Source organism: Lutra lutra, chromosome 5 (genome assembly GCF_902655055.1).
Source record: "Lutra lutra chromosome 5, mLutLut1.2, whole genome shotgun sequence".
NCBI lineage: Eukaryota > Metazoa > Chordata > Mammalia > Carnivora > Mustelidae > Lutra > Lutra lutra.
Genome location: NC_062282.1, coordinates 99237189 through 99497316, shown reverse-complemented (window position 1 = coordinate 99497316; position 260128 = coordinate 99237189). Strand labels below are relative to the sequence as shown.

General features: G+C 39.4%; 3 protein-coding genes, 2 long non-coding RNA genes and 2 pseudogenes across 9 annotated transcripts; 2 read left to right on the top strand and 5 right to left on the bottom strand.

The window, feature by feature from the left end:
- Positions 1 to 22592: 22592 nt before the first annotated feature.
- CARTPT (CART prepropeptide) lies at positions 22593 to 66539 on the bottom strand. Its single transcript, XM_047730278.1, has 5 exons — positions 66485 to 66539; positions 65173 to 65296; positions 24439 to 24886; positions 23939 to 24022; positions 22593 to 23082 (listed from the first exon to the last, which is right to left on the bottom strand). The coding sequence occupies exons 3-5, from the start codon at positions 24595 to 24597 to the stop codon at positions 22975 to 22977; spliced, it is 351 nt and encodes a 116-aa protein (XP_047586234.1). The 5' UTR covers positions 24598 to 24886; positions 65173 to 65296; positions 66485 to 66539; the 3' UTR covers positions 22593 to 22974.
- Positions 66540 to 67263: 724 nt separating this feature from the next.
- MCCC2 (methylcrotonyl-CoA carboxylase subunit 2) lies at positions 67264 to 138356 on the bottom strand. Its single transcript, XM_047730277.1, has 17 exons — positions 138074 to 138356; positions 125879 to 125945; positions 122423 to 122507; positions 119255 to 119356; positions 112625 to 112752; positions 110570 to 110682; positions 98619 to 98732; positions 92610 to 92674; positions 87832 to 87931; positions 87625 to 87720; positions 83016 to 83088; positions 79951 to 80027; positions 78872 to 78938; positions 76104 to 76260; positions 75120 to 75234; positions 72132 to 72217; positions 67264 to 69379 (listed from the first exon to the last, which is right to left on the bottom strand). Exons 1-17 carry the CDS (start codon positions 138200 to 138202, stop codon positions 69262 to 69264), a joined length of 1692 nt encoding a protein of 563 aa, XP_047586233.1. The 5' UTR covers positions 138203 to 138356; the 3' UTR covers positions 67264 to 69261.
- A 6667-nt stretch (positions 138357 to 145023) lies between these two features.
- BDP1 (B double prime 1, subunit of RNA polymerase III transcription initiation factor IIIB) lies at positions 145024 to 240950 on the bottom strand. 5 transcript variants are annotated; one of them, XM_047729485.1, is made up of 40 exons: positions 240478 to 240949; positions 236209 to 236485; positions 233178 to 233287; positions 232117 to 232176; positions 230238 to 230366; positions 228977 to 229110; positions 227559 to 227653; positions 219134 to 219188; positions 214876 to 215019; positions 211923 to 212210; positions 209777 to 209921; positions 205344 to 205502; positions 202360 to 202519; positions 201006 to 201097; positions 199674 to 199872; positions 198773 to 198885; positions 196242 to 197007; positions 195525 to 196181; positions 194121 to 194308; positions 193129 to 193351; positions 189826 to 190004; positions 188206 to 188410; positions 187092 to 187231; positions 183544 to 183745; positions 183098 to 183288; positions 181699 to 182086; positions 178127 to 178246; positions 170997 to 171033; positions 170422 to 170514; positions 168601 to 168826; positions 167443 to 167600; positions 159965 to 160115; positions 159546 to 159723; positions 156918 to 156981; positions 156375 to 156561; positions 155163 to 155367; positions 151754 to 151793; positions 150879 to 151146; positions 150154 to 150400; positions 145024 to 147680 (listed from the first exon to the last, which is right to left on the bottom strand). In XM_047729485.1, the coding sequence occupies exons 1-40, from the start codon at positions 240687 to 240689 to the stop codon at positions 147549 to 147551; spliced, it is 7617 nt and encodes a 2538-aa protein (XP_047585441.1). In that variant the 5' UTR covers positions 240690 to 240949; the 3' UTR covers positions 145024 to 147548. The 5 variants fall into 5 exon arrangements, with proteins under 5 accessions (XP_047585441.1, XP_047585438.1, XP_047585440.1 ...); XM_047729482.1 differs by having other exon boundaries at positions 195525 to 197007; positions 240478 to 240950; XM_047729484.1 differs by having other exon boundaries at positions 193153 to 193351; positions 195525 to 197007.
- LOC125099886 (ubiquitin-like-conjugating enzyme ATG3) lies at positions 163543 to 164592 on the top strand (annotated as a pseudogene).
- A 2487-nt stretch (positions 240951 to 243437) lies between the features above and the next one.
- LOC125099888 (uncharacterized) lies at positions 243438 to 245097 on the bottom strand. The gene is made up of 3 exons (XR_007127389.1): positions 245071 to 245097; positions 244946 to 244988; positions 243438 to 243726 (listed from the first exon to the last, which is right to left on the bottom strand). It is a non-coding gene; the product is annotated as an uncharacterized LOC125099888 (long non-coding RNA).
- A 337-nt stretch (positions 245098 to 245434) lies between these two features.
- LOC125099887 (uncharacterized) lies at positions 245435 to 250125 on the top strand. Its single transcript, XR_007127388.1, has 3 exons — positions 245435 to 245592; positions 246384 to 246492; positions 249862 to 250125. It is a non-coding gene; the product is annotated as an uncharacterized LOC125099887 (long non-coding RNA).
- A 7126-nt stretch (positions 250126 to 257251) lies between these two features.
- On the bottom strand, positions 257252 to 257637 carry LOC125100504 (60S ribosomal protein L35a-like; annotated as a pseudogene).
- Between the last annotated feature and the right edge of the window lie 2491 nt (positions 257638 to 260128).

The following is a 260128-nucleotide window of genomic DNA, read 5'->3' as shown; positions in this document are numbered from 1 at the left end:
GTAGAATCTTGAGTATGCTACAAAGATGGCATCCTAGGTCCTGAGAAATAGATTCCTTTTGTCTAAATTAAAGTGAAACAGTTGCTGAGTCATGGGGGGGGCAGTTGTGGGGGTGTGAAACAGGATTTCTACCTCTGGAATCCATCAATTTCACATCAGTTAAAGACTTCCACCTGAAAAGGCAAACTTCAAAACTATTAGAAAAAAATTCAGGAATCTGTCTGAACTTGAGATGTAAAACCTTTCTCAAACAAGACATAAAAAGCAGTAACAAAGAAAAGAGTAATAGAGTTGGCTACATTAAAATTAAGAGTTCTTTTCACCTAAAGAAACATTAAAAAGTGAAAAGACAGGCCACAAACCGGAAGAGGGTATTTTCAACACATATCGTGAGGCAACGATTAGTATTCAGAGTACATTTTTTAATTTCTTCAAATCAATTTTTAAAAATCCAATAAAAAATGGAAAAATACCATAAATAGGAAAGTCACAAAAGAGTAAAAACAAAGGGATATATGAGTGGACATATGAAAAACACTCTAACTAATAATAACTAAGGAAATGCAGATTAAAACCATTTTATATAAAAGCATTTTATACCTACTGGATTACCAAAAAGTATGAAGTTTAACAACTTCCAGTGTTAGGAGAGAAGTATGAGTATATGAGAGCTCTCACATACTGGTCATGGAAGAGTAGATGGATATGACCATTTTGAAAGACATTTTGGTGTTATACATCAGCATTAAAGTTTCTAGTAGTCATGTTTAAAGGATAAAACGAAACAGGGGGTCTGGCTGGCTCGGTTGGTAGAGCATGTAACTCTTGATCTCAAGGTTCTAAATTCAAGCCCCATATTGGGGATAGAGCCTACTTTTATTTTATTTTTTTAAAGATCCTATTTATTTATTTGAGAGAGAGAGCCAGAGAGAGAGAGCACAAGCAGGGAGAGATGCAGAGGGAGAGGGAAAAACAGGCTCCCCGCTGAGCAGGGAGTGGGATACAGGGCTTGATCCCAGGACCCTGGGATCATGACCTAAGCTGGAGGCAGACGCTTAACCAACTGAGCCACCCAGGTGCTCAGAACCAACTTTTAGAAAGGAGGTGAGGAGGTAAAAAAGAAAAAAATGAAATTAACTTTAACAATGTATTGTATTTTACTCATTATATCCAAAATATTAGCATTTCAACATGGAATCACTATAAAAGAATTATTAATAAGATATCTTATAGTCTTTTTTCATAATGAAGGAAATCAGAATATACTATTCAAGAGGTGCCTGGCTGGCTTAGTCAGTGAAGCATTCAACACTTGACCTTGGGTTTATGGGTTCGAGCCCCACATTGGGTGTAGAGATTACTTTAAAAAAAATTTTAAAGCCTTAAAAGAATATATATACCACTCTAAAACATGCCGCTTTGGCATAAGAGTTATTTTTGAGCTAAAGACAGTTAGAAACAGACTAAAAGAGCTCTCTTCCCTCCCCTTTTCTGCTTACAAGTAGGGCATAAATTTCCCTGTGTAAAGGTTACATAAATTTCTATTTGTAAAGGAGCCTACCTCCCCATGTCCTGCACCACAAAAAGGAGAGCCATTCTTATCTCAGGAGACAACCTGAGACTGCTTAACAAGAGTGACTCAACAACTCTTCTTTAGCATGTATTTTCTAATCATCTTCTGACAATTTAACATCCCTCATAGCCCAAATTCATTTTACCTTGGTCTAGTCGTTTCACCATAATTTACCCCCCTTTTTAACAAAGTTATACAAGCCCCTGGGTATAACCATGACTTTGGACTTTTGTTTCTTTCCTATGAAATGCCCATGCATGTAAAAAAGATTAACATCAAAAAATCTGTATGGGTGCCTGGGTGGCTCAGTGGGTTAAGCCTCTGCCTTTTGCTCAGATCATGATCTCAGGGTCCTAGGATCAAGCCCCGCATCAATCTCTCTGCTCAGCAGGGAGCCTTCTTTCCCCTCTCTCTCTGCCTGCCTCTCTGCCTACTTGTGATCTCTCTCTCTCTCTCTCTGTCAAATAAATAAGTAAATAAAATCTTTTTTAAAAATCTGTATCTTTTCTCCTTTTAATCTGTCTTTTGTCAGTTTAATTGATAGGTCTCAAATCATACACTCTAAAAGGTAGAGGGAAAGTATTTTTCCTCCCCTATAATAAGTCTTCAAAAACCATAATGTATTGTACGCAAAGCACATTTCAATCCAGAAGCTAACTTGGAAGTACTTGATCTCTATCTATATTTTGCAAAGTTAGTAGTTGAAAAAGGAGATTCACATACCAAAAGTATTCTAATCATATTAAAAAGTTATCCAAGAACTGCATCAATTTTCAGTGTTTACACTAAAATTAAATTGAATATTTTAATTCCTCATTCATGCTAGCTGCATTTCAAGTGCTCAGCAGCTATGTGTGGCTACCATATTAAACAACCACAGTCTTTGAACTTTGCTATACCCTTTGACTTAGTAAGCCCACTCCTAAATAAATTCCCTACAGTAGTGGTTCTCAAACTGCAAGCATCAGAATACTTGAGGGGCTGGTCAAAACACAAAGTTCTGGAGCCCATCCCAGAACCTCTGATTCAGTAGGTCTGGGATGAGGTTCAAGAATTTGCATTTCTAACCATTTCCCAGGTGACAACTGACACTACCCTGTGGGATATACATAGGGAAGTCCTCTGTAACTCTGTCTCAGCAAAAACTAGAAACAACCTACATTTCCATCAATAGAAGAGTGGATTTCTGTAAAGTATGTATAAGCCCAAAACAGAATATTATACAAAACTGAAAATGACATGTTGTATAATGAAACAATAGGGATCAAATTGTATCCATAACCATATCCATTTATAGAAAAAGAATGTTGATCTTTTTAACAAAGCAATTCCAGAAGACTATAGACAGCATAATGCTGTTTTTATAAAACTCAAAAACAAACAATATATCATTAGGACATAATTAATAAAACCACTCTTATTTTAAAAGTAAGGAAATGAAAAACAAAATTTGGGATAGTGGTTACCTCAGGGGCTAGAGAGGAAGCATAAGGGTTAGAGGATAGTCACAGATGTTCATACTTTTATGCCTTATAAATTAAACTAAATACATGTCTTATTAGCTCATTTTCATGTATTGGATATTTAAAACATTATAAAGGAAATAAAAGATAAAAATTTAAATAACACCATATAGCACATAATCCCCCAAATGTTAAAAGTACATGTATTTATAGATGCAAGGGAAAAAAGTCTGGAAGAAAAAGTGTCAGAATGTTAATAATGGTTATTTCTGGGTTGTAGAGTTTGGGTATGTTTTTTCTTTTTGTATAATTGTATGTTCTCTACAATAAATATGCAATGCTTTATAATTAAACAAGTTTGTTTCTTTTTATCTCCAACACATATGGGATTCAACTTGCTGTACTCAGTTATTCTCCAAACCCTCTGTTCATTTCTGTACCACCACAGCACCAACCTTAAGAAGGACCCGTTTCTGTTCATCACAATAAATATCTCAGATGCCTTTACATGTTCTTATTAATAATAGTAACAATAGCGGACATGGATTAAGCACCTACTATGTATTCTTATGTTCTAAGTATTAAATAAATGGTTTTGGTTAAGCCAAAAACTCAAGACTTAAGTGCCACTGGTTTCCCTATTTTACAAATGTACCAAAGGAGGTAAAGTGCTTACTTAAGAAGCTTGGATAAGTTACCCAAGTCCATATAGCTTAGAAGGTGGGTTTCCATAATTATCAGCAAAGTTTGCATTTCATAACTAAGTTCTGTTTTAGGCCCTATTTTCTCAGAAAAAACATGGTGAGATTATTCTACATATCAACAAAAAGTGGGGAGAGGACTCATGGAAAGTGTATTAGATTTCCTGATCTAATAAATTTGAGAAAGCAATTGTAATTACTGCTGATGACAGAACTTCCTGGCCAAAATCACTGTCTGTCTCAATGAGCAGAGCTTGGCTATTCTCAGTCTAATCAAGACAAGCAGAAACCTGGATGACGTCAGCAGTTGTCCAAGTCAGAAGAGCCCTCAGCCTCATCAGGCCTTGGGACTCCTGCCCTTGGGCTCACCTTCCTAAGAAAAGAGTCTAAAACGCATTTGCCATGCTATTGAGTGCTAGAGAAAGTCTCAGGGACTATTTCTCTCATGCTCCATGTCATATGTATTTCATCTTTCATGCTGAGACAATCATCATACTTGCTAAATACAATGGAAAATAGATGCTATTGACTTCTCCTGACACCCTCATGCCGGAATACTGAGACCATATCAGTCCACAAACACTGCTTTTGACCAAAAGTGTCCTGAGTCATCACCAAAGAGTTTATTCAATTTCATTCTAATAAAAGCCCCAAATACATCATCTCCTCTACCAAACCCACTATGAAGGCCTCTTGGGAGCTTTCTATTTCTGTCTTTTTTCTTGGTTTCCACCTTCCTCATACCTCATTGATAACTTAGAATCTTTAAAAGCCCCAACTTCCGTCCTAAATATGTCCATTCAGTTTCATTTTTTAAAATGGAGGATGAAAATTGGAAAAGGGAACAAAAAAGATAGTAGCATGATATTGGCCTTACAGATGGAGGGAAGGAGCTATAAGTGAAGGAAAGTGAGCAGTCTCTAGAAGGTGAAAAGGTAAAAAGATGGATTTCCTGAATTGATCATTAGAGTCTGCCTACAAACATTACCCACACTCTCTTGTGAGTCATGTACATAACCCCTTATAACAAGCACTTCCCACAATCCCATTTCCTGTTCTTTTCTTTGTTTCTCTATTTCTCCAAATAAAGCAGAACAAAAAGGTCTTGGTCTAGCTGTTGGTACATGCTAAGCCTGTCCCTCAGGGACCAAGAGAAGCACAACATATCCTTGGCCATGAGCTTAACTCCAAAATGCTACGTTTCTTCAACTACTTTATTTCTCTGACTTTGAATAACCATTTGAAAGTATTCTCTCTTACAACAAATCAAATGCATTTCTATTATGTCTGGACATTGTGCCTACCTCTGGGAATGCAATGATGAGAAAACAGATATTGTTCTTGTCCTTGGGGAGCTACTGAAGGAAATAAAAAATTATCACATAAAAAATAAAATACCTAGGTACCTAATTTATTATTTGGTCAGACCAAAAAATTGGATCAGACCCAATTATTTTATGTACTTAACACACACTAACATTTTAATTTCCCAATAATCCTGGAGGTTATTATGTTCTATTTAAAGATGAGAAAAATGAAGTTCACAGGGGTTAACCATCTTGGCCAAGATTATCCATCTAAGTAGAAATGTAGCTAGAATTCAAACCCAGGTCATCCATATCCAGATTTTGTATTCTCAGCCTTTTCCATGTATTTCCTCTTCATGATTCTAAGAATACAAACATTGTCTGTACTACCCATTTTTCTTTTACAGTAAGATCCACTCTATCTAGAGTGATAGATCAGAAATAAGATTAATAAAGAGCAGGACAAAGAAAAAAATAACCAGGATCAAATTCTTAACAGCAAACCCAGAAGCCCGGTCTAGTTTCAGAAGAATCTGTTGCACCAGAGATGAATACTAGTGTTGGGCCCAGTAATCAGGCATCAAAACTCTGCACCATTTGCAATAACCTTGCCCCAGAGAAGTATGAATCCTTCACAGATTACAGTGCTGGATATGCCTGCCCTGGCCCCAAAAAGGATCCCTGACCAGATTCCACATATACATTCTCTCCCAGTACAAGAGCCTGGAACTCTGCTACACACCTAACTCATAAGGAAATGCAACTGCATTTATAGTATGAGATCAGTAAGAAACTTGCCCTCAGCCAAAGACCATTTCCTCTCCTCTCAGAACTCAAATATGACCAGAACTATGGCGGGTAGTGCCCAAGATTATCAGCCTCAGGTGAGGTCTTCAGTATCACTGTGAGAGGGCTCTCCCAGCGTAGAAGCCCCACTCTGTGAAGGATTTGGCCCCTGAGAACATACTCAGCTCAGTCTACAGACTATACCAATGTGTGTCTTAGAAGGAAAGTAGTAGAGCGCCTGGGTGGCTCAGTGGGTTAAAGCCTTTGCCTTCGGCTCAGGTCATGATCCCAGGGTCCTGAGATCAAGCCCCAAATCGTGCTCTCTGCTCAGCAGTGAGCCTGCTTCCTCCCTCTCTCTCTGCCTGCCTCTCTGCCTACTTGTGATCTCTGTCTGTCAAATAAATAAATAAAATCTTAAAAAAAAAAGGAAAGTAGTAGAAAACAGTGTATGAGACCCCTAAATTCCCCAGTATCTGCCTGCCACAGCCCAAGAGACTTCCTACTAGTTCCCTGTAAAAGAAATGAACATAGAAGACAAATCTAAAACAGGACTACCAGATAAAACTTTTTCCCCTACCTTCTCTGAGGAACCCTGAATGGGTAGACTGGGCATATTTCAGAGGGTCTTGCTTTGACTCATCTAGAGTGGCCTAAGCAGCCAGAGTCAAAAACCTTTAGAGTGGCTTCCTTGTTCCATTGCCTTGAGGCCCATATGCTCTCTCCATCTTAAAGATCTCATCTGGGGTAAGAAGAGACAAGGAAAGGTAAACCAAGGAAAGACATCCCAAAGGGGAGTCTTTCCCCTAAGGTCCTCAGTATTGGCCTAGAACTACCCAAACTAAGTTCTTCCTAGAGTGGAGAGGAAGAGGAAACCTCTTAAGAGACAGAAGGCTCCAACGCCCTGTATTAAGAAAGGGAGCATTCCAAAGCTGACAGTTCCAGCTGGAACACACAAAGGGGACAGCCTCGTGCATAAAGTTCAGGAAGGAAAAAGAAAAAAACCAAAGACTTGAACAATATGCAGAAGTGGTAACTTTCTTCCCATTTTATCCTTTACTCAATTTTTGTGAAAAATAGTAATAAAGTTAGAAATGAAAAATTTTTTAAAAGAAAGAAAACTTCAGCACCCAGGACAGTGCTCATGCAACAATTTGTTCCTTGAATGCATGCTCCCTTCTCCCACACAAGAAAAACTGCCAGTCTTCCAGAACAGATTCAGGATCCTATACATATACTAGATCAAAAAAAGCTAGCAAAATTTTGGTGCAGTTAGCATTAAACACCCTCTTTTTTTTTAACAAGAAGCACCCTATTTGAGAGTCTACTTCCAGACACCTAACTGATCCTTTTTGCTAAGGGAACAGGAATGATCTGCCAGCTGCTCAGATATAATAAGGAAGCTCCTCTGTTATTTCCCACAATGTCTGGAAACAAAGTGCAGTTAGCATTAAACACGCTCTTTTTTTTTAACAAGAAGCACCCTATTTGAGAGTCTACTTCCAGACATCTAACTGATCCTTTTTGCTAAGGGGACAGGAATGATCTGCCAGTTGCTCAGATATAATAAGGAAGCTCCTCTGTTATTTCCCACAATGTCTGGAAACAAATCCTATAGAGACCAGTCACAAACACACAGAGCCTAGGAAATTATGCAGACTTTTCTTTATTTTTTGTCATGGCTAACCTGTATTGAATACTTATTGTGTTCAGTTACTATTTATACATTTTGGCTCCTTTGGTCCTCCTTGGGTCAATAAAACAGATCAAATGGGAAAAAAACTGCCTTCGTAGTTACCAAGAGTCATGATCTGAACAGGTAATCCATGGCTATATGAGACAATCTCATTTTAGAGGATTATGTCCAGTTCTTGGTGCCACGATGGTAACAAAGCCTCCACCTGTACTAAGAACACGTCTCAGTAAAAGTGACCCCATCTCCTACCTGAAAGAACAGACAGGTTAATCAGAGCCACATTAGCAGAACCCTGACACTGATACTCAAACAGAATCTTTTTTTTTTAAGATTTTATTTATTTATTTGACAGGGAGAGAGCGAGATCACAAGTAGGCAGAGAGGCAGGTGGTGGGTGGGGGGAAGCAAGCTCCCTGCTAAGCAGAGAGCCCGATGCGGAGCTTGATCCCAGGACCCTGAGATCATGACCTGAGCTGAAGGCAGAGGCTCAACCCACTGAGCCACCCAGGCGCCCCCTCAAACAGAATCTTTACCTGCCTTAATTTTATCTGATTATGCCTACTTCTACCTCCTCTATCTCTGCAAAAGAAGAGTTCAAAAACATTTAAGACCAAACAACCACCCTTGGTTTATTTATGAAATATGGTCTGTCTCCACTGAGACTGCAATGGATGAGGAATTACTTTTCCTTTTTCCTGAGGGACATCATTAGCATAGTGATAATTAATGAAAGGCAGCAGCCAGAGTTTGGTAAATTATTAATGGTTTCAATCATCCAGAGAGCAGACAGGCCCTGTGCGCAGTTGTCCTTGGTGACAGCATGAGAGTGCTCTGGAGAAACAGAGAAATGGACAGAAATCAGAGCCATGCGTGTGTGTAGTTCTGCATGCACAGGTTCAGACTTTCTCATCCAAATGGAATGGGTTTTCATGCAGAAGTATTCATAGATTAAAACTGAGAGAAAAGGGTGCCTGGGTGGCTCAGTGGGTTAAAGCCTCTGCATTCAGTTCATGATCTCAGAGTCCTGGCATCGAACCCCGCATCAGGCTCTCTGCTCAGCAGGGAGCCTGCTTCCTCCCTCTCTCTCTCTCTGCCTGCCTCTCTGACTACTTGTGATCTCTGTCCGTCAAATAAATAAATAAAATCTTTAAAATAAATAAATAAATAAAACTGAGAGCAAGTCCTTCTGGCACATGGTGAATATTATCAGATTCTCCTTATAGCATGGCTAAACAGAAATTAGGTCTGGTCCCAAGAAGCTCTTGAAAAGTTGAGGTGAAGAAGGTAGTAGGTCTTTTACAGCAACCACAGAGTTTAGGGGTGAGAGGGCAAAATTGAGAACTTGGGAGATCAATGACAAACATAGTTGGAGAGTGTATGCCAAAACTGGTTACTGGAGCCAAAGTTTTGGAAACAAATGTCAGAAGCTAAGATACACAGAAAAAAGGAATCATAGGCAACCCAAAAAAATGAGAGTGATGATGCTCTTCACAGATTTCCAGGGAAGGGATTTTCAAAGCCACTGTAGGAATCTTTCTCTAAGTTTACTTGTACGGGTTCCACTTAAACCTAAGATCATAAGCTCCTTGAGGGTGGCAATTTTGACTGTTTTCGTCCCTGATGTATCCCTAGAGTCTTGCACAGTGCCAGACATAGAGTAATATTTAAAAATATTTGTTGGGTAATGAATACAGGGGTGAATACACAGATATAGCTAACTTACCATGCTAGGTATTGGATAAAAAAGAAGTATTGAGGCCATTTTTTTCATCTTGGCTCTCTGTGCCTTTTGCAGAACTTCCAACAACACTATGTTGGGACTGAGTATCTGGAGGTTCACAAACTTAGTGGTCCATAGGAGCTATTGTGAGGAGGCCCAGGGAAGAATTTGGCATTTTCAATGGGAAATAAGTGGTGGTTACTAATCATGATGACTGTGTACTTTGGATCTGGATTTGTTGTACCTTTTGCTTTTGACATCAAATGCTCAAAGATGTTTTAATTAATCCATTGAATAGATGTGAAAAGAAACATTGTAAGAGGTACAATCTCCTTGAAAAGTGGATCAAACTCTTGAATTCAACATACTCAGTACGTTTGTAAATAAACTTATAGCATGAAAAAAAGAAGTACTGATAAACATTTTTCAAAAAAAACACATCAACTATTACTTTCAGTAACAAAGAATTTACTGAACAATTCATTGGAGATGAGAAAGAGAGTAGAAAAACATACATGGGATTTATAAATGTGTATTTGGTTGGTGGTCATGATAAAAAGGGATTTTTTAAAATTTTTTTTAAAGATTTTATTTATTTATTTGAGAGAGAGACAGTGAGAGAGAGCATGAGTGAGGAGAAGGTCAGAGGGAGAAGCAGACTCCCTATGGAGCTGGGAGCCCGATGTGGGACTTGATCCCGGGACCCGGGGATCATGACCTGAGCCGAAGGCAGTCGTCCAACCAACTGAGCCACCCAGGCGTCCCATAAAAAGGAATTTTAATAGAGGGTTAAGAATATAAGTAAAAAAAAAAAAAAGAAGAATATAAGTCGAACTGGGGATGCCTGGGTGCTCATTTGGTTAGGCATCTGCCTTCAGATCAGGTCATGATCCCAGGATCTTAGGATTAAGCCTCACATCACACTCCCCAATCAGTGGGCAATCTCCTTCTCCCTCTCCCTTTGTGTGCTTTCTCTCTCTCTCTCTCTCTCTCTCTCTCTCACTCTCTAATAAATAAATCTATTTTTTAAAAAAAATGAATGAGGATGTATATGTTCAGGATAACTTTGCCTTAAGTTCATACCATGAAGTAATACCACAACAAGGACAGAAAATACAAAAAGGAAAAACTTAAAACAATATAGCCAGCCTCAAAAAGGAAGCTAAATGTCCCAATGGGCCAAAATGCAATGTCATGAATAGACCGGAGCTGAGAAGCTGCTCGACTCAGGGTTCAAAAGCTGGCCGTGGCTGCTGAGAGTTTGGCTCCTATGTGGTAAAAGGATTAAAACAACTCCAATTTTCAATTTTCAATTATGAAAACAAGATAAATTTGTTTTAATTGCTGCAGATGACTGGCCTAGGTCTATAGCTTATAGAAAGTCATAAGCCCACGGAAGGAGGACAGCTCTATGGCCTTGGAAAGAGCAACTAAACACACTACTGGCTGAATCCCTGAGTTGCTGCTTGGAAAAGAGCTAGCAGGAAAGTTGCCCAACCATCTGACTATCTCTGATCACCGAGGGCCAGGAGACCCAAACCAACACTGCAAAGCAAGGTTCTGGACTGGAAGCCCAAGGCTCGTAGGAGAGGCAACACAAAAGATGACTCAAATGCTACTTTGATTTTTAAATTTAGCCTTTAGTTCATTAAAATTACAAATTCAAAAACTTAACCCTTCTTTGTCCTATTCTTAGATCTTTTTATACCCTTCCTCATAGATTTAAAGTAAGCCAAGCTAGGGATGCCTGTGTAGTACAGTAGGTTAAATATTCAAATCTTGGTTTTGGCTCAGGTGGTGATCTCAGGGTTATAAGATTAAGGCTCCCATCAGCCCCCCCACACCTGAACTCCCCACCCCGGTGACACTCAGTGCAGAGTCTGCAGGAGATTCTGACATTTTCTCTCCCTCTGCCCCATCTGCTTGTACACACTCTCTCTCTCGCTCTTTAAAATAAATAAATAAATTTTAATTAATTAATTAATTAAATCCAACGGGACTCTTTCATGCCTCATCTTTCTCCAGTCATAGCTTTGAGGCCATTTAAAAATCAAGAAACTGAGTTAAAGTAATCAAAATTTTCCATTGACAAAAAGTTGACCAAACCTGCAGATAATCCTTCTTTACAAACTATTTCAAAGGACCAGGAAAGTAGAGGGGAAACAAATTCTTTAATGTATTTTTGAGGCTATTTAGCCTACTACCAAAATCAGATGACAAGACAAAAAATAAAATTACAAACCAAACTTTCTTAGAAATACAGACATAAAAGTTTTAGTTTATATATTAACAAATCAAAGTTAAAATGTATTATAAAATATGTCATAACTTAGTAGAGTTTATCCCATAATAGGGAAAACACCATTAAAAAAATCTGTCAATACATTTACCATGTTAAGCACACAAGATGAAGAACCAAGCATCACAACCAGCATTTGGGGAACACCTTGTAGTGGGAACAAGACCAGGAGCAGTGTGTGGTTTTCTACTGCATGTGCAAGGTAGAGAAGGATCAGATGTTAGGTCCTTGGGCTATGGAAGTATCAGCCAGCCACACATCTGGTCCAGAGGCTATGGATATAGGACATGGTGGGAGCTTGGACTCCAGCCCTGACTTTCCACCTCCACACTCCACCAAGATTGACTGCTCAACTACTAGCAAGTATCCATGGAGCTCTGCAGGAGGGGACTACTTCTCTAGAATGTGAATTAAGTCAGATTATTGATAGAGTCAGTAAGAAATACAGAATTATATCTATAAATGCAGGAAAAAATTCTACAAAGTTCAATACTTATTTTTCTAAAACAAAAGCTTACCAAACCAAGAATAGAAGGAAAATTCCTCAACCTAAGAAAGAACATGTATTTTTAAAACTTACCAAACAAAATAATTTCCTAATGGAACTTCAGAAACATTATCAGTGAAATCAAGAATGTGAATGTCTACCATCACCCCTACACCACCGACATACTGACAGACCTAGTCAATGTAATAAAATATATAAAAGTATAAGAATTAGAAAGAAAGAGAAAACTACCCTTATTTTAAGATAACATGATTATGTACACAGAAAATCCAAAAGAATGTATTAGAATATTTAGAACAAATAGGAAAACTCAGGAACATTACAGAATATCATCAACTTATAAACATGCTATATAGCATTCCTATATATCAATAAACCAATTATAAAATATGATAGAATTAAAAAGCATACATATTAGCAACAAAAGATTAGAATCCAAATAACAAATCTAAAACTTAAAAAATCTAAAACCTAATAAATCCAAAACCTATATGAAGAAAATCATTAAGATTATTGAAGGACATTTTAAAAGATCTGAGTAAGTGGAGAAACCATGTTAATGAATCAAAAGATGAAATTAGGTCAACATTTCAGTTCTTTTCCTTATTAATTTGTAAGTTCAATGCAATTCCAATTAAAAATCCAACAGAACTCTAAAATTTTACAAGCTGATGTTAAAATTCATGTAAAGCACCAAGTACCAAGAATAAAAGTATTCTGAAGAAGTGTGCAGGGGTGAGGAGAGGAGGACTGTTCTACGAGATGAGCCATGCAGGAACTTGTCTGATGCTTGCAGCTGGCCTCAGTGTTCTTGGAAGCCAGCCAGGTGCTTCCTGTAGGCCCTACACCATCTCACATTACACCACCTCAGACAAGGTCACTTGGAGACCATCATAAACTGAGTTAGAACAAAGCCACTGATAATTTTGCATAAATATAGACAGAAAAGGTCCCTGCACAACCCACAACATACCAAGCATGCCCATCTCTCACTAAAACAACTGACTTCTACTTTTTTAGCAAGTGCAATTTTGTCCTCACTCTAGCCTGCTCTCCCTATAGATAATATTTACTGAGATATCCAGTCATAGAATTGTCCCCACTTCTGGTAGTCACCCACTCCAGAGTTACTCCCCTCTTGCTGAGGTCCTCTCTAGAATCACTCAAGAAAAGCCCACATTTTACAACATGTTTGTTTTTTCATGGTTTTACTGGTTGCCACATGGTTCCCTAACCTAAACTGAAACTAGTAATCTAATTTGTTCAACTACAGGTACGTTCCTGGAGGTACTAGCTGGGGGATCCTGACGGAGAGAGCAAGGCTTAAATACTCTACAAATAGTATGTGGTTGTAGCACCCAAATAAACTTGTAAGTCAACAGGACAGGATAGAGAGTTTAGAAACAGACCTACAAACTAAAAAACAAAACAAAACACCTGAAAATTGACAGAGGTGGTATTATATGTCAGTGGTAAAAAGCAGAATCTTTAAAAAAAATACTAATGAGACTACGATTTTCCCACATAAAAAATATGAAATCTCCTATCATCATACACAAAAATAAATTTCAGATGGATTAATCTTAAAGTGAAAAATTCCAAATATTAAAGAAAATTATAGCAGAATGTCTTTATGACTTGAAAAAGTATCAGGTCTTAAACCTGGCACAAACATGAAAGGAAAAGATTTGGCTACATTAAAATTTATAACTCTGCACAACAAATGATATTAGGGTAAAAAGATAAGCTACAGATTAGAAGGGATATTTGCAGCACTGTACAGCCAGTAAAGAAGTCATATTCAAGATATATATGAAGAACTTCTACAAATTGATTAGAAAAAGATGAATAACCCAACTGAAAAATAGTCAAAGTACATGAAGAGACAATTCACATAATATATAAATAAATACAAAAATATGCTCATCCTGAGTAATCAAAGGAATGCAAATTAAAATGATGAGATACCATTGGCAAAATGGTATCAGATTGGCCAAAAAAAATTTTTTTTAATTTTTTTTAAGTAATCTCCACACCCAACATGAGGCTTGAACTGAGAACCCCAAGATCAAGAGTTGCATGCTCATCTGACTGAGATGTAATAACCATTCCAAACATTGGTAAGGCTGTGGAGTACACCACTGGTAGGAACATAAACAGGTACAGCCATTTGAGAGAACAATCTGGCATTATTAATAGAGGCTGAAAATAAGCATATCGTACAACTTACCCAGCAATTCCACTACTAGATTCTCAATAAATCTATATAAAGCAAGATGGATAGAGACAAACATGTGTGGGTAAGGAAGTAAGACAGAGACTGAGAGAAAAAGAAAAAATGAGAAAGAGGAAATGACTCCTACTGGCTCTGGACATCTGCTTCCTTACTGCACACCTATATTTCCTGCCCTCTGTCACCCTATAATAAATTCCCCCATTAGACATAAATTCATCAGAATTGGCTTATATAGTTTTTGTCACCAAATGACAACTCCTAGATAACTTGAGTCAAAAAGGAAGTCAAATTTTAAAATAGAGTAAGAGGAGATTGAGAGATAAATAAAACACAATCGAGAAGGGTTTACTTCCACCTTAAACACTTGTCAAGGCAGTCTCCCAAACAAAGACAGCTTCTCCGAAGAGGGATTCTTTTGGATAAAATGTCCTACAACTCACCGAATACAGATTGATAGCTTCACTGAATTTCACTTGGTCACCCCAGGAATGGACAAGTCACTTCACCATTAAGGCTTCTATTTCTTCATTTCTAAAATGAGATTTAATTAAATGACCTCAAAGTTTCCTTTCAATTCTGAAATTCCGTAACCAATCCCAAAATTAAGACTGTATATAAAGTAGGTTTGTAAGCTCTACAGTAAGAAACAGACGAACTCCTTGCTAAACCCACAAAACCCAACTGCTGTGGAACCTTGAGGTTGACACTATAAGTCATGAAAGACAACATAATGTCTAAAGTGGAAGTTCAGCTGAGACATGGGAGCTCAATCCAGCAGAAGTGTGGCTTTAAGACTTCAGAGCCTTAAAAGTATTTGCTAGTATAAAGTTCCAAAGTTAAAGGGTACCCCGATGGCTCAGTTGGTTAAGCATTAGACTCTTGATTATGGCTCAGGTCATGATCTTAGGGTCATGAGATGCAGCCCCACATCAGGCTCAGCTCTCAGCAAGGAGTTTGCTTGGGATTCTGTCTCTCTCTCCCTCTCCCACCGCCCTTCCCCTTGCTCACACTCTTGCACTCTCTAAAAAATAAAAATAAATTAAAAAAAATAAAGTTCTCAAGTTAAAAATGTTCTCCAGTTATATGTTTACAGAGGTTTTCAGTCTTTTTTTTTTTTTAAGATTTTATTTATTTATTTGACAAAGATCAAAAATAGGCAGAGAGGCAGGCAGGGGTGGGGGAGTCAGGCTCCCCACTGAGCAGAGAGCCTGATGTCGGGCTCAATCTCAGGACCCCGAGATCATGACCCCAGCCAAAGGCAGAGGCTTTAACCCACTGAGCCACCCAGGCACCCCCAGAGGTTTTCAGTCTTTATGAAGCCTGCATGTGTGTGCCTCCTTAGAGAGCCCCAGCTGGGTCCTAACCACCAATAAAAATTGGGAAATGGGAATACAAAAGGAGGCAAATTACACTGTGTGGAGAAGTAACTAGTGTATATAAATTATATACATGTAATTTATAACATGTAATTACATTTTATAATTATATATGGGTTGAAATAGATTTAAACCACACATATAACTTTTAAATTATATATATGATTTATATCATACATTATAATTACATGTACTATACATTACATATGCATTATATGTAATTATATGTTTACATATATAAATTTAATAATTATATAGTTACATAAAACATGTAGAACTATATATAATTTATATATTTATTTGATGTCAGTATATATTTATAATTTAAATGGAACTATAATATATAATTTGTGTATAATATGTATGTATATAATTTTAAAACAATTTATCTTCAAATTCCAAATGCTTAAGACTCATCACAAGATTGCTTAGCATTTAAGAAACCCAAACTTAAAAAAAATCAAGATGATTTTAGGTTTATTCTTTCTTGTTAAGGTCTGCAGTTCAAGTAAAGCCAAAATCAGTTTGGGTTGGAGCATATTTGCTTTATTTTCCAGTTGCTCAAACACAGAATATTAGACATGATCAAATAATGTAGAATGAAGCCTTGAAATATTTGAATTGAAAAGGGACTCTTCAATGTGTGCACGTCTGAGGTCCTGCACAATTCTGTGACTTGCTTAAATTTACACAGCTAACAAGTGGCAGAACCGTGACTGGAAACCAGGCTTCCCTCTTCATCACAGGGCTGCCCTGGTCTTGCCTCCCTCTGCTGAAGCCACATCTGCACTCGAATCACGAACAACCTAGAGAACCCCCGGGTCCCTTATATATTCAAACCTGCAGTCTTCTCCCTGCAAGCGTCCGTGCCTGTTCCCTTTCTCTGGCATATGCCATCCTCCCAGACCTGCCAACTCCTCTTCCCATAAATCACCACAAGTCCAACAGTCTCCTCACCTCTAGATTTTCCAAACCAGTCAAAATTCCCCCAAAGCTCTGACATCCCAAAAGAGAAATGCCCAATTTTATTTTGTTAATAGAAACATTAGGAAAAAAAACTGCCATGTATTTCCACTAACATATCATAAAAGTTATTTTAACACTGAAAACATAAAGAGTGTACACCTGAAAGAAATGAATTTTATTACATATAAAGTACACCTCAACAGAGGCATATAGGTATGCTCTTAAAATGTAGGTACGCTGAACTGGGAATTTAAACAATTAGAGGAGCACCCGGGTGGCTCTGTTGGTTAAGTGTTGGACTTTGGCTCAGGACGTGATCCTGGGGGTCCTAGGATCGAGCCCCGCATTGGGCTCCCTGCTCCACAAGGAATTTGTTTGCCCTTCTCCCCCTCCCTTCTTCTGCTCATGCTCTCGCTCTCTCTCTGAAATAAATAAAATCTTTCAAAAAATTTAGAAATTGAATATATTTAGCTTTGGTCTCCCTGCCCCCATGTCATTTTGCCACAGATGAGGGAAAACACCATCACACACAAGAAGAGTTTGGGAAAACGACTGCTTCAGACTCTTCCTGGACAATGTCTTCTGCATCCTTCTTGTCCATCCACACTACCTTTATCCATCCAGGCTTTCATCACTTCTTTTCTGGACTACTGCAGTATATTCCTGCCTACTCTTTCTGTGTCACATCCTCTTCTCTGGACCCTCCTTTCCTGTGGTATGAGAATGAGCGTCCTAAAGCACAGCCCTGATCATGCCCTACAGCTGTCAGGAATAAAGCCTTGGCGCCCTCACCCACAATCACACCCACCCTATCTTCTTGTTCACCATTTTGCGCCCCATGGACTCAACACTCAGTATATTTCTTTTTTTTTTTTTAAGATTTTATTTTTTCATTTGACAGAGAGCAAGAAAGGGGAATACAAGCAGGGAAAGTGGGAGAGAGAGAAGCAGACTCCCCGCTGAGCAGGGAGCCCAGTGTGGGGTTCGATCATGACCTAAGCCAAAGGCAGATGCTTAACGCATAAGCCACCCAGGCACCCCTCAGGCTATTTCTAACTGCATTCTTTTCCTTAAACACTTTTTAAAAAATTTTATTTTTAAATAATTTCTACACCCAACATGGGGCTCTAAATCAAAACCCTGAGAACAAGAATTACAAGCTCCACTAGACTAGCCACTCAGGTTTCCCTCCTTGCATACTTTCATTCACACTATTTCCCACATCTTAAACAAAATTTCCCCAATCTACATTTTGAAATATTGCACACTCTTCAAAGAATACTCAAGTGCCAATTATGTCTGCAAGACTTGATAATTCACCTCTGTGCCCTCTAAATTCATCTTCCTCTGTCTAGTACCTAATGTATCATGTCTTATGATGAATCTGTCATATTATAGTAGAGGTTAGGCTATCATCAGTTTCTATGCTGTGTATATTTAATTATTAAATAGATAATTTCTTCTCAACAGGTGAGTTTATATCCTAATTCCCTTGAAAAACAGAAGCCATGAAATAACTACCCCCAATGTTTGACAACACACATACTAAAGTACGGTATATATTTACATATCATGCGCTCTTCTTCCTTCCCAAAGCTTTTTCCTGAATGCTCTGAATCCCATCCTCCTGTTCACGACAAGAGCTTCCCTTCATCAATTACCTCCTCTTTCTTCTAAATGTTTAACCTCTTCCTTGTTGCTCAGTAGCTCTACTTCTCAGTAGTTCAGGGAACACCAGTTAGAAATATTTGCCTAAGAATGCCTGGGTAGTTCAGTCATAAAGTGTCTGCCTTCAGCTCAGGTCTTGATTTTAGGTCTTGGGATTGAGCCCCACATCCGGCTCCTTGCTCTTTAGGGAGCCTGCTTCTCCCTCTGCCTCTGCCTGCCGCTCCCCTTGCTTGCTCTATCTCTGTCAAATAAATAAACACAATCTTTAAAAAAAAAAAAGAAAGAAAGAAATATTTGCATAAACTATTCTTAAGCCAAAATAGTTGTGCTGATAGACCCCCTAGAGACCCTGAACAGAGCACCTACATCTATAAAGGCAAGTGAAACGAATTATGAACACACATTAGCCAGGCAAGAGAGAATTCTGGTTAGCCACCCATCCATCAGTGAAATAAAGAACACTGAAAGCCAATGCCAGAACCACCACCATCCTTACTTTTGCTTTCCCTTGAGATATTCCTGATCAACAAACACCTGCAAATTCTACCTGGTCAAGGCAAAAAGTTTACACCTGAGGGGGCCCAAGACTTATTTCCTGGGAAAGCCACTTGGATTTCTTATCTGGTATTAATTTTCTTTTTTTCATTCATTCATTCATTCATTCATTCATTTATTTATTTATTTGAAAGACAGAGATCACAAGTAGGCAGAGAGGCAGGCAGAGAGAGAGGAGGAAGCAGGCTCCCCGCTGAGCAGGACCCTGGGATCATGACCTGAGCCGAAGGCAGAGGCTTTAACCCACTGAGCCACTCTGGCTCCCCTGGTATTAATTTTCTAAGGGTCCATGGCCTCAACATGTCAACATAAATTCATAGAATTCATAGATAGATAAATTCATGGTATTATGGCTTATAATTTTTGTGTATTATCTATTCTCAACAAAAGGCTATAAATCACTTGATTGTAAACCCAAGAACAAGGATTATATCTATCTTGTTTCTCATTATGGTCTCAATATCCAGCACAAGGAAGGCACTCAAAAAAGTGTGGAATGAGTGGGACTATAATAAATCAAAGTCAGGATTGCAGTAATTTAGGGTAGGAAGCTTTGCAGAACAATCTGAAGATATTATTTAAACTACACAATCCTAAACAGTCTCCCTTAACTGTCAAAGAAAAACCAGCATTGGACAGTCATTATAGCCATAGAAACAGATTTTGTTCAAGACTACTGCAATATGAGAAGAGACTTCAGTACAGAATGGGGCTCAGCTTCTAATATAGCACGGGCAAGTAAGAATTTATAGCCAAGAAGTGAATGGGAAATTACTAATGGGAAACATCAGGGGTCAGGGAAATTCAAGATAAACCAACCTGATAGGATCTTTGCTAAAGACAGGTCAGAGTCCCTAGACATCACCTGGGGGATGGTAGAAGATGAGAAGGATGTGAGACTCTTGATAAACTGATTTATCAGGATTCTTGCTAAAACTGGATTTTATAAGGAAGTGCACAGATAGTTCCAGAAGGAGGTTCAAGAGCCTGACTCAAGTCTGGTCAGAATCTTTGTCAATAACCAGAATCCAATGTACCATTATCAGGTTTGGGAAGGGTGTGTGGATACCTAGATATAGCATGTGTCCCTCACAGGCCTCCAGATTCTAGCAAAGAGTAAGGAGTGAAACATCAGCAATTACTGTAGGAAGGGCAGTGGTTACGTTTAGTTGACAAAAGTCCTCTAGTAACTTTCATCTATCACCTCTAGACCCTGGGAGAGGTGAAGTGCTCTAGAAACACCATTCCTATGCCTGTAACATTCACCAGATCTTTAGATCTTTAGATGTAGATACTTGTCAACTCTCAGACCCCTGATCCTTCAGCCAATCTCAGAAGATCTCTGGGGCTCATACATGGGTGACTGCACATGGATAACTACTTCTCTTCCTAAAAGTCTTAAAATATTTAACATTCCCATCCTCTACCACAGAGACATTGAGTCATTAAACATAATAAGGCACTCTATTTGAAGAGGAGATCTGGGGATGCCTTGGTGGTTCAGTGGGTTGAGCAGCTACCTTTGGCTTGGGTTGTGGTCTCAGGGTTCTGGGATGGAGCCCAGTGTCAGGCTTCTTGCTCAGCCGGGAGCCTGCTTCTCTTCCTCCTGCTCCCTCTGTGCTGTCTCCCTGTCTCCCAAATAAATAAAATCTTTAAGGAAAAAAAATAAAAAGGAGGCCTAATGCTTACAAAATGAAAAGGAAAAGTTGCTTCTACCAAGACACTTCAGATTACATGTTGCCATCATTAGTACAGGATATCATTACCACCATGAACTTAAAACCTGGATCCCCAGACCAAATTCTGTAAAAAGCCTTTTCATACCCAGCCCACAGATTCCTCATTACCAATTCCCTCTAAGTCCATACCTTTAGTCAAATGAAACAAGAAAGCATGGGGTGACATTGAAGCAGGGGTGACAGAGTTAAAGAAGTTTGGAGCAGAATTCTTATTCCTGTCTTAGAATCACAAAGTCCTCCAGCATCTCTGCCTTTTGAGGAAATATTCCAGGCTACAATAGGAAGCACTACTCAGTATTACCTTCAGGGTCCTGCCTGTACATTAATCAATGATTAAAGCCGTTTCCTGATCTTATTTATTTAGGACTAACATGAATGAAAACAGTTAAGGGACTCAAGAAGTTCAGGATTTTAACTTAAGTATTTTCTGGAAAAGTAGCAGACAACAAAACCATTAAAGAACTCCAACAGGTTTTCAGGATTAAAATGTAACACGTTTCAATCACACCCAAGCCTCTCAAAGAGGAATTCAAATAGAAATGTGACCCCCCCCCAAAATACATCAGCACCCTAGTGAGCTAATTTCTATTAAAGAAAGAAGTGCTTTCTGGGGAATTTGGGAGTCCAAACAATCTGTTCAATTGCCCAGAGTGATATGGAACCAAAGACAAATAAATTTTGGGAGTCAGAAGGATTAGAGCTGACAACAGGATTTAGGATTATGTGACCTGACCAAGAGGATTTCCATCATCTCTCTTGACCTCTGCTTCCTTCTCTGGAAAATGGTAATAGTATCTATCTTTGAAGATTATTGAGGGAACTATGAGAATACTGCAAATAGCAATTAAGAATTAATATGTTTTCTATCAGCATTATCTGTCTCCCCAGGAAGCAGGGGAGGGACTTTCTTTTTTAATACTAATATTATGCAGTTGCCTCTTGAGTTTGCACTGGGTAACCATAAACATCTGTTTGTCTCTTCTGTTTCATCTGTTTGTCTGCTTCTTACATGTTATTTATTCTGGTTTAAGCCGTTAGAAATGTCACCTCAGGTAAACACTCAAACATTTAAAGGCTACTAACCTTTACATTTAAGATTTTTGTATTTCTAGAGTTGAATCTACCACCTATCAATTTTCATTTGTTCCCCTCGAAACTGTTTACTAAAATGACATTTTTCCTTTGAACAGGTTATTTTTCCAAGATTATATACATATGTATATTTTTTAAAGATTTTATTTATTTATTTGATAGAAAGGGACCAAACACAAGCAGGAGAGGCAGAGGGAGAGGGAGAAGCAAGCTCTCCACTGAGTAGGGAGTCCTGGCTGCAGGGCTCGATCCCAGAACCTTGGAATCCTGACCTGAGCCAAAGGCAGTTGCTGAACAGACTGAGCCACCCAGGTGCCCCATGTAAGATTATATATTAAGTAGTGGGAAAGAGTGGGTCTCCCACACTTAAAACACCTAATGCAGCTATTTCCCTTCCTTTGGACAAAAAACAAGCCCCCAAAGAATCCATTTTTTATCAATGAATATTTTCTAAAAGAGGAGTAGCCAAAACAAAAATCCCAATTTTTAAAACTGGTTTTAATGGGGCTAACATCTGAAAAAATTTAAATTTTATTGTTCTCACTGGGAAAATCAAGGAGTCTATTAAAGGGTTTAATAAGTACTATCCCATCAGCTCAATTCAAACCATCTCCTGTTAACTAACACACACACACACACACACACACACACACACACACACACACCACTGCAATCAAAGAAAAACAGTGCACCAATGCTTGTGTGCCAAACTCCCAATTAATGATGAAAACTCCTTAGAGCCAAGGTGTTGTTCTCCCAATAGACTGCTATTTTTAAAATACTTCTCTTTGAAAACAAGAGCATGATTAATTCCATCATTCTTACTCAAATTACTTATGACATAGAAACAACACAGTATGAGCAATTACTAAAAACACTTTATTATGTATAATTTGTACATGCTGCAATTTGTGTCATTTGGGGTCATCTTCCAGGTTGTGATGTCATCTACCAAGATAAACTAAATCTAATTTTCTTCCTGCCACATCACATACAAAAATACAATTTTCAAAGCGAAGTTCCCCTTCTCTACCGGAAGATACAAGATACGTAGGAGTGTGTCAGATGAATAAGAAAAGAATACTTTGCACATGTATCAACACCATACAAGGCATTATCCTTCACACAGTAACGTCTAATGTGTTCTTTTATTTGGGAACAGCAGGAAAAGAGCCCCTTAACCCTCAGAGGGAAATGCAAACTTTGTTGCTAAAGGCAAACTCCAGGGGTGAGGGTGTGGTCCTCGCAGGGGAAATTGGGGTGGTGGGGATTTAGGGAGGCGGGAGGACACCTCACAAGCACTTCAAAAGGAAAGAATTGCAGGTGGTTCCTCGGGGACAGTCGCACAGCTTCCCAATCCTCGCTCCTTTTCGCACAGCGCACCGCTCCCCAGCGTGGCACTGAAAACAACACAATGTGTGGTCTTTCCACATAAGCAAACCCAGCTCCCAATAGGCACATGTCCCCATCAACACAATGTCTGCCTCTTGGGAGAGATCGATGGAACCTGTCACCATCGCCAGAGCTCTAAGTATGGTCAGACCTGAAACACAGAGAGCCTTAAAATTTCAGTGAGAGAACATTAAAAAATATATATTAATTATTGAACCCCTCCTACTTCATTCCACCTTTTATTTGGGGGGAGGAGTTACATTTTCTAGCTCCCTTAGCTGTTTATCAAAAAGAAAAATAATCAATCAGACATTTTTCTAAGAAATAAACAAATAGAACTGTATTTTCTCACAGCCTCTGCTCCCTGCTTTCAGCCTTCTCATCCCAAGAAGTGTGTGTGTGTGTGTGTGTAGTGTGCACAAGTGTAATTCCCCAAGGAAAGTGACAAGTGGGGAATCAAGAATTTTAACCTTAAAACATAGATCAGAAAAACTAGCAGTGCTCCAGAAGGCAAGAAGAAAATTGGGGGAAGAAGAACTGAGTAGATTTAAGGGCTTTTCCAATTCAGAGAATTTTTCATGAGATTAAAAAAAGCTCATCTTCAAGAAACACTGCTTTTCATACAGACCCAAGAGCTGGTTCCTGGCACCAGCTGTTGGATCTTCTGAAATGGCCATTCTACTCTTTGCCCTTAGAAACCAAGGGGCATGGTTTGGCGGTGGAAAACAAAAGGGAGATCACAGATTTCTATAAAACCAATACCTGATTTAGCCAAATCCTAGGGAAGAAGGTCAATGTATAGGACTCAAGGTGACATATTTTCTCTTGGAAAAACATGGGGAGGGGATGACCCCAAAGCCTTACCATGGGGACTTGGCCATACTTCTTCTCATAGATCGGAATACTTTTAGTCTTGAGCTTCTTCAGGACTTCCTGTAGCGCTTCAATCTGCAACACACCGCCCCGGAGCCGAAGTTGCTGCATTGGTTGCGAGCCCAGACCAGGGGCTCATTCCCAGCACTAGCTAAAAGAGCCCTGGGAACCAAAAACACTACGACCCGGGATTTCAGGGACAGAAAAAGGAAGTTTGAGGGGTATTAATGTAGCAAGCACTGTCTCACATACTAACTGCAAGTCCCTTAGTCACTGAGGTTCCTGTTGCTCTGAGGGCCCGGGACAAGGGATTCACTACACAAACTGGCTGAAGCAGTGCGCGCCAGACGGTTTCGGATGGAAGCAGGGCTTTATGTTCATCTCCCTGCACTCCGACTCTGGCAATGGGGGTGGGGAAGGAGGGAAAGAAGACGGACGAGTACAAAGGAAGCGACCGGGCGGCAGCCAAGGGGGGTTCGGGAGTTACCCACCAGCTCCTTCTCGTGAGAGGCATCCTCCACGGCAGAGTAGATGTCCAGCGCTCGGGGCTGGAGCTCAGCTTCCTCCTGGGCACCGGCACCGAGCAGAGGTAGCAGCAAAAACAGGGCGGCACCCAAGAGGGTCAGCGGACGAAGACGGGGGCTCTCCATGGTGCTGAAAATCGGAACTGCGGTGGCACCCCACGCTCCCGCCTTTTATAGAGAGCCAGAGCCCAAGTACAGGCAAGAGGGAGGGGGCGACGAAGGAAGTGGGTGTGGAGGAGGGTCCAGGTCAACCGTCTGTAGGCAGTGCTCCGCCACCGCTTGACATCAGTGCCCGCTGGACACCAGGCGTCCGCGAACGAAGCTCTGCGCACAGAGCTAGAGTACAGAGAACAGGTACCCTGCTCCCCAAGTGCTGTCAGCCCCGCGGCAAGAGACGCTCCCCTAGGGGCCTGAGCTGAAACGGAGGGGCGACAGCTGAGGGATGGAGGAGGAGGAGGGGGCAAGGAAATGGAAAATGCCTTCGAGCCAAGGCACAGGCAATAGAGTCGCTCCCCATCCCCTAGCAGCAGCAGCAACAGCAGCAACAGAAGCACCAGAAGCAACAGCAGCAAAGCAATCCACCTCACCATCCTTGCCTTGCCTTTCACCCCAGCCCCATATGTGGCAGGAAGTAGGAGGTGTTGCCTCCAGGCAGGTTTGTCTGCTGAGCATTTTACTAGGCACTATGTGGGCTAGGGGAGGCAAACATAGTAAACATAACAAAGAGAAACCATGGCCTTCCCCAGGATGTGTTCTTCATGGAATCTATGTGGTAATGAGAAAAGAAGGAAAACAGACTAACTCCAATTCAGGAGTAGTGTAGGGACCACAGAGAGCCCCATTCTGATTCCAGTCCTGGCTCCACCACTTATAAGCTGTGTGACTCTGGGCAAAATAAATAACCTATTTGAGTGTCTCTGTCTCTCTGCCTCTCTCTCTTTCTCCCTCTCTCTCTCTCTTTTGTAAAACTATTATTTATTTTTTTAAGATTTTATTTATTTATTTATTTGACAGAGATCACAAGTAGGCAGAGAGGCAGGCAGGGCGGGGGGGGGGGGGGGGGGAGCAGGCTCTCTGCTGAGCAGAGAGCCCAATGAGGACTCAATCCCAGGACCCTGAGATCATGACCTGAGCCGAAGGCAGAGACATACCACTGAGCCACCCAGGTCCCCCTAAAATTGGTATTTAAAAAATGCACCTCACAAGTTCTCACAAGAAGGGAAGGAGATTTGATATGTAAAACTTCTGACCTGGAGCACAATAAGCACTAAGCCTCCCTGCCTCTCCTTGTTGAATTGTGATATTGCCCAGGTATGTGGCTGTGTGCACTATCTCAATTGTTCCTTAGAGCAAATTTGCTATCCTTGGATGCTCTGTTACCTACCACCCACTCCTGATATCCAAGAAGCCTGTCTAGAAAGAAAGCAAAGGGTGTGAAAAATCCAAGTCCTTGATTATGGAAAAATCTCTAGAGATCAGAAGGCACAGATGAGCCAAGTCCTCAGTGACTTGGGAAGACTGGTTTTTTTAAAAAGTGAGGGTCCTTAACAGCTTGAATGCAAACCAAAGTTCCTGTAGGAGAAGTGTTGTTTTTCCTACTTAGACATAGAAGCTTATCTTAATTGCCTGCCCACCTGGCTTCTTTCACCTTACCTTCTTTGTTTCAACCCCTTCTAACCCCATTCACTTTTCTCCATCCCCATTACTACCACCCCAGTTCTGGACAGTTGCCCCAACCTACATCTTGCCTACCCCCAGTTCCATCCCATCTTCTCTTGCCTTCCTCGAATCCATAATTCGTGACCAGGCAGAGTGTTTTTAACCCTTAAAATACACTGATGGCTTCCCACCTTACTAAGTACTGAATCTAAATTCCTCATCCTGACTTACAAAGTACTACATTACCTGTACCTCTTTCCACTTTCATGTCCTACCATTCTGCCTTAGGCCCTCCACTCTAACCTCAGGGGCCTTCTTCTTGGTCCTCTAACAGGTCAAGTTCATTCCCACTTGGAGGTTGCCCTTACCTTACCTAGAAAGGTCACCCTACATTTCTAAATAGTTGACTGCTCCTTATCATTTAAATGTCAGTTTAAATGTCCTTGACCACCCAATCTAAAGTATCTACCAATTTATTATCCCACAGATTTATTCCTTGGCAGGTGATACAAGTCACTGGAATAGTTAATATATAACTTGTTTCTGCTTATTTCATTTGTCAAGTATTTAATTATTACTCAAAAGCACACTGGAAAGCAGTTCAAGAAGTAATTACCTGATGAGTAACACACATATTATGCATATTAACAGCATCAAAATATTTCTTCCTTAAGATCAGTCTAACTTTAAAATTAATCCAATACCTCCCTCAGGTCTGCCTTTTACACATTCCTTTAGATTCTATACAGTAAAACTTCAGTGGCTGCACATTTTACTGTTTAAACCTTTCAGAGACATATTGGCACTCATTGTAAAAATGATCTCCAGCAATAAAAGCATTCTAAACTTCGGAAGGAAAATAGCCCTAATAAGGTTTTAGTCCATCCTTCTGCAGAGATGGAATTATTCCCAATGCAATAATTTCTCTCATATTGTGTTCTATCCAGACACAAGCAATAACTTTCTTTTTGTGCTTCTTCTATTGAAAAATCCTCAAAAATTCAAATTCTGCTGATGTTAGGTTGGTGCTCATCTTCATGTAAGGAGGATACTACATTTAGTTGATGGGTTTGGAAAATGACCCCAATCCTGTGAAGCAAGCCAGAGGTATCTTGGTCATTTAGATATCACCATGCTTTTTTCATCTCTGAACAGAATTATTTAATAAACTGTCTTTAGGAAGCATGTGATATGGTAAGATGTAGGCAATTTTCTTCCTGAGACAATTTATATAAGTTAAAACAAGGGAGAGCACAAAAGTGTGAGATGTCCTACAGTTCAGACATCATGCACTATTAGGAGAATTTCTATATTCTTGCTAATTTATAATGAGTCCATTAGAAAAAAAAAAAACAACCCTTTGATGCCCCCAAGCAAGAGAAAGTTTGTAATTGGAGCTAGTTACTATTTCTCATCTCAGATATAGAAAAAGGAAACAGATCATCTCACAAAATAGAAGCAGTGACCAGCTTGTATCCACGGTGATATACTGCAGACAAACTCTCTTAACCTCCTAAGATAAAGTAGGCTACTAGTACTTTCTCTCCCCCCCCCTTCTTCAAATTTTGAGTCATTTCTTTTCCTGTATGGCCTAAAATAACACTTGGCCTTTTGGATTGTCTTATTGCTCAAATACCAAACTACTTTGTTATCCATTAAACCCCTTTCCATCCTTCTGCCAACCAAGTATTGTCTAACAGCAAAACTTCCTCAGTTTGGGCCAGGAAAACAAAAGCAAAAATAAACAACTGGGACTGCATCAAAATAAAAAGCTTCTGCATAGGAAAGGAAACAATCAACAAAACTAAAAGACAACCTACAGAATGTGAGAAGATATTTGCAAATGACATATCTGATAATGGTTAGGATCCAAAATACAAAAAGAAACAATACAACTCAACACCCAAAAAACAAATAACCCAACTTAAAAATGAGAAGACATAAACCGATATTTCTCCAAAGAAGTATAGATAGCCAACATATACATGAAAAGATGTTTATCATCACTCATCATTAGGGAAGTACAAATCAAAACCACAATGAGATATCACCTCATACCTATCAGAATAGTTAAAATCAAAAATACAGGAAAAAACAAGTCTGAGCAAAGATGTGGAGAAAAAGGAACACTCTTGCACAGTTGTTAGGAATGCAAACTGGTACAGCCACTATGCGAAACAGTATGGAGGCTCCTCAAAAAGTTAAAAATACTTTCCTTTTACTGATGTGCCTATAGCCAGAAGCATGCTCAGGTTTAAGAGGCTTGCCTCCAGTGTCCTCCACTGTAGCAAAAAAGGAGGTCTGATTGGACCCCAATGAAATTACCAATGTCAATTCCCATCAGTAGATCTGGAAACTGATCAAAGACGGGCTGATCATCCAGAAGCCTGTAACTATCCATTCCCAGACTCAAGTGCTGGAAAAACACTTTGGTCTGATGGAAGGCAGGCATATGGGCATCAGTAAGAGAAAAGGTACTGCCAAGGCTCAAATGTCTGAGAAGGTGACCTGGATGAGGAGGATGAGAATTCTGTGCACCTGCTCAGGTAACAGCTTGAATCTAAGAAGACTGACGGTCAACTGTATCACAGCCTATAACTGAAAGTGAAGGGTAACCTGTTCAAAAACAAGCGTATTTTCATCAAACACATCCATGAGCTGAGGCAGAGAAGGCACACAAGAAGCTTCTGGATGACCAGGCTGTATATAGTGGCCTCAGCAATTACACAGATCAGTTATTCAAAAAAAACAAACCTTTATCTGCTTCAAAAAAAAAAAAAAGAAAGAAAATAGAATTACCATATGATCCAGTAATTTCACTACTGGGTATTTACACAAAGAATACAAAAACACTAATCAAAAAGATATATGTAGGGGTGCGTGGGTGGCTCAATTGGTTGAGCATCTGCCTTCGGCTCAGGTCATGATCTCAGGGTCCTGGGATGGAGCCCCGCATCGGGCTCTCTGCTCAGTGGGGAGCCTGCTTCATCCTCGCTCTCTCTGCCTGCTTGTGATCTTTCTCTGTGTGTCAAATAAATAAATAAAATATTTCAAAAAAAATGTATGTACCCGTGTTTGTTGCAGCATCATTTACAATTGCTGAAAAATGGAAACAGCTCAAGTGTTTATCCGCAGATGAATGGATAGAGAAGATGTGATACACACACACAGTAGAATATCACTCAGCCATAAACAAAGAATGAAATCTTGCCATTTGTAACAACATGGATGGATCTAAAGAGTATAATGTTAAATGAAGTAGGTCAATCAGAGAAAGTCAAATACCTTATGATTTTACTTATATGTGGAATTTAAGAAACAAAACAAACAAGCAAAAGAAAAAAAAAGGGATAAAACAAAAAACAGACTCTTAACTATAGAGAACAAACTGATAGTTACCAGAGGGGAGGTGTGTGGGTGGGGTGCCTAAAATAGGTGAAGGGGATTGAAAATATGCTTATGACGGTAAGCACTGAGTAACGCATGGAAGTGTTGAATCACTCCATTGTACACCGGCAACTAATATAATTCTGTATGTTAACTATACTGGAATTAAATTTTTCTAGTTTAATTAAATTAAAATTTAATTTTGCTCCCTTTATTCTTTTTTAAAAAATATTTTATTTATTTATTTGACAGAGAGAGAGAGATCATAAGTAGGTAGAGAGACAGGCAGAGAGAGAGGGGGAAGCAGGCTCCCCACTAAGCAGAGAGCCCAATGTGGGGCTCGATCCCAGGACCCTGAGATCATGACCCGAGCCAAAGGCAGAGTCTTTAACCCACTGAGCCACCCAGGCGCCCCTGCTTTGTTCTAACCAAACATCTTTACCACTAATTGGAAGAATATAATGTGCAAATAAAGGACACTTGGAGTTCATGCTCAACTGGGATGTGCTGGAGATATAGGAAAGACTACATGCTTTACAGACAGCCCATGAAGAAACAAAGCAGAGAAATTAGACAAAACTTTCCATTAATTTTTTAAAGATTTCAATTTTAAAACTTTCGATTTCAGGGTGCCTGGGAGGGTCAGTCAATTAAGCACCTGACTCTTGATCTCAGCCCAAGTCTTGATCTCAGGATCAGGGGTTCAAGCCCCATGATGGACTCCATGCAGGAATGGAGCCAGCTTAGAAAAAAAAAAAAAAAAACTTTCAATTTCAAAGCTTTCAATTTTTAAAAATTCTCAATATTCAATATGTTCATAGCACTGCTAAGTATTATGAGGACTGTGGAGATAAACAAGACACAGTTCTTTGCCCTTGATATTTGGGTCTTATCATAGCTATAAAAATTCATAATATAACATCTCAGTGAGGTCAGGGTCCTAATAGAGATAGGGAAGCCCCAAGAAGTCAGAGATTAATTCCCACCAGAGAGAAAAAACGTCATGAAAAATAGTATATGAACTACAGTGTCTTAGAGGGAGGGTAGAATTTCAACAATAACAAACATCCCACTCTGGAGCGTTGGGGGCAGATAGGCAATATATGCAAAGTCTCAGAAGCAAGGACATCTAGGGAAACTGAGTTGCCTGGGATGCTGGGGGTTAGGGTACATAGATAATGTAAAAACTGGGTAAACAAGACCAAAAAGGAACAGTAGAGCAGAAAAGGGAAATTCAGAGCAGCAATAGATCATTCCAATGAACAAGAAGTAGAAGAACAGGTGAATCCAAAGAATTCCATTTTCAAAATACTAACACTAAAAGCAAACTTTTTTACCTAAAAGGTCTAGCCTAATAAAAGTAGCCCATGTCAGATATAGGGAGGTATCAGTAATGAAAAGATACTTGCCCCAGAACAAAGAAATCTTTCTCTGGCTTCTTTTGCACAGCACACCCGGAGTGCAGCAGAAGGAACAGCACACCTAGCTCACACTATCTATGCCACAGGTATCCCGTAGTCTCCTCTAACTTTTCTGGATCCAGAGCGCCTAAACTTGTAGGAAGTGTACATCAGTACTAAAGTAGCAGACTAGGATGCCCTAAGAGATGAACTATGTGACTTAACAGAGAACAATGTGAATCCTTCAATGGCTGCTCGTTGGCTATAATTTCAAGTTGACTTCTCCAGCATGGTGTCAAAGTTTCTCATAGTTTGATCTTGGCCCGTATTTCCAATCTCCTTTTCCTCCACTCCCAACCAGTCCTAGCAGATTACCTTCTATTTTATTTGATGGATATAGGATACTTACTTCTTACTTCTGTACTGAATGAGAGGAATAGAGTGGGTTATGCTACCATAACAAACAACTCCAAAGTCTTGGTGATCTGAGAAAAAGCAGATGTACATCTCACTCATCTTACATGTATATCAGGGTTAATGAAGTACTGCATTCATTATGGCCACTCAGGGACCAAGAAGGACAGAATATCACCAGGTCTGACATTGCTGGTTGTGTTCCAGAGAGGGAGATGCCGAAAGAGCTCTAGAAAGTCTTGAACAAGCTGTTAAAAGCTTTGGCCCAGAAGTGATATTTCACTGGTTTCCAACTCATTTGCCCAAAGAACTAGTAAAGCGGCTCAACCCAAGTAAAAGGGAGTGTAGTGTTACCATGCGAGGAACGCACTGACAGCCATGTGCATTCTGAACGTTCATACCTCTGCCTTTGTCCATGCCCTTCTCTATGCCTGCAACATCCTTCCCATGCCTTGAACATCTAAAAAGCTCATGTTTCGGGGCACCTGGGTAGCTCAGTGAGTTAAAGCCTCTGCCTTCGGCTCGGGTCATGATCCTAGGGTCCTGGGATCGAGCCTGGCATTGGGCTCTCTGCTCAGCAGGGAGCCCGCTTCCCCCTCTCTCTGTCTCTGCCTGCCTCTCTGCCTACTTGTGATCTCTGTCAAATAAATAAATAAAATCTTAAAAAAATAAAATAAAAAGCTCATGTTTCAAGACCTATCTTATCTGTCTTATCAGATACCTTTTTCATCCACTGGCCATCGTACCACCAGGTTTACCTTGTCTTCATTTCCATAAACCTTTATACATGTACTTACTTACTAAAACACCCAACATGCAGTATATTACCATATGTCTATCTCACTAGCTAGACAAAGAAACCCTTGATGGCAAGAATACATATAATCACCTTGGTACCCCTAATATTTAGCATGGTACCCGACACACAGTAGAGGAGGAGAAAATTAGGGGCTATGAAATGAAAGATAATACTCAGAGAGCAGTTCAATGACCTGCAAGCAGTTACACAATTTATTACAGAAGAGATTCATCGAGTAATTTAAAAGCACTGCCAATTTACTATCTAAAAGCACTATTATTTCCCTCTTATCAGGGAAAAAGTATGCCTGAGAGCGATAAATTTGTTTCACATGTAGTTAATTTCAGATGTAAGATTTCTGGGGTCCAGACTCTGGCCTCTCTCAACATTTCCTCCAACAATTAAGGGTACTTCAGCTGCAAAATGACGATTTATGCCAAGGACAAAACTTGCTCTGTCACTAGGAAGAATGCTATTGTCTCCATAGCCTTCTTATGGACTTCAGTGTTTTTCCCACATACTCCCTATGGAGCAATATGGAAAGAAAACTGGGATAGGATCAAATCCTAAAGAATCTTGGGAAATTTAAAACCTGTTTCTGATCAACAGTCTCCAGATCACAGACATGACTCCTGTGCTGGGCAGTGTTTGGTTTTGATGGCATCTAAGGATACTTTTACAGTCATGATTCTGGGACTTTTCTATGCCTCCTTGAGAACTCATCGAAGTGAAATCTATTTCTCCTGACATAAACTATAACCTCAGGAGAAAAAGAATGCCATCTGGCATGATCTAAAGAGGCAGGGCCTAAAGGCAAAAGTATATTTTATGGGAAAAAGGATCCTGGACAAGTCCCTCCTTTATTCTTTAGGTAATCTGCAGCCCTGACATTTCTCTGCTATGCATCAGCAGAAGTTTAACCTGGTTCTGGTTTTAACAAAAGAGCCATCATGTTGGCCTGGCTTACCAGCTAAGTGAGGCCCAACTTTTCTTGCTCTGCAAGCTAGATGTATTGACATTCAGATCTGAGCACTTCCCATCAAAGTGCCTCTATAAAGCCAGCCTGGTAAGGCCTCTGAGACGAATGGGCTAGGAATCATTCCTTAAGCTCCCCTCATATATTCGGAAAGCCCAGAGGGACTGTGGTTATTACTCAAGAAGGTGAGATTAGAGTACAAATTTGAGAAGAGTGGAGCCCAGAGAATGGCAGGTTTGCCCAAGGTCATGTATCAAGCTTTCTTCGCCTCTTAACGGACTACAGGAAGACAGGTGTTTAGAAACCCAGTTTAACTTTATGAATGGGATTACAGACAACTGAAGCTCTTACATGTCTTTATAGTAGAAGCTTAAAGATCTTAGGGAAGGAAATCTCATCAGAAGAGGGGTACAGAGTGGGGGGGGTGTCTTAAAGCTGCATTTGCCATAGAGAGTTCATGATTTATGGGGATCTTAGGGAGAAAACAATGGAGATTATGGGAATACTTTTAAAAAAATCCTCAATTTTCCTTAGTGCCTAACACTACCTTCATTTTCTACCCTTCTCTAGGAAACACAGATCTTCAATCATACTCTCCTCGTGAACAGGTTCTAGGGCACATCTGAGGCTGTGGTGTGTATCATGTCAGTCTGTGTCTCCTCCACCCCTGAACCGCTGTGCGATGGTCCGTTATGTGCTACTCTTCACAAGCATTTAGTGGCCCTTCCTGGAGGAGGATTATACTTTGGACTCCTACAAAAGTATATCCCTTCTAACTTCTATGTGACCATGTGACTCACTCTGACCAATGAGATACAAGCAGAAGTAGGAGGCACTGTTTTCATGGGGAAGCTTTAAAAACCAGTGCATACTTTGTCCTGCTTTCTTTTTCCCTCTTCCATGCTGATTGGCAATGTTCCAGATAGAGCCAGCTCTGTCAATCTGTGTTATGGAAAGTTCTGGAGAGAAAAAAATGCTGAGCAGAGCTACAACCAGTCTTCAGGGACATACAGTGTGAGTGAGAAATTCTGTGGATTTAAACCAATGAGATTTTGGGGTCTTTTGTTACTGTAACATAATCTTTTTTTAGATTTTATTTATTTTAATATTTCTAAATTTAGCTTTATCTGGCCAACTCAAGTATATAGATTACCATGCCCATCAACCCATCTTATAGATAGTACTAGCCATCTATGCTGCATAACACATTACCCCAACATTTAGTGGCTGAAGACATGTCTTTATTATCTCACCATTTCTGTGGGCCAAGAATCCAAGCACAGCTTAGCTAAATCATCTCTTTCAGCAACTGCACAGGTTGTGGTCATAAGGTTTAACATGACTGGGGCTGCAGTCACCTCAAGGTTCAACGGAGGCAGAATCCTCCTCCAAGATAACTCAGTGGATATTGGCAAGATGTCAGAAGTGACCTCTCATACTTTTGCCATATTCTATTCCCTGGGTTCTGCCCATGCTAAAGGGCAGGAAATGACACAAGTCATGAATATCAGGGGGCAGGGATTAATGGGAACCTTATTAGAAACTGTATTACAATGATTGTCAAAAAAAGTAAAATTAAATGAACATGAATTGAGCAAGAACCCAAGCTTGAGCGGTGAGACGAGAGAGAGAACTGTAGAATTTTATAACTGTGGCTCTGAAGCCCAGAAAGGTTAACTATCTTGCCAAGGATATGCAGTTAGCAATAAAACCAGAATGAAAATTCAGATCAGTGCTCTTTCCACCAGACAGTGGTAAGTGAAAAATTAAATAGCAATACAAGACAAATTGCATTCAACTGACACAGGAGCTAGGCCATCAGTTGTTAATTGAATTGTCACATAAATCATCCAGACAATGACTGAATTAAAAGTGCAGAAAGAGAAGCTCTTTAGGCTAGGGGCAATCAAAGGTAGGTCATAATAGGAGTTAGACTTTGAAGGGTAGGATTGTTTGAGCAGAAAAGAAGGGAAAAGTGTTCTTGACAGTAAGTGTCCAAACTGGGAGTTCTTCAGGGGAACCCTCGGGCATCACACAGAAATGCTGACATCTCTACTCTTCGGTCTTCAATCTTTACTCATCAGGTGACAGACATTTTCCACACAGACTATCTCTGGAACACTGTACGTCAGAGGTGAGGCCACATAGAGAGAACCTTCAATTTACCCTAAGGTAAGTTGTACCCAACCTGAGGAGAAAGGATCAGAATCAACTAGAAATGTTTGTTTGGGAAACTGCATATGCTTTATACCCCACCCCCAAAACCTGAGGCACCTGGATGTCTGTGGAGGAGGGCAGTGGAGCACAGATAGCTTGAAAAACGTCACCCCAACTGATTCTGATATAACCCCCTGGTTAGGAAGCAGAGCTATGGGGCTTTCTGCATCATCTGGTGAGGTTTCCGGAAATACTCTTTGCCCTACAAAGAACTTCAAAGCCAGGTCTTTTCAGGAGGCCAATACCTTCCCTCACAAAACACAAGCAGCTTGATAGGTGAGCCAGGATAGACTGATGTCCCCTTAATTAAGGGGTCATGAACACGCCCCAAAGAGCTTTCTAAGAGTACTTGATGGACAGAGATAAGCCCCCAAAATAGTAACCGTAATAGTAATTAAATCTTGATGAAAGACTCATTTTTGTCTACCTTGGACAGATACTGTGTTCCCCATTCTATAGGTGATAAAACTGATAATTTAATGAACTGGATCCAGGTCTGCAGACCAGTGGGAAGGAAGTTGGATGAGATCATTTACTTTATCAAGTTTATAACTGTTTCAGAAAATGAAGTGAGAAACGAGGGAGCAAAAGAGAAATTAAAAAAAAAAATCTAAAAAAATTTTTCAAATATAAAAAGATATAAATGTCAAGATCCCCATGGTTCCCTGACAAACCACGTCATTTTTTATTGGAAACTGCAAATAGGTCAGGCTGAGTCCCCAAGTGCTAACTTTGACTTTCCCAGTATGAATGGAACTCTGTCTCATGACACAGACCATCAACTCTGGATGGAGGTCCTCCTATAGGCCCCACCAAAGATCTCCCAGGAAATCAAAGGGGCCTATAAGGGCACTCTGACTAGTGGAAGAACAAAGATCTCACCTTCAGCAGACACAAACCTACTATGCCTCACTGACAAGGCACAGCTATTAGCATTTATAATGCTTTTTTGCCCAGATGCAAATGTCATTTTCTGCCATTTGCACTGCTGACCAGGGTGGCCCCAGAAGAAGGCACTGCTGATGGACACAGCCTTTGTCCAGTGTCCTGCAGGGGGGCTGGAATGGACTATAACTGTAGCTTTGCCCATGGCAGCCGTCAGATACCCACGGAGACCAATCTCTCCTAGTGCTTGCAAATGAAATTTCTCCTCAGGGGATGAAAAAGTCTCCAAAAGAACCTATCAAATTTGTTTTATGGTTTTTTTCATTATGTTTTCTTTCTAGAACAAGGGTGCACAGAAAAGAGCAGGTAGCCTCCAGATGCCATTACCTGTTTCCTAGGATTTCTTAAGATTTGCCATATGATAGTCTAGAGGTCCAAGCATTTCAAATACTTTGAAATAACGCTTTGTTCCTTTCTTGTCTATTTTCTTTCTCCAGGATTCTGCAAAAACACATCTTAGGTCCAGAGATGTGTTTTAGTTTTTCAAGATGAGATAAAAGTTGGATTTTTACATGAAACTGACTGATTTTAAAATGTGGACAGCTGATTTAAAATAAATTTAAAATAAATTGGACATAAATTTTCTAAAAGCCCAATTACACAGGTGTAAATCAGGACAAATGAAGGGGCTTCCCAAAAGGAGCTGAGAGGCTGGAAGAAACCAATTTTGCATTCAAGACTTCATAAACCCTTTTCTCTGACCGAGACCCAAGGTGTGAGTGTCATTTATGTGGAAACCCTAAACAGAGTTTCTTAACTGGGCCGTAAATCAGAACCACCTTGGGAGCTTTTCAAACAATACCCAGCATCAGAGATTCTGTTTCAATTGTCCTGGGGTGGCATCCAGGCAACGGTCCTTTCAAAGCCCCACAGGTGGAAGATGGAAGGTTCTCACTTTCCACAAGCAGTATGGCTGTCCTGGTGCCTACTGCACTGAACTGAGCATTTCTATCCATTCCTTTATTCTAGCCTAGGGGTTGCAAACCCAGCTATCAATGGGGGCCAGCAAGTAAGGTAAGGCCCAGATACAAGGCAACAGACAGTGGTAGAACTTCTAGTTTTTCTTTTCTTTTTTTTTTTTTTTTTAAGATTTTATTTATTTGACACAGAGAGAGAGATCACAAGTAGGCAGAGAGGCAGGCAGACAGAGAGAGGGGAGGAAGCAGGCTCCCTGCAGAGCAGAGAGCCCGACCTGGGGCTCGATCCCAGGACCCTGGAATCATGACCTGAGCCGAAAGCAGAGGCTTTAACCCACTGAGCCACCCAGGCGCCCCAAACTTCTAGTTTTTCAAGAGGAGATAAAAGTTGGATTTTTACATGAAACTTTCTGATTTTAAAATGTGGACAGCTGATTTAAAATGGAATCCTCTGAATGTATGACAACAGCCTTGGTTTCCTCCCATAGTTTTTCCTACACTGGGTCCTCAGATGACCTAGGGGTCTCTTTCCTTCTGGGGTCAACCAGCAAAACTGAAGAAAGAAAGCACAACTACAGAGCTTAAGAGCAGGTCCTGGTAAACCCTAACCTCTTGTCAGTTGGCATCCATTGTCATTTATACATATTTATCTTTAATTGACAGGCTCAGGTTACAGGGAGGGCACAGGAAATGCCTGTAACTAAGACTGGTGACCCTGACCCTAAGAGGGTTCACTAGGCCTTAAACAAGAATGTGCCCCTGGGGGTGGGTGTGGGTTGGAGCTGTGCCTGGGTGACTCAGTCGTTAAGTGTCTGCCTTCGGCTCAGATGGTGATCTCAGGGTTCTGGGATGGATCCCTACATCGGGCTCCCTGCTCGGCAGAGGGTCTGCTTCTCCCTCTGCCTGCCACTCCCCTTGCTTGTGCTTGCTCTCTCTCTCTCCCTCTCTCAAATAAATTCTTTATTTTTTTGAATACTATTTATTTATTAGAGAGAGAGAGAAAGAGAGAGAGGGAGAGAGAACACAAGCAAGGGGAACAGCAGGCAGAGGGAGAATCAGACTCCCCACTGAGCAGGGAGCCCAATGTGGGGCTCAATCCCAGGAACTCAAGATCATGACCTGAGCGAAAGGCAGATGCTTAACCAACTCAGCCACGTAGGCAGCCCTAATAAAAGATTTAAAAAAAAAAAAAAAAAAAGTGTGCCACTGGGCCCAGGACTTCGGAGGAAAAACAACAAAAATGAGAAAGGGAATAAGTGAACCCCCAAAAGATCATTGTTGAGCCATTTTGTTAAGATCAGCAATCAGAAAGTTGGTGTATGGAAAAGAGCAAAGGCACTGAAGCCAGACACTTAGCTGCTCACAGGTACAACCCCCTGTACCGGCAAAGCACACCATCTTCCAAGCCTCAGATTCTACATCCGTCAAGTAGACATAAAAATACCTTCCCTATAAATACATCATGGAGGCTCCAAAAAAATAAATAAATAAATCTACCCTATGATCCAGTAATTGCTCTACTGGGTATTTACCCGAAGAATCCAAAAACACTAGTTCAAAAAGACATATGCACCCCTCTGTTTATTGCAGCCTTATGTACAATAGCCAAACTATGGAAGCAGCCAAGGGTTCATCTATAAATGGCAAGATAAAGAAGATGTGTGTGTGGGGGGGGGGTTGTGTGTATGTACACACACATGATGGAATATTATTCAGCCTCAAAAAAGAATGAAATCTTGCCATTTGCAACAAAACATGGATGGAGCTAAAAAGTAGAACGCTAAACTAAATAAGTCAGAGAAAGACAAATACTGTATGGTATCACTTATAATGTGGAATTTAAGAAACAAAAACAAAACAAGAAACAGACTCTCAACACTAGAGAACAAATGGAGGATTACCAGAGGGGAGGTGGGGGGGGGGAACAGGTGAAACAGGTGATGTGGATTAAGAGTATACTTATCTTGGGGCACCTGGGTGGCTCAGTGGGTTAAGCCGCTGCCTTCGGCTCAGGTCAGGATCTCGGGGTCCTGATATCGAGCCCCGAATCGGGCTCTCTGCTCGGTGGGGAGCCTGCTTCCCCCTCTCTCTCTGCCTGCCTCTCTGCCTACTTAAGATCTCTCTCTCTCTGTTAATATTTATTTAACTCTTTTTCTTAAAGATTTTATTTATTTATAATAAAATCTTTTTTAAAAAGAGTACATTTATCTAGATGAGCACTGAATAACATATACAATACAATTTTTAAAAATATTTTATTTACTTATTTGAGGTAGAGAGAGAGAGCATGAGCAGGGGGGCAGAGGGAGAGGGAGAAGCAGACTCCCCACTGAGCAAGGAGCCAGACATGGGACTCAATCCCAGGACCACAGGATCATGACCTGAGCCAAAGGCAGATGCTTAACTAGCTCAGTCACCCAGGCATCCCTGTATACAATTGTTGAATGACTGTATTGTATACCTGAAACTAGTATAACATTGTACATTAAGTATACTGGAATTAAAATTTTAAATTTAGTTAAAGAAAGGAAAAAACCTTCCCCAAAGAGTTGCAATGGTGAGGCAGGATGAATCAGAAGGGCCCCAAACATGGAACACACTAAATTCCCAATCAGAGTGTGCTATGGTGAGTGCTGTGAAGTGTGTAAACCTGGCGATTCACAGACCTGTACCCCTGGGGATAAAAATATATTATATGTTTATTTAAAAAAAAGAAAAGAAAAGAAAAGACATCCGTTTTGGGACGCCTGGGTGGCTCAGTTGGTTGGACGACTGCCTTCGGCTCAGGTCATGATCCTGGAGTCCCGGGATCGAGTCCCGCATCAGGCTCCCGGCTCCACGGGGAGTCTGCTTCTCTCTGTGACCTTCTCCTCACTCATGCTCTCTCTCACTGTCTCTCTCTCAAATAAATAAATAAAATCTTTAAAAAAAAAAAAGACATCCGTTTTCATGCCTTGATAATCTTTTTTTTTTAAAGATTTTATTTATTTATTTGATAGAGAGAGATCACAAGCAGGCAGAGAGGCAGTCAGAGAGAGAGGAGGAAGCAGGCTCCCCGCTAAGCAGAGAGCCCGATGCGGGGCTCGATCCCAGGACCCTGAGATCATGACCTGAGCCGAAGGCAGCGGCTTAACCCACTGAGCCACCCAGGCGCCCCATGCCTTGATAATCTAAATAAAGCATCTCCGAATTCCTACTTTTGAAAAGTTCTTCCGAATAGATAATTTAATTCTAAAGTCCCTGTGTTTTTCTGCAACAGCCGCAAGCACACATTCATTCCACATGTCTGAACCCAGGTGGCAAATGCTTCCTTCCATCAGAGCTCTTTCTTCCTTCCGGCATTTCGGCACATGGTCCCTGTCACCCTCTGAATTCTGCCCACCTTTCCACAATACTTTAGGTATTTCACAGCACTACTCTATCACTTGCCACTCAGCTCGTCATAATGTTGAAACACCATAACAGAATGGTCTGCATATGTCCCCTGACACAGTTACCCTTGGGGAAAAGGCTACATGATATGTATCTTTTCATCTTCTTCAGATACAGTTATGTCACCCAGGAGACCAAAATATCACTCAAGGCACTTTCTCCCAGCCTCTTTCTGCCAAGCCCCATCTTGCCTCCAACACCTTCCACTAGTTCTGAAATCACCTTTCCCATCTTGGTGGGCTTTGCCCTCTAAAAAGCAGCGACAGTCATGGCTCACCTTCCCCTACAACATCTGTCTATATTAAATTTAATTCCACACGCATGCAGGGACTTCTATCTCCAACCACTCTCCTGAGACTCTGAGGCGGAAGAGCTGAGCAATACACAATCCTTTGCCGGAGCTTCCCACAGTATTAAGGCTATATATCAAGTTTGCTTGAAGGGATGACAGTCCATCCACCACTAGGCAGCGGGGTTTTTTTTTGTTTTTGTTTGTTTTTTTTAATTTTGAGAGGAACCTTTTTTTTAAAAAAAGATTTATTTATTTGACAGACAGAGATCACAAGTAGGCAGAGAAGCAGGCAGAGAGAGGAGGAAGCAGGCTCCCTGCCGAGCAGAGAGCCCGATGCAGGGCTCAATCCCAAGACCCTGGGATCATGACCTCAGCCGAAGGCAGAGGCTTAACCCACTGAGCCACCCAGGTGCCCCTAGGCAGTGTTTTATTACTACTACTCTGCTCTGCATCTTTTTACCAAGACATCCACCTGCGATTCTGATTCTCTGGCCCAGGAGTGGAACGGGTATGGCTATTAACTCATATAACTGATTATTTTATACAAAGAGTCTTTATGTCTACATGGATCTTGAAGGAGATTAGGATATGTTACCCCAAAATGTGCCACTCTGGCATAAAGATTATTCAGATAAGACTTGGAGCTGAAAGCAACTGAGAATCAATAGATACAGGATATATCTGCTTCAAAGCAAAGTACAAATTTCTCTTTGTGAAGGTTTCCCACCAGCCCCTCCTGTGTCACAAAGAGGAGAGTGACCCTAAACTTCAAAGATGGAGAGTCATCACCAACGTGAACCTGCAGAAACAAGCCTTAATAACATAGCCCTCACCTTCCAATAGCTTTGCCATATACTTCCTAGTCGCTTCCTCACAATTTATTGTCCCATGAAGCCCACACCCTCTTTCCTTTGGTAAGAAGGGTAGATAAACTCCTGAGCCTAAATGAGTCTTTGAGTTTCACTTTTGTGTGAATTCCCATCCAGGTAAATATTCATAAAAATTGCGTGCCTTTTCTCCTGTTGATCTGTCTGTGGTCACAATTGCAGGCCCCCACTCACTGAACCTAAGAGGGTAAAGGAAAAAAATTTCCCCCCTCAAGATCTCTTCAAAGCAGACATTCTCAGAGATGCTATACTAATACTCAAAACCTAAGGGCCAGGGGCGCCTGGGTGGCTCAGTGGATTAAGCTTCTGCCTTCAGCTCAGGTCATGATCTCAGAGTCCTGGGATCGAGCCCCGCATCAGGCTCTCTGCTCAGCAGGGGACCTGCTTCCCCCTCCACCTCTGCCTGCCTCTCTGTCAAATAAATAAATAAAATCTTTTTTAAAAAAATGCCAATACAAAACTAAGAGCCAGCACCCCTTTCTTGAAAGGTTCACTGCAGTTTATCTAACCATAAAGAATGATTGAACCTTACGCATGCAGGGTTGTTGACTGAGAATTGCCAACATTTATCTGCCCTTAAGCAATGACTATGCAGCTGGGAATGGGACAAGGGGACATCAAACTATGACAGTGAGTGTGAGATGAGCTTATAGGGGAGGAAAACACACAACTCCCCACACTGGAACTCATAAGCTGGGCTTCTAACCCCCTTCAGGTCCCATTATCCAATATGGCAGCCACTTAGATCTTTTCTGCATATGAATTGAGTCTTCTTGTTCTCCTGCTTAGATCTCTGGAAGCCTTAACTTTGCACTCAGAATGATTCCTAATGCCCTTCATGGCCCCCAAGATCCAGGGGGACCTGGTCTTGCCACCCTCCCCATCCTCAGGTACTTGTTTTGTGAGCAACTGTTGGGCCGCAGACTTCCACTAATCTCATCTCATCTGCCCCCCTGGACCCCCACCTACTTCTCTGCATTTTCTTCTCATCTTCTAGATCTTTTGCTCTAAAGCCACCTCATGCAGTCCTTCTCCAGCCACTCAAAGTAACTGCCTGTTTTCTTTATCACAGAATTCCAGTTCTGTCCCAGCACTTACCACTATCTTGAAAGCGATTTGTTTCCTTGTTAGATATTTACCTTACCCCTTAGACTGGAAACTCACTGAGGACAAGGATCTGAGCTGAGGAGAACAGCACCAGGCACAGAGTGCCCAGGGAATGAACAGTTCTGAACAAGGAAGTGAATAGAAGTTCAGCCTTCTGGGCAGGAGCACCCCACCTGCCCCTTCCTCTGACATCCTGGGCTCGTGCTGTCTGCACCCAGCCACCCCTCCTCTGCTCAAAGCTCAGCAGGTGCATGCGCTCCCACAGACCCTGGCATGTCCATTGGAATTTTAGGACCAACCCCTGTGCAGCTGCATTCCTGGTTCTCCTCCCTTCCCCAGGAAAGCCTTTGAGAAGCCTACTGGGCAAAAATACAAGTCCATTCCTCCCTCTCCCTCCTCACCCCTCCTCTCACACAAAACAACACACACACACACACACACACACACACACACACACACGGAGCACATCTAGGGTTCCACAGGCAGAGATTCAAACTGCCTAAGAACACCTCCTGAGAGGGAGAATTTGGCTTTAAGATCTTAAATTCCTGGTCCTTCATGCCCAAGCTGGGTTTCCCAAGGGAGTCTATGCTGGGCCTTGGCTCTGGGCACCCGCCTAACCCCACAGCAAGTCAGGCTCAGGGATGGCCTTGCCGCTGCCACCCAGGACATCAGATGTCACCAGAGTTCCCGACAGTGTCAGTGAGTGACTGTGGACTGTTGGGTGACATCATACATGACCCAGCACCAGACTTTCAATGTAGCACAGCACAGGCTTAATCATAAGATCCGGAAAATGCAGACTTCATGCCTCCAGAAGGAAATGGCTAAGGTCTCTTTTCCTAGGGATCAGACAGATTGAGCTGAAATGGGTGTTGATAAAACCTTCTGATTGCATCTCAAGGACCATTTCCCCAAACTAAGCCTGGGCCTTGCTGTCAGAAAGCTTATCCCTTTATAGCTGCATTCACTGGGGAAATTTCTGTTCTAAAATATATACCACTGGAGAAATGGAAAAAACCTTTTACAACTGCGTAGCGAAGAGGTAGGGGGTATGTGGGGATAGTAACCTAATTAAATTTTAGGAGAACAGAGAGCTGCTTATTCAACAGCAATCCTGAAGAAAAGATACATTAGTGCTCTTGGAGGGGATGTGATCTAATGGATGTGGACATCAGAGCCCAGCTACGGACACAAATAACAGAAGCTAACAGAGCCCTTCCTCGGGAACAGGTGCTGAGCAAAGCCACTGGTAGGCATTTCTCATTTAAAATGAGGGTCACTGGTGCGCCTGGGTGGCTCTGTCATTAGGCAGCTGCCTTCAGCTCAGGTCATGATCCCAGAGTCCTGGGATCAAGTCCCACATTGGGCTCCCAGCTCCATGGAGAGTCTGCTTCTCCCTCTGATCATCTCCCCTCTCATGTTCTTTCTCACTCTCTCTCTCTAATAAATAAATAAAATCTTATAAGTAAATAAGTAAAATGAGGGTCAGGAATTATTCTCCCATTTTTACATAAGGAAACTAAGGCTCAGAGAGGTTAAGTCGTCACACAGTTTGTGAATGGTGAATCTCAGCCCTCTGCCACATGGCTCTATCAGTTCTCTCCACCATCACTAGGCTTTTGAACGAGGGGATCGGTGAGAAATACAGGGAAGGTGACAAGCTTAAAATCCACTATCCATCATCCACTACCATGTGGTTTTCCCCTGCCCCGCCCCCCATCCGGGCTGCCTCAACACCAGCAGCCCTAGGCCGTTAGCTCTCAAGGTTGCTGCTTTGAACTAAGATTTGCAGGAGCAATGAGGGAATTAAAGAGCAGGAAGGCAAAAGCCTCAAGACCTCACGTGCTACCTGCTCATACTGCCCCCAAGCGACTCCCATCACACAGGACGACACCAATGGCTTGGCTTGTAACATTAACAACACTCAGCATTAGTCACCACATTTCACTGACTCTGAAAACAACATACTTTTAAAAAGCTGCTCTTGGGGCACCTGGGTGGCTCAGTGGGTTAAGCCTCTGCCTTTGGCTCAGGTTATGATCTCAGGGTCCTGGAATCGAGCCCAGCATCAGGCTCCCTGCTCAGCGGGGAGCCTGCTTCCCCCTCTCTCTGCCTGCCTCTCTGCCTACTTGTGATCTCTCTGTCAAATAAACAAATAAAATCTTTAAAAAAAATAAATAAATAAAAAGCTGCCTCGTTCAAAGCTCTACACACAGAATTGAATCTAATGAGTGCCCTTGAGGTACAATCTAGCACAGGTTTCTTTTGTGATAGAATTAATAATGAATGGCTACCATTTCCCACTATGTGTCAGATGCTTTGCACAGGCATTTGTCTTAAAACTTCTATCACAAGGGACACCTGGGTGGCTCAGTGGGGTTAAAGCCTCTGCCTTCAGCTCAGGTCATGATCCCAGGGTCCTGGGATCAAGCCCTGCATCGGGCTCTCTGCTCTGCGGGGAGCCTGCTTCCTCCTCTCTCTCTGCCTGCTTCTTTGCCTACTTGTGATCTCTGTCTGTCAAATAAATAAATAAAATATTTTTTTAAAAACTTCTATCACAAATAATGTACACTATGCCAATATTTTAATAACTATTAACTTAATAGTTAATATCTTACTATGAATATACTATTCAAGTATTTTATTTACCCATTTTAAATTATTAGCAGAATTAACAATTTAATTCTTTGACTTTAAGCAATTACAGTTCAGAACAGGACCAAGCCCTACCAAGACTAATTCATTTAGTCCTCCTAACAATGCTATGTTAGTATCTCATTTTTTGTTTTGAAGATGAGGAAACTCAGGCCCAGAGAGCTTAAGTAATTTGTTCAAGGTCACACATCAAATAGGTAGTGGAGCTGAAATTAGGGCCCTAGCAATCTGATTTCGGAGTCCAAGCTCATGACTTTCGTGCTCTGCTGCTTCAAGTCCTCCATAATCCCAGTGGCTCTTGAGAGAGCAAATGATAACTGCACAAAATTAGTAATTGCAAAAAAAAAAAAAAAAAGGATAAAAAGGATTAGCAGACTCCAGGAAGAGTCCACCCTTGTGGCAGAGTCAAAACCATATATAATTCATAAAAACATAACACTGCATTGAGATCAAAATAAATGATACGTGCTTAACATCACACATCATAGAGATACTAATTTTTTTAAGATAAAGTAAATACTTAGAAATGTTTACAAACCTTAGAAGCCTTCCTATCTGTAAGTTGATAGTGCTGCCATTTATAAATCATCAGAAATTATTAATAATGGATGTTTGTGCAGGCTGTAACCAATCAGTAAACCCCACACGTAGATGAATCTTGGGGGAACATAATCGTGTGTGTGTATGTGTGTGTGTGTGTGTGTGAGGAGAGAGACAGACAGACAGAGACAGAGAGAGACAGGGAGGCAGACAGATACACACACACACACACACACACACATACACACACACACACACACAGGAAAGGGAGGGCACTAGGACAGACAGCACCTGGCAAGGTTTACTAAGGAGAGTAGGTCACTCAGGTGGGACACATAGTAGGTCTGTTGTCACACAGTTAAGCAAGTGGCAGAGCCAGGATTTGAAGCAGATCCGATCCAAAGCCTATATGCTTTCTGCCCACTACACTGCTTTTCTGAAAGAATGGGTGAGAAGGGATTTCAGTTATGTTTTCCTATAAAACCTTAAATTTAGGTTGAAAGATATTTAATCAAGAAGGGATACACAGACCTAAGACCCATAAAGTATAATTTATCTGCCATTCTTTGTTTCATTTCTATCCTTCAGAAACTTTCTCTTCCTGGGATCCTTCATTTATTGTATTGATTATTATTTAAAAGATTTATTTATTTAACTGGTTGTTTTTAGTGTAAAATTCTGTGAGGTTTGTTCTAAGTTTGGAATTCATATCTTATTTCTTTTTGTTTACTGTAAACTAATGGCTCCTTTCTCCCTCTTTCTAAATGACTTATTTTAAACCAAAATATGTAGTAAAAGAAACCAAAGAGTTTGGGTGGGAAACCTATCTATGGGTATTGTTATGAATTTATTGTCTATTGTTAATCGAAATCATGATCCTTACCACAATGGTGATGGAAGGACAATTCTGGGTAAGCACTGTCTACAAAGCAGGTGAGACAAAAGAGGGAGGAAGGAGGAAAATTGTTAGACTTCATCGCAACTGGGTCAAAGAGCAGAGTAAAATGCCTGGAAGCTACGTGTCCTCCTTAAGATGTTTTATTAAAAAGCACATCCTGCATTTCTTTGCCTTTAACCATATCTTCAAGACAAGTTTCTGCCCTCTGCTTTGTTTCAATTGGCTGGCTAACCCTGAGGTCAATCAAGCTCACTTCCTAAATGTCAGGCACACTGAGAAAAGGATACTGGTGGTTAGAGTAGAGACTTGGCTGCCCCTGCCCAGAACTGACCTAGCTGGAGGTGCGCCTCCGTCCCCCACCAACTCAAAAGAATAAGAGAACCACTTAGTGAGAATGCTTACTCTATTCTTTGTGGTCTATGAATGTCTCTATCTCAAACTACTTTAGGGACTAAGGTTAAGGTTAGGGATGAGGTTACAAGGTTACGGTTATAGGATGCCCTATAGGGATGAGCCAAAGCAAAGCCCTGAATTTTCCTAAGCTAAAGCTACTTCCCTCTTCCTCTGCATATTTTGGTGTTATTCAGGCATCCTGAGAAACCATAATAGGGTAGGATTCTGCTGGGCCCTGCACTGAGCCTTACCCACATTACATGGCGACTCTATGCAGGGAGTAATGTCATTTGCACCTTTGCCCAGGTAAGAAAAGAAGGGCTGGGACTACACAACCAGGCAAGCTGGACGCAGAGCCAACCACCAAGGACACAATTTTGCCAGCTGAGCCCTCTAGCACCCCTGCAGGTGTCTTGGTACAGTTGGTAGAATAATGAAGAAGGGACCTGAGAAGAGAAGAGGAAGGCTAAGCAGGAAACTGAGTGCCAAGGAAACAGTTCACAGTCTCCTCTCTAGCCTCAGGATCTTGAAAGACAAATGTAAACTTCTAGAACCACCTTCAAGACTGTCATCTGGGTCCTCAGAGGCCTGAAGAAGAGGAAATGGAGCCAAACCTGAATTCCCAGACTTCTTTTTGAACCTGCTAAAAACTAAGAAAGATCTGCTTGAAGGAAATTGCAGAGTCTCCCTGTCCCTGGAAACAGACTTTAAAGAGAGGACAGTTCCCTCTCCTGGGTATTGGACTTGGTTCCATCAAATAAGGATGTTCTGCCCTTGTCCCACCCCAACCACCAGTGAAGTCCTCTTCTCTCCTGTCTGTCCCTTTCTTCCCTTCTCTGCAATTCTTCACTAATTTGACATTTTGAAATACTCCACCTCTTGTCTAAAACTCAGCCATGCCATGCAGTAATCTTTGAGCTCTTTGATATACAGACAATTAAATGGTTCTTGGCTCAATAATAAGACTTACTGTGTCAGAAGGCAAAAGAAATAATGTTTCAAAACTTCTTGTCCCCACAAATCACCACTTGTTCAAGTCAGCAACAAATCTCTACAATTAAATGTCCATTAAATAGATTTAAAAAAATTATCTTTTTTTTTTTTGACAGAGAGAGAGATCATAGGTAGGAAGAGAGGCAGGCAGAGAGAGGAGGAATCAGGCTCCCCGCCGAGCAGAGAGCCTGATGCGGGGCTTGATCCCAGGACCCTGGGATCATGACCTGAGCTAAAGGCAGAGGCTTTAACCCACTGAGCCACCCAGGTGCACCTAAATAGATAAAAATTTTAAGGTTTTTTTTTTTTCTAGTAACCCCAATTCCTGGAGCAATTAAACTCTTCCTGTGGACAATATCCCTGTAAATATTTTACCCCTGTTGGTCTTCAAATGTATCACATTCAGTTAAATGCTCAGTGTGGATTCATTTACAGTGTGAGAAGATTTTAAGGTCTCCTCTGCCCAAAGCCCCTCTGGATGGCTGCTATCTCTCAAGGACAATGTTCATCTCTGGGGAATTTTTCCATTAGCTATGGGTCATCACTACTCTTGATATTTATTAAGTTTGTTATGTACATACAAATGTATGTAATACAGTATTACAAATGTAATACAGTGCTTTGGCATTAAACAGACGAGTTCAATCCCAACCCAGTGATTCTATTCTTCCATATGTATATTAAAAAGCCTTGTACACAGATGAGTATTACACTAGTTTTTCATAGAAACTATAGGAAATAACCTAAATATCCAGCCCTAAGGAAATGCAGTGATATGGTGGAATATTACACACTATTTCTATTCTACGGTTAACAATTTCAAGTCGACTCACGTATCGTAATGCTTTCCTGGGAACACAAGAGGGATTCAGTGGAAATCTATTACCAATAGATAGTTCAACACCTTTGTCCTAGAAATAGATGGCCAAGGGCATCCTTAATAACAGCAGCAATAACAAATGGCAGTTATCCAGCACTTTCCACATCAGGTACTGTTCTAAGTGCTTTATGTGTTTTAGCCCAATATATCCTCCCAACAACCCAATAAGGTTAAGACTGTTAGAACCCACATTTCACAGATAAAGAAATTAAGGCACCAAGAAGACAGGAAAGTTGCCCAGTGTTACACAACTCGTAATGGCAGGGACTGGAATTCAACCCAGTCAGTCTGATTCTAGATGCTGTGATCCTATCCATGTTGCTGTCTGTTTCTCTATTGGAATCAAAATGGACAGATGCCAAAATAAAATGTGAGTGGGAAAGGAGGAGGATACGAAATTTTATGTAAGACATCATTTATGGAAACTTTAAGAGCACATATTTGATAAAACTTACTACTGACTACTAATACACAAATACACTATGTGAAAATATTTTTAAATGGACTGGAAAAAGATAACATCTAACTCCTAAAAGTGGTTCATTAGGGAAAGAGGGGGAAACAAGACATGGGGAGGTGGAAATGAGGAAAAAGGTTGAATTTAGTCTCTAATATTTTATTTCTTTAAAAAGATCTCCTCAACTTCAATGAATATGTATGAAGTCAACACACTGCCCTTTCAGTTTTCTCAGGAGTCCAACAAAACGTACCTATTTTCCCCCCATCATTCATATTGCAAAGCCCAGAATCCACAAACATGCTTAAATCTTATCTATTAGCATTTCCATTGTTAAGATACAGCTTAAATGACATTTACTTTTAAACAAATTTTTATTAAGCTATTCATCTTAATAGTGTGAGCCCATTAGAAGGAAAAAGCCAAATAGGTTAAAACAATTACAATTTACTTTCTTCTGGTAAAAGTGATGCAGGTTCATTTTAGCAACTTCAGAAAATTACAATTTTTGCAAAAAGAAGACATTTCACTGATACACCACTGTTCATGTTCCCAGGTCTATTGTTCCAAGGCTCTTCTATAATTAAGTATACATAGAATTTTGGGGTGCCTGGGTGGCTCAATGGGTTAAGCCTCTGCCTTTGGCTCAGGTCATGATCTCAGGGTCCTGGGATCCAGCCCCACATCGGGCTTTCTGCTCAGCAGGGAGCCTGCTTCACCCTCTCTCTCTTCCTGCCTCTCTGCCTACATGTGATCTCTCTCTCTGTCAAATAAATAAACAAAATTTAAAAAAATATATTAAAAATATATATACACATAGAATTTTGATACAAAAATGACATTACATGATATCCATCTCCATACCCTGCTATTTTCCACTAATACAGACTAAATGTCTTTGCATCTTTCTGCATTATTTTAAACAGTTGCATATATTTTATTTTCTCCATGTACATATTTACCCAACAGTTATTACTCCCCTAAAACGATGAATTAAAGACATTTTCAGAAAAATGAAAGCTGGAACACTCTGTTGCTAACAGACCCACATAACCAAAAAAAATGTTAAGGAAGTTCTGTGGGTGAAGGAAAATCATTCCAGATGGAAACTCAGATGTACACAAAGGAAGAAATAGCATCAGATGGTAAATATGCGGGTAAACAACTTCTCTGTTATTTTTTTAAAATTTTTTTCAAAGATTTTATTTATTTATTTGACAGACAGAGATCACAAGCAGGCAGAGAGGCAGGCAGAGAGAGAGGAAGGGAAGCAGGCTCCCTGCTGAGCAGAGAGCCCGATGCGGGGCTCGATCCCAGGACTCCGGGATCATGACTTGAGCCAAAGGCAGAGGCTTTAACCCACCAAGCCACCCAGGTGCCCCTTCTCTGTTATTTTTTTATAGACATGAAAAAAAAAAAAAAACCCTACAATTTAAAGCCAAAAGGAGTCACAAAGTACTGTGGGTTTTATAACAGATGTAAAATTAAAAGCTGTGACAATAACATCACAAAAGATGGCAGGAGAGAATGCAACCAAACTGGTGTAGGGTTCTTACGTTAGTCACAAAGTACCTTAATGTTACTGGTAGGAAAATGAGACAAGCGGCACATGGTAAACCCTAGAACACTAAACTTAAAACAAAAAATAGTAAATGACAGCAACTACACAATTCAAAAGAACTGGTGTGTCAAGGATTGAAGGTCTCATCCCTGAGAGGTCCAGGCAGACTTCTCCATCACTTTCAACTGCTGCTCTTCCAGAAATAAAAATGCCCTTCAACTCTGGTCTAATTCTTTCATCCTGCCTTTCAATTCAAAATAGAGAGGCATCCACATCCACCTGAGCCAACTGCTAAAGAAACTGGACGTAGATAGATAGTCCACAGAGAGAACAGAACTGGATCAAATCCAAGTATCCTCCTCACAAACACAACACCGAACCAGAGGAGCTTGGCTCCTAAAGCTTTGACATTCATCACCCTGGCTCCCACTGTAATATTATCGCTACCAAAGAAACATGCTTGGATTCACTTTTTAATAAGGTTTGATGTATGATAACCAAAGCGGAACTACACTGGCATTTCCAGTACCAAGGGATAGATCTTTCTAAGGCTCAGTTCCCTCTTGCATCCGTGTGTCCACAGACACACAAGTACAGTGACTTGAATGAGCCCTTTAGGGAACATCCAGCTGTTGATGCCAAACACGTATCAGAGTTCCAGTGACGGAAATCAAACAGACATTCTGAATCATCTCATCCGGTTGCCTGGTTGCAGGCAGAGCTCTGAGTGTCTCTGGCAAGTCCTCTTGCTCAGGGAGATGAAGCCAGTTGCTGCTGGCCCCTGGCAACTGGGATTTTTAAAACAGTTCTTCAATTTCAACATATACAGTTATCACTCTTAGACCCAACCCAGATTTCCTTTGTGACTTTGGGCAAGCCACCCTTCCTAAAAATCTTACCTTAGCCACCTGGTAATTATTCTATTACTATCTGACACTTAAGGCTTACCATGTGTCCTCTATGGGCTCTAAGTGACTATATGCAGTACACGTATATATAACATATAACAAATAATATGTTCTAAATATAAGACAAACATATATATATATATATATATATATATATATATATATATATATATATATTTACTTATACTAACAACAATGAAACAGAGACAGAATTTGAATAACTTGCCTCCAAATTATAAAAGTAACAAATGACCAAGCCCAAGACTCAGCTCCAGATCTTTGCCTCCATACTCTACCCTTAGTAGAGGAATTATGGGGGACTAAGAGCTCATGACATTAACTTCCTTCCAGGAACAATATCAAGGTGACAGCAGAACAGTAGTGGGACAGAATATAGTAACCTAATTTCTTGCTCCTACCCCACCATCCATCTGTTGCCCCCACATACTCCCCTTGACTGCCCCAAATCTTCATCTTGCAAGGGTTTCATCCAAAGGGTAGTTGGAGACAGACAGCTCCCCTATGACCACCCTGGAGCGGTTCACCTGTACACCAGGTCCCTTTTGAGGTGCTGACATGTCCAGCCAAGGTGACTTCCTTACCCTTAAGGAATGCATTTCTTCATCCATTCAACAAATATCTAGCAAGCACCTATTCTGTGCCAGGCCAGACACTGTACCAGAGACTGGGAATACAGCAATGAACAAAGAGGGATAGTCCTAGCCCTTGCAGAACTCACAACCACATAAAGTGGCAGACGGTGTGTACTTGAAGAGAGAGGGGAAGTTAGAGGAAATGTAATGGGAGAGCTCCCATTTGGACAAAATTTTGAAGAAGAAGTGAGTTTGTCAGCCGGACGAGGAGAATAAAATGTTAGGCAGAGGGAGAGCATGTGCAAAGGAGTAAAAGAAGGAAACAGATCTGAGGGTTCCAGGACCATAGGGTTACTGGCGAATGACAGCACAACAGGAAATCTGGGTACAAACATCAGGCCGACTTGTACTGAAGAAGGGCCAGGGAAGCCAGGAGAAGAGCCTCCCCACCACCGCACACCAATAAGATGAGAGGGAGGAGTGCGAAAGGAAGAAACCGACAACCATGGAGGTTGTCAGTGGATGTGCAGAAGAACTCACGGAGGATGAAAGCGCTGGAAAGGATGCGGACAGATGGGAGTCGAGCCAAGCAAGACACACTCTGCACAGAGTACTACCAAGGACAGAGCCCTTGACAGCTGGGGAAGCTTGGAGTTTTCCAAAGGAGACCCCAAGGCAAAGACTACTGTGCAGGAAGTTTACTTGGGAGGTGATCCCAAGAAAGCAGAATGACAGAGTGGGCAAAACAAAATGGGACAGAAAGGGAGAAAAGCCCATCAAGTGCAGGTTAATATGAAGGTTCCTGCTGTGGGCCACAGGAGAACTATCCCAGTGGGGACCAAGAGGAGACTTCAGAGCGGAAGGATTTATCAAAAAAACTCCATCCCTCCCTGGTAGAGGGCTGCCCCTGTGGCATTAAGTCATCAGTATGTTCAAGCTGTCCCACAGGCTGAGCAAAGCTCTCCTGGCTAGCAGGAAGCTGCTAAGCAGAGCCAGACAGGTACCCGAGGGAGGAAATTATCAGTACCTATAGGAACCGGAACTGCAGGCAAAATCTAAAGCAGGTTGCCGGACTGTGGTGTCAAGCATCCCACAGCTTCTGCAGCAAAAGGTTCCACACTTGGCCACCAGAATGTGTGCAGGATAGCAGCAAGGGGGCAAAATTAATTGGGGATCCACTCAAATTCAGTTCCCCAAGCAAACCATCTCCCGTGCATGGTGGACTCTGCAGCCAGACCATTAGCCTTCTCTTGCTCTGTTAACTAACCAAAACTGAAACTCAAATATATATTCTCCAAAATTCGAAAAGGCCTGCCAGGGATTGTGCCTCCTCTTATTGGTAGCCAATGAAGGACATAACCATCTATTTTTCACCTTGAAGGAGCTGCCTCAGCTAGACATCCCCTACCCCCACTGAAACTTTACTAAGGAGACTGATCTTTCAATGTTCACAGGCTGCATCTCCCACCCTGTGGCTTCCGTATGTCTCCCTAAGGTGTCTTAAGTTCTTGCTCCTTCCTGCTCATCAGATCTAATTAACATAATCACCCAAATAGTGATCAAGTGGGGCACCAGGCTGGCATAGTCGGTTAAACATCTGCCTTCAGCTCAAGTCATGATCTTGGGGTCCTGGGATCAAGCCCTACATTGGGCTTCCTGCTCAGTGGGGAGATTGCTTCTCCTCCTCTCTCTCCTGCACACTCTTTCTTTCTCAAATAAATAAAATCTTTTACAAAAAATAGTGATCCATTGTAATCTTGTATGTCAAAATGTCCAAAGCTTTTGTAGACTTATGTTATGACAGAAGGCAGGATAGGTGGTATATTCCTGAGACAAGACTGAAAATACACTGTTAGTTGTGCTAGGTAAAAGCAAATTGCTTCTAGTGGCTCCTGGGTGACTCAGTCAGTTGAGCATCTGACTCTTAATCTCAGCTCAGGTCTTGACCTCAGAGTCATGAGTTTGAGCTCCACATTGGGCTCCATGCTGGGCATGGAGCCTACTTTAAAAAAATGAGGGGTAGGGGGCGCCTGGGTGACTCAGTGGGCTAAAGTCTTCAGCTCGGGTCATGATCCCAGGTTCCTGTGCCCAGCTCTCTCCTCGGCAGGTAGCCTGCTTCCCCCCACTCTCTCTCTCTGCCTGCCTCTCTGCCTACTTGTGATCTCTGTCGGTCAAATAAATAAATAAAATCTTTTTTTAAAAAGGGGTGGGCAAATTGTTTCTGGATACTGCTGGTTACACTAGATAAAAGCAAACTGCTTCTGGTGATACTTACAAATTGGTAATGAGTTAAAAAAAACATTTTCTGAGCCAGTATCTGCATACAGATACCAGGGGCTACGTTCCTCTGCAGTATTAGCTATTTCCTCCCATACTTTGTGCTTCTCTCTCTCATTATGGGTCTAGTGACAACAAGAAGAGACTGGAGTGAGTCTGGAGGACAATAGGCATCCTCTTATAATGCAGTTTCCCCAACTAAGATTATTAGACTTCAAGCCAGAGGCTAGTCTACCCAGATGAAGACAAATAGCCTTCTTCCACCACCAAGGCAAGTTCTGAGTAACTGGGGATTCAACACTGTCAGCTCTATCCAAGCCCATCAGATGTCCCCATTCTAAGACTTAAGGTCCCATTAATTCTCAATGTTCTAACTCTCACAAGAGAGTCATGGCAAGGCTACGAATTCAGTGAAGGTTGAGTTTCATTTTCAGCAAGACTGGCTCTGCAGCTATAAGAAATAAATTATCTTATGGTTACCAGAAAAACTCTCTGGTTCTCTATAACTAGAGCTTAGAAATGAAACATCCCATCTTGTCGTTTTCTTTCTCTATGTGATCCAAAGTTCCCAAAATAATCCATCCCAGGCTACTGTCCTCTTTCATCATCAATGCTGCCACAGGGGTCAAGGATGCCACCCGCCCGCTCCCCAAAGGTATTTGCTTCAGTGAGTGCTTCATCACAGTTAACCATACATGGGATAGTTTAGAGAATTAATTTGCTACCAAATGGATTTTGACACCAAACTTTCAAATACAAAAAAAAACTCCTTAGATTTCATAATGTTGTGATTTTTTTAAACTATAGATACAAGATTATGAACTTGTGGGGAGAAGGGGAGAGAAATTATATCGAGGAGAGAAGAGGTTGTATACGTGAGCTAAAATTTTGATTTCTTAGAGCAAGAATTAAATAGACAATTTCTACAGTTGAAAAGAAATTGTAATACAAGCACTTACACAGGGATATCTCCAAAAGAACAAAACTAAATTGCTTACAATTCTGTGGATAAGGAATGGATGACAAATGTGAATCAGGGGGCTATGATGAGTCTGTTCATACTAGTTCTTTTTTAACAATCTGTGAATATTATTTGATATTTTTTAATTCTAAAAAATTTAAGCCAGGTCCAGAACACTCAGGGATGCCAAGGAAAGACATTTAAATTTTAAGCCTAAAGGACAGGGAACCAACAAAAGTACTTAGAAGACTTGTATGATCACAAAGTGGGTTTTTTGGAAGATTTTTTGAGAGAGAGAGAGAAAGTGCATAAGCAGGGGGGAGGGGCAGAGGGAAAGGAAGAAGCAAACTCCCTGCTGAGCATGAGGGACTCCATCCCAGGACCCTGGGACCATGACCTGAGCTGAAGGCAGACAGCCAACTGAGCCACCCAGGTGCCCCCAAAAGGATTTTTAAAAACGGTCAGGGGCGGGCGCCTGGGTGGCTCAGTGGGTTGGGCCACTGCCTTCGGCTTGGGTCCTGATCTCAGGGTTCTGGGATCGAGCCCCACGTCGGGCTCTCTGCTCGGCGGGGAGCCTGCTTCCTCCTCTCTCTCTGACTGCCTCTCTGCCTGCTTGTGATCTCTCTCTGTCAAATAAATAAATAAATAAATAAAAATTAAAAAAAAAAAAACGGTCAGGGGGGTTGGCTATGTCAAGGGTGAACAAGACTCTTTAGATGAACTACTACTTTTAGATGAACTACTGGGACTTCATCAGGATAAAAAGCTTTTGCACAGCAAAGTAAACAGTTGACAAAACTAAGTGGCAACCTAAAGAATGGGAGAAGATATTTGCAAATGACATATCATTAAAGGGCTAGTATCCAAAATCTATTAAGAACTTATCAAATTTAATACCCCCCAAAAGTTAAAAATCCAGTTAAGAAATGGACAGAAGACATGTACAGATATTTCTCCAAAGAAGACATAAAAATGGCCAATAGACACATGAAAAAATGCTCAACATCACTCGGCATCAGGAAAATACAAATCAAAAATGACGAGATACCACCTTACAACAGTCAGAATGGCTAAAATTAGCAAGTCAGGAAACAACAAATTTTGACAAGGATGCAGAGAGAAAGGGAACGCTTTCTGTTGGTGGGCGAGCTGTGTGCAGCCATTCTGGAAAACAGTACGGAGGGGCCTCAAAAAGTTATAAATATAACTATCTTATGACCCAGAAATTGTATCCAAAGGATATAAAAATAGTGATTTGAAGGGGCACATGCACCCCAGTGTTTATAGCAGCATTTATAGCAGCAATGTCTACAATAGCCAAACTATGGAAATAGCCCAGTTTTGTCCATCAACAGATGAATGGATACACACACACACACACACACACACACACACACACACAAAGGAATACTACTTAGCCAACAAAAAATGAAATCTTGCTATTTGCAACATGGATGGAACTAGAATCTATTATGCTAAGTGAATTCAGTCAGAGACAAATCCGTATGATTTCACTCATATGTGAAATTTAAGAAAAGAAACAGATGAATTAGGAGAAGAGAAGGAAAAATAAAGTAAAATGAAAACTGAAAAGGAGGCAAAACAGAAGAGACTCATCTTTATGGAACAAACTGAGGGTTGCAGGCGGGGAGGGGATAACTGGGGGATGGGCATGAAGGAGAGCACATGATGTAACGAGCACTGGGTGTTACATGCAACTGATGAATCACTGACCTCTATACCTGAAACTAATAATACACGATTTCTTAACGAACTTGAATTGAAAGAAGAAAATGCCAACAGTAAAGATCTGAGACCCACAAAAGAAGTATTTCCAGTAATCTCACCAAAATCTAGAGAGAATGCCGGTGCTCTGAGAGCTCAAGCACAGGCTTTATGACATTTGCAGAGATCTCGGGAATCCTCCAAAAATACAGGAGATGTAGGAAAGGTACCAATGCATGCTTCGATGAGTAAATTTATGAAAATAATCATAGGCAACACCTGTCAGGTACCTGCTCTCCATTAAGCACTTTTCATACATTAAATGCTCATAAACACCCAGTGAGAAGTTATTAGAAATGAGGAAAATGAGGTGCAGATAGGACCATAAATCGGGAAAATAACAACCTATGAATGGGGAAAGCAAACCTAAGTTGACGTGATTCCGAAGCTCATGCTCTTGATCACTCATCTGTAATATCTAGTTTCTAGAGAAATCTAAGCATTGACTGAAGAAATGAAAGCATGTTCCACATTGTGAGTTCGGAAGGATTCTGGTGTAGTTCTGGTAACTTGTTTTCTCCATCATCAGCTGATGAACCTTTGCTGAATACCTACCTGGACCTGAGAGAGCATCAAGGTCATCTACCCAACCTGTGCCAGAATCTCCTCCAGCCTCTGCCCAAGTGTGGTCCACAGACCAGAAGCATTGGCTTTAGTGCAAGCTTACTAGATATGCAGAATCTCAGGCCTTATCCTAAACCTACTAGATTAGAATCTGCATTTTCATCTCCCCATAGTCCTCTCAAAGCTAACTACCCACCTCCTCCAGTATTTCCTAGACCATGCTCTTCATGTCTCCCATTGCAGTGGTACCCAACCTAGAGGACTTGAAAGTATTCAAGGGTGGAACCCAGGAATCTGTATTTTTACAGACTTCCCAAGCACAGCTAAGGCCCAGATCTTAGGGCTCAGAACCAATGCCAAGCATGCCCTCTAGTTTCTTAACATACTTCATGGAGTACAGCTTGTCTTCATAGAGCCGAAGATGAGGATCAGGCCAAAGTACATGCATTATTATGGCCCGTGATCAGAACATATGATTTTAATTAGTGCAGCCTGAAATGGGGCAAGCACTTATAAGATAGTCTCATCACAGTGAGCCTGTATCAAGCTTGCTGATAATCAAAATTCCACCATCTACCCCCACACATACCACCCATAGGAGCTGTTTCAAAGTCAAGTTTCCCTGGTTCTCTACATAAGCTCTCTATTGTCCTGAATTTAGATTTAAGACTCTATACTTTTTCCTCTTAAAATTCCACTTGTTGTTTTGAACCCTCAATTTCACCTGTCAAAAGTTCTGCATCTTTATTCCATCCTTTATTGGAAAGCAATGAATGGACTGGGAGTAGTTAGACTCGAGAATCAGACATGCTGAGTACCATCAGATTTACTGGAGACAAATGTCTCAAATGTCTCTGCCCAAGACTTAAGAGGTCAGCTCAATGCTGATAAGAAATGTTCATGTAATAGGATACCCATTGAGTGAATTAAATAATGGCTGATGGCAGGGATACTGGCTAGGAGACTGGCTAGACACTTCCCCAAGTGAGACCAGATGGTGGTGTGAGCTGAGACCCATTCAGTGGTAAAGGAGGAGGATTTAGGGAGCTCTTTGAGAGGTAGAAACAATAAAATGTTTGGGGCAATTGCATGTCTGGGCAAAGAACAAAGAGTCACAAGGACACCAGGGTTTCTGGGCTGAGCAAGTATGGGGAATGTGGTTGCTGAGAGCAGGACCAAGTGCAACCCACCTCGGCCCACCCACAGGAACGTCTGAGGGCTCCAGGGAGATAGAAGTGCCCTCCAACGCCTGTGTGTTTATCTGGAACAGGACCTTTACCTTTCTGTACCTAACTCAATTGTGACACTGATCATCCAAAAGTAATAATCTCTGGATGAACCTTGAGGACACTATGCTAAGTGAAATAAGCCAGACACAAATGGGTAAGTATTTTGTGACTCCACTTACATTAAATACCTAGAACAAATTCATAGAGATGGAAAGCAGAACAGTGTTGCTAGGGGCTGGGGAAGGGGAAAAATGGGGAGTTAGTGTTTAAGGGGTACAGAGTTTCTGTTTGGAATAGTAAGTTCTGGAGCTAGGGGGTGGTGATGTTTACACAGCAGTGGGTATGTCCTTCATGCCATTGAACTGTATACTTGGGAATAGTTAAAACAGAAATTTTTAAGTTATATTTTGCCACAAGAACAAAAATGTTTTCAATGTAATCTCAAGTTATCAACCATCCATGTTGATAATTATTCCTCTTTTTTGTCTGGTTAAGCTTGGTTGGGACTGAGGAACTGACAAGTCCTCAGAGGCTTAAATGTTCCGTGTAATCCACTGAGAAGTCACAGCAAAGGCACAAGGGCAGAAAGAGATGAATCAGAAAACAATCTGTGGAGGCAAAATGTCAGCTGCTGTTATGGCCCATTACGTAAAAATAATTTTCCTGCTTCTGTTTTGTGAATGTTTTTGCTCTGATCTCATTTCTATCGCCTTGGATACATCTCATTAGAAATTTCTGTTTAAGTACTTTCTGCAGCTAACCTAAATTGAGGCACATACAGAAGTCAAATTAAGGCAAATCTTCACTGGGGCTGTGAACTGTACCTTCAAAAACATTTATATAACCTAAAATTTAAGATTTTAAGTCCATGCAAGAGTCTTGAAATAAAGAGTTGCTCCATTTTGAAATTCCCTGATGTAGCCTCACCCTGTGACACAACCCTCTGCTCTGCACACTGGAATCGCTTAAAGGAACTTTGAAATTTACTGAGACCTGCCTCCTAACCCAAGAGTCTGATTTAGTTATGGGGAGTCCCGTGTGGGCAACAGGATTTTTTTTTTAAGATTTTATTTATTTGACAGAGAGACAGGGATCACAAGTAGGCAGAGAAGCAGGCAGAGGAAGAGGGGGAAGCAGGCTCCCTGCTGAGCAGAGAGCCCGATGCAGGGCTCGATCCCAGGACCCCGAGATCATGACCTGAGTCAAAGGCAGAGGCTTTAACCACTGAACCACCCAGGTGCCCCACAACAGGATTTTTTTGTAAGCAAATTTCCTCCGGTGAGTCTAACTTTCAGCCTTGGCTGTGAACCATGACTAAGAAGCTAAGACAAATTCATCCCACCCTGAAAATGAGGGAGAAAGACAAATATATAATGACCTAACCAAAAATATACAAGAGTGATACCATCACCAAAGCAGAAATTGATCTTAGAACTCTAACCTTTTAGAGCTAGGAAGCAATTTCAAGACCACTAGAGCCATCGGTGTTTCTCAAAGCATGACCCCTGAACTGTCAGCATCAGTTGGAAACATGTGAGAAATGCAGATTCTGGGGCCCACTCCAGACCGGTAGGATCAGACTCCGAGGTAGAGCCCCAGCAATCAATGTTTTATTTATCTATTTTTCTGGCAATCTGTGTTTTAAGAAGTCTCCCAGGAGATTCTGGTAGCTGAGTTTTGGGAAGCGTTGTTAGAGCAGTGATTAGGAGCTTTAAAAAAAATCCCACACTCCACAAAGATTCTGATTCAATCATTTTTTAAAACTCTTCAACAGATTCTAATGTGAAACCAGGGTAGAAAACTAAACAAGTCCACCCTGTATTGAGACCAGGAAAGACCAGCCCACGATGAGACAAGTAGTTAGGACCACAGTCTGAATGAGAACCCAAATCCCTTGATTCCAAATTGATCTCGATGTCCAGTAAGCAATTCTGGTTCTCTTATTAGGAATACTAAATCTCTTCTAGTATGGATTTAAATCATGACTCAGTTCCAAAACTGCATTGTTCCTTTACTTACAGTGCTCTGGTCTAGGAACTTGATCCTCTGGTTCTCTTCCCTATATCCCTCATGGTGGATAGAGAAGGTCAGAAGACCAGCCACATCAACACCAAGGCAAAATAAAAATGCCAATATGTCCTAAATAAAAAAAGGAGCCCCACAAGTCCTTGCAAATATCCACAGAATACATGCAATTTGTTAACATTTTAAAAGAGATTATGGGCAATGTTTTGCAATGTCCCATTGGTTTCAATGCTGAAAAGTCTTCTTTAAGAACGCTGGCAGTAAAGCTTTCATCATAGTTGAAAATGCAGAGGAACTTATTTTAACCTTGGTCTTGCAGAACATGCCACCAGTTAGTATTTGGGGCTACAAGCCCTGGAGCCTGACTCTGGCAAGTTTATTTTAAAAGGACTGCTGGAAGAATACAAGATGCCAGGACACCTCACACCTAGAGTCTTAGTAACCAGGGAGGTGTCAGGGCCGCAGAGCAAGAATGAACAAGCAGCCTCTAACACTCTGCGGAACAATGCAGGGCTGGCTGTCTTCCATGCTTCTCCCTCTCCTTGAGAATCAAACGACTCAAGTGAGCCCAACCAAGCCCCAGTGAAGGTCCCAGCTCTCTGCTAGGAACCTGGGCTCTTTGCTCGACACTCGCCAAGACTGCAGGGAACAGGAGGGGGTAGTTTCCCAAGGAGTATAAGGGGGCATGTACTGAAAGACGATGGATGGGGACTGAGCAGGTGAAAATACTCACCAAGTCAATGACCTAGGGCTACACAAGGAGGGAGCCATGCTGTACTTGTTTGTGTAAGTATTAACTGCCCTGTCTACTCTGTATTCTATCCCAAAGCCAGACACACTGTAGGCCTTCAGTAAATGTCTGTTCACTTAAAAAAAAAAAAAAAAAAAGCTGACAAAGCTTAAGAACATCCTCCTGGCAAGTGGTCTCCACCTCAGTCTCACCAAGTCAGCAGGTGCATACTTGGGTGCAGAATAGTAATAATGATAATGACGACAATGATGATGATTTGATGATGATGACAGGGGTGACTGGGTGGCTCAATTGGTAAAGTGACTACCTCTGGCTCAGGTCATGATCCCAGGATCCTGGAATGGAGCCCCGCGTGGGTCTCCATCCCAGGATCCTGGAATGGAGCCCCGCGGGGTCTCCCTGCTCAGTGGAGAGTCTACTTCCCCCTTTCCCTCTGCTCCTCCCCCAGCTCTCTTGCTCACTCTCTCAATAAGTAAAATCTTTAATCATCATCATCATCATCATCATTCTCAGCATATTGTATTTTTTCCTCCAACTTACTTCTAACAAGTTGGTCTGGTCCCGTTTTCTCTTTAAGTTCTCTATTAGATCCCCACCTTCAAAGACCTTTCCCTGCTTCCAATCCTCACCCCTCTCAGGCCACTTGCCCCATAAGAAGCCAAAAGAAAGTGGAGGTGGAAAGAAAACTTGACTAACTGGACAGAGAGAAGGAAACAACTGCAAGGTCAGAGAGGCTGAATTTGGTCCCTGTCCATCTTCCTCAAGTTCACATCGCTTTTTGGTAACAGAACTATGGATTAACTAGCCTTCTCCCCACCTTTTCCCAGTCCTTCCACAACCATGAAGCCACCCACACATTTTTTTTTTAAAGATTTTATTTATTCATTTGACAGAGATCACAAGTAGGCAGAGAGAGAGGAGGAAGCAGACTCTCCGCTGAGCAGGGAGCCCGATGTGGAGCTCGATCCCAGGACTCTGGGATCATGACCCGAGCTGAAAGCAGAGGCTTCAACCCACTGAGCCACCCAGGCGCCCCCCACCCACACATTTTGAGTCTTCACAGTTTGTTACTAATGTGACACAGCTACCTAGACACAACTTTTAAAAATAAACAAAATCACTAGTTTCTTAAACAATTGACCTCTATTGGAAGTCACTGCATTTGAAAAGCATTTGAAAGCACCAGAGTCATCATTACATACAGCAATAATTGTATCTTAAATATGTTTATAGAAATAGAAATTAGCAATATGGGTCTTAAAACTCTCCATATACTTTGATCCAACAATCTCACTTCTAGGAATTTATACTAATAATCACAGATAGATATATATAGATATAGATATAGATATATAGATATCACTGCAAGATATTTACTGCAGCATTATCTATAATAGTGGGAAGCCAGAAACAACCTAAGTAGCCAACAGTAGGGGAGTGGTTAAGTCAAATAGGATGTCCATAATGTAGCATTGTAGCATCGTGCAACATCACAATTGTTGTAGATGAGGCAGCACCTGACATGGGAACATGCTAATACGTTTACAGGACATTAACTATAAATGGAGGTAACAGAGTAACTTTTTGTGTGTGGGGAAAAAAATTCCACAGATAGGGAAAAGAATAGCACAATCTATGCATGAAATTAGTAATAGCGGCTATCTCTGGGTAGTGAAATAATGGAGAATTTTCACTTTCTTTACTAAGTTTTCTTTAAAAAATGATTTTACATTATTGGGGCACCTGGGTGGCTCAGTGGGTTAAAGCCTCTGCCTTTGGCTTGGGTCATGATCCCAGAATCCTGGGATCAAGCCACCCATCATGCTCTCTGCTCAGCAGGGAGCCTGCTTCCTCCTCTCTCTCTGCCTGCTTCTCTGACTCTCTGCTCAGCAAGGAGCATGCTTCCTCCTCTCTCTGCCTGCTTCTCTGCCTACTTGTGATCTCTGTCTGTCAAATAAATAAATAAAATCTTTTTTAAAAATGATTTTACATCATTAATAATTATAAAATATTTTCATTACAACATAGGAGTATGATACTGCTATTGAAAAATGTAGAATTCATTTCCTACAGAAACCTCTTGAAAGTATCCCTAGCATTCCAAAACTCTACCTTTTCATTTCTTACAATTAACACTTGCTGAATTACACATTAATTTTTTTTTATTTCTCAACTTCTAACAAGTAGTTCTGGTCATGTTTTCTCTTCAGTCAGTTCTGTTATATCACAACCTTCTAAGACTTTGTTCTCCCTCAGACAATTTTTTAAAGATTTTATCTATTATTTATTTATTGTTTATTATTTTATTATTTATTGATTATTAATTTTTTGATTGATTGATTGATTGATTGAGAGAGCGAGACTCTTAAGCAGACTCCATGCAGGACTCAACCTGAAGGCCCTGAGATCATGACCGGAGATGAAATCAAGAGTCGGTTTCTGGGGCACGTGGGTGGCTCAGTGGGTTAAGCCTGCCTTCAGCTCAGGTCATGATCCCGGGGTCCTGGGATCGAGCCCTGCAACGGGCTCTCTGCTCAGTAGGGAGCCTGCTTCCCTTCCTCTCTCTTTGCCTGCCTCTCTGCCTACTTGTGATCTCTCACTCTCAAATAAATAAATAAAAATCTTAAAAAAAAAAAAAAGAGTCGGTATCTCAACCAATTGAGCCACCCAGGCACCCCAACACTTCTCTCTTAACCTAACATGTAGCACAAACCTGTGATTTGGGTCACCTTTGCGAAAGGAAAAGCAGCCAGACACACTGAAATGCTGGGCGCAGAAAACTAAAATTGCCCCTACCTCGTGGTGAACTCTCCTCATGAGCGGACTATAGGGCTCTCAGAATGCTAACACATACCATGTATTTGACAGAACACTGAAATCTGTAATCAGAGTTACAAAACAGGCAGGCAACCTATAGAAGCTAAAAAAAGACAAGGAAATCGATTTACGCTTCAAAGCCTTTAGAGTGAACACAGCCCAGCCAACCTCTTGATTCTAGACTTCTGACCTTCATAACTAGAACAGAATAGGCTTGTATTATTTTAAGCCATAAAGAAGTTACAAAGCAACTATCTGGAAGAGTGGCTTTTAAGGAGATATTGAAACCTGACATCCTTCGGTACTCTGGGATAATGAACTAGAGAGAGCAACCACAGGTCCCAAACTGCTCACACCTGTTTCCCCAGTGCAATTCATAGCAGGCCCTGTTCCCTCCCAAGTATCTCAGAATAGATCATCAATTAGTTTGACTACAGACCTCACCTGGAATGCACGTTTGCTTAAAAAGTCAAAAGTATAAATTACATTCAGCTCCAAGAGCAACTTTACCCCTAGCATTCTGATTCTATATATAAGAGAATTTGAGACACATTAAGTTTTTTAAAAATATATTTTTAAGTGTTCAGTGGTACTTTTTGTTAAAACAATAAAAACATGTCATTATTAGATTGTAATTTCTCACATTTGCAAAGAAATGTTATAAATAACCAGAGACCATGATTATCTAGTTCATTCTCTTCTGTTTTTCTAAATACTGAATTTCAGAACCAGTAATTAAGATTTGTAAGAAATGGCTTTGGATAGAATAATAAGCAATCATCCTCCCAAGACACCAATGAACACATTTCAGAACAAACAAGGACTATGTGACCTCTCCCCAAAAAAGTCTTAGGAAATCATGGAAAAACCTGCCATTTACCTACCCCTGTAAATGTCATACAAGCCTCTATAGTTACGCCTTACACATATAAACAAGCACACCTGGCAAATAACTTTTACTTGCATATTCAATAACATCTACTGGTAGTGTAAAAAAAAAAAATTGAATTTTTTTTCCTTGAAAACTGAAAAGTACATTTAATTTTATCTCTTTTATTCTGTAAGTACCCAGAGTAGCTAATTTAGATTAATTAGCTGCATAAGTCTTAAAATTCGAAGTTACTCCTATTATCCTGGCTGCAATTCTCATTTATAAGAACTGAAATGAAAAAAAACAAAAACATTCTCCCTACCAAACAAAAAGTTCTGTGAGGTAAATGTGTTAGGTAACCGCACTATAACCATTTCACAATAGGCATGTATTAAATCACATTGTACCCCTTCAACTTACCTGTGATAGGTCAGTTATGTGTCAGTAAAGCTGGGACGGGGCAGATGAAAATGCTCCCCATTTTGGTAAAACAATGATTTTTTTTTTTTTAAGATAAACTATGTAACATAATTTAACTATTTTAAGTGTGGTGCTGGTGGTGCTGGTGATCTTTTTAGAGAAAACAATTTTTAAAGAGGTAAAAACACTCCTAAAAAAAAAAATCCATCGATCTTTGATTTGTTGATGATTAGTAGCAAAGAACTATTACCTACTCTTGATTAAAAAAAAAATTGTTTTCTGACATGGACGTAAATTTTAACGGAAACTTTAATATTATTTACTATTTTAAAATGCTTACCATGTCCCTTTGTTGGTTCGAAAACTGGGAGACCAAGGGAGGAACAGGAGAGAGAAGCAGGCCACTCCACGCTAGTAAGCAAGGGAATGCCGTTCTGGGAACATGGTCTGGGACCACCACAACATGAGATCATCTCCACACCTGTGAGCCAGAATCTTGTTTATCAAGAGGCCTTAACTGTGTTCAGATGGTCTCAGCAACTCCTTACTCTCTGAAGGCTATGTTCTTGAAAAGGCTCCTGCTATAGGAACAGTGGGCAGAAAGGGGGGAGGGACTTTCCAAGGAAAAGGGAGGAGACGTCCTCTCAATGACCTCGTCCAACATCCTTCTGAAAATGCAGCCTATCTCTGAACTGTGAGCTTTTACCTGTACACATGTCAAAAAATTAAACTGATTTCTGACACACAAATGCTGCCTATATTGAACATCACACACAATGTTTGAAATATTAATTTTATTAGGAAAGCACTGGATAGTTGTATTAGATGATACAATCAATCACTTCGTTGTAATGTGGTCTGAAGACATCAATTAAAATCTGGCTTTTCTCATCCATTCAACAAACATGTAAGCACCTATAAGTGCTAGGGACTAGAGATGCAGGCTAAACAGCACATCCTTGCTCTCAGAGAGCTTACCCTCTAGCAGGAAGCCAATATTAAAGAAATATTTATGTTTCTCATATATATGTAACACAGAGAAAGTGGCTGGTGCTTTACAAGAGCACATAGTGTCTAATATCCAGCCCAGGGGAGTCAAAGAGACAAAAAGGTAAGTGTTTAAGGGAAGGTAGAATGGTACCGGCAGAGGGAACTCTGGGTGGTGGACCCCAAGGTGGGAAGGACTCTATAGGTCCAAGGAACAAAAAATCTAGAACAGCTGGAGCACTGAGCATGAGGAAGAGTCACAGATGAGACAGAAGAAGGGATGTGATGATCGTGGTCCTAGAGAGCATGAGGGGTCTGGTACTTCTACAGGGAACCAGTGAGACATTTAAGCAAGGGAGGAACATACCAGATGCACACTTAGAATGGTCATCTTCATCTCACAGTAAGAGAGAGGCAGTACTAGCTAAGACTGGATGCAGGAGACCACTTCTAAAGCCCATGGTAGTGAAAGACAAAAATAATGGGGAATTCAAAAGATAGGAGGCAAAATCAATGGATCTTGATGATTGAATGATTGAATCTGAGGTTCCTATAAGACCATCGGTGCAGACATCCAGTAGACCTGTTAAGATACACAGGTCTGGAGCTCAGGGAGAACAGTGTGAATGCAGGAATCATCCACATTCAGACAGCAACTGAAGCCATAAGGGCTAAAATGACCTGATGAGAATAAACCAAACCATGAGAAACACCCCCATTTAAGAATGAAGAGAGGGCTAGGGGCTGAGGAGAAGGAATGGGGAGTTTCATAACAGAGTTTCAGTTTGGAATGATGAAAAGTTCTGGAGCTGGACAGTGGCCTGGTTGCATAGCCATGTGACTAGATTTCATGCCACAGAACTGTGCAGCTAAAAATGGTTAAAATGGTACATTTTGTGTTATATATATTTTACCACAATTTTTAAAAAAGAATGAGGAGATACGTTCATGTTGTTTTTGTATCTTTCAGAATCAGAATCTATTTATGTTTTACTAATGAAAAATTGGGACAAATGGAGAAGGGGGTGGGAGAGAAATGTGTGGAGGAAAAGGGCCTGGCAAAGGAGACAGAACAAAATGGGCCAAAGAGTTTGGTAGAAAACCTAGAGTTACAGTCTGGAAGCTAAGGATAGCACTGCTAGGAACAAGTGTTCAACTGCTCTTCGTGCCGCAGAGAATTTAGTCCAGTAACATCGGGAAAGAACCCACTGGCTTCAGCAACATGGAGGCCAACCTTGGAGAGGGCTCTTGGCAGTGGAAGTCAGTGAGGAGAGGGATGAAGAGAGATGGGGAGGAAAGGGAGCCCCCAGAGCAGACAGCAGCAAGTCTGACTGTTAGGAAAAGGAGCAGGATGGTGGCTGAGAGGCAAAGTAATAGATGCTTTTAAAAACTGTGTGTGTTAAAACAGCATCATGCATAATCACCAAAGCAACCATTTCAGTGGAAAAACAACTTTCTGTGAACAACCTCAATCATCCCTGGAATTTATAGGTTAGGGGACTTTTCACACTACATGTGGGTTAAAAAGGCTAACTGTAAGTTATTCTCTTCATTTTATGGGTTGTAAATCTGGGCCGCAGAAAAATTTCTCTAAGAAAATGGACAGAGAATTAAAACACATCAAATAAATATCCTCACTTTTTTTTTTTTTTTAAGGTAGAAAAGTAAAATGCACTCTGTTCAGGAAACAATTTCACTGTAACAGCCACATTTGGGAAAGTCTAAAATTTTAAGGCTACTAGCACATCCATTTTTGGTGCACATCCCATGGAAGAAGCCTTGGATTCCAGTTACATCCTCAGGATGCCAAAGTCAGTCTTCTGGATTGGTGCGTTGAGCGCCGCACTAAGACTGAGACCCAAGACCAGTCTGGTGTCTGCCGGATCAATAATCCCATCATCCCACAGCCTGGTAAAAGAACGAAACATAAATCATTAGGAATCCATCACCAAACAACCATTTACACAATTTACGTCCAGAAACGCTGAGGTTTTTCTTCAGGTCCTAGAGGGATCTACTGCTGAGCTCCCTTGTACTACTTTCTCACAACTGAAACCGCCTTCAAAGGAGGGGAAAGGAGAGAGAAAAATGACAGGACTTTCACGCCAGGCCCTCACAGAATGTCAGAGTGAGCGATGGCTTTGGGAACTGCTTCAAGAAACCTCAGAATACTCCTTGATCTTAAAATGTTTTTACATATTTCAGGAAAATGTCTTCTGTTCCTCTTCTGCCAAACCAACTGTACAAGTTGATGTGTTCCTGTTATTAACACGGAAAGGCCCAGGAACCCACATAATAATCTCAAACCAAAGTCTCTACTGGAAAAGGTGTATTCCCCCAAACTCCCATACTTTTAAGAAATAATGACAATTACTGAAGAGACTTCACTACATTTGGCTAATAAAATACCTTCAATATAAGTCCTTTATATTTTGCTACAATAGGAAAATAAGTAATTACTTTAAGCTGCTTACAAAAGAAACTCTGAAGTAGGAATGTGTTTGCTTTTCACCAACAACCTCAATTTTATAAAGAAAAATGAATGAGAAATACTGTTTTTTAAAGGTCATTAGTAGGTGGCAGTTCGGCCTTCTTTAAACAAACTGCCTGCGGTATCTGGACAAGAGCATCAATTATTAAACCATACTTATACTGACAGACCATGAATCAAATCTTTGCTCATAAAACATTCATAATAGGGACCCTGAAGTATCAACAGCCAATAAGGGAAGGCCACCCTTGTCATGCATAACCAGGTCAACTGATTACACTCCCTTCTGTAGCCAACAGCAGAAGAATCCAGGGAGCACGGTGATGCCAGGGCCTCCTTCATGATGGCCATGAATAAGACCGCTTCAGGTAAGAGGCACTAATCAAACGCCTGAAAAAGTTTGGAATGCAAAAAGAAATGAGCAGAAGAAAACGGGCATGCTGCACCTGTAAGATGAAGGATTAAGAGAAACACAGGTCAGAGCAGCGATAAAGAAAGCGTTCTCTGAAAAGACAGGTCCAACCATGGCAGAGCTGAAACAGACCACCGAAGCTTCTTGTTAAGCCGAGATTTACTAAACCTGAAGAAGGGGCCATAAATTGACTTGAAAATCCTTTCATCTTGGAAAGAAAATTGCTGTCCCCCTGCCACCAAGTGTTTCAACAGAAGGGTTACGTATCCTCAGATAAACAGAAAAACCTTTGTGTCTTACAATATTTATTTCCAAAGATAAATCTATCTGGGCCATATGTTCTCCTGCCTTGAATACAGTCCATTTAAATAATAATACTGATGTAAGCATGAAAATAATAAGGGGTTCAGTTTTTCCCAAAAGATGACTTAGCCAGGGCTGAAAAACTTATTAATGGCTCACTATTTTTCGAAGTTTAATATTTCAACTGTCCTTGTGAATTTCACTCACGATCTTACAGAGAAGCTTTAAAAAACTATAGATGAGCTTACAATTTATTATTTTCTCTTAAACCTTTTTTTAGGGTTTTCTATTTCCTCATTGCTTTTACTGGCTACTACAGAAGTCTGTTTAAGTGATGGTAAACAAGATAATGTTTCTGTCTCCAAGACTATAAAATACTTTGGTCTTAACTCAATGAATCAAAGACCCCCAACAACAAAATATACCTGCAAACTTGCTGGTGAAAATACATATTAATGAGAAGAGAAAGGGGCCTTTTAAAGATGCCAAGTAGTGTTCTTTTTATTCTGAAATAATTATGGTCTTGAAAATAAGTATGTTTCACCCTTGTACCCCCAGTGCTAGGAGTAGCGCCTGTCCCAGAAGTTGTGCTCGATGACTGAATGAATTCTAATTTGCTATTTTCTTCTCTCCTTCCTCTCCAGTTTGCCTTCACTAGTAAATGATATAAATCACAGCGTAACCTAATTTTAAAAGACACAAATAGTTATTTGCTTTATTCCATCTGCCCAAGGGATAAGAGGAGGATAGGAAGCTTAGATTATTCTTCCAAATGAAGAACATTAAAGTTGCTGAAAACAGTGGTCTGAAGGCACACACGCCAGCCCGTCTCCAAGCCGGGCAGGCCATGATCATTTATTACCTCATTAGGCAGGGTAAGAAACAAACAGAACCAAGAGCTGCAATGGCGTGTGAGGTGATTACTTGGTGTTGACACAGAGACCCTGGCTGTGAGTAATCTCCTTCGGAATGCACACGCACACTTGTTAGCAATGCCAATGAGTGTCCAGCCAATCTCGTGTTCAAAATGGGGTAAACAGGAAATAGTCAAAGAGAGTGGAATGACAGGAATCCACATGTTGAAGCAAAAATGGTAAAAGAACAAATTCCTAAAAACGACACAGCCAGGTAACTCTTAACTCTTCAACTTTTCAGCCCCTGTAGGCCCAGACTTCCCCTATAATTGGGATAAGGAAGAAAGGGGGGACGGTTGCAGAATCAAGACCAATGGTGGTGGATGCACAGCCCAGCCTGGAAGTAGGGGGTGATATTTCAGCAGACATTCCCATTATAGAGATAACAATATGAAATTCAGTGTGTCTGAACATTCTGCTGTGGTTCCCATGAAAGCTGGACCAACCCAACCGCCCAGATCTCTGTAAGGCTGCCGCCCACACAGCCCAAATTGAGCACATGAGGGAGGTGGTCATTCCCTGCTCATTCCCTGTTCCCACCTTGCACTGGAATAGTAAGGGTCTCCCTCTTCTTCAAATCTCTTAATGATGGGCTCTTTTAAGTCTGCTTCATCAGCACTGGAGAACTGAAAGAAAAAGGACCATGAGTAAGTCTACTGCAGTAAAATAAGAGATCCAATCAAGAGAACCTCATGAATAAAGGGGCAAGCACTTCGTGAGTAATGATGTTACAACCAACATCTTTATGGTGATATAACAGTGATTACAAGAGATGCTTTCACACACATGATCTCACTTGAGATGGGAGTGCCACGCCGGTGCACCATTACACCTCCCTTATCAGAGACATCCTGAAGCTGTTCAGTATAAGGTTCAAAACCAAGGGTATCATTGTGTAATCTAGCAGGGTCCAACAATGGATGTGAATTAGACAGTGTAATGAAAGGGTAACCTTATATTTAGCAGCTTCTGCTGAAGTTGGACAAGTAGGGAATTTTCATTCAAAAATTTTTAAAGCTTAAAGGGGTAAAACAACAACCACAACTTGAATAAACTCAAATTGCTGAGAGATGTTTTACTCTAATTAAAAACTTAGTGGCTTGCCCACCAGTATTGCCAGAAACAAGTGATAATTCAGGTGTAAAAATCGTTATGCAAACTAATTTTGTAAGCCTGAAAAGTATTTTCAACTTAAAAAGTATTTCAGGGGCGCCTGGTGGCTCAGTTGTTAAGCATCTGCCTTCAGCTCAGGTCATGATCCCAGGGTCCTGGGATCGAGCCCCACATTGGGCTCCCTGCTTCTCCCTTTCCCACTCCCCCTGCTTGTGTTCTCTCTCTCTCTCTGTGTCTCTGTCAAATAAATAAATAAAATCTTTGGGGGAAAAAAAGGTATTTCACACCAAAAACAAATGACTTATTTCAAATAAATTCAACCTTCTTTTATGTACTTTCATAGTTTAATATTATTTTATGTCAAGAATTTGAAGGGAGGGGGTGCCTGGGTGGCTCGGTGGGTTAAGCCTCTGCCTTCAGCTCAGGTCATGATCTCAGGGTCCTGGGATCGAGCCCCGCATCGGGCTCTCTGCTCAGCGGGGAGCCTGCTTCCCCACCACCACCCCACCCCACCTGCTTCTCTGCCTACTTGTGATCTCTGTCAAATAAATAGACAAAATCTTAAAAAAAAAAAAAAAAAAAGAATCTGGAGCAAGAACCACTAAAATTCTGTACTTTCCTTTCATATATAAAACCAGACAAATCCATGGATCTGTATGTCAAATTAACCAAAGAACAACTATCTAGTAAGAGACCACTGAGTTCAGGGGTAAGTCTTCAAAATATCAGGTAGAGGGGCAGGTGCCTCTCCTCTGAGCCTGGGTGGCTGAGCTGCTTAAACATCTGACTCTTGATTTCGACTGGGGTCATGGTCTCAGGGTTGTGAGACTGAGCTCCAAAGGGGCTCCCTACTCATCGTGGAGTCGGCTTGAGGATTCTCTCCCTTGCCCTCCACACCCTACCCTGATATACACTCTCTCCCTCTCTAAATAAATACATAAAATCTTTTAAAAAATGTATCCAGTAGAATTTCATACTCCTGCTACCCCTAACATACATACACAAATAAACCTTTCATTTTGCTTTATTACAAATTGGTACTGAAGTGAATATGAAACCTCAGTTTTAGGTGTGCAGGGTTCCTGCTGCTTGGAAAAGATGATTTAGAACATGGGGCACGCATGAAAAGCATTCAGGGAGGTAGGGCCCGCCCTCCACGCTTCTCTTATCCCCACCCCACCAACCAGACAGCTGACCAGATGACCCCAAAATGGCAGGAAAGTGAGCCTTCAAGGAAGGCCTCCTCCATGTTATGCCCTGTTACGACACAACAGCGCACCTGAACAATTCTAAGAACACGCACCAGTCATCTGAAAGCTTGGTGCTTACACAAAATAGTCGTTCATAAGTTCTCACTAATAAAAATTAGTGAAGGGGCATCTGGGTGGCTCCATCAATTAAGTCTCCAACTCCTGATTTGGGCTCAAGTCATCATCTCAGGGTCATGGAATTGAGCCCTAAGTCAGACTCCACACTCGGCAAAGAAGCTGCTGAGATTCTCTCTCTCCCCCTGCCGCCACCACCCCTGCGCCGCTCCCCCCACCCACTCACGCACGCATGCACTCTCTCTTTCACAAAAAGAAAAAAAAACTAATGCAAAACTTTGGAAGAATCTCTGAGACACACACAAAAGGATCCATTTTAAAAACCTGCAGTGAAGAATCTGTCTTGATAAATTACCTTGTTGTTCACTCAACCCTTAGACTGTGAGTCGTCAGCCCCCAGAATGTCAGCTCTGCAAGGGGCAAGAACCACATTTTTTCTGAGTCATATAAATTTTCTCTGGAGCTTGGGAGCACGCTGTACCCTGTGGAGTCCTTTTTTGTTTGATGTTACTTATGAGACCTAAAAACTAATCCCTTCCAGCGCCCCTTATTAACATGCAGCAAAACAAAGCAGCCGCTTGCTGATTTGTCTTTCATCAAGCAGCTAGTGACCTCTCTGCTTTCCTCCACTTATCCCTGCACAGTATAATGTTATTCATTTCTCAATTAGATGACTGAGCCCTCCCACTCAAAGCCAATCTGAGGAGAAACTGAAAAAAAAAAAATTCTGCTGCTTTCAGTCCTAAAAATCACATTTCTTTAAATCACATTTCTTTATATCTCACTAACTGCAAATGACAAAGAACCAAGTATCTTTATGCCTCGGGCCCTCACAGGCATAATTTCCGAAGCGTTTTCTTGGAGATTTAGAAAAATTACAAGAAGGGACCTCACATTACGTGGCTTTAAGAAGAGGGACAGAGCATATGCAAATCAATATTGCTCGAAGTCAGCATCTTCTAAGTGAAGCCAGGCCCTGGGGTGAGACCCTGACCTATGAACACCGAGGGGTTCTGGGCGCACTGCTCCCTGCCTCCAGAGTGTTCAGTGGTAAAAGCCAAACCAGAGAAGCAGAAGAAATGACATTTACTTGTTTCCCTTCACGTGCTCTTTGGTCCTTTGCTACTGTGGCCAACACATTGGCTGCCTGCTCTCCTCCCATCACCGAGATGCGAGCGTTCGGCCACATGTAGAGGAATCTTGGGCTATGGGGGGAGAAAGGAAAAAAGATCAAGTTAATTCACTATACAACACAGAGATTTTCACAGACTTGTGTTTATCTTCTAAATTAGTAGTTCTTCATTCTAGCTGTGCATTACTAGGGGATTCTTTTTTTTAAAACCATGCTCAAAACCCACCCCAGGCTAATTTCCAGAGGTGTGGCCTGAACAGAGTAGGATTTCTAAGTTCTCCAGGTGATTGTGATGTGTTCTGATAAATTTTATTTTTCCATCTGATCTCAATTTACTGGGCCTAAAAACATACGAAATATCCCCTTCTTACCTGTGCTCATGCCCTGTTTTCCACTCCTGATATAAAATAAAGCCTTGATGCTTCATTTTTTAGTTTTACTAGGAGATTATCAAGTTTGCTAACCTTTTTAAACCAAACAACTCTGGGCTTCCCTGATTCTTCCATCTTTATAACGTCCTGTTTTCTATTTTTCTTGTGCTTAATATGCTGTTCTTCTGTGAACTTCCTGAGCTGGCTCATTGATTTTTGTCCTTCTTTTCATTTGTATATATATATATATATATATACAAATATATATTTACACATTTACATCTACTATATATGTTCCTCAAAGCAAGACTTTGGCTGCATCATGCAATTTATGACATGTAGTATTTTCGTTATCAGCCATTTCAAAATATTTCCTGATTCCCATTGTGGATATCTTCCAAGTAGCATGTTTTGCCTTAAACTTCATTTCACTCCTCCAGATGATACAAATTATGGTATCATTGATCAAGATGTGCGAATGACATTCTATGTTTCAAATAAACCCATAACGAATGGACCATATTAGACTTGAAGTGTGATTCCTTCAGAAAAAACCATGACAACCACCTACCTATATGCTCTGCCACACATCCCATAGTTTCCAGCCCCATAAGACCCCCCAATGATGATGGTTATTTTAGGCACTTTGGCACAGGCTACAGCAGCCACCATCTTGGCACCATCCTTGGCAATCCCTTCAGCTTCATATTCTCTACCAACCATAAATCCTAAAAGAAAGGAAAGAAAAAAGCCTCTGGATGATGGGATTTATGTGCAGAAGTCAAGCCCAACATGGTATTTGAAGGACATCCTGCCAACTATATTTTACTATAAGGCCTCTCACTGTAACAACATATTTATATGTGAAATCTATCTCCCAAAAAGTGTGCTTTAAAAGATCAAATAAGGGGCACCTGGGTGGCTCAGTGGGTTAAAGCCTCTGCTTTCAGCTCAGGTCATGATCCCAGGGTCCTGGGATCAAGCCCCGTATCGGGCTCTCTGCCCAGCAGGGAGCCTGCTTCCTCCTCTCTCTCTGCCTGCTTCTCTGCCTACTTGTGATCTCTGTCTGTCAAATAAATAAATAAAATCTTAAAAAAAAAAAAAGATCAAATAAAATTGTTCCTAATCACTTCTAAAATTTCCCTTAGAATGGGTCATCTGGATGCACACAAAGATCTTCAAGTGAGATAAAGATGCAAGAAACTTATCTTCAAGAAATGCTCTCAGAACAGCAATGTGGTGATGAAAGCACGTGACCTGGCAAGTTAAAGACAAAGGGCTGTGGCGAGCCCAACTGTGAGGCCTCTAGTACTCACGGACCTGCTTCAATACAGAAACTGCTCCTTCTGAAATGCTGCTTTGCACCTCTGAGGAACTAAAGACGAATGTTTCATAGATGCTAAGAGCTCCTGCCAGTGACTCAATAGCAAGGTGGAAAAATTTTCCGCAATTACAGGTTTCCTCTACTACCTCAAGCTCCCAGCTCTGCTAAAAATGCTCTGCACTCATACTGGGTCTTCTGGGCCTTGGGCGCATTCCTCCTTCCCTCACAAAACCCAAGTCAGGCTTCAGGTGGCTCCCTCCCCACCCATAGACTCACTTGTCACTATTTTTGCTTTGCAAGTCCCCAGCCATGGAGTCATCCGATTCCACTCAATTTCTATGAGACGCCTATATGAGCTACGGATACAGTGGTACTGATAGGACAGCCCTCACCCTTGCTGGGCGCGATGTGCTTCCCTGGGACCCCTCTAAGCAGGGCCCTCACATAGCTCAGAGCTCCCCTTACTGCCTTGTCCTGACTCCATGAAACCTTCCACAGTAGCCATCTCAAGGAGCAGCTATCTTCAAGTTCTGCTTCCTCTCTAGTCCCTGTAGATGACTCCACCTTGAAAAAGATTATGACACCTCACTTGTCTTTCTCTAATCCTTCCCAGCATTAGAAACAACATCATCGTGCTCCCTTCCTTCCTCCACTCTCATCTCTATGAAAGAAATCAGAGTTACTCGAAGACTGTCCCTGAGCCTTCTTCTCTTCTCTAGGGGTGTTCTTATCTCTTCCCACAGCTTTAAATAACATCCCCATATTCTGACGATGCCTACATTTTCACCTGCAGCTAACACATGTCTTCTGTTCTCAAGATTTATTCAACTGCCTTCTGCATACATATCTCCATGAATGTCACAACAAGTCCCTCAAATGCAAGGTTGCAAAACCAAACCCAACCTCGGCTCTCTGCCCCCACCCAAACAGACACCAAAAACCAAAAATGTAGGTCTTTCTTTCAGGAAGGTTTGCTCTATTGGTGGTTAAGAAATCATGAACCATTATTAGAAACAAGGTCCCAGGACTAGTGAAGCCTCAGAATCCTTTTTAGCTGCGCTATTACCAGGCATGCCGCATAGGACCCCCTCAGGCAGCTGTCTGGATAGAACACCTCTCAAAACTCATCTAACCAAGTATCATAAACTTAAGAGCAGCACCAGATAAACATGTCTTAGCAACAGGGCTATTTAAAGCCCTGCTGCCCACAATGAGCCAAACTCCTTTTTCTTGTGAAGGCTTGCTTGATTCTAACAACTAATATAAGAGCCCTCCTTCCTTTGACCCTGAAATAACCACAGTCACTTAGAAGATGGGGTGGGGGGGCGGTTTTCAGCTAACCAACATATCTAAGTGCAACATACAATATAAATAGTAGAATCCTAGAATTCTAAGAAAAAGAAATCTACCATCATAAAAAACCTCAAAAATCATTGCATCCACCCTATTATGATCATCGGTGAAACATGAAATCCAGAGAGATGATACTGAGCATACCATTCTTTGTGGAGTGTAAACTCAAATCCCCAGACTCATGTTCAGGAATGAAAAGGAGTGAATAAACCTTTTATAATATATCACTTCAGGCAGAATTAACTACACAGGAAAAGATGAGGGAAAGGGTGAACCATAGCATGTGCTAGAAATCTTTTAAGGAAAACAAAGTGCTAGCAGACAGACAATGGGTCAGACAACGCCCTCAGAGTGAGATCAGAGAGTGTTCCTGGTAGAGAACACAGCCGTCCTGCTGCTGGAGGGGCAGGTATGCCTGTGGACGGGCAAAGGGAGGCCATCTGACTGTGATATGTGGAACTCAGAAACTGCTTCATCCAAATATGGATAAACTTCTCATCTACTTGATTCATGAAGGGTTAACCCTTACCCTACAAAGAATATCCACTAAACCCTTCCTCTATGACAGAAGTATTCTAGGTCTATACTGTCCAATACTGGAGTCATACTGGCCAGTGCAGCTCTGGAATAATGCTACAAAACTGATTAAGCTATTTTCTTACCTGTAATGTTTTGAAGGAACAGCAGAGGAATATTCCTTTGGCAGCACATCTGGATGAAGTGAGCCCCCTAACAGGAAAGAAGATAATCTTTTTAAAGAGGGGGTAAGGAATGTGCACCCATCGTGCATCCTACAAACACCATAGTGGGGTCAGCGTTAAGCACAAGAGCCCTGAGCTTGTCTGGTAACAACACACCATGCGGAACAACGGCCAACGGGACATGTGACTGTGCTGGTAGCGCGTCTGTTTTGCAGTTGCCTGTGTGATCACCGGCACACAGATGGAGGGGTGAAGTATCACTAACATGCGGAACAGCAAGTGACACTCAAGAAACGAAGAGAAGAACTGCTTGTCAGTGGGAATTCCTGAGCATAAGATAATTCCTTAGTTTTCCACTTTAAGAGAAAACAGAATATAAACACTTCCAAGACAAGCATTCTCATAGTCTTAGGCTATGTACATGTCATCCACGGCATTTATAATTCATGTATCTTATAAGACCTTTTTAAAACCCTAGATATTTCTTATTCATGTATCTTATAAGACCTTTTTAAAACCCTAGATATTTCTTTATTAACATATAATGTATTAAAACACTGGATTTTTTAAATAGTGCTCTAGTTGGGATGCCTGGGTGGCTCAGTTAAGCGTCTGCCTTTGGCTCAGGTTGTGATCCCAGAGTCCTGGGATCGAGTCCCACATCAGGCTCCCTGTTCAGCGGGGAGCCTGGTTCTCCCTCTGCCTACTGCTCCCCCTGCTTGCGCTCATTCTCTCACTCTCTAACAAATAAATAAATAAAATCTTTTTAAAAATTAAAATAAAAATAAAACAAAAATAGTGCTCTAGATAAAACAGGTTAATGTAAACCTCCATAAAAACTGTTCAAGCACTCACACACATAACACACACACACACACACACACGTATGTTCACATGCATGTACACAATGCTCTGCCTGAGGCATCTGGTTAAATATTTAAAGCTTTTATGTAATAAACTTTCATCCATTACTTGGCCTTCAAAGCCAATTATGTTTAAATTAAAATGGAAAATCTTAAAACATGTTTAACAGTACTTGCCTTTTTTGCAGACTCAGAAAAGAGAACTCCATTATTTCCAACGATACCTATAGGGTATCCAAATATTCTAGCAAATCCTCAAAAGAAAATTGAAAAAAAATATTTATGTATTTCAGAGGGCTTTTAACTCAGAGTTAATAGACAGTTATACATTCCTTAACTTCAGATGAAAGGTTAAAATGTGGAGATTTTGTCCAGGGTACAGAACAGCTTGGGTCACAATGTTTTATTTCGAAGGTTATCGGGAGTCTGGGTGTTGTGCTTCCTTGAGTGCACTCTGTGTAAAGTTGTCACTTGTCTGACTGGTTGGTTTGGTTAGATGATGGAGTTAGAGTGTCACCCATTCATTCCTGTAGTGTATGTCCAAGTGCCCTACTAGGTACCAGACAGAGGATATTCTGAAATGGAACGAATCACAGATGGAGAGCTCTTAAAAGGCCCACGTTCAGAGCTCTAAGCCAGTTTCAGGTGACTGGCTTACCTGAAAATGCCTATGGTGATGACAAGCCCTCAAGGTAAGGGGATAAACTCAGCAAAAGCAGACTTGCTTTCAAAAGCAGGAACACAGTCAAGTCTGGGGGTTGTGAGTTTCCAGTAACAAATGCAGCTAAGCTCTTACCACCACTCCTGCTCCCACTGCAAACACCCACCATCCATACAGACATAATGGAGAAGTAAGGGAGAGGGAAAGGAAGGATAAGACTATGTGAGGGAGACACCTGAGGTAATTTCAGGAGGTTTCTGCAAAACTGAAAAACTTGGCTAAAGAGAGCTTCCCAAGAGTGAACTTCAACAAGCCTGCGTAGGACTCTAAATAGGTATCAAAGACTTGGAACCCAAGAGTCAATGAACTGTGCTTGTTGAAGTGGATCCAAGAAAGCACGCAACCAAAGTGCCCAGAACCGGACTCTGTCTTCAAGCTCCAGATGCACAGGCCGCTGCTGAGATATCTCTGGTATGTGACACAAAGCAGGTGCTCGAAAAATCGTTGGAAGATAAATTAATGAATGAGACAGAATGTCAACCTACTGATACACCAGAACACTAAACAGTTAAAATTTGTTTTTAAAAATTTTGTTTTCAAAAAATTTGTTTTACTCTGGCTTGCCTTGGTTTTCTTGGTCTTTCAGTCCTAAAACCCCAGCCAGAAGCCTAGGCTATCCATCTTAAATGGCACTGCCACTTACAGAGGGAAATGCAGAAGGGTGACCATCCCCAGAGGTTGAGCAATCCACTCAGAGTTCAGCCTCACCCCACAAAAACAGCTAGGAACCTAGCACATCTCTCAGCAGTGTGGTAGTAACCCTAAGGTATATTGCCCCGTGAGCTATTTAGAGTCTCAACCCTAACCTGGCCTGGCACAGCACCAGATAGGTAGGCCACATACCCTACCATATTAGGGACAGAGAGGAAGTGCCTTCACCAAATTCCTTCTAGCCAAACAGGAAAGCAAAATGTCCGAGAAACAGGAGGAAACAGCAGGAGGAAACTCTTCAGACCGGCCAGAGAACCTGATCCTCAGAAAAATCTGTCCTTCTCCCTCTCCCCAATACTTCCCCCTCTCCCCAGCCCCCATGCCCCTCTTCTCTTTCTCAAATCCCTTTCCTTTCGCTAGTCTTATCTGAATTCCAGTACAGTCAGGAAGGGATACAGGAACTATGTTATCCTTAGTATCCTAGGGGACAAAGGTACCACAAGTCTTTTAGCAAGTAAGGGGCAAATTCATAAAAAGAGATGATCAGGACAGCCCATCTGTCTTTGGGGAAAGAAGCAGAAAACAGCTCTGACTTGTTTCAAACTGCTGCACAAGAGGTTACATCCTCAACTATTTGGTCACAAATCCTGAATATATATCAAACAAAAAGCTCTTAATCACTTAAACACCTCAATACAAAAACATAAATTCCACTCCCAGTGTGAACCCTTTTGTTGCTCATAAATCAAACCAGAAGAAAAGTATGATTCATCCTTAAGCCTCAACGTATATTTGCAATTTGGATTTTTATGGTGAGTTCCATTTTTTTTTTTTTTACTCTGATATGCTGTCTTCAGGTGATTTACTATATTTTCTAGCTTTCAAAAGACCAAATAAAATTCACAGAATTCATTTTGTCATTTGTCCAAGACAGATTATTATGGGTCTAGCATCTATGTTTCAAATACTTTTCTTCAAGAGCCTACAAACTCAACACTTCAGATGAACAAATGAACTTTTATAAACAGCCTTATTTTGTTTTGTTTCAGATTTGGTTTTCTGTCCTGTATTCTCAATCTAGTATTTACATGATTCAACATTAGACCTACACAGAGGCTACGAGAAGGTGTAACACACTTAATGTCCTTCTAGGAGGCTTAACACCATATAAAACCTGCTAGCAGAACTAAAGACTACAGAACCATGGAAACAGTGCTGAAGTTTTCAAAATTATTACAAATTATCCAGAGGAACAAAAAGAACTACAAATATTTCTGCTAACTTTGCTTTGATAAGAAGCTTTTTAAGAGAGGGAGAGAGAAGTGGGGTAAGGAGCAGATAGGAGAGGGAGGGAGAGAATCTTAAGCAGGCTCCATGCCCAGTGCAGACTCTGACATGGGGCTTGATCCCATGACCCTGAGATCATGACCTGAGCCAAAATCAAGAGATACTTAACTGACTGAGCCACCCAGGCGCCCCAATCAGAAGCTTTTTATAGAGTGAAGACCACCAAGTCTCAGACAAGGGCCTTTACCACAGCATCTAGCTGTCATCGTTGCAAACCCCGGGTCTATGAAGCCATTCAGCTACACATGACCTTCACAAAACAACTTTTGAATAGAGACCCACACACTTGTACCACTTTTAGTAACAAAGTTCACGTGAAGTACATCAATACCTTATGATATGAGCTCATTTATTTTCAAAGCAATAGAAAATGTTCAGGGGCATCTTACTGGCTCAGTCAGGAGAACACAGGAATTCTTGATCTCAGGGTTGTAGGTCGGGCCCAACACTGGGTATAGAGATTACTTAAAAACAAAATCTTAAGAAAGAAAATGCTCATATTTTCGATTCTTTGCCTTTATACCTGTAACTAATGTGTCTCCATAGAAGGCCTTGAACTCATTGAATCTGCTTCCATCCACGATTCTAGCAATGACCTAAGAAGAAAAATAACAATATTCCAGAGAGATTATATTACAAAACAATTTTTACATTAAAGTTATTCATAAGGGAAACAACTTCACTGTCAAGTTGTCACTTTCATAGCCTTTCACCCTAGAGAGTCTTCTCATAGAATTTTCACTTTCTATGTGTGATTAAGGCCCTGATATTAGTCCGGGCCCTGGTTTTATACCACACAGTAAGAGCTATGGCACCATGTTACAGACCAGAGAAGCACAGAGACTATGAGGGCTGGGAGCTGGACTCAGAACTTAAGGAGCTGCTCAAAAGATTGGCAAAGGGTCCGGGATTCAACCACAAAGCATGGTATAGGCTCAGAGTAGGGAGACTTAGCCTCCAAACAAAGGGATCGCACAGCATCTGCATGTCCTGGATAAAGTCTCAGTTCTCACAGTGAAGAGAGACTTCACAAAAGTTGTGAGAATGTGATAAGCCTAAAAAAATAATGCTGAGGGGTGCCTGGGTGGCTCAGTGGGTTAAGCCTCTGCCTTTGGCTCAGGTCATGATCTCAGGGTCCTGGGATCGAGCCCCACATCAGGCTCTCTGCTCGGCGGGGAGCCTGCTTCCCCCTCTCTCTCTGCCTGCCTCTCTGCCTACTTGTGATCTCTCCCTCTGTCAAATAAATAAATAAAATCTTTTAAAAAAAAATAAATAATGCTGAGATGAAGACCCAGCTCTGACTCCCAGGCCTACTGCTGAGAAACTAGAGGCATAGACTGATTACCTAAAATCCTAAGCCTCAGTTTTTTCATCTGATTAAAAAAATAATAATAAGGTACCTCTTAGTACAGTAGGTAATGCATCAGTCTCATAAAAAAAAATAATAATAAGGGGAACCCTCTTACCCCACTGATGGGAAAGCAAACTGGGGCAGCCACTCTGGAAAACAGTATGGAGGTTCCTCAAAAAGTTTAAAAAAAAAAAAAAGGAACTACCCTACAACCCAGCAAATGCATTACAAGGTATTTACCCAAAGGATACAAGAATACTGATTTGAAGGGACACATGCACCCTGATGTTGACAGCAATATTATCTCCAATAGCCAAACTACAGAGAGAGCCCAAATGTCCATTAACTGATGAATGGATAAAGATATCTCTCTCTCTCTCTCTCTCTCTCTCTCTCACACACACACACACACACACACACACACACACACACAGAGGAATATTACTTAGCCATCAAAAAGAATGAAATCTTGCCATTTGCAACAACATGGATGGAACTAGAGTGTACTATGCTTTGTGAATTACTCAGAGAAACCCAAGTATCATATGACTTCACTTATATGAGGAATTTCAGAAACAAAAGAGATGAACACAGGGAGAGGAGAAAAACACTGTAAGGGACTCTTAACAATAGAGAGAACAAACTGAAGGCTGATGGAGGGAGGTGGGTGGTGGATGGGCTAGATGGGTGATGGGGATTAAGGAGGGTATTTGTGATGAGCACTGGGTGTTGTATGGAAACAATGAAACACTGGATTCTACACCTGAAACTAATATTACACTGTGAAAACTAGCTGGAATTTAAATAAAACCTAAAAAAGTTAAAAAAAAAAAAAAAGATAACACTTAAAAAGTGCTAACTAAAGCATACTGCCTGGCCCTCACTGAAAAGTAGCTATTATTGTTAAGACTTCAATAAAGGTTCCTTGATTCTGAATCTGATCCTACATATATACATATCTAATCTAAAAGGAGTCATTATGAAATAGTTTATCCTTGGGACTCATCATATACATCAAGACCATTTCAAAGAGTTCCAAACATATTCCAAATTTCTTCAGAAACTATTTTAGATGATACACACCATTTTTCTTTCTAGTCCAAACTTCCTTTTCCCTGTTTACCACATTAAAGCCTTGTTTTGTAACATGCAAAGGCTGAGAAATAAGTGAATGCCTCCCAGTATCATTCTTTCCAAAAAGTAAGAGCGTACTTGGAATTATTTTTTATTTTCCTAAAAGGTCCGATAATGTAATGGGAATATAAGTTATCTGTCCTAAATGCTTTGTAGCTCCAAAACTGTACCTTCTAAAACACAATCAACACAAAACAACTACCATTCTTTCACACAAAAATAAAGCCCCTCAAAGAGCACAGCAAACTAGGGCCACTTATTATGAAACTATCTCCTATTTGCTTTAAAATACCCACCACCCAGCCACATAAGAGGTATTAACTCAACTTCACAAAGACTCACACTTCGGGAAGTAGACATATCCTTTGGTACTATACCTATTTCTAGAAGTGGAAAGCAATGCCCAGAGAGGTCCAATCCCAGTACCACTGATTAGGGAAACAAGGACTACAAGCCAGGTTTTCCAATGAGCATTTCAGTGCTATCCCCTAGCTCCATATACTAGTAAGACCTCCATATAAGACTGACTTGCAGTTATAGAAAAACGTAATACATTATCATTATAAATCAGCAAAAGGTAGAAAGTCCAGGAAACTATTTAAGAAGGCAAAAGTCTATCTTTGTAGAAAGACCTTCATTTAAATGAAATGGAACTATCACGAAGGCCTGGATGGACATCTGTTTTACTCATTTCTGTACACTTGGCACCTCAAACAGCATCTTCACAGACCAAACATTCAATAAACACTGTTGCATAAATGAAAAAAAGTATTTATGTTTAACAGGATGAATTCTTACCCATACAGAAAACTTGGCTATCCGCAACAACTCATTTCTCAAACTTATCAGATTGTAAGTATCAGACTGTCTATGCCTATTGTTAATGGAAAAGGCAAGCTAAAATCCTAATTCTATAACTTACAGTAAACCAAGTCACCTTGCTAAAGTGAAATACCAGTGGGAGCTTCATAAAAATCCAGAATGTTGGGACGCCTGGGTGGCTCAGTTGGTTGGACGACTGCCTTCGGCTCAGGTCATGATCCCGGAATCCTGGGATCGAGTCCCACATCAGGCTCCCAGCTCCATGGGGAGTCTGCTTCTCCCTCTGACCTTCTCCTAGCTCATGCTCTCTCTCACTGTCTCTCTCTCAAATAAATAAATAAAATCTTTAAAAAAAAAAAGAAAAAAAAAGTGTAAATGGTTTAAAAAAAAAAATCCAGAATGTTAAGACCCTCCAATATAGGGTATTGCCTCAGTAAATAGCTGTGCACATCCACAGGTGGGATAGTACATTCATCAATTCATGCAAAGGAAATATTTACTAAGGGACACTGGGTTAAGCATCTGCCTTCAGCTCAGGTCATGATCCCAAGGTCCTGGGATAGAGTCCCACATCGGGCTCCCTGCTCAGCAGGGAGCGTGCTTCTCTCCCTCTGCCTGCTACTCCCCCTGCTTGTGTGTGCGCACTCTCTCTGACAAATAAATAAAATCTTTAAAATATCTATCTATCGGTAGATAGATAGATATTTATTGAGCGCCGACCATGTCACCAGGTATCATTATAGCAAATAGGACATAGCCATGGAAATGGTTTCAAGAAGAACTTAAAATTATTGGAGAAATGTTCAAATTTAAACTGGACAAAGAACTTTAAAAATACACATGTGTATGTCTGCATGCACAGACAATCACAGCTACATAAAAATGTACACGTATACATTAAGCCAGAATAGCAAAATATTCACTGCTTTCTCTGGATGGCATAATTATAAGCAATCTTATGTTTTTCTGCATTTTCTACAATTTTTCACAATTAACACATGATAGTTTTATAGTCAATGGGAAAACCAATAAATACGAAGGCACAGAAACTGACAGTAAGATTATTTCTTAATTTAAAAAGTATTCAGTCATAAACGGATAGTGAACAAAAAAAGACTACATGCTATACGCAAACACTAAAAATTATCAATCTAGACCAAGGAAGACCATGTCAGCAATCTGTAACCATAGCTACGTCTTTGAATGTAATCAAGAGTCTAATCTCTGCTAAGGTCATATTGATCTAAAAAGGGTATGTTTTTTCCTTTCCACAACTTACTGACATTTTCTCCACTTTCCAAAATAAGAGCACTAAAAAGAAATAGATGAAATTTATGAAGTTGCCTACATCATTCCTCATGTGCACAGCATTAGGGAGTCCTATTTATGAACAAAGCAAGCTTCGTCATTGTGCAATGAAAACTTTCCACCCATTAAGAGGTTTTTTTATCCCCCTCTCTCTTCTAGTAAGAAATCTTTCCCTTATATGTCACTCCCTACTGAAATCCGTAAGAGGCTCTAGGCAGGAAGGTATCTAAACATTTCACCTTAAAAATGGATACACTCTTAACTACAGGAAACAAACTGAGGGTTGCTGGAGGGTTGCTGGAGGGTGAGGGAAGGGGTGATGGACACTAAGGAGGACACGTGATGTAATGAGCACTGGGTGTTACACAAGACTGATAAATCACTGACCACTACCTCTGAAACCAGTAATAAATGTTAATTAATTGAATTTAAATTTTAAAAATGAATTTAAAAAAACAGATACACATATAGAGAGACTGACAGCATGGTTTACAGCTCACAGCTCCACTCCACACACCTCTCTAATATCAAAGTGCCTCTTAAGGTTAGTACCAACGATTCCATACAATTCATCAGCAGGAAATAAAGGATCCTCAGAAGGTTCTACAGTAACCTGCAGAAATACAAAACAACCACATTAACCTATTTGAAGACATTATTCAAGGTCCCATAAGCCAAAAGGCTTTTGAAGAAAATAAAAGATCCAAGAAAGCAACCAACTCACATCCAATTTCTTCTGGTAATTTAGATTCCTCACAATCATCCTAGTTAGGTGAAGGGCATGATGGTCATCCAAAGCGTAGTAGTCGGACACTCCGGACTTTCTAGGGAGTAAAGCACACTAAAGTAATCAGAACAGGGAAAAGGAAAATAAATGTCTTAAACCCTAAAGATCTTCTCTCATCTAAGGCTAACATCATTTTTACTTCCAGAACACTTTAATAAATGTCCTCCAACTTGATTCTCATCATGTGCCCAGGAGAACAGTATTATCCTTATTTTACAAACAAGAAACACTGATGTCTACCTAAATTAAGCACCCTGCCCTAGGACCCCCAGTAGCTGCGTAAGAATCCGCACGTTCTGGTTCTCAATCTTGACCTTCTAGACCTAGACAGCAGAGTCTTGCTGACGAGGACTTCTATTGAATGCTCATCGCAAGCACCTCAAACAAAACTGTGTATGATAAAGTTCAACAGCCACAGGTGTAGTCCGTAACAATAAAGCATCTGTAATTCACCGAGCTCCTAGTGGGTGTGCCAGCTATACTTTCTCATTGCAGGGAGACCACTGAGGCCCCAGCCTTACAAAGCTATACCTTAAGAGTAAGTCATCACGGGTAACATACAGAGGCTTGACGACCCTGTCCCTCAGAGAAAACAGAACTGTGAGAAGGGCCACAGAAGTTCCTGCTCAATCTCAAGTTCAATGTGAATGAAGCACGGGCTTGCTCTATTTATTAGCTTTGTTCTGACTGGATGGTTTTTTATCTTCTATTAGATACTGACACTAGAATATAGTATTAGAAAAATAGTGCCTTGGTGGCACAGCTGGTTGAGCCTTGGACCCTTGGTTTCAGCTCAGATCGTGATCTCAGGGTCATGGGATTGAGCCCCATGATGGGGCCCTCACTCATCACAGAGTCTGCTTCAGACTCTTTATCCCTTTGCCCCTTCCCCCTTTGTGCACACACACATGACTCTCTCTCTAAAATCAATCAGTCGATCAATAACTATAGGGATGCCTGGCTGGCTCAGTCAGTGGAGCATGCAACTCTTGATCTCAGGGTCGTAAGTTTGAGCCCGATGATGGGTGTAAAGATGGCTTAAAAATAAAAAAAATAAAAAATTTTTTTTTAATAAATAAACAAAATAATGGTAAAGACAGACAAAGATATGTACCTGAAAAAACAGAACTTTGGTTCATTTTATGAGTAAGGACTAATCTGCAGCAATCTAAATTGTGATGTCTTGTCTAGGGAAAATGCCAAACCCTTAACAGATACTTCTTGGAAATGGTATCTGTTGAAATGGTATTCTGTTCCACACATACTTCTTGGAAATGGGTCCTCACGGTGGCTACAGGGCACTCTCCACCTCTGGACTGGGCGTTTCTAAATGAGAGCAGAGACCATTGCTTACTCCTCACTATAGCCTTACAACACTTCCCAAATGGTAGACGCTTCAGGTTTTTTCACTTAATATGACATTTTACAACAAACAGTATCTTTTACATGCTTCATATATCATACCAGCTATATTTGCTGACTTCTAGATACACTGTGATAATTCAGAAAGCAGAGAGAAACAGAAGGCACTACTTCCAAATCAGGAAATATTTAAAATAAAATGTTTTCTTTTAAAAACTGCCTGGTATTTACCAAAACAGCAGGAAAGGGAAAGCTTTGATGAGACACTGTATTATAGAAGTCTTTGTGTCAAATTAATTCCTTTGAATGGCTAATCAGAGAGGTTTAAAATATGTATTTACAAAGACAGAAGAAACCCAAAGCAATGTTATGACTAGTAAATTTTATCAGACTGTTAAAAAAAAAAAGTCATTACTACTATTAGGTCATTACCACCTAATCACTGTCCCGTGATTTTATTTTTTTTTTTATTTTTTTTTAAAGATTTTTTTTTTTAATTTATTTATTCGACAGAGAGAAATCACAAGTAGGCAGAGAGGCAGGCAGAGAGAGAGGAGGAAGCAGGCTCCCTGCTGAGCAGAAAGCCCGATGTGGGGCTCGAACCCAGGACCTGGAATCATGACCTGAGCCGAAGGCAGCGGCTTAACCCACTGAGCCACCCAGGCGCCCCTGTCCCGTGATTTTAAACAGGTTATTACAAATAATCATAGCTAGTGGTATCAGGGCACTTCCCAGGGACCAGACACTGTGCTATGAGGTAGAAACTATTCTCATCTTCACTTCACATGTAAAGAAATGAGGCTCAATGAAGTTAACTAGTTTGTCCAGTCACAAGGGTAGTAAGGCAAGCAGAAGATGAATTCCAGAACCTACACCCCTGACTTGGCATAGACTGCCTACAGCTTTTATGGACACCAAATAACTTTTTTTTAATAGTCGAAAAAATTTTTTAAATTAATATTCCTCAAATACTATTTTCATTTCCTCGTTAAGCATCCACAAACATTGGCAGCCCACTCTGGCCTGTACCCCATTCACACCCCATTCTACCATGTCCTCTCTCCAGACTAAAATGCCCGCGCCACCATCTCCCTGCCACGGTCAGTGCAATCAGAGAGGAACACAGCGTGGCAACTCACACACTTGTGCTCAGCATGAATAAATAAGTGTTCTTCTGTTCCACACAGGCAGAAACTCAGGCTCGTGCTAAGCTTTTCTCAACCAACCTCAAAAACACCACTCCTATACCCACTCCTCCCTTCGCCTCTAGTTGCTCTTTATAAAAAAAAAAAATCCACTCTTTAATGGTCCAGTTATGATAAACAATAACAATAAAAATAATGGCAGAAGGGGCACCTGGGTGGCTCAGTGGGTTAAGCCTCTGCCTTCGGCTCAGGTCATGATCTCAGGGTCCTGGGATCGAGCCCCGCATCGGGCTCTGTGCTCAGCAGGGAGCCTGCTGCCCTCTCTCTCTCTGCCTGCCTCTCTGCCTACTTGTGATCTCCCTGTCAAAAAAGAAGATCTTAAAAAATAATAAGAAAAACAGCAGTTAACATTTTTAGGTCCTTATTTAAAGCAGGTATTGTTTCAAGCAATTTACATAGATCATCCCATTTAATACTCACAAAACTCTAAGAGGTAGATGGTCTTCTTACCCCTGAACTCTAACCTGACATGACTGGATCAGTGACCGGCAGGAGCCAGCTCAGGGCTGACTCACAGGAGCCAAGTGTGTGCACCTCTTGCTGAATCCACACTCAGTGGTGTCCTGTTGGGACCCTGCCATCGGCCTCAGTGGGATACTTTGTACCAGAGGCACTGGCAGATGCCACAAAGCCGGACTCCTCCCCTCCGCAGAGAACCAACTGTTATACATCCACCTGCTCGTGAGAGTGAGCTAAACTCCTCCACAGTATGGCTGCCTCAGCATCTGTTCTGTGTGGCTGAGGGGACAGCAGGAGCCTGAAACCAGCTCCAGCCGCTCAGGCTGGAGAGCAGCCCCAGACTCACAAGCACGTCAAGGTCCTGATCGGATTTCCCCAACAACCCTTGTGACCAACAGGCCCTTCTGCCTCCCAGTTCCTTCCTGGATGCCTTATGCGCATAAGACCTAATGCAGAACAAAATGCCAATCTTTTGTTCTGAATTGACTAAAGTAGCCTTAGCCCTTGAACTCCCAAGTGCTCCAAACATAGACCCTAAGAAAAAATGGGCTCAGGCTCTGCCTCTGTGTGTGCTCTGCCTTGAGCTGCCGGCCTGGCCCCTGGAGGGACACCGTGTACTTCCTCCAGGTTCTGTAAGTAATAAGCCTGTCCATTTCAATTTCTCCTGCGGTCTGTTGTTGAACCACAGCTCACCATCTAGCACTCTGTGCTTCACTTAACAAATATTAATTTAACAGTGTCATTTAACTGCGCCTGGATGGCTCAGTCGGTAAAACATCCAACTTCCTGATTTTGGCTCAGGTCATGATCTCAGGGTTGTGAGATCAAGCCCTGCATAAGGCTCCATGCAGATGTCACTGGGTCCCACTCTTAGAAGGGCCCTGTGCTGAGCATGCAGCCTGTCTGGGATTCTCTCTCTCTCTCCCTCTGCCCCTCCCCACTCTTGTTCTCTAACAATAAAATAAAATCTCTAAACAAAAAAACAAAAAGTACAGTCAACACCTACACACCAGTGGGTTGGATTGACCTTCCATATGCTCTCCCTATACTTCTTTATAGGCCTTATCACACATACACATTTATACCATTATATCCTAGTAATTACTTCTCACCCACCTCCCTGACTAGAATGTTAAGCTCCCTGAGGTCAAAGACAAAGTCTATCTCATAATCTTGACTACCTATAACAGTGTCTGCCACATGACAGATGCTGGACGGATATCTACTAAAGAAATGAGAAACCTCCTATTAAAAGAAATAACGAGGGGCGCCTGGGTGGCTCAGTAGATTAAGCCTCTGCCTTCAGCTCAGGTCATGATCCCAGGGTCCTGGGATCAAGCCCTGCATCCGGCTCTCTGCTCAGTAGGGAGTCTGCTTCCTCCTCTCTCTCTGCCTGCCTCTCTGCCTACTTGTGATCTCAGTCAAAATAAATAAATAAATAAAATCTTAAAAAAAAAAAGAAGAAGAAGAAGAAATAAGGAACAAGCTGGTGTTGTAGCTTAGAAATTCATCTCTGTAGTTCAAAGAATTGAACCCTGAAACAGCAGCTCAAGAACAGATCGACTGTGGTTGGATCTGGCAAATTTAACTCTTAGAAAAAAATAATGAAACTTTCTCTTCGACAGAGCAACAGGCCTGTCATTCATTCATTCCTGGAAGCCTGGAAAGCAACAAGAGCTTCTGTCTCACCTGCAATGCAGGTCAGCACCCCCGAGGTCCTCAGCGGACACTTCCTCTCCAGTGGCGGCTTTCACCTACAGCAAGGAGAAAAGTAGGTGGTAAGTTCGGCCCGTCAGGGAAATAAAAACGCTTACCTAACATGCACATCTTCTAACCTGACTATGCCTACCACTCTTTCTTCCAGACAGCTAAAGATTTTCCCTCCTTCCTTCCTTCTTTCCTCTCTCCCTCTTTTTCTTTCAGGGTATTTTTGTTTTGTTTTGTTTTGTTTCCATTTTTGAAGTAGAGTTCACACCCAGCATGGAGCCTAATGCAGGGCTCAAACTCAAGACCCTGAGATCAAGACCTGAGCTAAGATCAAGCGTTGGACACTTAACCAACTGAGACACCCAGGCACCCCAAGATCGTTTTCTTATTCCACCCACCCAACAAACCTAGAAAAAACTGTCTCTAGTCTACAGAGAAAAATCTGAACCCAGAGCCACTAAGAAATTCTCCCATAGCCCCTGAGCAAGGGATGGAACCTGAGCTGAATCGAGGTATTTCCCTGAAAGCCTGCTCTCCTTTGTGTAAAGCATTTGTGTCTGTGCATATGCTGTTCCTACTGCCTGGGCTCCCTGCTCTCTCTTACCCACCTGGGGAATCCCTCCTTCTCCTGCACACCCCATCTGCTCTATGCGGCTTTCCCTGACCTGCACAGGCCTTTTCATCATTAGCAACACCCCAGAGCAATAAGAGAATAAGGTTTGCTCATCTGTGGTCCAAGAATACCCCTCACATACCTCCAACAGGGCACCCGGCAGACTGTGCACATCAGTAGCCTGCATGTGTCTCTCTTGTCTCCTCTATACTGTGAGTGCCTTGATGGCAGCCACTGTGATGTATTCATCTTTGAACACTCAGGAAATTTAATGAATTAAGGCCTTTTGAAAAACTGAAAAACTATCCTGAAAAACCGCAGTAACTATCACAAACTCTTACAAGTGCAATACCTTTAAAAGGCCAAAAAAATCTGTAAGATTACCCACACCTAAGACTCAGCAGAATATGACCAAAAAGAAAGAAACCTGAAGTAATAAATGAAGAATGACTTAACTACAGTCTGAGAAATTCTAATAGGAAAACAGAAAAATCAGTTAGTGCCAAATGTCAACCTGACCCTTAGGAATTGCTAATTGATTCCTACTTCTTTGTGTTGATTGATTTCTTTTTCTTTTATAAGAAAAGCTGGTGTTAGAACAATGAACATTTACCTAAACTGCAGCATAGAAAGGACTCATTATTCACTACATCAGAAGTTCTGTCTTAAACAAAATATTATTGCGCAGAGAAAAGTAATTAAAATTTTCCATTCCAATTATTCCACCCACAGAACTAAATTCTTGGTTCTCTTCTTCCCAAAATATTCAGTGTAAAACAGCATTCAGCCCAGACAATAACTAATTATAAGAGGTGCCTGGATATTTAAAGTTGTAAAAAGGAATAAACAACCGAAATACTCTGTTTATTTCCAGGGATCTGACTAATACCAAGTGATAAAATAAGGATTCATCTTTGGTTAGTATTTACTGAACACCCACAACATGTTTGATACTGTGACAGGTGCGAGGACGATAAAAATTAAGAACAGCTCATTCTACGAAATATCAAGTTCAGAAGACAGAAGAACAAAAAGCTCCTTCAGAAACTTGTCTTACTATTAGGCATTTTTTTCAACCATTCTAAAAGCTATAGCAACTCAACTGCATATGATGCATGGAATCTTTTTTCAATTTTGAGTAAAACAAGAGTTAAAATTTAGAACCCTCAAACTGATGAGATTGCTGGGGCTTGCTTGTTTTTTTGTTTTTTTTTTTTTACCGATAAACATGGTCATTCGGTGGTAGACTACAGAAGAGAGTTCAGTTCTCTCAGAGAACTGCCGACTTGTTGAGGTACAAGGTAAAAATCCTCACCAATGACTGCATGTTGCCAACTGCACACTTCAGAAAAACTCTTCTCTCGGAAACAGCTAGTGTTATTTCAGTATAAATGATGCTGCCTACGGTCCCAAAAAAGGCGTTTTCAAATTTCAGTCCTATCTTTACTTATTCTTTAAGGAAAAACACCTCGAAACTACTGAAAAGTTTGTACGCATCACTAGACAAAGGGAAATTCGAAATGAATTCTTCTCTCATTTACCAATGGTAAGTATCACTTGTAGCTAGAAATATGTCAAAGAATAACTGACACCACAGGCATTCTGAATAATGCCTTCAGACTTTTATCACATTTTAAAATGGCAGCTCTTCAGGCTTATCTGACCCTCAATAAAATTTATGAAAAATAAACACAGTCATTTGCAAAATATACGTATTTCACATCAAAGCAAGCATAAGCTCTTTTTAACCTACTCTTTTTAATTAATTCATGTTATTATTCCAAAATCAAAGATGATTTTTTTGACAGACTTCTGAAGCATTAGCCTTACTCTTTCAGATAGAATTCACACATCATAAAATTCACATTTAAAGAATACAATTCAGTGTTTTTCAGTATATTTTCCACGGCTGTGGAACCATCAAAACCACCTAGTTCAAGAAGTTTCATCACTCCCAAAGGAAGCCCATACTCATTACAGTTACTCCCCATTCTACTTTCCTCTTGGTCCTGGCAACCACAAATCTACTTGTGTTCTCTACGAATTTGCTTATTCTAAATATTTCATAAAAGCAGAATTATGCGATATTTTTCCTTTTGCATCAAGTTTCTCCTTTTGTGACATAATGTTCTCAAGTTTCATCCATGTTGTAGCATGTGTCAGAACTTCACTCTTTTTTATGGTTGAATCATATTCCATTGTATGTATATTATAGTTTCACAGTATTCTTGACATTCTCTTCACCTATATAACATTCTTAGATTTCACTAAAAAATGGGATATTTTGTTGTCAGATATAGTAATTATACCTGTGTTTTCACCTATCCTCTCTTCATCCCTTTGAAGTCTGGGCCCGGATTGTAACACACGCACAGCAGAGTGAAGACTGCATTACTGAACATCACTGGAATGGAGCCGAGCATGGAGGAGATGGGAAGGGCCCAGGATAAGTAATCCACTCGTTAGTCCAGCAACACAGGGAGCTCCCCAGTAAGGGTGCACTGGGTCCCACTCTCAGAAGGGCCCTGTGTTTGGAGTTTAATGCTCAGTGGTTACCCCACTGAAATTCTACTTTTATCTTTGAATATATGTTTTGTAAATGAAGTCTGATGGGACAATGGGGTATGTGGTTGGCCACTCTGTTTGGTCTGGTCTTGGCTCTTGGCTGGTCTATCTCCCACCATCTTTCTGGAAAGGGTTCTTGGCTCCCTGCTTCCCTGCCAACTGGTACGTAGGCCCTGGGCTCTGCCCCATCTGCTCCTCCCCATCCCTGCCTAGCGACTATTACACCTGTCCCCAGTGCGGCCTGCCATGGGCAAAGGGAAGACCGGGTATCAGACATGCACCCCCTGATGTCTCAGGGTGGAGCACAGCAGCACCTTCACCACTCTGGGCTGACAGTGCTGAGCTGTCTAGCAGGTGCACAGTGGTGGTGGAGGTGGGAGCTGAGGGATGGCTTTTCGCCCCTTGCCCATCTGAACACCAAGCACATCCTGGAATGCAGGCTGCATACCCCTGGGGGGTCATATGTCTACCAGGAGTTGAATGATGGGCCCACTGGAAGCACAGATGCCTGAGAGAGAAGTATTCTATGCTTGAAGAAACGTGTCCTTAAACAGCAAATAAAAAACACCAAGACAGTTAAACATACCAATGTTTTATATTTTATATAAAACATGTTTTATATTTTAGTCCTTTTAACAGTACTTGTTCCTCCTTTTTGAACAAGGGGTCTCATATCTTCATTTTGCACTGGGGTCTGCAATTACGAAGCCGGTCCTGCCAGTGATTCATAACGACTGCTAGGATTAGGAATGTAGAGCACCTCTCACAGCTACTCTAACTTGTTCCTTTTTTTTCTAACTTAATCTTTTTGAAAAGGTAATGTTTTCACAAGACTCAGAATGTCAAAGTTCTCAAAATGTTTACGTTCAGCACAGACACACATACACACAAGTCAAAGGTCTCTCCCTTGCCCTATTTCATCTCCTCTGTATTAAAACTATGTTTACTGTACCTTTTCAGAGTTTCTTTATGCATATACAAGCTTACAAACGCATAATATGCCCTGTTTAAAACAGAAGTTGACATATTATGTGCAAGCACCTTGTTCATCAACTTCCAGTGACACTGAGTCAAACAAGAATGCAACTGATGTAGAAGAAAAAATAAGCAGAAGTTTATTTCATCAGCCATTCAACAAATGATGCTAGGCCAACTACATATCACGTATAAACGATGTTGGATTCCTTCCTTAAGTCCTACCCAAGTGAACTCAAAATGGATTATGACTTGTAAGTATAAGCTCAAACTATAAAACTTAAAAGAAACCCAAGTATTAAATCTTCATGATCTTGCAATAGGCATAGCCTTCACTGATATGACACCAAAAGCACAGCAAAGAAAAAAAAATGCAAAAACTGAACTTTACCAAAATTAAACATTTTCATGCTTCAAAGGAAGATGCCATCAAGAAGCTAAAGACAATCCATAGAAAGAAAATATTTGTATCCAGAACCCATAAAGAAGTCTCACAACTCTAAATAAAGACAAAAAGCCCAATTTAAAAAGTGTGCAAAAGGATGTAAATAGGTAGCTCTCCAAAGATGATATACGAATGACCAACCAGCACATGAAAGGAGCTCAACAACATGAGCCATTAGGGAGATGAATGAGGTACCTCACAGTCTGAATGAGGTACCATCCACTAGGATGGCGGTCTTCACGTAGACACACAACAACAGCTGTCTGCAAGGAAATGGAAAAATCAGAACCCTCACACACAGCCTCAGGAATGTATAATAAATATGCTGTGGGCAATTTGGCAGTTCCTCAAGATGTGAAACCTAGAGTTAACCTAGCAACTGTACTCACAGGTCTATAAACCTTATAAAGGGAAACACATCCATTTAAAACTTGGACAGGAAGGTGCACAGCAGCATTGCTCCTAATATCCAAATGCTGGAAACAACCTGAGTGACTCTCAACTGATCAATGGATACACAACATGCTGCCTATCCATGCAGTGAAATATTATTCAGCAATAAAAAGAAATGAAGTGGTTTCTCAAACACTTAAACACATAATTATCACATGATCCAGCAATTCTACATCTGAGCAGATACCCAAAACAAGTGAAAGCAGGGACTCAAACAGATATATGTGTATACTCAGAGTCACAGCAGCAATATCCGTAACAGCCCCAAATTGGAAGCAACTCAAAAGTCCATTAATGGATGAGTTAATAAACAAAATGTGGCAGATACATGCAACAGAGTATTATTCAGCCTTAAAAAGGAAGTTCTGACGTATGCAAAAACATGTTGAATCTTGAGGACATCATCCTAAGTGAAATATACCAATCGCAAAAGGACAGACACCGTATGACTGCACTTATACAATGTAGCTACAGTAGTCAACTTCATAGAAAAAGTAGAATCATGGTAGCCAGGAGCAGTAGAGATTGGAGGCAATAGGGAGTTAATGTTTAGTGGGTACAGATTTTCAGCTGGAGCAGATGAGAAAGTTCTGGAGATGGGTAGGGGTGATGGTTGCACCACAATGTGAATACATTTAATGCCACAGAACTGTGCTCTTAAAAAATGGTTAGAATGGGGATGCCTGAGTGGCTCAAGCATGACTCTTGCTTTTGGCTCAGCTCACATCTCAGGGTGGTAAGACTGAGCCCCACTCCCCAGCGGAGAGTCTGCTTGAGGATTCTCTCCCTCGGCTTATGCTCTCTCTTCCTCTAAAACAAGTAAATAAAGCTTTGGGAAAAAAAAAATGGTTAGAACGGTTTTTAAAAAATGGTTAGAATGGTATCGTGTATTATGTATATCTTAGTTCAGTCAATCAATCAGTCAAGACCATGTTCTTACCAGTGGGGGTCCTGCCAAGAAAATGGTACCCTGCTTGCGTACAATGACGTTTTCATCAGCCATCGCAGGCACATAAGCACCACCTGCCGTACAAGAGCCCATGACCACCGCTATCTGGAATCCAAGCATACAAGAAACCCAACAGGTGAGGTTCAAACAGTTGGCTTTAGTCTCTGGATCTACAGACCCATAATTGTCACAGTACCAGAGGCTCTTACTAGCTGGTTCCTATAAGTCCTTTTAAAAATGGTCCTCTAAGTGTTTAGAATAGTTCCTTAACTACTTCTATCAAAGCCTTTTGAAGGGATTAGGTCACATCTTTTCAAAATTTATGGACAGTCCCCCTGTTGGAGGAAGACTGGCCATTTAGAACATCAGCCTGATCAACTCATGGGGAGAAGAAACTCCACAATCCACCCACAGGTCAGCAACACTGTGTTGAAACGAATAAGTCTTCTCAACAACCACCACTTACCTCATGGGAATGCTGAAATAATTCTCCAAATGAGTGTGAATATTTTGTGTTACCCTGAATACGGTATGTTCTAAATATAAAACTAACATTAGCAGCACAGCTGAAAATTGTGTTCCAAGAGCAAGTCAGCTCTGTGGACCCAGGGTGATGTGTATGTTGAGAGCCCACAGTGTTGTTTTTTCAACATTTAGGTGTGTCTGAAATGCTCCATAACAAAGCTTTTTAAGAAGACTCTTTCCCAGAAATTAGTAAGACACAAAGAATAATGAATAGGGGTTTGGCTGATTCCCCCTAGGTAGAAATAAGTAATATCAGAGAAAAATAAGAAAAATACATAATGGCCATTTTCTTAAATTACCACACAAAAGCACTTTTTGCTACCGATTCCAATATTCCATCAGTTTTCTTAAAGTCAAACAAATACCCATTTTGAAATAAAAATGCTACACTAGTATTAATCCAAAGATGCAAGGCAACAAGAGGTAACATTTTCCCATCGAAATGAGCTACCACAAAAAGTATTTTTCCCTATTTCAAATGTTATTAAAAATGGCTGTAACATTTCACTGTCAGCATATTACAAAAGTGTTTATCATGTATCGTTTTTGCTTATCAGTCACTCGGAAGTTTATTTTCAAATGGCTAGGAAAACTCTCACACAAGAAAATGAGCACAGGAAACACTCACTGTAACCATGTTCACAATAGTGAAGATACGCAAATAACGAATACATCCATCAACACCACATTTTGAATGGCTAAATGAAATATGAATAAATAAGTTCTTTAAAAATCTGAGGGAGAGGGGCGCCTGGGTGGCTCAGTGGGTTAAGCCGCTGCCTTCGGCTCAGGTCATGATCTCAGGATCCTGGGATCGAGTCCCGCATTGGACTCTCTGCTCCACAGGGAGCCTGCTTCTTCCTCTCTCTCTGCCTGCCTCTCTGCCTACTTGTGATCTCTGTCTGTCAAATAAATAAATAAAATCTTAAAAAAAAAAAAAATCTGAGGGAGAAAAACAAATGAAATGCTACCACTTTATAAATCCAGGGGTGCCTGGGTGGCTCGGTGGGTTAAACCCTCTGCCTTCAGCTCAGGTCATGGTCTCAGGGGCCTGGGATCGAGCCCCACATTGCACTCTCTGCTCAGCAGGGAGCCTGCTTCCCCCTCTCTCTCTGCCTGCTTCTCTGCCTACTTGAGATCTCTGTCTGTTAAATAAATAAATAAAATCATAAATCCAAGTGGAGGGTGCATGAGTGTTCCATTATTAGTGCATTATTCTCTGTACTTTCTGCATGTTTGAAATATTTTATGAGCTTTTTCTTTAAGGCTTGAGGAGTAAAGAACATGATGATGATTTCAATTCACTAGCCTGTTCTCAGTTCAAGAACAGCAGACACAGCTCAAGCTATTTCAGTACTCCCCCTCCAGAAAAAAAGAAAAGAAAAGACAAGGAAGTAGAGAAGAGTCACAGTGAAGTAATAATCTAAAAAGGTACAAATTTCAAAAGTAAGACCCAAAGAATGAAACAGGCTTAGCAGGGTTCTGTGACAGCAAATTGAAAGCAAAAGAAAAAAACAGCAGGGGCACCTGGGTGGCTCAGTGGGTTAAAGCCTCTGCCTTCAGCTCAGGTCATGATCCCAGGGTCCTGGGATCACGCCCCACATCGGGTTCAGCAGGGAGCCTGCCTCCCCCTCTCTCTCTGCCTGCCTCTCTGCCTACTTGTGATCTCTGTCTGTCAAATGGATGAATAAAATCTTAAAAAAAAAAAAAAAGGAAAGGAAAAAGAAAAAAACAGCAACGATCAGCAAATATTCGGAGACCAAGGATAGGAGGTGGGGTGGGTGGGGGACAAAGAAAGAAGAATTCAGGTGTCAAAAGGCAGAAAGACAAAAATGATGGTAATGAACCTGAATGCCATCATGCCATCTCTCAGAGGGGAGAAAACATCTACCGATTTAGTAGAAAAGTTTCACAAGTGAATAGCGAACAAATTATTAGTGAATCTACACCAGAGAATTTTACCGTATTCCTAAGGGCACTTTCAGATGTGTTTTTCCCCAAAACCAAGGAAATCGACGATCCACTTCTCTCACACAAACTGCAAGTGGACCCCAGTGACTCCAGACTCTTGGGATTCACGTCCTATATAATCCTATCCCCCTCGAGTGTGGTAGATCTGGTAACATGCTTCTAACACAGAGATTATACCAAATGTCACTCTTGTGATCCAATTCTGACAGACCACGTCTCCCCCCTGCCAGCCCCCTTCTCTTGCCCACTTGCTTGTCCGCTCTGATGCAGCCAGCTAACATGGGGAGACTTGCTCTCTACAGCTGCCCACTCGGGAAGGAAGCTCGAGATGCTTCCGGCCAACAGCTCAAGAGGAAGCGAGCAGGGCCTGCAGAGAAATGAATCACACCGCCGCTGCCACGTGAGCCAGCCAGGGCAGAGCCTTCCCAGTCCATCCTGGAGGGGTCTGCAGCCACCTGTGCTCAGCACAGGGGGATCCAGCCCAGCTGTGCTTTGAGCCCTGAACCACAGACACTGCAGGGTAATACATGGTGCTATCAACTACCAAGTGTGGGGGGAATTTGTTATATAGCACTAGACAACTAATACAGAGATCAAAAGCCATCTACCTTCAGTAACTGCAATGGAGGCATCTCTGAAACCCTGGGACACTCTTTGGTTAGGAGTACTCTGTGGTTGCTGGTCTGTAACCTGTCTATAAACCATTCCTCTATTCGAGAGATGGGAGATAGGCCAAGAAGAGAATTCTGGACCATCCCAGATGGTAATGAAAAACCAAAAGACGTGGGTAAACATTGAAACCATCATGCTACATGAAAGAAACCCTTTATTATATGATCCCTTTCAAATGAAATGTATCCTAGGCAAATCCATAGAGACAGAAAGTAGAGGAGTGGTTGCCGGGGCTGGAGGGATTAGAGAGAAATGGGGAGAAACTGTCATTGGAAATGGCATTTCCTTCGGGAGTGATGAAAATGTTCCAAAATTGACTGAACTCTGGGAATATCCTAAAAGCCACTGAACAGTACATATTAAATGGGTACACTGAATGGTATGGGAATTCTCTCTTAATAAAGCTGTTATAAAATTTAAGAAACAGCTGGGATTATTAAGTATAGAAGATTCAAAATTCTCAAGTTTTTCATCAAGAAGAAACATGCAATTCTAGCCACAAGTGTCTCACAGACACTAAACACTATCTCTAAAGCAAATTCTGATAATAGAAGAGAATAGAAATAGAATAGGAAAATGAAATTTAATAAATGAAATAAAATAGAAACAGGATAGAAAATGAAACAAAAGAACAGAAAGTAGTGGAATCACCACTGTCACAGAATCTCCTCTTCTCATCATGTAATTCTAAGCAAAGCACTCACTCATGAAACAGGGTGACTGGCCCCAAGAAGAGCCCTGTCACTGTGTCTACTCCTTCTCCTCACAAAGCACAGGAACCCCTCGGCAGAAGACCTCCAACAGCTTTCCATGTCCGCAAGCATTCGTCTATTGAACAACAAAGATCTTACATTGGGGCCATGCTGGACAAATGATATGGAACCCCAGAGAGAAAATTCTGCTTTACCAAGAGGACATTAAAAGGACATAAGTAAGATGCGCACACTCAGGGTAAAGATTTGGCTTGCATTGAGGCACAACACAGGTACCAAATCAGGAGAGACAGGACAGTGACTGTCATCCACATCAGAACAAAGGAGAACTCCCAAGAATTCCACTGAGAGACTTGAGTCCACCCAGTCACCCGGGAGGAGGGCTTCCTGTGACACAGACAAACAGGAGATCCCTCTTATAGGACTGATGAGAGAAACAAAGGCAAGAGAAATGGAGCTTAGATTCAATCTCCTCACAGCTTGCCGCCCACTGAGAGATAACCTGAGATAGGCAGAGCATGACCTTCTTCAAGGAACTCATAGCTGTCTTAGTACCTTAATGTTTATATTTATTAAAGACTAAAAGGAACATTATCTTTTTTTTTAAAGACTTTTTTTTTTTTTTAAGATTTTATTTATTTATTTGACAGACAGAGATCACAAGCAGGCAGAGAGGCAGGCAGAGAGAGAGGAAGGGAAGCAGGCTCCCTGCTGAGCAGAGAGCCCGATTCGGGGCTCGATCCCAGGACCCTGGGATCATGACCTGAGCTGAAGGCAGAGGCTTTAACCCACTGAGCCACCCAGGCGCCCCAAGACTTTTTTTTTTTATTTATTTGACAGACAGATCACAAGTAGGCAGAGAGGCAGGCAGAGAGAGACAGGAGGAGGAGGCAGGCTCCCTGCTGAGCAGAGAGCCTGATACGGGACTCGATCCCAGGACCCTGAGATCATGACCTGAGCCGAAGGCAGAGGCTTTAACCACTGAGCCACCCAGGCGCCCCTAAAAGGAACATTATCTTGATAGCAGCTTGCCCTCAAGATTGGGAAAGCCTTGCTTCCCAATTCCTTAGAGAATTACACCATCCCTAAACCCCACTAATCAAAAAGTATATAACAAGTTACTCCTCACAATCCCAGTGCAGCTCTTTCTGCCCACAGGTCCCGTCCACATGCTGTAATAAAATCACCTTTTTAGACCAAAAATGTCTCCAGAATTCCTTCTCGGCTGACGAACCCCAAAACTTCCAAATTTCACCAGGGTGAGGACGTCCATGGTGATCCAAGACTTGAATCAAAAGCAAGAAAGCCCCAAGAAGGCCAAGAAAATGTAACTGACCCTTACAAGGCTTGCCATGACTGCCACAGAAGGCACAAGCAGAAATTCTGAGTACAAGGAAATGAGATGCTACAAAACAGAGGTAAGAGACTGCGAAACTTTAGATGAAATTTATTACCCTCCAGGTCCTGCCTGAACAAATAAAGACTGGTTCTCTTTGCACCAAAACCAAATTATATATTGTAGGTCAGCAGCCTGCCCTACAGAAAGGGCTTCTGAGAGAGAGTCAAGAGGTTTTATACCTAATTCTGAAAAGCTGTGTGAACTCTAGACCTCCATGCTTCCACTGAAAAATTACACAAGACCATCCAGTTCAAAGGCACACTGTGATAAATGTAATATAACTTGGAGGGGGGAAAAGTTTCAGTTGCTTGATGGAAAAGCCTTTGAAAATATAGCTAATGTTTTGGGGCACCTGGGTGGCTCAGTCAGTTAAGCTCAGGTCATGATCCTGGGGTCCTGGGATCAAACCCCACATGGGGCTCCCTGCCCAGCGGGGTGTCTGCTTCTCCCTCTCCCACTCCCTCTGCCTCTCTTCCCCTGTTCCCTGCTTGTTTTCTCTCTCTCACTTGTTTGCTCTCTCAAGTAAATAAATAAAATCTTTAAAAACATTTATATAGTACGGGGCGCCTGAGTGGCTCAGTTAAGTGTCTGCCTTCAGCTCGGGTCATGATCCCAGAGTCCTGGGATGGAGCCCAGCTTCGGGCTTCCTGCTCAGCAGGGAGCCTGATTCACTCTTTGCCTGCCATTGCCCCCTGCTTGTGCTCTCTCTCTCAATCACAAAAATAAAATCTTAAAAAAAAAAAAAGTTTTATATAGTATGTTTTTAGGGGCGCCTGGGTGGCTCAGTCAGTTAAGCATCTGCCTTTGGCTCAGGTCACAATCTCCGGATCCTGGGACTGAACCCCACTTCAGGCTCTGCACTCAACAGAGAACCTGCTTCTCCCTTTCCCTCTTCCCCTCCCCCCACTCATGCTCTCTCTCTCTCTCAAATAAATAAATAAAATCTTTAAAAAAAAAAAAAAAAGTAAACCTGGAAAGCAAATACTGTCTATCACACAAGGAACAAAATTGGTTCCTTCCTCTACCTACAGAGCTTCCGTTAAAATGGCGTAAAATGGCATAAAAGCCACAAAATACTCACATCAATTCAATAGCTATCCAAAACTTAAGAATGTCACCAATTATACTGACTGATCACACTACTGATTCTGGAGCACTCATGCTTATCTGTGCTAAATAGGCTGAAATGTGCACAGAAAACAAAAAGTCTACCTTGCCCAGAATGTCCTGTTTCTTTCTCAATCTTTTCATCAGCCTCAAAGCCACCAGAGTGCTTCTGTCTCCCCTAGGCCTTATCTGACTTCATGGACAGGTTGAAATGTATTTAAAAATAATGAACAGCTCTTCCTGCCCATGGGTCCTGTCCCCGTGCTTTAATAAAACCACTATTTTTGTACCCGCCCCCCAAAAAATAGGGATGCCTGGGTGACACAGTCACTTGAGTGTCCAACTCTTGATGTCAGCCTAGGTATAATCTCAGGGTGGTGAGACTGAGCCCCCTTTCGAGCTCTGTGCTCAGCAGAGGGCTTGAGTTTCTCTCACTCCCTCTCCCTCCCGCCCCTGGCATGCTCTCTCTAAAATAAATAAATAAGTCTTAAAAAAAAAAAAATAGCGTTATACAGTGCCTGTCCTAACTAAGCCCTTCCTAACAATTACCATGATCTGAAGCAAAGAAAATAAGTTTCAAAAATAATGAGCTAAACCAAGAGGGAGGAGGTGAGGGGAGGAGGGAAGGAGAGAAGAAAGCAAGGATCCCTGAAAGAATTTTAAGTGCCTCTCCGAAAAGAAGAACAAACAGGCAGAGGTGCAAAGAAAACTCAAGGGAAAGTCCCAAGGCGCTAACCCTGCACAAGGCTGGATGAATATGCCTATTTCAGAAGAAATGCACTGCTGGTCACAGCGGAAACACTCTATTCCTGATGCACTGAAGGGTCACACTCAAGCAGGGTGAGAGGTGACAGAGCAGAGCAAAGATCCATCCAGACGAGGCCACCCCTAATTTTAAAAATTAACGGTATGTGAGCCCTAAAGAAGACAAAGGTCCCACCTCTGAAGAGAATTAGAAGTCTCCCACTTCAAAACCCAGCAACAGGGAGCCACTACCCAGAAAATAAAAGAAGCATGTTCCCAAGATCATCAAGACATTGGGCATGGATTGCAGAAAGCCTGGGAAAATTATCCTCAGGGCATGAGACTCTAAGCAAGACCACAGGTCACCAGTATAAAAAGTCTTTGAACGTCAAAAACAAAAACAGGTCCTAAAGCATACCAGAGAGAAAGGAAAGAGGAAACAAGAAAGTACCGAGGCAGGTATTTCCTGTAACCTGAGAGCAATAACAAACATTTTCAACCTTCTAGATCTGTAGGAAGCTGTCCACATCTTTACCGCTACAAAGATACGGGAGACAACAGAGATATGATTGGCCAAAGATGTACAACTTAGAAATAAGTGGGTAAGTGGATTTACAGTGGGCAAGGTTAATAACATTAAAAACCAAACTTGGGGAGGAAAGCAGGAACTGAATAAGTAAGGAAGCTAGTGCTCACTATCAAAATGCACATGTAACAGGCCTCCCTCTTTCATCTGGGCTGTCGACATGCCATCCAGACTAAGGAAGACCCAGAGACTCTGGGGCCATGTGAGCTACGGCCACAGCCACATCAGCAAGCATGCAGGAGGCCGGGGTAATGCTGATGGCATGTGTCACCACAGGATCAACTCAGGCACGTATCACCCAGGTTATCCTGGGGATATAAAAATGAGGAAGATATATATATAAATCACACACACACATATAAAATATATGTAAGATCTACATTTTAAACCTGAAATGATTAGGTAGGGGGAAAAGCAGAGAAGAGACAGGATGACATCACAGTCTGAATCCTAGGGAGAAGACAAGAGCAAACAGGAACAGTAAAAAACAGGTCAGTAAAAAAGCGATCGTGCTCAAAGTCTAGTTTGAGCCTGTAAGTACTAACTGGAAATCCATGTAGATGGCGGAAACGCCCAAGGGTAAGTAGGGGTGCAGTGGGAGGTCGGGAAAGATCATGGAGATGAAAGTATGTTATGAGGGTTTATGCAACCATTAAGGACGAGTTCCTGGATGGGGTCGGGAGGATTACATGGAGAGAGTGGGGGAATATGGAAAAGCCAGAGGCAGGAAGCCTAAGGAGGATTTCAGGGAAGGGAACAAATGACAAGACCAAAGAGTCGTACAGAGTGGGAATCTGGTCTGTAGGAAGCTAGCAGGAACTCCAAGGACAGTGGGTTTTATGGAGACTGAGCAGTCAGGAACAGAGGCCCTGGGCCAGTTCTTAAAGAGTTTGCTGATTCGGGGAAGGAGAGAAGCTTCAGGAACAGGAGAAGCTAGAAAAGGTCCTTTTCTTTTGCCATTGTTTTTGGTGCTTTTTCTTTTTCCTTTAAAAACAGAAGTCAGATGCCTGGGGTGCTCAGTCAATTAAGCGTCTGCTTTCAGCTCAGGTCATGATCCTGGGGTCCTGGGATTGAGCCCCGCATCAGGCTCTGTGCTCAGCAGGGGTCCTGCTTCTCCCGCTCCCTATGCTGCTCCCCCAGCCTGTGCTCTCCTGCTCACTCTCTGTCAAAATAAATAAATAAAATCTTTAAAAAGATAAAAAATTTAAAAAGAAAAACGGAAGTCAACATGGTTATTAGCTGTGAGAAAAAGAAAGTGGTTAAAAAATATTAACATGAGAGGGAGAAAAGAGATAGATGAAGAGTTTCGAAGGAGGGATTGGCATGAGGATTATAAATGTTAAGTTTAGCTTTGGAAGTGAAGAGGGACAGTTGTCTGTGGGCTAAAAGAAGGTGAAGTCACAGTGTGTTCAGTACAACAGTGCTCACACACAGTCTGATTTCTCCAGGGAAGTATGAAGCAACAGCTTCAGTGCAGACGTGGCATTTGGAGTTCACTTATTGGGGAAAAGATCAGAGTAAGCGCTACAGAAACTGGTAGCAGCTAGAAATTTTTCTCCAATTCCCAGAGGGTCATAAGAATAGAAGGAGGTACACCTTTCCCCCTAAACTTCCTACTGGAGTGAAAGAGAAAAAAGATATGCTAAGAGAAGTGGCTACGTTTAGGAAATATTGATGTTGAACTTTTATTTTTTTTTTTTAAGATTTTATTTATTTATTTGACAGAGAGAAATCACAAGCAGGCAGAGAGGCAGGCAGAGAGAGAGGAGGAAGCAGGCTCCCCGCTGAGCAGAGAGCCCGATGCGGGGCTCGATCCTAGGACCCTGAGATCATGACCTGAGCCGAAGGCAGCGGCTTAACCCACTGAGCCACCCAGGCGCCCCTGATGTTGAACTTTTAAAAGACAAAAATAAAATAGGAAAAGGGAAAGCATTCTAATGCCCTTCCCACATTTTAGATTTTTTTTTTTATCATAGGCACATACTGCTTATTCAAAAATATGGACACTTTTAATTTTTTTTTCTTTTTTCTTTTTTTATTAATTTTATTTTTTATAAACATATAATATATTTTTATCCCCAGGGGTACAGGTCTGTGAATCACCAGGTTTACACACTTCACAGCACTCACCATAGCACATACCCTCCCCAGTGTCCATAATCCCACCCCCCTCCCAACCCCCCTCCCCCCATCAACCCTCAGTTTGTTTTGTGAGATTAAGAGTCACTTATGGTTTGTCTCCCTCCCAATTCCATCTTTAAATGAAACAACAAGAAGGACAATTTTAATTTTTAAAAGACCTGTTTTTCAAAGCACTTTAAGCTTTAGGTTCTATGGGGCCAGAGCCTCTACCTGGTTGGTTTTATTTATCAACATAGTGTTTGGTTTACAGAAGGTCCTCCATCAATATTTGTTACATGTTGACTATTAAAAACTATGTGAACAGAAAGGGCAAAGAATAAGCATGCAAGATGACAGGTCTATAAAGGGCTGAATAATGCCCCCCCCCAAAATATGCCCACACCTGAATCCCTAGAACCTTTGATTATGACCTTATTTGGAAAAGGAATCTCTGCAGATGTAATAAAGGTAAGGATCGTTAGATAAGATCATTCTGGATGCTGTGAAATGTGTAAACCTGGCAAGTCACAGACCTGTACCCCTGGGGATAAAAACACATTACATGTTTATTAAAAAATTTAAAAATAAAAATTTTTTTAAAAAAAGGCCATACATGAGGAGAAAAAAAAAAAAAGAAGGGAAATTAAAAAAAAAAAAAAAAAAAAGGATCATTCTGGATTATATGGGCAGGCCCAAAATCCAACGACAAGTATCCTTGTGAGAGAGAAAAGAGAAGACACAGACACACAGGGCAGAAGGAAGAAAGGTAGAGATCAGAGTCACAGAGCCATGAGCCAAAGGAGCACCTGGAGCCAGGAGAAGCCAGCAGGGCAAGGAACAGAGTCTACCTTAAAGCCTTCTGAGAGAGCCTGGCATGGTTCCCACCTCAATTTCAGACTTCTAGCCTCCAGAACTTGAGAGAAGAAATTTCTGTTATGTTCAGCCTACCCCCCACCCTGTGCATGGTAATTTGTTACAACAGCCCTTGGAACCTAATACAAGGTTAGTACAACTATACAAATTATACCACAAATTAATGCCACATTAAATGGACTGGTTTCCCCCATAAAACAAAAGATCACAGTAAGAACTTCATACCAGGTCACGGAAGGACCTCTGTGCAAAAGTGAGCAAAGCTGAAATTTCTATTTAGAGAAATAAAGCATAAATGGGCAAAGTCACTACATAACCATAAAATATACAATAAGTAATAACTGTATCGATAAAAAATAAAGATGAGATACAATGACTGCAAGTGAAGGCTAATTCATTAGAATATTAATAAAAACACTACAAACTTAAGAAATCCAGTAACAAAACATAAACGAAGGAGAAGCATCAGTATTATGAGATATTTCAAACATGCCAAAAAAAAGATCACAGAATAATAAAAAATAAATATCCTAACACCCAGTCTTAAGAAATCCTGACATTTGGCCAAATGCACTTCAGATTTTTTTTTAAAGAAATAAAACATTTCAGGTACAGTGAAGCCTCCTGCCTGACCCTTTCCTCCCGCCTCCCACCTCGAAGGTAACCACTGTTCTAAAGATGAGTATATTATTCCCATGCACCTGTTTAAGACATAAGTAATAGACTGTTTGATGTATTTAATATTTACAAACAAAGCAAGTGACTATGGGTTTATTCTACTATTACTTTTACTCAACTTATTTTCTGAGATTTCTTTATGTTGATCCATGTAATTCTAGTTCATTTTAATAGCTAAAAATTGTATTATTCATCTCCCAATAATGGCCACTCAGGTTGTTTGTTAACTTCTGCTATGTCAATGCTACAACAATCTCCCTTGCACCTGTCTCCTCATATAGACACCAAAGTGCCTCAGAACATAGTCCTAAAAAAAGCAATTACTCAGTGCCCTTTCTTTTAAAAAACTCTTTCTTTGGTGAACAGCCTTTATGACAATATAAAACTATGCCCATAATGAAGAGAATAATCTGACTACAGATAGTTTTAAGGTACTTTTTGTGGGGGAAAAACCTAAATTCTATATTAAGTTCCGTTTAAAGTCATCTCAGAGCACCTAGTTAGCAATGGCATTTGGAACAAAAAGCAGTACATTTCATTAATGAGAAATTACCTGTGCAATATTTTGAGAAGACATAATTGCCTGGTTATAAAAAATACGGCCAAAGTGATCTCGATCTGGAAATATTTCTGCTTGTCGAGGTAAGTTTGCTCCTCCTGAATCAACTGAAGACAAGGGAATTAACAGAAGTACACTTGAATGAACAAAATAGCCTGCACACAGAGATACTTGTATCAGTGAAACAGTTCTTAATTACATTCACAAAAAATTTGCCCTACCGTTCTAAACTATTCTACAGCATCTTTTTCGAGTCCCCCAATACAGCCAAAAAATTCACTGTTTTCCTCAGATCCATTAGGATCTCCTTCCCGTGCGAAATTCCACTTGAAATGTTTAGGACATTCTCTCTTGAGAGACAAGCTAAAGCCCCAGAAACACCATAAATTCTTAATCAGTTCAGCTAAAAAAAAAAAAACAAAAAAACAAAAAAACAAAAAAAAACATGTCTTTCCCTCTTTTAAATCAATACAAAACCATCTACAGAATTCATGTGACAATTCATCACAGACGACTGCCTCGGGGACTGTTTTTACTGCAGAGGGGAGTGGGGGCTATGAATATCCACTGAATTCGGAACAGAGCTTTGCTGACTTCAGAGCTCTGTGATGACTGCTGTGCTTCCTAGCCTTCTATGCCTCGCCTTTCTTACCTGTGAAATGCAGGGGACAACAGTAGCTCTCCCAGGAAACTGTTCCTGGGATGACATGAAATAAGGTATGTAAAGTACTCAGTTCAGCACAGTGTGAGTGCACTGAGCAGTGTTATGAAAATTCAGCTAGTCCCATGCCTACTGCTCTTGCCTACATCCATTAAGTCCTTCATTGTTCTTTAATACATGACATCCTGTCTCCAATTCATTCAAGCTTGCCCAAGACAGGAACAACATCATATTCTTCACTCCATCCCCTATGGTGTTTGGCACAGCACCTGTAAGCAGTCGTAGGGCCCCACTGGCTATTTTCTACATGTGCGAAAAAAGTTCACATTGTGAGTCAAACAGGTAAATTCACTTTTGCAGAAAAAAAAAAATCTCTATATCAATACCTGTTTAAATACCACACCAGTAATATATGTATGGTGGCATTTCACCAAACTAAACCAATTTCCAGGCAGTGCCAATTTTTTTTTAAAGACTTTATTTATTTATTTATTTGACAGAGATAGAGAGATCACAAGCCAGCAGAGCAGCAGGCAGAGAGAAAGGGGGAGAAGCAGATTCCCCGCTGAGCAGAGAGCCCCATGCGGGGCTTGATCCCAGGGGCCTGAGATCATGACCTGAGCCAAGGGCAGAGGCTTAACCTACTGAGCCACCCAGGTGTCTCAAGGCAGCGCCAATTTTAAACTGAATTGCTTTTATGTTCCTTTTGAAGTATCCTTAGATTTAAACATTACTTTAATTTCAAATATAAATATACTTTTATAAAGAATTAAATTTCTTTAGGGCACCTGGGTGGCTCAGTGGGTTCAGCCTCTGCCTTCGGCTCAGGTCATGATCTCAGGGTCCTGGGATCGAGCCCCGAGTCGAGCTCTCTGCTCGGCGGGGAGCCTGCTTCCGCCTCCCTCTCTGCCTGCTGCTCTGCCTACTTCTGATCTCTCTCTGTCAAATAAATAAGATCTTAAAAAAAAAAAAAAGAATTAAATTTCTTTAAATGGCATTTGTTGGAATTATTCAAGTATTTAACAAAGTACTTAGCATTCAAGAGATCCATAAATATCAGCTATTATTTTTTCATAGTTTGAACTCATTAGGTCCAGACAAAAAGAAAATACACAGAAGGAAAAAATCCACACCCATGGAGAGAAAAAAAACTGGCATACATGAAAACACTATCAGAGGTAGTCACTCCTCAGGGATATTATTATAGGTAGTTTTTGTTTACTTTTTCTTCCAGAGTTTTTAGCAAAGAACATGAATTTCTTTTGTAATTATAGGAAAAACTAACAACAGTTTTTAAAAAACCCATTGATAATGTCATATACAGCCTTCTAAACAGTATTGTATTTTACCAGCTAAAAATAGTTCATTTTATGACTCTCGTGACTTGCCCAAGTAGATGCAGGGGAGTCTGTTTTGCATTGCAATTTCCTGCGCCCGTAAATGTTTCTTCACAGTCACTGGGTAGTAGGTACCTCCTTTGATGGTGGCATCATTGGCAACAATAATGCATTCTACTCTGAAAGACAGAAATGTCATTATAAAGAGAGTATGAGAGACTTCTTCAAAGTTCAAAGGCCAATTACGTCTCATTACAAGACACTCCAATACAACCTTTAACTTCTAGTACATTTCACCAATGACAGGCATTAGCAGACAATCTCAAAACAAGTGTTAATCACAGTTCACATACTCACGTATATAATATAAAATGATCACTATGAACATCTTTACAAACTCATACTTAATTTTTAAAGAGTCCTCAGTCCTGGGGGCGCCTAGCTGGCTCAGTCAGTTAAGTGTCTGCCTCTGGCTCAGGTCATGATCTCAGGGTCCTGGGATCAAGCCCCACTACCTCACCCTGAAGGTCGGGGGCTGATTTGACACTTGAGTGAACAACAGTGTGCTCTTTACCAAATTTAATCTTCTTTATGTTTATATTATTATATTTTCAGATTTTACTTTTAATTACTCTCTACACCCAACGTGGGGCTCGAACTTATAACCCCAAGACCAAGAGTCATACTGCTCCACCAACTGAGCCAGCCGATATTTATGATATTTTTTGAAATCTCACTTTATATTCCTTATAATTCTAAAAAGTAAGCCACTAAGTCCCTCTTGAAAATAAAGTAGGGAAGAGCCTCAGAACAGCGGCTCCAGGTAGTCTGGGCTGCTCACATTAAGGGATGTGGCCAGCAGTGCTCACAAGAAAAAGGGGCTTATCTCCTTACAACATCCATTTTATGGCTAGGAAGCACCTTTCCACATTACAGGTAGCATTTTAGAGTGGAATGCCAATTCTTCATGACTTTGGTGAACAAATCAAACTTCAAAGGAATGTCAGTTTACGGCAGGTTATTGGGGCTATGATCTTACACCCCCAGAGTCTACTCGTCCTCCCCTGCCCTGCGGGTGCTGCCCTAGAAAAGCTTACAAAGCTCTGAAACTGGGGGCACCTGGGTGCCTCAGTCAGTTAAGCGTCTGCCTTTAGCTCAGGTAATGATCCCAGGGTCCTGGGATCGAGTCCCTCATTGGGCTCCCTGCTCAGCAAGGAGTCTTCTTCACCCTTTCCCTCTGCCCCTCTGCTCTGCTTGTGCTCTCTCTTGCACGTGCTCTATCTCAAATAAATAAAATCTTAAAAAAAAAAAAAAAAAAAAAAAAGAAAAAAAAAAGAAGCTCAAATACTGGAAAGGGGCTATGGAGTCAGAAAAGCTATGGTGAAATTCTGGCTCTGCTGCTTGCTAGACATGTGACCTTCCACAAGAGACAGAGCCACTTGCCTATTAAAAGGTCAGAGACATGTTACAGAATGAAAAATAAAATTAGTCCACAGAAAAAATGCATTGTATATCTATTAGTTCTGCCTACCTAGAATCTATCATTTTGGCAATGGAATTCAACTTTCTTTCAGAAAATGCCTCTTACCTAACCCATGTGGTCCAAGTAGGACTGACCCCAAAGCCTATCTTCAAAGGTGTACACAGGAAGCAGGCCTTTCTACTGAGAGTCCACACTGTGGCTCAAGAATGGGCTTGGACCCCAAGGCTAACGCCATAGGAGCTCCAGGTGCACCACTCTGCCCACATCCCCACATGTCCACCAACCAGGAAGCTCTCAGAACCCAGTCCTCTCGGGTTTTATATAGGTTTCACTGCATAGCCACAACTGACTAATTCAGTGGCCACCGTCTAATTCAGCCTCCAGCTCCTCTCCCCTCCCCACAGGTGGGGACTGGGGAAGTAGGTAGAACAGAAAACTTCCAACCCTCTAATCACATGGTCAGTTCTCCTAACAATCAGCCATGGCCTTGGTTGGGAGTTCACTGATATAACAAAAGACACCATGACCATTCTCAACACTTCCAAGGGTTTGGGGAGCTTTTGAACCAGGAATTGTAGACAAAGACCAAATGTATAAGAGAAATAAATTCTGCTCATGTAAATGATCATGTAGATAGACCAAATCTATCTATCTTACAAATCACAGTATTACAGTAATACAATATATAATTATTATGGTATTATTAGCACTATAGAACAACATATAATAAGACAAGGTAAAATATATAATTAAAAAAAGTAATTGTGATGGTGCTAGGTCAAGATACAATTGTCAAGGGATGGTAAAAATAACAGTAACAGACCATACTAACATGGCACTTACAATGCACTTGTTGTTCTTTTAAGGCTTTAGATACAGGAGGTGTTCCATTTTACAGATGGGGAAGCAGGCACAGTTAAGTAGCCTAAGGGTAAGACCCAACAAGTGGTAAAGCCAGCAAATGGCTTGAATACAGGCCCTGAAGCAAAACTGAGTTTAACACATCCACAGAACAGTGAGACCAGAATGGCTAAAGTGTTAAGTACAAAGGTAAGATGAGGAGAGCAGGTAGGGACCATACCCTACAAGTGAAACTCAGTGAAAAAACTGAGTTTGCCAGAAAGAAACACTGCAGCTTTATTACTGTTTAGCCAGTTACACTTCAGGCAAGGAGTCCTTGCTTCTAAGCTGTTTTATAAATTCCATACAATAAATTTTCTCATTAAATTTCTTGGGGTCTGTTTAGAACTAACCATGGAGCCTCTTATCAATATACCGAGCATGACTCAAAAATATACAGAGGAGCAATAAGGGTATAAATGTCTTTAGTGACTTAGCGAATGGCTCTGGCTCTGAAGAGATTCTGCGTTGCCAGAACAGACCTTCAACTTGCCACCCACAAGTGCCTGTCCACTCTCAGTGGCAAGAGGATCACCTGTACTGTGCATCTCTTAAGGAACGTCAGTGTTTCTCTTCCTTGTTTCTTCCTCTTGTTTCATGACAACCCTCTCTGGTAGCTACTATGATCATTCCTTTTTGTCATGAATCACATTCTCCAGATTAAAAAAAACAAGGTACTGAGTGGTCAAGCAATTTGCTAAAGGTCAAATAGCTATAAAATGCTGAAGCCAGGATTCTAATTGAGGCTGACTACTACTGAACCAACACAATTCCTACGTGCAATTTAATTTCCTTCTGCTGAGAACTTTATAAACTGAGAACAAGGCACAAAGAGATAAAATGAAAATGAAAAATATAAAAGCATAAGTAAGAATAAAATATTACTCTATGCACAGGAAAGGTGGAAGGGCAAGCTCCAACATGGGGGCCATCATTATCACTGAGATATAATTAATAGTAACTATCCTACTTAAGTAGCTTATTTAGTGATTATGAATTTAGTTTAGCCCTGCATTAAGTTTATCCTTTTTTATTTTTTTATTAACATGTAATGTATTATTGGTTCCAGGGGTACAGGTCTATGATTCATCAGTCTTACACAATTCACAGTGCTCACCATAGCACACTCCCTCCTCAATGTCCATAACCCCGCCACCCCGTACCTCACACCCCCTCTCCTCCAGCAATCCTCAGTTAGTTTCCTGAGATTGAGTCTCTTATGGTTTGTCTCCCTCTCTGGTTTTGTCTTGTTTCATTTTTTCCTCTCTTCCCCTTTGATCCTCTGCTTTGTTTCTCAAATTCCACGTTATCAATTATCATATAATTGTCTTTTTCTGATTGACTTATTTCACTAAGCATAATACTCTCCAGTTCCATCCTCATCGTTGCAAATGGTAAGATTTCATTTTTTTTCACGGCTGAGTAGTGTTCCACTATATATATATACCAGATCTTCTTTATCCATTCATCTGTTGATGGACAGCTAGGTTCTTTCCACAGTTTGGCTATTGTGGACATTGCTGCTATAAACATTCGGGTGAACATGCCCCTTCGGATCACTATATTTGTATCTTTAGGGTAAATACCCAGTAGTGCAATTGCTGGGGCATAGGGCAGCTCTATTTTCAACTTTTTGAGGAACCTCCATACTGTTTTCCAGAGTGGCTGTACCAACTTGACTTCCTACCAACAGTGTAGGAGGGTTCCCCTTTCCCCACATCCTTGCCAACATCTATCGCTTCCTGACTTGTTAATTTTAGCCATTCTGACTGGTGTGAGGTGGATCTCACTGCAGTTTTGTTTTGTTTTTTTAAGATTTTATTTATTTATTTATTTGACAGAGAGAGAAGTCACAAGTAGGCAGAGAGGCAGACACAGGGGGAGGGGGAAACAGGCTCCCTGCCGAGCAGAGAGCCCGATGTGGTCCTAGGACCCTGAGATCATGACCTGAGCCGAAGGCAGAAGCTTAACCCACTGAGCCACCCAGGCGCCCCTCACTGTAATTTTGATTTGTATTTATTTCCCTGATGCCAAGTGATGTTGAACACTTTTTCATGTGTCTGTTGGCCATCTGGATGTCTTCTTTGCAGAAATGCCTGTTCATGTCCTCTGCCCATTTCTTGATTGGATTATTTGTTCCTTGGGTGTTGAGTTTGATAAGTTCTTTATAGATCTTGGATACTAGCCCTTTATCGGATATGTCATTTGCAAATATCTTCTCCCATTCTGTCCATTGTCTTTGGTTTTGTTGACTGCTGTGCAAAAGCTTTTTATCTTAATGAAGTCCTAGTAGTTCATTTTGCCTTTGCTTTCCTTGCCTTATTGACGTTTCTAGTAAGAAATTGCTGTGGCTGGAGTCGAAGAGGTTGCTGCCTGTGTTCTCCTCAAGATTTTGATGGATCCCTGTCTCACATTGAGGTCTTTCATCCATTTTGAGTCTATTTTTGTGTGTGGTGTAAGGAAATGGTCCAGTTTCACTCTTCTACATGTAGCCATCCAATTTTCTCAGCACCATTTGTTGAAGAGACTTTTTTCCATTGGACATTCTTTCCTGCTTTGTCGAAGATTAGTTGACTATAGATTTGAGGGTCCATTTCTGGGCTCTCTATTCTGTTCCATTCATCTATGTATTTGTTTTTGTGCCAGTACCATACTGTCCTGATGATTATAGCTTTGTAATAAAGCTTAAAGTCCAGAATTGTGATGCCACCAGCTTTGCTTTTCTTTTTCAACATTCTTCTGGCTATTCAGGGTCTTTCCTGGTTCCATACAAATTTTAGGATTATTTGTTTCATGTCTGTGAAAAAAGTTGATGGTATTTTGACAGGGATTGCTATATTAAGTGTGTAGATTGCTCTAGGTAGCATAGACATTTTTCACAATATTTGTTCTTCCAATCCAGGAGGATGGAATGTTTTTCCATTTCTTTGTGTCTTCCTCAATTTCTTTCACGAGTATTCTATAGTTTTCTGAGTACAGAGATTCTTTATCTCATTGTTAGATTTACTCCTAGGTATCTTATGGTTTCGGGTGCAATTGTAAATGGGATCAACTTCTTAATTTCTCTTTCCTCTGTCTTGTTATTGGTGTATAGAAAAGCAACTGATTTCTGTGCATTGATTATCCTTATTTTTAAAGGTTTATTTTTAAGCATCCACTATGACTCCAAGAAAAAAATGTCTTCACACTGGGTGAATATTAAGCAAATCATAGCTGGCAAAGAGTTGTGGAGGAGTATTGGGGGTACAAGAAGGAAAAAGCAACAATGACTAATGGCTATAGGTGCACTGAAGGCACAAATCATGGGCAGAAGGTGGAGGAACACACACTATAAACCATCATGTGAGTCAAATACAATTGTATCCGGCTCAGAGTCCAATCACCTAAGGACCCAGCGAAGCTTTGCCAGTGACTTGATCTTAGGCAAGTTATTTACCTTGCTAAGTAGGCTTCTTACCTGCCTAATGGTGATGATGACTGTAATGCCCATCTCACAGAGCTGTGGTAATGATTAAAACAACTAATCAGTGGGAAGTGTTTACTAAAATGCCTGGTGTGCTAACCTGAGATGGTAAATGTCAGGCCATACATACACATACACAAGTAAACTGAACTTCCACCAATTAAGACCTCCTAAGTCTAGAGTGGTTCTCAAATGTTACCATTTGTGAAGCTTGAAGGGCTTCTTAAAAAAACACTGGTTGCTGGGCCCCAACCTCAAAATTTGATTTCTTTTTCTTCTTTTTTTTTTAAGTAGGCTCCAAACCCAGCATGGAGCTCAGTATGGGGCCCGAACTCAAGATACTGAGATCAAGACCTGAACTCAGATCAAGAGTAGGGAACTTGACTGACTGTGCCACCCAGGTGCCCCTGATTTGGTTACTTTGTAGAAGACCTAGTCATCTACATTTCTAGTAAGTTCTCAGGTGATGCTGAGGCTACCTGGAAAGCACACTTGGAGAAAGACTCATCTAAGACACTGGATTTCATCCTAGATGTGCAAGAGACCACCTACAGAGCCTTGAAAAATGACATAAGCCAAGCCTACACCTGCAGTCTGATTAAGCAGGAAGGTTTGGATTAAAGCCCCAGGATTTGTGCTGTGGCTTTTTTCCCCACTTCCATCTTTGTTTCTAAAGCTCCACAGATAAATCTGACACATGTTGGGGTAGGAAGCCTCAGTCCTAAATAACACAAACAGCTAAAACTGCACATTCATCCGCATAGCAGTGAGTGGTGGCCCGTGCCTGTCACTCTTCTTCCTGACCCACATTATTGAGTGTAAGTAGAATACTCACCCTGATACTCTCCCAATGCCTGTAATAATGCCACCAGCGGGGACCTCCTCATTCGTGTATAACTGGTAACCTGCAAACTGAGATAATTCCAGAAATGGAGACCTGGAGGGAAAAAAGGATATTGCTTGAATTAAAGTCACTCAAAGAAAAGAAAAAAAAAAAAGCATACTTAAACAGCTGAACATGAAAAAGATTAATGAGCCAATGTTTCAAGTATGCATGCTATATATATATATATATATATATAAATATATTTATATAAATATATATAAATTAATATATATTAATTATATTTAATTAATATATATATAATTAATATATATATATATATATAAAACCTACAAAAAAATATTTAACCAAAATCTAGCATGGATATTTTGAGGAATTACATGTTATAGCCATACAATAGAACACTAGGAGCCTATTTTAAGAGATGTACAAATGTGCTTATTAGTAGAGAAAGAGACCAGCACCTAACACTAATGTAAGCCCCCACCCTATGCCAGGCTCTATTTTAGGAGCTCCAGAAACCTAACTCATTTGTTCCTCAGAACCACCTCCTGAGGTGGATCCTATTATGGTCCCCACTGACTGATGAGGAAACTAAAACACAGAAATTAAGTCACTTGTCTAAGGTCACACAACTAGTAAGTGGCAGAGCTGGGTTTTAATAAGCAGTCTAATCCCAGGGATCAGGCTCCTCACCATTGTATTTTTACTCTACTGTTCACTTACTTAAATGTTCAAGATCCAGTAAGTGAGGGGGAAAAAGGTGGTATAAAACACCATTTTTAGTATGATTCTGTTTCTCTTGAAAAAAAAAAATGTCTAAGGGGCGCCTGGGTGGCTCAATCAGTTAAGCATCCAACCCGTGGTTTTAGCTCAGATCACAATCTCAGGGTCATGAGACTGATCCCCAAGGCTGATCTCCGCTCCGCCGGGAGTCTGCTTCCCTCCCCTCTTACTGCCTCTCCCCCCTCATCCTGCTCGTGCTCTCACTTTCAACCAAATATATAAATCTTTTTTTTTTAAATGTCTCATATGGGGCCGCCTGGGTGGCTCAGTCAGTTGGACCACTGCCTTCAGCTTAGGTCATGATCCCAGGGTCCTGGGATTGAGTCCCTCATTGGGCTCCTTGCTCGGCAGGCTTCCTGCTTCTCTCTCTACCTCTGCCTGCTGCTCTGCCTGCTTGAGTGCTCACGCACGCTCTCTCTCTCGCTCTCTGACAAACAAATAAATAAAATCTTTAAAAAAAAAATAAGCGTCTCATACGTATATGCACAAGAACATTCTAGAAGGATATACACTTTGTATTAACAGTGTTTGTCTCCAGAATGGGGGTATGGGTGCATGTTGTAAGAAATACTTTTGGAGTCCTTGTTCCCTTCTCTCCACCTGCACTCCTGGCCTCCCACTCCAATCCTTCAGGAAACCCCAGTGGGTTAGCTGTTCTTGACAACAAGCCTAGAACCTGACATTCTCATCACCTCCACTACTACTAACCTAGTCCAAGTCACTGGCACATCTCCCTGGAATCACTGCCACATCCCTGTAACTCCTCGTGGTACTTCCACCCTTGCTGCCAACAGTATACTCACAACATAGCAGCTAGAATGACTCTTTTCAAATATAAGTCAGATAGATCATAAGGCTCCTGTTCAAAACCCTACAAAGTCTCCTCACTTCTGGATAAAAGCCAAAATTCTCACACTGACCTAAAAAGTCTTATGGAACTGAACCCCATCTCTACTACTCTCCCCTTCATGCCTTCTTCCCCCTAATACACTGGTATCTGGGGTTCTTGGGCATATCAATACATTCTGCACATTCCCACCTCAGGACCTTTGCACTGGCCATTCCTTCTGTCCGTAACACTCTTTTACCAGTATTTTCAAGGCTCTCTTCACTCCTTCAATTTTTTTTGCTAAGATGTACCTTTTCAATGAGGCCTGCCCTAATCACCTTATTTAAAACTACAACTTGTGGGGCACCTGGGTGGCTCAGTCATTCAATGTCTGCCTTCGCCTCAGGGCATGATCCCAGGGTCCTGGGATCGAGCCTGCATCGGGCTCCCTACTTGGCAGGAAGCCTGCTTCTCCCTCTCCCACTCCCCCTGCTTGTGTTCCCTCTTTGGCTGTGTCTCTCTCTGCCAAATAAATAAATAAAATCTTTAAATAAATAAATAAATAAAACTACACTTGACTCTCATCTTCTCCCTTACTCTAGTCTATCTTCCTTTTTTCCAATAACATTTATCACCTTCTTATATACCATATAATTTAACACATTTATCATTTATTTTCTATCTCCTCCTGCTACAATGTAAACTCCAGCTGAGCAAGGACCTTTGTCTGTTTTGTTCACTGATGTATCACTATCACCTAGAACAGGGCCTGACATTTAGTAGCCTCTCAACAAAGATTTGCTGTTGGATATACAGAAGTTGCACTCTTCTTCTAGGCTTTAACTTATATAGTCAAATACTGCCAACTCAGTCTTGAGAAGGACCATCTTTGTACTTTTCTTGCTATGATTGAATTATGACTGTACCTGCTTCCCTCCTTCCCTAGACTTTTCCATTCTGCATTCTCAGCTCACTTTCTCCTTTTTTATTTATGACCAAAACATCTGTAGAACTACAAAATGCTATCCATTCTTATTATGAGATAGTGTGAATTTTACCTAAAAGTCTTTAACACTTTGTGGTTCTAAAATTACTGTCAACAATAAACATAACCCTAGAAGTAGTCCTTCTTTCAATATTTTTAGTGTTTCCCCCTAGATGTAAAAGCATTCCTTTGTAAGGCCTAACATATTAGCCCCCCCAGATTTTATAAAAAGCCAACTTCTCTAGAATATAGATTACTCCTATGGAAGAACCACCGAGAGCTCTGATTACTGGCTATGTAGCCTACACATTGTGCAGAAGGTCCCAGTGATTTAAGGGCTTTTTGAAACTATTAATTTTGACTATAATTTATACTCTTTTGCTTACCTGATGAAACTTTGTTCTTTGTATATAATAACATATCCAAATGTAAAAAAATAATAAAAATAAAAAAGATTTGTTGTTGAATCTTAGGGTAAGAACAAATCATTTATTTATAAAACTGTCTAAGAAAGTACCACAGACTAGAGAAGCTGAGGTAGTACTTGGGCTATACGAACCCTGGGTCTATAAGACCGTCCACTCTTTCTCTGGCTAAAAGTTTTCCTCTTGATTTGTGGAGTTGTCGGGCTTTCTCATTGCCTCCTAAGATAAAAACATGATTAGGTTAGATTGATACCATGTAAGGTCTCCAATTAATTTAAGGCTAGAAAAACATAAAACAGTCCAAAATATACTGCTTTTAAAAGTTGAATGTATCTTCTGAGAAACAACCAATTTTCAGATCGTTCACTCAACTTACAGGCTTTATTTTCTGAAGTTAAATAAACTAGAATTAAAAAAAAAAATCGGTCCCTGATTTCAGAGCATATCGTACATTTTCTGAATTCAATGGTAATTACTTAAATAACCTAGTATCTTCTCTGCAACTCATATGCTATAAATACTGCCTCACCTCCATGCCTTTATTAAGCACCTGCCACAAATACCTAGCACTCCACTACATATTACGTGAAATCTGAAAAACTCCTACATTCATTTGTGCCAGGTAAAAAGCACTACTTTGGAAACAACCTCCAGGGCGAGCACAGCAAGACTTACCTAAAGGTAAGCGACCCCAAACTTTTTATCCCGTCTCCAAAGGGGAGAGAGTTGCACACCTAATATATCAATTAAAAAGTCCAGTTTTGTTAGCATCTTCGCTCAGATTGTCTTTGATGTTTCCAGATGTTGTTCTAGACCGAGACAATCACAGTAGCTGAAGAGTCCACAAGGTCCCCAGATGAGGCTGCTTGAGGCACGCAGCATGCCAAACCTCCCCGAGACTGACGGATGCCAGCTCAGTGTCTCAGGATTGATAACCCACTCTCAGCAAGCCAAGGTATCAGATCAGAAAAAAAGGATCACACAGTACCTTCATATGTTTAGTTTTCACTGCTGGAAAACTAAACTATGTATGTTTAGTTTCACGAATTTCACGGTAAAATGCTCTTGAGCTAATTAAGTGTTCAGCTACCTAAGAAAGCTATTTCTCTGGGGGGTTTTTTAGGTGAGAAAACAAGTTCTTATCTATTTCAAACAAGCTTCCATTATTATTTTTCAAACCAGCCTTCTTTATTCTCTCCAAGGGGATTTTTTTTTTTTTTCTGAAGGGATGGATGGCATATTTCTAAAATTATATCTGCCTTAAGCTTACCAAGAAAATTTTATCACATATCTAACCTTCTTTATGAAAAAAATTCTGGGAGCCAAAGTTTAGTTCCAAAATAGTTCAATTAGGTCAAATCACGGTTCTCTTTGTCCGAACCTCTCAGGGGAACTGAGCTCCTCTGCTGAGGTGGGATTGGGTATAGGAAGTGAGGGTACAGGAGAGTGGGGGAGAGACAGGTTACCAAGGGGCAGAGGAAACTTCTGGGAGAGGCACATTCATTATCTTTATTGCAGTGATCATTTCATAAGTATATACATATATCAAAACTCACACTGTACATTTTAAATAATGCAGTTTACTCTATGTCAATTATACCTTAATGATATTGTTTAAAAATAAACATTAAAAGAGAAATGAAATAAATAAAATCTTAAAAAAAAAAAATAAGGGGCACCTGGGTGGCTCAGTGGGTTAAGCCTCTGCCTTGGGCTTGGGTCATGATCTCAGGATCCTGGGATCGAGCCCCGCATGGGGCTTTCTACTCGGTGGGGAGCCTGCTTCCTTCTCTCTCTCTGCCTGCCTCTCTGCCTACTTGTGATTTCTGTCTGTCAAATAAATAAAATCTTTAAAAAATAATAATAAAGTAAAATAAAAGAGAAATGAACCTAAGGCACTGAAAAGAAAGCCAGGCCTTGCTAAGGGTCTTTAGAGAGTCAGATGACGTAAGTGCCTATAAGGAGGCTGGCAGGGGAGGGGTGGCAGAGAGGGTAGAATGACACACATGTGGTAAGATATACACACATTCTTTTGCAAGGACTTAAGACAAAACCACTTTCTTAACTCTGCCTAGAGTTTGAATTTGCAATTTGGAACAACTACTGAATTCCTGTTTTATTAGGAAAAACCAGAAAAAGGCCTATCCTCGATGGAGATTCTCAGATCACAGAATTAAGCTCCTCAGGCATTTAAACTAGCCTGTGACAGGACACCTGGGCGGCTTGGTGGGTTAAGCATCTGCCTTCAGCTCAGGTCATGATCTCAGGGTCCTGGGATCAAGTCTTTGCTCAGCGGGGAGCCTGCTTCTCCCTCTGCCTGTTGCTCCCCCTGCTTGTGCTTTCTCTCTCTGACAAATAAAATCTTTAAAAATAAATAAATAAATAAACTAGCCAAGGATATGTGGGCTATGAAACAATGTGACACTGCACATTAGTTTTCCAAAGATTATTCTTAAAGATTCTGTCCTATCTCCATTCCCACAAACTCTGAAACAGAGAAGCCTGTTCCTTTAGTCTCGTAGACCATATGGCATTGATTCTAATACACACATTCTGTTCACATTTTAACATCCCTGAAGTCAGGAAGCATTTTACAGTTTACAGGATCTTTCCATCGCTGTCACCTGGGGACAGCACAACACATCTGTCTGCCTCTGCCTGCATAGCACAAATGTCACTTCAACTGTGCTACATGCAAGATGAACTACATGCATTGAGTTAACTTCCATTTTAAAATGTCTTCAGGGCACCTGGGTGACTCATTCGGTTAAGTGTCTGCCTTCGGCTCAGGTCATGATCCCATGATCCATCCTGGGGTCTAGCTCTGCATCGGGCTCCCTGCTAAGCAGGAAGCATGCTTCTCCCTCTGCCCCTACCCCCTGCTCATGTGCTCTCTCTCTTTTTCTCTCCCACAAAAATAAATAAAATCTTAAAAAAATAATAATAAAATTAAAAAAGAATCTTATTTTGGAAATGGCTTTCAGTTCAAGTCACCTGGCCTTCTAAAGTAAACTGTCACACTGACCAATCATGGCACAGTAGAATTCAATGTGATATTTGTTTATACATTAATATTTTACATGCCCCACTTCATGCAATTTCTTCCAAGCAAAAGGATGTCTATTATTCCATAACTTAAAAACAGAAAATAATGACAATCTGCAAAGTTCTTAGGAAATCTCATTTAATTAGCACTAAACCCACACAGAAATTATTTCCAAGTTATATAACAAAGCAGAAAATGCATAATTATGCAAAATTAGTATATGGGATAAATATAACTAACAAACAGAAAATGTTTCAGTTGCTCCAGGCAAAACAAAAATTTCAGTGGATGCTGTGGCTAAAATAAAACCGGAAGATGCAATGCTTTAAAAATTGATGAATCTGAAATTTTACTGTTGCCCAGATAGTTGGCAGTGCTTAGGAACAGGAAAACTGGCCAAGAGGGAAAAATAAAATGTCAGCACACCAACAAATACACAGTCTTGAAGAGTCAAAGCCTTCTGCTACTAGTTTCTCCTAAAACCAGCAACTATCAAGGATGAATTTCATTAACAGCATAAAATGAAGAATAAATGAGTATTTACCTAATTTTATTTTCTGCACTCGTTCACGGAGTTGATTTACTAGTGCTTTCATCTGCTCATAGTTTTCCTAATACAGAAACAAAGAAAGAAAGGAAGAGTAATATTAGAAAGCAATTATCTTTTTTTTTTTTTTGGCCAAAGTAAGGGTTGACGAGAACATCCCATGCCAACCCCACGTGGCTTCATGCGGGGTCACCCGCCACCCATGTGGCCTCTGTGCTGTGTCACTCCATCAGATAGAAAAGATGAATTTCTGCCTGTCCATCTTTGCCCAAGCTCCTCTTCCTGCCTTCCCTCTCTGATCCACGTATGCAAATCTCACCCCTCTTTAAAGCATAGATTGTTTAAAAAAAAAAAAAAAAAAAAGCATAGATTGTGTTCCATCTCCTCTCTAACCCCATTTCTGGTCACTCCTACTCATTTTAGGTTCTTTCTTCTGTAAGCATCAATTGAACTTCATTGATTTCCACTTGTTTCCCCATTTTAAGGAATATAGCCCTTTGAGAGTTTGAATGCCATCTTACTTTTTGTGTCCCACCAATCCCTGCCCCCAAGGAGTTTCTAACCAATGCAGAAATACTTGCTTACTGACAAATTACACTTATAAGCAGAGCCCAGAGAAAACAGGGGGTCCCATTTTGTTTTAAAAGGAACAAAACCCTATGTTTGCATGTCTTCAAAAATTCTCTAGAGTAATACATAGGAAAATATAAACTGTGAGAGGTGGGAAAAGGGTAGAGGGCCCGACTTTTTGCCATTCTGACAATTTTGTCTGATCAGTTCATTACTTTAGACCAATAAGTAGCGAGTTATTTTTGAAAATTCAGAGTTGACTCAACTAACACATATTGCTCCCCACAATGTCTTTAACATCTCTGATTTAATTCCCTTTCCATGATACAATACGGCTTTCCAGATCCTCAAAATTAGATGAATTCATAGTCTTTACAGTAGAACTCCAGTATTTCTTATTTTCTACAGCTCTAGGAGATCCCACCATCAAGGTTTCTGCTACATTCTCCTGCTCTGCAAAATCCAGAAAACAATAAAGAGAGAAGCAGCATATTGTTAGGAAAAGAACCTTTGCCCTGGAGTAGGGAGGTCCCAATCACTGCCTACTAGCCCTGTGACAACTTCCCTTTGAGGCCCATCAAGCCCTGTCCAAGGGCAGACAACCTGCCAGGAACAAACTCCAAAATCCGCCTAGAACATTGTTTCTCAGCCTTGGCTGGACACTGGAATCACTGGGAAGCTTTGAAAAATAAAAATAAAATAAAGTAAAATAAAAATAACCCCCCAGAGAGTCTGATGTCATTGGTTGCAGGTATGGCCTGGGTATGGCACTTTGAAAGTTCCCCAAGGATTCAAATGTCCAACCAAAAACAGAGAAACGCTAGCCCATAGTCTCCATGCCTGAGCTCCACTCTAGGCAAATTGGAAACCAACCTAAAAGAGGGGTTGGTAATAGGCAAAGAGGCCTTTTACCACCAGAACTTTTTCAGATTACTGCAGTGCTTGCTCATATGGATAGCACGAGGCAGTGGAAACCAAGAATCTGCTCTTCAATTAAGCCCAGGTTACAGATTTTTACTCACATTTAGCAAATTCAGAAACTCCTAACCTTACGAATTGCCTCGGCCAGAAACAAAGCTCTGGCCTGGAGCACGTCTGTTCAACCCGTCACCAAAAGGTGGCATTAGAGCAACATGTGTATCACCACTTGAAGTATATGAGGATATTTTCAGCAGCCTTTCAAAACAGGGAGCTACCTACCTCGGTACCGAGAGCCTCCTGGGCTGAGAACGAGTCCTAGTAAGCAGGCGCTGTGTTCTGAACTCCTTTGTCATCAAGAGAACCAGCAGAGGGGTTTTGTAAGGGAAAGGCCTCCTTGCATAAACAAAACGGGGAGGCGGAGTTGGTGGCTAGCTCCCATCCGAAGCCAAAGGCCATTTTCTCCATGGGGCTCTCTCACCTCACCCTGGGCTTCAGCTGCCACCCTGGGGCTCAGAGATGGGTGCCACGATGGCTTCAGACCCTGGGCTCCATCTACCTGCTGCTCAACGCACAGGATGAGGAAAAGATCTGATTACTGTGTTGCTAAGTGGAAAGGAAAGGTAATTTCCCTGCACAGGCAAAGTTATTATTTTTTGCTTGCGTTTTGCTTCAAGTCTATCTTGTCAACTTCTACCTTTATTCTAAGGTTCAAAATCTCAAAAGCCACCTCAGAGGTGGCTTAGTGTTTCAGAGACCTTCTTTTTTTTTAAAGTAAGCTCTAGGTCCAACATGGGGCTCAAACTCATGACCCCAGAGATCAAGAGTCGCCTGCTGTACTGACTGAACCAGCCAGGTACACCTCAGAAACCCTGACCTTAAGAATCTCCATGGATGGTGAAGTGCCTTCATCAGGGTAGGCAGACTTCCCCAATGCTCCATTGACTGGAATTCCATTTTCTCTCTCTGCCACTCTCTCAGCTCATCCATTTCTCCAATTCACAGAATGACTGATTCTGTGGTTTTTAAGAGGACTTGCTCATTTTGAGTTTAAGGCATTTCTGGAAAGGAACCTCATCCAAACTGTTAGCCCTTGGAACTCTTCACTTTCACGTAATTGGATTAAAAAATAATCTGAAAAATTATCTGAGGGAAAAGAGAGGCCACACATATTGTTCCACATGTGACTCCAAGTTCAATAAAAGGCATTTAATGCGGCACCTGGGTAGCTCAGTGGGTTTAGCATCCAACACAGTTTCTGCACAGGTCATGATCTCAGGGTTCTAAGATTAAGCCCAGCACTAGGCATGCTGGGCATGGAGACTGCTTATGATTCTTTCCATTTAAGAAATGAAACATGGGGCGCCTGGGTGGCTCAGTGGGTTGGGGCCTCTGCCTTTGGCTCGGGTCATGATCCCAGGGTCCTGGGATCGAGCCCCACATCGGGCTCTCTGCTTGGCAGGAAGCCTGCCTCCTCCTCTCTCTCTGCCTGCCTCTCTGCCTACTTGTGATCTCTGTCTGTGAAATAAATAAATAAAATCTTTAAAAAAAAAAAAGAAATGAAACAGATGAACATAGGGGAATGGAGGGAAAAGTAAAATAACATGAAATCAGGGAGGGAGACAAACCATAAGAGACTCTTAATTATAGGGAACAACCTGAGGGTTGCTGGAGGGGAGGTAGGTAAGGGGATGGGGTAACTGGGTGATGGGCATTAAGGGGGGCACTTGATGTAATGCACACTGGGTGTTGTATGTAACTGATGAATAAATAAACTCTACCTCTGAAACCAACAATATAATATATGTCAATTAACTGATTTTAAATTTAAAAAATAAAAATTTAAAAAAGATTCTCTCTCTCCCTCTCCCTCTGCCCTGCCCCCCCCCCATTCTCTCTCTCTCTAACATAAATGAATGAATGAATGCTTGGATCAACCAGGAGATCAAAGAAGAACTTAAACAATTCATGGAAACCAATGAGAATGAAGACACTTCGGTCCAAAACCTATGGGATACAGCAAAGGCGGTCCTAAGGGGGAAATACATAGCCATCCAAGCCTCCCTCAAAAAATTGAAAAATCCAGAATACACCAGCTGTCTCTACACCTTAAAGAACTGGAGAATCAACAACAAATTAAAACAACTTCACACACAAGAAGGGAAATAATCAAGATTATAGCAGAGATCAATGAGATAGAAACTAGAGATACAGTAGAACATATCAATGAAACTAGGAGCTTGTTTTTTGAAAGAATCAATAAGATCAATAAACCATTGGCCACACTAATCCAAAAGAAAAGAGAGAAAGCTCAAATTAATAAAATTATTAATGAAAAGGGAGAGTTCACAACTAACACCAAGGAAGTAGAAACAATCATCAGAAATTATTATCAACAGTTATATGCCAATAAGTTAAGTAACCTAGATGAAATGGATGCATTCCTGGAAAACTATAACTCCCAAAATTGAACCAGGAAGAAATTGACAACCTGAATAGACCGATATCTAGTAACGAGATCGAAGCAGTGATCAAAAACCTCCCAAAAAACAAGAGCCCAGGACCTGACAGATTCCCTGGGGAATTCTACCAAACTTTTAAAGAAGAAATAACACCTATTCTCCCAAGGCTGTTTCAAAAAATTGAAGCAGAAGGAAAACTTCCAGACTCTTTTTATGAAGCCAGCATTACCCTGATCCCCAAACCAGGCAAATATCACACCAAAAAGGAGAATTACAGACCAATATCACTGATGAATATGGATGCTAAGATTCTCAACAAGATCCTAGCAAATAGGATCCAACAGCACATTAAAAAGATTATCCACTATGACCAGATGGGATTCATCCCTGGGTTACAAGAATGGTTCAACATCTGCAAATCAATGTGATAGAACAAATCAATAAGAGAAGAGAGAAGAACCACATGGTCCTCTCAATTGATGCAGAAAAAGCATTTGACAAAATCCAACATCTATTCCTGATTAAAATGCTTCAAAGTATAGGGATAGAGGGAACAGTCCTGAACTTCACAAAATCTATCTATGAAAGACCCAAAGCAAATATCATCCTCAATGGGAAAAAGCTCACAGCCTTCTCGTTGAGATCAGGAACACGACAAGGATGCCCACTCTCACCACTCTTGTTCAACATAGTATTAGAAGTCCTAGCAACAGCAATCAGACAACAAAGAGAAATAAAAGGTATCCAAATTGGCAATGAAGAAGTCAAACTCTCTCTCTTCACAGATGACATGATACTTTATATGGAAAACCCAAAAGACTCCACCCCCAAACTACTAGAACTCATACAGCAATTCAGTAATGTAGCAGGCTACAAAGTCAATGTACAGAAATCAGTTGCTTTCTTATACACTAAAGGAAAATACAGAAAGGGAAATTAGAGAATCGATTCCATTTACTATAGCACCAAGAACCATAAGATACCTGGGAATAAACTTAACCAAAGAGGTAAAGGAACTCTACGCGAGGAACTACAGAACACTCATGAAAGAAATTGAAGAAGACACAAAAAGATGGAAGACCATTCCATGCTCTTGGATAGGAAGAATAAACATTGTTAAAATGTCTATACTGGCTAGAGCAATCTAAACTTTTAATGCCATTCCGATCAAAATTCCACCGGTATTTTTCAAAGAGCTGGAGGAAATAATCCTAAAATCTGTATGAAATCAGAAGAGACCACGAATTGCTAAGGAAATGTTGAAAAACAAAAACAAAACTGGCGGCATCACGTTACCGGATTTCAAGCTTTACTACGAAGCTGTGATCACCAAGACAGCATGGTACTGGCACAAAAACAGACACATAGACCAGTGGAATAGAGTAGAGAGCCCAAATATGGACCCTCAACTCTATGGTCAAATAATCTTCGACAAACAGGAAAAAAAATACAATGGAAAAAAGACAGTCTCTTCAATAAATGGTGCTAGGAAAATTGGACAGCTATATGTAGAAGAATAAAACTCAACCATTCTCTTACATCGTACACAAAGATAAACTCGAAATGGATAAAAGACCTCAACATGAGACAGGAATCCATCAGAATCCTAGAGGAGAACATAGGCAGTAACCTCTTCGATATCAGCCACAGCAACTTCTTTCAAGATATGTCTCCAAAGGCAAAGGAAACAAAAGCGAAAACTTTTCGGACTTCAAGATCAAAAGCTTCTGCACAGCAAAGGAACAGTCAAAAAAACAAAGAGGCAACCCACGGAATGGGAGAAGATATTTGCAAATGACAGTACAGACAAAAGGGTGATATCCAGGATCTATAAAGAACTTCTCAAACTCAACACACACAAAACAGATAATCATATCAAAAAATGGGCAGAAGAACAGATATTTCTCCAATGAAGACATACAAACGGCTATCAAACACATGAAAAAATGTTCATCATCACTAGCCATCAGGGAGATTCAAATTAAAACCACATTGAGATACCACCTTACACCAGTTAGAATGGCCAAAATTTGCAAGACAGGAAACAACGTGTGTTGGAGAGGATGTGGAGAAAGGGGAACCCTCTTACACTGTTCTTGGGAATGCAAGTTGGTGCAGCCACTTTGGAGAACACTGTGGAGATTCCACAAGAAATTAAAAATAGAGCTACCCTATGACCCTGCAATTGTACTACTGGGTATTTACCCCAAAGATACAGATGTAGTGAAAAGAAGGGCCATCTGTACCCCAATGTTCATAGCAGTAATGGCCATAATCGCCAAACTGTGGAAGAACCAAGATGCCCTTTGACACACGAATGGATAAAAAAGATATGGTCCATGTATACGATGTAATATTATGCCTCTATCAGAAAGGATGAATACCCAACTTTTGTATCAACATGGATGGGACTGGAGGAGATTATGCTGAGTGAAATAAGTCAAGCAGAGAGGTCAATTATCATATGGTTTCACTTATTTGTGAGGCATAACAAATATCATGGAGGACATAGGGAGATGGAGAGAAGGGAGTTGAGGGAAATTGGAAGGGGAGATGAACCATCAGAGACTATGGACTCTGAAAAACAACCTGAGGGTTTTGAAGGGGCGGGGGGTGGGAGGTTGGGGGAGCCAGGTGGTGGGTATTATGGAGGGCATGTATTGCATGGAGCACTGGGTGTGGTGCATAAACAATGAATTCTGTTACGCCGAAAAGAAATAAAAAAAATAAAATAATAAAAAAATAAATAATAAAAATTTAAAAAAGATTCTCTCTCTCCCTCTGCCCTGCCCCACCCCATTCTCTCTCTTTCTAACATAAATGAATGAATGAATGAATGAATAAAGGGAATTTAGTGCCAATGGGGGAAAAATGTGAATACCTACTAACACAGCAAGGCATGTGAAAGGTTAATACATTTACCTGAGAATAATCCTATTTTATTAGTTTAAAATTGATGAAGGAAAAAAAGAAAGTTTTTTTTCCAGTGACATTATATGGGGCTAATTCTCAAGCAAGTCCATCCACTCATTATGAAATATTATCTTCTGCTCAGTCCTGCTTAGCTCAGTAGCACTTAGATACGAATAGACAGGTTACAGGACAGCAAAGTGAAGAGGTAGGGGTTTCACTAACATTTTCAGCTCCCCTTAAATGGGGTTTGTCACTGTTGTTAATGGAAAAAAGCTGGGGTACCTGGGTGGCTCAGTCAGTTAAGCATCTGCCTTTGGATCAGGTCATCATCTCAGGATACTGGGATCAAGCCCCGAACCAGGGTCCCTGCTCAGCGAGGAGTCTACTTCTCTCTCTCCCATCCCCCTACCCCTACTCATGCTCTCTCTCTCTCTCAAATAAATAAAGTCTTTACCAAAAAAAAAAAAAAAAAGAAACAAAGAAAGAAAAGAAAAGAAAGTTAACTTTCTTCCATGGAAATTTTCAAATGCATATAAAAACAAGAAGACTATAGGGCACCTGGGTGGCTCAGTGAGTTAAGGCTCTGCCTTCCACTCAGGTCGTAATCTGAGGGTCCTGGGATCGAGCTCCGAATCAGGCTCTCTACGCAGCAGGGAGCCTGCTTCCCTCTCCCCCTCTGCCTGCCTCTCTGCCTACTTGTGATCTCTCTCTCTAAATCTTTAAACCTTCAAAAAAAAAAAAAAAAAAAGAGCAAGACTAGCATAATGAAATGTAGCCAGTGTCCTTCAACAATTAATTATCCATATATGGCCAAAGTTGTTTCCTTCTTGCTCCCCACCCTGAATTATTTTGAAGAAAATCCCAGACATAGCACTCCATCTGTAGCCAATATTTCCAAATCTTCAAAAGATGAGGACCATTACTGAATATCAGTAAGCCATTAATAACAGCCAATATCGAATTAGTGAAGACATTTCCTCAACTGGAGGATAGATGTTTTTTTAAAGTTTGCTTATTTAAATAGGACTCTATGGAAGGTCTGTATACCCACAACTGGCTGTTATTTCTTAAGTCTTTTGTGAAATGTTAAGTTCTCCCATCTTTTTTTTGGTCTTGATATGTTCTGTTTGTCCCATAGATTTTTCCCCACAATGCTAAGTGTAACCTCCTAGCGTCCTTTAACAAGTTCTCATTCTCTTGCAGATCTCAGAGACTGATGGGATTGCACTGTGCCTTTAATTTCCTTCCCTGCCCCCCAGCTCAAGAATGAGCTGAACTCCCTCCCCTGCTTACGCTCTCAATCTCTCTAAAATAAATAAAAACTTAAAAAAATAAAAAATAAATACACAAATAAATAAATAAATAAATAAATAAATAAAGTGTACTCAAACCCAAGATAGAATCACTACAGCCTCTGACATCGCCCAATTTAGAACAAAGTCAATCAAAACTAAAGCTAGTTACGCTAGGGATCTTTATCTTAGCTAAGTCAGCCTCCCAGTTAAGAAATAAAGGAAACTGGGCAGCTGGGTGGCTCAGTTGGTTAAGTGGCTGCATTTGGTTCAGGTCATGATCCCGGGGTTCTGGGATGGAGTCCCTTTCGGGCTCCCTGCTCAACCGGGAGCCTGCTTCTCCCTCTCCCACTCCCCCTGCTTGTGCTCTCTCTGTCAAATAAATAAATAAAATCTTAAAAAAAAAAAGAAGAAGAAAGAAAGGAAAGTATCACTAATTGCTAAGGCTTTCTGAAGCACATGGCCATAAGTGACAGCGGACAGTACATATTCCTAGCCACTAAGAAAACTGTGCACAGAGAAATCAGACTGTGGCCAGGGCTCCTATGTCCCATCTCCTATCCAAGGCATGGCTTTATTTTTTATTCTTTTCTTGTAGCTTCTTTGCATCAAAGTTTACTACTTGTAAGCTAGAGATCCCAAAAGATAAGGGTACACCCAAGTGAAATCTTTCAACATCCAACATATGAAGAACACGTCTGCTCTCCCCATACTATATATTATCTGTGGCAGACACTGAGAGCTGCTTATCCATATCCATTCTTCCCATCTTTCTTGATGATGAAATCCCACTTTCATTCAAGGTGATAACAGGTCGCAGCTGAAACACTGACATATCCTAGCCTCCTTTTGTAGACAGGTGTGGCCACGTGACTTAATTCTAACCAATGAAATATAGGCAGATGTTGTTAGGCATGACTTCTAGAAAGGCTTCTTAAAAAGAGAACAAGCAGGTGAGGGTGCCCTTTTGCCTACTCTACTCACCCTTCTTCCTCCTTAACCTGAACTCTATATGTGATAGGTGGAGCTTAGGCAGCCACCTCTAGAGCATGAGGCAGATTGTCCTACTTGCTCAAAATTCTTTTGTCCCTCTGCACCATTACTAAAATAACAGCAAAGTTCAGTGTGAGATTATAGTTCCCCATCCACATTCATGAGTCTGTCCGTTTTACTTTTTTTGACCACTGGGATATGGGCAAAAGGGACAGCACATCCACTGTAAGCAGAGGCTCTAAGAAGGACAGTGTTTCCATACTCTCCTCCTGCACCCCAGCCCTCCATTAGGAGAGGAGCATCTCTCAATAGCCACTTTCCCTTCAGACTGGGCTCTGGAATAAAAAACAAACCTCGGGGCGCCTGGGTGGCTCAGTGGGTTAAGCCGCTGCCTTCAGCTCAGGTCATGATCTCAGGGTCCTGGGATTGAGCCCCACATCGGGCTCTCTGCTTGGCAGGGAGCCTGTTTCCCTTCCTCTTTCTCTGCCTGCTTCTCTGACTACTTGTGATCTCTGTCTGTCAAATAAATAAAATATTAAAAAAAAAAAACAACCTCAATCTGACACGCTGCCTGGGCAAGAACTGCCACAACCAACCCACAGATCCCAGAACAAAAAATGAATATTTGTTCTTTTGGACACAGAAATCTGGGGACTGATTCAGCATTACTGAAGCAAAAGCTGGCTCAACAGATCCTGAGATTACGATGTGGACAGAAGGAAAAGTTCCGAGAGCTAATATTCCTTGAGGGTTGTTGTAAATGGTCACTAAGTGTCCTGATGACACTATGCCATATGCAATTATTAATGCTACCACACAGCTGAGGTAACTGAGGCACAGAGAGATGAAGTAACTGGCCCTAAATTACTCAGCTAACAAGTAGCAGAGGCAGGATTTAAACCAAAGCTCACTAGCTCCAGACCCTTGCTGTTAACATTTTCACATATTTCCCTCCAAGTTTTTTTTTTCCTCTGTGGAAATATGTTGTTAGTTTTTAACACACATGAAATACTAGACCAGTGTCTTTTCCATCCTATCACAACTACTTCCCTAATTACTAGTGCACAGACTGGACCAGAACATTAAATACCTGACACAGAGAAAGGAGTTACACACTCAGGCCCACACTCCATAACCCCTAGCTAACAACAGCCACCATCAAAAACATAGGCCTGGGGGCGCCTGGGTGGCTCACTCATCAAGCATCTGCCTTTGCCTCGGGTCATGGTACCAGGGTCCTGAAATTGAGGCCCCACATCGGGCTCCCTGCTCAGCAGGAAGCTGGCTTTCCCTCTCCCACTCCCTCTGCTTGTGTTCCTGCTCTCACTGTGTCTCTCTCTGTCAAATAAATACACACAATCTTAAAAAAAAAAAAAAAAAAAATTGGTCTGAACCTAAAGCCGAAAAAGATGGCAGACCAGGAAGCTCATTGTCCCGAGACATCCCAAAACGACAAAACTGGCTAAAATAACCTTATAGAAGCTCCAGAAGATAATCAAAGGCCTCCAGCAACCAGAACACCCAGTCAAAAAGCCATATCCCAAATGGGAAGAAATCTATCCTCCATACTGCCACCAAGCTGATGATTCTACCATGTCCTTGGGATCTTGCCGCTTCTCTACTCAAATATCTCAGCAGACAGCAAAATGAAATGTGAATGTGGCTTCCGCATGTAAGGCCCTCCACTATTTAATCTCATCTACTCCATGAATTCCCTACCCTAGTCATAACTTCGAAGTCCTCATACCCACTATACTCTTTCTTAACTTGCTTATCTATGTTCTCATAACTCCCTTAATTTGTATAATCTTGCCTCTCCTCTTTAACCCTGAACGTGGCCAGCTCTCACCCAACGATCAAGATTCAACTCTCTCATCACTTCCTATCTGCAGCTTTCTGTAACTACCTTTTCAAGCTTTAGATACCACTTATAATGTACAACAGTTACATTCTTTCTTGTCCATCTTCCCCACAAAATTATGATTCCATTCCTACACTTCTATACCAAATCCCTAAAATACTGTCTAGACCACAGAAACCACTTAATATTTCTGAATCAAACATTCTTTCCTGACTCCAGAAAATCTAGACTCTTGGAAGACTCTTATTGGATATTGTTTCTGACTGAGCCTACTTATTTTCTTTCAATATAAAGAAAGTGTTTATGGGGCGCCTGGGTGGCTCAGTGGGTTAAGCCGCTGCCTTCGGCTCAGGTCATGATCCCAGGTCCTGGGTTCGAGCCCCACATCGGGCTTTCTGCTCAGCAGGGAGCCTGCTTCCTCCTCTCTCTCTGCCTGCCTCTCTGCTTACTTGTGATTTCTCTCTGTCAAATAAATAAATAAAATCTTAAAAAAAAAAAAAAAGAAAGTGTTTAAATATCTTTTCTTAAAGTTAACTGTACAATTTAAATGTTATCTGTATAAGCTCAGAAACCATGGAACAGGGTGAAATTTTCTAGCTGGTACTTCACAAACTGTTTCTTTGACCTTGCTATATACCTCCCGATTCCAAAAAAGGCCATTCAAAGATTGTATGTGATAAGCGTGTTCTATTAACAACTATTCAAGTAAAGTCTGTTAAGCACAACCCAGGGTTACCTGTGCTAGGCCAGTGGTTCCCAGAGCTGGCCTCCGCTGCCAAGTCCTGAGGATTTCATCAGCAATGCAAACACCAAATCCCCACCCCAGAGACCCCAAAGGTCCAGGATGGAGCTTAAAGCAGCTGTACATTTAACAAGTTCCTCGGCTGACAATGCTGACCAGGTTTTGAGAACCACTGATTTTAAAGATATAATGTACAGTGCCAAGGCTCAAAGTGAACTAAGATGTATTTAACTTGGAACTACCTTCTTTTGCAAACTTCACGACCTCCACTGCGTCCCAGAATCAAGACTGGGGGTTCCAGAGAAAACAAAAGAGCTGTTAAAGTGTGCCCACCCTCCACCTGCTTCCTAGTCCGGCCGTCACTGGCGGACACGTGGAAAAGGAAACACAGGCTGTCAAGGGATTCCAGGTCCGGGCCGCCGGGGCGCTCACCCAGCCTACCTGGTAGATGCCAGAGCCCGAGTCTGGCTGGGTGCCCAGCGTGGCCACCGAGTCCCCGTGATAAGCGCGCAGCCCGGGGACAAAGGAGCGGGCGCACGGTCTCAGGGCTAACCTCAGGGCAGCCCACATGACAGCCGGCAGAGAGCGAGGGACCAGCGCCAGAGAGGGGCCTGGGAAGGCTCAGAGCTGGCTCTTTCACCTCGGGCTTCCCGGATTCGGAGCACCACACCGCTCTCCCTGCAGCCCCAACCCGTCTGGCTCCTCCCAGGTTCTCAGGCCAGCCGTAGCACGTGTCTGAGCACGCGGGCCGTAATAGGTCGTCGCTGCACACCTCGCCCCCTGAAGACAGCCAATAAGGGCAGAGGCGCAGCCCCGCGAGGTCCTGTCGCATCGCGAGCTCGGGAGTTCCGCGGTCCAGAGGCGGAGCTACCTTGGTTGCCGCCCCTCCTCTCTCGGGGCTGAGCTGCCTTGCTAAGGTTTTGTTTTTCTGCGATTCGCTTGGGTTCATTTTGTATGTGCTGCTTTCTTCTTCACCTCTTGGTAGAAAGGGACTGAAGCTTGAAAAATCCTATCTTTATATGAAAGCTGGAAACTGAACCGGCATTAAGCTGTCCTAAGAAACAAAACTCTTTAGAGGAGATAAGTATTTATTCATTCAACAAATACTTCAGTGTCTCCTATTGTCCATGGCTTTTCTGGCGCTGGGTTTTACAACTTCGTGAGTTTTCCAGCTTTGTCTTCTTTTTCAGGTGTTTTTTCCCTTTCGTTTTGTTTTTGGCTATTGGGGGCCAGTTTCTTGAGATTCCGTATTATTTTTCGTATGGGTTTTTCTATTAATGCCAAAAAAAAAAAAAAAGTCACTGGGGTTTTGATAGGGATTGTATTGAATCTGTTGCTCACCCTTGTATAGTATTGACATTGTAACAGTATTAGTTTTACAATCCATGGACATGGGATGTGTTCCCATGTATTTGTGTCTCCTTTCTTTTAGCAGTGTTTTGTAGTTTTCATCGTGCAAGTCTTACACCTCCTTGGTTAATTCCTATTTTATTCTTTTTGTATTTTATTATTTTCAATACCATTGTAAATGGAATTGTCTTTGTAGTTTCCTTTTCAACTGTTCATTATTACTGTATAAAAGTGCAACGAACTGATTTTTTAGTGTTGACTTTGTATCCTGCTACTATGTTGAATTCATTAGTTCTAACAGTTTTTTGGGGGGGTGATCTTTAGCGTTTTCTACATATTCATCATCTGCAAAGTGATCATTTTACTTCTTTCCTTCGGTTTGAATGCCTTTTATTTCTCATTCTTTCCTAATTGCTCTGGCTAGGACTTCCAGTACTATGTTGAATAACGGTGACAAGAGTGAGCATTCTTGCCTTGTTCCTGATCTTCGAAGGAAATGCTTTCAGTCTTTCATCACTGAGTATGGTGTTTGCTGAGCATTTTTCATGTGTGGCCTTTATGATGTTAAGGTAGTTTTCTTCTATTCCTAGTTGGTTGTTTTTATCATGAAAGAGTGTTGAATTTTGTCAAATGCTTTTTCTGCATTAACTGAGACAATCATGTGTGCCTTTTTCTTCTCTCTTGTTAATGTGGCATATTTCAGTCATCATTCAGCATTTAATATACTGCCGAATTCATTTCACCAGTATTTTATTGAGGATTTTTGCATCAACATGCATAAGGGATATTGGTCTATAAGGTTCTTGTATCTTTGTCTGGCTTTGGTATCAGGATTATGATGGCCTCAGAATGGGTCAGGAAGTGTTACAAATTTTTTGTAAAAGTTTGAGGAGAATTGGTATTAGTTCTTTAAATGTTTGGTAGAATTTACCAGTGAAGCCATAAAGTCCAGTGCTTTTCTTTGTCTGGAGGATTTTGTTTTGTTTTAGTTTTGGGGGTTTTTTAAATTACTGATTCAATCCTCTCACTATAGATCAGTACAAGTTTTCTGTTTCTTTGAGATTAAGTCTTGGTAGGTTTTGTGTGGTAGGAATTTGTCTGTTTCATCCAGTTATCCAGTTTGTTGGTGCACATTTGTTCGTAATGTTCAGTTTACTTTTTACTTTAGGGAATACAATATTTCAACTTTCATGTGAAAATAAAGATGTTTTTACTTGCTTGTGTCATAAATGATCCCAAGGCCACAAAAAAGCACAAAAAAGAATTCATGTCCCGGGGCGCCTGGGTGGCTCAGTGGGTTAAAGCCTCTGCCTTAGGCTCAGGTCATGGTCCCAGGGTCCCAGGGTCCTGGGATCGAGCCCCATATCGGGCTCTCTGCTCAGCGGGGAGCCGGCTTCCTCCTCTCTCTCTGCCTGCCACTCTGCCTACTTGTGATCTCTGTCAAAAAAAAAAAAAAAAAAAAAAAAAAAAAGAATTCATGTCCCACCTTCAATTAAAGTAGGAGAAATGGGGCGCCTGAATGGCTCAGTTAAGCCACCGACAGACTCTTGATTTCAGCTCAGGTCATGACCTCAGGGTGGTAAGATCAAGCTCCACATCATGCTCTGCCCTGGGTGTGGAACCTGCTTGGGATTTACCCTCCTTCTCTCTCTGCACCCCTCCCCTAGCAATGTGCACCCTCTCTCTCTAAAAAAACAAAGTAGAAGATATATGATAGACAGTAGGCAAAAATAGGAATAATAAATTTAGAAGAAAAAAGGGAAGCTGAAATCTAAGTGCTTGCAGTGGACGATAAAAACAAGTAACAAGGGGTGCTTGGGTGGCTCAATCATTAAGTGTCTGCCTTCAGCTCAGGTCATGATCCCAGGGTGCTGGTATCGAGCCCCACATCAGGCTCCCTGCTCAGTGGGGAGTCTGCTTCTCCCTCTCTGTCTACCCTTTGCCCTGCTCATGCTCTCTCAAAGAAGTAAGTCTTTAAAAACAAAAACAAAAAAAACAACTTAAGACTAGACTATGAATGGATGTTATGGAAAATGCCATTATTAAAAATCTTAATTGTAATACAAAAATCAGTTGCCTATTTCAGCAATAAACAATTAGAAAATGAACATTTTAAAAACCATTTATAATGGTATCAAAGAACACCAAGTACTGGGGTACCTTTGTGTTTCAGTCAGGAGAGCATGCAACTCTTGATCTTGGGGTTGTGAGTTTGAGCCCCATGTTGCGTGTAGAAATTACTTAAAATCTTTTTTTTTAAAGTACTTAAAAGTGTATCTAACAAATGAGGTGATACTACTATGTATTTAAACACAGTATTTGCCTCCCCTCTCTCTGCCTGCCTCTCTGCCTACTTGTGATCTCTCTCTCTCTGTCAAATAAATAATAATAATAATAAAATATTTATAAACACAGTATTTGAACAAGAATATTTACATAGCTTTATTGAAAACACCAAAATTTGCAAACACTCCTGTAGGAAAATGGACAGAAAATTAGGATGTATTCATATAATGTGGCATCCTCATAAAATGGAATAAAATTCAGCAACAAAAGCAAACAACTACTAACAGGGATGAATCCCAAAAACACGTTGAGCAAAAATTACCAAATACAAAAAAAAAAAAAAAAAGAAAGAAAGGCACGATATGTGATTCCACAAAGCTTAAGGAACAGGCTAAGCTACTCTTTGTGGATGAGAGAGGGGAAGGGGCTTAAGGGAACTTCCTAGGGTAATGGAAACGTTTTGTGGGGTTGTTACAGAGGCGTATGTATTGTCAGTCCTCAAACTGAGTATGTAAGATTTGTTTATTTTATTAAATGCATACTATGCCTTAAAAACATTAACTGAAGAAAACAGTGTTGACTCAAAATTATGAACCAAATCAAAGGATGATGGTTTTACATGATGACTCATATTCTGTGATTTGATTCTATCAATTTGTTAGAAGCATTAAGACTGTCTAGACCTTCCCTCTGCCAATCTTGTGACTAACAAAAGTCGCTTCTAAAACGAAACAGAGGGCGCCTGGGTGGCTCAGTGGGTTAAGCCGCTGCCTTCGGCTCAGGTCATGATCTCAGGGTCCTGGGATCGAGGCCCGCATCAGGCTCTCTGCTCAGCAGGGAGCCTGCTTCCCTCTCTCTCTCTCTGCCTGCCTCTCCATCTACTTGTGATCTCTCTCTGTCAAATAAATAAATAAAATCTTTAAAAAAAAACAACAACAACAACAAAAAAAAAAAACGAAATAGATGCTTCAGTTTTTCTCCAGAAGTCAAAATTGAGACAATCTCCTCCTTCCCAAAACAAGAACAAAACAACAAAAGTGAAGAAAAGAAAGAGAAGGAGGGAGGGACAAAGAAATGGAAAGCAGTAGAGAAAAGGTAACTTAGGGAACCAATAAAAGTGGTAAAAAAATAAAATGATTAACAGAAGTTGCAGATATGAAAACAATGAAATCAGAAGGAACAAAATTATCAAAACAATAATACAAGAACATTTCCCAAAAGGGAAGTAAATGAGTTTCCCTATTAAAAAGGTCCATTAAGTGTCCAGCAGCATGAATTGAATGCAGGAGCAGGAAAGGAGGGCGGGCTTATACCAAAGTTCATTATTGTGCAGAATACCAGGTCAAAAAACTGTAAATAGGTAAGCCACATCCAAAGGATAGGAAATCAGAATGGCACCAAACTTTTAAACACTGAAAACTGGAAGACAATGGAGCATGCCTTCAAAATGATGTAAAAATTATTTTCAAATTATTCAGGAAATTCTATTCATAGCCCAACTGAGAGTAGAATAAAGAAATTTCAGACACATGAAGTTTTAAATAATGCTATCAGCCATGTACTCTTTTGCAGTAAACAGTGGAAGATATGCCAAAACAATCAAGAAAGACAATGGCATGGGCTCAAGAAACAGAATCTAAACCAAGAAAGAGAGGTAGGAAATTCACAGTAATAGACGAGGGAAGTCTCATGACGACAGCTATACTGCACACAGATATCTGTAAAGCCCCTGGTCCACTTTAAAGTAGGAAGAATGAGCTCCAGAAAGTGTTCCAGGAAAAAAAAAAGAAAAGAAGAAAAACAGATTACCTTATAGTTTGACCATGTGGAAAATTATATGCAGAGGCATTTTAAACACTTGCTGGAGGGTGTGGAAAGTTAAGTTACAGGTTCAAAAACAAAACCCAAAGCAAATGAAAAAAGTGCAGCAATTATTAACTCCAAGAAAAACAAAAGCTTGTACCATGTCACCTTAGTACATAGATACAGCACTGAATAATTACAATTAATACAGTAACAATACTAAATATGGACTAAACCTTATGATTAACATACTAAGAAGGAAGCAAGGAGGAGAGTTTTGAAAGCTACTTAAGATTTTATTTAATTTACTTGACAGAGAGAGAGAGAGAGAGAGCGCGCGCACAAAGTGGGGGGAACAGCAGGCAGAGGGAGAGGGAGAACCAGGTTCCTTGCTGAGCAGGAAGCCCAACGGAGGACTCAATCCCAGGACTCTGGGATCATGACCTGAGCTGAAGGCTGATGCTTAATGAGTGACTCACCCAGGCGCCCCAAGAAAGCTAAAATTCTTAAGTACCATGACAGAATGTCAGTTATCAATGTCTAACACTGTAAATTCTATAAATAACAATAACAATAGCAGAAGACACAGCTTGTTTGAAATGTAGCACTACTTGACTTTTTTAGCCATGTATAATAATTTTTAAAAATATGATATAATGCATACTAAAAGATTAGTACCATGTCTAGCATAATAAATGGTAGCCTGTTGTTTTAAAAAAGTGAAAGTTTTAAAAATCTGCAGTGGGGGGAGGGATGAGGGTAAAAAGGGTCAGAATGAGTTTAGTACAAAACTTGTGTGAAGTATTGACCCCAAATTTAGCTTTGCATTGAAAAAGAAAATAATACGAGGGTTCACACAGCCCATATACAAAAACAAAACAACAACAACAAAATCAAACCAGTCCAACAGAAGCCCAATTAATTATTCCTGGTACTGAAGCCAAAGAGAAATTATCCTAAACAGGATTCTCATAGGTAGGATATTGGGTGATATAGCTATTTAAAACTCTCTAACACCATTACAGTAAAAATATCAATTTCTTTAGGCTTTTATTCTATTTCACATAATGTCTCTTAACACAACCAGACCAAAAAATATAGGCAGTTCATATATAAAGCTCTTTGATAATATGAGTAAACTCAAGATAAAAATTCCATCCTGGGCTTCAGATTATATGTCCAAGATTATATTATGGCCAGGACAAAAGTTTCTCTACAGAGAAAACAAAGTGGGAAGAAAAAACAGTAAAAGAGACTGAGTTCTGATACCTAAAAATTCATTATATAAGGAATAAATAAACAAGAAAGCAACTCTTCACATGTCCTAAATGGGAGGGAGGGAGAAGTCTATACTTTATAAGATCAAAAAAATATCCGGGGCGCCTGGGTGGCTCAGTGGGTTAAAGCCTCTGCCTTCAGCTCAGGTCATGATCCCAGGGTCCTGGGATCGAGCCCCACATCGTGCTCTCTGCTCAATGGCGAGCCTGCTTCCCCTTCTCTCTCTGCCTGCCTCTCTGACTACTTGTGATTTCTCTCTCTGTCAAATAAATAAAGAAAATCTTAAAAAAAAAAAAAATATCCTTCACAGCATGCTTATAAGACAAAAGATTAATTCTTCCACTTACATTTTTATGGAAGGAAGAAAGTATATGCTGTAGGTGAAAAACTGACAAGTTTTGGTTAAACAGTATCTTTAAGTCATGTGAAAAGAGGGGCGCCTGGGTGGCTCAGTGGGTTGAGCCTCTGCTTTCGGCTCAGGTCACGATCTCAGGATCCTGGAATCGAGCCCCATATCAGGCTCTCTGCTCAGCAGGGAGCTTGCTTCCCCATCTCTCTCTGCCTGTCTCTCTGCCTACTTGTGATCTCTCTCTGTCAAATAAATAAATAAAATCTTTAAAAAAAAAGACATCCTTTAGGAAAAAAAAAGTCATGTGAAAAGAAAAAACAACAAATAGTATAAAATAACTTTTATTTACATAATTTATATCTATAGAACATAACTGCTTTCTTTAGAACAAGAAAATTTACAAATGACAGGTATTGCTTTTTTGTCAAAAACTCCTTCAAGCAAGAGTATATATGGTCACTTCTAATTTGAATAACATGGTGGTAAGCAGCAGATACTCGTATTTTTAACTGTGCCTCAATCATTTACCAACAGTTAAGCTTTTAAAATCATCATGTTGACCACTTGCTAAAATATAAGTATTCAGGAGGAAAAGTCAAGAAAACAAAGACCATTATTCATACCTCCTTTCAGATTTACAAAATAATTCTTCACAACATCATCTTTACAGGAATATAAACAAAGGGTGTGACTAATTCTTTCCACCTTGTAAAGTAAATACAATGATTAAGTTTCTTATTTTCCCAGATTAGTTTGAAGTATATAATAGTAGGACAATTTATCTTGGCTGACTTGATTCTCTTACACAATGAATACCCAAAGATAAAATTATTTTTTTATATAGTAAGAAGTTACACCTTCCATAAAATGAATTCATTATAGTTGAACAAGAGACAGATGTTAACAAAGTTAAAAAATAAATATTACACAAGGGATAAAATAATAGTTTAACTGTGGCAACCTAACTTCCAAACTAAGATTAAATGAAAGAAACTGTTTCAAAATATAAGACTTTAAAAAATTTATAAAAACAGGGCATTAAAATAGTATGTGATTGACTACCATGATTTTTGTGACATATTAATCACATGAAATAAATTAATGCATACCTACTGAGAATTTCCACTCAAGATTTATAGATCCTCCTTGATGACACAAAAAAGTTAAATTATAAATTTCACTATAAAGCAATGAATAAGAAATGCTCTAATAGCAATTTTAGGATTACTGTTACATTTGCTGAACCACATCCTATTTTACTAATGAACTTGAAAATTCGCCACTATTTTTTTCAGTATACAAACACAATTATCTAGACATTAAAATATCTTCCCAGTTGAAATACTGATCATTTTGTAATGCAGTCATCACAGTTTTAATTGTGATGCACAACTAATACCTTCAATGACAGATATGTCAAAGATAAAATGTCAGCACCTTAAGGTAAGAAAATTACTATCTAATATAGGGGTCAAATGAAAAGCCCATTACAGCCATGTCAATCCCTTCAGTGTTGTCTGTGGCTGTTTTCACACTGAAACAGCAGAAATGAACAGCTGCCACAGAGGCCATCCAGCCTGCAAATTCAAGAATATTTTGCAGAAAATGTTTCCGACTCCTGCTCTGAGGCTTTTCAAGTAAAAGAACGAATTTGTTTTTGAGAAGTTTGATTTGAACCACCGAAGATTTGCTTGGGTAGATAATGGAATTACATATATAAAAAGCAAAATTTCGAAATCAAAAACAACCCTTAAATTAATACTGATGATAATCACTGACTAAATAAAGTCTTATTATCTTATTTTCTGTTTTAATATCACAATTATGTTCTGTGCTTAAAGGCCTAAGAGCCCCTTACGCAAAATTTAATGGGGGAAAAAAAACTATCAAGAAATTAGTTTTTAAAAAAAGGAATGTATGTGAGTGTGTGTATGTGTAAAAGGGACTGAATTTTGTATGCAAATCTCCCTCATAAATTAAGGGTTTTTTTCCCATACAAATCCTGAGATTATCCAAAAAAATAAGAAAAACAAAAACTTCACAGTACAAATTCAATATACTAAACTATGAGAAAAAAATGTATCCAAATACTTTTAGTGATATAACTATAAATATCTTTAAAAATTAAAGGGAAAAGGGACAAACACAAATTTGTCAATGTTGTCTTTACCCATAATCTGAGTGGTGAAAATAATTAAAACTGAATATTCTTTTAAATAAAAAATTTAAAAATAAATAAACTTTTTGATGTTTCATTTTTATAAATAAGTTTAAATACTACTTGTTCAATTAGGACTAATGTTACATCAACATGAATTAGAAAAATACATATTTTCCAGTCAAATAGCTGATAATAGAAAAGTTTTTAACATTTGCCATACTAAAGTGGAGTCTCACAATATGCTTTCATATACTTAGAGGCAACTGTAAAGGCCTTCAGCAAAACAAACAAACAAAAAAACAGAAAAAAACCTTTACAAAAGAAGTTCACTAAATGCTAAATACAATCCACCTCCAAATAAGTCGGCACTGTGATTTATACAGAGAGTTTACCCATAGCACTCCAAAATGTCCACGTGTGTTCAGCACAGGAAGAGTCAAAACGTGAACAAGAGAAGCTATTTCTGTCTCAGAAGCAGTCTTAATTGCTTTGTATTTCCAAAATGCTGAATCAATCAGAATGAAAGGAAACTCAGCAATGTTTTCCACTGATTATAAAAGCTTCAAATCAAGCTCTTAAATATTCAAAATCAATCTAAAGAAAAATAGCCAGTGATGCTTTTTTCTAAATACTGCTTAGTTGATATTTGACTCTGGAAATCCTAGACTTAAAAAAAAAAAAAAAGACTTTTATTCTGTTTCATCTACTTCGATAAAGATATCACCAAAGAAATATTCTGAGACTGTGGTTGGCTCCTCCTCAGGTACCCGGTTTTGGCTACTTTTACATTCTTCTTTTGGTAAGGGACGATCACAAGAAGCCTAAAAAGATAATAAAATAAGTATGCAATACAACATTTATTTTATTGGTAGTGGTCATCTAAATTGCCATCTCTTTGAAAAGCAATATAGTAATAAATATTAAGAGCTTTAAATATGTTCATACTCTTTGACCCAATAATTTCATTTCTGTGCTGTTTTATTAGGGAATTAAAACAATCCTATCGGGGCGCCTGGGTAGCTCAGTGGGTTAAGCCGTTGCCTTCAGCTCAGGTCATGATCTCAGAGTCCTGGGATGGAGACCCACATCGGGCTCTCTGCTCAGCAGGGAGCCTGCTTCCTCCTCTCTCTCTGCCTGCCTCTCTGCCTGCTTGTGATCTCTCTGTCAAATAAATAAATAAAATCTTAAAAAAAAAAAAAACAATCCTATCAAAACTTAGCATACTTAGAAACTTATAAAAAATTAAGACAACATGGTATTGTCATTGGAACAGACTTATATATCAACGAAAAAGACAACTAGAAATATCCCCAACACATATACTACAAATTTAGTATGAGAAAAGTTGGATTATTTAATAAATGATGTTGGACAACTATATAACCATATTAGAAAAAAAAGAAGTCAAACCAAAATAAATCCAAGATAAATCAAATGATTTAAATGTGAAAATATTTTTTTAAAAATCCATTCTAGGGACGCCTGGGTGGGTCAGTCTGTTAAGCATCTGCCTTTAGCTCAGGCGATGATCTCAGGAACCTGAGACTGAGCCCCAAGTCAGGACCCCTGCTGCGCAGCCTCCCCTCCCCACTCCCCCACTCCCACCACCTCCTGTTCATGCTCCCTCAAATAAATAAATAAAATCTTAAAAAACAATCTACTCTAAAATATCATGGGAAAACACTTTAATAATCCTGGACTGGGGGAGAGGGAGTTTCTTTTTAAATGACTTGAAATGCAGAAGTCATAAAAGAAAAGACTGATAAATTCAGCTATGTAGGGGCACCTGAGTGGCTCAGTGGGTTAAAGCCTCTGCCTTCGGCTCAGGTCATGATCTCAGGGTCCTGGGATCGAGCCCCGAATCGGGCTCTCTGCTCAGCAGGGAACCTGCTTCCTCCTCTCTCTCTGCCTGCCTCTCTGACTACTTGTGATCTCTGTATGTGTGTTAAATAAATAAAAATTTAAAAAAAAAAATTCACCTATGTAAAAATTTTTTAAATGTCCACATGGCAAAAACTACTGTACACAAAATCAAAAAACAAATAACATATAGTTTAAAAAAAATTTAACAAATATATACATATAACCTTTACCACAAAGGGTTTTCGTTAATGGAAGAGCTTCTACAAATCAACATGAAAAATACTAATGATGCAATTTTTTTAAAAAATCAAACATGGAGTGCCTGGATGGCTTAGTCGGTTAAGCATCTGCCTTCGGCGCATCATGATTCCAGGGTCCTGGGACTGAGTCCCTCATCAGGCTCCCTGCTCAGTGGGGAGCCTGCTTCTCCCTCTCCCTCTGCTGCTCCCCCTGCTTGTGCTCACTCACTCTGTGTGTCAATTAAATAAATAAATAAATAAATAAATAAATAAATAAATAAAATCTTTAAAAAAAAATCAAACATATGATTAGATGGTTCACAGAGAAAGCATAAATGATTTAAATACATGAAGAAGTGCTCAACCTCACTCATATGCTCATTAAATCTACAAAGAATTCCAAAAGTGAAAAAAAATGATGACATGCTAGTGTGAGGAAAAAGAACCTAGTCTCCTACACTGCTGCTAAGAACAGAAACTAATACATTCCGTATGGAAGACACTCAAGCAATCTCTATCAAAAGAATAACCCCCTTTTGATCCAACAATTCTATTTCTAAGAATTCAACCTATAGATAAATGTGTAAAATCACTCATTTATAAGTTAGTTATTACCATATTATTTGAAGCAGCAAATCCATTAGGAATAACCTAAATGCCTACCAGTGTGAGACCACTATTACTCTATGGTACATCAAAACAGTGGGATATGATCTAGTCACTAAAAAGGAATGACAATTAAAGTGTCCATGTATGGCTGGCTTAAATGCCTCTGTACTAAAGGAGTTGTAACTTCCTAGTTCAGTACCTTATCTTCCTTTCTTAATAGTGAGGTATGATGGGGAGAAGACAGACAAGAGATGCTCTGAAACAATTTCTAATATCCAAATGAAAATAGCAATTGCCATGTTTTTCCTAGTTGAGTCTGATTCCTAACCCATTCTTTTTTTGTTTTTTTAAAGATTTTATTTGTTTATTTGACAGACAGAGATCACAAATAGGCAGAGAGGCAGGCAGAGAGAGAGAGGAGGAAGCAGGCTCCCCGCTGAGCAGAGAGCCTGATGCGGAGCTCGATCCGAGGACCCTGGAATCATGACCCGAGCTGAAGGCAGAGGCTTTAACCCACTGAGCCACCCAGGTGCCCCTCTAACCCATTCTATACAAACAATAAAATATAACAGTTATCACATACCTGAGTTGCTGAACTGCCAGTATTCTCAGATTGAGTATCAACAACACTTGGAGATGGAGGCTGATCAGAGGACTCTTGGATTTTTTTCTGGCTTTCACTGAGCGGATTTGATCTTTTCAAATTCTTTCTTGATACAGGTATAAGAGGTTTTAGACGTTTCTTATTATAAACCTGAGTAGGTTCATCAGACTCCAAACTATTCTTTGAACATATTAAAGACAAAAATCCCAGGGGTCTTCTGCCAGGTCTAGAAATGCAAATGTAAAGATATTCAAGAATATGCAAGAAGAGAGATTCCTAATACCAACTTCTTTCCATGAATGCTAAAATGGCACATGTGATATACCACATTAGTGGTATCAGCATATCTACTAAATATCTGTATTATTTTGATCATTATATACCAGTAGCTGGTATACCATCATACCAGCAGGTGCCAATGCAGATTTTCTACCTAAAAAGTTAGTTTCAGCATTTAAAGTTAAGCTCCTGTTATATGGAATGTAGTATTTATCTGAAGAGTCCTACAAAATGCTGACTACCGAATTTCCTTTGATAAAACTCCTTTCCTTTACATTACTGACAGAGAGATATGATTATAAAACAGCATCCTTAGTAGTGAACTTAGTCTTTAGATATATATCATATCTGTTGCACACAGGTCACATTTACCCTTTTAGAAAGAGAAATGGAGAGAATCTCTGTTAAAGAGCATCTCATGGTACCTGGATAATGGGGTTTTTGAAGATGATGCAATGCTATTCATTTGTTCAGACTTCGAAGCAGCACAAGTTCCCTCCTCCTTAGCAGACACAATCCTCTCATCCTGAGGTAACTGAGATGTACTTTTTTCTATATGTGTATCTGTTATTTTATCAAGAGACCCAGATTCTATACTCTGAAAAGCTGGTTCAAGTTGCTCTTTCTGAGGTTCTGAAGTTATATGTGTGCTTCCTGAGGTAGGAAAGATACCTTGTTCCTTGTAAGACTCCCCTTCAAAAATGAAGACAAATGATAAACACAGAGAACACATATTGAAATCTGTATATACAACTGAAATGTAATATTTGAAGGAAACAAATCATGACATTCTACCATTAACTTACTCTAATAAGAATAAACTAAATTATAAATTAATATGTAAGTCATTTGGACTATTAAGAACTTTGTAGATGGTAAAAAAAAAAAAAGTATGGTTAGAATTTTTTCATTCAGATACAAACATATTTTGACCTAGAAAACCTTTCTCCATAAATCTATCGTCAACTAACAAAATAAGAGTTATCACCTGCTAATCCCTGGGTAGTAAACCAAAGGAACTATAAAAACTCTTTTGTGCTCAGCTTTCTAATTCCTAAAATATAATTGTTCAGCTTTTACAGGACATCCTGTAGCCACATGTTTTCTATTAATTACAGGATTAAAGTAGCTTGGTATGGCTATGAAAGTGCCAAATCCAAGATCTCAGCTGGGGAAAAAAACATAAGAATCAAAGCAAGATTCTTAGAGAAAGTGAGCAAGATCTCTTCTTCAATTCCAAATTTGAACAGATGCATCAAAAATAGCCAATTGTAATCCCATTAAAATTTATTTCACTCACCTGTTTCCTCAGAAGCATTTATCATTTCCTTTGAACACACCTATTTTAAGAAAATTAAGAAAAAAAAATTTATCAAGTAAAACTTCTTTCTTTCTTTCTTTTTTTCCTCTTTTTTTTTTAAATAAAGTAAGCATGTATCTCCCAGAAACCTCTGGGGTAAAAAGATGTCTTATGGAAATGCTACCAACATTTATGAAAAAGACATTGCTACTGTTACTAAATCTGTTCCAGAGCACAGTAAAAGAGAAGTTTTCCAATGCTTTTAGTAAACCAGTGTTAATATTAATTCAAATTCTGATTATAACCAGTACAAAAATATCAAATATAATAGTACAAGCATAATTCAGCAACATATCAAAAGACTAACACATCATAATCAAGCAGAGTTTGTCTCAGGAATGCAAAGATGTTTCAGTATGTGAAATTTAGAGGAGAAAAATAATACCCCCATCTGTATGTTTATGGGGAAAGTATCCAATATTATTCATACTTTAAAAAAAGACATTTTCTTAACACCATAAACTATAATTACTGCAATTCAAAACCAGCATTCCACTTCATAAACACTGGAAATATTCTCATTTAAATCAGGAATAAAAGGAATAAAAGATGTCTACTATCACTGTTTTCTGGTATTTTTTGAGTTTTATTAGCCTATATAGAAAAGAGAAAGAAATTAAGTGTATACAAAGTATAGATGAATTAGAAAACCCAACAGAATCAAGTGAAAAATTACTGTAGGTGATAAGGGGAATTCAGTAAGCTCTCTACTGTTCTGTTGTCAATGATAATGACAACAAAAAAGATAAAATTCTTAGGGGATGACCTAACAAGAAACGGACCAAAATTTAAATGAAGAACTGAAAATACCACTGAGACATAAAAGAGTAATTAAACAAGTGGAAAGACATACTATGTTTTTGAATTAAAAAAAAAAAATCCAACATAACAAAAATTCTGACACCAACTTTCCCTATGTTAACTGGTCAAGTTAACATGATCCTAATTTAAGTATCAATAGTTTCTTTTTTTTTTTAAGCTCTAAACAAGTAAATTCTAAAATTAACATCAACATATACCCAGCTAGGAAAAACTTGAAAAAAATAAAATAATGTGCAGGGGAGAGAGAAACTTTCCATTTAAGATAGCAAAGCATTTAAAAACTACAGTAATTTAAAACAGTGGGACACTGTTGCCCTAGAACAAACAGGTGAGTCTCAAAGTGGAAGAAAATTCAAGAGTACACTCAAATACGTATGGGACTTCATATCCAATAAGTGGAATTTTAAATCAGTGGAGAAAAAATGAATTATTCAACAAATGGTGCTGGTACAACTAAGTAGGCACCTGGAAAACATGAAATTGGTTCCACTCTTCTAACACCAAAATAAATTCTAAACAAATCATTAATGTTAACTCTAAGAATTTATACTAAATCTCAAGGAAGACTTTCAATGTGTAACACAATCCCCAGAAGCCATACATAAAAAGACTGATAAATGGATTACATAAAAAAAATGTTTGCATGTCTCTGTGACTGCAGTATGTGTGCATTCTAGAATTTACAATTGTAACTTCAACATTTTATAAGCATTTTTTTATTGTCAGAATGTTTTAAGTTTAAAAAGTAAAAATCACAAATAAGATCAAAGAGGGGTCTGGGTGGCTCAGTCACTAAGTATGTGCCTTGGCTCAGGTCATGATCCCAGAGTCCTAGGATTGAGCCCCACACTGGGCTCCCTGCTCAGTGGGGAGCCTGTTTCTCGCTCTGCCTCACCTGCAACTCCCCCTGCTTGTGTGATGCTCTTCCTCTCTCTGTCAAATAAGTAAAATCTTACAATAAATAAATAAAAATTTTTTTAAAAACCACAATGTTTGAAAGGAATGCTGATAAACTGATGAAACTGGGTGACTGATACATTATACTTCCTTACGTTTTTAAATTCTTAAAAATTTTCGTATTAAAAAAATCCGGGGCACCTGGCTGGCTCAGTGTATAGAGCATGTGACTCCTGATCTTGGAGCTGTAAATTTAAGCCCCGCATTGGGCGTAGAGATTATTTAAAAATAAAATCTTACCCCATACCCAAAAAAAACAACCAAAAAGAAGTCTGCAAAAAAAAAAGAACACACACAAAAAGTAGAGTCAAAAGACAAAAAGTAGGAAAAAATATATGCAACTCCTTCAAAGACATACACAACACAGAGTTCCTCCAAATCTCTAGGAAAAAGATCAACAACACAACCAGAAAAATGACTAAAGAATACAAAGTCATTTCACAGAGAAAGGAATACAAAAGGCTTCTAAGTATATGAAAGATATTCAGACTTACTTGTCATAAGAGAAATTAAAACCATTCAGGGTGGTTGGGTTATGGACATTGGGGAGGGTATGTGCTATGGTGAATGCTGTGAAATGCGTAAGCCTGGTGGTTCATAGACCTGTACCTCTAGGGCAAATAATACATTATATGTTAATTTAAAAAAAAAATTCTGTGATTCCATCTTCCACCCATCAGATATACAAGAATCCACTGCCCAAAAAAAAGGAAGAAGAAGAAGAAGAATCCACTGCCTCTGTTGTCTGCCCTCACCTAAGGACTACTGGTCTTCAACTATCCCTTTGAGAAAAGAGATTCTAAATCAACTTTCCCAAAAATAAATTAATTAATTAACTCTTCCACAGTGTAGCTGCACAGTGAGATAAATTATCATGGGTATTGGAAACATAAACAAGCGGGTGCCAAGAAAGCTTTAACATAGTGGCTGGTGATCAAATCCACATAGTTATCTTCAGGCTTCCCAAAGACAGTGATGACTGAGCTAAAGAAGTTTCTATGTTTGGGAAGAAAATGTTTCATAAAAAGGTAATAAAAGAAATGCCCTGGGACGTGAAGAAAGATGGTGCTTTCTAGAAACTGAAAGATGGCCAATATGGTTAGAGAGTGAGGCACACCGTGAGATCAGAGACAGAAATGGGCCAGACAAATAGAGGGCCTTTAAGGTTCTGGTTTTCTTCCTAAAAGCAATGGATAGCTTTATGCGTTATGGTAATACTGATGATGATACTACTATTACTATTTTACAGAACAGGAAACTCATTCACAGAAATAATAAATCCCAACTCAGGTCCCAAAACTGTTAAAGGGTACAGCTGGGATCCAGATCTGTAGGACAATTTTGGCTTTTTTTTTTAAGCCATTACCAAAGAACTATAAATGGGTTTCCTGACTAATGTCTATCAATTTTCATCTAGAACAGCTGAAAATGAGAATCCAAAACCAGTTTTAGCTGGATTATTAATGGTGAAAAGTATTAGAACTATCTTTATATAAAGAGTCTAAAGAAAGAAACAGAAATGGATCTGTTGTAATATGGCTATCTTATTTGCTTGATGATTCTATCTTACCTCGGAGGTATAATTTTGACAATCATCTGAAGTGAGCAAACTTTTTTTGGGAGGAGGAACCTGGTCACTTTCTTCAAGCATACAGTGAAATCTCTTCCTAGATATAAGATCCAAATTAGCAGGAGGAGGCTCTTCAGAATCATCTTTTCCAGGATCAGATAAACACATGGTATTCTGACCAACTGAAGTTACTGGAAAACTCACACTGTATAGAAAATGCATACATACAAAATTAGCAAATTAGAAGCTACTTAATGAGGTAAAAGGTTGAACTATTCCAAAAAACTTCCAAGTAACTAATATATATATATATATAGCCGTAGTCACAAAAATGTTTGTTTTGAGATCCATTCATACTCAAAAACTCACAACTTAAATTCCATAATACTAAAGTAAATCCAAGGTATAAAAATAGTGTTTTCCTTATCTAGAAAGTTAAAATTTTAAATCTAAAATGCCTCTTACTTATATAAAAGGCTAACATCTAATGCTACTTGACAGAGAACTAAGCATCTTAACCAGTGACTGTTAAAATACAACAATTCTCTAGTAAGGAATTTAAAAAGCAGTATTAAAATATATAGAAATGGGGTGCCTGGGTGGCTCAGTTGGTTAAGTGTCTGACTCTCGATCTCAGCTCAGGTCTTGATCTCAGGGTTGTGAGTTCCAACCCCACGTTGGGCTCCACGCTGGGCATGGAAGCTTACTTGAAAAAAAAATACACACACACACACACAAAGAAACATCCTTCTTGCAATTTCTGTGAATGTGTATTTATTTCAGAATTTAAAATATATAAGCTTACAAAGTAAGCACACACCTTTGATAGACAACATTTTACAATCCAAACAGCTAAATTTTTTTAGCTTTCAAAATGCTTAGGATACCAAATAAGTTTCACACAAAAGTATTATACATTTAAATGGCAGCTCTATCAGGTATAAAATCAACAATTTCTTCTCTAACTTATCACATAATTATTAAATAAGAGCTTTGAGATAATTATAAATAATGCTGGTGAACAATTTACTCAGTTAATACTATTCAACTCATAAAGCACCTTTCCTCCTAGCAAAAAGAGTTCAGTTGCCAGGTGATGTATGGAAGTGTTGAATCACCATATTGTACACCAGAAACTAACACTGCACTGTATGATAACTAACTGGAATTTAAATAAAAAGTAAAAAATAAATAGTTTAGCTTATTCATTACCTCATGTCACTCCTTTCTTCTGTATTCACGGATTTGATCAATATGGGTGCTGGCAGTAAAGGGTTTGGCATTAACTGTGCACTGGTATCACTAAATTCTTCTACAGCATTGGTTGGGATTTCCACCAGAGTTAAAATGAATGCTTGTTCATCCTCACCATCTTGATGTACATTAGCAACTAGATTCACTATCAAAGTTTGAAAGTTAATCATGAAAAGCTGAACTATGAAAACCATTAATTTATTAATTTATTACATTTCTAAAAAGTCTCACTATAACTTATCCCATGAATAAAAAGCAAATTATACCCACAAAAGTAAAAAGTAATTTCATAAAGGATAAAAAGACAGTTCACTATAGAGAAGATTTTTAATTCGGAATAATAAAACTTATACACAAAATACTTCAAGTTTTTAGTTTGTTTTTAATTTAAGACTGTCATAGACTAAAAAACTATTTTGTTTTTCCATAGTCAAATGGGGTAGGGGAATAAAAGCTGTACTATTAGGTTTGGTGATACTTTATCGAAGAAGATTATCATACCTGTTAAGTCTTGAGAACTGATTACATTCTCTTGTTGGACTTCTGGCATACTAGTTAGTGTATCCTAAAAAAATTTAAAAAGTTAAAATACAAGAATGAAGCTGACCAAATTTTTATTTATTTATTTATTAAGATTTTATTCATTTGACAGAGAGAGACAGACAGTGAGAAAGGGAACGAAAGCAGGGGTAGTGGGAGAGAGAAACAGGTTTCTCACTGAGCAGGAAGCCCAATGCAGGGCTTGTTCCCAAGACCCTGGGATCATGACCTAAGCCCAAGGCAGACAACTGAACCACCAAAGCACCCCTAATTCTAGTTTTAAAAAGTTTTCCAAACAATTGGATATAGTAAGAGTTACTGCTTCAAAACTCAACTTTTTAACCATATGCAATTTTTCAAATGTTCTGAAAGTTTTAGTTATACAAATAATTTTTGATTATTTAAATAAATATACATGTACAAAGGAATTCAGACTAAATTGTTAAATACATGAATTTTATAAAATTATTTTTAAAGTAACAGGAAGGGAGATTCAAACCCCTCAACCTTTCCTCTATCCCCATTACAGCAGCTCTTGTCCTATCTGAATGGAAGCAAACTGCCTGTCTCCTCGCCACCAGCACAGCTCCTTCCAATCTGTTCTCCAGAAAACTGCCAACACTGTATTCTCTAAAATGCAATTCTTTTTTTTTTTTTTAAGATTTTATTTATTCATTTCACAGACAGAGATCACAAGTAGGCAGAGAGGCAGGCAGAGAGAGGAGGAAGCAGGCACCCTGCTGAGCAGAGAGCCCGACGTGGGGCTCGATTCCAGGACCCTGGGACCATGACCCAAGCCGAAGGCAGAGGCTTTAACCCACTGAGCCACCCAGGCGCCCCTAAAATGCAATTCTTATTGTAATTCTTTACTGCTTAAAATTTTCAAACTCTCATTTTGTAACCAACAATGTCAGTAATCGATTCAGGCAAGCATCACCAATGGATACTAAAACTACTGGGGAGAAGGTGTCTGGGTCTTAAATTGCTAACACAATGTACAAAAGATGCTGTTTAATGTAGAAATCTAGCAGGCACCATGCTAGCCAAGTAATTAGTCCACATCACCAACAATGAAACAAGCTGACAGCACATGCCTGCTGAGGGGATACAAAAGGAAGAACACAACAACACCTAACTAGTAATTGTGCCAAACACTGTTCAATCTGTATCTAAAATGAGGAACAAAGCACAAAAACCAGATTATGAATTAGCTTGCAATGTCAAGCTCACAAAAGAGGGAAGAGTGCAGGGGACCTACTCTAGATGAAAAGAGAGTAAAGAGAATGACAACTAAACGCAGTATGAGAGCCCTGGTTGAAACTATGTATTACATATAATTTTAAAATCAGTATTAGATAATATAGTAATACTGACTGTGACAACACTATCATCATTTCTCTATTAAAAACATCCTTGTTGGTATCGAATATAAGCTGGAATATGTATGAATGAAGGCTCATGTCTGCTCTCAAATGGCTCAGTTTCTTGAAAGTATCTATCTATAGAGATGGAGAGCATGACAGAAAAAGCAAATAAGCAAAATGTTAATGATTAATTAATCTAAGTAAAAGTTATATGAGAATCCTATTTAAGATCTTTACAACTCTTCAATGAGTTTGAAATTATTTCAAAATAAAAAGTAAAACAAGTTGGGGGTTAGGGAAAGTCCCATACATTTGGATATACTCCAAATTCTTGCAAGTCATAAAAACCCCTTTTATGATCCGCTCCCAGGTTGCCTACCTCACTCATCTTAAACTACTTCTTCATTTATATCCTACTCATAACTACTTATCCCTGAACATGAAATGCTGTTTCATACTTATTCTTAACACATGTTCTTCTCCCTTCAACTGGCTAATTCATATCTGTTCTTCTAGATCAAGGGCTTTTTCAGTCCTGGCTACACATCAGAACAACCTGAGGAATTTTAACAACAGCAACAGAAAGCAAATGTCTAAACCCTATTTCCGGAGACTGATTTTACTGGACTGGGTTGAGGACCACCCCTTTAGTGTCTTGTGCAACTTGCTTTCACAGCACCTACCAGAGTTTAACCATTCTTATCCTCAACGATTTCTCACAACTCTGTCCCTCCAGTACCTTACGCGGTACCGAACATGTAGTAATAACACCTCAAAAAAATATCTGCAATGTGAAAGTAGTTCTCAGATTCAGTGGCCCACAAGCAAGAGGTAAACACTCTGTACAAAACCCTTTTTCAAAACTTTCACAGCAAAGCTACGTATTGGCTGTTTTATCTGTGCTCAAAAGACTAAAAACACACTCAATAAAAAATTTTATCACGATACATTCTTGCAAAGGAAAAACTGTAAGGAAAGAAAACAGATAAGGGATCACCAAGTAGCCAGGGTGCTAAGTGGGGGTGGGTGTATAAAAAAGGGCCCTGGGGAATCTGGGGGATGATGGAACTGCTCATGTGTTGTTTACATGACTATATGTTTGTCACAACTTGTACAAGTACACACTTAAGAAGGTGAAGTTTATTGTATGTAAATTATACCTTATTTTTTTTTTAACGGGGAATAAACACCCAGCCACCCCATGTTATATTTTATCTTCTTTTACCTCTGACATATGAAGAGCAAGCACATTGTCTCCATTAGAGTCCTTTCCCTGGGGCTCTTCGACAGAATTCTCAGGGAGAACCACATCTGAACCAAGTATATGGGGTCTTGTCTCAAAGGAAACTGGAACAACTGATGATATCTGAACCTTTTGAGATTCCTCTTCCTGATCATCATTTCTGAAAAAGAGATTAGTACATATTTGAATTTCAGAGTATGTATTAAAGTTCTGTACTGAAACCAAGTGGACAACTACAGAGTAATGTTTAGAGTTGTGAGTCGAAGATTTAATGGTATTCAAGTTTCTAAAATATATTTAATGCAACAGAACCCTCCTTTTCCAATCAAACAGTTATAGCTACAGCTAATGACTATAGTTGAAACAGAATTTATACCAAATACCAGAATTTCTCTTTTTACCTTTCAGTTAGATTTGCTTCTTGAGAAATAGCAGTCTCTCCAATACCATGTTCACAAGCCAATTTGCTCTGCTCCTTACTCTCTGCTGTTCTTAGTGATCCAAGGTTTTCATCTTGTAATTCCGTTGCTTCAGAAATATTTTTCTCAGTTTCTTAAACAAAAAATACACTTAAGATATAGTCCAAAACAGCACAGCTAAAACCTCCATATTAGTTAGAAATATATTCTCTCTTTAAAGACTGATCACTATATAGTGGCTCTTCCAAATTTCTCTTAATCCAAAAATCAAACTTCACACAGCAGTAAGAGTGGTCCTGGCCGATGAGATTTTTGAGGCAGATGATTAACGAATCCTACACTGTACATATTTCACTCGTGGCTGCCATAGCAATTTTATGTCCACTCCATGGTGACAGCAGTGTAATTACAAACCGACATATAAAAGAATTTTAGAACTGGGTACAAATGAGGTGTGGCTAGTTCCACCTTGGGCAAAGTGTTAGGGAGGGAGCTATTCTAAAAACAATGTCACAAAGAAGAAGAAAATGACTTCTACATAAAAGAGTTACCTTCAAATCGCTATCAAAATACCAACAGCATTTATCACAAAACTACACCAAATAATACTAAAATTTGTATGGAACCACAAAAAAACTCTGAAGAATATACAATGTGTAAAAGATGTGTCTCTTCAATAAATGGTGCTTGGAAAACTAGACAGCTACCAAAGACTGAAATTGGACCACTTTCTAACTCTATATACGAAATATAAACTCAAAATGGATTAGAGAGCTAAACATGAGACCAAACCATAAAAATCCTAGAAAAAAACACAGGCAATAATTTCTCTGACATCAGCTGTAGCAACATTTTTCTAGATATGTCTCCAGAGGCAAGGGAAACAGAAGCAAAAATAAACTATTGGGACTGACAGCGAAGGAAACCATCCACAAAATGAAAAGGCAACCTACCAATTCAGAGAAAATATTTGCAAATGATACATCTGATAAGGGGTTTGTATCCAAACTATAAAAAGAACTTATACAACTCAACACCAAAAAACAAAACAATCTAATTAAAAAATGGGCACAGATGGGGCTCCTGGGTGGCTCAGTTAGTTAAATGTCTGAATCCTGATCTCAGGTCTTGATTTCAGAGTCAAGACCTGATCTCAGGTCTTGATTTCAAAGCCCTGTACTGGGCTCCATGCTGGACATGGAACCTATTTAAAAACAAACAAACAAACAACAACAAAAACAAAAAAAAGGGTCTTCCAAAGAAGATATACGGATGGATAATAGACATGAAAAGATGCTCAACATAACTAATCATCAGGGAAATGCAAATCAAAACTACAAGATATCACAACCAGAATGGCTAAGTATAAAAACAAAAACAAAAACCCAAGAAATAACAAGTGTTAATGAGGATACAGAGAAAAAGGAACAATTGTCCACTAATGGTGGGAATGTAAATTGATGTAGCCACTGTGGAAAATAGTAGGGATGTTTTTCCAAAAATCACAAATAAAAATACATATGATACAATAAATTCCAGTACTATGTATTTACACAAAGAAAATGAAAAGACGGATTCCAAAGATATATGTACCACCCCAAAATTTACTGCACATTATTTACAAGAGCCAAGATATGGAAGAAACCTAAGTGTCCATCAGTACATGAATGGATAAGGAAAATGTGGTATATATACACAATGGGATATTACAAAGCCATTAAAAAAGTTGTAATTGGGCTGTTTGTGAACTGGATGGACCTAGAAGGTATTATGTTAAGTGAGGTAAGTCAAACTGAGAGAGACAAATACCATATGATTTCCCTCATATATGGAAACTTAAGAAAGCAAATGAATATACAAATGAAGAGAATAATCGACCTATAAATACAGAGAACAAACTGATGGCTTCCATAGGGGAGAGAGTAGGAAGACGGACAAAATAGGAGGAGATTGGGAGATACAGGGTTCCAGTTATGGAATGAATAAATCATGGGAATAAAAAGCACAGCATAAGGAATAGTCAATGGTACTATAATAGCATCATATAGTGAAAAATGGTAGCTCTACTTGTGGTGAGCACAGCACAATGAACAAACTTGTTGAATCGCTATGTTGTACACCTGAAACTAATATAATACTGTGTGTCAACCACACTCAAATCAAAACAAATTTTTAATAAAAATAAAAAAGGTAACTTCAGCCTACACACTGAAATAGCTTTTGGGTACTTCTGAACTCAGAGTAAGTAACGGAATTAACTAACTGAATCATTAAGCATTGCTGGTTGAAAGGAAATCCCAGAAATCAGGAACCCCAAAACAGGGCAAAGATGATGCTAACTATCCAGATCTTCTACCTATAGGGCTTAAGACAATCTAGACAGCCTACTATATACACTGTTTTCCTGCTCTTACTAGCATGTGAAGCAGATGGGCCCTTGGCAGGGAGAGAAGGTGAAAAAGGAAGTAGGAAGTAGGAGTAGGATTCAACATGTACACCACAATCTAGTGAGGCCATTAAAAAAAAAAAGAAGAAGAGAACGCTAGGTAATCATACAGAAAGATTTTTTTCAATATACTAATCTTTAAAAACAGAGTGCTACTGGGGGACCTGGGTGGTTTAGTCCATTATGTGTCTGCCTTTGGCTCAAGTCATGACCTCAGAGTCCTGGGATCAAGCCCTGCATCAGGCTCCCTGCTTAGCAGGGAGTCTGCTTCTCCTTCTGCCTCTGCTCCTTCCCCCTGTTCATTCTCTCTCTCAAATAAATAAAATCTTTAAAAACTCGGGGCACCTGGGTGGCTCAGTGTGGTTAAAGCCTCTGCCTTTGGCTCAAGTCATGATCCCAGGATCCTGTACTCAAGCCCCCGCATCAGGCACTCTGCTCAGCAGAGAGTCTGCTTTCCCTCTCTCTCTGCCTGCCTCTCCGCCTACTTATGATCTCTGTCAAATAAATAAAATCTTCTAAAAAATAAAAATACATAAATAAAAACAGAGTGCTACAATATAAAGAACTCAGTAATAAAACAAGTTTCCCAATACAAAAATGAGCAGATTTAGAGCACCTGGGTGGCTCAGCTGGTTAAGCATCCAACTCTTGATCTCAGCTCACGTCTTGATCTCAGGGCCGTAAGCCCCGTGTTAAATTTAAAAAAAAAAAAAAAAATGAGCACAGACATGAACACATGTCTCTAAAGAAAATATAAAAATAAGCACATAGAAAGATACTCAGTATCAATAGTCATGAAAGAAATTCAAAACAAAACCAGGAGGTACTTCAAACTGACTAGACTATCTAATAACAAGTGTCTGAGAGGATAAAGAGAAAGCAAAACCCTCACAAAATGTTGATGAAAAGACACAATATTGGGCCACCCGGCTGGCTCATTCAATAGAACATGTGACTCTTGATCTCAGGGTTATAAATTCAAGCCCCACATTGGGTACAGAGATTACTTAAAAATAGCCCCTCATCCGGTCTGTCCCGTCACATCCCATCTTGGCCCATCCCCTCAGGTGCCAGTGCCGATGCGCGTTGGCGGCAACGGGGCTTTTTTCTTACTCCTGGTCCCTTCTCTGGCTGCCCTTCCTGACCTGTCACAGGGCTGGCCACTTCTCTGGCCCCAGGATGCAGAATGTGATTAACACGGTGAAGGGAAAAGCACTGGAAATGGCTGAGTATCTGACCCCAGTCCTCAAGGAATCAAAGTTTAAGGAAACAGGTGTTATCACCCCAGAAGAGTTTGTAGCAGATGGAGATCACTTAGTCCACCACTGTCCAACATGGCAATGGGCTACAGGGGAAGAACTGAAAGTGAAGGCATACCTACCAACAGGCAAACAATTGTTGGTTACCAAAAATGTGCGATGCTACAAGCGGTGCAAACAGATGGAATATTCAGATGAACTGGAAGCTATCACTGAAGATGATGATGGTGAAGGGGGATGGGTGGATACTTATCATAACACAGGTTTTGCAGGAATAACTGAAGCATTTAAGGAGATTACATTGGAAAGCAAGGACAGTATAAAACTTCAAGATTGCTCAGCAATATGTGAGGAGGAGGAAGATGATGATGAAGGAGAACCTGCAGATATGGAAGAATATGAAGAAAGTGGATTGTTGGAAACAGATGAGGCTACCCTAGACACAAGAGAAACAGGAGAAGCTTGTAAAACTAAAACTGATGCTGGAGGTGAAGATGCTATTTTGCAAACAAGAACTTATGACCTTTATATCACTTATGATAAATATTACAAGACAACACAATTATGGTTGTTCAGCTATGATGAGCAAAGGCAGCCTTTAACAGTTGAACACATGTATGAAGACATCAGTCAAGATATGTGAAGAAAACAGTGACCACTGAAAATCACCCTCATCTCCCACCATGTGTTCAGTTCACCCATGCAGGCATGCTGAGGTGATGAAGAAAATCACTGAGACTGTTGCAGAAGGAGGGGGAGAACTTGGTGTTCATACGTATCTTCTAATTTTCTTGAAGTTTGCATAAGCTGTCATTCCAACAATAGAATATGACTACACAAGATACTTCACAATGTAACGAAGAGAGCATAGAATCTATCCTAATTATTGTTTCTGTTTAAACAATTAACCCCTAGATGTGACCACTGACCATATTCACTTATATGTTTATGCATTAAATAAAAAAAGTTCCACTACCAGACTTATTTGTTTAATAAAAATGAGTGTAAAGAAAAAAATTTTTTCTTTAAAAAAAAAAAGAAAGGAAAAAACAAAAGAAAATACAAAATGTTGCTACCACTTTTGAAACATTTTGGCAGTTTCTCAAAGGTTAAACATGGAATTACCATATGTTCCAGCAATGCCACTTTTAAGTGTAAATCCAAGACAAATGAAAACTTCCGTCCACACAAATACTTACACATGAATGTTCTTAGCAGCATTCCTTACAATAGCTAACAAACAGAAAACCACCTAAACGCCCTGAATGAATAAATAAAATGTAGTATGATGGAATATTTGGTAAGCAAAAGAAATATCTGATACATGCTACAACACAGATGAGCCTTGAAAACATGCTAAGTAAAAGAAACCAGACACAGAAGACCACATATTATATGATTCCTTCAATATGAAACATCCAAAATAGGCAAAGTTACAGAGACAAAGTAGATTAGTGCTTGCCTAGGGCTGGGAAGGGTTGAAGGATATGTGGAGTTGCTACTGATGAAGAAGATTACGCAACTTGGGCAATATACTAAACGCCACTGCAGTAAACATTTCAAATGGGTTAACTGTATGATTCAGAATTATCTCAGTGAAACTGTTATTTTCAGAAGTACTGAACAGGGGCGCCTGGGTGGCTCAGTCCTTAAGCATCTGCCTTCAGCTCAGGTCACGAACCCAGGGTCATGCAGGAAGCTTGCTTCTCCCTCTCCCACTCCCCCTGCTTGTGTTCCCTCTCTCGCTATGTGTGTGTGTGTGTGTCTCTCTGTGTCAAATAAATAAATAAAATCTTTAAAAAAAAAAAAAAGTACTGAACAAAGGGTGCCCGCATAATGCAGTGGATTAAGCATCCAACTCTTGGTTTCAGCTCAGGTCATGATCTCAGGGTCATGGAATTGATCCCTGAGTAGGGCTCCAGGCTCAGCCAGGGTCTGCTTGGAACTCTCCCTTCCTCTCCCTCTGCCTCTCCACCAGGCGCGCTCTCTCTCTCTCTCTCTCTCTCTCAAATAATCTTAAAAAATAAGTAAATAAATAAATGTGCTAAACAGTATATATACGATATAGTATGCTCATAATTTTGTTCTTTCTGAAAGGAATGACATATATTTAAATGTTATATTTTTTATGATATATTAAATGTTATTTAAATATATTGACAAATATATTAATATTTATTATTTATTAATATTTAAATATATGTGTTTATGTATATACTGATGTATCTATCTATGTACACACAGTCCCACATTTAGATGCTTATGTCTATAAAATAATGGAAGTCCATGAAAAAAACTTAATGGCAATTTACCACTAGAGATGAGATTGGGGACTGGGAACCAAAGAAGTTTATTAAATTTTATAACTTGGGGACAATGTCTTATTTTTTACCACATGCATGTATAGCTTTTTAAAAACTGTTTGCTTGAATATTCACGTACACACACACACACACACACACACACACACAAAATATGACAAAAACATTAAGTAAATATAGTTAACTCTTAGACAACATGGGGGTTAAGGGCACAAAGCTCCCATGCGGTAGAAATTCTGCATATCTGAATCTCAAAAAACCTGACAACTAATAGTCTGCTGTTGACCAGATGCCTTACTGATGATTTAAGTCGATTAACATATATTTTCTAACTTTTATGTATTAGATATTATATTCTTACAATAAAATAAGCTCAAACAAATAAAATGTTATTAAGAAAATGCTAAGGAAGAGATGCCTGGGTGGCTCAGTCAGTTAAGCATCTGCCTTTGGCTCAGGTTATGATCTCAGGGTCCTGGGATCAAGCCCCACACAGGGCTACCTGCTCGGCAGGGAGTCTGCTTCTCTCTCTCACTCTCCCTCTGTGCTCTCCTCTTTCTCAAATAAATAAATAAAATTTAATTTTAAAAAAAGAAAATCATAAGAAAAAGAAAATACATTGATAGTACTGTACTGTCTTTATCAAAAAAACTCTATGTATAATTAAGTGTAAGCTTACATACAAGAGGTATCTGGATGTTCTTTGTACTATTTCTTATTCTTGTAAGTTTTCTGTAAGTTTGAAATTATTTCCAAATAAAACATATTTTAAAGATTTTATTTATTTATGTGACAGACAGAAATCACAAGTAGGCAGAGAGGCAGTCAGAGAGAGAGGGAAGCAGGCTCCCTGCTGAGCAGAGAGCCTGATGTGGGGCTCGATCCCAGGACCCTGAGATCATGACCTGAGCCGAAGGCAGAGGCTTTAACCCACTGAGCCACCCAGGTGCCCCAATAAAACATATTTTAAAAGTTTAAAAAAAAAAAATCCATGTATGGGGCACCTGGGTGGCTCAAGCAGCTAAGCATCTAACTCTTGATTTCAGCTCAGGTCATGCTCTCGGGGTCAAGATCAAGCCCCGCATCAGGCTCCATGCTCAGCACGGACTCTGCTTGGGATTCTCTCTCTCCTTCTTCCCTCTCCTCCCTGCTATATATAAATAAATAAAATCTTTTTTTTAAATCCATGTATTGTGGACCCATGGGGTTCAAACCCATGTTATTTTGGGTTTTGGGTCAACTAAACAGAAAAATGGTAATAATGACTGAAGGTAGTTGATGGATTTATTGGTATTTCTTTTATAGCTCATTCTACTTTTTGAAACTTTTTAATACTAAATTAAAATAATTTTAAATGAATATTCCATTTGAAATGCTAATGTGATTTCTCTTGTAAATATACTTTTTGTAGCTGTTTAAGGGAACAAAATTTACCTCTTTGACTTTCTACCACTTCTCCTTTGTTTATAAACAAATTGGGAACTTCCTGATGAACACCAAACCTACTGGTCCCTGAAGTCTTAAGATTTGGTTTAGGCTTGGCAAATCTACTTCTTATTCTCAAATTACTGGTCACTTCAGAAGTTGTATTCCTAGAAGAAAGATGGGAAGAGAGAAATCCATCAACCATGTAATAACTATCTCTCTCACCTTCATACATTCTGATACAGTTATGTGCTACCTTCTTAGGTGCCACAATATCCATAAGTGTTCATTTTTTAATGCAGAAAATATACAGTGGCAATTTTACTGCAAGTCTGGAGAAGGGAAGAGAATCTGGACCATGTTTATAAAACAGAGACCATATTTACAGAAAACTATTTCATTAAAGCTTCAAAGATGCACATATTACATTTACTTTAATATGCAAACCATTAAGGGCGCTCAGCTGGCTCAGTGAGTAGAGCATGTGGCTCTTGATCTCCTGAGTTCAAGCCCCACGTGGGGTGTGGGGTCTACTTAAAAAAAATTTATTAGGGGAAAAAAAAAATGCAAGCCATGGGTGCCTGGGGTGGCTCATTCAGTTAAGTATCTGCCTTTGGCTCAGGTCATAATCCCAGGGTCCTAGGATGGAACCCCGTGTCAGGCTTCCTGCTCAGTGGGGAGTCTGCTTATAACTCTGCCTCTGCCTCTTCCCCCTGCTCATGCTCTCTCTCTCTCTCTCACAAATAAAATCTTAAGAAAAAGAAAAGCAAACCATGAAACTAAAATCAAACCAGCCTATCCTCTCACTTTAAAGGCTGAGAAACTGGTGCACCTGGGTGGCTCAGTTGGTTAAGTGTCTGCCCTATGCTGAGGTCACAATCCCGGAGTCCCAGGATCGATCCCCAAATCAGGCTCCCTGCCCAGCGAGGAGTCTGCTTCTCCCTCTCTCCTGCCCCTCCCCTTGCTCCTTCTGTCTCTCTCTTGCTCACACTCCCTCTCCCTCAAATAAATAAATAAAATACTTTTAAAAATAAAGGCTAAGAAATCAGCAATGCCTACTTTACACTTACACAAGTATTACTCAAAGCTATTAACTAAAATGATAGTTTAAATATATTTATTAATTGAATACTATAAAACTCAAGAGTTTAATAAAGCAAAATAAACCTGGTTGATACAGCGTTTTCCTTTACTTTCTCCACTAAACCAATTTCTTCTTTAGTACTTTGCTCTTCCAATACAATCTTGTTTTCTTCTAATGAAGAAGGAGATGTACTATTGACAGGTGAAGAAAGCTCCTGACATTCACGAACAATTTTGTGATTTACATTATCTGGGCTAAAAGGAACACAGCTTTTATCCTTTGAATGAACATCAAGAAGTACACATACTCCTATTACAGAAAAGAACAGAAAATTAAAATTGACCCAATACAAGTAGACATCCAAAGAAAATAAATCCCTCAACATTAAGCAACTATAAAATTCTATATTACTTTTTAAAGTTTACTCTTTTTCGTTCTGAATTTAAATACATGATCAGGGCGCCTGGGTGGCTCAGTCAGTTAAAGGTCTGTCTTTGGCTCAGGTCATGATCTCAGGGTCCTGAGATCTTCTCCCTTTTCCCTTCTCCCCTGCTTCCCCCTCTGCCCTTCCCCCCATACATATGCTCTCTCTCTCTCTCTCAAAAATAAATAAAATCTTAAAAAAATAATAAATATGATTATATATTTTATGCCAGAGATTTGACTTGTTCTAGGCCAAATCATTCTTACAGACTAGAATTCTTGTGCTATCAGAAGTAAAAATGAGGGACGCCTGGGTGGCTCAGTCAGTTGGGGGTCTGCCTTCAGCTCAGGTCATGATCCCAGAGTCCCAGGATCACGTCTCACTTCAGGCTCCTTGCTCAGCAGGGAGCCTGCTTCTCCCTTTATCTGTGCTCCCCCTGCTGTGCTCTCTCTCTCTCTCTCTGACAAATAAATAAATAAAACCTTAAGGGGAAAAAAAGGAAGTAAAAATGAATCTGTTATCTTGACTAACTACACAGCCTCAAATGAGTTTCAAGATAGGATCACCTTCATTCACAAATTTTTAAAACCTGTTTTTATGTTCTAGAGATTTGTGACAGGTGCTCTCACAAAAGCAATACTCTGCCGTTGAGAAAGGCACTGTATACGGGCACCTGCCTGGCTAAGTCAGTAGAATATATGACTCTTGATCTTGGGGTCATGAGGTTCAAGCCCCACACTGGGTATACAGTTTACTCAAAAAAAAAAAAAAAAAAAAAAAGGAGAGAGAGAGAGAGAGAAATGAGACTCTGTAAGGAAAACAGACCAGAAAATTTCCTGATAAATATATAGTTATGGGGCTAGAAGTCTAACACCTAAAACAAATGGCAGGCCACTCATCTCCAGACAAAATAATTAATAGGACTATAGTTAACTATCCATTTAGTAGACTTAAAATAGAAGGTACTCCATAAGCTCAGCCTAAAATACTGTGAAAACCTAAGTTGACATATCTTTTGGCTCAGTCCAAACTAACAGAATAGTTGCAATTAAATTATTTCAATGACTGCTATTGTTCCTTCATACTATATGTGATTATCAGTTAACTGTGAAGACAATCCAAAGCAGAAGTCCCTTTGCTAAGGAAATATGTGTTAAATGATCAGTGATCAATGGGTTCAGTTAATCAACGTTTATGATGAGAAAAGTAAAGGACTCACTAGATTGTTCCAGGAATAGAAAGTTTTCTTAATAAACCAAGTGCACTGTTTTGAAATGGTGGCCATTACATCTAAAGGGACTAAGTTAGACGGATCAATGCACACAATATTACTTTTTTCTGGGGAAAAAAAATGAAGTTGGCAATGCCAACTTCAAATGTAAAAGGCAGGTACTGACTTATTACTCAGCTGTGGGTATAATTTCTTAAAAGCTGTACTTTAAAAGGCTTTTCTCAGTTAAGACTTAACTTTCATTCTTACCATCACTCTGTTCTGCCCCGATCTCTGACTGCAACACTAGATCTCCCATTGCAAGTAACGTTATAGCAGCTTCAGTACTTCCATCACTGGTACCTTGTGAGGAAATACACCAACATTAAAACAGAAAAAGGAAGCTGAAAATTGAAGTTTGTTTACTTAGAAAACATTTTTAATTCAAGCATTTATTCTCTAGTAACAAGTTTCAATATCCTGCCTACCATTAATTCCTTACAGCAGTACTGGTTACTACAAAATAAGAAATCATTAATTGTTAGCTTTTACTCATTGAAAATTCCTCCCTCCTACTAAATAACTTAATATCTTCAAAGAAAATACATCTGGGCAGAACAGAGGAAGTAAGTAATATTTCTTTATTAAACATTTAACTCTTAACTCACTTCATAAAGTAATTATTCCAAGAATCCAAGTTTCTCCTAGGGGTAATATATATACAACAGTTAAAACATTTTGTTCAACTCTCCAGTGAAATTACTCACTTGCTAACTAACACCAATACTAAATCACTTTGTTAGTGTTAACCAAGTAGTTTTATCAGTTTCCTTATTAACAGTTACCTGTTTCATCTTGGGTATGTTCATCTGTGTTCATTTCCTAAAAGAGGAAAAGATAAGCAATGTCTTACATGTATTTCCCCAAATATATGTTCTGTGTCTCAAAATCCATGATGTTTTACAGTTCTTCAATGTTTCTGATTACAAAGGAGTGCAAACTGTTTTCTCTCTATACAATTATTTATTGTTTCATACAGAAGTAATTTAAAAGCCAAGTTATTTTGTCTCTTGCTCCTTATTTTACCTTTTCCTTGTATTATATGCAAATTTTTTTAAAGATTTTATTTATTTATTTGACAGAGATCACAAGTAGGCAGAGAGGCAGGCAGAGAAAGAGAGAGGGAAGCAGGCTCCCCATTGAGCAAAGAGCCCAATGCAGGACTCGATCCCAGGACCCTGAGATCATGACCTGAGCCGAAGGCAGAAGCTTAACCCACTGAGCCACCCAGGAGCCCCTACATGCAAATTTTTTTTTTTTTTTTTTTTTTTTTTTTTTTTTTTTTTTTTAAGATTTTTTTTTTTTTAATTTGTCAGAGAGAGAGGGAGAGAGAGCGAGCACAGGCAGACAGAATGGCAGGCAGAGGCAGAGGGAGAAGCAGGCTCCCCGCCAAGCAAGGAGCCTGATGTGGGACTCGATCCCAGGACGCTGGGATCATGACCTGAGCCGAAGGCAGCTGCTTAACCAACTGAGCCACCCAGGCGTCCCCTACATGCAAATTTTTAACTCTAATCATATTGCATTTACCATGTGCACCTACCATTCTTTTTTTTTTTTTTTTTTTTTAAGATTTTATTTATTTGTCAGAGAGAGAGAGGAGAGCGAGCGAGCACAGGCAGACAGAATGGCAGGCAGAGGCAGAGGGAGAAGCAGGCTCCCCGCCAAGCAAGGAGCCCGATGTGGGACTCGATCCCAGGACGCTGGGATCATGACCTGAGCGGAAGGCAGCTGCTTAACCAACTGAGCCACCCAGGTGTCCCTGCACCTACCATTCTTAAGTTACTCCTTCACTTTCATAATCCTTGAACTTTAGTCGTATCTGTCACTAGTTTTAAACCAGTGGAAACCAAAAACTAAAGAATACTGCCAATTTTTCACACTAGGTGAAAATGAATTTTAACATATTAAAAAGTTACATGATTTATGCCCAATATATCATAAGGAGCTCTGCTAACCCTCTCTCCAGTGAAACTGGTGAAATTTATTAAAAACAAACATTTAAAGCCTCTGGAAATGTTCCTAGGGCAAAAGACACATCTTTCTGTGAAAACTGATGAAAATACAGTAACAGAGTAGAGAGCCCGTGGTTTTGAACTAAGACTGCTCTCTCCCCGTCCTTCTTCCCAGCTCAGTGAAGCAGAGACCCCACCTCAGAACCTGCAACCAAGAAAACAGGGTCTTTTCTCCTTGCAGGCCCCAGCTGGAAGGCTTTCTTTCTACAAAGAAGAGGACTTCAGCAGCTGATACCACAAGAATCTGGTGTCAGATTCGTAATAGAAAACAGAATTATTTGTATGAACTTGCACACACAAAAAAATCAATAAAATACCAGCAAACCAAACACAGCAACATATAAAACTTGGATGCAATTTTTTTAAGGACTTAATTTATTTGACAGAGATCACAAGTAGGCAGAGTGGCAGACAGAGAGCGGGGGGAAGGAGGCTCCCCGCTGAGCAGAGAGCCCAAGTGGGCCTCAATCCCAGGACCCTGAGATCATGACCTGAGCTGAAGGCAGAGGCTTAACCCACTGAGCCACCCAGGCGCCCCAAGAATTTTTTATTTAATATCAAAATTCAATGTAATATATGACATCAATACAATAAAAAGGTAAAATCATCTCTGCCTACTTGTGATCTCTGTCTGTCAAAATAAATAAATAAAGGGCGCCTGGGTGGCTCAGTGGGTTAAGCCGCTGCCTTCGGCTCAGGTCATGATCTCAGGGTCCTGGGATCGAGCTCCGCATCGGGCTCTCTGCTCAGCAGGGAGCCTGCTTCCTCCTCTCTCTCTACCTGCCTCTCTGCCTGCTTGTGATCTCTCTCTGTCAAATAAATAAATAAAATCTTAAAATAAATAAATAAATAAATAAACAAAATATTAAAAAAAAAAAGGTAAAATCACACGATCATCTCAATAGATGTAGAAAAAGCACAGGACAACATCCAACACCCTTTCATGATAATACTGTTATGTAAACTAGGAAAAGACTAGAACATCTTCAGTTTGATAAAAAAATAAAACAGGAAAAGTCCACAGCTAACATCAAACTTAATGGTGAAAGGCTCAATACTTTCCTCTCAGACCAGTAATGAGACAAAAATGCTCACTCTCACCATTTTTGTTCACCACTATACTGGAGGTTCTAGCAAGGGCAATTAGGTAAGCAGAAATAAAAGACATGCTGGGCCGCCTGGGTGGCTCAGTCAGTTAAGCGGCTGCCTTTGGCTCAGGTCATGATTCCACAGTCCTGGGATCAAGTCCCTCATCAGGCTCCCTGCTCAGGGAGAGCCTGTTTCTCCCTCTCCCTCTGTCTGCCTCCTGCCTACTTATGTTCTCTCTGTCAAATAAATAAATAAAATCTTAAAAGAAAAAAAAAAAAGAAAGAAAGAAAAGAAAAGAAATAAAAGACATGCTGAGTGAAAAGCATTGTAAGATGGGGCATGTGGGTGGCTAAGGTGGTCAAGCATCTGCCTTCTGCTCAGATCATGATCCCAGGGTCCTGGGATCGAGCCCCGCATTGGGCTCCCTGCTCAGCGGGCACCCTACTTCTCCCTCTCCCTCTGCCCCTACTCCCCCCTGCTTGTGCTCTCTCTCTGTCAGCAAATAAATAAAATCTTTAAAAAAGAGAAAAGAGAAAAAAAAAAAGTGTTATAAACTGAATTCTTTCACCCAGAAAGATATGTTGAAGTCCTAACCCCAGTAACATGAATGTAACCTTATTTGTAAATAAGACCTTTTTAGATGTAATAAAGTTAACAGGAGGTCATACTGGATTAGGGTTGGCCCTATCCAATATGAGAGGTGTCTTTAGAAGAAAAAAGTCATAGAGATGCACATACAGGGAGATTACCATGTGGCATTGGAGGCAGAAATTGGAAATGTGCTGCCACAAGCCAAGGAATGACAAGGTCTGGTGGCAACTGTTAGAAAGTAGGAGAAAGGCCAGAATGGTTTTCCCTCTGAGCCTCCAGAAGGTGACACCTCGATTTTTGGACCAGCCTCCAGAACGATAAAAAAATAACCTCCTATAATTTTGAGCTACCTTGTTCATGGCATTTTGTTATAGCAGCACTGAGAAACCAATACAGAAAGGCAGAACTAAAAACCATCTCTAGTCACATGTCATGATCTCATATGTAGAAAATCCTACGGAATCCACTAAAAAAAAAAAAAAAAAAAAAAGGAAAGAAAAAACTATTAGAACTAAAGTGCTCACAATTCAGTACCAGTTAGTTTGTACATTTTAGGAGGCTTTTCACACTATCCATCTATATAATTTATAGTTTGACATGATATGTTTGTTTAAAAGAATTACATAGTATAAACTCATTAAGGTTAAAGAGTATAAACTCACTAAGGATCTGGGGAAGAGAAGAAGCTTAATGTAGAACTATGCTTTTAAAGTATGTTTATTTTTTAATTCTGGTCTTGGTGCAAATGTTAGTTATGCATTATTCATTTCACAATTAGATCACTATGCTGGCACATGGTTTATATTCATGCTGCCCTGAGTACTTTTATAATTATTTGTTGCAAACCTGTGACTGTCCCTATTAACTTTCTTTTATGTAAGTACTTTGTGAATATTTCTTAAACTTTTGCTTATTTAATTCTGAATAAGAGCTAAATTCATTAAAAAAGAAAAAACTAAAGAGTTCAGCAAAGTTGCAGTATGCAAGACCAATATACAAAAACCAATTGTATTTCTAGACACTTGCAATAAAGAACCTGAAAGTGAAACTGAGAAAACAATTCTATTCACAACAGCATCAAAAATAATAACATACTTGATAATAAATTTAACAAAGGAAGTGCACTGCAAAGTATGAAACACTGCTGAAAAAAATCAAAGACAACCTATGTAAATGGGCAAATACCCATGTTCTTGGATTGGAAGACTCAGTATTAAGATGGGACTAGCTCCCCCAAAATGATCTACAGATTCAATGTAATCCCAATCAGAATCTTAGATAATGTCCAGAAACTGACAAATTTTTAAAATTCATATGGAATTGCAAGAGTCCCTCAAAAGCCAAAACAATTCTACAAAGAATCAAGTAGGATGACTCACACTTTCCCAATTCCAAAACTTACACAAAGAAACTGCAATCAATGGAGCATCACTGGTATAAGGACAGAAATATAAATCAAGGAATAGAGATAAGAATTCAGAAATAAATTCACACATGTACAGCTGATTTATTTTTTACAAAAATGCAAGGTAATTCAATGAGGGAAAAACAGTCTTTTCAAAGAAATACTGCAACAACTGTACAGTCACATGTAGAGAATGAAGAACTGTAACATCACACCACATACAAAAATCAATTCAAAGTTGATTAAAGACCTAAATATACAACTCTAGTAAAATCTATAAAACTATTAGAAGTGGGATGCCTGGGGGGGTACATGGGGGGCTCAGTGGGTTAAAGCCTCTGCCTTCAGTTCAGGTCATGATCCCAGGGTCCTGGGATCAAGCCCCGCATCGGGTTTTCTGCTCAGCGGGGAGCCTGCTTCCTCTTCTCTCTGCCTGCCTCTCTGCCTACTTGTGATCTCTGTCAAATAAATAAAATCTTAAAAAAAAAAAAAAAAAAAAAAAGGAAGTGGGACGCCTGAGTGGCTCAGTCAGTTGAGTGTCTGACTCTCGATTGCGGCTCAGGTCATGATCCCATGGTCATGAGATCGAGCCCCCATGTCAGGCTTCACGTCCAGCTAAAAATTCTCTCCCTCTCCCTGTGCCCCTACCTCCAACCCCTGCTTGTGTGTTCACTCTCTCTCAAAAAATAAGAAATAAATAAAACTATTAGAAGAAAAATTGGAGTAAATCTTGAGGACCTTGGCTTTCACGAAGAAATCTTAGATATTACAAAAAAGCATGAATAACAAAAGAAAAAAGATAAATTGGACTTCATCACAATTAAAAACTTTTGTACTTTAGAGTGAACCATCAAGAAAATTAAAATACAACTTACAGAAGAAAATATTTGCAAATCATATATGTGATAAGAGATTTGTATCCAGACAATATAAAAAATTCTTATAACTCAATAATAAAAAGACAAATAGACCAGTAATTTTAAAAAATGGGAAAAGGTTCTGAATAGACATTACTGGAAAGATGATATAAAAATGGCCAATAACCACATGAAAACATGCTTGATGACATGAGTCATTAGGGAATCCAAATCAAAATCGTAACAAGATGCCATTTCGAATCCACTAAGTATGGCTAGATCCAAAAAGTCAAGTAACAAATGTTTGTAAGGATATGAAATTAGAACCCTCATACACTGCTGGTGAGAATGTTAAAATGGTGCAGCAGCTTTGGGAAACATTTTGCTAATTCCTCAAATGATTAAACGTACAGTTACCATATGAGCCAGCAATTGTACTCCTAAGAAGGTATCCAACAGAAATGAAAACGTAATGTCAGTATAAAAACTTGCACGTGAATGTTTAAAGCAGCATTATTTTTAAAAGCCAAAAGATGGAAACAACCTAAATGTCCATGAACACATGAACAGATAGACAAAATGCAGTACTGTCTACATGGAGAGTTATATGACCACAAAAAGGATTGAAGTACTGATACATGCTAGAACATGGATGAACCTGAATGCTAAGTGAAAAATGCCAGGCATAAAAGATCATATTGTAGGAGTCAATTTGTATGAAACATCCAGAATAGAAAATCTATAGAGACAAAAAGTAGATTACTAGTTACCTAAGCCTGGGGAGGGTCGAGAGGAAATGGGGAACAACTGCTTTGAGACCTAAGGTATCATTCTGACGTGATGAAATGCTCTAAAATTGACTATTACAATATTTATACCTATCTATAAATATACCAGAAACCAATGAATTACGCTTCAGTGGGTGACTTATTTGGCGTGTGAGCTGTATCTTTTTTTTTTTTTTAAGATTTTATTTATTTATTTGACAGACAGAGATCACAGGTAGGCAGAGAGGCAGGCAGAGAGAAAGGGGGAAGCAGGCTCCCCGCTGAGCGGAGAGCCCGATGCGGGGCTCAATCCCAGGACCCTGAGATCACGACCTGAGCCGAAGGCAGAGGCTTTAACCCACTGAGCCATCCAGGCGCCCCATGTGAGCTGTATCTTAATGAAGTTGTTAAAAAGGGTGCCGCGCCTGGGTGGCTCAGTCGGTTGAGCATCTGCCTTTGACTGAGGTCATAATCCCAGAGTCCTGGGATCAAGGCCTGCATTGGGCTCTCTGCTCAGGGGAAGTCTCCCTCTCCTTCCGTGCTTTCTCTACCTCCCTCTCTTTCTCAAATAAATAAATAAATAAAATCTATAAAAAATTTTAAAAAATAAAGTTGTTAAAAAAGTAGAATTTGCTGTCTTCTTCTCCAAAAACAAGAGAAATACTAACCAAATAGGGAAGAGTACCAAACAAAATGCAACTAAATATATTTTAAGTAATTTATATTTAATATAGATTTTTTAAAGATTTTATTTATTTGACACAAAGAGAGAGATCACAAGTAGGCAGAGAGGCAGGTAGAGAGAGAGGGAGAAACAGACTCCCCAGCGAGCAGAGAACCCGACACGGGGCTTGATCCCAGGACTCTGAGACCATGACCTGAGCCGAAGGCAGAAGCCTAACCTTCTGAGCCACCCAGGTGCCCCCATAATATAGATTTTATGCAACAGAACTTTAACGTAAATTTATGAGGCTCTTAAGAGTTCTTCAGGCACATACACAAAAATCAATGCTTTCCAACTGAAACACAAAATCTATGGATTATTCACCAGTTTCTCCTATTCATACTCACAGTTCCCTACATGATAGAAATTAGCAAGAATGGCTGGTAAACTTAAAGCTTTCAAAATAAACCTCCATTCTTTTGAAAGTAAACAAAAAATTATAAACAAAACATAATAAATTGGGTGCTTACGACAGATAATGCCTTCAAATTTTCTTCTTGTCTCATCTCCTGAGTAGTCACATCTGTGTTTGACAGTGGATGTTCAACAACAGCTATGCCTATATCTGGTACATTCACAGTTATTTCAAGCTGTCAAAATGAGAAGTTTCATTATTTCATTTTGGGATACTAGTTGGTATAACAAAATGACTAAGTAAAATAAAGTGTTAAACTGAATGAACAACCCACATTCATACACAATTAAAAACTGAAATATAGTAACTCGACATCAACTTGGCAAAGTAAAACATTTAAGGTTTTGGAGGGGTCTGTGATCCTTACAAACAGTAAACAGAATTTCCAAGGTAATCTTAGTACCTAGCGTTTCCCTGTCTACGATCCCCACTTTGTCTCTATGTTCCCATAATTTCTCTCACCACTCTGTGAACATTTATGTAGCGCTTCCTAAAAACTTGAAGGCTACAGTACAGATACAAGGGTATAAAGCTGAGTAACTCAAGTGTAGTCCCTACCTTCAAAGAATTCACAATCTGAGAAAAACAGACATGCAATTATCTAACTATACACCATCTTCAGTGCTGTAATAAAGATGAGTTGAAAGCACTGGGAAAAGATTTACCATGCATCCGCCTCTGCACCAAAGCAACTACGCTCTCCCACAACCCCATGATAGCCATGGCCATGGACATGTGAGAAAATTAATTCATTCACATTTTCTCACGTAATAGTATTTTTGGTCATAGATCCCTATAATCTGGGGACTAAAGGACTAAGATTTCTCTCCTAGACTGTATACAAGACAATCTGGCTTCTAGTCCCTTACTTATAGAAAGGTAAGTATAAAAAACTATGATTCAACAGAAAGTGAATAAAGAGTCAAGTATGAAAATCTGCCTTCATGATATAATTACTATAGTAACACTTATGTGTTCTATATCTGTTTTCTCAGAAGCAAATATTAGAAAAAAATCTTTGCTACTATCCAGGATGAATGAGAAAGTTAAAGTGACTTGAATAAACAAAATATTTTCTCAAGAGTTGGGAATGGATGACAAATGGAAATACTATAGATATCTGAAAGTTGGTTCTTTAAGGCACTGTCCAGTTTTAAAGCTTTATTTTTTTAAACAGCTTTACCGAGATACGATGTACATACCAAGAACTCACCCACGTAAAGTATATAATTTGATGTTTCTGTAATATGCAGTTATGAACAACCATCACTACAGTCACTTTTAGAACATTTTTATCACTTCAAAAAAGAATCCAATATCCATTAGTTATCACTCTCTTAACCCCTCATCTCCAAATCCCTAAGGCAAACCACTAATCTATTTTCTGTCTCTACAGATTTTTCTGTTTGAGACATTTCATATGAATAGATAATTATGTGATTATATGATTCTTCTGCAACTGACTTCTTTCACTTAACAACATGCCTTTCAGAGGCACCTGGGTGGCATCTGCCATGGGCTCATGTTGTGATCCCAGGGCGCTGGGATCAGGACCCCCCCATCGGGCTCCCTGCTCAGTGGGAAGTCTGCTTCTCCCTCTCCCTCTCTAGCTGTCTCTCTCTCACCAAATAAATAAATAAATAAATCTTTAAAACAAGAAAACAATGTGCCTTTCAACCAATGAAAATAGTAAAATACAAAACATAAAACTAAATGAATTCTCCTGCTGTGTTAACCAGATATCCTTGCAAAAAATTAACTTTTCTTTTGCATTTTCTTGGTTTCAAATAAAACGTAAATTCATTATCTTCATCTTAGAACTTTCAGTTATAAGAAATTTCATTTTGCATCATTTTTATTTAGTTTCAACCATTCTAATTCGTAAACTTTATAATATCTAGTATGTGATTATTAACAGTGAATAAATAAAGGTGGTTGTGGACTTCCATTCATCATAAATGTGAAGCTACAGATTCAATAATCCATTAATTCTGGATTTAACATTACTTGAATTGGTTTGAGTTTCCTACTTCTTTTGTTATCATCATCACTACTACCTCAGTTAATTCCTAAATTCTGTTGCAAATGACTCAAAAACAATCACAAATGCTTAATACCAAAGAGATGTGGTTGTGCTGCTCTTTAAGCCAAGTAAATTACTAAAAATCGAGGGAAAAACAAAGATGGAATACTAGACCAAAAGGCAAAACGGGAGCGCTTATAACAAAGTAAGTTGAAATATTATGTTCCTCTATCATCTATTCATTAGGATGGCTATTCTGAAAAATAGCCATAATATAAATATAGCCATAAATAAATAAAAGGGCTGGTGAGAATATGGAGAAATCAGAAGCCTTGTATGCTACCGACAGGAAGGAGAAATGATACAACTGCTATGCCGTGTATGAAAGTTTTTCAAAATAGTAAAAACTGGGGCGCCTGGGTGGCTCAGTGGTTAAATAAAGCCTCTGCCTTCGGCTCAGGTCATGATCTTAGGGTCCTGGGATCGAGTCCCGCATCAGGCTCTCTGCTCAGCAGGGAGCCTGCCTCCTCCTGTCTCTCTCTGCCTGCCTCTCTGCCTACTTGTGATCTGTCAAATAAATTAAAAAAAAAAAAAAATCTTCAAAATAGTAAAAACTGGTGTACAATTTACCATATAATTAGTGACTCCGCTTCTAGGTATATCCCCAAAAGAATTGAGAACAGGGTTTAGAAGAGATATTTGTATACCCACGTTCATAGCAGCACTCTCTGCAGTAACAGCCAAAAGGTGGAGGCAACCAACCGTCCACTGACTGATAAAAAGATAAACAAAATGTGGTACAGATACATGATGAAGTACTATTCAACCTTAAAAAAAGAACACTCTAATTCAAGATGGATGAACACAAAAGAACACATGCTTCAATATGGATGAACCCTAAAAACTTTATACTCAATGAAATAAGCCAGTCACAATGAGGACACACTGTATGATTTCAGTTATCTGAAGTACCTAGAGTAATGTCATAAAGATGAAAGCAGAATGGTGTTTGCCACAAGCAAGAGGGGAGGAGATAATGGGAAATTATCGTTTAATGGGTATAGTTTCAGTTCTGCAAGACGAAAAAGTTCTGTGGATGGATAGTGGTGATGGTGTAGCACAACAATATGAATGCACCTAATGCCACTGAACTACACACTTAAAATGGCTAAGATGATACATTTTATGTAGATTTTGCCAAAATTTTTAACAAGAAAAGAAAAAAAATAAAAAGAAGTACGTCCCTTCTACACTCTCTACCAACCAGCCCCAGCCTATCAGAGAGTTAACAGAAAACACCTGCCAAAATGAAAAACTAATCAGAAAATAGATTAAGCAGTCTCCACGTACAAATGAAATTAGATTTCGATACTTATTATTATAATAAACTACCTCATGGTGGACCTGGGTCAAAGGGGTTACGTAATCACAGGACGCTCCTACTTGATTCCTTCAGATATCCCCCAGGCCTCAAACAAATAACATTTGGTAGAGGCTATTTAGAGAACGAACTTTTCAAATCTTAATAATCACTAAGAAGAAACAATGATACACTAAAAGAAAAAAAACAAGGCAAAGTTCCAAGAATTCAAAAAACAAACTACCTCTTCCATTGTTTCCTCGATCTGAGCAGAAACAGGTTCGGGAGACCTAAGACCAATGGGAACAAACACTGGAGCTTTGTTTACTTCTTCTGGAGCAAGATGGTAACTTTCATCTTCATAATCAGGCTCAAAATCTTCATCATCATCTTCATCTTCTTCCTGTGAAGCCCGAAGAGTCACCAGCGTGGCCTTGGAAGCACGAGGTTCCTTCCTAGAGGTCTTACTTCGAACTCGTTTTGATCCACGCCCTCTGGTGACACTTGGTTTCATCCTGCGATGGATTCTCCTTCCACCATGATCTACCTCACACTCAGAAGTAGAAGAGGCAGTTGTTCTTCGATCCAGACCAATTTTAGAGTAATTTGATTCTTTTAACAGCTGTGGAGAGCTGGATGTTTAATCAAAATAACAATAGTCATTATATGCACATGGAGGACATTTTATTGAAACCAAAATTTCAGAATGAAATCCCACTTCAAGCATTTAAATTGAAAATGACCACAACCATTAAGTCAAAAACTTACTCTGTGAAATTAAGAAAGAAATGTACTATTACTACCAGTTCCTTATTCAGAGTTCATTCTTAGTTACCTACCTACAAATTTTTCATAGTAAGTTTTTAACTCTGGGCCATTTTTTCCTTGCTATTTAAGTGAAGATGGGATATAAGACTAGAAATTATTAGAAGAAAATGAGAAAAGGAAAATGGTCCAATAAAACAAAATGAGCTTAAAAAGAAGTGATACTCTGAGGGTTGCTGGGGGGAGAAGGGGTAGGGAGAGGGTGGCTGGGTTATAGACATTGGGGAGGGTATGTGCTATGGTGAGTGCTGGGAAGTGTGTAAGCCTGATGATTCATAGACCTGTACCCCTGGGGCTATTAATACATTATATGTTAATAAAAAATTTTTAAAAAATTTTTTAAAGTGATACTGGTGTATCCTACTAGGTAAACAGACTAGGTTAAAATAAAGAAGGGAAGGCAAAAAATCCACAGAACAGTTGTTTTTTTAGAACTTAAGTTCTTTTCCACTTTCCTTAAAACCTACAGAACATGAAATATACCCTTCAGGTGTATTTGTGACCCCACCTGAACTAGCACTTTAATTATTTAGGTAACAGATACTGCTACCTTGGTCAGGCTTCCACTCATGTCTAATATACTCAATATCCAGAAATTTTAACTGTAGGAAAGAAAAATCTTCCTAAGAATACCGGAAAAAGGTAAACTTTAATAAATAAAAATCCTAAGCGGGAAAGGAAAAGACCTGTAATTATCAACCAATCTACACTTTTCTTAACAAACCATCTTTTTACTCTACCAGTAAGTTATGGCAAGACATCCATAAAAAGTTACTTTTATTTATTATTCTGAAAGTATTTGTTAAATAAAACTTTACCTTGATAGTTTACTGAGACACTGCTCTTCAGCAACTGAAGATACAGCATTATCCCCTACAGTTTTTCCTCCAACACTTCCTGATGGTCCAACTTCTAAATGAGCACTGCTTTTGGCCAAACTAGCCTCCGTGGAATCAACACAATCTTTTCTTGCTGAAACCTCCAAAGATGTCAGAAACTCAGCCTTTTCCTTAAGTTTAAGAAGAAATAGCTCATATTACCAAGGAAACAATATTTACAATCATTTGGTGCAGTGGCTAGGCCTAAAGCTCTAAGTTTACACACATACAAATGACTGGTTTCTAACTTTTTATACTAGAAGGTCACTCAATTTTTATAAAATTAGTTATAATACAAAAGACAAAACTATATTTTTTTAAATTCTCTCCTTCATGATCTTGACAAAACAGAGCCCACTGACAAAAAGTATTTTTTTCAAACTTACTTTTTGAAGGAGGTGGGTGTCAGAATCTCGGGGCTGCAGCAAATTATCTTCTGGCTTCCTTGCCTCTCTCTCATCCGCTCTGTCTTTTTCTATGCCTGGCTCATCTTTCTTACCATGTGCTCGTCCCAAATTTGGCTTAACCTTTCGGAACTGCCTTCTTACCAAATGTGCTGGACTAGGAACAGACCTTTTAGGTTCATGTCTAGAATGAAGTACAAATTAAGATGAAAAACCAAAATCAGAATTCCATATCGACAAGAGAGCTGTTATATCAAACAATTTTGAACACAAACCAATACTATGTTCAAAGGACTGCATATAAATTGGCTTTAAAACCAAGAACATAAAATGAAACCATATATGCTGATAAAAAGAATATAAAAGCTTTTATAATTTCCATTTTCTGTACAGTCTGGAAAATAGTTTTCAGTAATATTAATCTTTTTTTACTTCACTCATAGATTCTGGTGTGTAGTGTCATGGTACGTTAAATAATTTTCAAAGAGATAACTAGATACCAAAAAAAAAAAAAACAAAACAAAACCCTGCCAGTAGTTGAACATGAATTTCACAATGGTACTTTTTTTTTTTTAAGATTTTATTTATTTATCTGACAGAAAGAAAGAGAGAGAGAGAGCACAAATAGGCAGAGCAGAATGCAAAGGGGAAAGGGAGAAGCAAGCTCTCCACTGAGCAGAGAGCTCAATGAGGGACTTGATCCTCGGACTCCAGGATCATGACCTGAGCCGCAGGCAGCAGCTTAACCAACTGAGCCACCCAGGTGCCCCCACAATGGTACTTTAAACAAACATCTTCAACTGGGCTGTGATGCATGAACAAATACATAATGTCACAACATCCTTGGTCCTTCTGGTTCAAGACCAGGCTTGAAAGCCAGAGTCCATTCTCCCATCACAGACCTATCAGTTTATGGAAAAAGGTTTACTGATAGCCACTGTCACAGGATCTCAAAATAATCATTTTGTGTCTGCCAAATCAGAAAAAGACAAGGTTTAACATTCAACAGAGTAGGTATAGTTCCCAAAACAAACCCTGAAGAGCTATCTTAAGTTCTCCTGGAAAATATTTTAATAACTGGCAAGGATCTGAATTTTGAATTGAGAAGCTTAAAACTAATATAAACCTGGATATTATAAAGAAAATTAGGCATGTAAGTACCTATGAGGAGTTCTCTGAAAGATCTATATTAAAGAATAATTTTTTTTAAAGATTTTATTTATTTATTTGACAGACAGAGATCACAAGTAGGCAGAGAGCCAGGCAGAGAGAGAGGAAGGGAAGCAGGCTCCCCGCTGAGCAGAGAGCCCGATGTGGGGCTCAATCCCAGGACCCTGAGACCATGACCCAAGCTGAAGGCAGAGGCTTTAACCCACTGAGCCACCCAGGTGCCCCTTAAAGACTAATCTTAAGTAATATTTCTAACAAATTACCTAGCAGAGAAGTACTCAGTTACATTACCCAATGTTCCAACTCTGCCAAGCTCTTCTGGCAGCAAAACACCAAGGAAGTTCACTGGAAATTCTAACAAGGTTATGATGCTAGCTAAATACATTCCAATGTAGGCCAATGAATTTAGGAAAACAGATTATATTTAAATAAGTTATTTACAGTCACCTGTGATTCTACGAAGGCAAGTAAAGTAAAATAAATATATAAACCTAACACACTACTTAAGTCAAAAGGGACAAGAAGACAATACTGGACTTAGGAACAACCTAATTTTAAAACTATAAAGATTTTTACTCTGAAGAAAGTATCAGTCATGATAAAGTGAACAGCTGGAATAAATTTCATGAATAGAAAAAGGGTTTTCAAGAGAAAAAAAAGGGGGTGGGTGGGCTGGGTCATGGGTTTCCATAAAAAAATTAAAAGTTTGATTTCTCTTATTAAAAAACACAAAAGTTCAGCATAAAATCTCTTGAAACATGTAAAGTTTCTTTCAGGAAAGTCTGCTTATGTAACTACAGGAATCTGCTAGTCTGAAAGCCACAAATCCTGAAAACTTAAGTTTAAAAACCAATTTGCCAGTGTTTATTTTGAACAAGCCATTCAAATCCTCTTGGTCTAGCTAGTTAATGACAAATGAGAGCATTAGGAAAGGCTGAACTTGAAGGTCACTAATCTTTAAAGGCTCAGTAGAGTCAAAATCAAATACAATGGTCTGTATTCCTTACAATATAATCTGCCATTCTCCCTAGTCTGCCTTTACCCTTTTCTACATCTACTACTCTCCTTCTTCTTCCCTGTTTCACACAGGTCCCTTCACTGTTCCTCAAACAAGCCAGGCATGCTCTCGCCTTAAGTACTTCGAAGCTGCTGTTCCCTCTCCCCTTAGACAACCCCTGGACCTGCTGTTCCTTCACTTCTTTTGGGTCTTCCCTCTAGTGGTACCCTTGCAATGAAGCACCCTTTGATCATTGCTAATCATAACGTAGTATTAAGGTGCCTGGGTGGCTCAGTTGGTTAAGAGTCCAACTCCTGATTTTGGCTCAGGTCATTTCAGGGCCATGAAATCGAGGCCTGCATGGGGTTCAGCGCTCAGTGGGGAGAATGCTTGAGATTCTCTCTCTCTCTCTCCCTCTGCCCCCTCCCTGCTCACTCACACGCGTGCACATATATGCGCACCTGCTCTCTAAAATAAATAATTGTTTTTTTTAAAAAGTAGTATCAGAGGGGCGCCTGGGTGGCTCAGTGGGTGAGCCTCTGCCTATGGCTCAGGTCACAATCTCAGGGTCCTGGGATCGAGCCCGGCATCAGGCTCTCTGCTTGGCGGGGAGCCTGCTTCCCCCTCTCTCTCTGCCTGCCTCTCTGCCTACTTGTGATCTCTGTCTGTCGAATAAATAAATGAAATCTTTAAAATAAAAAAAAAGTACTATCAGTAATAATAAAGCAGATTTTAAGTAATAAATAAAAGTGGTAGTACTGAAATATCTTCACCTTTCTGGTCTAACTCATTTAGAAGATATCATTCTTAACATTTGGTTTGGGATATTCTAGGATATAGCATTTCCTATGTATGAATTTTAGTCAGTAGGATATAAATTTCTAAATATACCAAGAACTTAAGAACTTGTCTACTATTAAATTTAGTTTTAAAATAAAATATGAGGAGGCTCACCAAACTTTGTGGAGAAATTATAAATGAAGAGAATATCAATCATGCAATTCTTACAGTATTTGAAGAAGCATATTTAAAATATTCTATTTCAGACACATGGGTGGCCCAGTCATTAAGCGTCTGACTTCAGCTCAGGTCGTGATCCCAGGGTTCTGGGATCAAGGCTCACATCAGGCTCCCTGCACAGCAGGAAGCCTGCCTCTCCCTCTCCCACTCCCCCTGCTTGTGTTCCCTCTCTCTCTGTGTCTCTCTCTGTCAAATAAATAAAATCTTTAAAAAATAAAAATTTTTAAAAACTCCATTTCATAATTTAGTATTGCTTTAACCTTTCACAAAATTTTCTTGATGTCAAGTTCCCCAACCTTTATCTTCAGAAGTTTTACGCTTTTCTGATTAAAAGCAAACTCACCTCATCTTTTCATCTAAAACATTTATTTTGTTAAGATGAAGAGGTTCTGCAAGGACCATGTGACTCTGGTTTTCACACGTTATACCTTCTGAAACTTTGGAGGATACAACTTCAATTTCAGTTCCAACTGGAGAGCTTGGCTAAAATGACAAAAGAATGGTAGCATTTTTTTTTTGGTAATACCTCCCAAAATATTTCAATCATTAGGTATTGAGTTTTTCAAAACAAAGAGTCAAACTAGGTATGCAATGTTCACTTTTTGTCCAAAATAAAACTATCTAATTCAGAGAGAAGCTTCAATTACTGCAATTATTATGTTTACAGGACACTTTAAAAACTAAATAATTATCTGTTGTGAACACCTACCACCCCTTGTTTGAAACCTTGAGAGGTTTCAAACAAGGATTATAATGGCTTTAAATCTAGATTTTCCCTTGGTAGACAAGAGAAAAAGAAGGACAAAGAAATAAGATCTGTTGAAAAGTGCATTACACCACTTAGATTTATACCAAAAGATATATCAAAAAAAGATTGGTTAAACTGGCAAACAGCAGAATGTTACACAGCAATGAAAAACGATATGCCTCTATACTTCTTGACATGAAAAGTCATTTAATATATTAAGTAAAATATAAGTTACAAAATAACATGTACGCAGTGACTTTACTATTTAAAAAAATTATCTTATGTTTCAGTAATCTCTATACCTGATGTGGGGCTTAAACTTATAACCCAAAGATCAAGAGCTGCATTTTCTACCACCTGAACCAGCCAGGTGCCCCAGAGATTTTATTATTTAAATTTACATAAGTGTACACACATGCATGCATGGAGATATACCCAGTAAGATATGTCAGAAGGTTTTCAGTGGTTACCTCAATATTATTATAATATTTTGTATTAATTGAATATTTTCATAATGAATAGGTTCATTAATTAGGGGAAAAATCTATTTTCATTTAAAAAAATCTAGAATGGTAAATCCAGAAAAGAACTAGATATGTTATATATTCATTGATGAAAATGTCACATGCCTATATTCTAAACCTAGTCTAAGATGTCATTTCGTATTTTAACATGCATTAGAAGGCTCAATTACATAACAATAACTTACCACAGTCAAGAACTTTTTTGTTTCATCTTTTTGTACTACTGTTCTTTCTTCCTTAATTATGCCTTCAGCTTCACCTTTTTCTATTTGCCTCGGTCCAGCCTTTGTTATGTTTGGTCTGGGTCTCTGAAGTCGGCTCCTTACTATTCGAGCAGTTGGGATAACGCTTTCCTTGACTTCTTGCTGAAAAGTGTTTGTTCTATGAGACCTAGAAGAGAGGACAGGGAGAAAGAGAGGGAACTGGACTGTAAAAAGATGAAAACTACTATAAAAACATAAAATTTGAATCTTCTCTAACAAACTATAAAATCAAATTACTTCAATGATATATATTCTTTTATTTTAAAAAAATAGTTAATTTAATCCTGAAAAGGTAATGAATTTATATAATGTAGAAAATTCAAATTCATGGAGCCAGAAAGTATAAAGGTAGTTGCCAGGGAATGGAAGAAGAGGAATGGAGTATTCTTGTTAACGGGTGAAGTTTCAGGTTGGAAAAATGAAGAAGTTCTGGAGATATATGTGGTAACTGTTGCAAAACAACATGAATGTCCATTTTTGTGAATGTGCATTAATAACACCAGACCATCTATATAAAAAATGGTTAAAACTGTAAATAAGCCTTCTACTACAATTTTTTTGGTAAAGATTTTATTTATTTATTTGACAAAGAGAGAGAGAGAGAGAGAGCACAAGCAGGGAGAAGCAGGGAGAGTAGCAGGCAGAGGGAGAGGGAAAAGCAGGCACTCACTAAGCAAGGAACTCAAAGTGGAACTCGATCCCAGGACCCCAGGATCATGCCCTAGCTGAAGGCAAGTACTTAACCAACTGAGCCACCCAAGCATCTTTCTACTACAGTTTCTAAGAAGATAATGAATACAATCTTTATATACATGTATTTTTAAATGCAGTAGTTTGCATAAAACCCTAAGTAGCTAATAGTGAATACAGGCAGGTAAGCATCAAAAGGTGTTAACTCAGTGTGATTTTCTATTTTAGGCAGTCTGACACATGAATAAAAATAAACCAAGTATTACTGGACAGCCTGGGTGGTGCAGTCAGTTAAGCATCCAAATATTGGTTTTGGCTCAGGTCATGATGTCAGGGTCATAAGATCAAACCCCACAGAGGGCTGTGTACTCAGTGTGGCATCTGGTTAAGACTCTCTTTCCCTCTCTCTCTGCCCCTCCTCCCTGAGTACTCTCTGTCTCTCAAATAATCTTTTTAAAAATAATAATTAAATAAAAATAAACCAAGTATTCTTGATATTCACTTTTATTTTTTTTTTTTTAAGATTTTATTTATTTATTTGACAGAGAGAAATCACAAGTAGGCAGAGAGGCAGACAGAGAGAGAGGAGGAAGCAGGCTCCCTGCTGAGCAGAAAGCCCGATGCGGGGCTTGAACCCAGGACCTGGGATCATGACCTGAGATGAAGGCAGTGGCTTAACCCACTGAGCCACCCAGGCGCCCCTGATATTCACTTTTAAAATACATTAACACATCTTAGTAACAATGAAGAAATACTTGAAAGAATTCTCTCATATTTTAGATTTTCCTTTGCTTTTTTTTTTTTTTTAAATATACATATATTTTAGATTTTCAAAGAAGTATCACTATTTACCCCATAGAAACAACTAATTCCTTCTCCTGGGTCTGTACAGGCTGAGACATCGCTTCAGGATTACAAGAACTTGAAGGTGAAAGGTCCTTTTCAGGCTGTATACATGGTAATATTACAGTCTCCTCCTCCCTGTGACCTGATTTGTCTTTTTCTCTTGATGTCATTAGGGAAGCCACACCCTAGAGGCAGGTAAGGAAAATTTCATTGAGGGCTGATAAAAGTATAGGGAAATAGGAACTTTCATACACTACGAGCAAAATAAATTAGCAGAGTCTCTGCAGAGGACAAGAGAAAGGTATCTACTAAAAATTTTAATTCTCAGCAAATTTACTTCTAGAAATGTATCTTACAAACATATTCAAGTAAGTAATGGAAAAGTACATATAAAGATGTTTACTATATCCATTTAATAGCCCCCCAAAAAAGCAAAGAACAAAATCAAAACACTGGGAACAAGACAAACCTATCAGTAGGGTATTGAATAAATTATAATTTGCTTATAATGGAAACCCAGAACAATTTAGAAGATAAATCTGTATATACTGATCCAAAAATATGTTCATAATATTAAGTTAAAAAAATGAGAAGGCAAGTTATAACACCATTTTTAGAAAACAAAGAAAATATCCACACATTTTATTATTTATGTAAATAAGTATATATACAGAAAAGAATGAGTGGACATACTCAAAATAGTTACATGACTGATTAACCTGGGAAGAAGAAATGGGACATTATAATGGACTCTCACTTTTAGATTATGTATTTTTTCAATCTGAAATTTCTATAATCAGATAAAATAATCAATAAAAAAGACCTTTTTAAAATATAAGAGCAGGAAGAAAAAATACAAATTTTCTAGCATTGTAAGAACTAAGCTGTTTTATTTTTTTAAAGATTTTTTAAAATTTATTTATTTGAGAGAGAATGAGGGTGAGAGAGAGAGCATGGGAGGGGAGAGGATCATAGGGAGTAAGAGACTCCCTGCTGAACGGGCAACCCGATGCAGCAGTCAATCCCAGGACTCCAGGATCATGACGTGAGCCGAAGGCAGCTGTTTAACCAACTGAGCCATCCAGGCACCCTCTTTATTTATTTACTTATTTATTTATTTATTTATTTTTTCTTTGCATAAGTAATTTTTTTTAATTTTATTTTTTATAAACATACTCGTTATTTATTTTTTTAAATGGGCTCCACACTGGGCTTGAACTCACACCCCTGAGATCAAAACCTAAGGCAAAATCAAGAGTTGGACACTTAACCAACTGAGCTACCCAGGCACCCCAGAACTAAGCCATTTTAAAACACTTTAGGCGGGTGCCTGGGTGGCTCAGTGGGTTAAGCCGCTGCCTTCGGCTCAGGTCATGATCTCAGGGTCCTGGGATTGAGTCCCGCATCGGGCTCTCTGCTCAGCAGGGAGCCTGCTTCCCTTCCTCTCTCTCTGCCTGCCTCTCTGTCTACTTGTGATCTCTCTCTCTGAAAGAAAAAAAATAAATAAAATAAAATAAAACACTTTGGGCACCTGGGTGGCTCAGTTGGTTAAGCATCTGCCTTCGGCTCAGGTCATGATCCCAGAATCCTGGAATGGAGCCCTACATGGGGCTCCCCACTCAGCAGGGAGTCTGCTTCTCCCTCTGACCTTCCCCCTGTCATGCTTTTCTCTCTCTCTCGAATAAATAAATAATTAAAAATAAAAATAAAACAAAAAGATTTTTAATCCAAAATTGCACTTTTTAAAAAATACATCATTTTATTATCTTTTTTATGAACTGGGATTTTTTATTATTATTAAAGTACAGTTGACAATGTTTTATTAGTTTTAATGCACAACACAGGGATTCAACAATTCTACTCAACATTCACCATGGTAAGTATAGTCACTATCTATAACCATATGTTACTATATTATTACATGTTACTATATTATTAAGTATATTCCCTATATCGTGCTTATCTGTTACTTATTTCATGACTGAAAGTTTGTGCTTCTTAAAAGATTTTTATTTTTAAGTAATCTTTATACCCAACATGAGGTTCAAACTCACAACCCCAAGATCAAGAGTTTGCATATCTACCGAGTAAGCCAGCCAGCAGCCCTGGGAAGCCTGGAGCTCTTATAGGAAGCCTTTTCCTATATCCCCCATCTTCCCACCTCCTTCTCCTCTGGCAACCACCAGTTTGTTCTCTGTATTTGAGTCTGTTTTGTTCATTTATTTTTCAGATTCCACATGTAAGGGAAATATATGGTACTTGTCTTTCTCTGACTTATTTCTCTTAGCACAGCATCTCACTTGACAAAAGGGACTTCTAGGCCCATTCATGTTACTATATATGGCAACATCTCATTCTTTTGTATGGCTGGGTAATATTCCAGTGTGTGTGTGTGTGTGTGTGTGTGTATGTGTGTGTGTATAAAACTCTTCTTCATTCACCTCTTGGTGAGTACTTGGGTTGCTTTCCTATCTTCTCTGTTGTAAATAATGCTATGATAAACAAAAGGGTGCATCTGTCTTTTGGAATTAGTCTTTTCATATGGGGCAAATACTAAGTACTATAATTACTGCATATGGTAATTCTTTTTATTCTTTGAGGATAATGTTTTCCACAGTGGATGCACCAATTTACATTCCCATCAACAGTATATGAGGCTTCCTCTCTCTCCATATTGTTGCCAACACTTGCTATTCCTTGTCTTTTTGATACTAGTTAATCTGTCTGGTAGGAGGTGATAGCTCATTGTGGTTTTGATTTGTGTTTTCCTGATGATTAGTGATGTTGAACATTTCTTCATGTACCTGTTGCCATCTGGATGGCCAAAAAAGTACTTTTATATTTAGAACACTCAACTTATAAATGTTAAAATTTCCATTCAAAGTTTTTGATACTATATACACAATCTTAATTTGTTGCGGACCAAGTTAACAAAGTAAATAAAACACGTCCTTTAACTCCTCTCAAGCTTTTAACTTTTTAATTCACCTTAACAACAATGTAAAATAAAGTATGACTATCAAATTATTCTTCCTGTGAAGAAACTAACTGCATCGTTTGGCTATGGTCACACAATGAACTTATTAGATCCCAGGATTCTTAAATTCCTTTCCATGACATACTTGCCCATCATGAGAGATACAAGATTCTTACAAAACCACATGGAATAATGAGGCACATTAATTATGGCAAGACTAGTATCACATGCAGTAGAAATTATATGAAAATATCTGTTAAATGTTAACCCCAGCTGTTTTACTTTAGTAACAATAGCTAAGACAAAAAACATCCACCTTGAATAGCACTCACATGTTGAGAAGGGAGAGTGTTCACCTGTTCACTGGTCTGCTGCACCACAACAGTCTCAGTTTTATCAGTTTCCAATTTCTTCCCACGTACATATTTTTCTGCTTCTGTAGTCTCTCTCTTTAAAGTTGCTCTTGCTAAGTTTGGTTTTGGTCTCTTGAATCGGCTTCTCATAAAAGGTGCTGGTTTAACTTCAAGTGGCTTCTGCTCTTGAGGAAGAGATTTGCTTTTGGAAAAAGGATTATCAAACTTTAGAATGAGTTGAAGGGGCAATGAAAACAGAGTCTTAGGACAACTTGAGAAACTGGCAATAAATATTAAATCTAATTCTTATTTTCAATTTTTAAAAAATATTTTTATTAACATAATGTATTATTTGCCCCAGGGAACAGGTCTGTGAATCATCAGGTTTACACATTTCACAGCACTCACCATTAACACACACCCTCTCCAATGTCCCTTTAAATCTAATTCTTAACAGATAAACAAATTGGGCTATTTGGCAGATCCTGAAAAATACAAGGAGTACAACTGAAATATAAGCCTATCATCTTTACAAAGAGAAAATACCAGCTCTCACACCCATACTGACTTAGGAGTATGTGTTACATCCAATTCTGATGTTAGTAATTCTCTCAATCTAGTGTCATAATGACCTCAAAATTCTCTCCCTATCATTCCAGAGCTTAGAAGCAGTTTAACACTATGCTATAGATACATCTTGAAATCTTACTGATAATCTGAAAATGTCTCCTTAGATGCTTTGTCTTGGGCACATGTGTGGCTCAGTCAATTAAGCGTCTGCCTCTGGTTTGGGTCATGATCCCAAGGTCCTGGGATAAAGCTCCATATCAGGCTCCCTACTCAGTGCGGGGCCTGCTTCTCCCTCTCCTTACCTTCTCCCTGCTCTTGCTCTCTCCCTCCAATAAATATTTTTTAAAATAAAAAACATAGATGATTTGTCTTTAAAAGCACACAGACCAATATGTTTGTACCTTAAATTAGTATTTGAAAACTGCTCTGGAACATCTGGAGATAGCAGCCCCTGGTCGTCTGTTTTATCAGGTTCAGAAGTCTGTAAAGAAGTCTCCAAACAACTCAAGTGACCTGACAGTTCCTTTTCAGAATTTTTTTCTTCTTCTTCAGGTGTTTGCACCACGGATAGTACTTCACTGCTAACATTCTAGAGGAATAGTCACAGGAAATTGGCACAAATGGAAAATGTCACAATCATGTGAACTTCAAGTAACTGGAAACTTGAGGTTTTTTGAAGATTTTATTTTTAAGTAATCTTTACACCCCACATGCAGCTCAAACCTATAACCCCAAGATCAAGAGTCACATGCTTTAAAAAAAGGTCACATGATCCACCGAATGAGCCAGCCAAGCAGCCCCACTGGAAACAAGCAACTGGGTGGCTCAGTCAGTTGGGCGTCCAACTCTCATTTTCAACTCAGGTCATGATGTCAAGCGTGTGGGATCAAGCCCCACAAAGCGCTTCATGCTGAGCGCAGAGCCTGCCTTAGACTCTCTGACTCTCTCCAAGGCCCACCCCATAAGTGCTCTCTCTCCCTTTCTAAAATAAAGTAAAATTTTAAAAATATTTTTTAAAAAGGAAGAAAAAAGAAAATTTAAAAGTGGAGGGAAGGTGGGGGGCACCTGGATGGCTCAGTCAGTCAAGCATCTGACTGTTGGTTTCAGCTCAGGTCATGGTCTCAGGGTTCTAAGATTGAGCCCTATGTTGGGCTCCATGCTCAGAGCAGTCTGCTTAGTCCACCCCTCCCACTTGCTCTCCTTAAATAATTTTAAAAATAAAAAAATAAAAGTGGAGTGGGACAGGAAATAAAAAAAGAAAGACATTTGGTCAAAAGAAATAATTCTACTATATGTTCATATTAGAGTTAGCACTAATCCAGTCTAATTCCCTACACTCCTTTTAGCTAAGAGTAACTTCAAACTGACATTAAGAATAGTAACTTAAGGGCGCCTGGGTGGCTCAGTGGGTTGGGCCGCTGCCTTCGGCTCAGGTCATGATCTCGGGGTCCTGGGATCGAGTCCCGCATCGGGCTCTCTGCTCAGCGGGGAGCCTGCTTCCCTTCCTCTCTCTCTGCCTGCCTCTGCCTACTTGTGATCTCTCTCTGTCAAATAAATAAATAAAATCTTTAAAAAAAAAAAAAAAGAATAGTAACTTAACCACATTTAAATATATTTTTAAGTTACTTTTTTAAAAGATACATAGTTTCATTAAGGTCCTAAAACACAGAATTTAGGGCTGGGAAAGACTTAAAGCTTTTAGAGATTTTAAATTTTGTGGGATTTAAGAGCAATAATCACCATTTTTGATAATTTTTCCCTAAGTGTTCAAAAATAGGTTTTCTAAAGAACAGAAAAATACATACTTTGATAGTTAGTGAAGACATAGTGTTGCAGCAACTACTACTGCTCTGCATTAAATCTGTGTCATTTTGTCTTGAGGTCCTGGTCTCCTCTGCTCCACATTTCCTTAAAGAAATGTCTATTTTTCCAGTTTTTTCCAAATCTGCAGCCATTTCTTCAGGAGCACTAATCTCTTCTGATTTGCTTTTCTTTGAGGAAATGTCTCCAGTTTCTTTTGATTCTGCCTCTGTTTCTTCAATAGCAGTCGTCTTTCCTGATACCTTTTCCATCAGGGAAAGATCTCCTTCTCCAGTTTCTTTCAAATCAATCTCCCTTTCCCCTGGGGCACTGATCCCCAATAGTACCTTTTCCCCCAGGGAAGTTCCCTTTTCAATTTCTTTCCAATCTGTCTCCCTTTCACCTTGAGTCTTAGCCTCTGGGGCCTTTTCTTCTATGTCTATTTCTCTTCCTTCAGTTTCTTCCAAATGTGTTTCTCTCTCCTTAATGGCATCAACAATCTCTGGTACATTTTCCCTTACAGAAACCTCACTTCCAGTTTCTTCTAAATTTGTTTCTACTTCATCTATAGTGCTGACCTCTGGGGCATTTTCCTGCAGGGATATTTTTCTTCTTTCAGTTTCTTCCAAATCTGTCATTCTTTCTTCAGTGACATCAGACACCTCTGATACAGTATCCCTTGGGGAAACCTCTCTTCCAGTTTCCTCAGTGACATCAGACACCTCTGATACAGTATCCCTTGGGGAATCCTCTCTTCCAGTTTCCTCCAAATTTATCACTCTTTCCTCAGTGACATCAGACACCTCTGATACAATATCCCTTAGGGAAACCTCTCTTCCAGTTTCCTCCAAATTTATCACTCTTTCCTCAGTGACATCAGACACTTCTGATATAGTATCCCTTAGGGAAACCTCTCTTCCAGTTTCCTCCAAATTTATCACTCTTTCCTCAGTGACATCAAACACCTCTGATACAGTATCCCTTGGGGAAACCTCTCTTCCAGTTTCCTCCAAATTTATCACTCTTTCCTCAGTGACATCAGACACGTCTGATACAGTATCCCTTGGGGAAACCTCTCTTCCAGTTTCTTCCAAATTCTTCACTCTTTCCTCAGTGATATCAGACACCTCTGATATAGTGTCCCTTGGGGAAACCTCTCCTCCTATTTCTTTCAAATCTGCCTCCATTTCCACAGTGCTGGACATCATTTCTGGTATCTTCTCTCTTGGAGACTTGTCACTTTCAGTTTTCCCTAAATAGGACTCCTTTTCCTTAGTAAAATTAGCCTCCACTGATATGCTCTCCCTTGGTAAGGTTTCTTCCATTCTTGTAATTTCTCTCAAAGGTGCTGCGAACTGCCCAGATTCAATCTCCTCTGACACCTCTTTCCTTGAGAAAATTTCTCTTCTTCTAGCTCCTCTTCCTATATTTGGCTTTGGTTTCTGAAATCGAGTCTTTAGAACAGGGACCTTCTTATCCTCTTGAATACTATATAAGTATAAAAAAAAACCACACATACAATCAAATTTTAAACCATACTGCCAGCTAAAGAAAGGATGGTTGAGAAAATATTACTGAAAGACGAGGAATTCTCAACTAAAAAAATAAATTAAGAAAGCCTCAGGTATCTCAGGGTAAAACCTAAAAATTAAAGGAGAGGGAAAAAACCATGTTTTGAAATCATGAGTTTTTAAAATATCTACTCACACAGAGACATGTATAAAGAGAAATCTATCAATAAGGTCAATTAGAGTAGTAGTCAACTGGCTCTGAACCGTACCTAATTGTCAACCACACAATCCTTCCCAAATACTGGCTAAGAGTCTCCAGTCCTCTACAATGGAGCTAGACCAAATTATGTCTACTATTCCTACCTCTTGGCCCCTCCTATCCTTTATCCAGACATATGCATTGCCTTAAGAGTTAGGCAACGCATTTATATGGCCAGATTTGACCAGCATCTCAAATAGCCATATTGAAGTATGACCTGAACAAAAAAGTATAAGAAAGGCCAGACTTTAAATGTGAAGATTGAAAAAATACTAGTAATAGTTGAAACTAAAAGGGCACCTGGGTGGCTCAGCTGTTAGGCATCTGCCTTCAGCTTGGGTCATGATCCCAGGGTCCTGGGATCAAGCCCCACATTGCACTCTCTGCTCAGCAGAGCCTGCTTCCCCCTCTCTTTCTCTCTCTCTCTCTCTCTCTCTCTCTCTCTCTGCCTATTTGTGATCTCTGTCTGTCAAATAAATAAATTAAATATTTAAAAGGAAAACAAAACAAAACAAATAATAAATAGTGGGGCCCCCTGGGTGACTCAGTCGTTGAGCGGCTGCCCTTGGCTCAGGTCATGATCCCGGGGTCCTGGGATCGAGCCCTGAATCGGGCTCTCTGCTCAGCGAGAAGCCTGTTTCTCCCTCTCCCCGGCTTGTGTTCCCTCTGTAGCTCTCTCTCTCTCTCTGACAAAATAAATGAATAAAATCTTAAAAAAAAAACACACATAAAAAACTACATATAGTAGTGCAAAGGAGTCCACTATTCTGTTCTCATTACTTTTGTGCACACTGAATATTTCCAAAGGAAAAACATTTTCCAAAGTATACTAGTAATTCCATAGATTTTGTTTGGTACCCTCCAGAGGGGACATAACAAATTAAAAAAACCGCATGTGGCTAAAAGAAGTATGTGTTTCTATATATGGGTTTTTCATAAAATTTATGTGAATAAAGGTCATATGTGGATCAATCTAATCCCAAAGAAACAATGAGAAGAAAGTAAGTTGCATTTCATGTTTGAACATAGACATTTAATCTAATATGCATATTAATCAGGTCTAATTTATGAGGAGTAAATCAACTCATCAAATCACTAGTAACTAAGAAATTAAGAAGAAAGCTATGGGACGCCTGGGTGGCTCAGTTGCTTAAATGGCTGCTTTCAACTCAGTATGATCTCAAGGTCCTGGAATCAAGTTCCGCATCGGGCTCCTTGCTCAGTAGGGAGCCTACTTCTCCCTCTGCCCTTGCCTGTCTGCTTGCTCGTGCTCTCTCTCTCTGACAAATAAATAATAAAATCTTAAAAAAAAAAAAAAGCTATGACATAAATTGCCCTGAAAAGTCTAGTTATATAGTGAATATCTTGTAATCTGATACATAAAAAATCTATCTGATTTGCTTTTGTTTTTAAAAATTAATTAAACATTTCTAAAACCTCATACAAAATTCAAAGATTACATAACCATTAAGATGATGCTTACCTTACACATTCATTAACATTCATTTGGAAAAAATTATCTTCTTTCTCAGATTGTAATGTGATGTCTTCAAAGTCAACGTTTTTACATGACTGATCTTCTACTTGTTCAGGACTCTTAACAACAAACACATTTTTAAATTTTCACAATGAAACACTCATTTATAAAAAATTGCATTGAAAACTTTGTCCAATTTGAGTATAAAGAAAATGGTAAATGTTTCACAATTATAAAATGATACTCAAAGGACACTTTTCAATGTTATTTAAATATCTTTAAAAAATCTCATAAGCTACACCTTCTACCTTATCTCAAAGCCCCCATTCTTTTCCTCTTAATCAGAAAGCAAGTTATAGCACTTCAGTCTTGTCTCTTAGAATTATTCCCAGGGGTCTGTCTTCTGCTTAGTACCATTACCGTATAGACCTTGAGAATTTTAACAAAAGAAATTCAAATGTAACTATGATCTGAACTCTTACCCTTATCATAAAGACTAGCTATTATGTAAATAACCTAAAATTCATCATCTTTGCTCTTGGAATTCTATTTTAATAGGAAGCTTTTAACATTTTACTGTGTTTAAGCCAGAGCTAAAATTCACATATCTAGTTATATTTTCAAAAAAGAGGCATAATCTAAACACCTAAATAATGTGGAGGGGGGAGGCAAGTAAACATGAGGTAGTAAGATCAAAGCAGATGCTCCATTATGTAAATGCTCAAAATCTAGATTGCTCAGAGTTAAACAGCTTTACAAGTAGCAAAGCTGCTGGCTCTTAAGATTTTGGCTTTAAATTTAATATACAATGTATACAACGGTATAGTCTTGCTGTTTAAAGAGGGGGGTAAAAGAAGGCTTAAGTACGTGTTTAATAAAAAAAATTGGAAAGAATCAGAGTACTTACATCTCTAGCAACACAGGATTCACTTTCATTCTTTTTTACATTGGCCTCAATTTTTTCCTGTGATGCTAGAATTTTTCTTTCAGCAGCTTTACCTACATTTGGCTTTGGCCTTTGCAATCGGCTCCTCATTAGTCGTGCTGGTCTGACAGTCTTTGTTTGATCATCTTCCTGCAGACCAATTTTTTCACTCAAACCAGAACTACAAAAGAATAGAACTATGGTTATTCTGAAGTTACACGTTTGTTTTCAGTATTGCCTTCTCCAAGATACGAATAAGTAAACCATTTGGAATATAAAAATAATTACAAGTGGGGCGCCTGGGTGGCTTAGTGGGTTAAGCCTCTGCCTTCGGCTCAGGTCGTGATCCCAGGGTCCTGGGATCGAGCCCCACGTCGGGCTCTCTGCTCAGCGGGGAGCCTGCCTCCACCTCTCTCTCTGCCTCCCTCTCTGCCTACTTGTGATCTCAGTCTGTCAAATAAATAAATAAAATCTTTAAAAATAATAATAATAATAATAATAATAATAATTACAAGTGTCCTCAAAAACATCCTCAAAGGGGTGCCTGGGTGGCTCAGTGGGTTAAGCCTCTGCCTTCGACTCAGGTCATGATCCCAGAGTCCTGGGATCGAGCCCCGAATCGGGGCTCTCTGCTCAGCAGGGAGTCTGCTTCCCCCTCTCTTTCTGCCTGCCTCTCTGCCTACTTGTGATCTCTGTCTGTCAAATAAATAAAATCTTTAAAAAAAAACTCTAAAAAAAAAAAAAAAATCCTCAAAGTTACCCTGTTTCTAAACCTTAACGTTTTGGGACAGACATTATCCTGGAACCCTAACTATAAAAATAATTTCATCACAAAACTGAAAACCATCTATATTTGACATACACTTAATACCATTCTCCACTAAGAATACTAGTTTGTAATGTACACCTCCAGGGCCCTAGACAAAGATTATGGCATAAATGTACAGTCTAGAATCCAATGGTTCAAATTCATATTACAGTAAGACCTACTCTGAATCTGCATTCCTAGTTAAATATTCCTTTTTGAAACTACCTGCTATCCAGAAACATGTACCTTAACTAATTAATCTAGTAAGACTTTGGTAAAATCCTATTAGTAAGTTGAGGAAGAAATGTAATTGCAAACCCAATAGATCCGTATCATAATTTATTTCTCCAGCAGCATAAAGAGCACTACTGAAATGTTTCAATACACCTACAGTTAAAAGAAGACTTAAGCACACTAAATGGAAATAAAATTCAGACATTATCCAGTACAGAACTTATTACAGTCATTCTTAAAATCTACTTGAATTCTACTTCCTAAATACTTACATAGATACAGTCTCAGCTTCTGAGTTCTCTCTCTCTATATTCTCCATTCCAGAAATGTCCAATGTATTCACTTTATCCTTTTCCATATGATTCTATAAATTTAATTTTTTACATTTTATTGACTTAACATAAAAAAGTCCAAACTTGGTAATAAATGGAAATTAAAACAATGACATTTCATTTTTTGTTCTTCTAATAATAACAGTTCTATAAATCATCGGTGCAGCTGTGAACACTATAAAACATATAATTCCACCTACTACTGACAGGAACAAAAATTGGTATATCCTTTCTGGAAAGCCTTTTGCCCAAATGAAATCAAAAGCCTAAAAAACGTTCATACTAGGGCACTTGGGTGGCTCAGTTGGCTAGCATCTGCCTTTGACTGCTGTCATGACCTCGGGGTCCTGGGATCAAGGCCCATGTTGGGCTCCCTGCTCAGAAGACAGTCTCCTTTACCCTCTCCCTCTGCCCCTTGCCCCTATTACTGGTCCACGCTCTCTCTCTCTCTCTCAAATAAATAAAATCTACTAAAAAAATGTTCATACTATAATACCATTTCTAAGATTCTAAGTAAATATTTAGACAAACTACAAGAATATTCAATAGAATATTATATAAAATGTCAAACACCGTGAACAGACTAAATATTCTATAATGAATAAATGGTTAAATTCAGTTTTACCCACTGACAGAATATTATGAAGTCACTAAAGACCATGTTTTCAAAGGATATTTAATAATATGGAAAAATATTTATGAAATGTTAAGAACTGAAGAAAGATATAAAACTGAATACTACTAAATTCTGTAATAAAAAATTGGAAGGATATATGCTAAAATGTTGGTTGCAGCTGGATAATGAGATCACAAGTACTCTTTGTCTTGATTTTTAAAATAATCTGTACTTTCCCAATTTTCCTGAATTTTACAAGATTATAATAACTGGGGGCAACTGAGTGGCTTAGTCAGTTAAGAGTCTGCCTTCTAGCTCAGATGATCCCAGGGTCCTGGGATCGAGCCCTGAGTCAGACTCCCTGCCTAGCAGGGAGCCTGCTTCTCCCTCTACCTCTGCCGCTCCCCCTGCTTATCCTCTCTCACTCTCATTCAAATAGATAAATAAAAATCTTAAAAAAAGAGATTTGTTGCTAATGAGTATGTTTGAAATGATATGTCCTAGGTTCCAAATGCATAAACAGGAGATAAGATACATTTCATATTCATGTGTAAGTTCTCACATCTTTGTTTTAGTATCAGTTACATTATCATGTAATTATCAACTAAATAATTTATTCCCAACTACTTAGGGAAAATTTTTGTAATCTTATTTTCTATAAAGTGTCTTATTCCATACCTTTTCAAATGAAGTTTCTGCATGTAAACTCTTGCTCTCTGCATCTGTTTTACCTTGTGAAAGAACAGATTTCTTCCCAACTGCCCTTGATAAATTGGGTTTAGGTCTCTGTAGTTGTCTTCTTCCCATTAGTTTAACATTTCCTGACTGATCTGTTTCCCTAAGAAATGAAAATTATTTTTATTTTTTTAAATGAACATTATTTAAATCGCACCAACACAGAGGCATAGTCAAATAAAATTTGGAAAAAAAAAATTTTTTTTTTTTTTAATTTATTTGACAGAGAGAGATCACAAGCAGGCAGAGAGGCAGGCAGAGAGAGAGGAGGAAGCAGGCTCCCTGCTGAGCAGAGAGCCCGATGTGGGGCTCGATCCCAGGACCCTGAAATCATGACCTGAGCTGAAGGCAGCGGCTTAATCCACTGAGCCACCCAGGTGCCCCTGGAAAAATTCTTTAAAAATCCACTCAGAGGCAGAAAAGAAGTCCTTTAGGTTTACTCAGACAAAGAGTAGCAAAGAAAACTGAAAAACAAGAGTTGTGAGGAGGCAACTTATTTTACCAGATGCTAAAAAGCAACTATGCAGCATTAATAACTAAAACACTGGTACTGATAACATGAATAAACAGATAAATGAAACACAAAAGAAAACATAGAAGATGACTTCAAAACACATGAAAGAGGGGCACCTGGGGAGCTCAGTGGGTTAAAGCCTCTGCCTTCGGCTCAGGTCATGATCCCAGGGTCCTGGGATCAAGCCCCGAATTAGGCTCTCTGCTCCACAGGGAGCCTGCTTCCTCCCCTCTCTCTCTGCCTGCCTCTCTGCCTACTTGTGATCTCTGTCTGTCAAAAAAATAAATAAAATCTTTTTAAAAAAACACATGAAAGAAGTATATTTAAAAAGGCAGCATTTAAAACAGCAAGAATGAAATACAATATAATGTATTGTTACAAACAATATCAAAAGCAATGGTGATGGGAAAACTAACACTGGGGACTAAAATAAGATTAGCTCCATTTCTCGCACTGTACTTGTAGTATGTACCAACGCATCAGAGTTAAATAAAGCCATACAGTCAACAAGGATGAATTCTTTTATAACCCTGAGTTGGGGTAAGCCTTTATAAAGTTTAACTAAAAATTCATGAGCCATAAAAGAAAAAAAGAGAGAAAATTCAGAAATTTAACTACATAAAAATCAAAAACTTCTACATGACTAAGCCAAAAGTCAAACTACCAACCAAGAAAGGATGTTTTGCAAATCACAGAACAAGGCTAATCTCCCTAAAATAAAAAGAGCTCCTACAAATAATAGCATCAAAAACTCATTTTAAACCTGGACAAAGAGAGGATCCTGAGTTGCTTAGTCAGTTGAGTGCTGGCCTCTGGCTCAGAGCATGATCCCAGGGTCGTTGGGATCAAGCCCCGCATTGGGCTCCCTGCTCAGTATACTACTACAAATGTTATTTTGTCATTTTTACGATTTTGTTTCTCTAACTTACTTTAATTGTAAGATTACAGCAAATAATATACATAACATACAAAATATGTGTTATCATCCAATTATGTCATCAGGCTTCTGGTCAACAGTAGACCATTAGTAGTTAAGTTTGGAAGAGTCAAAGTTATTTGTGGATTTGCAACTGCCAAAGGGTCAGTATCCCTAACCACTGTGTTGTTCCTAAGGGTCCACTGTACTTACTTACAGGTTAAAGGACAGAGGTTTAAGATTTTAAGCACTGTTTGAAAAAATAATCTACATAACCATCAGTTGAGCTTTGATTATATAAACTCTAATCCATCTATATACACTAGAACACTATGAAGTGCTCTCTTCAGCAGCACACAAACACCAGAACCCTATGCACTAGGCAGCTATTCAAAAATAATAAGGAATATCTTCATGCAAAGGTAACAAGATATAAAACAAATAAATTGCAAATGGTGTCTGTGTGAGTGTGTGTCTGTACACACATATATTATCATTAGGGTTTTAGGAAGAGTAAAAAAAATATAAAGAACATGTATTTGCATTAGCTTTAAAATACTTTTTTTTAAATCTCAGAAAGAAAATCAGAAATAAATACACACGGGGCGCCTGGGCGGCTCAGTGGGTAAAGCCTCTGCCTTCGGCTCAGATCATGGTCTCAGAGTCCTGGGATCAAGCCCCGCATCGGGCTCTCTGCTCAGCAGGGAGCCTGCTTCCCCCTCTCTCTCTGCCTGCCTCTCTGCCTACTTGTGATCTCTCTCTCTGTCAAATAAATAAATAAAATCTTAAAAAAAAAAGAAAGAAAGAAATTACACAAGTTACTTAGAGTGAATGCAGACATAGGAGGAGGGATATTTTACTCTTTTTATACTTCTAGGTGTTTGTGCCATAAGACCATTTTGCCTATTCCAAAGAGTAAACTTCCATTAAAAAAAAAAGAAAGTTTCATTTTCAGTGTGACTGTGCTTTACTGAAAATAAGTAAGAATTCATAAACTAAATAGCATGTAAGCCTATATGAGGAGTTTAGGAGAGACTCAAGTAAGTCTGAATTTCTGAGCTATCTCTTTTCAAAGGCAGATTCTTGTAGTGTTTTTATTCTGTTTTTAGTGCAAATATTAATCAATATTTACACACTAGGAAACATAATAATTTCTTTAAAGTCATCAATATAAAAAATCTACTACTTTGAAAAATGATTCAAACCAAGTAAAAGTATCTAACAACAAATGTTTAGGTTTCCAAATTATTTTAGAATTTCAGCATAAGTCACCACCGTGCATAAAATTCCTATCATGGTTATAAAAGAGCATCTTTCTATAATGAAATATAAAGTGATAAGCCCTTATGTCACAATCAGACCACAGTACAATTATATATTAAATGGTGTACCATCCCCTTTCTAATCCCTAAAAAAAGAAACATTATCCTTTCTTAAATAAGAAATCATCACAATTTTGAAAATAAATTTTAAAATCCTAACATATAAAATACTTACAATGATTTATTTTTTAGGTCAACACTGCTTTCTTCTGTGTAATTCCTTTCAACATTATTCACCTCACACAGTGCACTAATTCCAGCTTCTGATAAAGGCAAACCTGAAGGGCTTGATTCTGAAGCTTCAGTTCCTAATGATGTGGCATCTTGTTGACCACTAAGCAAATGAAAACACAGGAGGAAAAGAATTCTTAGTAATATGTGTTTTATAATAACTACTTATAATAATTATAATAACTACTTAAAATATTTTTTAATATATAAAACAACTGGGAAAATGATACTTTGTATTTTGGAATTATCAATATAAATATTTTGGCTTTTCTATGATCCTTCTTGTACCATATTGTTAAAAACTGTACCTTCAGGAGTGCCTGGGTTGCTCGGTCAGTTGAGCATTCGACTCTTGATTTTGACTCAGGTCATGACCTCAGGATGGTGAGATCAAGTCCCAAGTCAGGCTCCACAATGAACGTGGAGGCTGCTTAAGATTCTTAACTCTAGGGAACAACCTGAGGGCTGCTGGAGGGGAGGAGGTTGGGGGATGGGATAACTGGGTGATAGTCATTAAGGAGGGCGCTTGATATAATGAGCACTGGGTGTTATATGCAAGTGACGAATCACTAAAATCTACCCCTGAAATTATTAATATACTATATGTTAACTAACATGAATTTAAATAAAATCTTAAGAAAGAAAGTTTTCTACTAAAAAAAAGAATCAATCTCTCCCCCTCCCTCTGACTTCTCTCCCCACTCGCACACACTCCCTCTCTCTCAAAAACAACCAACCAACCAACCAAGCAAAAAAAACCTGTACCTATGGAGAAAGTAACAGCCACAAATTAAAAGGCATAGGAAAACACTCAAGTCAAAATGAAAAATTCTTAATTATATGGGGTTGACAAATCAAATCTATGTGCAAAATCAGAGCAATATTAAGGAATAATCTCTCATTTCAAACTTATACAGGCAGGCCCTGCTTTGCATAGTAGTCTGTTAACCAAAAGTTTTATAAATCTGAGGACACAGTGCCAATATGCATAAGCTGCAGTTAGCACTGTATGCCAAGGCAAGACTGCCATATTATGAAATACTCCAACTAATAATGATATAAATGATGGCCATGTACTAACTGGCACCCAGAAGCAACACATACGACATTCATCACATTCTTCCTACTGGGTGTTTTTCTTTTCCCAACTAATCAATAAGAGCTCTTTATATGTTATTTGCTGGTTAGATACCATACATAAAACCTCCCCAATAGTAGCTTGCCTTTCACTTTCCTTATGAAACCTTTTGTCAAAAGAAATAGTTTACTGTGGTCAAATTCGTCAATTTTATCTTTTAAAGTTTTGCTTTTCACACCTTAAGAAATCCTTGACATCACAAAGGGATTTCCAAATACCTTCTTCTAAAAGTTTTCAAGATTTGCTTTACACATGATTTTATTTATTTATTTATGGGGTGGGGGGCAGGAGCACACACAAACAGGGGGAGTGGCAGGCAAACGGGAAGGCAGGCTCCATGCTGAGCAAAAAACCCAATGCGAGACTCAAGACTCGATCCTATGACCCTGGGATCATAACCGGGCCAAACACTAACCAGTGTCTGCCAAATGACCCACAGACTAAGTGGCTCAGCTGGCAGACACTAACTAACTGACCCACTCAGCATCCTTGTAGCCCTGAATCTATCAGAAATTTAGCATACAGGGTGAAATAAGGACCGAATACTATCTAATATTAGATATATCTAAACATCTAGTGAATATTTCATTCAATCTTCACCCACTAATTTCTAATGTTACCTCTGCCCCATTTATCAGATTCCTAAATTTTTCCCCCTAGGCTTTATATTCAGTTCCGCTGAGATAATTTGTCCTTGTGCCAGTAACACACTACTCCAGCTTTAGATTAAGTATTAAGTTATTAATACATTTTCACCCAAGAAATGTATTTCAAATTGTCTTTACCACTCATGACACTTTGCTCTTGTATAATTGATAATTTAAGAATCAGCTGTTTTGGGGCGCCTGGGTGGCTCAGTGGGTTGAGGCCTCTGCCTTCAGCTCAGGTCATGATCTCAGGGTCCTGGGATCAAGCCCCGCATCGGGCTCTCTGCTCAACAGGGGGCCTGCTTCCTCCTCTCTTTCTCTCTCTCTGCCTGCCTCTCTACTTGTAATCTCTACCAAATAAATAAAATCTTAAAAAAAAAAAAAAAAAGAATCAGCTGTTTTTACAAAACCAGCTAGAATCTTAACAGTCATTACAGGGTTGTTTTTCCCCTAAAAAGTGCCACAGTATCTTTTAGGTGTAGTTTATGAAATTAGTTACATCTCTGAAGTCACAATATAAATGTCTGTCACCGGGCGCCTGGGTGGCTCAGTGGGTTAAAGCCTCTGCCTTCAGCTCAGGTCATGGTCCCAGGGTCCTGGGATTGAGCCCCGCGTCAGGCTCTCTGCTCAGCAGGGAGCCTGATTCCCTTCCTCTCTCTCTGCCTGCCTCTCTGTCTACTTGTAATCTCTGTCAAATAAATAAATAAAATCTTTTAAAAAACAAATAAATAAATAAATAAATGTCTGTCACCTAGCAAATTAAGGACCCAAGGTCCATAGGCCCAGCTTCAAAGAAACTATTAATCTTCCAAATTGTATGAACTAGCACAGACAGACAAGTTGGACAGTATCAAACTAAAAAGCTTCAGCACAGCAAAGGAAATAATCAACAAGGTCAAAAGACAACCTATGGAATGGGAGAAAAAAATCTGTAAACTATTAATCTGACACAAGCTTAATATCCAAAATATAACTGGTATGCCTATAATTCAATTAAAATAACCTAATTAAAAAATATGAAAGGGAAATCAATAGATATTTCTCCAAAGAAGACATACAAATGGCCAATAAGCATATGTAAAGCTCCTCAATCACTAATGGGGAAATGCAAATCAAAACCATAATGAAGTATCATCTCACCTATGTCTGAATAACCACCTTCAAAACACAAAGAAAACAGAAAATAGTAAGTGTTGGTGAGAATATGGAAAACTGGTATCTTTGTGCACTGCTGATGGGAAGGTAAAATAGCACAGCCACTGTGAAGAACAGTGGGGAGGCTCCTCAAAAAGTTAAAAATAGGGCGCCTGGGTGGCTCAGTGGGTTAAGCCGCTGCCTTAGGCTCAGGTCATGATCTCAGGGTCCTGGGATCGAGTCCCGCATCGGGTTCTCTGCTCGGCAGAGATCCTGCTTCCCTCTCTCTCTCTCTCTGCCTGCCTCTCCATCTACTTGTGATCTCTCTCTGTCAAATAAATAAATAAAAAATCTTCAAAAAAAAAAAAAAAAAAAAAGTTAAAAATAAAAAAGTGCCTGGCTGGCTCATTCAGTACAGCATGTGACTTTTGATCTTGGTTGTAAGTTTGAGCCCCACATTGAAATTAAACTATTTTTTAGGTAAAAAAATAAAATAAAATAAAATGTAAAAAAAATTAACAGAACAATCATATGATTCAGTAATCCCTGTTCTGGGTATTTATCTAGAAGAAATTAAGAAATGGAAACAGAACCTCAAAGAGATATCTGCATTCCAATGTTTATTACAGCAATATTTAAAATAGCCAAGAGAAGGAAACAGTCTAAATATTCAGAGAGATGCATGAATAAAGAAATATATAAAAAAAAGGAAATACTGTCAAATGCTGCAACACAGATGAAACCTGAAAACATTATGCTAAGTGAAATAAGCCACTCAGGGGACGCCTGGGTGGCTCAGTTGGTTAAGTGTCAGGTCATGAGATCGAGCCTTACGAGCCTTACGTTGGGCTCCACACTGAGAGTAGAGCCTGCTGCGGATTCTCTCTCTTTCTCTGCCCCTACCCTGCCCAACCCACCCTCGTGCTTGCTCTCTCCCAACAAAAAAAGAAAGAAAAGGAAAAAAGAAACCCATGCAAACACCAACCACAAGACAGCTGTAGCAAAGTAAACATCAGAACAAAAAGCAGTATCAGTGGGGCACCTGGATGACTCAGTGGGTCAGGCCTCTACCTTCCGCTCAGGTTATGGTCTCAGTATCCTGGGATCGAGCCCTCCATCGGGCTCTCTACTCCTCGGGGAGCCTGCTTCCCCCTCTCTCTCTGCCTGCCTCTCTGCCTACTTGTGATCTCTTGTCTGTCAAATAAATAAATAAAATCTTAAAAAAAAAAAAAAGAGCAATATCAGAATGATACACACAAATGATAAAAGGGTGATTTCACCAAAATACAACAACTCTAGTTACGCATGCACCTAACAAGAGCTTCAAAAGAATTGAAGAAAAACAAATACAACTGAAAAGAATAACAGGCAAGTTCACAATTACAACTGGAGACTTCACTCCCCTCTCAGTAACTGACAGGAGATATAAACAAAGTCAGTAAAGGTATAGAAAAATACCTTGATGAAAGGATAGGGTCAGTTCTTTTCTCAGCTTTTTCACTGGAGGATAAATCCACAATGTCATCCATATTCTGTATGCAAGAAAGCTTCTGTTCCTTATTGACTTCATCTTCATTTATCTCCCTTAAAGACTGACCTTTATCTATGAATACAAAATGCACGATATTCTAAAAACATCAACTTCTTAAAGCACAAAGGAATTTACATAAAACAGCATTTTTCCTACCAATCATTAAAGCATTCCACATTCAAGTTCCTCTATGTAAGGCAGGGATCTTAATTTTAGAACATTAATGAAAAGTTAATTTAAAAAGACAAATAAAAAAAAATTTTTTTAATCTAAAAAATTTTAAAAATTAGAAAAAAGTGGGTTTTTTGGTTTTTTTTTTTAGAAAAAAGTTTTTAAAAAATGTTTTTAAAAAAGATAATCAACTTACAATGTGTAAGTTGTAACTGTGTTTTGAGGATCACCCCAAATTTTCTGGGTAGTTTGTAGCATTCTTTTATCTTGCTTAAATTTTAAATGGTTAAAATAACTTGTTACAGGTAGACTCACCTATTCTGCTCCTTCAGAAAAATCATAATTAATAACATAGTAACAGCTATCATTTACTTAGTATTTACTAAGTGACAGAAACTTTAAGCCCATCAAATGCATTATCTCCTTTAATACTGAAAATAGTCCTAGGGGTGCTTGGGTGGCTCAGTGGGTTAAAGCCTCTGCCTTCAGCTCGGGTCATGATCCCAGGGTCCTGGGATCGAGCCCCACATCGAGCCCCACATCGGGCTCTCTGCTCGGCAGGGAGCCCGCTTCCTCCTCTCTCTCTCTGCCTGCCTCGCTGCCTACCTGTGATCTCTATCTGTCAAATAAAAAAAAAAAAAAATACTGAAAATAGTCCTATTAGAAGGTGGTAAACCCATCATAGAGAAAAAGAACCTGGGTTCAAGATCTTAGGTGACTTACCCAAGGTCTTAATTAGCAAACAAAAAAGCTGGAATCTAAACCAAGGTCTGTTTGATTTCCAAAGTCCAACTTCTTAATTACTGAGCTATTCTGCTTTTTATGTAGTATCTTTACTAGAATACCACAAATGAGTATAATATTGTGATGCCTAAAAATTATACTACGCTTCAACCAAGACTCATTTAGTAAAATCATATTGCTAAAACTGAATTACATAAAATTTAAATTCTATAGAAAGATTTTTCTGATTTGCTACTATCTTCTTCTTCTCTATTTACTTGATTATTTACTTTAAGTAACCCACATATGAATTCTTAAGAGACTAAAAATGCTCGAATCTCTTAGCCCTCATACCTTAGCAAATCCTGAGTGTCAAAATGCCTGCATTCTAAGGGAGCTAAAAAAAAGTAAGTAAGAAAGAAAGAAAGAATGAGAAAGAAGAAAAGAAATGAAAAAAGGGAGGGAGGAAGAAAGGAAGGAAATGGTAGGAAGGAAGGAAGGAAACATTTCAGTAGCTCTTGTATAAAAATTAAACAACTTATTGTGGATTCAAAGGTGCTCTGTAGACATAGATCATGAACACTTGTGGTTTATTAAGAGACACAAGCAATATTAACTATATACATTGTAATGACTTCTAATCACTGTTTGGTTTTAAGTAAAAAAAGATCAAGAACTGAGCTGAAATCAAGAGCTGGATGGTTAACCGGGGCACCTGGGTGGCTCAGTGGGTTAAAGCCTCTGCCTTCAGCTCAGGTCATGATCCCAGGGTCCTGGGATCGAATCCCGCATCGGGCTCTCTGCTCAGCAGGGAGCCTGCTTCCTCCTCTCTCTCTGCCTGCTTCTCTGCCTACTTGCGATCTCTGTCTGTCAAATAAATAAATAAAATCTTAAAAAAAAAAAAAAAAAGTTGGATGCTTAACCAAATGAGCTACCCAAGTGCCCCAGAAACATCCGAGAAAAACCTCCCCAGGTCACTTTCGTTTCTTTACCCCTCACCAATAAACTTTTTTCCTTTAAATTGAAAACAAAAGGATTTAACACAGTAACATGAACACAGACTACAAAACTTAAGCGCTACTACTTGGTGCTACTCAGAATTATTTAAATTACACATCATACTATAGTACAAGTTTTCTCTAGTAATACAGGAACTATTAATGTATATAAGAAACTTACTTTTTTCGTATGTTTCTCCTTTAGAATGACCTAACGGAACAGTGGCATTTTCTGAAAGATTTTTTACTTCTTGTTGACCAACTTCATCCTGATTCTTTCTTCTTCTTTTCTTTTGATTTAGGTCTGTTTCTAAAGCAATCTGTTCTGAATCCTGTGCTGTTAAAGTCTGAGAGTGCTGTTCTTCTTCAACTATCTGAGCATCCTTTTGAGATGGTTCTGTGTCTGAAATTCTGGTGCTTGGAGATACATCTGGATCATCATTTCCTCCTTCACTGGCAACTTTTTTCACTTTGAAAATAAAAGATATTTTCATAAACATATAAATAACCTAAAGAAAAATTCTTAAAAGATGGAGAAGATAAATACTGAAGGATATCTGGGCAAAAGTTTGAAGACAACCTAACACATCCAACTGGGAATGACTAAAGAAGTTCTAATACACTTATGCTGTAAAAATCCACACAACAGAGCCGCCTGGGTGGCTGTCATTGAGCGTCTGCCATTTGCTCAGGTCATGATCCCAGGGTCCTGGGATCCAGCCAGCGTCGGGCTCCGTGCTCAGCCGAAGGCCTGCTTCTCCTTCTCCCACCCCCCCTGCTCGTGTTCCCTCTCTCGCTCTCTCTCAGTCAAATAAATAAATAAAGTCTTAAAAGAAAATGCACACAACCAATAATAATGAGGTAGGTTTGTAAGTAGTAATATGAAAGATTTAAAAAAAAATTGTTGCCCAAAAAACTCAAGTTGCAGAAAATATATACAATATGATCTCATTTTTATTAAGCAAAAACAATTACATATCCTCTAAGACACACATACATTTGAATAGAAAAGTTTACTAATAGTTATCCCTAGAAAATCTGGACAATTTGATTTCAGGGCAGGGTACAAAAGATAATTCAACAAATTTATTTTCTGCATCATTTATTTTTCAATGAACAATCTTTTTAACAAATATTTTTAAACAATTTCTAGTGCCTTTTTTATGAAGGCATATTCACAGTTAACTGTATCAAGAGATGAAAACAATAAATCACTTTTAGAAAACCAAACAAGAGATCACCATGGAGACATCAACCAAAAACAAACTTAACTTTACAACCATGGTCGATCAAGACATCTTCTCTAAAAACATCTAATCTTTAAAAAAATAATAAAATTCAGTGTCATTTACATTGGTTCAAAAAAAAAAAGTCGTAACAAGATTTTAAAACTGGGAAGACAACTGGGTTCTCTAACAGAATAATAAACAGTAATTTTTAAATTCTGAGACTTGTAATAATATATATGAAAAGTTCTCCCATTAAGTAAGATACAATGACTTACTCATGCTTTCACCTATAACATAATAATCATGTTAATATACCTATTTTAATCTCCAAGGGCCATGTATAGTTACCAAAAGAAATGACTAAAGAATGAAATGATTTTGTAGTTACCAATATGATGTTTAAAATGATACAGACATGCTCCAGAAAAAGAAATGCAGGATTGCTCTGTGCAGAAGAGACTTAATGTGGCAGGCCTCACTGCCATCCCTTCAAAGTCCTGCTTAAAAGGTTGGCCTTTGGGACACCTGGGTGGCTCAGTTGATTGGGCAGCTGCCTTTGGCTCGGGTCATGATCCCGGCATCCTGGGATCAAGTCCCACATCGGGCTCCTTGCTCAGCGGGAGCCTGCTTCCCTGTCTGCCTCTGCCTGCCATTCTGTCTGCCTGTGCTCACTCTGACAAATAAATAAATAAAATCTTTTTTTAAAAAAAGGGTTGGCCTTTGGGCTGTGTCTGGAAACTTGCTCTTGGGGAGAATTCACACAGCCTGACAAAAGTGGCCTAAAATGTTTGCACAAACAATGTGGTTTATGCTGAAAAACTATTTTCGTTTTGGGAGTTCTGAATTCTGATATGTGCCAGGCAGAGGGTGTCTATATGACCAACTTCCAAAAAAAACCTCAGATACTGAGTTTCTAACAAGCTTTGCTGGTAGACAATTTGTTACATATCTCTTCACGACTTGTTGCTACGGGAATGAAGCAGCATATCCTGGGTAACTCTAAGTGAGAGGACTCATAAGCTTGCACCTAAATTCCCCTCAACTTGGAGCCACATGTCTTTCCCTCTGCTGATTTTATTCCATATCCTTTTACTGTAACAAATCTCAACTGTTTATATAACTATATGCTGGATCTTGTGACTCTCCAAGCCAATAATCAAACCTAGCAGTAGTCTTGCAGACCCCCAAAGCAGGCTCTTATGGCCCTAGGCTCAAGTCCTGCCTCTTCCACTACTAAAACTCTGAGACCAGGAAAAAGGAACAAGATCTCCAAGGCTGTTTCCAAGTGACTAAAACAAACAGAAAGGGTCTGGGATGTGGACTACCTAACATACAAAGTTTGCCATAGTTCCATGATTCTTTAAAGTACTGGAATCCTTAAACATTGTCCTCCTAGAGGTAAACATTGTCCTCCTAGACCAAAATTCATATAATTAAGAAAGTATCTGCCTAAAAATACAAATACCTACATACAAACAAGTTTCTACCCAGTACAAGTCAACATTAACCCTAAGAAATAAACTGTGCTCAAACAATACAATCCAGTCACAAGAATAAGTACCAGAGTTCCACTTTTTAAATATTATAACTTACTGCCAGGTTATACAAAGGAGAATCATGATAAGTAACCAAACACGGCACCCCCAAATTCCAATGCTCTTTTATTAGCTACAACTATGACCTAGATGCAATAAAGATGTCAAATAGAGCAGCCATGCCAATTATAAAATTTACAAGGAAGTACTATTTTGGGCAAGATAACTAAAAGATTAGAGAAAAACCAATTCTCCCCCAATTGATGCCCTGATGATCTCAACTACCTGAACTACAAAGGAATGCTCAAAGACTTGAGGGACAACATTCCAAGTTTATTATTATTAAATGATAGAACACACTTCCTTTTACCTTTTACATTTTTCCTTGGCTTAGAGGATTTCTTCTCCTTTAAACTCTGATTTTTAACAGATTTTTGTTTTCTTTTCTCTTCTTCAGCAAGAACTTTCTGAAGCAAATGAGCAAAAAAATCGAAGTCAAAAGGGCGCTTTTCCTCTGTTAAAAAAAAAAAAGAAAAAGAACCTTCAAATTTTTATTTTAAAAAGGGAAAGAATTTTCAAGTATCATGATGTCAAAAGCAAATGGACCTATTAGCAGGAGAATGCACAACCAACTCTAGTCACTGTAGTAGTCAAACAAAGGAAAACTGAGCAATAAAAAGGAATAAGCTGCAATAGTTTAAAAAAAAAAGTAAAAAGGAACTATGTACTGATATAAGTAATACTATAGGAAAAATCTCAAAAATGCTGCCTAAAAGAAGGCAGACATAAAAGAATATATACTGTATGATGCCATGAATAAGAAGTTCTAGTACAAAGCTAAACTAACCTATGATGATTCAAATGAAAACCACGGTGGTCCTGCAGCAAGACAGCCATGGAAACGGACTAGAAAGGGACACAAGGGGGGGCGCCTGGGTGGCTCAGTGGGTTAAAACCTCTGCCTTCAGCTCAGGTCATGATCCCAGGTTCCTGGGATCAAGCCCCACATCAGGCTCTCTGCTCAGCAGGGAGCCTGCTTCCCTTCCTCTCTCTCCCTGCCTGCCTCTCTGCCTACTTGTGATCTCTGTCAAATAAATAAATAAAATCTTTAAAAAAAAAAAAAAAGGGGGACACAAGGGGCCTTTCCAAAGTGATGAAAATGTTCCATACCTTGTTTTGAGTGGTGGTTATACAGGTATACTCTTTGTCACAACTCAAACTATAAATTGCACTGTAAGTAAATTATCAATCAACTTTAAGAAAAGACTAATTAGTATGACTAATTCCTCAAAAGCCTCCCCACCACCATATGTCCTCTCTTCAACACAATCCTTTCACTATTTACTCTTCCAAGTATCAGCAAAAAAGGAAGCAAATGAATTTTGATCAGGACCACTCTCACTAAATAGCCAACAACAACATTACATCAGAAAGAGCCATGAACAGGGTGCTTTGCAGGCTCAGTCAGCAGACTGAGTCATAGGACTCTTGATCTCAGGGTCGTGAGTTCAAGCCCCATTGCTGGGTGTGGAACCTACTTTAAAAAAGAAAGAGAAAAAGAAAAAGAGTGAGCCATAAACAAACCAGGAATGAATCCATAACAGGAGTCCAATCCTTGCCTAATATCTACATCCAACAATACAGTGAATGTAGAAAAAATTGTGCTTTATATACATAAGCCCCAATATTGGTTTAACTGCAAGATGACTACAACATGGCCTCAGAAAAAAGAGGTATATAGGGGTGCCTGGGTGGCAGTCAGTTAAGTATCTGCCTTCAGCTTAGGTCATGATCCCAGAGTCCTGGGATTGAACGCCGCAGTGGGCTCCCTGCTCAGCAAGGAGCCTGCTTCTCTCTCGCCCTCTGCTGCTCACCCACTTGTGCTCGTTTGCTCTCTCTGTCAAGTAGATAAAGAAAATCTTCAAGAAAAAAGAAAAAGAAAGAAATAGCAGCATATACCATAAAAAAAAACAAATCAGCCTCAAAAACCAAGCCCAAACCTGGAATTCCTGAAGGCCCTGTTTATCGTGGACCCAGTCTTTTTCTGTTCTGACCACCCACAACAATGATTCTGAAAAATACACCATGAAAATCATTCTCTGAGGATGGGGCCCATGGCTGGCTCAGCTGGTAGAACATGCAACTCTTAATCTTGGGAGTTGTGAGTTAAAGCCCCAAGCTGGACCTAGAAAATGCTTAAATAAATAAATTTTTTTTAAAAAATTCTCAAAGGAATTGAAAATGTTATAAAAGAAAAAAAATTGAGGTTTTAATTTTTTTTTAATTTTCCACTACAAAGCACCCAAATCAGTGAATTTAACAGTTTTCTATTATAATGGTTTTAACAATGCCTCTACACCCCCATAAAGACTACAGAGCTATAGATTCTTTTCTTATTATAATGCACTGAATGTAATACAGTTTCAGGACTACCTCTCCAAAATGGAGAAGGCTGAGGACCAAAACAATCCAGATATTCCAGGACTCATTCCTGGAAATCATGTCCCTGAGGGCCCAACACAACATTGGGTGTAGAGTCCAGTCACCTGCCTTAGTGTCTACTCATAAAGTAAACACAATATCAGTTCTCACTTGAGGTTTTGTTCTGAGATTAGCACTCCAGCAAATGGATACTGAATACATTTATTTATCATGAAACATTGGTAACTGTCTTCCAGACAAAGAATACAGGTACTACTTTATTTTTTTTAAATAGGTATTGAACATTTTTTTTTTAAGATTAATTTATTTGACAGAGAGAAACACAGCAAGAGAGGGAACACAAGCAGGGGGAATAGGGGAGAGAGCAGCAGGCTTCCCACCGAGCAGGGAGCCCAATGGCAGGCTCAACCCCCTAACCCTGGAATCATGACCTGAGCGAAAGGCAAACCCTTAACGACTGACCCACCCAAGCGCCTGAAATCAAACTTTTATTTATCTGTCTTTTAAATTTTTTTTTTTTTAAGTAATCTCTAAACCCAACATGGGGCTCTAATTCCTGATCCCGAAATCAAGAGTTGCAAGCTCTTACTGACTGAGCTAGCCAGGCGTTCCTACAGGTACTATTTTAAACAATGCATTCAAATTTGTTTTTCGGTCAGATCCCTTGATGTTTTCCTCTGGACTCAAAAAGAAAAAAAACGATGGGGCGCCTGGGTGGCTCAGTGAGTTAAGCCGCTGCCTTCGGCTCGGGTCATGATCTCAGAGTCCTGGGATCGAGCCCCGCATCGGGCTCTCTGCTCAGCAGGGAGCCTGCTTCCTCCTCTCTCTCTGCCTGCCTCTCTGCCTGCTTGTGACCTCTCTGTCAAATAAATAAATAAAATCTTTAAAAAAAAAAAAAAAGAAAAAAAGAAAAAAACGGGGGCGCCTGGGTGGCTCAGTGGGTTAAAGCCTCTGCCTTTGGCTCAGGTGATGATCCCAGGGTCCTGGGATCGAGCCCCACATCGGGCTCTCTGCTCCGCAGGGAGCCTGCTTCCTCCTCTCTCTCTCTCTGCCTGCCTCTCTGCCTGCTTGTGATCTGTCTGTCAAATAAATAAATAAAATCTTTAAAAAAAAAAAATGTTCATTTCAATGAGGTTATTACTTAAAAGCTAAAAAATATGTATCATTGTTTCAAATCAGGTATAAATTCACATGCCATCTTTTCAGACAAAACTTTCCTGACAACTTGATCTACACATGCACTCTTAACCCCCACTTTTTTCTTCTTCTTAGAAGTTACTCACTTTCTGCAATTAACGATGCTTACTGACTTTATCCTTTCCGCCACTCAATTAGACTTATGGCTCTAACAACAAGCCTCTCATCTGCCCTGTTCACCATTATATCCCCAATGCCTAGTATACTAACTAGCACACAGGAAGTATTCAGTATTGTTTACTGAATGACCACAAGAAAGAATCATCTATAGGGGCGCCTGGGTGGCTGAGTGGGTTAAAGCCTCTGCCTTTGGCTCAGGTCATGATCCCAGGGTCCTGGGATCGAGCCCCGCATCCGGCTCTCTGCTCGGCAGGGAGCCTGCTTCCTCCTCTCTCTCTCTCTGCCTGCCTCTCAGCCTACTTGTGATCTCTGTCTGTCAAATAAATAAATAAATAAAATCTTAAAAAAAAAAAAAAAAAGAATCATCTATAGTGTGAGCTCTTCTAGAAATTCCTTGAATAGTTTCCTCAAAATAAAGAACATTTAGAAATGGTGTCTTCAGGGGGCACCTGGGTGGCTCAGCTAGTTGAGTATCCAACTCCTGATTTTGGCTCAGGTCTTGATCTCTGGGTTCTGGGATCGAGCCCTGTGTCAGGTGCTCAGGGGGGAGTCAGCATGAGATTCTCTCTCTCCCTCCTTCTCTGCCCCTCCCCAGCATGAGATCTCTCTATCTGAGTTCCTCTATAACTTCTGGAACTCAGAGCTCTGCTTTCTTGCTTCTTGATGTTTTCGCTTATCCCTTCCCTTCACTACAGATCTGTTATCAGTTCCCAGACCTGCACTCCTAAAGAGAAAAATCTCCAGTCTTGTTCTTCCTATGACAATAAAGAGACAAAACAAGTCTAAAACACAATGGAACTAAACACAAAAGACTGGTCATTTTTTAAGATCTCCAAGTGATATGTTGTAAAAGAGATATTAATACTTACGAAAGGCTTTGTCTATTCTCCATCCATTTGTTTTCTCTTCACGTTTAAATTTGTTCTGTTAATAAAAGAAAAAAAAACTTTAGTAATTTTCTCCCATTAAAAAAGTGACAATTAGGGGCGCCTGGGTGGCTCAGTGGGTTAAGCCGCTGCCTTCGGCTCAGGTCATGATCTCAGGGTCCTGGGATCGAGTCCCGCATCAGGCTCTCTGCTCAGCAGGGAGCCTGCTTCTCTCTCTCTCTCTCTCTTTCTCTCTCTCTGCCTGCCTCTCTGTCTACTTGTGATCTGTCAAATAAATAAATAAACTCTTAAAAAAAAAAAAAAGTGACAATTACAGGGGTGCCTGAGTGGCTCATCAGTTAGGAATCCGACTCTAGATTTCAGCTCAGGTCGTGATCTCAGGGTCATGAGATGGAGCCCTGCTCAGGCTCAGCACTGGGCATAAATGAAGTCTGCTTGAGAGTCTCTCTCACACACATTCCCTCTGCCCATCCCCCTCGCTCACATGTACATTTGTGTGCGTGTGTGTGTGTGTCTCTCTCTCCAAAAAACTTAAAAAGTGCGGCACCTGGGTGGCTCAGTCAGTTAAGCATCTGCCTTCGGCTCAGGTCACAATCCCAGGGTCGTGGGATCAAGCCCCATGTCAGGCTCCCTGCTCAGTGGGGAGCCTGCTTCTCCCACTCCTTCTGCAGCTCCCTGTGCCTGTGCTCTCGCTCTCTCTCTCTCAAATAAATAAATAAAATCTTTTTTTAAAAAAAGAATATCTGAAAAGAGTATCAAAAAAAGTAAAGATTACATTTAAAAATAAACATTATAAAATTCTTATAATAACAAATGATTCTCTCCTAAATAATGTCTTTGCCCAGGGGCACCTGGGTGGCTCAGTGGGTTAAAGCCTCTGCCCTCGGCTCCAGTCATGATCCCATGATCCCAGGGTCCTGGAATCAAGCACCACATTGGGCTCTCTGCTCAGCGGGGAGCCTGCTCCCCACCACCCCACCTGCCTCTCTATCTACTTGTGATCTCTATCAAATAAATAAATAAAATCTTTAAAAAAAATAATAATAATAACAATGTCTTTGCCCAAAGACAAGCAGCTTAAGCCTCCAGCTTTAAATAATGAAAGGGGTGCCGAGGTGGCTCAAATGGTTGGACATGTGCTTTCAGCTCAGTTCATGATCTCCAGGTCCTGGGATTGAGCCCCACGTCAGGCTCTAAAGCTCAGTGAGGGGTCTGCTTCTCCCTCTTCTTCTGCCTCTCCCCCTGCTTGTGTTCTGTCTCTCTCTCTCTCTCAAATGAAAAAATTTTTTTAAAAAACTTAAAAAAAGATAATAATAGGGAAGAAGATACATATTGAACTCCCTGAACCTCCTTATAATCAACAGCATAAATCAGCAATGGAAGCGAAGTTTATAGAGAATACAAATAAATAAAGTCAATTAGCCTGGTAATAGAGCAAACTATAATCAATTAAGCTAACTACTATTAGTTTTTTAAAAACTAATATATTTGCATCAAGTTAAAATCTTATTATTTTAATGTTTTTTTATGACATGGAAGAGGGACTGTAAAGAAACAACTAAGCAATTTTTGAATCAGGCAAAGTTTATCTTTAGAACCATCTTTATATTAAGGAACATTTCTTGATTATCTGAGCACCAAAGACTGCATCATTCTCAGCTGCACTCCAGATTACTTTAAGATGGAGATGGTTAAAGTTTAAGATTCCATCCAAAAGTCATTATGAAGTCTGAGAGTATAAGTCTGTGTTTGAGAATGTCAAAAAATGCATACATACCCTGGAGGAGTAAATAATCACTAATCTCTCCCTTCTACAAATCAGTAGTCTAAAAGTTTTTATTGAAAATATAAAAATCAAAGTTTTTACTGGACAAAAATAGAGAACAGTCACAAGAAGCGCTTCGTGGCCCCCTTCTTCCCTCTGAAAAAACCTAACCACTAACCTGACTTTAAAAGAACACACTTTCTTGCCTTTCCTTACTGTTTATCACTCAAGGGCACATCTTTAAACTCTTTAGTTTAACCTGGCCCACTTTTTAAAAACTTCATAGGACTTTAACATCTTTTCATCTATAGGTTACCCTTCTTTTCCAATCTTTATCTTCTTCATAAAACTTATTACCAAGTAACACAGAATTTTTCAAAGATCATCTTTCTCCTATGAAGATTATTTTATTCTTTAAACATCTCCTCAAAAGTTACAGGCTATCATCACTAAATTAAACATCCTAAAAGAAATGCAAATAGGCTTTAGGCATTATTCAATTTTAAAACAACACTACACCATATTTTACCTAAATGGGAATATAATTGAGAACAATTTAAAACATTTTTTAAATGTTTTAAATGTTTAAATATTTAAATTGTTATTCCATTAAATTTATAGGCAGGAACTATTCCAGACTAAATTCCATGATTATAAAATAAATCCCATTATATCCACCTCTAACGCTAGTAAAGTAACTGGTTACAGGCTTACTTAACACATCCAACCCCACCAAAAATAACTTTATTACCTCTGAACAAAATAAATGAATCAACTATTTCCGAACACTGGACAATGGTAAGAGCAAAGAAAACCACAATCACACATTTCCAGAGAGAATGGAAACACATAAGATGTACCAGTGTTGACCCTGGCTCTCTGACTGGTCTACATTTCCTAAACAACGAAAAGGAAATAAAGGCCAAAGGGAGCAGAACTCTCACTGAGCTAAGGAGATAGAGAATCTTCAGGGGTTCTAGAGAAAAGACAGCTATTTAAAAGGGGAGCCTCCAAGGAGCACTTGGGTTAAAGCCTCTGCCTTCGGCTCAGGTCAAGATCCCAGGGTCCTGGGATCGAGTCCCGCATCGGGCTCTCTGCTCAGCAGGGAGCCTGCTTCCCTCTTTCTCTCTGCCTGCCTCTCTTTAAAAAAAGCAGGGGGGGGCCTCCCAAGCCCAGTAGAAGTATGCCACAGGTCCTTATTCTACATCTGGGTTCCACGTACCCAAAGCATAAGGCCTAGTAGAGAACAACCTTCCTAGGGTTGTTCTCTACTAGGAAGGAGAGCAGAAGAAAGATACTAGCAGCCACACAACACAATGAGGTGAGAGAATCCTAGCCCACACAAATGGGAAGTTCACACCCGTTTACTTCAGACACCAGAATAGCCACAGTCCTTAGAGATAAGGACCACAGTCTTACAGCAGCCTTTCTCAATTGGGGTTCTAGCAGAATTAAATCCTAATGCCCTAAAACATCCCTTATACATAATGAATTACCTTCTCTCCTGTGCATCTAGAACAGTACTAATATGGTAGTCCTTGGAGAACATAGAAAACAGTAATTCAAATTATTTTCTATGATTCAGATGAGAAACCTAGAATAAGGACCAGTCTAGATTTGCCTCATTAAAGCCTAAAACCAAGCCTTGAAAGGAATAAGGAGAGTTGGGAGAACATTAGCTACCCTTTAGAATAAAACAACACTCTTTAAAGGAAAAAAACAAACATAATCTAGACATTATCAAACATACCATCCACAATGTCTAGTACTCAATTAAAAAAAACTCCATAAGACATGACAAAAGATAGAAAAATGTGATACACAAGGAAATAAAAGGAGACACAACAGAAATAGATCAACATGACATAGACATTGAAATTAGTAGACAAGAAAGTTAAAGCACCTGTTATACATATATTCAATGATTTAAAGGCAAATAAAGAATGGATAGGGAAATCTCAGCAGAAGAAAGGAAAACTAAGAAAAATAACCAAGTATTAATTACAGAAATGAAAATTATAACATGAGAAATGAAGCATTCACTGAATGGGCTTATATGCAGACTGAAGAAAGGAGAAGACAGGTCAGTCAACTTGTGAACATAGTAACGGAAACCAATATAAAAAAAATCAGGGGGCGCCTGGGTGGCTCAGTGGGTTAAGCTGCTGCCTTCGGCTCAGGTCATGATCTCAGGGTCCTGGGATCGAGTCCTGCATCGGGCTCTCTGCTCAGCAGGGAGCCTGCTTTCCTCTCTCTCTCTCTGCCTGCCTCTCTGCCTACTTGTGATCTCTCTCTGTCAAATAAATAAATATTTTTTTAAAAAATCAGAAAAACATGAACAGAGCTTTAGTAACCTAACACATATAAATGGAGTCCCAGAGAGCAAGAATAAAGTGGAAAAAATATTGAAAAGACACTATCCCTGGGCAAATCATAACCATACTGCTAAACACCAGAGTTAAAGAAAAAAATTTCAAAAATAGCCACAGAAAAACAATTTATCACATACGAGGAAAGAATAACATAAATATGACTGACTCTTTGTCAGAAATACTAGAAGCCAATGGACAATGGAATGACAATTTCAGAACACTGAAAGCAAACTACCTGCATATCCAGTAAAACTATCCTCCAAAAGTAAAGCTGAAACAGAGACCTTCAGATAAATCAAAATTGAGAGAAATTTTTAACAACCAACTTGACATTCAGACCTACAAGAAGAAATGAAAAGCATCAAAATTGGTGGCTAAATATTAAACATGGCTACAAATTAAAACTAGTTTCTCTTTTCTGCTTAACTCCCTTTAAAGATAAAAGACTGTAAGCCAAAATAAGTTGGAAGAAAATTGGGTAATGTAAAAATGAAATGCAGAATAGCACAAAAGATGAAGGATAAATAGAATATACTTTTAAGAGCTTAATTCTTGTGGAGTATGAAGTATAAAGAGTAAAATGGGGGGCACCTGGGTGGCTCAGTGGGTTAAAGCCTCTGCCTTCAGCTCAGGTCATGATCCCAGGGTCCTGGGATCGAGTCCCGCATCGGGCTCTCTGCTCTGCAGGGAGCCTGCTTCCTCCTCTCTCTCTCTCTGCCTACTTGTGATCTCTGTCTGCCAAATAAATAAATAAAATCTTAAAAAAAAAAAAAAAAAAGGTAAAATGGTACAAGAGAGAAAATAAAAAATTATACTAAATTATCTGAATAACCCAAAAGGAGGCAACAAATGATAACTGAAAAACAGATGGGTTAAGTGGGAAATATTGAGGTGGTAGACTTAAGCCCAATCATATCAATTATTACATTACAGTAAATCAATTAATTATTACCTGGAAATGTACAACAGACATTTTGTCTTATTTTTATCAAAGGTCAAATAAGAATTCAATGAATACTTCCTCATCTCTGTCAGAAATGCAATCTATAATTAGATTAAATTAAAAGGTAGAGTGTCAGACTGGATAAATTGCTGGAGCCACTACAGAAAACAGTGTGGGTACTCCTCAAAACAACTAAAAATAAAATGATCGATCATATGATACAGCAATTCTACTTCTGGATCTTGACCTGAAAGGATAAAATCACTATCGTAAAAAGATAATAGTATCCTCATGTTCACTGCAGCATTATTTACAACAGCCAACACAATCCAGTGACAAATGAATAAAGAAAATGTGGCACATAGGTGTGTGTGTACAGGAATATTATTCAGCCATCAAGAAAAAAATCCTGCTATTTGCAACATCACAAATGGACATTGAAAGCATTGTGCTAAATAAAGTAAGAGAAAGACAAATGATGTATTATCAGTTCAACAACATACTAAAAATGAGTACACCAAATAAAAGAACTTCATATATATCAAAAAGTAATAGATGTAAGCACAGAAACAGGCCAACCTATCTATAATCATGGTTGCAGATGTCAATTCTCTGTTAACTGACAGAACTAAATAACACATCCAACAACTACAGAGTACACACTCATTTCAAGTGCACCAGGAATACTAAGTACGAAAGGTTTTAAAATAAACCTTATTAAATTTCAGAAAGATGGAAATTTTACAGATCATGCTATGTGACATTCACAATGGAATTAAGTTAGAAAACTCTAAGACATTTAGCAATGTCCCAAATATTGGGAAATGAAACAACACACTTCTAAATAACTGACATGTAAAGTAAGAAATCACAAAGAAAACTAGATGATATTTTTAACTGAACAATGGAAACAACCTATCAAAACTTATGAAATGCAACTAAAGCAGTGCTCAGATGAAAATGTATAGATTTAAATGTCTAATTAGGAAAGAAAAAGAGCTTATAATCAATCTAACTTTTTTTTTTTAAGATTTTATTTATTTGACAGAGAGAGAGAGACAGCAAGAGAGGGAACACAAGTAGGGGGAGAGGGAGAAGGAGAATCAGGCTTCTCACTGAGCAGGGAGCCGGACACGGGCTCGGATCCCAAGACCCTGGGATCATGACCAGAGCCGAAGGCAGACGCTTAACGAATGAGCCACCCAGGTGCCCCTAAATTTTCATCTTAAGAAGCTAGAGAAAGAGAAAATTAAAGGCAGAGTGAAAAGAAGAAAGGAAATATTAAAGAGTTAAAAAATGAGAATACACAAACAATTGAAAACTTACAGCTACAAGTTGGTTCATTAAAAAGATTTTTGGAAGTCAAAATACCCTTAGCAAGACAAAGGTAAAAAAAAAGAGAGAGAAAAGGAAAACATCAATTATTGATCAAAGAGGACTATCCACCACACATTAAAAATTTCAGTAAACAGTATGAAAACTTCACACCTATAAATTCAAAAGCTTAGCATCAAAACTGACACAAGACAAAACTGAAAATTGAGCATACCTATAGGAATTAAAGAAATTGAATTTATAACCAAAACTCTTCCTGCAAAGATAATTACAGGCCCAGATGGTTTCACTGTTGAATTCTATCAACCATTAAAGGGGAAACACCACTAATCTTAAATCCGTTCAAAGAGGGAACACTTTCCAACTCATTTTCTATGACCGGCATAATCCTAGTACCAAAACATTTTGGACAAAGACTTTTAAAAAATTGCAAAATTTTGGACAAAGACTTTTTAAAAATTGTAAAATATCCCTTGTGAACAAAAATGAAAAAAATTTAAAAATTAAAAAAAAAAAAACCCTCAAGGAAATACAGTAAAATTCAACATACAAAAAGATAATACAAGTTTGGTTTAACACTTGAAAATCAATATAACTGACTAGCCCATTTTCACTTTTCTATACTTTGCCCAAAGACCTGTTGGGACTATACTAAACTTAGGGGAGAAATCTAAATAATTTATGAGAGAAATAGTCAGATTTATCAGTCAGATTAGAAAGTTCCCCTAGACAATTTCTAGCTTTAACATTTTGTTCTTTACAAAGATCATTAGAAAAGGAACATAAATAATATGAACAATTCTTCACTTTTGCAGAAACAGAATAACCATTACACTGTACATAGTCCACATGCGAAGGATCCATGCCCAGCCTAGTTCAAAAAAAAAGGAACTTTCCTAATATTCTTTTAATTAATGAAGGAAAAAACTCATTGTTGAATAAAGATCTCACTATAAATTGGAAATGCATTACAGCAACATAGTGCACTCAAATGCACTCTATCCCAGGAAACCTGTAATTAAGTTTCTCACAAAAAGAACAATAAAACAGGGCGCCTGGGTGGCTCAGTGGGTTAAAGTCTCTGCCTTCGGCTCAGGTCATGGTCCCAGGGTCCTGGGATCGAGGCCCGCATCGGGCTCTCTGCTCAGCAGGGAGCCTGCTTCCTCCTCTCTCTCTCTGACTGCCTCTCTGCCTACTTGTGATCTCTCTCTCTCTGTCAAATAAATAAAATCTTTAAAAAAAAAAAAAAAAAAAAGAACAATAAAACAGAGAATGCTTATTCTTTCAGGCATATTAAAGCACTAATTTACGCCACTGTTGTTGTTAATAGTGTCCCTGACTGTCCAGAAAGCTAAGGTAGCCTAGGAAAACAATGGTTAATTCAGATTGAGAATTATTTAACTTAAAATGTTTCTCTCCAGGGCACCTGGGTGGCTCAGTGGGTTAAAGCCTCTGCCTTCGGCTCAGGTCATGATCCCGGGGTCCTGGGATCGAGTCCCGCATCAGGCTCTCTGCTCAGCAGGGAGCCTGCTTCCCCCTCCCCCTCTGTCTGCCTCTCTGCCTACCTGTGATCTCTGTCTGTCAAAAAAATAAATAAAATCTTTAAAAAAAAAAAAATGTTTCTCTCCATGCCGTCCAAGGAATTCAGAAACACATTGTGTTCAGAAGCTAACCCAAATATTCTGGTATATTTATCCTCCCACCTCATGACTTAGCTCTTCTTTTATCTTAATTTCTTTGGTTTTATTGGTACTCCCTCAAATCCATTTCCGAAGTAGGCAACACCTAAATAAGATAATATGCTAAAACTAAGGAGGATGTACTCATATTAGAACTGAGAAACATTTCATTACTTTCTGAGCTATAAAGGGGAAAGTTCTACCCAAAACACTGTAGTGAACAAGGATGGACTGAGATTTAAATAAAGTAAAAAAAATAGTATTAGTAATTTTTGGTCCTTTCCAATCAGTGAATATAATGAGTTTACTTTACCTTAATTTCTATCCTTGCTCTGTGAGGAAAAAGCTGTCCGATCATAGAAAAGTCAGTTCCTACCATGCTGATGGCTAAAAAAAACATATCTGTTTCTGTAAAAATAAAAGATTTAGAAAGAATGAAAATTACTATCAGTATGTCAGAGGAAAAAAAATCTTAGCTTAAGTATATATTTTTGAGTTAAAAATAAATTTGAGAGTACTTATATATTATTTAAGAAATCTTTAGTCAATTTTATTGCAAAGAACTTCATGAATCTCAAATATCTCTAAACTTTTATACAGAAACATGATAAAAGAAATTTGCATGTTCATACCAAAGCAGCTGGAATAAAATAAAAAAAAAAAAAGACAACGACAACATTCTGGTCTCCAAGTGACCAAAACTGTCAGTCACAGCCAATAAATTACCGCTTTAATGGAAGCAAATGAGATGTGCTAATTAGTATATGAAAGAAAGTAGCTAAAAAAAAACACAGAAGAAACTACTAATAGAAGTAACCTCAACAGAATAGGATTGGGGAAGTCAGAGGAGAGAAGTATAGAATCTTTCTTGTTGCCCTGTATCAGTCTGTTATGTTTGACTTTTTTCCCAAAACAACCTGCATTATTTTTATAAGAATAAGCAATATCATTCAATAGGTATTACGTGCTTTTTTTTTTTTTTAAAGATTTATTTTTTTATTTGACAGACAGAGAGCACAAGTAGGCAGAGAAGTAGGCAGAGAGAGAGGGGAAAGCAGGCTCCCCGCTGAGCAGAGAGCCCGATGTGGGGCTCGATCCCAGGACCCTGGGATCATGACCTGAGCCGAAGGCAGAGGCTTTAACCCACTGAGCCACCCAGGCGCCCCCGTATTACGTGCTTTTTTAACAGCCTAATTTTTACAAACTTTATTATACAACAAAGGTATAACATTATTATGAGTATTAAAAATACTAATAATTTTCCATAAAAATTTTATTTTTTATACAGGGATTTGACAGGAAAAGTCCAGCCCAAATGACCATAATGCTAACTCCTAAAATACTAAGATAAAGCCAGAAATACAGTTCTACAATATTGGGAGAGGGAGCCCCACTGGAAGGTGCCAATAAAAGTAGCTAAAGAGAAAATAATACAGTTTGTGTTTTATTTACTTACAGAAAATAATTCACTTTATTTCAAATAAATAACCTATACAATTTAAAATGAAAATTAGTGGGGTGCCTGGGTGGCTCAGTGGGTTAAGCCTCTGCCTTCGGCCCAGGTCATGATCTTAGGGTCCTGGGATCGAGCCCTGCGTCGGGCTCTCTGCTCAGTAGAGACCCCGCTTCCCCCTCTCTCTGCCTGGCTCTCTGCCTACTTGTGATCTCTCTGTCAAATAAATAAATAAAATCTTTTTAAATAAATAAGTAAATAAAATGAAAATTAGTTACCTTTATTTGACCATGGTTTAGAATAATAGTTTTTCCTAAAGCTGGAATATGTAGTTGTAGAACCACGTTCAAATATGGGATCATTTTCCTCAACCACACAGGGGCCCTTTGTCCTTAAAACTTCTACAGTTAAACTGAAAAAGAGACATTTTTAAATAGATCTGCACTAAAAGCAAAAAAAAAGAAAATAAATGATATCTGAATAGTTATCTTTTGAAACCTTGGCAGAATCATATCAAAAAAGTATAATTATGAGATATGCATATTTTCTAAGAATCTAATTTTCACTTGAAATGTGATTGCCAAGGAATAAATATAAATGCTAACATTTTTCCAAAATCCTTATCAGCAATATAAAATTTACACATTATCTTTGAGCCACCAAAAAATTATTTGTTTTATTAACTTCTGAATGTCTCCTATATTTAATATACATTTTCTTATACTAGACCCATCAGAAAATATCAAGAAATATAAGTATTTGATATTAATGTTCTATGTTCCTATACACAAAGCAGTTAAATGCTTTTAACTATTTAATGGCCAATAAAATCATTATCACAATATAAAACACACAAAAACAATTACTAATAATATTGCATTAATGTTCAATTATCATAGAATTTTATATGCTATAAAAAGACTTTTTAATTAACTAAACTGTTGGAAGACTATCACCCTATTCCTATTTATTTACTACCTATGAATTTATCTTCTTTTTAAAAAAACATACTTTGGACAAACAACAAATTCCACAATGTCAAATTTGAAAAATTTAATGTTATAATTAAAAAATTAAACTACAAGGTGAATTAAACATTGTCAAAACAAAAATCATAGAATATTAAACCTATGATTTGTTCCATTTTCATTACTTATCAGACAATAAAACATGGTATTACTTAATACAAAAACCTGAATTTTGACTTCAAGACAATTTTTGAAATCTATCATCAGTAGAGGCCAGCATATGATTAGTTCAGTAGCTCATCCCAATTACCAGTAAAGATAATAAACAATGGATGGTAGGTTAATGGACGACAGATACAGAGTACCATCTTCTCATATAAAACATAGCATAAAAATTCCTAAAAATTATAAATGAATCTAACTCACTTTTCCATTTACAACATCCATTACAAAAATAAAAAAAATCAGTGTCTAAGTGACAATGACTGATGCGGAAACACTCTCTCTCATTAAACAAAGCACATTTATTCTCAGGTTTGAAACCACAGTCTTTTTTGTTTTTTAAACTTACCTTTCTTCATCCAAAATAATGGAACCATCTTCTGCCACTTTTACTCGAGGAACCAGCAATGGCCCATCATCCACCTCTTCTTCTAGTTCTTCATTATCTGCCGTATCAGGAGTACTCTTACCTTCTTGCCTACCAAATGGAAAGACAGGATAATTCATATATCCATGAGAAGTATTTTCTGAATACTATGAACTTGTGAAATAAATTACTTCAAATTCTACCTTCTATTTCCAACTTTCCCTATGACCTAAATGAAAAAATTCATGTTAAGGACAGGGCTATAAGATTTTTCTAATTCTATCCAGTAGCATTTATTAAAAAGCCTTTATTCACTTTTGAAAATAAAGAAAAAACTCTCATCTTCTCTGTCTCAATAGAGTATCAGATAAACCAAATAGATACTGGGGAATTCACACACACACACACACACACACACACCCCTTACAGTTATAAAGCATTAGTTTGCAGATCATTCTATTAACTCTTCATAACAATCCTTGGGGATTAGTATTTTCTTTTCTTTTAAGATTTTTTAAAATTTATTACAGAGAGAAAGCAAGCAAACAAGCACTAGAGAAAGGGAGGGAGAGGGAGAAGCAAGCTCTCCACTGAGCAGGGAGCCCAATGTGGGCCTTGAAACCAGGACACCAGGATCATGACCTGAGCTGAACACAGATACTTAACCAATTGAGCCACCCAGGTGCCCCACGTATTAGTATTTTCAAACCCATTTGAGGTTTGTAGTAGATAAATAATCTTTGCTTTAGATTTCACAACAATAAAGGCAGACCAAGAAGCTAAACACAGTTTCCCAAATAATAATTCTGAATACCATATACCTTACATTCAACTACATGGTCTCCTTAAGGTTTTACAGAAGGAAACATAACCCATAAATCTATAAAAATATAGCCTCTTATAAAGTCTAAGACTTCTGCTTTAAAACGATATAAATTCTAAGCAAAACAACAATCATTACTTAATAACCTTTGAAATAACCAGAAAATCCCAATGTTTCTGGCAATTTTCCATAATCCCCCCATCCTGAATTTCAAAACTATATTAACTTCCCAGGAAGCCTCTTGGAGACATTTCCTAGTAGTAAGGGAACATTACAGTGCAGCGTAGAAGGCAACAAGAAGCTTGTACAAAAAAACCAGACTCTCTACTGGCATCAAAACTATAAAAAGAAAGGAAGAGGGGTGCCTGGGTGGCTCAGTGGGTTAAGCCTCTGCCTTCGGCTCAGGTCATGATCTCAGGGTCCTGGGATCAAGCCCCACATCAGGCTCTCTGCTCAACAAGGAGCCTGCTTTCCCCTCTCTCTCTGCCTGCCTCTCTGCCTACTTGTGATATCTGTCTCTCGGTCAAATAAATAAATAAAATCTTTAAAAAAAAAAAAAAAAAAGAAAGGAAAGAAAGAAAAGGAAAAAGAAAAATATATACATGCTTGTTTGGAGAGACACAGAATGGAACTAGAAAGATACATTTTTTAATGTAACAGTAACATTTGTTGCCTCCACAGAAGAACAAGAAGACAGAAAAACAGATTTGGAAGACTTTTCTCGGTATACTTTTGTTCCCTGTGGTTTTTGTACAACTGTATTATATCATTATTCTAAAACAAAACAAAATCCTTTTTAATTCTGAAAGCTTTAACGGAAATCATACCACTGACCATTTCCATATATAATACACAAACAGTGTGGACCTTTCATTTTGATTTAAATCAAGCATTAACTTTTATTTTTGTTATTCTACTTAAACATTCCTATCCCATGTGACTTGACTATAACAAAAAGCATTATTTGATTTCATTTTTTAAAAACTCTACCCCCCAAAGAATTTATTAATAAACAAAAACAGTAAGATAAATGCTTACTCTCTTGTCTGGACTGGTGTCAAAGATTTTTCAGTTTTCTTTTCTTGCTCCAGGGAAGAACTAACAAATAAATAACATTTGTTTTTAAATATGTAAAAAGATTTAATATTTAATATAAAAAATACTTTTTAGGTAATTCACACATCATGTCTATTCTATCCATCACCGAGAAAGAAATTATTTTAACTTGTTTTTTTAATGATACACCATAACATCATTATTAATGACAGTGTGTGGTCCAAGAGTCAATTTCTCAGTCAAAAACTTTTGTCATCAAGTATAAATAATCTGATGATTCACAGACCTGTACCCCTGAAGCAAGTAATACATTATATGTTAACCAAAAAAAAAAAAAAAAAGATAAATAATTTGCTACACTCTAAGTAGGGAATGTTTTTACTCTCTAATTCCTTAGCAAAAGGAGGCTCTCTTAGTCCTGAGGCCTAAAGCGACTTAGCTGTGGCTTTTCTCCCAACCCTTAGATGTCAAATAATGCAAAACCTAGGTTTTTGGCCCTTCCTTCACTAGGCCAAAGACCTGCTGAACCTGAAAAAGGCTATACTGAAAACATGGCACTATTCCTACATCCACCTGCGAAACCATGAAGAATGTACACTGAAATTTATTATAAACCATCTGCTTCCCCAGGCTAACTTGATTAAAGAAGCTTTGTTCTTGGAGAACTTGTTAATCAAATGCCACTATATTTAATTAGGAGGTAGGCCATAAAATTAGACCATTCCTTTAGATTCGGGTTATAGTGTACAAGAAACAGAATCTGTAATATTGATTAGAGAAAAACTGCTTAGTTGGTTTTACAACAACTTAGTAATATAGGAAAAGAAACTTACTTTTTAATCTCAGAAGTAAAGGATACCATCCCAAGAAAGCAGTTACCTGAAATACCACTAAGTTTTGTTAAAAAATTCTCTCTAAAAGAACATCGTTATGTGCTATAAATTTTATCAACATGCTTTTGGAAAACACTGAAACTCTACTCTAAAAGTGATACTTAAATCACTATACACTCTAAGAAAGGAAAACAAGTAAAGTTTACTTACGTCATTGGATTATTATCTGGCAGGTAATATATGAAATCTCTCATAGTCATTTTTGAACGATCTGGTGGCTTCTGACTTTCATTTATGGCATATTTGTTTTTCCATTGCTTCTATTACACGCAAACACATACAAAGATCCACTTTTATTTTACAAATACGGAAGAATTTCACATGTACTATACTCCAAGGTATAGCTCACTGCTGCATTCATTCCAAGTGATTTAATATTATTCCTACCACAATTATTCCTAATTTAAGGAAAAATTTCTTACAAAGTGAATTTTAAAAGTTGTAGCACATCAAGGAACCTTAAAAACAAAAGTGTCCAGGACTGGACAAAAGCTCAATGTATAAATCATACAAATGTCTTCTAACTATAGGAGTTTACTAAGAATTTATAAACATACAGCTTTTTTTTTACATTGCAGTGAATTGGATTTCTGTGAATTTCATAAAATTCTTGAAGCAAATGTTTAATTTTTTAATTCCCCAGAAGAAATCTACCAAAGCAGATTCAATAAACACTGAACATCTGGAAAGACTTCAATTTTAGAGGAACAGATTCAAATCCCACTGGTGTTTGACACAAAGCAAGTAACATCTATGAGCCTATCTCCATCTGTGTAAAACAGTGATGTCTACTTCACAAATGTAATAGAATTAAATAACAAATATAAAGCACCATGTTAAGTGCCTTCCTCTTAATTAAAAAGGGCATTCTGGGCTAAAATTAATAAGTCAGGAAATGACAGATGTTCGCGAGGATGCAGAGAAAGGAGAATCCTCCTACCCTGTTGGTGGGAATGCAAGCTGGTGCAGCCACTCTGGAACATAGTATGGAGGCTCCTCAAAAAGTTGAAAATAGGGGCTCCTGGGTGGCTCAGTGGGTTAAGCCTCTGCCTTCGGCTCAGGTCATGGTCTCGGGGTCCTGGGATCAAGCCCCTCATTGGGCTCTCTGCTCAGCAGGGAGCCTGCTTCCCCCTCTCTTTCTCTCTGCCTGCCTGTCTGCCTGCTTGTGATCTCTCTCTCTATGTCAAATAAATAATAAGGGGCGCCTGGGTGGCTCAGTGGGTTAAGCCGCTGCCTTCGGCTCAGGTCATGATCTCAGGGTCCTGGGATCGAGCCCCGCATCGGGCTCTCTGCTCAGCAGGGAGCCTGCTTCCTCCTCTCTCTCTGCCTGCCTCTCTGCCTGCTTGTGATCTCTCTCTGTCAAATAAATAAATAAAATCTTTAAAAAAAAAACTATTTAAAAAAAAAACAAATAAATAATAAAATCTTAAAAAAAAAAAAAAAAAGCTGAAAATAGAGCTACCCTACAACCCAGCAATCGCACTACTGGGTATTTAACCTGAAGATACAAATGTAGTGATCCAAAGGGGCATGTGCACCCAAATGTTTATAGCAGCAATGTCCACAATAGCCGAACTATGGAAAGAGCCTAGATGTCCATCAACAGATGAATAGATAAAGATGTGGTATGTATACACACACACACACACACACACACACACACACACACACACACCCCATGGAATAATACTATGCAGCCATCAAAAAGGAAACAAAATCCTGCCATTTGTAATGACGTGGATCGAACTAGAGGGTATTATCCTAAGCGAAAAAAGTCAGAGGGGTGCCTGGGTGGCTCAGTGGGTTAAAGCCTCTGCCTTCGGCTCGGGTCATGATCCCAGGGTCCTGAGATAGAGCCCTGAATCAGGCTCTCTTCTCAGCAGGGAGCCTGCTTCCCCCTCTCTCTCTGCCTTCCTCTCTGCCTACTTGTGATTTCTCTCTCTCTGTCAAAAAATAAATAAAATCTTTTAAAAAAAAAAAAGTCAATCAGAAAAAGACAACTATCATATGGTATCTCTGATATAAGGAACTTGAAAGGCAGGGCGGGGAGTCGTTGGGGGTAGGAAAAAATGAAACAAGATGGGACCGGGAAGTACACAAACCATAAGAGACTCTTAATCTCAGGAAACAAACTGAAGGTTGCTGGGGGATTGGGGAGGAAGGATAGGGTGGCTGGGTTATGGACATTGATGAGGGTATGTGCTATCCTGAGTGCTGTGAAATGTGTAAGCCTGATGATTCACAGACCTGTACCCCTGAAGCAAATAATACATTGTGTGTTAATAAAAAATTTAAAAAATTTATAAATAAATAAATTAATTAATTAAAAGGGCACTCTGTATTTAAGAATAAGAGTTAACATGTTTTGGGCTCTTACTATCCGCAGAAAGTAGTCTAAATGTGTTTTACACGTATAAGCTCATCTAATCTTTACAACCTCCAATGAGATACATACTATCATCAGTCTTATTTTACAGATGAGGACACAGAAAAATTCATTAAACTTTGCAAGGTCACATAGTAAGGAATGACTCTAAGATTCAAATCTTAAGTATCTAACTGCAGATTTATATGTTTCCCTATTGGTACAGTGCCCTTTTCAAAAAATAATCTATCTTTAAGATTAAAAAAAAAAAGGGGGGAGAAGACGGACTCTACACATACGTGCAAATTTTTCCCATTTATAATTTCCATATTGTCAACTTAGAAAATATTACCAATTCATTTTGCTCAAGTATATTTGTCTTAATTAAAACAAATAGAACTCATGTCACTTGGACATCATGAAAAACCAGACTGAAGATTTATTTTATAAATATACTTGGTATATTTTTCTATGTATGTACATGTACAGAACTTCTATTTGTGGCCTTCACCAAAAACAATGAAAGATATAGATGAATATATAAAAATTAACATAGTGGGAAAAAAAGTTTATTAAGTCCATTGTGCTTATTAATCAATCAGTTAACAAAAGGGATATTGACTGATGAATTACAGACCTGTACCCCTGAAACAAGTAATACATTATATGTTAATAATAAAAACAAAAACAAAAGGGATATTAATTGATTATGCTCCATTAAATGCTGTAGATATTTTTACTCCAAATGATGCCTGACTAACAGAAAAACAGAATTCTAGCAGGGACCAGTCAAAATGTGATTTTTGTCTCCCTTACCTTCTCTTTCCTCAATTCTTCTTTTAACATTTCTCTTAGTTTCTGGGCTTTATATAATCGATATCTGTCTGAACATGGCTGTTTCTCTTTTGTTGAAACAGGGTTCGGCTGTGCAACTTCTTGATTAACTGTAGATAAGGGATGAGATTCTGAAGGAACAGTGACACCAGGCTTAACCAGAGTAGGAGTACTTGATATTCTTTTTCTTCTCTGTGAAACAGTAGAGGAAGATTTACTGGATTCTTCAACATAATTCTCACTGTCAGTCTTTTCATCACTGTTGAAATTTTTAAAAAAGAAAAAAAAAGAGTACCATGGATCTTTTATATTCTAGTTTCAAAAAACTAGCCTGGTGAAAATCTAAAACAATAGAACCTCATTATTAAAAAACTCAATGACTTGAGATATACAGTAATCATGATGTATGCACCAACTGCAATAAAAATTTTATTTAGTAAATGTTTTTAATAGATATATTAATTCTAAAAAGACTGCTGATCTTTTTCAAACTTCAAATCCCGTAGGACAATAGAACATATTATTTCATGCTCACACTAATACTTTCAAGGAAAACAAAAGGCCAAGTTAAAAATTAAAGTTTAATTACCCTTTTTTGAACCACTAGATAACTGACAAATGTTTTTCTTTATAATCTATACTAACATCCTCCTGAACTGATCTAAATTACTGAAATTTTACACTATCAACCTAAGATCAGCCAAACCAAACATACAAAACTTCAAATTTCTAAAATATCTCTACTGCAGTACTTGAGAATATTCATTTAGCTTCATTAATCAAACCAAATATTATATGGAGAAGAAATCATTTATCTTTTGTTGGGTAACTAGTTACACAGCTATCAAACTCTTTACTCAAAGAAAGTATTCAGTCATTCCAAATTACATAGTAGGTATACAGCTCAGATTGGATATACATATTTCACGAATTGCCTGAAAGGAAATTAAGTCAAAAAGATAGAGGGGTTAGGGGCACCTGGGTGGCTCAGCGGGTTAAATCCTCTGCCTTCGGCTCAGATCATGATCTCAGGGTCCTGGGATCAAGCCCCCCCATCAGGCTCTCTGCTGGGCAAGGAGCCTGCTTCCCCCCACTCTCTCTGTCTGCCTCTCTGCCTACTTGCAATCTCTGTCAAATAAATAAATAAAATCTTAAAAAAAAAAAAAAAAAAGATAGAGGGTTTAAAATTAAAAGCAGTTGAGGCGTCTGGGTGGTTCAGCAGATTAAGTTTCTGCCTTGGGCTCAGGTCATGATCCCAGTCGAAAATTAAGTTCCCTGCTCAGCAGGGAGTCTGCTTCTCCCTCTCCCTCCATGTGCTTGCTCTGTGTCTCTCTCTCTCTCTGTGGAATAAATAAATAAATAAAATCTTTTAAAAAAAAAAGGAATTAAAAGTAGTCCACACTTGCAGCACCTGTGTGGCTCAGTCAGTAAAGAGCCTTCCTCTCAGGTCATGATCCCCAGGTCTGGGATTAAGCCCCATGTCGGGCTAGCTGCTCAGTGGGGTCTGCTTCTCCCCTCTCCCATCTCCACTCCTCCTGCTTGTGCGCACTCTCTCTCTCAAATAAATAAATAAAACCTTCAAAAGGAAAAAAAAAGTAGTCCACACTTTCATGTTATGATTAGTTTTATATAAAAGTGGAAAACAGGGATGCCTGCATGGCTCAGTAGGTTAAACATCTGCCTTGGGCTCAGGTCATGATCCCAGGGTCCTGGGATAGAGTCCCGAATCCGGCTCTTTGCTCCGCGGGGACCCTGCCTTTCCCTCTGCCTGCTACTCTCCCTATTTGTGCGTGTTCTCTCTCTCTGACAAATAAATATATAAACTCTTTTTTTTTTTTTTTTTTAGATTTTATTTGTCAGAGAGAGAGGGAGAGAGAGCAAGCACAGGCAGACAGAATGGCAGGCAGAGGCATAGGGAGAAGCAGGCTCCCTGCTGAGCAAGGAGCCCGATGCGGGACTCGATCCCAGGACGCTGGGATCATGACCTGAGCCGAAGGCAGCTGCTTAACCAACTGAGCCACCCAGGCGTCCCTAAACTCTTAAATATAAATAAATACAAGTGGAAAACGCCTAAACCTATAGAATAATCGTCCCAAGAAATCTCCTTTTTTTTTTAATTTTTTTCTTAAGGTTTATTTATTTATTTGACAGAGAGAGATCACAAGCAGGCAGAGAGACAGGCAGAGAGAGAGGAAGGGAAGCAGGCTCCCCGCTGAGCAGAGAGCCCGAAGCGGGGCTCAATCCTAGGGCCCTGGGATCATGACCTGAGCTGAAGGCAGAGGCTTTAACCCACTGAGCCACCCAGGCGCCCCAAGAAATCTCCATTTTTTTTGAAGTTTTCTTTTTTTTTTTTTAATAATCTCTACACTCAACATAGGGCCCAAACTTACAGCCCCAAGATTAAGAGTTGCATGCTCTTCTGAGTAAGTTAGCCAGGTACCCCAAAATTGCCCAATTTAAATTCATATCTCAGGGGCGCCTGGGTGGCTCAGTGGGTTAAGCCGCTGCCTTCGGCTCAGGTCATGATCTCAGGGTCCTGGGATCGAGTCCCGCGTCGGGCTCTCTGCTCAGCAAGAAGCCTGCTTCCCTCTCTCTCTCTCTCTGCCTGCCTCTCCGTCTACTTGTGATCTCTCTCTGTCAAATAAATAAATAAAAAAATCTTAAAAAAAAAAAAAATTCATATCTCAGCCTTCATAACGTGATACACGCACCATGTACATTTCACCCAATTATGCTGAAACCACAAGGACAAAACATACATACTATGTTTTTACCACATATTTTTACAACTGCAAAGACCCACCAAAAAAAAAAGGTAAAAAAACAAATATACTCCCCATATGCCAACTCCAAGAAACCAAATATCCTCAACCTCAAATGTCTCAAAGACTACAGAACCTGATTAATTTATTAAATTATCAAACCTCACGCACTTATATGTAATCAACAGGATCTCTTCAAACTTCATTAACAGTGACTAATATCTGTATTTCCTTTTTTAGAGAAATTTTGAAAAAGTATTCATACAAAAAACTTGTAAGCTACTAAGCATCACTAAGCTGGCAAAATAACACCTTATACCCAGCACCAGTACAGGCCAAAAGTTTGGCCAAAAAGAAAGGGAGTAAAATTTCCACCTTCCTGTCAGAGCATACAGAGAATTTATACCATCTCATTGTCATTTAATAGTATCAGGTTTTGAGGCGCCTGTCAAGGTGGCTCAGTGGGTTAAGGCCTCTGCCTCCGGCTCGGGTCATGATCCCAGGGTCCTGGGATCGAGCCCCACATCGGGCTCTCTGCTCAGTAGTGAGCCTGCTTCCTCCTCTCTCTGCCTGCCTCTCTGCCTACTTGTGATCTCTGTCAAATAAAGAAATAAAATCTTTAAAAAAAAATAGTATCAGGTTTTATTGCTTTCCTCACATTCACATTACAGAAACAGGGGCTATTAGCAGCCCAACATGTCTTAACTTTAATTACTTTCTTACTTAATTACTTAATTACTTACTTAATTACTACCATCGCATTTTTTTCATCGCATTTATTTTAAACAAATAACTTTTTGTAGGCAACTATTCTGCCATCCTATGCAAGACAGTTTATGTCAGTTTTTTCTAAACTCCACAATAACTCTCCAAAGTACATAGTATTATCTCCATTTTAGAGTAAGTAAATTCTGCCTGGCCAAGTCTGACAAATTGTTAAATTAAGAAAAAAATCCTAAATCCAAATGTGGCACTGGCACATGCTTTTCCCTTCAGAAAACATGACCACTATAAAAGGGCACTCCCTCAAAGCAAAGCAAGTAACCACATCTCCTTTCCACTGACACAAATTAGCAGAACCAAAGTAACATTGGTCTTTTAGGAATAATGTTTTTAAAATTTTAAAAACTACTTAACCTCTTCAATGTACTCTGGAAGAATAAAAACTACGGTAAAGTAATCTAAGCTAATGAACATTACCACGTGTGGATACTTTTCACTTCAAAACTGTTACATGTGGATTCTTCCCACCACCTCTTGAAGACATGGTCCTCACCCCGGGAATCTACAAACCTTAACAAAATCCACATTTGCCACACCTTGTGGACAGAACGACAAACTGCAGTTGGGAGTAGGTTCATAGGGCCTCAACTCTAAGGCTTAATGCAGAAGACGGAAGACTCCTACGGTAAATTCATCTGGTCAGCTTCCAGGTGACAGTCCCATAGAGGCGGAGCAGAGGAAAATGCTCCCCACCGCATGCACTTACCTGCTCCTGGGAGCCTTTTCTTGGGGTTCAGATCCCCCGCAATCCACCGGGGGCACATCTGTAGACTCCGCTGGCTTCGGGGAGGAGGCCGCTGCAGGATCCTGGGGCCTGGGCGCCTCTTGTCCACGCGGGAGGTTGGGGGCGGTGGAACCCCTGGCGCCTACACCAGGCCTGACATTCGGCTTCACGCTAAGGCGTGCCCTGCGGAACATGGCGGAGCCAGGGGGCCCGGGGAGGCGGCCCCAAGGCCGCTCTCAGCCCCGAGCCCCGGCCGCTGCCCGGAGAAGGGATTAAGAACTACGCCCTTTCCACACAGCCACGCCACCAGGCCAGCGGGCAGCTACCGCAGTTTCTCACCCCCGCCGCCTCCTCCTTCCTCCCGCCGCCGCCTCTTCTTCATGACCCTGCTACACTAATAGCTAAGTTTCCCCCAGTACCTTGCTTCCCCGCCCTCATAGGGCGCCGGAACTGATTACGCCATCAGCCAGCGCCGCGGAATAACGTAAGACGCACAGCTCCCGGAGCCATGGTAACTGTCAAACTATAGAGTCTCTAGTGAACCGGAAATTGGGATGCACGGTGAACCTCTCTCACCTCATCAGGAATCCTTAGGTGTTACTGAAAGGAGGGGAAAGAGGTAGTCAAGCCCCTCAGCCCAAACCTTTCGGAGACTATGAAAATCGTGGGGCGCCTGACTGGCTCAATCAGAAAAAGTGTGGGACTCTCGTGCAAGCCCCACATTGGGGGTAGAGATTACTAAAAACAATAAAAAAAAAAAAAAAAAAAAACTTTTTTTAGGGGCGCCTGGGTGGCTCAGTGGGTTAAAGCCTCTGCCTTCAGCTCAGGTCATGATCTCAGGGTCCTGGGATCCAGCTCCTCATCGGTCTGTCTGCTCCGCGAGGAGCCTGATTTCCCCCTTTCTCTCCGCCTGCCTCTCTGCCTACTTGTATATCTCTCTCTCTATCAAATAAATAAATAAATTCTTTTAAAAAAAAAAAAACTTGTAAAAAAAGGTGTTGTATAGTAGTGCCTGTTCAACCAGCACATCCCCAGAACTTAGAAATTCTAAATTGAGTAGAACATAAATTACAAATTCAGGTATGAAGAAACTGGTAAATTACTTCCTAGAAGGGGAGCTAGATTTCTGGACCATGTTGTGGGAGAAAGACCATTCACTGTATACTTTTGTGTATTTAATATATCTGTTCAAAAATTATTATAGTTAAGTGGGGCGCCTGGGTGGCTCAGTGGGTTAAGCCGCTGCCTTCGGCTCAGGTCATGATCCCAGGTCCTGGGTTCGAGCCCCACATCGGGCTTTCAGCACTGCAGGGAGCCTGCTTCCTCCTCTCTCTCTGCCTGCCTCTCTGCTTACTTGTGATTTCTCTCTGTCAAATAAATAAAATCTTAAAAAAAATTATTATAGTTAAAACTATATAGTTAGAGTAAATTAGCATAAGTATTCCTAATCTGCTTCAGGAGATAGAAATAGAGCAATAAACAAGACACTCTGTGTTGGGGAGAAAAAAATACAACAAAAGAACAAGATAATTTAAGAATTTATTAAATGCTATGAAACAAATTTAAAGGGTACTATGACAGGGACACCTGGGTGGCTCAGTCGCTTAAGCACCTGCCTTCCTGGTGGGTCATGATCTCAGGATCCTGGGATAGAGCCCCGCATCCAGCTCCCTGCTCAGCAGGGAGCCTGTCGATCCCCCTACTTGTGCTGTCTCTCTCTGTCAAACAAATAAATAAAATCTTTAAATAAGTAAAGTGTACTATGACAGAGATTAATGGAAGCCTGGCTTATTTTAGGTAGCATGGTTAGGCTTCTAGAATGTCAGGAAAAATGGCCATAGATGAGGTTGGCCTTACACACTATGAGCCAGTTTTTGAACTTGCAGTATAAATTCTCTGACTCGTTGCAAGAGAGGGGCCAGCGTCCTTCGTGGAAGGACAAGATTTAACAAAAAATCCTGCTACATTAGTAACAAAATGTCAAAGGAATTAAATCCTTTATTAATTAACCCTTGCTATGTCATCAAGAAGGAGAAAGAAAGGCAAGTGTTTTTGAGAGTAAGATAACAAGGATGGAAAGCACAGAAGAGAGAAGAGATTCCTTTCAGACGGGAAAGAAACTGGAGGTCTGTAGATTCTGTGGGCTCCCTCCAGGATCCCGGGGGAGGGAACAAGGCATCAGATACACCTAGAGAAGCTCCAGAACTTAACAAAGAAACCCCTACTAAGGATGTTTCAGGAATGTTGGAGCCACTACCAGGACCACAGAGCTTTGCACAATATATTCTGGTACAAGGGCGCATTGCCTTTCCCCAAATGTTCTGTTCCACCTCAGAATCTAGAGCATTCCCACAATTCTGTACGTAAGGCAGTCAATAATGACAATGATTTAATTTCTCACTAGTATAAAGATGGGAACAAAGTCAGATTTAATTTTGTTATTAAATATAAAGTCAAGCACACCTGAATGGTACCATTGTTTAAGCTTCTGACTCTTGATTTCAGCTCTGGTCATGATTCCCAGGGCCTGAAATTGAGCCCCAGTGGGGGCTCTGCACTCAGCTTGGAGTCTTACTTGTCCCCCTCCCTCTGTTCCTCCTTCAGCAAGCTCACTCTCTACCCACCCCCTCTCTCTTTCAAATAAATAAATAAATAAAATCTTTAAAAATAAATAAGTGGGCGCCTGGGTGGCTCAGTTGGTTAAGCGACTGCCTTCAGCTCAGGTGATGATCCCAGGGTCCTAGGATCGAATCCCATATTGGGCTCCCTGCTCAGCAGGGAGCCTGCTTCTCCCTCTGTCTCTGCCTCTCTGTCTCTCATGAATGGACAAATAAAATCTTTTTTAAAAAATAAAATAAAAAAATAAAAATAAATAAGTAAATATTAAGTCCTAAGATATTTGTTACAGAACCAAGTTTGTGGAGTAAATTCATAATGGCAGAACAGTAATTTCAAAAGTATTCAGTTTTCTCTGGCAGATACACCCAGCATTTCTTGTGTACATCATTATGTATCCCTACAACTCACAAAGTATATTTGCAGCCACAAAGAAAAAGCTCAATTAGACTGTAAATTAGGACTACATACAGAAACAACTCTACCACTTACCTTCCAATCCCAAACTGCTTCGTTTCCTTCTTTATGAGCCCGGCCAGAAAGTCAATCTTTTCCCCCTACTCCTTACTCCAGAAGAAGTTGCTTAAATGGAATCAGACACTTGGCCCATAAGCACTGTTGAAGAGAGGTGGGGCTTAAGAAGTGTGACAAGTACACAAGGCCCTCTGAGTTTAAAAGAATGACAGTAATAGCTAATTTATTGAGGGCTACCATATATTGAGCACTTAGTACTTCACGTACATTAATTCAGTTAATTAAGGAGGAACATCTGCCTTCCCATTTTACTGGCAAGGAAGCTTTACTGCAATGAAGTAACATGCCCAAGTTCACATATCTACTCCATGGTAGAGCTGGGCTTTCAACCAAGACATTCCGGTGCTCTAAGCCTTCACCACTTTCTCCTACCTTCTCTAAAATAGGTGATTCTTCAGAGTTAAAATAAATATTATTGAATCTTGGTCATATATACTTGAGAGTGCATTGTAGTATTTTCTATACTTTTGTATATGTTTGAAATTTTCCAAAATAAAATTCTTCTAGAAACAGGGCGATTGGGGCACCTGGGTGGCTCATAGGGTTAAAGCCTCTGCCTTAGGCTCAGGTCATGATCCCAGGGTCCTGGGATTGAGCCCCACATCAGGCTCTCTCCTTGGTGGGGAGCCTGCTTCCTCCTCTCTCTCTCTCTCTCTGCCTGCCTCTCTGCCTACTTGTGATCTCTCTCTGTCGAATAAATAAATAAAATCTTTAAAAAAAAAAAAAAGAAAGAAACAGGGCAATTTAGGGGAGCACATAGGTGGCTCAGTAGGTTAAGCAGCCAACCCTTGGTTTGGGCTCAGGTCATGATCTCAGGGTGCTGGGATGGAGCCCCACAACTGGCTTCCCGCTCAGAGGGGAAGCTGCCTCTCTCCTTCCCCTTCTCCCTCCTCTTGTGCTGTCTATTCCTCTTTCTCTCTCAAATAAATCTTCTCTTAAAAAATAGGGCAATTTTAGGGTGTACAGAACTCCACACATTTATCAGTTTGTAATCATTAACAGGATAGATGAAGAATATAACTATTGCATTAACCAACAGGCATCTTTCCACGTCTGTTTCTAGCAATGGCAAACGCACCACGGCTTTTACGCAGGCTCCAAGGTTATCCTGGGCTATTATGAATGTGTGATAAAACTGCATTCCCTGCCATCCCTTCCCATCACACAACCCAAGCACAAAGCCATTAACCTACAACTCCTAAAGTACTGTCGACCATGACAAAGGCACTGGGATTAAACGGGAAATGATGAGATTTAAGAGTCTGTCTTAAATTGTCATCTCCCTTCTACAAGTCCCTACCTGTTAGGTCAGTCGCTCCTGGTCTCAGTCTCAATCTCCTCTTCTGTATAAAGAGAACAATGAAGCCTGCGTTACAGCATTGGTGCAGGAATAAAGGAAGAAAATATGTAAAGAGCCATACTGACTTTTGCAGAGTTAACCCTCAATCTGTTTTGTCCCCTTCCTTCTCTTCCCGCTTCTGCAAGGGATGAATAAAAGTTAATGTTCTTTGTTGAAAAATGAGATATAGTAGCATTTATTGTTTTTGTCGTTACCAAAAAATGGAGGCCGGCCAGGGCCCAGTGTTGGGTACACAGTGCGTAAAATCCGCAGACTCAAAACCTGGTTTGTAGACTCGACCGTTCTCGCGTGGCAGAAAGCCCCCAGAGAGCGGATTAATCTCAAGACGCTCTCGGTCCGGGACCCTTGGCCGGGGCTCCCCGCCTACCCCCGGCAGCGCACGCGCAGTCTCTCGCCCGGCTCGCCGGCAGCCGCGATCCGGCCTCGGTGGGCGGGGCCATGGGAGGAACGGAGGCGTTGCCCGGCAGAGGGTCCGCGCGGGCTCAGCCTTCAAGGGCCACCGGTGGGGACGACTGCCCAGCGTGCTAAGAGGCCGTCGTTTTCCGTGGGGGCTTTCTCCCAGGCTCGGTCCGGTGTCGGCATGGCCCGTGAGTGTGCGGACGGGTGCGGGAACGCGGTGGGGAGCGTCCGCTGAGAGCGCCTAGCTCCGAGGCACGGCCGGACGGGAGGCGGGGACTGGCTGCTGTATCCCCTTCGGTCCGGCGGCGCTGGGACCCTGTCCTCAGTCCGCAGAGGGAGAAGGGTGGTTAGCTTCGGGTCCGCTTGAGAAATCCGGCATGCACCTGCCGGTCAGGTGTGAGTTTACACGGTAAAAAACCCCTTTCCAGAGGTGAGGTGTGAGGATCGCGGCCCCGGGAGGGGTCCGGGTCTGAAAGGGGTTTCTGTCTGGTACTTAAAAGGTCCTAAGGCCTGATGAGGACTAGAAGCTCCGACTGAGTCTCCTCCGTAGTTCTTTTGTTTGGCTCCTACAGGTAATGTTCTCGAACAGCCGCATTTGTTCGCCTAACAGTCGAGTTGTGATGGGCCAACTTGTGGAGCTGTGTTCCCTGTGTATCTATTCTTCTTTTCATACACGGTTTTCAAAAGCTAGACTTTAATCTGGAATACTAACCGGTATAGACAGAGGAGTGGAATGCCTGTTTTAAGAGACCTGGTATTCACAGCCAGTGAACACGTTCATTGGTATGATAGTATTCTTAAGACCTTGTGTGTTTACCTCTGTGCTTCCTCCTCGTCAGATACGGGAACAGCGTTCAGTGTACTCTGCTGGAGTGTCTGTTAAAAAGCCAGCTTCAGATGCATTTAAATAAGAGCGGTTTTGCGGAATTCGTGATTATTTTTGAGATGGGGGAAAGAGCATGACTGTTTGGCTTTGTAGGAGGAAATCAGCGAGAACTTGCCCGCCAGAAAAACATGAAGAAATCCCAGGAAATTAGCAAGGGAAAAAGAAAAGAGGATAGCTTGACCACCTCTCAGAGAAAGCAGAGGTAAGCAATACTAAAGGAATTTTCAAGTCACTGAAGTTTTTGTTTTGGAGAACGGGGAGAACTTTTTAAGTCCTTGGTAGAACTAGACTTAGGCTGCATACGGGGTAACAGCTGAACATTTGTTGCATGCACACTGAAACTATAAGGTAGCAATTATCCCAATACGTGAATGAGAAATTTCCAGCTCTCAAGCAATAGTCTTGAAGAGAATCTGAGGCTTCAGTCACCACAACCATAGAAATTTCATCTAGCAAAATATCTGAATGCCTTCCACGTGGTAGGCACTGTTCTGTGCTAGGGATACAGCATTTTCAAAGGAGGCATCCTACCCAAACTAATTGAGATGACAGGTGACTCAATTACAGGGATTAAGGTTCTGAAGGAGACGCAAAAAAGTATATGTAGCTATATGGACTTTTTAAGATTCTTTGCGTTGGAAAAATTGCAGGTGCACAGCCTTGATGTATGATTATATATGTGAGAAATAATACAAAATTGCTACAGAAATATTTGGATTGCAGCTTAAATTTTTTAAAAAGTATTCATATTTATAAACAAGCTCGATGTTATTCTAAAAACAAATTTTGTGTAGGTACAACTTGGAGGTCAGGTGAAGAACTGCCTACGCATGCTTCAGTGGGGCTTCTCTGTGGTCCTCTAGCCTGCACATTAGAAACACCTGGGAAACCCTAAAGGCTACTCAAGCCTGTATCTTAAATTCAGTCCTGATTTAATTGGTCTGGGGCTGAGCATAGTAGGTGCTCTAGGTAAATTTTATTGTGACTAAGTTAAACCTGCTTTTAAAAATGTCCCCAGGGGATTCCGATGTGCAACTAGAATTAAGAATAATCGTTTGAGGGGCACTCAAACTGGGTGGCTCAGTGGGTTAAAGCCTCTGCCTTCGGCTCAGGTCACGATCTCAGGGTCCTGGGATCGAGCCCCACATTGGGCTCTCTGCTCGGCGGCAAGCTTGCTTCCTCCTCTGTCTCTGCCCACCCTTCTGCCCACTTGTGATCTCTGTTTGCCAAATAAATAAAATCTTTAAAAAAAAATAATTGTTTGGGGCGGCCTGGCTAGCTCAATCAGTGGAGAATGTGACTCGTGAGTCATGACTTCAAGTCCCACATTGGGTTAATTATCACCTCACGATTTTTTTCTGTGATATTAAAGTGATAAGGTTTGCCTTAAATTTCTGTTTACCCACGTTGCAATAAAAGTAAACATGGTACAAATCAGTGACCTTGAAATTTTTAGTGGGGAACCCTAGTCTAGCTCAGTAATAGTCCTTGTTAAATGAATATCCATTTGTTAGAAAGCTCTGCGCTGGGTACTCTATACTTATTATCTCTATTCGTTACCCTGAAAAGTGATATTAGCCTCAATGTATAGGATAGGAAACTGAGGTTCTGAATTTCAGTAACATTACTAAGGGTAAAGCAAGTGCAATAGAGTTCAGTTTCAAACAGAAAAGTTACTATCATATTATTTTCCATGATACTTCATTTCTTTTTTTTCTTTTAAAGATTTTATTTATTTGACAGAGAGAGACACAGTTAGAGAGGGAACAGAAACAGGGAGAGTGGGAGAGAGAAAAGCGGGCTTCCTATGGAGCAGGGAGCCTGATGTGGGACTCCATCCTGGGACTCCAGGATCATGACTCAAAGACTGAGCCACCCAGGCGTCCAATACTTCATTTCTTTATAGCCATCTTGGTTTTCCTTCATCCCCATTCCTCATCTTTGCTATTGGCTTTACGGAAATGTCTATTGTCATGGACAGAGCTACTCACCTGTATTAAAATCTCACACTAGGGCGCCTGGGTGGCTCAGTGGGTTGGACCGCTGCCTTCGGCTCAGGTCATGGTCTCGGGGTCCTGGGATCGAGTCCCGAATCGGGCTCTCTGCTCGGCGGGGAGCCTGCTTCCCTTCCTCTCTCTGCCTGCCTCTCTGCCTACTTGTGATCTCTGTCAAATAAATAAATAAATAAATCTTTTAAAAAAATAAAATAAAATAAAACAAAATCTCACACTAAATCTATGTGATAACAGGAAAGAGCCTGAACTTTGAAATTAGACAAACTTGGGTTTTAAATGATTTAAGGTAAATTATTTAGCTCTAAACTTCTATTTTCTTTTTTAATTTGAATCATGGGGATAATAACAGTTGCTATTAGACTTAACCCAGAGCCAGCAAATTGGCACATAGCCAGGTGTTGATTACAAAGCCATTTAATGTATTTTTTAAAATAAGGACTTCCTGGACCATCTAGCCCAGGTAGTCTGATTGTAGTTCACCATGGAGGGCGCCTGGGTGGCTCAGTGGGTTAGGCCTCTGCCTTCGGCTCAGGTCATGATCTCAGGGTTCTGGGATCGAGTCTGGCATCAGGCTCTCTGCTCAGCAGGGAGCCTGCTTCCCTTCCTCTCTCTCTGCTTGCCTCTCTGCCTGTTTGTGATCTCTCTCTGTCAAATAAATAAATAACAATCTTTATAAAAAAAATATATGGAGGTTCAGCCAGAGACACAAAGTGTTAAGGAAATGCCTAAATATCCTGTTGTTTTTTAGGGTAATCCATTTTTAATCACTAGCTATTGGGCTTTCAGGCTTGTAAGAAACTGAATTGCTTCATAACATCCATGTCCTAATGCTAGGTACCATTTTGGTATTTAGAAGACTTTTTTTGGGTATCTAGAAGACTTCTTTTTTTTTTTTTTTTTTTTTTTAATTTTTTAAATTTCTTTTCAGTGTTCCAGAGTTCATTGTGTATGCACCACACCCAGTGCTCCATGCAATACGTGCCCTCCACAATACCTACCACCAGGCTTACCTAACCCCCCACTCCTCTCCCCTCCAAAACCCTCTGTTCCTCAGAGTCCACAGTCTCTCATGGTTTGTCTCCTCCTCCAATTTCCCCCAACTCCCTTCTCCTCTTCATCTCCCCATGACCTCCGTGTTATTCCTTGTGCTTTAGGAGACTTCTTAAATGCCCCTTCTTTGAGAGAAAAATAGAGTATATTAACTTTGTTGAAAACAAAAGTAATTGCCATTATTTCTGTATATAGCTGCCTGATGTCAGAGAGATCTATTCATAGCTATTCCACAAAACAACCCTAGTGACTACTTTTCTGATTTTGAAAGGTCGTTATTTGCCCAAGATCATGATAACAATAGAGATGGTTTTCAAAATAAGATGTGACTTCAAAGCCCTTCCATACTTTGTTTTCCCATTCTGTTGCCATGAAAACAGAAACACTTGAATCTTTATATCTTTTAGTTTGTTTTCTAATATGTTTAATGGGTTATGTATACAAAACAAGTAAGAACATGTAATCAGTTTTTCTGTAACAACTTACAGCCTTTTCCCCCATTATAGGGACTCTGAGATAATGCAACAAAAGCAGAAGGCAGCTAATGAGAAGAAGTCTATGCAGACAAGAGAAAAATGATGACTATTTGGAAAAACCTGGGTGCTACTGCTGACTAGGTGTATCATAAGCTCGAAGGGTCAAAATTTTGTGGAGCTAACAGTCATATGTTATATCCTTATAAAACTATTTTAAACTTTACCTTTCAGCCTGACTTAGTGTAATGTTTCAGAACCATTCTTCAAAGAATAAAACACTAACCATTCATGTGATATATTGGTGGATGTTATTTTTTTTATCAGCAGTGAGCATTTATATAATTTGCTAGAGACGTAATGTGATGAGATAATAAAATCTATAAATCTAGAATATTTGTCATAAACTTTGTTAAAGTAGATCTTATTTACAGTCAACTTGATTGTATAATAGAATTTAAGATACATTTATCTTAAACAATCTATGTTGTTTTGTGATTAACTGGTTTGCTTGAAGAATTTACCATAGCACAGACCCACCTGGAATGGCAACTAAATGAATATAAATTAAATGAAGAGTAACTTACTGAGAAAATTCTGAGTTTTGCTTACAGCTTTAAAATTTTTAGTGAGTGCCTTTCTTCTAATAGACTATGTTCTTTAGAACAGAATTAGGTTCACAATAAAATTGATTTCTCATGTATACCCTGCTTCTATTTATACATAGCCTCCTCCATTATGAATATGCCCCACCAGAGTGGTAAGTCTGTTATAATTGATGAATCTATAGTAACATATCATAATCACCCAAAGTACAAGGTTACTAGTCCAAAGTTCAAAGGATTCAGTCTTGGTGTTGTAAGAGTGTCGTTTTTTAAGTCTATTCTGAGACTGAAAAACTTGTGACTTGACAGTGATAAATAATGGAAATACATTAACCTAGAGAAGGATTTATGACTACACTACTCTGAAGCAAATAGGCATAATTACTGCAAAGAGAGTCTACCACTGAGGAAGTGGACAGTCAGTGGACAGTTCTTTAAGACTTGGCCTCCTAGGGGCATCTGGGTGGCTCAGTGGGTTAAAGCCTCTGCCTTCGGCTCAGGTCATGATCTCGGTCCTGGGATCGAGCCCCCCGCATCGGACTCTCTCTCAGTGGAGAGCCTGCTTCCTCCTCTCTCTCTCTCTGCCTGCCTCTCTGCCTACATGTGATCTCTGTCTGTCAAATAAATAAAATCTTTAAAAAAAAAAAAAAAGACTTGGCCTCCTATTTTAACAAAGGTTCTGATAATCTTGAGATAAGTCACTTGGCCATGGTACCACTTGTTAATGGGGTGGAATCCTCAGTGTCTCTAATACTGGAAGAGGCAAATGGGAAATTCTTATCTTCATATTACTACAGCTTTTCAGTTAAAGTAAAACTTTGTCTTAGGTTAACTTAAGTCTTCAAACTTTATATGGGGAGTTATAAGAGCAAAAGGATTACAACAGCTTAAGTTACTTTCTAATAAAAAGGATGATGAAGTCTGATTGTACTGCAAAGCTTCTTTATGGGTTTGATTTCTATAATCCTATCTCCAGAATTTTACATAGTGATAAGTCATGAATACAAAGAACTTGTTATGCTTTCAGCTGTATACTTTGTTGTTTTTTTTTTTTGTTTTTTTGTTTTTTAAGTAATGAATAATGTAGTGGAATAACTTTAGCTTTTCAAAAGTTAATCCTTAATCAGTCTGGGGAAAACCGCGGTTTCCAAAAGAACATGGGTATTAGGATAAGGAAGATCTCTGTGTTATAATTAATCATTAAGACTTAAATCCAGAACTGCATCTTAAAAAAAAATTATAGCACTTGAATGAGTTCATTGTTAAGATAAAGGGTTTGGTTTTTAACTAAAACATGACCACATGTTTCCTCAAGGCAGACAGAAAAGTTACCCAAGAGGAAGAAAATTAACTAATTGCTGTAATCTATTGACACTTCAGTTTCTTTTCTTGTACTATATTTAAGCAACGTAACTAAAATAGCTAAACTTCTAAAGATGGTAACGGATCAAGATACTTTTTAATTTCTCAATCACAAGATATGAAGGGAAAATACGTGTGAATAATTACATCCAATCAGTAAAGTTAATTTATGCACTAACTTCAGATTATTGTTTTGGTATGTTGCTAAGGCAATATAAAATTACTTAAATGAAGTAGTGCCAACTCTAAAATGTAATTTAGAAAATCATGAACTCCATGGAACACCCTCATAGGCATTAAAATTGCTACCTTGCATTATCCTTAACACGGTAGTGGATTGTCATTAGCAATCGTCATAAGTCCTGCTGAGATATATGAGGGAGCAGCTGCTACTGCCCAAGGTGAGAACAAGGAAGTCAGATTCATCAGTTCTTGATTCCTTTTGAGTACCCTTTCTATTAGTTGCATGTGTAAGAAATTGTTACCCACTCAACACAAGAAAGTGTTGAAAAATAGGACTCACAGGAAATACTGATTACTGACATTTTTCTAACTTTTTAAAAATAGTTTTTCTTTTTCTGCATGTTTTTATAGATGGAATGAGGTTACTCACTCGAGGAGAGTGAGCACCTATGTATTTTAAAGTTGTGCCTTGTAAAGAGTTTTTCTGTTCAAGGCAAGGGTCGTACTAATACTGTTAGTACTAATACTGTCTAAAAGCTGTTTGAGGGGCGCCTGGGTGGCTCAGTGGGTTAAGCCACTGCCTTCGGCTCAGGTCATGATCTCAGGGTCCTGGGATCGAGTCCTGCATCAGGTTCTCTGCTCAGCGGGGAGCCTGCCTTTCCCTCTGCCTGCTGCTCTCCCTATTTGTGCGGCAGGGAGCCTGCTTCCCTCTCTCTCTCTCTCTCTCTCTCTGCCTGCCTCTCTGTCTACTTGTGATCTCTCTCTGTCAAATAAATAAATAAAATCTTAAAAAAAAAAAAAAGCTGTTTGAAAACTATTGAACTCGAAAAAGGCTATCCCCTCACAGTGTATACATCTAACAAATTATATTGTACACCATAAATATAAACAATTTTAATAGTAAATCATACCTCATTGAAGCAGTGAGAAGGAAAATACCCCTAAAGTGAAAACCCAATATAAAATTCATTTTGGCAGTCAGAATTTGAGATTTGTACATTTTATCATCTGTGTCAGCAGTGATTGAAACTAAGCAGGGAGCATGTGAACTTTAGTTAAGTTCCCAATTGCCTTTGGTGATGAAGACCTAAAGTAAAAATTGAATTGAGAGACTGAATTAACTTTATGAAATTGTCAACCATAATTTTCCATTAGAACAAAAGAGAGTAAGAAAGTTTATTAAACTACCTCCTAAGACTTTATCTGCTGAAGTACTTGCTTTTTGGTAATCACATGTTGGGATATATTGCTTACAGATGGCCAGGTCATGAAAATGTCAATGGGAAAAGAGGAATGACTCTAGGTTGCTGAAATGCACTTTCCCATAAATTGCACCAAAATTTTATTTTTTAAAGATTTTATTTATTTATTTGACAGACAGAGATCACCAGTAGGCAGAGAGGCAGGCATAGAGAGAGAGAGGAAGAAGCAGGCTCCCCGCTAAGCAGAGAGCCAGATGCGGGGCTCGATCCCAGGACTCTGGGATCATGACCCGAACCGAAGGCAGAGGCTTTAACCTACTGAGCCATCCAGGCGCCCCTGCACCAAAATTTTAAACGTCACATAGCCTTTTCTGTACAACTTTGCTTCTTTTGTTTTGTTTTTTTTAAGATTTTTATTTATTTATTTGACAGACAGAGATCACAAGTAGGCAGAGAGGCAGACAGAGAGAGAGAGGAGGAAGCAGGCTCCCTTGCAGAGCAGAGAGCCCGATGCAGGGCTCGATCCCAAGGCCCTTGGATCATGACCTGAGCTGAAGGCAGAGGCTTTAACCCACTGAGCCACCCAGGTGCCCTTGCACCAAAATTTTAAGCGTCACATAGACTTTTCCATACAACTTTGCTTCTTAAAACCCTTTCACGTACCACTAAATCTGCTAATACACGTGAAAAGTTTATAAGCAGCCTGCTATTAGATGATTTGTCCAGCAAAATTGAGATTTAAAATTTATACTTTGATTATAACCTAACTTTTATAGAAATATTTTTCATGCCACCTACTGCTTTTCATGCTACTCTATCAATTGGATCTAACTTTGCTTACTGGTGTGTCCATACAGGAATATTACCTTGAGTATTACTGAATGGAGCTTCTTTTACACAAGTTTTTAGTTTGTAAGAAATTGCCTACCAACCTGGCTGTAATCAAGACAAAATCCTATTGAGTACTTCCCTTTTATAAACATATATTGCATGACAAAAGCTTTTGTGAAGGCTTTGGATTTTGAGAGGGGGAGTTATTGGTTAAAGGCTCTATTAGCCTTGTACACTCAAGATGACTGCTAAGGTGGCTTATGAACAGATATTTAATAGAGAGTTATGTATTTTAATGCATGCTTGAAGAAATACAAGCACATTAAACCTGTGATTTGATGGTATATTAAAATTTCTAGTTGCAAACAGACTCATTAATTATGAATAACCACAACAGTTATTTGAGTGGATGAGAGACTCCAGAGTCCAAGGAAAATCTCTTTGGAAAGGTCAAGAGTTGGAACGGCTCCAGGTCCTATGAGAATTTTTTATTCCACAATGCTCCTCTCAGGGTGAAGTTTTGACAACTATTTTCAGTCTTTGTCATTCAGAGTTCCTCCAAATGAACTTATTTGGGTTGCATGCCTACCCTTCAGCAAGGGGAGGGCAGGCACCTAAGATGATAGAACCAAGAGTGTATCCCATGAGTAATAGATGTCTGTAAGAATGCTTTATGTTTTGTGTGTCAGTAGCTCTATCTTCTTCATGGCTGTGTAGTATCCTGTTATAAAAATATACCATGATTTAGTTATCCACTTTACTTTTCATGACATTTGGTGTGCTCTTAGTTTGGAGCTTTTAAAAATAATTCTGCCATAAATATTCTGTGTATAGATATAGATATAGATATAGATATAGATATAGATATCTATATTATATATATATATATACACAGATATATATATCTATATTATATATATCTTTTAGGGGTCATAAATATATATTTCTATTTAATATTAACAGTGGAATTGCTGGGTCATAGAATACATAAAATTGTTGTCTAGTTTTCCTTAATGCTCATTTAAGCACTTATAAACACATAACTAAGGAATGTGGGGAATTTCCTTGGGTTGCTGTAACAAATAACCACAAACTTGGGGGCTTACAAGAACCGAAATTTATTCTTTCCAGTTCTATAGCCCAGAAGTATACAGGCAAGTTGTCAGTGGGACCACATGGCCTCTGAAGATTCTAAATGAAAATCTTTGCTTGCCTCTTCCATTGGCTTCATGCATTACTTTGCTTGTGGCAGCCTAATTCCTGTCTTTGTGTTCACATAGCCTTCTTTTCTCAGGCTTCTTCCTGTTTTTTTTTTTTTTTTAAAGATTTTATTTATTTATTTGACAGAGAGAGATCACAAGTAGAAGGAGAGGCAGGCAGAGAGAGAGAGAGAGGGAAGCAGGCTTCTTGTTGAGCAGAGAGCCCGATGCGGGACTCGATCCCAGGACCCTGAGATCATGACCTGAGCCGAAGGCAGTGGCTTAACCCACTGAGCCACCCAGGCGCCCTTCTTCCTGTTTTTTAAAAGGATGTTTGTCATTGGGTTTAAGGCCCACTCTAATTTAGGATGATCTCATCTTAAGATCTTTAATTACATCAGCACAACCTTTTTCCCAAATAGGGTCACATTCACAAAATATGGTGGACATATTTTGGGGACCACCATTCACCCACTACAAAATGGGTAACAAAAATGGGGAAACTTAGCTATAACTTACTTTTTTAAAAGCCATCCTACAGGTCAGTCCATATAGATCTAACCATAGTGTAGATACATAGTAATTTATCCAGTGACTTCCTTGTTCATGGACATTGAAGATGTTTTCAAGCATTTGCTACTACAAACAATTCTGTAATACAGTCATACCTATAATGTTCTTTTATTTCTGTAAGAACGCATTCCTAAAGATAGAATTCTTAGGACTATGGTAGAGTACATGTATTTACTATTTTAAACAAGTATTTCCAGGAAGAAAATAGCTTTCCATATCCATGCCCTTGATAACATCAAATATTAATCTCTACTAATTTTGCCAATGTGAGTGAAAAATGGTATCTTAGTTTTAATAAGTAATTCCCTGCGTGTAGAGGTTGAGCATTTTTCCATGTTTATTGGACAGTGAGATTTCTTCTTCTGATCTACTCATGTTTTCTCTCTGCTTTACGCTTTTTATTTCATTTAGTCTTCACATGTAGGCACTACTATTCTATCTATCTGTATAGTTAAAGAAATTGAGGTTTTAATTAAGGAATTTCCCCCAAGCTTACCCAGCTAGTAAGTGGCAGGTTAGGGATATTAAACCAGGCAGACTGAGTGCAGGAGTTAGGCTTATTTTCATATTTATTGGCTATGTTTTTCTTCCCCCCCTTTGGAATATTTTATTCTTGGCTTTATTATTTTTTATAAAATATTTTTTAAAATATTTATATATTTATATATAAATATACATTTATATATAAATATAAATATATTTATATTTATATAAATTTAAAAATATATTTATATATTTTATAAAAATATTTATAAAATATTTTTATAAAATATTTTATACTAAAAAATATTTTCCAAACTATTGTATGTCATTTCATTGTATTTATTCTGCTTTTGCCAGAATTTTTTTTTAAAGATTTTTATTTTTATTTGATAGAGAGAGATCACAAGTAGGTAGGGAGGCAGGCGGCAGTGGGGGTGGGGAGAAGCAGGCTCCCCACTGAGCAGAGAGCCCGATGCAGGGCTCGATCCCAGGACCCTCAGATCATGATCTTAGCCGAAGGCAGAGTCTTAACCCACTGAGCCACCCAGGCGCCCCAAGAATTTTTAATTACATAATCATTTGTCTAGTTTCTTTATAAGTAAGGATGCAGACTGACAGCAGAGTTGTCCTTTTAATGTGAACTTAAATACCTTTGTTTGGGCAGGGACCAGGCATAGTGAGTGGGATGGGGTAGAAGGATGGTCTCCACTTAACTGATTACAGTACCCACCACCCCTTACTGCTTACTCCTCCTTAACTTACTTACTCCCAAAAGGTATTTGGGTTTTCAGTGCTAGCATGGTTTCTTGTTTCTACCTTAAGATCTTCCCCATCCCAGGTTTATAAAAATCACCTAGAATGTACTTTGGTATGTGATGTGAGGGTGAGGAGTCCAAACCTCAGATGGTTAATTATAACTATGTTGTTTATGAATTAAAATACCATTTGTCCATTACATGGTTCAAATACTCTTCCAAAACATCAATTTTTTTTTTTACAAGAGAACAAATCTACACCTTTATTTACTTTTCATTAAATTTAAATCCTTGAGGGGTACAGCATCACATGGATTCTGTGGCCAATGGCTTTAGCAGGAAGGTTGCTTCGGAATTTGGCGTGAACCATGCCGCTGTTTCCATGAGCACGAGTTACTTTTCCCCAGATTACTCTGGTTTTGTTTGGTTTGCCACCAGGAGTCACCGTGTTGTTCTTTGCTTTGTACACGTAAGCACATCTCTTGCCTAGATAGAATTCAGTTTCATCTCGAGCATATACACCTTCGATTTTAAGAAGAGCTGTGTGCTCCCTCTGGTTGCGGAGACCCCACTTACAGCCAGCAAAAATGGCCTTGGATCACAGCCTCCCAGACATTTTTCAGCATTTTAGAGGAGTCCTGTTCCCAGCAGGCCTCCACAAGCCCCAAGATGGTGGAAAAAGCCAAAACATCAATTTTAAGTTTTAACTTTATGCGGCTATAACAGGTCTGTGAGCATTCTTGTACTAAAATCACTGATAACATCTCTGATCTGCCCCTAGACCCTGATAATAAGGGTAAGGAACTAACTGGTTTGCCTTTGTCATTTGTTTATTCACTCTTCCACTTGAAATTCAAATCGGAAACCTCATCACTAATTATTTGAATCCTTTATTTGCTCCTGGGCAAGTTCCAAGAGTCACTGAAGATAGGTTTTTTATTTGGAAATTACATATGCACGAAGATGTGTTCCAGTTCATGAAGTTAAATTTGATGTTTTCGTAAATGCCTTCAAATCAGGTGAAATGGCTTTTCTTTGGAAGTGCATTACATTGTGCTTTGAGTGTCCTATGAAATAACTTTATAAAATACATAAATTCAAACAGAGGTCACCATCAGGGATAAAAGAACTTAATATTTTCTTTGAGGACAAAAATTCCACAGGTTCATTTTTGTTGGTGAACCTGGTCCTCATAAGGAGAAATACTTTTTCCACAAAGAATTTGCCATTCTGAATTTAAGATATTTATTCCTTCTTGAAAACTTTATGCTAAGGGAGAAAATCCAGACACAAAAGTCCACATATTCCATTTATATAAAATATAAAAATACGTAAATCCATATATAGAAAGTGAGTAGTTGTGAAGGGCTGGAAGGAGGAAAGAATAGGGAGTGATGGCTAATGGGTACAAGTTTATTTTTGGGGTGATGAAGTGCTCTAGAATTAGCGGTGGTGGCTGCATAACCTTTCAAATACACTAAAAACTAAGTTGTTTGCTTTAAAATGGTGAAATTTAGGGGCACCTGGGTGGCTCAGTGGGTTAAAGCCTCTGCCTTCAGCTCAGGTAGTGATCCCAGAGTCCTGGGATCAAGCCCCACATCGGGCTCTCTGTTCTAGGGGGGGCCTGCTTCCTCCTCTCTCTCTGCCTGCCTCTCTGCCTATTTGTGATCTCTGTCTGTCAAATAAATAAAATCTTTAAAAATAAATAAATAAAATGGTGAAATTTATGGTACATAAGTTATACTTAAAAAAATAAAACCCTCATTCCAAATTCTTCAAATTTCTGCATCAAATGCCATTGTGAAGGGGTTCCTGGCTGGCCCCATAGGATCGTGCAACTCTTGATTTCCAGGTGGTCAGTTTGAGCCCCACATTATGTGAAGAGCTTAAAAAAAAAAAATGCTATTGTGAGAATTTTTATGATTGAGAGAAATCTCAGTGGTTTTTTTTTTTTTTTAAATCCATCTGGCAATTCTAAACACTTAATAAATACTAAATACTTAATAATAATATACTAAATAAATACTAAATCCTAAACAATAAAGAATCTGGAAAAATAAATGATAAACTCCTATTAAGATCTAAAATCCTGCTTGATCCATGTAAAGACAAAAAAAATGCAACTTCATAAACATTGGACAATATTTGATCCCATTTTTCTTGCCTATCTCTCTCACTTTATCCATTACTATTAGACTCCTCCCACTTCCTGGCAATTGTCAGTTTATTCTCTAGGAATCTGTTTGTTTCATTCAATTGTTTTTGGTTTTCACATGTAAGTAAAGTCATATGGTATTTCTCTGACTCATTTCACATAGCATGGTACTCTCTGGGTCTGTCTATGTTGTTGTAAATGGAAGATTTCATTGTGCATATGTGTATAAACACATCTTTATCCACTCATCTGGAGTTTCCATCAATTTATATTCCCACCAATAGTGCATGAGGGTTCCCTTTTTACATCGTTACTCTCCTTGTTACTTCTTGTATTTCTGATAATAGCTATTCCAACACCTGTAATAGCTCTTTGTAGTTTTGGTTTGCATTTTCCTGATGATTAGTGATATTTTGCATCTTTCCATGTACCTGTTGACATCTGTATGTGTTCTTTGGAAAAGTATCTGTGCAAGGCCTCTGCACATTTTTTAAGGGAATTGGTTTTGGGGGTTGGGAGGGTTTTCTTGTTGTCTTTTAAATTTATTTATTTGATAGATTGAGAAAGTACAAGTAGGCAGAGGGAGAGGGAGAAGAAGGCTCTCTGCATAGCAGAGAGCCTAATGGACCCTCAGATCATGACCCGAGCTGAAGGCAAGCACTTAACCCACTGAGCCACCCAGGCTTCCCTTTTGTTGTTTTCTAACTTTGAGTTTTATGGGTTCTTTATAGATTTTGGATGTTAATGCCTTATCAGTTAAAACATATGTGAGAATGTCTTTGCCCATTCAGTAGGTTGTCTTTTCCTTTTGTTGGTTTCTTTCACTATGCAAAGAATGAAAGTTTGATGCAGTCCCATTTGTTCATTTTGATTCTTTTTTTTTTTTTTTAAAGATTTTATTTATTTATTTGAGAGAGAGACAGTGAGAGAGAGCATGAGCAAGGAGAAGGTC

Bases quoted from the DNA above. Each gene is read 5' to 3' on its own strand.
- CARTPT (XM_047730278.1), bottom strand. From the start codon at position 24,597: ATGGAGAGCCCCCGTCTTCGTCCGCTGACCCTCTTGGGTGCCGCCCTG. The intron at 24,023-24,438 runs GTGGGTAACTCC...GGTGTGTTGCAG, and splicing joins CCTCTCACGAGAAGGAGCTG to ATTGAAGCGCTACAGGAAGT. The intron at 23,083-23,938 runs GTAAGGCTTTGG...TGTTGTTTTCAG, and splicing joins AGTATGGCCAAGTCCCCATG to TGCCACGCTGGGGAGCGGTG.
- MCCC2 (XM_047730277.1), bottom strand. From the start codon at position 138,202: ATGTGGGCTGCCCTGAGGTTAGCCCTGAGACCGTGCGCCCGCTCCTTT. The intron at 98,733-110,569 runs GTAATTTCTCAT...CTTGGATTCCAG, and splicing joins CTTCTCAAAATATTGCACAG to ATAGCGGTGGTCATGGGCTC. The intron at 87,932-92,609 runs GTGAGACAGAAG...TTTACTCCCTAG, and splicing joins GGTGCTGACCTGCATTGCAG to AAAGTCCGGAGTGTCCGACT.
- BDP1 (XM_047729482.1), bottom strand. From the start codon at position 240,689: ATGTTCCGCAGGGCACGCCTTAGCGTGAAGCCGAATGTCAGGCCTGGT. The intron at 209,922-211,922 runs GTAAGTTTCTTA...TTGTATTCATAG, and splicing joins AGGAGAAACATACGAAAAAA to ATAAAGGTCAGTCTTTAAGG. The intron at 151,794-155,162 runs GTAAGATAGAAT...TTCTTAAAATAG, and splicing joins GTCAAAATTATACCTCCGAG to GTGTGTTCAAAGGAAATGAT.